Source organism: Larus michahellis, chromosome 1 (assembly GCF_964199755.1).
Source record: "Larus michahellis chromosome 1, bLarMic1.1, whole genome shotgun sequence".
Taxonomy (NCBI): Eukaryota; Metazoa; Chordata; class Aves; order Charadriiformes; family Laridae; genus Larus; species Larus michahellis.
The window spans coordinates 213,031,466-213,309,393 of record NC_133896.1 but is presented as its reverse complement, the minus strand read 5'-3'; the positions used below and the strand labels follow the sequence as shown (position 1 = coordinate 213,309,393).

The 277,928-nt window shown below is 51.3% G+C and overlaps 23 protein-coding genes and 3 pseudogenes across 32 annotated transcripts in view; 12 read left to right on the top strand and 14 right to left on the bottom strand.

Annotated features, from left to right (window-relative positions):
* Positions 1–13,621, top strand: part of RRM1 (ribonucleotide reductase catalytic subunit M1) — a 20,819-nt gene extending 7,198 nt beyond the window's left edge. The window contains exons 7-19 of the mRNA XM_074571927.1: positions 457–619; positions 1,207–1,348; positions 2,000–2,083; positions 2,719–2,880; positions 3,474–3,553; positions 4,019–4,220; positions 5,864–6,013; positions 7,615–7,836; positions 8,250–8,326; positions 9,161–9,296; positions 10,701–10,796; positions 11,652–11,840; positions 12,167–13,621. Of these exons, the coding sequence (XP_074428028.1) occupies positions 457–619; positions 1,207–1,348; positions 2,000–2,083; positions 2,719–2,880; positions 3,474–3,553; positions 4,019–4,220; positions 5,864–6,013; positions 7,615–7,836; positions 8,250–8,326; positions 9,161–9,296; positions 10,701–10,796; positions 11,652–11,840; positions 12,167–12,355 (1,892 nt within the window). The 3' untranslated portion in view covers positions 12,356–13,621. The remainder of the gene's footprint in view (positions 1–456; positions 620–1,206; positions 1,349–1,999; positions 2,084–2,718; positions 2,881–3,473; positions 3,554–4,018; positions 4,221–5,863; positions 6,014–7,614; positions 7,837–8,249; positions 8,327–9,160; positions 9,297–10,700; positions 10,797–11,651; positions 11,841–12,166) is intronic.
* A 28,544-nt stretch (positions 13,622–42,165) lies between these two features.
* On the bottom strand, positions 42,166–43,786 carry LOC141737979 (olfactory receptor 52K2-like). Its single transcript, XM_074572999.1, has one exon. It carries the CDS (start codon positions 43,784–43,786, stop codon positions 42,752–42,754), a length of 1,035 nt encoding a protein of 344 aa, XP_074429100.1. The 3' UTR covers positions 42,166–42,751.
* Positions 43,787–51,070: 7,284 nt separating this feature from the next.
* Positions 51,071–52,018, bottom strand: LOC141737978 (olfactory receptor 52I2-like). The gene has a single exon (XM_074572998.1). It carries the CDS (start codon positions 52,016–52,018, stop codon positions 51,071–51,073), a length of 948 nt encoding a protein of 315 aa, XP_074429099.1.
* Positions 52,019–59,421: 7,403 nt separating this feature from the next.
* On the bottom strand, positions 59,422–60,426 carry LOC141737977 (olfactory receptor 52K2-like). Its single transcript, XM_074572997.1, has one exon. The coding sequence runs from the start codon at positions 60,424–60,426 to the stop codon at positions 59,422–59,424; it is 1,005 nt and encodes a 334-aa protein (XP_074429098.1).
* A 4,962-nt stretch (positions 60,427–65,388) lies between these two features.
* On the bottom strand, positions 65,389–69,352 carry LOC141737976 (olfactory receptor 52K2-like). 2 transcript variants are annotated; one of them, XM_074572995.1, is made up of 2 exons: positions 69,229–69,352; positions 65,389–66,318 (listed from the first exon to the last, which is right to left on the bottom strand). In XM_074572995.1, the coding sequence occupies exon 2, from the start codon at positions 66,263–66,265 to the stop codon at positions 65,414–65,416; it is 852 nt and encodes a 283-aa protein (XP_074429096.1). In that variant the 5' UTR covers positions 66,266–66,318; positions 69,229–69,352; the 3' UTR covers positions 65,389–65,413. The 2 variants fall into 2 exon arrangements, with proteins under 2 accessions (XP_074429096.1, XP_074429095.1); XM_074572994.1 differs by lacking the exon at positions 69,229–69,352 and having other exon boundaries at positions 65,389–67,107.
* A 3,696-nt stretch (positions 69,353–73,048) lies between these two features.
* LOC141737639 (olfactory receptor 52K1-like) lies at positions 73,049–74,087 on the top strand (annotated as a pseudogene).
* A 2,983-nt stretch (positions 74,088–77,070) lies between these two features.
* On the bottom strand, positions 77,071–186,218 carry LOC141737638 (olfactory receptor 51E2-like). Its single transcript, XM_074572583.1, is given in 7 exon segments — positions 77,071–77,496; positions 101,215–101,253; positions 183,963–184,052; positions 184,055–184,205; positions 184,207–184,384; positions 184,763–184,894; positions 186,149–186,218. Coding segments are annotated over 7 exon segments (1,086 nt in total).
* On the top strand, positions 84,565–85,521 carry LOC141737168 (olfactory receptor 51H1-like). The gene has a single exon (XM_074571812.1). The coding sequence runs from the start codon at positions 84,565–84,567 to the stop codon at positions 85,519–85,521; it is 957 nt and encodes a 318-aa protein (XP_074427913.1).
* LOC141737154 (olfactory receptor 51G2-like) lies at positions 98,213–103,749 on the top strand. The gene is made up of 2 exons (XM_074571788.1): positions 98,213–98,291; positions 101,962–103,749. Exon 2 carries the CDS (start codon positions 101,990–101,992, stop codon positions 102,962–102,964), a length of 975 nt encoding a protein of 324 aa, XP_074427889.1. The 5' UTR covers positions 98,213–98,291; positions 101,962–101,989; the 3' UTR covers positions 102,965–103,749.
* Positions 108,140–109,685, top strand: LOC141737158 (olfactory receptor 51E2-like). Its single transcript, XM_074571800.1, has one exon. The coding sequence runs from the start codon at positions 108,729–108,731 to the stop codon at positions 109,683–109,685; it is 957 nt and encodes a 318-aa protein (XP_074427901.1). The 5' UTR covers positions 108,140–108,728.
* LOC141737189 (olfactory receptor 52R1-like) lies at positions 115,909–116,853 on the top strand. The gene has a single exon (XM_074571834.1). The coding sequence runs from the start codon at positions 115,909–115,911 to the stop codon at positions 116,851–116,853; it is 945 nt and encodes a 314-aa protein (XP_074427935.1).
* On the top strand, positions 121,036–124,769 carry LOC141738008 (olfactory receptor 51L1-like). Its single transcript, XM_074573035.1, is given in 3 exon segments — positions 121,036–121,324; positions 121,327–121,617; positions 124,687–124,769. Coding segments are annotated over 3 exon segments (663 nt in total).
* Positions 133,021–138,537, bottom strand: LOC141737210 (hemoglobin subunit epsilon). 8 transcript variants are annotated; one of them, XR_012585167.1, is made up of 6 exons: positions 138,483–138,537; positions 135,408–135,632; positions 134,833–134,978; positions 134,492–134,714; positions 133,459–133,817; positions 133,021–133,274 (listed from the first exon to the last, which is right to left on the bottom strand). XR_012585167.1 is itself a non-coding variant. In XM_074571874.1 (4 exons), the coding sequence occupies exons 1-4, from the start codon at positions 135,251–135,253 to the stop codon at positions 133,146–133,148; spliced, it is 528 nt and encodes a 175-aa protein (XP_074427975.1). In that variant the 5' UTR covers positions 135,254–137,999; the 3' UTR covers positions 133,021–133,145. The 8 variants fall into 8 exon arrangements, 3 of the variants coding, with proteins under 3 accessions (XP_074427975.1, XP_074427983.1, XP_074427993.1); XR_012585165.1 differs by lacking the exon at positions 138,483–138,537 and adding an exon at positions 137,570–137,999 and having other exon boundaries at positions 133,144–133,274; positions 134,833–134,948; positions 135,194–135,632; XR_012585162.1 differs by lacking the exon at positions 138,483–138,537 and adding an exon at positions 135,194–135,328 and having other exon boundaries at positions 133,144–133,274; positions 134,833–134,948; positions 135,408–136,400.
* On the bottom strand, positions 138,563–140,210 carry LOC141737200 (hemoglobin subunit beta). Its single transcript, XM_074571844.1, has 3 exons — positions 140,022–140,210; positions 139,687–139,909; positions 138,563–138,808 (listed from the first exon to the last, which is right to left on the bottom strand). The coding sequence occupies exons 1-3, from the start codon at positions 140,111–140,113 to the stop codon at positions 138,680–138,682; spliced, it is 444 nt and encodes a 147-aa protein (XP_074427945.1). The 5' UTR covers positions 140,114–140,210; the 3' UTR covers positions 138,563–138,679.
* Positions 142,090–143,611, bottom strand: LOC141737249 (hemoglobin subunit beta-like). Its single transcript, XM_074571915.1, has 3 exons — positions 143,410–143,611; positions 143,080–143,302; positions 142,090–142,320 (listed from the first exon to the last, which is right to left on the bottom strand). Exons 1-3 carry the CDS (start codon positions 143,499–143,501, stop codon positions 142,192–142,194), a joined length of 444 nt encoding a protein of 147 aa, XP_074428016.1. The 5' UTR covers positions 143,502–143,611; the 3' UTR covers positions 142,090–142,191.
* On the bottom strand, positions 148,865–163,221 carry LOC141737239 (hemoglobin subunit rho). The gene is made up of 4 exons (XM_074571904.1): positions 163,014–163,221; positions 150,398–150,513; positions 150,057–150,279; positions 148,865–149,029 (listed from the first exon to the last, which is right to left on the bottom strand). Exons 1-4 carry the CDS (start codon positions 163,071–163,073, stop codon positions 148,901–148,903), a joined length of 528 nt encoding a protein of 175 aa, XP_074428005.1. The 5' UTR covers positions 163,074–163,221; the 3' UTR covers positions 148,865–148,900.
* On the top strand, positions 164,715–166,462 carry LOC141737152 (olfactory receptor 51L1-like). The gene has a single exon (XM_074571775.1). It carries the CDS (start codon positions 165,247–165,249, stop codon positions 166,237–166,239), a length of 993 nt encoding a protein of 330 aa, XP_074427876.1. The 5' UTR covers positions 164,715–165,246; the 3' UTR covers positions 166,240–166,462.
* On the top strand, positions 172,426–173,376 carry LOC141737178 (olfactory receptor 52B2-like). Its single transcript, XM_074571822.1, has one exon. It carries the CDS (start codon positions 172,426–172,428, stop codon positions 173,374–173,376), a length of 951 nt encoding a protein of 316 aa, XP_074427923.1.
* A 7,228-nt stretch (positions 186,219–193,446) lies between the features above and the next one.
* LOC141737975 (folate receptor gamma-like) lies at positions 193,447–197,159 on the top strand. 2 transcript variants are annotated; one of them, XM_074572993.1, is made up of 5 exons: positions 193,447–193,503; positions 194,635–194,812; positions 195,471–195,659; positions 196,022–196,157; positions 196,429–197,159. In XM_074572993.1, exons 2-5 carry the CDS (start codon positions 194,669–194,671, stop codon positions 196,788–196,790), a joined length of 831 nt encoding a protein of 276 aa, XP_074429094.1. In that variant the 5' UTR covers positions 193,447–193,503; positions 194,635–194,668; the 3' UTR covers positions 196,791–197,159. The 2 variants fall into 2 exon arrangements, with proteins under 2 accessions (XP_074429094.1, XP_074429093.1); XM_074572992.1 differs by having other exon boundaries at positions 193,495–193,667.
* Positions 197,160–202,648: 5,489 nt separating this feature from the next.
* On the top strand, positions 202,649–203,697 carry LOC141737637 (olfactory receptor 51Q1-like; annotated as a pseudogene).
* A 69-nt stretch (positions 203,698–203,766) lies between these two features.
* Positions 203,767–223,395, top strand: LOC141737636 (uncharacterized). Its single transcript, XM_074572582.1, is given in 14 exon segments — positions 203,767–203,890; positions 209,495–209,498; positions 209,691–209,831; positions 210,072–210,146; positions 210,933–211,085; positions 211,455–211,515; positions 211,600–211,683; positions 213,474–213,634; positions 216,917–217,497; positions 217,500–217,577; positions 217,580–217,800; positions 220,820–220,876; positions 221,954–222,073; positions 223,387–223,395. Coding segments are annotated over 14 exon segments (1,869 nt in total).
* Positions 223,396–233,291: 9,896 nt separating this feature from the next.
* Positions 233,292–235,596, bottom strand: LOC141737635 (olfactory receptor 52B2-like). Its single transcript, XM_074572581.1, is given in 2 exon segments — positions 233,292–234,258; positions 235,492–235,596. A coding segment is annotated over 1 exon segment (960 nt). The 5' UTR covers positions 234,252–234,258; positions 235,492–235,596.
* Positions 235,597–240,776: 5,180 nt separating this feature from the next.
* On the bottom strand, positions 240,777–242,552 carry LOC141737634 (ubiquilin-1 pseudogene; annotated as a pseudogene).
* Positions 242,553–248,754: 6,202 nt separating this feature from the next.
* Positions 248,755–253,184, bottom strand: LOC141737633 (olfactory receptor 52B2-like). The gene is given in 4 exon segments (XM_074572579.1): positions 248,755–248,855; positions 248,858–249,492; positions 251,876–252,003; positions 253,167–253,184. Coding segments are annotated over 4 exon segments (882 nt in total).
* A 597-nt stretch (positions 253,185–253,781) lies between these two features.
* Positions 253,782–255,040, bottom strand: LOC141737973 (olfactory receptor 52B2-like). The gene is made up of 2 exons (XM_074572991.1): positions 254,189–255,040; positions 253,782–253,802 (listed from the first exon to the last, which is right to left on the bottom strand). The coding sequence occupies exons 1-2, from the start codon at positions 255,038–255,040 to the stop codon at positions 253,782–253,784; spliced, it is 873 nt and encodes a 290-aa protein (XP_074429092.1).
* An 8,161-nt stretch (positions 255,041–263,201) lies between these two features.
* On the bottom strand, positions 263,202–264,200 carry LOC141737972 (olfactory receptor 52B2-like). Its single transcript, XM_074572990.1, has one exon. The coding sequence runs from the start codon at positions 264,174–264,176 to the stop codon at positions 263,202–263,204; it is 975 nt and encodes a 324-aa protein (XP_074429091.1). The 5' UTR covers positions 264,177–264,200.
* Between the last annotated feature and the right edge of the window lie 13,728 nt (positions 264,201–277,928).

The following is a 277,928-nucleotide window of genomic DNA, read 5'->3' as shown; positions in this document are numbered from 1 at the left end:
AGTTGTTGCAGGACACTAGAATGGTGAGAGGTTAATTGTAATATAATAAACCTAGAGAGCAATTGTATGCTGGATTGGATATTTCTTGGATTTTAACTGTTAGTAGAGGTGTGGGGTTTTTTTTTTTCCCCCATGAGGACAGTCAAGTATTGTAGCAGGTTGTTGGGAGGGGTTATGCGGTCTCTGTCCTTGAGTTTTTCAAAACCTGACTGGATAAAGTCCTGAGCAGACTGGTCTGATTCTCGTAGCTCACTCTTCCCTGAGCAGGAGATTGGACTAGAGACCTCCTGAGGTTCCTTCCAACCTGATTTATTCTGTGATTCTGTGAAAACTACGTCTGTCGAGTGGCTCACTGCACGTTGTTTGTAGCTTATTGCTGTGACCTCTAGATCTGTCTGTACTAGTTGTAAATGTCACGCTGACATTCTTTCTCCCCCCTTTGCTTTTTCTGTTCAGTTGCTGAGCGTCCCCAACATATGTTGATGAGGGTATCAGTGGGGATCCACAAAAATGACATTGATGCTGCAATTGAAACGTACAATCTTCTGTCTGAGCGGTGGTTTACCCACGCATCCCCCACGCTATTCAACGCAGGCACCAACCGGCCTCAGCTTTCCAGGTACCTTTGGCTTTCAAGTTCGCTTTATGCATAACTGGACGAAGGTAAAAGTTTTGGAGATCAGATCTGTTCAAATGAAATGATTTCACAACTTCCAAAAATAGTAGCTGTATTTCTGTGATTGTTTTATGAAGCTTTAAGAAGCTGTTGTCAAATTTGACTTGATCTCTAGTATAGTCTTTGGGGGAAAAATACCCAGGTTTCTGTAAGCTTCAAAAGCTAATGGAAATGTTTACATGTCTATATTTTATTTAAAAGTTACTTATATCCACAATCTTCTGTAGATGACAAAATTAGTCCTGGTAATTGTTTTCTAAAATATGCTAAAATTAACAAGCATAATTGATAGGATTTTAACAATGTTTTGCTTTGCTAATGCAGATATCAATAATACAAGTATTGCTCGTGATGTTTTCTAAAACTGTCCTTTATTCCACTTTGCAACCTCTGGCTTTGCTTCATTTATTTGCTTTGCATAGCATGTTAAAGGTTCAGCATTTACGCTTGTTTATGTGCAGCCCTGGTGAAATACTTCTTGACTTTTTCTGTTTTAATCTTTGTGTGCTAAAGCTGTTTGTTTTCATTAGCTGTTTCCTGCTGTGCATGAAGGATGACAGCATCGAGGGGATCTATGACACTCTCAAGCAGTGTGCACTCATCTCAAAGTCCGCTGGTGGGATTGGCGTTGCTGTGAGCTGCATCCGAGCCACGGGCAGCTATATTGCCGGGGTAAGTGTACAGATGGTGTTCCCAACAGAGATTAACCTTCTCACTTCAGGAAATGTCTGTATTTCAGTTGCCAAATCAGTGCTGCTTCTACCGAGTCAGTTTAACACAGCTAGTCACACTAGCTCAGTAGTCCTTCCCTTTTCAGAATGCTCAAAGGCAAAAAGGTTGGTTTTCCTTGGAATTTTGGCTTCCTAATAGAAGTCCTTCCAAAAAGAGGATCTTATTCCACTGTTTGATCAGGCAACTCCAAGTTAGTTACGTGTTAGCAGCCTAGGAGTATGCTCAGAGACTCCTGCATTAGCCCTTGTCCTTTTTGTATGTCTGACTGTTTAAGATAATCTGTGGATGTGCGTTTGTTTTTTTGTCACAGTGGATGTAACCTCTGCAAGTCTTTAAATTAGATAACGTAGAGGAAAGAAATTAGGAGGTACATTTTGTTAACTCTGGGACCAGTAGCTGATATATACATTTTTGTCTATTTAAAAAAAAAAAAGGGGGGGGGAAGGGGCTACCAAATAACTGATTGGGGTGGTCAGTTCCTAGCTTTCAGCAAAACATTTTTGCAGATTGCTGAAAGACGTACACAAATTGTAGGCCCATCTCTTCGGGCAGCTCCTTTTCAGTATTGTTGGTTTTCCTGTGCCTCTGCAGACAAATGGAAATTCCAACGGTCTTGTTCCAATGCTGAGGGTCTACAACAACACTGCCCGTTACGTGGATCAAGGTGGAAACAAGGTACTGGCTTTCTGTTAAAACGGGGGTCAATAAGGGGACCTCAGGTCAGAGGGAAAGGTTCCACATCTGTGAAAGACTGCCCCAGTAACATCAGTGAGCTGATGAAGTGGCTGTAGGTGACACAATTAAAATAGGGCATTTTCTCCCCTTCTCGTTGATATTCTGGCGTTCCCCTTTCACTATGCATTTTGTCATGCAGGTATATCTTTTGGTACATCTGCTGTGTGGTACGCACGTGTTAGATCAGCTTCTTGCACCGGTTTTTGGTCACTCCTTGCGTGCCCAATAGTGAATTAAGGTGTAAGACTGTAGAAAGCTTCTTGATCTGTATCCTTTGTCTTCACATAGTCCAGTCAATGGAGGCATGACACAATAAGTAAATCTAAGGTTTGTCAAGCTCATGTTTACACAGAGGAAATATATTTTTGGTACTAAATCATTTTTATGGAGAATCTGGAACTGGTAACATGGCCTCGTTCCAATAAGCAAGAGCAACATTAACACAAAAAAGCCTTGAGGAGACTATAAAACTAAGCTCTAGTTAGTTTAGGGTATTATGTGCACTTGGGAGCAGTGCAGGAGATTTTATTTTCAAGGGCAATTTGTAATGATCTTGACTATATTTTATGTATCAGAGACCTGGGGCTTTTGCCATCTACTTGGAGCCATGGCATTTGGACATCTTTGAGTTTCTTGACTTAAAGAAGAACACTGGGAAAGAGGAGCAGCGAGCCAGAGACCTTTTCTTTGCCCTCTGGATTCCCGATCTCTTCATGAAGCGAGTCGAAACCAACCAGGTAAGAAGCTTGATTGGGGCAGAATAGGTCTGTTAACGGAGAAACGGGTAATCAGCCCTGGGATGGAGTTCGGGAAGGGCTGCAGAGCTGCCTTCTGTGCAGCAAAGGAACTTTCTGAAAGATCTGCTGCACCTTATTTGAGAACTAGGCTGTGCAGGTAGAGAAGGGAGTTGGAGAGCTCCAGTGGGACACTTTCCTTCAGTGCCTAATCTTGCAGCCTGTGACTTATGTACTGATAGTATTATGCTAAATTTTTACTCTGGAGTTTCCTTAAAGCAGCAAAATCTCAGTAAATTGATCTTCATACGACTGCTTGTATTTGTTTAAAAAGGGCTACAGCTTAAGAACCAGTCATTTCAAGACTAAAAATGTGGTTTGGTCATAAACGTTCATATAATTAACTTTTAAATAAATCTGACTAGTGTGATAAACATCTTCCCCATGTCTGCCGGCAGAGTTGGTTTGTAGTTTTTCAGGATGGGCAGTGTAGTTTGCATGTTCCGGTTTATAGCAGGATCTGCTGATGAAGTTGAGTGCCTTTAATTAACAGGATGCCTAAAAATATTCAAGAGAAAATCTTTTCCTCCTTACAGGACTGGTCCTTAATGTGTCCGAATGAGTGTCCTGGCCTAGATGAGGTTTGGGGAGAGGAATTTGAGAAACTATATGAAAGGTAAGAAAAGGGAATAGATTTTTAAGCAGTAGTCACCCATTCACAGAACTGCCCTTGCTGTGTGGTGGCTGGGAGCCATAGCACAGGTTTGTGGTGTTGGCTTATTGAGTGCTCAGTGAGTTCCGTTATCAGATTGATAAAAGGACAAAGATGGGGAATGCCTACATAGGGTTTTGCTTCAAACTGTCACCTGTTCAAGATGGAACTATGTATGAGTGGTTGATTTAGCTTGTTAGAGGGAAATTCTGAAGTGATCCCTGCTTAAAGCGGTCCACGGCTTTGTTTTGAATGAGTTGTGTAGGATGCTGCTATTTTCTTTAAACAAGGACAGTTCTGAGTTCACACGGTTCAGAAGTGAGTGGGGTCTTGCCTGCCTGAACCTGATGTTGTGTTAAAAATGATTGTCTTTCGCTGCTGTTTTTGGAGAGCCTGGGAATTATTAAGCAACGTGTGCCCTTGTTGCAGTTACGAGAAGCAAGGCCGTGTCCGCAGAGTGGTGAAGGCCCAGCAGCTCTGGTATGCTATCATTGAGTCTCAGACGGAGACCGGCACGCCGTACATGCTGTACAAAGACTCTTGCAATCGAAAGAGCAACCAGCAGAACTTGGGCACCATCAAATGTAGCAATCTGTGTACAGAAATAGTGGAGTACACCAGCAAAGATGAAGTAAGTGGAGAACAGGAACTTGTAGCATTTAGGAAAGCTGTGACTGCTCCTATTGCAGCTTTCTAGAATATGTCTGACTGTTGGTTGGGGAAGGCAACAGGTAGCTAAGGAAATTCTGGGGAAGTTTTGACTCAAGTATTTCAGCTCTTGCACTGACTCTGTGTGTGGGTTCGCCCCTGCTTCCAACTCCCATGGAGTTGGAGCAAATATAACAAACAGTATAAAACAAGATACCCATCAAAGTGAACCTCTGAACACTGTTTGGTAGCTGGTAGCTGATGTAAGCATCTCTTAGAATCATAGAATTGTTAGGGTTGGAAGGAACCTTAAAGATCATCTAGTTCCAACCCCCCCACCATGGGCAGGGACACCCCCCACTAGATCAGGTTGCTCAGAGCCCCATCCAGCCTGGCCTTAAAAACTTCCAGGGATGGGGCTTCCACCACCTCTCTGGGCAACCTGTTCCAGTGTCTCACCACCCTCATGGTGAAGAACCTCTTCCTAACGTCCAGTCTGAATCGACCCATCTCTAGTTTTAATCCATTCCCTCTAGTCCTACCATTCCCTGACATCCTAAAAAGTCCCTCCCCAGCTTTCTTGTAGGCTCCCTTAAGATACTGGTAGGCCACTAGAAGGTCTCCTCGGAGCCGCCTTTTCTGCAGACTGAACAACCCCAACTCCCTCAGTCTGTCCTCACAGGAGAGGTGCTCCAGCCCTCTGATCATCCTCGTGGCTCTTCTCTGGACACGTTCCAGCGCGTCCATATCTCTCTTGTAGTAGGGGCTCCAGAATTGGATGCAGTACTCCAGGTGGGGTCTCACGAGAGTGGAGTAGAGGGGGAGAATCACCTCCCTCGACCTGCTGGCCACAGCTAATGATTTAGTAAAACCATACCTCTCCTACGCCAAGGCTTATATTTCATTATCAATTCCCCTGAGTTCCCTGTCTACCACCCTAATCTTGGTGCACTATGGATGTGCTATGTTTGGACTGCAAGATTGCTAACAAAAGTGAAGGAAGGATATTGAGTTAGTGCTAATGCAGCACGAGCAATTTCTAGTGCAGTAAAGCTCTTGAGGATGTTGTAACTAACTGAAAGTGTCAGCTTCTCTTGCCTGAGCAGCCACCAGTTGTTCTTTAGCTCACGCTCTTTGGCGTATTCATAAAATCCTGAGTAGCCTAGAAGAGATGGAGAGCCGTCTTGCCTGCCTGCACTGCACAAGAAATTTCAGCTTACTTGTTTCTATTCTCCTGGGGTTGGAAATAATATTAGTGTTAAAAATTTTTCAAAAAAATGCCCTAATATAGTCTGGATCTCATTGAGGTCAGCTGCTGGTTCTGGCAACACACGAAAATGTTAGATTTAGTTTCTGGAAGAATGGCTTACAGGCAACAAGATTGACCAAGCCAGAGAATTGAATTTTTATGGTGATACTGATATTTACTAAACTTTTTGAATTGTTGTTACCCTTTTTGCAACTCACAAGATAGCAAAGAAATGAGGAGTGCATTTTCTAGCCTTATATGTTGCTTGGTTCTTTGTTTCCACGTAGCTTGGATAGGGACCACGCTCTGGGGACTGATGTTGGTTTTTGCACAGGGTGCTGGCTGACGTGCCCGTTCTCGCTGTGTTTTCCCCACAGGTTGCGGTTTGTAATTTGGCCTCTATAGCCCTGAACATGTACGTCACTTCAGAGCACACGTATGATTTCAAGAAGCTAGCTGACGTCACTAAAGTTATTGTCCGAAACTTGAACAAAATCATTGATATCAACTACTACCCCGTGCCAGAGGTGAGTGCTGTGCTGAGCTGGTACGGGCTGAAGGCGTTCCCAGAGTCTGGTGACAAAGGGCCTGTTGTTCTGTAGCAATCCCAGTTCAGTCCTGGGCAGAAGCAACCAGCGAGGGAATTTGTAAACCTGTTTTGGCTAATAGTTGGGAGTTCCATTAACTACCTGTTTGCAGATGTGACTTGTTGTTAGTGACTTCTTAAGCTTCAACCCAGAACACTTCCTTAGTGAAGCAGTTGTAGAAAAAGCCTCCCTTTGAGATGCCGTTGGAATTTTTTTTGTGTGTGTGGATCTCCATAAAGCACAGAACAGCACTAGGCATAGAGTGGAAAGTGGATCAGAGAGAAGGATCCTGGAAAGATCCTGAGAAGGTGTTGGTCAGCTGACGGCTGAATACGAGCCAGCAGTGTGCCCAGGTGGCCAAGAAGGCCGAGAGCATCCTGGCCTGTGTCAGGAACAGTGTGGTGAGTAGGACTAGGGAAGCAATCGTCCCCCTGTACTGGGCACTGGTGAGGCCCCACCTTGAGTGCTGTGTCCAGTTTTGGGCCCCTCACCACAGAACAGACGTTGAGGTGCTGGAGCGTGTCCAGAGAAGGGCACCGGAGCTGGTGAGGGGTCTGGAGCACAAGTCTGGTGAGGAGCGGCTGAGGGAGCTGGGGGTGTTCAGCCTGGAGAAAAGGAGGCTGAGGGGAGACCTTCTCGCTCTCTACAACTCCCTGAAAGGAGGGGGTAGCCAGGGGGCGACAGGACAAGAGGAAGTGGCCTCAAGTTGTGCCAGGGGAGGTTTAGGATGGATATTAGAAAAAAATTCTTCACTGAAAGAGTTATCAAGCATTGGACGAGGCTGCCCAGGGAAGTAGTGGAATCATCATCCCTGGAGGGATTTGAAAGCCGGGCAGACGTGGTGCTGAGGGACATGGGTTAGTGATGTTTTTTGTCAGAGTTAGGTCAATGGTCGGACTTGATGATCTTAAAGATCCCTCCCAACCTAGACAACTCTATGATTCTAAGGTGTAACTCAGTCTTGATTTTTTTGTTTTTATGCATTTTTGGGAGGGTGCATAGACAGCTTTCTGGAAGGAAAGTGGGGAGAGGGTTGGTGATTGTTGAAGAGAAATGGGAGCAGGGTCTGTTGCATTGCAAGGACATAGAAAGTCAAGCGTCAGAGCTGGGCATTGGAGGAGGAAATAAGCAAATACCCAAAGTGTGAAGCCAAACCTGATGAAGATGATTTTTCTAGCATGTACAATTTGATTGCATGAGTTTAAATGTCTTCACAGGCCTGGGTTTTTTTTCCAGAAAGTGCTTAGTGTTCACTTCTGAATCATGGCTCCCTCTGTGTGTCAGTTTGAGCAATTAAAATCAGTGATCACTTCTAACAAACTTAGTCTGGGTCTTCAAATTCCTGCCCCACCAAACAGCAAACAGTGGGGAACTGGCAGAATTGGAAGGTGGGTTGTTGCAGCAGAATGGATGGCCCATAAAAGCTAAGGCGATGGTATGGATGAAAATTCCTCTCGGAGGTCTTTTCCAACTATATTGATTCTATGATTTTCTGTAGTTCTGCTAAAGGCAGTTATTCTCTGTGCTTGAATACCACATAGGCTGAACGCTCCAACAGACGCCATCGTCCCATTGGCATTGGTGTGCAGGGCCTGGCAGATGCTTTCATCTTGATGAGGTACCCCTTTGAAAGCCCCGAGGCCCAGCGCCTGAACCAGCAGATTTTTGAGACCATTTATTATGGTGCTTTGGAAGCCAGCTGTGAACTTGCCAAGGAGCAAGGACCGTATGAAACATATGAGGGTTCTCCTGTCAGCAAAGGAGTAAGTACCAGAAACTGTCCTGTGTCAGGGCCAAAGCTATGAAAAGCAGATAATGTGACTGTGCCTGGTCTTTGGTACAGAAGATGTATGACTGAAACACCGTAGGCTGATAATACTGCAACAGTACAAATGCTACTTGAGTTTTTCTCCATCAGTTTGGCTTCTTAAGTGCAGTAAGAAATGCGGAAGTTAAACTGATGTGCAGAGCAAGAAAAGCAAAGCAAGACTCGGCCTGTGCTGGCCGTTCCCTTTAGCGCAATTAAAAGATTGAACATTTGTAAGATCACGGAGCTTCGCTGAGGCTGAATTGCAGAGAATAGTTAATAGGAACAACATGTCAATTTACAATGTGATTTATAAAGCACGGAGAAAAGAGCACCCTGTCTTATTTGGACTACACCTGTGTTCTTCAGATTCTTCAGTATGACATGTGGAATGTCACCCCATCTGATCTTTGGGACTGGAAGGCTTTGAAGGAGAAGATTGCGAAGTGAGTAGTCTGGCACAGTTTGTATTAAATGTAAAATACGTTCGATATGTTCTGACTGACTGAAACCAAAGGAAAACGTGCAGGTGTAAAAATGGTCCTATGTGATTCCCCCCCGCTGCAGTAGATCTTTCTTCAGGACTGTTTTGTGGATGGTTTTATTTCATTTTTGTTCTTACAAGCCAGAGAGCGCGCACCCCCTAGGCTGATCTGGCTGAGCTCTTGTCTTGGATGCATCAGCAGGATGGTTTGTGTTTCCTGTTCAACAAATGTAGTGAGACAGAGTCAGCTGGGCTTGGGAACTCTTTCCCGACGGACAGGGAAAAGCAGCTGAGTCTTGAACACTGTGAAGACAGCAATTGTTAAAGTGTGAAGTGCCTGTAATGAATTTATTCAATTTGTGTGGGTCTAATTTTTAAACTTAGTAAATCTGTCTACTGTCTCCTTTATGGACAAGTCTCAGGCCCTTCATGGGCTGTTTGTTTTGGTTTTGCCTGAGTGCTGTGGAGTTGTGGAGTGCCTGACAGATCTTTTTTCTATGCACCGTTTCTGATCACTAAATAATTTGGGAAACCTTCTTATTAAAGATGAAAGTAGTAAAAACTTTAGTTGTGGTTCCACGTTTACCCATGGTACAAGTTTAGTAGAGCTTCCCTTTTTTCACTGCAGGGTTTGCAGGTTACCCTGAGGTGGTGAGATTTCTGAGCGTGAGCTGGGGGTTGCTGGTACTGGCCCTCTGCCCTCTACAGCTCTTTGCAGGCAGACTCTGTTGTTTTGGGTCTTCTCTGTCTTGTCTCCCTTGGTTGAAGCTTTCTAACTCTTGACTGTTGTTCCTAGATACGGTGTCAGAAATAGCCTTCTCCTTTCTCCCATGCCAACTGCTTCTACTGCGCAGATCTTGGGCAATAACGAATCCATCGAGCCCTACACCAGTAACATCTACACACGCAGAGTCCTCTCAGGAGAGTTTCAGGTAAGCAAGACAGCTGTGGGAAAGAGCTTTTCTGTTTCCATCTCTTTGATGACTTTCAGTGCTAAGAAAGACAAGGTGGAGGCCACAGACTTGCTAACAAAATTTGGTTGATGTTTCTGTCAAAGGCCAGAAGCCCCAGGGAGAACACCTGCCATGTGCTATGGTACAGTTTTGCATATTCCACAACAGTCATCGTGGAATATGCAAAATTGTAAAGAAGTGCTGCTTTTGTCTGGAAAAAACCTTTATGAGGCCTCAAGATGGCCTGCAGGAAATACGTGCTAAATGAATGATTAGTGAAATTATTCAAGGGACAGGTGTGCTGTGGGAAGAGTAACTCGGAGCACAGTGCTGCTTTGCGCAGTCCTGAGGAAAGAGCTGTATGTAAAGCACTGAACAGATCTGAAGAAGTCATGCAAAAGCTTTACAGATGCAGAGAAATTTGTCAGGCAACAGGACATTTGGGACAGAGTATGAAACAATTAGAGTTCTGGAGTTAGCAAAGACTTCCGTGTAAGACAGGGGAATATCTAACTTAGGGAGGCCTGGTCTGTCCCCTCATCGACGTTAGGGAGAGCACTCCATTTCCTCCTGACTGCAAGATCAATTCAGACAGGTGTGGTGAGGTCAGAACAACAGGTTTATTAACCTGCTTCTCTGTGTAGGTCGGGTGCAGGCTGCTGGACAGGTACCCCCAGTCCTAGCAAGCAAAAGTTCGCTGTTTTTTCTCCCAGATAAACAGCCTGCACCTCTGTTTTTCTCTCCCCTTCTGACCCTCAGTCTTAAGGATTGTTTATATCCTTATTTAGTTATTCAGGTTGTGGTCAGTGGCCCTGGTAAACCAAGATCTCTCCCTTTCACATCTTTTGGCATTCGTCATGCAGGAGAATTCCATACAGTCCCCTTTCTGATTTGTAACGTCTGGTAACTTCTCCTGTTACTGTCCGAGTAGTTCAGCGCCAGGCTCGTGTCAGCCAGGCATTGCAGCCAGCCTGCTGTGTTCTGCAGTGGCCAGCGGCATCTCATATTTGTTACCCTGATGGTTTAACCTTGAGCCTAGTCTGGCCGTCTGCGCAGACCGCAATGCTGACTGAAGAGCGAAAGTTTGTCGGTACTGTACAAGGTCTTGTTTAACCATTTAAAAACCTGCGCATGTTCTCTAGGAAAGTGTATCTGTGATGAGAAAGGGCTTAGTGACAATTTCTGAATCATGGCTCCCCCTGTGTGTCAGTTTGAGCAATTAAAATCGACAGTCACTTCTAACAAACTCAATCTGTTTACACAAATTCCTGCCCCAGCGAACAGCGGGGAACTGGGCAGGATTGGAAGGTGGGTTGTTGCAGCAGGGTGTGTAGCTTAGCAGAATATGCAGTGCTTTCATTCTCTGGCCTTTGCCTTTTACAGGTTGTGAATCCGCACTTGTTGAAAGATCTCACAGAGAGGGGCCTGTGGAATGAGGAGATGAAAAACCAAATCATTGCCCACAATGGCTCTATCCAGGTACGCGTGAGAAACCAGGAGGAACGGTGCAGGGATTCCCATTCGTCTGGGCAGTGCTGGCTGGGGGCTGTCTTGCCACACAGTGCTTTTGAGGTCTGCCGTGTATGTGTGACTCGGCCAGGCTGGGGAGGAAAAGCTGTAAAGGGCAGCATTTCCATTAGGAAATACGAGGGGATGTGTCTGATCTCGGTGGTAATTTGTTCCTGCTGGAGCCTGCTCATGTCGTGGAGAAGCCCGATGGAAATGAACTGGTAATTATTGCTAGAACAAATACCGAGTCAGGCTGCCCTACTTTATGCAGGTTCTGCAAATGTTTGGATTCCCGTTATCATAAAGATTATAAAGGGGTAATTTCATAGTAGGGAGTAGGCTTGAGACAGGAACTGAGTATATGACATCCAGATCCAGGAGGTACGTGTAGAAGAGTCTGTGTGGGATGAATCATTTATGCTGTGGAGTTTGAAATGCTGCTGTGACTCTTGTGCTTGCAGTCATGCATGCTAACGAAGTGCATCCCACTTGTCAGGAAGTTTGGAGGGGCTCTAGCTGCTGGATTGCTTTTTGTAAGACCTCCCAGCTATTTAGGACGCAACAGTAATGGTCTGTTTGCAAACAGCTTTTTCTCTCAAATAACCTAGAAGCTGTCCTGTTTCGGCAAGTAAGGTTTCTTTATGCTTGGATGCTTTCAGATAGAGAATCCTTGGATCCAGTGATAGAGTTCAGCTGCAAAAAGCCTCAGTTAAAGTTAGGATTGCTGAAGTCTCAGCAATTGGTGAAGAATTTGATTTTATAAATATGAACATTTGGGCAGTCACTGGTTAAACTGCATTGGCGAACTCTTCCTGTCCCTTTTAGAATATACCTGAGATTCCTGATGACTTGAAGCAGCTCTATAAGACGGTGTGGGAGATCTCCCAGAAAACTGTCCTCAAGATGGCAGCAGACAGAGGCGCTTTCATTGATCAGAGCCAGTCTCTCAACATCCACATTGCGGAACCCAACTACGGCAAACTCACCAGCATGCACTTCTACGGGTGGAAGCAGGTATCTGGGAGGGGCGGGGTTCAGAACAGGCAGCGAAATGGGGGCTGATAAGTTCTGTCATGAAAAGTTGGTCTCGCTGATTCTTAGAAGGGTCAACGGCTGTTTCCTTCCAAGAATCTGGTGTTAGTAGTGCAACATTTCTCGTGAGCAATAAAGCTGCAGATGCTCGCAGCGTTGCTCCCGTTAATCCTGACTACTACTAGCCATGGCGGTGAGGCTGGTACAGTGATATGGGCTAAGGGAGGCTGGCGCTTCAGAGGCTGGCTGTATCGCTTGCCCGACCTCTAGCTGATTCTAGCTCTTTGACTCATGCTTTTGCTCTGCAGGGTCTGAAGACTGGCATGTACTATCTACGGACAAAACCAGCTGCAAACCCCATCCAGTTCACCCTGAACAAAGAGAAACTCAGAGAGCGGGAGAAGGCCTCCAAGGAAGAGGAAGAGAAGGAGAGGAATAAAGCAGCCATGGTGTGCTCCCTGGAGAACCGAGATGAATGTATGATGTGTGGCTCCTAATGGACCTGCTCTGCAGTGCCAGCCAAGCCATTCCACCTTGCTGGTGTCCTGCTATAACTATCTATGAAGTTATAACTAGTGTTACTTCAGGGTGTAGAGGCTTGCTGGAACTGTGGCAGGAGGGGTGATCGCAGTAGTGTGTTGTAGCTTCCCCACCCGATCGGGGGTTGGTGCACAGGTATGGATAGGGTGCATAAGAAGTTTGTATATTGCTTTAGTAGCTGGGCTTCCCCAAAACTCAAGTGCTCTTGCATGGTCTCACGTTGAACCCCACAGGCAGGACTTCTCCTGAACAGACAGGGAAAGCGCTAGTGCCGCTTACCTTAAAGATCTGTCCAGGGGACTTCAGGCAATTCTTTTCATTTACTAAAGACTGTTACTCATGTCTTCAGGGAAAGAAGCGGACCTGACTGCTGTCTTCTCCTTTGCTGTGATAAGACAGCAGGAAAACATCCCTAGGCTGGGTGTGTTGTGCGCTTGCTGTGCTGTCTGTCATGGCAAAGGAGCAGCTTCTGTCAAGCTTAGAAAGCTGGAGTGTGTGCACACCTGCAGGTGAGACCCTTCTCCCACCATTGTTACCTCTCCTTGTCCCTTCCTCTTCCCTTTCCAAAAAGCTTTTTAAAGGTGCAGGCTGGCGGTAGGTGTGTTGCTACCTGGAGAGTTCATCTTCTCCATCCAGCCTGGGAGGGCAGAACATTGCTCTTGGTAAATGTTCCTTTTAAGTTCTGACCAGGAAATGGCAGAACTCCTGCAGTGCATTTTATTCTGTATTAAGAACCCGCTCTAATTTATCAGTCAGTTTGCTGGTAATGGGCTTCCGTGCTGTCCTTGGCCAGAAAGCCCTTCTGAAGTGCACACAACCATCTTTTTTTGTTTGTGTTTTTTTTTTTTCCCCAAGAGTTGCATTTATCCACCCCAGCTAGTTATTTGAAAAATCATACATTTTTACTTATCCATGTGCTTAACTCCCTGCTCTAATGTGATGGGGCTTCATCATCCAGTTCTTAAATATTTATTGAATTCATGTACCATACAACTAACCCTTTAATCCAGCCAAACTCAATAAAACGTGGAACGTCAAAGGAATGAGCAAGTGGTATCCTTGGGAACACTTTTTTTGATTGAAAGTGAATTGTAGCAGCTGAGACCTGGTTTGTGAACCCTGCACCTCATGTACACGGTTCCTCCCAGAGAATTGTCTGAAGGCTCTTGTGTAAAATAAGGCACATCAGCAGAACCCTGTATTTGCTGGGGCATTTGGGCTTTACTCGGTAGGGTGCCTGTTTCTGTGTGTTGTTTTTGAAGATTTGGGCTTGAGGTAAAGAGGAGGAAGGGGCTGAAGTAAGGCCAGGTCTGTGTTTCAGTACTGTGCAAAGGAGGAATGCTGAGTTCACCGGGAGAATCTGGGACTGTGCTTGAGGCAAGGCCTGAACTCTTGCATCTTGGTTTTTAGTCCAGCACTTGCCCTGTTTCTTCTGCTTCTGGTTTCTCCTATAAGGCATCACTGCAAATGCCTTGGGAAGTGGCGTTCTCTGCTTCCAAGGGAAGATAGTTGTGTCTTGTCCCCACCCGTGGCAGCTGTGCCTCTCGGGAGATTTCACCAAAAAGATTCATTTTGACTACAAAAATCCTCTTCCGAGTGAGTTTGGGAAGGTCCAGAAGTTGCAAGGGCTGGAGCAGGGCTGATGGGGAAGCAGAATCGCTCTTGCAGAACGTGTCAGCCTCACCGGTTGGATGGGGCAGAGAAAGAGTTTAGTGAGAATTGAAAAGCCATGTGTTAGGCTGTCGACAGGCGTGTGGAAAGTATGGGCTAGAGGTAGAAATCTGCTGAGGAGCTGCTGGTTGGACCGTGATGGATGGGTTTAGTGAAGTTGTGAAGATGCTTGTGCCGGTCTGTCCTCGCTTGTTTGCTGGAGAGCTGCAGTGGGACGGATGGGGCCCATTCCCCTCTGCGGCTGCTGGGGGACCAGTGGGATCTGCTGCAGCCGAGGGCAGGGCTGCGCAGTGTGTCTTCTGCGGCCAGGCCAGCAGCGAGCTGTCACTCGATCAAACAAGGCGCTGCTTCTCGAGCATCACAAAGAGTTTTTGGGGTTGGGTGTAACTGGGTAACGCACCCTTAATGTATCCCTGTGTAAAGAGGAGTAGCTCCCGCGGGACCCCGCAGTCTAGACTCTCCCTGTTCTTGTGGCTTTGCTGCTGCCTCTCTGAGGCACTCCTGAACATGAGTGCTGTTGAAATTGGCACTCCTGCCTGATCTCATCCCCTGGGGGAAGAGTGAAGAGGGCTTGTGCTTCCTGCTAGACAGAGAGGAGAGGCGGTTAGAGGCGCTGGAGTGGGGACGAGGGTTGCGCTGAATGCTGATGCTCCTTTTTGGGGTGGGGGAGGCCTCGGGAACCACCACCTCTCTCGTCCTTAACCACTGCCCTGGCTACTGCTTGCCTGGCCTTTGTGCTGCCTCCTGCTGCCTGCGCTGTTCTGACAAACACTGGTATTCCCTTAAAGACCAGCCAGATTTTCCTGTCGCTATTCCCTTAATCCCCCAACTGCTATCGCTAGCCAGGGAAGCGGGCGATCATTGCTTGAGCGGGGTCAGTTTTGCTCAGTTCCTTTTCTGAAATAGGTTTCTGTTGCCTCTGCTGTGGCTGGGCTAAAGCAGTGATGAACGGACTGTTTCCCTCTTGAACATCTCCCCGCTTGGCAGCAAGGTGCTGCTGCTCCCTAGGAAATAGCTCTGAGCTACAGAGAGGGGGGAAAAAAGAAAAAGGGTGTGGGGGGGATTTAAATGCTGGAGACCCAGACTGGTGGCAGCTTGCCTGTGTGTGATTCCTGGAGCAGGGCGAGAATGGGAGAAGCGAAGGGGTTCATGGTGGTACCGTGCTGAGCGTGGGCTGCCTGATAGTTAGATCCTGAGCAGACAGCCTGAGGCCCTTCCCTTCAGCCTCGTGTACTCCATAGCCAGCGTCTTCTCCAGCCAGCCAGCGCTCGCTGCCCTTTTGTCCTGCTGAAGTGGAAGTAGTGAGACCACCTACGCGTTTCCCTGGGGCCATGAGCCAGGGATCAACGCCTGCCTTGGCCCAGGTGGAGCGCCTGTCCGTGTCCACACAGAGGTAGCCTGGCAGAGGAGTGTGCCTCTTGCTGATAACTGGACAGTGCAACCAAAAGGTTAAATGTGAGTCAGACCAAAAGTCAGCCTGAGGGCAGCGAGGACAGCAGCTGCCTGGAAGAGGTAGCCTGGGCTCTGCTCCTGGCTGCCTTTAATCAACAGCCCTTGAGCACACAAGCAGCTCTCCCTGCTTCCAGCCCAATCCCAGACAGCAGCACTGAAGCCGGACATGTTCTTCCTCAGGCTGGTGGGCGGCTGATCTCCATGAAGGCTGCAGCAGCGGCCCGGCCCCACCTCAGGTGGGAGTTATCCCATCCCCAGCCGTGTGGGACACGCTCGCGGGAGGCGTAGGCTTCAACTTCATCACATCTGGCTGAGCGTAGCATCGAGACCTGCCACCCCCATGACAGCGGGACTCTGGACTGGCTGAAGCTGATTCTGAGGCCGCGGCTGTGGCCTTGCCTGTGGTCGTGCATCAGAGTCACACCAGGCTGCTGCCCTCACTACCCCCATTCCTCCTCCGAGGTGTTTCTGTGTTCTCTCCAGCCGCCTCCTGCAGAAAGACTCTAGCATTCATATTTTGAACCCTGGCTTCTTCACCACAGCGGCTGGAGAGACTTTCTCAGGTGTTTCTCCCTAAAGCCTGTAGTATTGAGCATCTTCGTTCGTCTCTGCTGCTCCCAACAGTGTCTCTCACTGTGTACGGGCACAAACTTGAGCATAGGAAGTTCCACCTAAACATGAGGAGGAACTTCTTTCCTGTGAGGGTGGCAGAGCCCTGGCACAGGCTGCCCAGAGAGGTGGTGGAGTCTCCGTCTCTGGAGACATTCCAAACCCGCCTGGACGCGTTCCTGTGCCACCTGCTCTGGGTGATCCTGCTGCGGCAGGGGGGGTGGGACTGGATGATCTCCAGAGGTCCCTTCCAACCCCTGCCATGCTGTGATTTTGTGTACGATTAGGAAAAATGTCTTCCCTGAAAGGATTGTCAAGCATTGGAAGAGGCTGCCCAGGGCAGTGGTGGAGTCGCCATCCCTGGAGGGATTTAAAAGCCGGGCAGATGTGGTGCTGAGGGACATGGGGTAGTGGTGGGCTTGTCAGTGTTGGGTTGATGGTTGGATTCGATGATCCGACAGGTCCCTTCCAACCTCGACCATTCTATGATTCTGTGATTGTCCCACGGGGTTTTGATTCCCGTCTCCTGGATGGGGTTTTGCGGTGTGGGGTGTTACGCAGAAGAGCCGAGTGCAGCCGGGCGTGCAGAAGCCACTCGCGCTGCGCGGTGACAGCCGGCGCGTGCCTGTGTCCAGCGGTGTGTGCCGAGCCGTGGCAGGGCACTGCTCGCTGTCACAGCGCGGCGGGGCTGCAGGAATGTGTGCTCGGAGCCAGGACCCAGGTGATTTCTGAGAGCTGCTCATTTAACCTGCTCCTCAAAGCCTCTGGTGAGGGATGCTCCGTGACTTCCTTGCTTCTAGCAAGGTTCATTACTGTCACTCAGAGCTCCCCTGATTCCCAGCTGAATTATCGATGCTGCACACTAAGCTCCTCATCCCGCCTTTGGTAGTCACGGAGAGAAGCAAATCCCCGCGCTTTAGAACAGGCATTTACTTCCTGACAACAGCGGTGTGTTTACCCCTTCCAGCTCCCTGTATATTCAAGACAGCAAACCCAGTCTCTCTTTTTTTTTTTTTTTTTTGTGTCATTATTTTCGTATTGATCTGGTTCATATGGATTCTTTCCATTTCTGTCCGTGAGACAGCGGTGCGGCACTTGGCTGAGGGTATCAAGCAGAGCCAAATAATTACACCCGTTGATTTGTGTGTGACGCTGCTGCTATTGAACTTCACAATTAAACTTTTTTTTTTTTTTCTGGTACTGGCACTGTATTGCTGGCTCGGGGGGGTTACGGTCTGCCCCAAGTCCAGCTCCCTCCTCACCACCCCGCTGCTTACCCAGGGAATTCCGGCTCTGGAAACCACGCTCTGGTTTTCCCCGTGAAATGGGGCACTTTTCCCTGGTTTTGGGTGCGGGTCACGTGCCGGAGTTTGGGCTCTGTCCCACGGTGGAGGTCCCCTGCCACCCCGTCCCGTCGCTGGGGCGGGTGCAGCCCTCCTGGGCTGGTTCCTGGCCCCGGGTTTGACTCTGTCACTCGGGTCGGTTTGGGCTCAGCTGGGGAAGGCTGCGGGAGCTCCCACCCTGAGCCATGCGGAGCTGTAAGAGCTCCCACTTTTCTCCCTTTTCTTTTTGCCTCTGCGTGTGTTTGAGCTGATGCTTCTTAATTTATGGCAGTAAAGCGTAACTGAGATTCTTAACTCTGCAGCCGCAATGCAGCAGGAAAACAAGGTGCTTGTCTCCCCCTGCCCTCCCCCCCCACCCCGGCTCTTTCCTATCTGTTTTCCTGTTTTAAAAATTACAATTTTTAATGTATCACTTTCTTGCTGTAGAAAGTGTCCTCCGAACTTTTTGCAGACGCTGTTGAGGAATAATCAGATGGCAAACAGGGAGAGGTACTCGCAGCCTACCCCGGCTGCCCAGAACTCATTTGTGCTCCATAAAAAAATGAGGCATTTATACTGGGGGAGGATGCTGATTCCCTGGAGTTCTTGCGTTGCCTGGATTTTTTTTTTTTTTTCCCCCCCCAGCATTGAAGTCAAACTCAGTAACAAGCATAAGATATTGCTGTGCGGCTATTTCTGTTAAATATTCATTTTGCAGCTCAGTCGGCTCCTGTTCTCTGTTGCTTCCCGTACAAGCCTCGTCCCCGCAGCGTAGCAATGCCGTGCAGGTGTTCAGACATCTGCCTTCTCATTAATTTCAGCCCCGCTTTAGATGCCTAGAAAAAATAAAATGCTGGGAGGGTTTGTAATAGCTGTTATGAGACTGGGATAGCTGGGGGGAAGGGGGAGAAACAGGAGCCGTGGGCGCAGTGTCCGCCCTTTGGGTTGTTCCTGGGCTCTTTGGGAGTACCTCGACAAACCCGGGCTGCCGTGTGAATGCAATAATAGATGTTAAAGGTATGTGAATTGCTTTGACATCTGAGAGATGTTAAAGATTTCACCCCAGCCTCCAGTGCATCCCAAAGCCCGGGTCCAGCGGTGTGAGCCGGCGGGAGGAGAGCACCTGGCTGGGGGCTGGGACCTGACTGGGTCCTCACCCAAAGCTGTGCCCACTGGAAGGGGACGCCACAGGGGCTGGGTGAGACTTTCCGGTTCTGGATCCGGGACTTGCAGGAAATAGGACTGGAAGGAACCGGGAGAGACCAGCTTGTCCGTCCGCTCCCCGAGGCCGGATCATCTCATGACAAGCAGTGTCAGACGGGTGCCAGTCTGACCTGATCTGAAACCCTCTGGTGGCACTGGTTCCCCAAGCGCAGGACTCCAAGGCTCTCTCACTGCTGGAAAGCTCTTCCTAAAGCCTAAGCTGGGCCTCCCTTGGCAGCGGTGAGCACAGTCTGGGTTTCCAGGAGTCCATGGGCTCCTCGCTGTCTCCACAGGGATCTCGGGACACGCTGCCCGATCTCCTTGGTCTATGCCATGTAAAAGGTAGGGTTGAGGGTGGGTGGAAGGGATAGCTGGCCCTCGGTGTGTGTCCTGTGAGACTGCCCGGCCAGTGCAGTACATGATGGAGAAGGAAAGGAAGGAGGTATGAGAAAGATTTTCTTCTGGGCTGAGGGTGGTGAGACGCTGGCCCAGGTTTCCCAGAAAGGTGGGAGATGCCCCATCCCTGGAGACGTTCAAGGCCAGGTTGGATGGGGCTCTGAGCAACCTGGTCTAGTTGAAGATGTCAGGGGTCCTTCAGGGACTGGATGTCCTTTAAAGGTCCCTTCCCACCCAAACCATTCTGGGAGTCCATGTGTAGTGAGAACTGCCAGCTGCTGGGGGCTACAGGTGTGGGGAGCTTTGCTGGCCGGGCTGCTGGAGCCGGGGTACAGGACGGGGATGCAGGTGACCTCCAGTGTGATGAAGAAAGCCCCCAGCGCCATGCCACGGTGCTCTTCTGGGATGTGCTGCTGTGGGCCGGGCGTGCCGGGGCTGTGTGCTCACCGGCATGAAGCTGGATGGCACTGGAGTGGCAGGGGGAGTTTGGAGGCTGTGGAACCAGCCGCGGGTCAAGACTACTGAGGTTAGACAAGCCGGGGGGCTGTGTGGGCATGATGGCTGGTGGTCTGGTGGCTTGCAGGTTGCCCCATCCCCATCCGGTGCAGGATGGAGGAAACCGGGATGAGCATCGGATGAGCAAGCGAGCAGCATCTGTGCCAGGCAGCGGGATGAGAACCAAGTGCTGGGAGCAAGAACCGGGCAGTATCTGGGGCAGAGGGAAGTGGAGCTGGAACACCCATGGGGGAGCCCAGGCTTTCCCCCACCCCCGTCGCATGGATAACCGCTGGGCACGGGCGCAAAGAAAGGGGGGAAGAGCAGAGCCCGAGGTTCCTGGAGCACGGGAGGTCCAGAGGGTGCGTCTGGTGTTGGAGGGTCCCTGCCTGGCTTCGCAGCCCCCTGTGCCCTGGCCCAGCAGCCCCGCGGGGACCGGGGGACGTTTGCCTCCGCAGCCGAAGTGCTGCCCCACGACACCGTGACCGCGAAGCGAGGAGCGGCTTTGCAGAGAAGTAGCGCTGAGATGGCTGGGTCTGACAGTAGCTTTATCTTCTCGCCGTTCGCATCGAATAGCTATTGGGCTGCGGATCGAGATTGATTTTTTTTTTTTTTTTAAAAGTTTTTTAGATGAAAATACTAAAGCTTTTTTTTTTTTTTTTTTTTTTTTTTTTTAAATTTTAAAAAACAACGCACACCAGGAATTCAAAGGTTTTCACAATTCAAAGAGAAAGCTCGGTGTGTCCATGGCCAGATCCTGCCACTGACTGTGGCACCCCTTGCCCTGCAGGGCCGGGACTGCTGGAGCGAGGTGGGACCCGGCAGGGACAACAGCCGAACCGTATCCCGAAGCACTGGCCTGTCCGGGACTGTTAACTCGCTCTCCCGTGATGTGTCAGCCAAGAGACCCGTTGGGTCTTGCAGACCTCTCACATGCCGCGGTCAACTGGCAAGATCTCCGGTAGGGATAATTGGGAAAAGGCGGGTTAGTTTAGTTGCAGCGTGGACTTGTTAACTAGTGCTGAGCGCTGGGACAGAGAAAAGCTGCAAGACACGCAGCATCCGAAGGCTGCGGTTCCCAGGTGCCGTGGCACGTCTCTCAGGCTGATTGCAGGGAGCTCATTCCAGACCCTATCCTCTTGTCCCCGTGGTCTGTGAAGGGACCCTGCGGTTTGCCAGCCCTGAATCCAGCATCTTAATCTGGTTTGCTACAGGTAACGATGACCGTTGGCTGCTCGTAGGAGCCTGGAGGGGAAATTCTGAGGCTTGACAGCGCGTGGCTGGTCCAGAGAAGCTGGAAACTGCTGGTTTGGGCACATACAGTCTCTTCTTAATGCTTTCCTTTTCCTTTGACCTGCCCTGGTGATTAACTCTTGTCACCTGTCATCAGACTCTCTTCTCCCGCCTGACAGAGGCTGCTCAGAGCTCCATTTCCATGGGCATGTGCAGGAGGTTGTGTGTCTGCGCAAAGAGGTGTTACCTCCACTTGTGGCTGCTGCCTTAAAGGGGATTGACATCAAACCTCTTTTTTCAGGAGTTTTAGGAGGCGCTCCCGGGTCTTTTTGGTCCTCACACCATAAATGACAGGGTTGATGCCACATGGCATGTCACACCGATCAGGCTGTGCGTGTCTTCAGAGACAGGTTCCCCATGCGGTAGGCTATCGAGGAGCAGAGGCTGGACAAGTAAGTCACCAGGATGACCGTGAGGTGAGTAGCACGTGTGGCAAGCTTCGTGCTGCACTTTCCCGGGAGTAATTCTCAGGGCTGTTAGGATTGTCCTGCAGTAGGATGCCAGGAGGAAGCCTAAATCGAAGACGATTGTGATGGCTGTCGTGGCCAGTCCTACCATCTTGTTCCTGGAGATGCCCCCACGGGACAGGTTCTTGACAAAGTGCTTGATGATGTTAGAGCGGCATGGACCTTGGCATCCAAGGCAATGGACCTTGGATGCCAGGATCACCCTGGGGCTGGCAGAAGTGATGTTCCTCACCACTGCAGCCACGGATAACCGGGATGGGTATTTTCTGGTTGTTATATCTGCGTAGCGCAGTGGGTTGCAAATGGCCACGTACCTGTGGCTGTGAGAAGGAGGGTGTTGGAAATCCAACGTGATGAAGAACTATGGGAAGAAGATTTGGGCCCCTCAGCCCCCTGGAAAGATGTGGCTGAGATGAAAGAGGAAACCCAGCAGCATCTTGGGCACAGATGTGCTGGAGCTGCAGAGCCTGACCATCAGCAGGAGCAGAGCCATCAGTGAGCAAACGGGAGAATGGAGGAATTCCATGGTGTAGGTGTGGAGGGAGTTTGCCGTGGTGATCAGGTACAGGCGGAAAGCAGGGATGAAGAGGAGCAATCCGGGCTCGTGGACACCAGGGAATCCTACCAGGAGGAATACTGGGACGTGTTGTGAATGACTCCAGAATATATGTATACAGTGAGACGTGTATATATATACATGTATATACTGGGATGTGCTGGATGACCCTGTCTGATTCCCACCTGCTGGAAGGGCTCTGCTTCCCTCGGCCTGAAAGGAGAAAGCAGTTTCTCCTGCTGCGAATGCAGATCTCTTCTCACTACGATGAAACGCTTTTTACGCTGGGCAGGCCCGCGGAACCTCTGAACTACAAGTGGTGAGAAAGAGAGAAGGCTGGTGAGAGGCTGCGCTCTCACCGCAAGGGCAGCACTAACCTCCGCTGCCTATGTTTTCTCTTCCTTTAGTTCCTTTAGCAAGTGGAAGGCAGCAAAAGGCTTGAAAAATGAGCCAAAAGTATGATTATTTCTATTAAAGAGGCACCTGCACACTCCAGGATTCACTGAAGTGGGTCCGGCGCTGCCCTGCCAGCAAGTTTGCCCGCTGTGGAGCAAGACTGGGAGGAGAGAAACGGGATGGAGGAATGAAGTGACGTGCTTGAAGTCACGAGCCCCGCCAAAGGCTAAGCCAGGTCCCCTCCATCCCACCCCTGCCACTAAACCATCCGCCTCTCCCACCTGGGTGACGCTCAGAGCGCCTTTCTCAGGAGGAAACCAAGCGTGTGACTTCCCTGCGAGGTGAAGAGCGGGTTTCGGCGTGCGCTGAAGCACCCTCAACCCGATTTTCCGTGCTCTCTCGGCTCTCCTTGAGTAGCTGGGGGCAGCAGGGGCTGAAAAGCTGCGTTAAGTACCAGAAAAATAAAGCAGGGCCAGGTCCTGGATGGTACAGCTTGTCTGTCCACGCTGTTAAATTGCTGCTGTGGACACTGGTATGGTTTAGAGAAAGGATGACTACTCCAAACAATTCCTGAGCATGTTTTGGGGCTTTTCAGGGGCAGTTTTGGTGTGGCTATCTCGTTTCTGAGTCCGGCAGATTTTTAGCGTGGGGGCATAGCACATGTGTGCCAGTTGGCCATGGGGCCACAGAAGGGTGCCCGGTACCATTTGGCTGATCCGTATCGGTGTGGAGAGAAGTCAGCGCGATTCCGGAGAAGATCTGAATGTCGACGTCCTTTGATGCAGTGGCCGTGAGTCCCTTTGGTTTGTTTTGGGCAGCAGCGCTGGGCAGGTGAAATGATGCCGCTGAGATGTGGGCAGCACCGAAGACAAGCCAGGCACGTGGGAGCGCAGTCCTCCATGCTGGTGGTGGTCGGTGGGCTCCGAAAGGGATGGGTCCCCCCGGAGGGGACCCAGGCAGCGCTCCTCCTTCCACGTGATCCAGAGACAGCACTAGACATTCAGACTGGGTGCAAGCTACAAACCCCTCATATTTTTTCTGCCCGTGCACTGGTGGCTGGTGCTCGGTGAACCCTATTTGGTCATCATTGTAGAGAGGTTGGTGCTGGTCTCTTCTCACAGGTAATTAGCGATAGAACAAGAGGGAATGGGTTCAAGCTGCAGCAGGGTAGGTTTAGGCTGAACATTAGGAAAAAATTCTTCCCAGAAAGAGTGGTCAGACATGGAATAGGCTGCCCAGGGAGGTGGTGGAGTCACCATCCCTGGATGTGTTTAAGACTCGTTTAGATGTGGTGTTAAGGGATATGGTGTAAGGAAGAGCTTTGTAGAGTGGAGATGATGGTTGGACTCGATGATCCCAAGGGTCTTTTCCAACCTAAATGAGTCTATGATTCTATCCTTCCCACTGCCACGGTCTAGGGTTGAAGAGAAACCCCTGGTTTCTGTCCCTTAAGGTTTTCTGGGCGCTCAGCTCCCGATGCTTTGCCTTCTGATGCCGTGACTCAGGCACATCTTTTGTTCAGAGTAAGGATGCAAGCCCGCAGCTACAGCAGTGCAAAAGGAAATATTCCCAGTGTATTTTTTGGCCTTGCCAGCGCTAGGATGCTTTGGGAATCTCCATTATTTTATGGAGGGGATTATCTGCTGGGATGAGAGCTGAGACTGGGGTCCTGAGCCAGCCAGTCCTCCGTGTCCTGCAGCTCTTATAGAATCATAGGGTTGGAAGGGACCTCTGGAGATCATCCAGTCCAACCCCCTGCCAGAGCAGGGTCACCCAGAGCAGGTTGCACAGGAACGTGTCCAGGTGGGATTGGAATGTCTCCAGAGACGGAGACTCCCCCACCTCTCTGGGCAGCCTGTGCCAGGGCTCTGCCACCCTCACAGGAAAGAAGTTCCTCCTAACTTCCTCCTGCCTTCCTCGGGAGTCACCAGTATACAATACACACACGTGTGTTGCCCAGGGAACCCTTCTCCCTCCGTCTCTCCCTGGAGCGGGGAGCTCTGTCCCTGCAAACACCCCTCCACCAGGGCTGGCGGATGGGGATGCTGCTGGTGCCCGGAGGGAGCTGGCGGGGCGGGGGGGGGATGGTGTGTGCGTAGCGGGGAGCCTTTGCTGCGAGATGTGTGTTTCTCTTTGCTCTGGAAGGGTGAAAGTCTGTCCGAGTGTTGGCACAGAATTACTGAGCGCGATTACCAACACAAGCCGTTTCAGAGCGGGGAGATGGAGATTAAATTGATGTAGGGTTGACAGAAGCACCCCAGCTTCTGTGTGCTTATATCAGCAAATCTCTTCCACTCTGCTGTTTCCTTGATGAAAATATAAATCTCTCCTTTCTTACCATGAGCTGAGATCCAGAACTGGCCAAAGTCTCCTTTCTGAGAAGGGACGGGAGCAGGGGCTGGTGCCTGGGCCCCCTCCACCCCAGGGTCCCTGCAGCACGGCAGTGTGGGAGCTGAGGGAATGTCACAGACCCCTGCTGTCACCAGCATTGTGGTGTATAACCCCTGAATGCAGCACTCCAAATGCCTCCTGGAGCCCAGTTTCGTTGTTTTCTCCTTCTGCATCCCATAGCTCGGACCAGGAGCCCCAGCCTTCCTTCAGCCTAGCACTCGGCTTGGGTTCTAGCTCGCTGTCCTGGGCTTGACAGCAACCTTGGTTTTACATCACGGGCACAAACTTGAACAGAGGAAGTTCCATCTCACCATGAGGAGGAACTTCTTTCCTGTGAGGGTGGCAGAGCCCTGGCACAGGCTGCCCAGAGAGGTGGTGGAGTCTCCGTCTCTGGAGACATTCCAAACCCACCTGGACGCGTTCCTGTGTGACCTGCTCTGGGTGACCCTGCTCTGGCAGGGGGTTGGACTGGAGGGTCTCCAGAGGTCCCTTCCCACCCCGGCCAGTCTGTGATCCTGGGATCACGCCAGCCCTCTCCCGCTGTCCTTTGGCCGGAGCCACCAAGCTCTGCCAGCGCCGTCTCCCAGCAAAGGGCTCCATTTCTTGCTCTTTGCCCGTGGTTGTGCCCAATGGAGGAGGCACTTTCTCCTCGGGGGTGTCCTGTAGCGCAGGGTCACTTGGTGGCCACTTTCTTGCATGCAAAGGTACTTGCCAGGACTGAGGCACGGCAGCACCGAGGCATTCCCACACCATGACAGGGAACCAACAGTTTCACCCCTGGCAAAGCTGTTCACGGCTGTTCCTGAGACGGTGCTCAGGGGTCTCTGTGGGCACCGCGCATCCCAGGGGAGCCCGGTTTTTAAGACATGACTCAGGCGGGGAAACGTGCTTCAAGTCTCCCTGCAGCTTCCCTGCAGCTTTGACCCAGAAAGGCTCATTTTAAACATATGCTGAGAGTTGTGAACGTCAACAAACTGACTCATCGACAGCGTGCAGCCACCAAAACACCCGATGGGAGAGGAATGTCGTGGTGAGTTCCCTTGGGAGAGGAGCAGGCAGGTGTCCCAGGGCTGGGGGGTCCGGCACAGGCACGTCTGTCTGAAATGGGAGGTGATGGTGCAGACCGGGAGCTACTTGAGTATTACCTTCACGGGCCCAACCCCGCACCACCATGGGCGCTGGGACAAAAAGCCATCCCTGTCAAAAACATGCAGAAAAGGTGAAGGAGGAGAAAACATATGGAGGAGGAGATGATGAATATGTACAGCATGAAGAGGCAAGGGAAGAGGAAAAATGATGGTCAATGAGAGAGGTGGCTCCAGGATTTAGGATTTAGACCCAAACCCATCCCCCTACCAGCCTGGGACCTCCACTTGGACAAGGCCACATCCCGGAGCCCCGGGGTGCTCCCCAAAAACAGGGAGGGAGCAGTTATAATTGGGGTCTCTGCCAATGCACAGCCAGAGGCTAAAGACAGAGTTCATGCCCGTCAGCTCTGTTTCACCGGAGGCAGTTTCTGGCAAGGAAATGGACTGGTTTTTCCTGCAGGAATGTATGTTCCCCCAGCAAAGTGCGTGGGCTCCACCGCAGGTGGATTTCTCCACGGTTTCTGACAGAGTAGCAACAGCTACAAACCTGGCTCTGAGGGATGCGCGGGGAGCACCGGAGGACGCAGAGGCTCACGAGTCACTCGCTGTGCTCAAGGCAGCATTATTAATTGGGAGGCCTCAAGGCAAGGACTTCCAGCAATTGCTTCTTCCTCCGCTTCTCTTACAGCTCTTGTTGGCAATCTGGACATCGGTATGAGGTCTGGAAACTTTCCTCCTCCGGGTCTCCTGTGATAAATCCCCGTCCTCCCTGGATAAAGCCTCCCAGCCTCGGGCTGTCAGCAGGTCTCATCAGTCTCATGATCTGAAGATGGTGAGTTAGGACCCTAATGAAATTCAACAAGGGCAAGTGTAGGGTGCAGCACCTGGGGAGGAATAACCCCCTGCACCAGTCCAGGTTGGGGGCTGACCTGCTGGAGAGCAGCTCTGTGGAAAGAGACCTTGGAGTCCTGGTGGGCAACAGGATGACCATGAGCCAGCAATGTGCCCTTGTGGCCAAGAAGGCCAATGGCATCCTGGGGAGCATCAAGAAGAGTGTGGCCAGCAGTTGGAGGGAGGTCATCCTCCCCTTCTGCTCTGCCCTGAGGAGGCCACAGCTGGAGCACTGGGTCCAGTTCTGGGCTCCCCAGTTCCAGAAGGACAGGGAACTGCTGGAGAGAGTCCAGCGGAGGCTGCGGAGATGCGGAGGGGCTGGAGAATCTGTGTGCTGACCAAAGGCTGAGAGCCCTGGGGCTGTTCAGCCCGGAGAAGAGCAGACCGAGAGGGGATCTCATCAGTGCTCAGCAGTAGCTAAAGGGCGGGGGGAAGAGGATGGGGCCAGACTCTTCTCAGTGGTGCCCGGGGACAGGAGAAGGGGCAACGGGCACAAACTTGAGCATAGGAAGTTCCACCTAAACATGAGGAGGAACTTCTTTCCTGTGAGGGTGGCAGAGCCCTGGCACAGGCTGCCCAGAGAGGTGGTGGAGTCTCCGTCTCTGGAGACATTCCAAACCCGCCTGGACGTGTTCCTGTGTGACCTGCTGTGGGTGACCATGCTGTGGCAGGGGGTTGGACGGGATGATCTCCAGATGTCCCTTCCAACCCCCACCAGTCTGCGGCTCTAATCAGCCCCTGCAGTCTGTGAGAAGCTCCATACTGACAACATCAGGTGAGTCCTGAGATGCCACTCCTGAGTTCCCCGGAGCTGGGACGTCCCTTGGCAGAGCTTCCTTGATATTGTCTCTCCTGGTCCTGCTAAGTCCTTGTCTGGTCACCGTCTTCTTCTCCTGATCCGTCCTGGGGGCATCTGCTGCTTTACCAGGGTCCCGGCTGGCCTGGTCCCATGGCCAGGAGGTCTCAGCATCAGAGGGTCTGACACTCCCCTTCCCTTGATGTGTCTTATCCCATTTCCACTCGAGTCTAGTTATTCTCCTTTTCCAGCTGGCAATCCGTTACTGGATGAGTCCCAGAGGAGCAGCACTGGGGCACAAATCAAATCCTGGTTTGGCAGGGGATTTATAAGTGCGCCCCCCCCACACACTAGAGGATAGTTTGGGAGCAGTCAGCATGAATGCTAATTATGACATTAATAAAATTAGGAAAAAAACCCCACCAAAGTCTGCAGGAAAGATTCCTGACTGCAGGGTGAAGGCTGAGGGGAAAAAAACCCCACAAACCAAACCAAACACGTTGCGAAAATATTTTTAAATTAATATAAAGCAAAGCAAAGACTCTCACTAAGTGATGGATGTGGTAAAATTGCTGGTAATGCTGCAGAGAGAAGGGAGGTGTTTGGTGGAGCGCCGCGTTTGAAGAGAAGCCGCCGTCGCCCCAGCATCAGAGCAGAAGCAGCTCCTTCAGATCCTTTGGGGACAAAGTGTCTCATCAGCCAACGCAGGTGACGGTTTTGAACCCACCGTCCGACTTCTCTTCGTACTTGAATTGGGTGAGAGGGGTCTGGCCCAAAATCTGGATGCTGGGACACGCTGGTGTTTCACCAGTTCCAGGTCACTGGGTTTCCCTCCCTGGCAAGCGAGTGCCATCACGGCAAAGACCAGAAGGTCATTGCTGCCAGTCGGCGTGGCTACCTGGCGAGTGCGTTGTGTTAAACAAACTCCAAAATTTGGGAAAGGCGCCTGTTCAGACGCCGCACGGCGCGGGGACATGTCCTCACCCAGCTGCCCGCCCCGCGGGCTGGATCTGCAGTGGCAGCGCCAGCAGCGTCCAGGTGGGATCTCAGGAGAAGACCGGCATCGCGGGATCCCCACGGAGCTGTGTGAGCCGGGAGAGGGATAAAAGTCATGAGGAAAGGTGAAGGATCTGGTGACATTCAGTACAGAGAAGACTGAGGTAAGGCACAAAACTGGCCGTCACACACTTAAGCTAATGCCGAGGGAGCAGGAAAAGCTTTTGACAGCAAGGAGAGATAGAGGCCAAAGAGGTGGGATCACCTCAAAACACCTGCAAAGTCTGTAAGGAGCAGGCTAAAGCCCATCAGGTGTGATGTCAGTGCCGCTGGCTGAGTGCTGGGGACGAGGGACTGTCCCAGTGCCCCCCCCGGGGTTGCTCCAGCCCGGTTGTTGGGATGTGTGCCGGCAGTCACAGAATCACGGAATGGCCGGGGTTGGAAGGGACCTCTGGAGATCATCCAGTCCAACCCCCTGCCACAGCAGGGTCACCCAGAGCAGGTGGCACAGGAACGCGTCCAGGTGGGTTTGGAATGTCTCCAGAGACGGAGACTCCACCACCTCTCTGGGCAGCCTGTTCCACTTGCAGTCCTGCAAGCAAGACTTGGGACCCCTCCTGGCCCCGGAGGAGTGGGCACCGGGGTTCCCTGCACTGGGACACCCTCCCCAGGCAGGGACCCTGCCCGTCCTCACCCTGCTCCCCCCGAGGCTGCGGGAAGAACAAGACATCAGCCATTTCTGCTCCGGCTCCCTCTGAGGCAGCCATAACTGTTAGCTCTCCGCTGAGGGTTTCAAGAGAGTAATGAATACTGCTCCCTCGATCTCTGTGATGGCCGGGGTGAAGCGATCCTGGCCGCGGACCAGCTCTGCAGAGCTCCATCAGCATCCCGGCCGGCGGGACGGGACAGCGGGCAACCAACACGATGCTCCTCCGTCACGCATCCCATCCCTCACCTCGCCGGCCCCAGGGTGTGCAGCTCCAGACTGCCGCAGGTGGGTGGGATCAACCCCGTGGCCGTGGCTCTGGCTCTGTTCCAGGGAAAGCAACGCCTTCGTGATCCTGCTGCTGCCGACCCCCTCCCCTGCCAGCGCGGTGGAGAGGAGCAGCCTCAAATGGGTGAAATCCCAGCAGGATTCATGGGAACAGGCTGGCAGGAGAGGGGGCAGGAGGGTGCACAGGGAAAGGCCAAGCACGTTACATCAAATCCATCCAGAAAGCACTTTCACAAATCCCGATTGTGTAAATTTGTCCATTCGCTTTGTTTTCCGGGTCTGAGAGCTGCGGTGTCACAGCCCCCCGAGAGAAGGAATCAAAATGAAAGAGCCAACAGAGGCTGTTCCCTCTCGCTGCATCCTCCTGGAGGATCCAGGTCCACCAGGACCACCAGGTCCACTACCGCCCGGGGATGGTCAGGTGGAGGAGGGACGCCTCGGCCCACGGATCTGTTGTTCTCTGCTCTTCCTCCTCTGCGCCTTGGCAGCACCCTCCAAAACTACAGTTCAGCTTCTTGTTGGACTTTGACAGCATCTCCCGGTCTGGGTGCCTGGCTCAGGTGCCCTTCAACCCCGTTACCTCCCTAGTCCTCGTGACTTTCCTCCACTACCTTTGTCTTTGCTCCTTTGCTGGGGGTGGATGCCCCGCTCCCGCCAGCACCTCTGAGCGGGACCGGGCGATGCTGCGCAGGTTTCCTTGCTCCGGTCGCCTGATGTAGGCCACTCTGTCACTTTTCGGGAACGGGTCACGATTTGGCACTTGAAATCTCAGCCCTTCAAGCTGGCTCCGGGTTTCCATGGAAGCTGAGGCTGTTCCTGCGGCCTCTTGCTTTGCATCGCCTCTCACACCGTTTGCATGTAACCCTGCGCGCTGCAGCACACAGAATCAATAAGAGCCTCGGCAACAGGGCAGGTAGGAGAAGGACAACATGAAGCACCTTATTCAGGGTCTACCCGTGGTGATGGGGTCCATTGCAATGCGATCGTCACTGGATGGTGGGAGCACCTAACGCCCCGGTCACAGCCAGGGCCTCCTTGGGCTGATCCTGGCCAGACCCATCAAAACCTGGGAGCAGAATCTGCCAAAGAGCACCAGGGACGGCGCTGGGATGGCTCGTCCTGCCCTACAGGCTGTTGGAGGTTTGCGTGCGATGAGCATCCCGTCGGCAGGTCCCCGCCACGGTGCCAGGGGCTGTTGCCACGGGCGGGTTAGACACAACCCTCCTGTTCTGAAGGCCAAGAGAGTTTAACGCATGGACTTGGATTGGAGGACAGCTCAGGAAAGGTGGTGTTAGAGCGGCGTCACAGCTGTCCGTAGACAATTCCTAGTCGCAAAGCCCATCTGAAGCCCCCCGTGCTGGTGCCTGATGGATGCTCATGGTGCTGCCCACGCACTGGTGACGCGGTGGCACCTGGGGCTCTGCTCTGCCCAGCTGTGATGGTCTCGGGGAGGACCAGGTGGATGCACTGGAGTTTTATGCTTTCAGCTGAGGCTGATGCTGCTTTGCGCCAGGGGGGACGCCTCCGTGGGCAGGGGCTGGGGGCACTCTGTCCCCCCACCCTGCTGGGCTGCGGTCCGGGAAGAGGAGGACTGTCCCTGCAGTGGCCTCAGCCTGCAGTGCTTCGCAGGCTGAGGGAGAGGAAGGACGGGTAAGAAATGGGGTGGGGGAGAGACTTCGACACGGGTGGGAGTGGAGTAGAAGAGGCTGCGATGGGGCAGCCATCCCTTCTCCTGGGGAAGAGGGGCAGAGGGTGCTGGGGACGACGGTGGCACCGGACGGGGATGGCTGTGGGGCTGTCAGGGCTCTGCTCTCTGCCGTTCCCCACCAGCCTGGCGGGCACAGAGCCCCATCCCTTGCTGGGCCTCTCCCAGGCTGCCCCGTCGGGCCATGGGGTGCTGCAGGGACAAGGGCAGGCTGGTGCTGTCCTCTGCCACCGCCTGCCCCTCTGTCCCTGGCCATGGCACCCAGCCTTCACCTCCGGCTGCAGCCCTTGCGCCCGCACCCAGACCTGGGCCGGAGGGACCAAGCCAAAATGACCGTTGGAGTGTTTAAAAGCTCCTGGGCAAACAGGACCCCGGTTCGCAGCTGCGGTCCCAAACCAGAGCGGGGGCTGCGCGTGTGCAGGGAAGGTGGCACAGCCGTCCTGCCTGTCCGGCAAGCCAGGGCGGGGGGTGGCACTGGACGTGCACAGCGTGGGCAGCCCCGGCACTGGGGAGATGGCAGGGACAGGGGGTGGCAGGGGGTGGTGGCAGTGCAGGGGGTGGCAGGGAGGTGGTGGCAGTGCAGGGAGAAGGCAGTGGGGAGGGGTGGAAGAGGGTGACAGGGAGGGGGTGGCAGTGCAGGCAGGTGGCAGGAGGTGGCAGTGCAGGGGGTGGCAGGGAGGTAGTGGCAGTGCAGGAGGTGGCAGTGCAGGGGGTGGCAGTACAGGCAGGTGGCAGTGGGTGGCAGTGCAGGGAGGTGGCAGGAGGTGGCAGTGCAGGGGGTGGCAGGGAGGTGGCAGTGCAGGGAGGTGGCAGGGAGGTGGTGGCAGTGCAGGGGGTGGCAGGGAGGTGGTGGCAGTGCAGGGAGTGGCAGTGCAGGGAGGTGGCAGGAGGTGGCAGTGCAGGGAGGTGGCAGGGAGGTGGTGGCAGTGCAGGGAGGTGGCAGGGGATGGCAGGGAGGTGGTGGCAGGACAGGGGGTGGCAGTGCAGGGAGGTGGTAGGGGATGGCAGGGAGGTGGTGGCAGGGCAGGGGATGGCAGTGCAGGGAGGTGGCAGGGGGTGGCAGTGCAGGGAGGTGGCAGTGCAGGGGGTGGCAGTGCAGGGAGGTGGCAGGGGGTGGCAGTGCAGGGAGGTGGCAGGAGGTGGCAGTGCAGGGGGTGGCAGGGAAGTGGTGGCAGTGCAGGGAGGTGGCAGTGCAGGGAGGTGGCAGGGAGGTGGTGGCAGTGCAGGGGGTGGCAGGGAGGTGGTGGCAGTGCAGGGAGTGGCAGTGCAGGGAGGTGGCAGGAGGTGGCAGTGCAGGGGGTGGCAGGGAAGTGGTGGCAGGGAGGTGGTGGCAGGGCAGGGGATGGCAGTGCAGGGAGGTGGCAGGGGGTGGCAGTGCAGGGAGGTGGCAGTGCAGGGGGTGGCAGTGCAGGGAGGTGGCAGGGGGTGGCAGTGCAGGGAGGTGGCAGGGGGTGGCAGTGCAGGGAGGTGGTGGCAGGGCAGGGGGTGGCAGTGCAGGGGGTTGCAGTGGGTGGCAGGGAGGTGGTGGCAGTGCAGGGGGTGGCAGTGCAGGGAGGTGGCAGGAGGTGGCAGGGTGGTGGTGGCAGTGCAGGGGGTGGCAGTGCAGGGAGGTGGCGGGGGGTGGCAGTGCAGGGAGGTGGCAGGGGGTGGCAGGGAGGTGGTGGCAGTGCAGGGGGTGGCAGTGCAGGGAGGTGGCGGGGGGTGGCAGTGCAGGGGGTGGCAGTGCAGGGAGGTGGCGGGGGGTGGCAGTGCAGGGGGTGGCAGTGCAGGGAGGTGGCAGGAGGTGGCAGGGAGGTGGTGGCAGTGCAGGGGGTGGCAGTGCAGGGAGGTGGCAGGGGGTGGCAGTGCAGGGGGTGGCAGTGCAGGGAGGTGGCGGGGGGTGGCAGTGCAGGGGGTGGCAGTGCAGCGAGGTGGCAGGGGGTGGCAGGGAGGTGGTGGCAGTGCAGGGGGTGGCAGTGCAGGGAGGTGGCGGGGGGTGGCAGTGCAGGGGCTGGCGGTGCAGGGGGTGGCAGTGCTGCCTTCTGGCCAGGAGGTGCCTCCCGCGCTCCACGCTGGGAGCCGTGCCCGGTGCCACAGCGGTGTCCCCAGGGCCGCCCGCTTGCTGCTCGCCCAGAGCAGAGGGAAGAGGTTTGCAGACGCGTTCGTTTATTTCGGTCCCCTCCCAGGTCTCCTGGCAGTGCGAGCGGCGGCGGCGGCGGCAGCAGCGGGGAAGAGCCGCCCTCCCCGGGTTTGCGGTCCCCGGTCAGCAGAGCCATTGCCACCCTTGCAGAGGTGCCGGCAGCTTGGCAGGGCCACGTCTCACCAGGGAGGTGCCGGAGATGTGCAGAGCATCGCCCTGTGCACCTCAAACGGCAGCCGTGGCCCTCGCTGAGCCGCTGGGTCGGACCTGGCGGGTTTGGGCTCCTCTCGCTGCCTCTGCAGCCCCAGGAGAGGGCACGAGCTCCTGCTGCTGCATCCTCCCAGATCGTCCTCCAGTGGTGCAAACACCACCATCCTCCCCGCTCACCTTCCAGTGGTGCAAGCGATCAGATGCTGGGAGGGCTGGAGCCCCTCTGCTGGGAGGACAGGCTGAGAGAGCTGGGGGGGTTCAGCCAGGAGAAGAGAAGGCTCCGCGGAGACCTTGGAGCCCCTTCCAGTCCCTCAAGGGGCTCCAGGAAAGCTGGGGAGGGACTCTGGATGAGGGAGGGGAGCCATGGGACGAGGGGGAAGGGGTTTCCACTGCAAGAGGGGAGATTGGGCTGAGATCTCGGGCAGAAATTCTTGGCTGTGAGGGCGGTGAGCCCCTGGCCCAGGTTGCCCAGAGAAGCTGTGGCTGCCCCATCCCTGGAGGGGTTCAAAGGCCAGGTTGGATGGGGCTTGGAGCAAGCTGGGCTGGTGGGAGGTGTCCCTGCCCAGGGCAGGGGGTGGCACTGGGTGGCCTTTAAGGTCCCTTCCCACCCAAACCATTCTGTGATTCTATGATTCTATGAAATCGCAGGGCAGGGAGGAAATCTGCTCCAGGATCTTGGCTCTGCCCAGCCCCACTGTGGGGCTGAGGAGGGCTCAGTGCCCAGGGTGGGACCCCTGCCCCTCTGCAAGAGGGTCTGACACAGTGTGTGTGTGGGGGTGTGACATTGTCCCTCCATGTTCTCCAGCATCCAAGCCTGGAAGGGCCTTCAGGGCACTATCCCAGCAGCGCAGGTGGCTCCAACACATCCCAGGGCCGCTGTCACCCCAGCAGCCATGGGTTGGATGTGCAGGACTCTGGGGGCCGGGGGCCAGCCGTGGCCCGGAGGATGCTCACCATCCCTTATACTGCCCATTGCCAAACAGGTTCACCAGCAACCCGCCCCCCCACCCCCAGCCAGGCATCACCTCCTGGGCTTGTGTGGCTCTGGTGGGTGCAGCACAACAGGGCAGCTTGGGGAAGGTCACCTCAAACTGCCCCGTGTGTGCTGTGGTGGGGCTCAGCCCAGCAGCTCCCCGCAGCCCCGCCGCGGCTGTTTGCAGGCTCAGACCACCCTCCTGTCTCACCCCTCTTCTCCCCCCAGGATAAAATACTCTTGGGGAACCCAGGAAACCCCATTCCAGGTTATTTGGCTTTGGGGTTGTGCCTGCACAGGGGGATGCAGGAGAAGGGGATGTTTTGCAATCCAGACTCTCTCCCTGGCCACTGCCACACCAGTCCTGTCCCCTTGGCCACCTTTCAGCTGCCTGGACCTGCTGGGGCTTGTCCCAGTCCACCATCTGGGATGGGAGCAGGAGGGAGCAGTGGCCAAGGCACCTGTCACCAACATGCTCAACTCCTGCTGCCGCCTCCATGGCCCTGAAGAAGCCCACCCTGGCCTGCTCCACAGCTTGCTTTCTGCTGGGACCTCACCTTGAACCAGCTCAGCCAAGACCTGGTGACACTGGAGCCCATGCAATGGCAGCTGGCTGCTCAGCGCTGGGGACAGGGTGGCTGGGAGACCTCCCCACCCCATCCCATCCCATCCCATCCCATCCCATCCCACCCCATCCATCCCAGTTTGGAAGGTTGTCTTCTGACTCACTACAGGAAAGACAGGGAGGTGCTGGAGCGTGTCCAGAGAAGGGCACCGGAGCTGGTGAGGGGTCTGGAGCACAAGTCTGGTGAGGAGCGGCTGAGGGAGCTGGGGGTGTTCAGCCTGGAGAAAAGGAGGCTGAGGGGAGACCTTCTCGCTCTCTACAGCTCCCTGAAAGGAGGGCGTAGCCGGGGGGGGTCGGTCTCTTCTCCCAGGGAACAGGCCATGGGACAAGAGGAAACGGCCTCAAGCTGTGCCAGGGGAGGTTTAGGAAGGATATCAGGAAAAATGTCTTCTCCGAAAGGGTCGTCAAGCATTGGAAGAGGCTGCCCAGGGCAGTGACGGAGTCGCCATCCCTGGAGGGATTTAAAAGCCGGGCAGACGTGGTGCTGAGGGACATGGGGTAGTGGTGGGTTTGTCAGTGTTGGGTTGATGGTTGGACTCCATGATCTGACAGGTCCCTTCCAACCTGGACAAATCCGTCATTCTGTAACTGTGCTCCTGAAGGATCTCCAGGGCAGCAGACCCTGGTGGAGCAGGGTGCAGGGTGTGCTGTGCAGGGTGGATGGTGCAGGGTGCACAGTACATGGTGCAGGGTGGTTGACACCCCACAAGGATGCCCAGCAGCATCCATCCCTAGGGCAGTGCTGTCGTGGTGGGGAGGGGACTCTGGTTTTAGGAGGAACAGGGTGCTTCGTTTGTTGGGGAGCTTCTTTTGGGGCAGCACTGGAGACCCCCCCCGAAGCCCCGTGCAGTGGGAGAGTCACCGAGCCTGTCCCCCCTCCAGCCCTGTCACATGCCTGGCCGTGCTGCGTGGCCTGAGATGGGGGCTCCAGCGCACCCCCCCAGCACTGCCCCGAGTCGCCGGCATGGCCGTAGGTCACAAGCACCCCCAAAACAAAGGACAAATATCGGGGCACCCCTGGCATTTCGCGCTGGGTCAGAGGTGGCCTTGGGAAGCGGAGGCTGGAGCATGGCGTGGTCCCTGGCACCCGACGTGGAACCAGGCTGCTGGGTTGGGGAAGAGCCGTTGTGGGCGCAGGACCACCCCCAGCACCCCCCGCAGCGGGGCCGGGCAGGGGGTTTGTGACGGATCATGGCTGCGTTGGTGGTGATCTGAGCATACCCTGGGGACTGGGCACGATCCTGCCCGCAGGAAGGCACATGCTGTCCTGCACCGTCCCCTTGCCACGGACAGAGGTTTCGGGCTGGGTGACACGAGACAGGAGCGTCCCTCCAAGTGTCTCAGGCCCTCTGACTTATTTTCTTTCCTGGGCTTTCCAACAAGTCAAAGTTAAAAGCAATTGAACTTCGTTTTTTTTTTTTCCATCAGTCTCCCTTCCTGGGAGTAGTCCAATTAGTGCTAACGAGCTGGAAGGTAATTACCGCACGGGGTCACAGGAGGATTGCTCGCTGGTGGCCGGGCTGGCGCGGCCCCCGGTCCCCTCTGGCTTGTTGCCACGGGGCCAATTAGCGGGTTTGCAACCGGTGACACTTCGCTGGGGCTTTTGCACCGGTTTCTTTGCTGGAGCCAAGGCTGGTGGCACCGGGGTGTGTGTGTGTGTGTGACTGTCCCTGCGTCCCCTCAGTCATCACACTGCAGGGACAGACCTGTTCGCAGGACCCCCCCCCCCCATCCCTCTTTCCAGACCCTCCTCCCCCGCAATTAACTCCTTTCCAATGCTCCTCTCTCTCTGCCCGGGGGCACCGGTGGCACTGGGACCCCTCTGTCCCCATGGGGGTCTGTCCCCTCTGCAGAGGGAGGCGGGTTGGGGCAGCTGTGCCTCGCTGTCCCCTGGTGCCCGCTGCGGCCAGGCAGGGACCCTCATGGGGGGTTCCGTGGGGACCCCCCAATCCCCATCCCAATGCCGGGGGGGGTTTGCTCCAGTCCCCACGCACGGGATGGCTGCAGATATCGTGCAGGTCCCCTGGGTCCACGGGGCAGCCGCCGGCTACGAAAACCAGCAGCAAAATCCAAACTTTTTGGAGGCCTGTAAAAAACAGAGCCACCCCCCTGCCCCCAGCCCCCTAAAACCCATCCCCAGGACGCTTTTAGGGGATGAAAATGCCACGGTCAAACGAGAAAAGCTGTTCCAGGGCACCTCCAGCGCCCAGCGCCGGGAGCGGGAGTTCGGGCGGTGTTTCCGAAAGGGAGCCTTTGTGCTGCAGCTCCCAGGACGGGTTGTGCACTGCAGCCGTGTAAGGAAGCGCTGCTGAAGAGCGTCAGTTTAGCTGGTTTTAAAACATGCCCTCATTCAGAGAGCGGCCTGGGCACGGGCTGTGGTGGGAAGGGATGGCACAGGCAGGAGGTGAACGGTGGATCGGGGGTCTCTGCTCAGCCTGGGGCCCCTCGAACCGGTGCTGGACTCGCAAGGGGCTGTATGTCCCCCCCAACCAAAAGGAACTAAAAAAAAATATAATATTAAATTATAAAATAGATCACCCTAATCAAACCAGATTTTTGCAAGAGTACCAAGACCTGGTTCAATGAAAGTCCTACCTCTCTAGTGAATAATGTGCCTTTTTTTTTTTCCTTTTACCCACGTATCACCTCTTCAAACAAGCGTGTAGTATTATATTTATAATTATTATGATGAGGACGAAAAAAAAAGCCCGAAGTGAAAAAGACTACAAACGAGAGGCTCAAGCTGATGCAAAGCTCGTTGCTTTAAGGCTGCTGTGGCAGATGCTACGGGACGCACAAAAGCTCTTCCTTCTGATGGGCTGGTGATGCCGGAGGGGGAGGCATGGGGTGGGCTTTTGATTTGGTTGCATCAAGAGCATTCTTGGCCACGTCCATGCTCGTCCAGCTCTTTCATGCCGCCCTGCAGACACCTCCACAAACAAACAAAGGGCCAAAGCCCCCGGCCTCTGCAGGGGTGCGGGGGCAGCGCAGGGCTCCGTGTCCCCCTCTGCCCACCTCCAAACAGCCCTGCCGAGGGCACCTACAGCCCGGCACTCACAGGGTTAAGCTGTTGTTTGCATTGGACACTGCACCCGAAGGAGAGATTAAAAATAAGCAAGCGAGCTATGGCTAATAGCTGGAAGTGTCCTGAGGCTAATTACTCGGCTGCATCTATCAGTTGCTGCTGGCGGCTACTTTGCAGGTAAACAAGGGAAAGTGCCTCTTTCCTTGGGGCTCCTGTCATCAGCGGTGGACAAACCAGGATGGATTCAGCCCACCCCTTGTGCTGAGGGCAGACCAAAGCTTCTGCTACGTTAGCAAAGGGGCACCCTCTCCTTGGCCACCTTCTCAACACTGCTGGGGCAAATGTTTTCCCCCAAACTTGCCAACAGCCAGGACCCCCTGACTAGTTGGGACTTGCACCACCAGCGCTGTTTCATCGCTGGTTTTATGGCTACAGTGGGCAGATCCCTCACCTCACAAAGCCCAGTCCTGCTCACAGTCAAGTCGGTGGGGTTTTTCTCAGTGAAATCACAGCTACTGGGGGGCACGTCCTCACCCCTGCTGGTAGGACGTCTGTGCAGCCAGGACCAACCTTTCCGTGCTTGTACTTACAAAGTACACAGAGGAGTGGCTGGTTGACCTGATGGGTATGGTGGTATCCAGAGCGACCTGGGTGGGCTGGAGAAATGGGTCTCATGAACAGGAGCCTCATGAAGTTGAACAAGTGGTGCAGGTGAGAAACAAGCACCGGCTGGGGCCACCTGGTTGGAAAGCAGATGGGCAGAGAAGGACCTCAGGGTCCTGGTGGACACCAAGTTGATGACGAGCAAAGGTGGCCAAGGATGTCTTGGGCTGTATTAGGAGGAGCATTGCCCGCAGGTTGAGGGAGATGGTCCTTTCCCTCTGCTCAGCACTGGGGTGGCTACTCCTGGAGTGCTGGGTCCATTGCTGGGCTCTCCAGTATGAGAGACATGGGCATACTGGAGAGTGTCCAGCCAAGGGCCACGAAGAAGCTGCAGGGGCTGTAGCATCTCTGCTATGAGGAAAGGCTGAGAGAGCTGGGACTGCTCAGCCTGGAGCAGAGACAGCTCAGGAGGATCTTATTCATGTATATAAATACCCAGACGAAGGGTGCAAAGAGGCTGGACCCAGGTTCTTTCCGGTGGTGCCCCATGCCAGTGGCTCTGGATCAAGCTCATAGTATGGTTAGGATGAGAGGAAATGGCCTCAAGTTGTGCCAGGGGAGTTTTTGGTTGGATATGAGGAAAAAATTTTACACAGGAAAAGGGTTGTCAAGCATTGGCCCAGGCTGCCCAGGGCAGTGGTGAAGTCGCCATCCCTGGAGGGATTAAAAAGCCGGGCAGACGTGGTGCTGAGGGACATGGGTTAGTGGTGGGTTTGTCAGTGTTGGGTTTATGGTTGGACTCGGTGATCTTAAATGTCTTTTCCCACCTAAATGATTCTATGATTTTATCATGAGATTTTTTTCCATTTAGATATTTGGGTGGCTCAGGTGGGTGCTGGCAATGGGGCACGGCTGGGCACGGGGGTGGGGTTTGCCATCGCTCACACCGCTTGAGTGTTTCTGCGGGTGGGAGGTGGCAGGCTGAGAGCTTACCAGCGGCTTCTGTTGGAACTCGGCTATTGAGATTTTTAAATTTTTATTTGTGGAAAACCCATGCAGAGTTCTTGATGCAGAGAGCAGGAAGCAGAGACAGAAAAGATCACATGTAATTTTCAGTCCTTTGCTCTCTCAGAGTGCCCCCGTCCAGAGTCGTGCGCTCAGCTTGGGCAGTGTTCAATGAAGGCAGACGCATCTCTTACAGCACTGGTGGCAGGGAGCACCCCGTACGACATCATCACCGGCAGCGGTGCTGGTCCTGAGCGGTGAGAAACACTCCCTTTGCCTTTTGACTGAGGAAGCGATGAGAAACGGAGCCAGAGTTTGTAAGGAAATACATGGAAGCTTCTTCATACAAGCTGGGACCACCCTGCACCCTGTCCTTTTCTGGGCAGCAAAATACTCGCAGTTTCAGCCTCACACTAAACATCGACTCCCTGCGGGTTTGTCTAATCCCTGTCAATGCCCAGTGCCTGGGGAGGTCACCCAGCCCTTTCTCCTGCCCCGCAGCAGGATCAGCAAGACACTTGTCTAAGGTTCTCCGGTGGTGGATTGCCTCCTTTCCAAGCAACCTGTCCTGAACACCTTCCTGGTAGATTTTTTTTTTTAAAAATATGTCTAACCTAAACATTCATAGCCAAGATTAATATGCAAGTTTGCCAGCTGATGCATATCAGGGGGATTCTGATGGTTTATGTCAGTTTTGAGAGAGCTTTGGATGATCTATAAAGGGAGGAACGAAGGAACGAAGCAAACACAGATGGACGCATGACATTTTACAGGAAACATTTTCTTTTCCGTATTTCTTGAGTAGACAACCCTCTCTCCAAAGCAGGTGATAAATCTGTATTCCCTCTCTGCAGAATTATGAAGCGACTCTTCCTCCTAGAGTGATCTGTGAGCATTCCTGGCACCTGTAACTGTAGGTTATGTCAGGAATAGGAAACAGCCTTTGCTTTAGATTTGTGAGTGATTTCCTGAGGTCAGGGTACGCAGCAGCAATTGCTTCTATGCAGAGCACCGTCCCCATCCTGGGTTCCTCCTTTCCAGCTGATTCCTGCTGCTCTGGTGCTTGGGTCGGCTCATGGTTCCTTGCATTGGCTTTGCTGGATTTGCAAACACCTGTAGGAGGACCTATGACACTTCACCTCACCACGTCGCCTCTGCATTGATGTGCATGTGATCGCGGTCAAGGTTTACAGCGGAGATGCACAAAGAGGCATGGGAAGTGATGGCTGAGACTGCCGCAGTGAATGTCCCACTCTAGCCTTTGATTAGATAGCCTTTGTAGATTTCGATTGAGATGGAGATGGGGATGGGGATGGACATGGGCATGGGGTTGGAGATGGGGATGAGGTTGCCAGGTTGCCCAGAGGAGTTGTGGTTGCCCCATCCCTGGAAGTATTCAAGGCCAGGTTGGACAGGGCTTTGAGAAACCTGGTCTAGTGGGAGGTGTCCCTGCCCATGGCCGAGGAGTTGGAACTAGATGATCTTCAAGGTCCCTTCCAACTCTAACCATTCTATGATTTATGATTAAAGCAGACTCTTATCCCTGGAGAGCCTGGCAGTCACGAGGTTTCTCAGATGCACTGGTCTGACTCCTGATAAGAAGTGGAGAGCAGACTCCTCTCGCATGGATGAGTGGGGGAGATGCAGGGGGAGCCGTTTCCATCCCTTGTGAGCAAGGAAAGGGTGGGGGCATCCTCTCCTCCCCTCTACAGGGGACCTGAAGCACTGTATCACCTCTCTGGTGCTTGGTGGGCTGATCTGTCCTCTCCGGCTGATGCACTTCAGTCTGTGGGGCAATTCAGCCCTGTGCCACAGGGGCTGAAACGCTGCTAGTGACATCAAAGAACTAGCATGATGTAACATTTCCAAGTGATATCTTGGAAAACGGGAGTACATTGGCCAAAGGGACAGTCGCCCAGCACCCGTCAGGACTGGCCCATTGGTTTTATGTGAATAAGCTATTGGCATGTCAGAGTTAATGCATGCAAGCTATTGGCATGTCAATGCACCCTCAGTAAGACACCAAACTAGGTGGGAGTGTTGATCTGCTTGAGGGTCGGAAGGCTTTACGGAGGGATCTAGACAGGTTGGATCAATGGGCCAAGGCCAACTGTATGGGGTTTAATAAGGCCAAGTGCCGGGTCCTGCATTTTGGTCACAACAACCCCATGCAGTGCTACAGGATTGGGGCAGAATGGCTTGAAAGCAGCTCGACAGAAAAGGACTTGGGAGTGTTGGTTGACTGCCGGCTGAATATGAGCCAGCAGTGTGCCCAGGTGGCCAAGAAGGCCAACAGCATCCTAGCCTGTATCAGGAATAGCGTGGCCAGCAGGAGTAGGGAAGTGACCGTGCCTCTGTACTCGGCACTGGTGAGGCCTCACCTCGAGTACTGTGTTCAGTTTTGGGCCCCTCACTACAGGAAAGACATTGAAGTGCTGGAGCGTGTCCAGAGGAGAGCTACCAAGCTGGTGAGGGGTCTGGAGAACAAGTCCTATGAGGAGAGGCTGAGGGAGCTGGGCATGTTTAGTTTGGAGAAGAGAAGGCTGAGGGGAGACCTCATTGCCCTCTACAACTACCTGAAAGGAAACTGTAGAGAGGCAGGGGTTGGCCTCTTCTCCCAAGGGAATAACGACAGGACCAGAGGAAATGGTCTGAAGCTGCAGCAGGGGAGGTTTAGATTAGATATTAGGAAGAATTACTTCACTGAAAGAGTGGTCAGGCACTGGAACAGCCTGCCCAGGGAGGTGGTGGAGTCACCATCCCTGGAGGTATTCAAGAAACGTGTAGACATGGCTCTTCAGGGCATGCTCTAGTGCCCAAGATTATTGTTTGTGGTGGGGTGTTGTGTGTGGGGTTCTGGGTGTGGAGTTTAGTAGGTGGGTGCTCTTTTTTTTTTTTTTTTTTTTTTTTTTTTGTGGTTGGACTTGATGATCTCAGAGGTCCCTTCCAACCACTAAGATTCTGTGATTCTGAGATTCTGTGATTCTGTGAGTTAAGCACCTGGTCTAGGTTTCCTTTCTAGGCACTGGAGGGAGACGGACATTTCTAGGAGATAATTCATTGCACTTAACTTCACACCTGCTTTAGGATGGGATAAATCCTTTTCTGCTGGTGCCTCCCTCTCTCAGCATCTGACCTGTCTTTATCAGCTTGTGAGATACTGCGTCCTGCCAACTGCCGCAGCAGTTTGAAGATCCCTTCTTGGATCTGCTTCACCTTTATGCCGTAAATGATGGGGTTAAGCATGGGAGGGACCGTCAGATAGAAATCAGCCACCAGGACTTGGACATGAGGTGCCAAGCCAAAAGAGAACATCTGCAAGTACATGGAGAGTAGGCCTCCTATGTAAAACAGCAGGATGATGGAAACATGGGACCCACAGGTCCTGAGGGCCTTGAGACGAGCCTCTTGGGATGGCAGCCTCATCACAGACCTGAGGATCATACCATAGGAGAAGGTGATAAAGACAGAGTCTGCCCCCACCAATAGCGTTGCCACGATAAGGCTGTAGAGATCGCTGATAGACGGGTCGGCACAGGCCAGCTCCACCACGGCCATGTGCTCACAGTAGGAATGAGGGATGACTCTGGTTTTGCAGTAGGGTAAGCTGGTGAGGAGGTACATTAAAGGTGTCATGACACCAGCTCCCCTGGCCAGAGACAGCAGTCCTATCTGGATGGTCCTTGAGCTTGTTAGGATAGTGGTGTATCTCAGGGGGTTGCAGATGGCTGTATACCAGTCAAAAGACATTGCCAGGAGCAATCCTGACTCCACTGCAGTGAACGTGTGGATGAAGAACATCTGGATGAAGCAGGCCTCAAAACCAATCTCTCTTGAATCCAACCAGAACACACCCAGCATTTTGGGAACTACAGCAGTTGAGAAAGTGAGGTCAATGACAGCCAACATGGAAATGAAATAGTACATAGGCTCATGGAGGCTTTTGTCCAGCCTCACAGCGAGAAGGACCATGCTATTTCCCAGCAAGGTCATGATGTACGTAAAGCAGACAGGGATGGAAATCCACATGTGGAGAGCTTCCAGGCCAGGGATGCCCATCAGGAGGAAAGGCAAAGAGTTGGTGTAGGAATGGTTGGTGGTTGACATGGCGCAGGTGGGCCAAGCCACATGTTTGTTCCCGACTTTAGTTCCCTGTAACAGTGACAGAAAGGTTGGGATTTTGCTGGCATCAGTTTGATCATAAAACTGTGCACACTGGAGTTCTCAAGCATGACACAATTTTCTTGTATTTATTTGGGGAAAAACTTTCAGAATGTGTTATCTACAGTCAGGCTTTTAAACTGATACTGTGGTCAGGGCTTTCCAGAGGACACATCACTGGAGAGTCCTAGCTCATGTGGGGCCACCTTCCCTTCTGCTTCTCCTTCCAGTCCCTCTGATTTACCTCTAGCTTTTGCCATACGTGTGTCTGTCTAAAGGCTGGCACCATGGTGTCCTGTCCTGTTGTGGCTTCCAACCACTATCGCCACTATCAGTGGGCAGAAGTGGGCCATAATGACCCCCAGGCTCTTTGGCCCTTGCCCAGCCTTCATGAGCAGTGCAATGGCAGGGCTTAAGGACTTGCTGCAAGGAGCAAGTCCCTCCCTCTGTATGGGTCCAGGCCACACAAGTCCCAGCCTGTTGTCACTTTGAGTCATGCAGAAACTGCACCTAGACAACGTGTCCATGGCGAAACTGGGCTGAGAGAAACTGCAGCCAGAAAAATGATGTTCCAAGCTGTCACCCGCCACTCAGGGGACACAGCTTCATTGACAGCCTCTAGCTGCTAGCCGTGGTCAAGGAGGGTACAATTAACATGGTACCTTCCTCCACACTCATGCACCCATGAGCCTGAAGGCCAACCTAATGCAGAATGTTGTCCTGTCAGAAACAGTGGAGTCACACCTATTTTTTTCCTCTCTGGAGCCCAATAACACGGGATTTGCTAGAGCATGCTTTCCCAGGAGAAATCACACCAGCGCAGGCTTGTGGGCTTCCAGAGTTGGAGAACCTCCATCCCTTGATTTTTGCCTCGAGTGCTAATCATCCTCATGGTTACAGTCACGTGTTTTTCTTCCCATTTGACATCATCTGTCTACTCCTCCCGGCCGCAGCATCCTCCCCCACCTGCCTGTGCTTGGCCAGAGGGCCCTTTACGGCAGAGCACCTCCACCGCATGAAGGCACGTACTGCCCATGACCAAGGAGTTATTCTTGAGAAACTCAACACCTAGAGCACTGCGAGTTCATCACCTCCACTCGCCTGTCCCACTCTCTGTCTTCTTGAGAGGTTTGGGCTTTTTTTTTCACATCTCCAATACAACATTTTCCATTTCCCTCTTATGCATCCAAAATGGTACTAGCCCTTTGGGTGCTGGCGTTACCCTCTCAGTGTGCTGTCAGCTGCTTTCCAGAGCCTCTGTTCTCCAGGATACAGTGCTCCACTCTGAAAACCTGCCCAACTCTCCTTCCCTGGTATTTACCTTATTGCAGGCAGTTCCTTTGAACGCCAAGTCTGCCAGTCTCTCTAGACTGCTCTGCCTGACTTGCCTTTCCCCGGCATTATTTGAGACACAATTTGTGCTGATTTTGGGACAACTGATGAAAGTCGTACAGAATAACTTCTAGTCTAGAGCCAGCCACTGTGGCATCCCTGCAGAAACACAAGATTTTTGTGATGAAGGTTCTGACAGCTTCATTTTGAGGTCTCTTAATCATCCAGTTCTTCATCCGCTTTGCTGATGCTTCACGGGTCTCGCACTGTGTCAGCTCCTCATCTGAAATCAGCGCGGTGGAGGCACATTTCTTTTAGATAACTCTGTGTAGTGTATTCAAACACACATTGATTGACTAAACTTGCTATCTCATCAGAAAATGAAATCAGCTTTGTTTGACAAGAGCTGTTTCCTGCAAAGCCACGCTGATTGCCATAATTTAATTTGATTCCAATCCTTTAATTCTCTATTGACCAAATCTCCTGTTAACTTCTTGGGCGCTCTGCTGGGCATTGACGTCAGGCTAAGCAATCTGCAGCTAATCACATCATCGCACTTTCTCGCTAAAGCAATGGCCTGAGGAAGCATCTGCAGTCACCGCGGCATGCCAGGACTCATAAAAGTTTGGCAGAACAGGCCAAAGACCTCCTTGGCCAACTCAGACATGCTTTTTCCCTCGTGCAAATTACCCAGACCCACTGCTGTATTTGTTTTCTGTTCCTAGCAGAAGCTATTTAACATCCTCTTCAGCTACCAAATCAGTTAAATTACATTAAAAAAATAATGATTTTATCAGATTTATCTCTAATTTTAACGATCAGAGATAATAATCTCTGGTTGTCTTTCTTTCAGGTAGGCATGGACCTCTCTTCTCCATGCAGAGGGGCAGATGTTTTTGTCTGCTTTTATCTGCTGTCTCTGCTGAACAGCTGCTAACTCCCACCAGACCCTGACCAGGTCCCCATTTCTCACTTTCTCCACAGGGCTTTGGCTGCGGCTCTCGGTGCTCCCTTCGCTTCCCACAGCTCTCCTTTTCCGCAGGCAGGCAGGGGAGCAGGCTTGGCCATTAGCTGGACTTGTTCAAAACATCTCCTAACTTTCTCTGCAGTTTCCTTGTCTAAATTCCCTCTGCCTCTAAATTCCCTCAGCTTTGGGGAAATGGAACTTCAATAAAAAATCAGTGCTGCAGGCTGAAATGCATTTAGATCCTCACCACCGGTTCCTAGCACCACCAACTTTTTTTTTCCTCTATTTTAATTCCTCCTCACTCCTCACAGTTGACTAGTGCTGGATGCAGAATACCTTAATTGAAGGAATGGACCCTGTGCTCTCCTGTCACATTTTATGCCTGCTTTGCCACATCTTCCAGACTGAGCTCTCCCCACACCTTGCACCACTTTCCTTCTTGCCACAGACACCTCGGTGGCAGTGGGGCATTGCCCATTGCAGTGTAGCACACGTGTCAAACTTACTTTCCTATGGAGGTCATAGAGTTGTGGAATTATAGAATGATTTTGGTGGAAGGGACCTTAAAGGCCACCCAGTGCCACCCCCTGCCCTGGGCAGGGACACCTCCCACCAGCCCAGCTTGCTCCAAGCCCCGGCCAACCTGGCCTTGAACCCCTCCAGGGATGGGGCAGCCACAGCTTCTCTGGGCAACCTGGGCCAGGGGCTCACCGCCCTCACAGCCAAGAATTTCTGCCCGAGATCTCAGCCCAATCTCCCCTCTTGCAGTGGAAACCCCTTCCCCCTCGTCCCATGGCTCCCCGCCCTCATCCAGAGTCCCTCCCCATCTCTCCTGAAACAAGGTTATTTCAGGAGGGGACACAAAGGTGAGTGTTGCCTGCGCCGGCTGCGTGCCCATGGCTTTCTATTCAGACACCCGCTGTTGTATGCAAGGGATTAAGAACATTATCTGTGGTTGGAAATTTAGTTTGTTTTACAGAAAAATGTGTATTTAGCTAATTATTGATTAATTTATACAAACAGAAACAAGGAGACTCTTTTGCAGCAAGCAGTTTCCGGTTTTGGTTAAAAGTATTGGTATTTATTTTTTTACTTTTTAAACTCAAGTCCTATTTTTAGCGTAAAAATACTTAAAGAATTGGAATTCTGCAGCCTTGGGTCTGCAGTTTCATTTGATAAGAAACTTTAAAATTTTGAAAAAATTACTTTTAAAAGAAGATTTTACAGCAATAGCCTCTTTTTTTCTAACTGACTGACATTATGAGTGCACACAGACCAGATCATAGAATCGTAGAATCACGGAACGGTTTGGGTGGGAAGGGACCTTAAAGTCCATCTGGTCCAAATCCCTTCCATGGGCAGAGACACCTCCCACCAGACCAGGTTGCTCAAAGCCCCATTCAGCCTGGTCTTTAACACTTCCAGGGATGGGGCAGAAACAGCTTCTCTGGGCAACCTGAGATGCTGAAGTCCCACCAGCCTCCCATCCTTGGGAGCCAGGAGCCTCCTGCCATGCCCTGACACATGCTGGACCCGCCGTACAGCCACCCACCTTGCTCTCTGCTTGCAGACAGTTGCCACCCTCAGGGACGCTCGCGATGAGAAAGAAACATCTCCTGTGCGTGAGGGCAGGTGCATAAATCACCCCAGGCAAAGCCGACGGGAGTCTCCTGGATGGGGGTTCCCAAGGGCCTGAGTCCTCTCCAGGCATCTTCTGTAACAACCCCAGTGAGGGGATGGATGTTAACAGCCTTAGTCCCAGGTCAATTCTCTCTCACTTAATTTCTTTTACAAATGACACATGCTAGGAGGTGACCAAGCTGGACAGGAATAGTTGTTTCCAGCAGAATGAAAGACCTTTGTCTTTCTCCTGGGGCAATGCAAGCGCAGCTTCACTTCTGGCTCTGCTGAACCAGTACTTGGAAGCCTCTCCTGGCTCTCAGCACAAAGGGCTGTGCCATGGCACGAGCTGTCCTTGCCCCCACCAGACCCCCTCCCCAGGCCCCAGGCAGCATAAGGCTGAAATGTGCAAATTCAGCATAGCAAAAAATGCAAATTCAGGATAGCAGAAACATTGTCAACTGTTTGCGTTTTTTTTCGAGATGTCAGGGGAATGTGCAGCAGAAAGTTGGATAAACATCATAAAGACAGGAGAAAATGTTTCTGATGTGGGGAATGACACGTTCAAACAGTTTTGAAATTGAACGTATTTCACTGAGTTTAACTTTTAAATTGATGTAGAAGTGAGGACTAAACAGAACATTTTATGCAGGATTCATCTGAACAAACACAGGTGACAGTTGAAGACAAGGTGTCAGTCTATGGCTGGAGCTAGTCCTCCAGATTGCCTTCATATCCAGGGAGACAAGTGGCGATTTTAGGACAGTATTCATCCCAACCTAAAGCTGATATCTGAAGTACGTCAGAGGAATTATGCTTCACCTGCCTCTTTCATTGCCATGACTGTAAGGGAGATGATGGTGACCATGTGGACCTCTGCCCTGAACGTGTCTGAGAAGGATGAGAGTTGTCCCACTCCCCTACTGTTGGAGGAAACATGCCCTCCCTCTAGGCTTTTCTTCTGAGTCCTTGTGTTAATGGATTCAGTTCCCCAACGTCAACCCTCTGCTCCTGCTCCACCCTCAGGCCCAAGTGGGGTTGTGGCTCCTCTCTCTGGATGAAACTCCCACCCCCACAAACAGAGGACCATGAGCAGCTCTGAGACACAGCCATTGACCTCTACTGAATTCTCTCTATTGCATCACTCCCATATCTTAAATGTCCTAATGGGAGCTGTCACATAACCATGGCAAAACACAGAATCACAGAATGGCCGGGGTTGGAAGGGACCTCTGGAGATCATCCAGTCCAACCCCCTGCCACAGCAGGGTCACCCAGAGCAGGTTGCACAGGAACACCTCCAGGCAGATTTAGAATGTCTCCAGAGATGGAGACTCCACCACCTCTCTGGGCAGCCTGTGCCAGGGCTCTGCCACCCCCACAGGAAAGAAGTTTTTCCTCATGTTCAGATGGAATTTCCCGTGTTCCAGTTTGTGACCGTTACCCCTTCTCCTGTCCCCTGGCACCACTGAGAAGAGTCTGGCCCCATCCTCTTGCCCCCCGCCCTTTAGCTCTTGCTGAGCATTGATGAGATCCCCTCTCAGTCTGCTCTTCTCCGGGCTGAACAGCCCCAGGGCTCTCAGCCTTTGCTCAGCACAGAGATGCTCCAGCCCCTCCGCATCTCCGCAGCCTCCGCTGGACTCTCTCCAGCAGTTCCCTGTCCTTCTGGAACTGAGGAGTCCAGAACTGGACCCAGTGCTCCAGCTGTGGTCTCCCCAGGGCAGAGCAGAGGGGGAGGATGACCTCCCTCCACCTGCTGGCCACGCTTTTTTCAATGCCCCAGAGGAGACCATTGTCCTTCTTGGCCACAACGACACATTGCCCTTGTGCAATGGGCACACCCCAGGCAAATGCTTACCAGCCTGCTGCTTTTGTTCCAAAACATGGACTCTTTGTACTGTAGGTGTTACTGAGTCTCAGAAGGCTCCAGCCCCAGGAGGAGCATCCCTGCAGAGGGCTGTCACTGGAGCACCCTCTGTTTCTGAGGAGCAGGAACTCTTGTGGGTGGCTGAGCCTCTGAACCTGCTGAACCTCTTAGTATTGAAAAAAACCAAGCTATAGGGATATGAACTGTTGGTGTTGGTACTTTGGATAGTTGTTGTTGACACATATCATCATGTTCACGGGAATTGCACGTCTCCCAGTGAGCCTCCAGTAGCAGTTCAAAATAATGCCTGCAGAGTATCTCCGTATCCCAGGTCAGAGCTGGGCTTTCCACCTGATGATGCTAAGCTGTAGACCCTCAGAGCATCTCCTTGTGCCTGCAGCTTCCAGATAAAACCTGTCATTGCTGGGGGACCTGACTTGTCTGGGTTGTTCCCGCCTGGATCCCAGCTTCCAGAACAGGAGGGCTCTTGGACCTGGGGAAATCTCAGCATGGTTGGGTGCTGCAACCCCCAGACAGAGCCTGTGAATCCTGGTTGGACATCGTTGGCTGGCTCAGAGAGGGCTCAGAAAAGTCTGGGATGTAACTGGTCTACTGGTAGCAAGAGTTGTCCAGGCACTCAGGTCTGAGACACTCTGGCCAATGGCATGCCGTCCTTCAGGCCTTCAAGACACTCTAGATCTAGTTATTCATGGACTTGTGGTCATGACAACAAGCAAACACAGGACTGATAAGTATTCCCAAGCAGATTCAGTGTTTATTTCCACCACTACAAGGTGTGGGCCCCTAAACACCATTGTGCATCTCCCCAACTTTGGTTTCCTCACCCAGCTGGTGTGAACTGTCGGGTGGACAGAATGCTTTGAGGAGCTCAGTTTCAAAGATGTTGGGTTTCCATCATCAGCCAGAAACCTGCAAAAGCTGGTCTGTGCTCATTGAGGTCAGCCTTTTGTGCAAGGGAGGCCCAGAGAGGAGACCCTCTGTGGCTTGAGCACCTACAATGTGCGACAGTCTCCTATTGCTAGCCCTGATGGTCCAGCAGGGACTAGAGACAACATTGAAGAAATTTCCCCATTTGGATTAGAAGATTTTTCACCGTTTACGCAAATATATCCAGAGCCCTGAAATGTTGCTTTAAGGTATCACAGGGATGTTCATGACATTGGGAACATCTCAAAACTCAAAGGCGGTTGCTTACTTCTCTGTGTCACCTGGAAAGAAGGAAGGGAAATAAGACTCTGGTATTTGCTGATGACCCCAGTCCCAAGTAGCTCTTATCACCAAGTGGGGTCTCATGTGGTCATCTGAGACAACGAGTCCTCCCCTGTCCTCTCATTGCTTCTGTTCACCACATGCATTCAACAGGAATGAAATTCGTGCTGTCTTTGCACAGATGAAAACATCTGGAAAACCACTGACTACTGTGTCAGGCATGAATCTTCCTGGAAAATAGCAATTCGAGCACTGCCTGCCGGATCTGCTTGGTCCTGATGCTGTAAACGATGGGGTTCAGCATGGTGGGGAGTGTCAGGTAGAGATCAGCCAGCAGAACCTGTGCATGCACGGAGATGCCGCTGCCAAACTGCTGTGCGTATATGGAGACTATCCCTGGGACGTAATACAGCAGCAGCACGCAGAGATGACATCCGCAGGTGCTGAAGGCCTTCCAGCATGATTTTTTCCTCAGGGCAGTTTTAAGGATCATCCCGTAGGACACAGCAATGAACGCCATGTCCATCCCTACTATAAGAGAGGACCCAGCTACACTGTAAAGCCTGCTGGGTCTGGGGTCCGCACACGCCAGCTTCGCCACAGCCATGTGCTCGCAGTATGAATGGGGAACCACACGGGAACGGCAATAGGGGAGATTGGTCACCATCCCTGTCAAGGGAACGATGAAAAGGAGAGCTCTCACCACAATGGCTAGGCCTATTTGCGCAATTGTTTGGCGATTCAGGATGGCTTGGTACCTGAGGGGGTGACAAATTGCAACATAGCGGTCAACAGCCATGGCCAGGAGCACTCCCGACTCCACTGATGTTGTGGAGTGAACAAGGAACATCTGAACAAAACAGGCCATGTAACCAATCTCTGTAGACTTCAGCCAGAATATGCTCAGCATCTTGGGGACAATGGATGTCACCATCACCACATCGATGATGGCCAGCATGGCCAGGAACAAATGGATGGGGTCCCGCAGGGAGTTGTTCAGCCCAATGACAAGCAAAACGACACCATTTCCTACCAAGGTGATGATGTAGCCTGAGCAGAAAAGGATGCCCCAGCAGGTGGGGAAAGATTCCGAGCTGGGGACACCCACAAGGGTGAAAGAGGAGGAGCTGCTGTTGAGGCGGTTGAAGGGTTCAGAAGCCATGCAGGAGAATCTTCCTTTTGTGCTTAACAAAAGGAGACTAATTTTGAGCCCTGAGATGTCCAGAACTAAGGGGGATAAGGTGGGGACTCTGCATCAGTGCACGAGCCAAATCAGGAATCCACATTGTTATTACGATGTGTGAGATGGGAGCGCAACACCGTAACACGACCAGGTAAGGGGAACGGATCAGAAAAAATGAATAAATGAATAAATGGAGATGAATGAATAAATGAATAAATGAATAAATGGGGGTGCTATGGTTTGAAAGTTCCTACAAGGTGAAGAAGTTCATGTTTCAAGTTGTGCCACCAGGGACAACCAAAGAGCTTTTACAGTCCGTTGCTTGTGAAAGGCTTATTTCTTTATTGGTTGCTCACCACCGCTCAGCTGACATCTTGAAATAAGCTGCAAGAGGAGAGAAAAATGTCAGCATCCAGCTTCCCTCAGACAGCGTTTCTGCCTGAGCAGTCCTGGCTTCCCTGCAATGGGCTCAACATAGGAGGTTCCCCAAATTTGTAGGGTAAAAAGGGGTCTCAGAAAGTGTTCTGGGACGTTAAGCGTGATCATGAAAATGCCTTTTACTGCTCTGTCTTCATTCTGTCATTCACCCGTAAGAAAAGCCAGCAAAACTATGTGATAGTCAAAGGAAAAGATTAATTTCTGAGGTTTTCTGATGGGAGAAGCTTGAAGGTAATACGGAAACTCCAGAGAACAATCCTGGAGAGACAGGAGGAAGAGTCTGAGTATGGTGGGCAGAATCTGCGCATTCATTTGTGACAAAACTCTGCTGCTGCTTCTGCTGCTTCTCCCCACACAGTGGCAAAGACCAGGCAGGTGAGGACCACACCAGATCCCTGCCTGTCAAAAGAAATTGCCTGGATGATCATCCATCAGCAGCTTTTTAGCAAGCAGCAGGCTGGGGCGTGGCTCCTGGCTGGCAATGCCCGTATTCGTGACAACGTGGAGTAAAATTCACCTATGTACAGTCATGCTACAGGATCATTTAGGCTAAAATTTAACATTAGACATGGCCAGTGTGGCAGTAGTGAGAAGCAGAAGCTAGACAAGTTCAGAATAGAAATAAAGAAGATACCGGGAGTCACTAAGGAAACACAGCACGTGAAGTTTTAAAATAGAGAACTATGGCTTAGCCCCAGGTTTGGGGTTGCTGCAGGAGCTGCTGGCTAAAAACACTGGTCAGGACAGAAGTGCTTACCTTCTGGCCCAAAAGTCTGCAAATCAGGACATTTTAGAGTCTGTAACAGGATCAAAATGCCTTTTTTAATTACCACTTATAATTGCACTGCACTGACCCTCTGCACCCAGGTGACCAGAAGCTGCAGGAGTCAGGTGGGACTCCAGATTAGAGCAGCGAGGTTAAGCTGTGGCCGCTTCCACCGACCCATGCTCCCGAGTGGACCCACAAACTGCCCGTGACATGGACCAGCCTTTTGGACCAGCCCCTGCTGCAAAACAGGGCTGTGCATCCTGGGATGGCGCAAGCCCCACTTTAACACAGCAGATCTCAGGGTCTACATGAGGCTCCCCCCACAAAGACTCAGGGCACGGTTCAGCTGCCTAAACACGGGTGCCAAGAGCCATCTGAGACCTCCAGGTGTGTCCCACCTGGCCTCTACTTCCTTTACAGCCAGCAGGGTGCAGGTCCTTGCAAACCCTGGGTGATGGTCTGCCTCTGTCACATGGATGCCTTGGGTACCTGGGGGCAACTCAAGTGGCTGTAGACATCCAAGAGGCAGTGGAATGACACCCTGAGGGTCTGAGACCCTGTTGCAGACAGAGAAGAGCTCGAGCACGGAGCCCACGGAGTAACTGACTCCCTAAATTATGTGTCTGCCCTGGGTGAGCTGGGTTGCTCTCCAGGATCATAGAAGCTGGATCTCCACCGGCAGTACTCAGTGCTTAGGCACCAAGCACTCAGCACACAAGCATGTGTGGACAACTACCTCCAGGCACTTACGTGTGTCTGAATCCAGAGCAGCGTCCACAGGTGCCTACATCCAAGGCAAAAGTATATCTGCTTCCAGAAGTTCAGTTCTGCAGCTAGTGCCTGGCACGATATTATTGTCAGTATTGCAGCAGTACTGAAGAACCCCGATCACTGGGACTTCTCGGCCTGGGAGATGGAAAAACGTAGCACAGATGAGATTTGCAGCCTAAGCAAAGGTTTCTCATCCCGATCTGCCAAGAAGGATAAGCACAGGCATTTGTCTCACCTGCAGGGCTGCAGCAGAACACCTCTGTGTGTCTCCACGTGCAGCAACGCTGGGGTATTAATCCATCCTCTGGAAATCCCCGAAGGGACAACAGGTGGAGGACGCAGAGATCAGGTTGTCTCTTCTACGAGGAGATGGAAATTTTCAAGGCTGCTTCAGCTTCTTTCATTAGTTCTCCCTCGTAGTGTCATACCATTGGGGTCTCAGGGTCTGGCAGTCTCCAGAGCCTGATGGGTGCCCGTGAGACCAACGCACAAAATGTAAACTAAGTCCGTCTGAAGTGGAGAAAAATCCCTTTGGTTTTGCCAGAGAGAGCAAGATGGTTTCGAAACTCGGGGTTTCCACTCTTATCTCCACTCAGAACAATTACAGCAAACTTTTATGTCTCCCTGAAAGGAGTTTGTGCAAGAATCCATGCCGGGAGGTAGGCATTTCCGATCAAACATGAGGAAAAACTTCTTTACGGTGAGGGTGAGAGAGCACTGGAACAGGCTGCCCAGGGAGGTTGTGGAGTCTCCTTCTCTGGAGACTTTCAAGACGCGCCTGGCTGCAGTCGTGAGTAATGTGCTGTGGGCAATGCTGCTCTAGCAGGGGAGTTGGATAGATGATCTCTAGAGGTCCCTTCCAGCTCTGAAAAATTCCATGATCTCGCAGCAGGTCCCGAGCCTTGGCTGATCACGCAGCACGCAGCTGAGGAACGATGCCTACTGGTCATGCATAAGGAAACCACACACGATGGCAAGCCTCCAGCAGGTGTAAGGCCTGCCTTTAATGATCATTAACAGAATGCCAGCTCATTAGGGAATAAATCCCTAATTTTCCCTAATTTTTCAGTTTATTTTCCAAAAAAAGGTTCTGAGGCAAGTGCAGACGAGAACCTGCGTGTGAGCAGAAGCACAGTGCGAGAGGAATGCCATACTGAAGTGGAGCTTGTCCTTTATTTTCCTGTCATCCATACAAAATTATCCGACCTAATACAAGTCCAGCAGGTCATTATACTGTGGTGACTGGGCTGTGTCAGGGCCATGCAAGCACAGCACTGAGAGGAGAGGTGGGACTGCCTCGGAGAGCTTCCATCCTAGCTCTGTCCCACCAACACCCTCTTCTGCCTTGTCCTGTCTATTCTGTTTCCACCCTCAATGCTTCCTGCCACCCTAAAATCTTGGTCAACAGCACAGGATTTGTTCAGCTCAGGGTCTGAACATGCGAGGTGAGGGAGGAGATGAAGACATGGTCATTTGTGATGTGCAGGGAATGTCATTCCTAGAGATTTTGTCAGAAAGGGGGTTTTTGTTCTGCAGATGCATTCCCTGCCCTAAGAGCACTTTCTTCACAGCCCCTGTGTCCTTTCTCCAACCCAGCACTTTCCCAGAGGAATGGGAGTGTACACTTGGGGTGTGAGATGGAGATGCAGCCTCCAAGGCAACCTCTGTTCCCATGTGAGATGTCTTGTCCCATGAACTCTACTCCGACCGTCTGGCTGCCCTGGAGAGCCTGGGATCACATCTGGGACTGCCTCACCCCATAACGGCCATAACAGCCCTCCAGTACCTGAAGAGGGCCTACAGGAGAGATGGGGAGGGACTCTGGATGAGGGAGGGGAGCCATGGGACGAGGGGGAAGGGGTTTCCACTGCAAGAGGGGAGATTGAGCTGAGATCTCGGGCAGAAATTCTTGGCTGTGAGGGCGGTGAGCCCCTGGCCCAGGTTGCCCAGAGAAGCTGTGGCTGCCCCATCCCTGGAGGGGTTCAAGGCCAGGTTGGCCGGGGCTTGGAGCAAGCTGGGCTGGTGGGAGGTGTCCCTGCCCAGGGCAGGGGGTGGCACTGTGTGACCTTTAAGGTCCCTTCTCACCCAAACCATTCCATGATTCTATGATTCTGTGACCTGATGTAGGATGGGTGCATCAGCTCTGACATTTGGGATGCTTCAGTCTGTCAGAGCTTCTGCCTCAAAGCAGCCCCTAGGGGCTACAGCTCAGAGCCTGTTCAGGACAAGGCATTTCTACCATCCATCACTCAGCTCCATGTGGGCTCAATGTTATCTCTAGTGCCATGGTCTTACGCACATTATTTTCTTGGCCTCTTCTCCCTCCAGGGACCCATGTCTTCTCCACACCTGAACAAACCCAGACAGCCAGAAATGCCCCTCCATCCTGCAGGGATCTCTATGTGTTGGATGGCAATGATGCCTTGCAGTTTCTCCTTTCCAGACACACAAAATGGCACTGTGTCCTGTCAAGGAGAGGGAATGTCTTCAGTGGTCAGGTCATGTGCCCAGGCAGGGATACTGTGTTAGATTGCAGGTAGGGAGCATGCTTTCAAGAAAAACTCTTAGATTTAGGCTGTTTTTCTTCAAGTCCACTTCTCTGGTTGATATGTCTCAATGGCAGATCAGGAGGTTTCAGTACACCCAAAGCAAGCCTTTCTTCCCAAGGGAAGGTCCCCCATGCTCTTCACACACTTTGGAGCCTGTCACGTCATAACGTGTCAGTGTGTTTATTGCTTTTGTGCCCAGGAGATTCCTGGCTGCTGATCTGGACCAGAGGGTGCAAACACAGACCTTGCCCCAGGTTGTCTGCAAGCGGAGACCAGTCAGCCACACAGGACAACACAGACTGAAAACACACACACAAACACAAACAGCATCAATGGCCTGATCCTGTTCTCTTCTCTGGCTGATTAGGATAAATGCTTTTAGAGGAAATTGTATGTGCATATGTATGACATGGGTCCCTCTGGCAGCTGTGCTTAGACCCTCAGTCTACCCAGTAGCTGGCCCTGGGTCCCTGGTCTCCCCAGTTGCCTCATCCACATACACAGAGGAGAACAGCCCTCTCCAGGAGCTGGCTGAGTCCTATGGCATCACCAGTAGCCAACCCCATGGACTCTGCAGTAGTGTAGCTCAGACCTCCCTGGTGCCTCCAGCAGCAGCTCAAACCCTCTGGGCTCTCCAGCATCCAGCCCAGACCTACAGCCTCGCTGACACCTGACTCCCAAACCTCAGCTTACTCACGGCGTGGTCCTGCTTGATGTTTGATGGTTGATCTCCAGACGTCCCTTCCAACCCCTATTATTCTGTGATTCCATGTGTGATTGCACGCTGATGTACGTACCCACCCCAGCCTCTCCAGCTGCTGGCGCCCTGGATTCGTGGGCCCCTATGGTCCATGGTCTCCACTCCAGCGGCTGGTGCTCAGCCCTCGGTGCTCACACAGGTTAGGGGGCCCTCACCCAGGGTTGTTGTTAGAAATGGAGTTTAATGAGAAGACAGAAGCATGCACAGACTGTCATGTTGACCAACAGCTTATTTACATGTGACCGGACCCTTTCATCCCCTTATCCCTCTGTTTTCCCACACTTGTCTGCCCCCAATCCACCCTGATCCCTCCCATTCACAGCATTTGGTTCCTCCCGGAAATGTCCCATCATGAGAATTGCAAAGTCCCAAAGCGCCCCGACTGTGCCCCCCGCCCCACTATAGGCAGTACCCCGTGTCAGTTTGTACGGAGGGAGACCCACTGCCATTGGACCCACTACCCGCTCCCAACTTGGAGGTCTCACACCTGGCTATGGGCTGAGCATCCTTCTGGGGAGCAGCCGGGCTGGGGGCTCCGCTGCCTCTGAGGGGGATTTTGGGGTTCCCCTGCCTGCCACATTCCTCCGATCCTTTGGGTTTATGGAGGCGAATCTTTAATCACACAACCCAACAGCCTCGGCGCCAGGTCCCTGCAGGAGGATGGCATCCACGGCTGTCCTGGTTTAGCCCCTGTGGGCAGCTCAGCCCCACACAGCTGCTTGCTCACCCCCATCCCCTCCACAGCGGGGTAGGGAAGAGAATCAGAAGAATAAAACTGTGAAAACTCATGAAATGTGGTAAAGATAGTTTAATAATTAAAAAGGAAAAAAAAACCCAAACAAAAGCCAACAACAACAAAGGAAAATAAAACCCAGAAAAAGAAGCGATGCAAAAAAATCTAATTGCTCTGCACCAGCCAACCAATTTCCAGCCAGTCCCCGAGCAATGTCAGCCCTGGAAAACCTCCCTCCCATTTTTTATTGCTAAGCGTGATGCCATATGGTCTGGGACATCCTTTCAGTCAGTCGGGGTCAGTTGTCCTGGCTGTGATCCCTCCCAGCTCCTTGTGCACCCCAAAGCTACTCACTGGTGGGGAAGAATGAGGAGCAGGAAAGATCTTGATGCTGTGCAAGCCCTGCTCAGCAGTGGCTAAAACATCAGTGTGTTACCATCAACACTGCTTTCATCACAAGTCCAAAATATAGCCCCGTACAATGACAAAAATTAACTCTGTCCTGGGTAAAACCAGTTCCAAGGTGCATGGAGAGGGCTGGTGGAGAAATGCCCCTGTGCAGGGCAGAGGTGCAGCAATGCCCAGAGGCCAGCGGGCACCTCAGCTGTCTGTGCTGGCCTCCACCGCACTTCTCCTGCTCAGAGGGACCGACTGCCACTTCCACCGGGGCGACTTCACCTGTTACAGCATGAAGAAGTCGTCAAGGAGATGGCAACCGGATGCTACTGAATGGATGCTCTGGTGTAGCCCCGCTGTAGGGGTGGGGGACAGAGGGAGGGGAGAGCCAGAGAGGTGTTCAGGTGATTGAGTGTGGTGAGAGACAGATAAAGTGTGTGCTGTGTTTGTGCGCTCAGGACAGTGGTGACCGTGTGTGGGTACCTGCTCCCCAGGGCTGACAGACCTCCACTGAGAGGGAGGGGATGTTCTCAGCAATCTCATAGGTGACCCTGCTTTGAGCAGGAGGTTGCACTAGAGACCTCTTGAGGTCCCTTGCAGCCTGAGTTATCCCACAGTCTTGTGACCCCATGTCCCTTACCTCTCTTGGCACAGCTCCCCTGCACATAAAGTGATATGTTAAGGAAACAGCTATTTCCTGTGGTTCAGCTGCACTAGGGCATTTTGCCAGAACAAGGTCAGGTGGTGGCTGCAATCCTCATTTATACTGGGAGATCTGAGGGAACTGGAGCACCCAGAGGTGCTGTGCCAACGTCACTGCCGTGTGCTAGGGACAGCCAGGAGAACAACCAGCTGAAGCCCTTGGTGCTGACCCGAGTTCAGTGGGTGCCAACATTTCCTGGGGCACCTGCAGCTTTGAAAGTACGCTGAGAGCCACGCCAAGATCCAGCACGTCTTTTGGCCATTCTAGGGAATGGACTTGACTCTCAGCCCTGTGCCCTGAAGGCCAGGCCCAACCCCTCCTGCTATGGGTCTCCTCCGGGAGATGGCCCTGCGTGCTCCATCACGAATCTGCTTTGTCCTGATGCCGTAGATCAGGGGGTTGAATGCCGGTGGGATGAGGAGGTAGATATTAGCCAACAGGACCTGGACGTGGGGTGGGAGCTCCTGGTGGTAGCTTTCCATGTACATGGAGAGCAGCCCAGGGATGTAGAAGAGGGCCATGACGCAGAGGTGGGAGCTGCAGGTGCTAAAGGCTTTTTTGCGGGCTTGTGGGGAGGAGAGACTGAGCACAGCTCGGAGGATGAGCAGGTACGAGAGGGCGATGAGCAGTGAGTCAAAGCTGCCCACGTAGGTGGAGACAGAGAGGCTGTAGGTGTTGCTGAAGGCAGCGTCCCCACAGGCCAGTTTGAGCACGGCCATGTGCTCGCAGTACGAGTGGTCCACGACTGCCGGGCTGCAAAGAGGCAGGTGGCGGATCTGGAAGGTGAGGGGGCTCATGAAAACCACAGCCCTGAATAAGGTAGCCAAGCCAATGGCAGCCACAACGGGGCTGGTGAGGATGGACAAGTACCGCAGTGGATTGCAAATGGCCACGTAGCGGTCAAAGGCCATCGCCACCAGCAACCCCGACTCCATCACAGAGAAAGCGTGAACAAAGTACATCTGGGTAAGACAAGCATCCAGGCTGATGGCAGTGGAATGAAACCAGAAGATGCTCAGCATTTTGGGGGTGATGGAGGTGGACATCACCAGGTCAATGACAGCCAGCATGGACAGGAAGAGGAACATGGGCAGGTGCAGGCTGGGATCAGCCTTTATCAAGCACAGGAGGATGCTGTTCCCAGCCAGCGTGATGAGGTACATGATGCAGAAGGGGATGGAGATCCAGTGGTGCAGGTGTTGCAGCCCCGGGATGCCTGTCAGGTGCAGCTCCGACAGCGAGATGTTGGTGGGACATGAGAGGGGCATGGTGGTCACTGCAGGAGCCTGCGTGAGGAGAGCCCAGGCACACAAGGACAGCCATACCCTGGGCCACACCAAAGGTCCATCCAGCCTCCGATCCTATGTCCAGCATCAAAAGCAAACCCCTAGGGAAGAATATGAGAAAGGAAATGTACCATGACACTTCTGCTACTGCTTTCCCAGCTACCAACAATTTGAAGCTCAGGGACATCCTGGACTGGATGTGGTTTTTCCATTTTAATTAACCCCACCCCAGAAACCCATCTAGCCTCTTCCTTGCAAAATCTTAGCACCCACACAGTCCTTTAGCAAGGAGTTTCACAAACTAACAGCACCTTTTGTGAAATAACCCCTTCCCTTTCTCATGAACCTAACATTTGCTAGTGTCATCTGAGGACCCATAGTTCCTATACCAAAACAGGCAGAGAAGAGTTAGTCAAATCCTTGTTCTTCCCCCACATGCCACCATGAGACGTGGAAGTGAGTAAACCTCAGTTGATGGAAATTCTGCAGGAGAATTTTTTAACGCCTTCATCAACACTGACTATTTGATTTCCCATCTTCATCTCCCATTTGTCTTGCTCTGTATCTAGAATGATGAAGCTGAAAAGGACTTTCTGGATCACAGAGCTGAGTGCCCATTGCTTTAGGTGTGACAGCTTATCTTACCCAGGAGAACAGATAGTCAACATCCTAGTGTATTTTGCTTTCATGCATCCTCTGGAAAACAGCTCCAACTGTCCACCCTGCTGCAACAGCTGGGAAATTACCTCTGCTTTTCTCTGCCAGTGTGTTCCCCTCCAGTTTCCACCACCTCTGAAATTAAATCTGATTATGCTTTTCCCTCCCTGGCATTTGCAGCCCAGTGTATCTATAAAGCCACACAACCCAGCTCAGGCTGGGTTTGTTTGCTAAGCAAAAGAGTCTCTGCTCCTTTGTCCCCTTACACAAGACCAGAGCGCTGCTCCTACTCACCCACACAGTTTTCCTCTTTACACCTTCCTTTAAAGCATCTTTCTTGCCCCTGCCTGGTTAGAGTCACACAGTGGAGGTCTCACAAAGGCGTCTTGGGTGATGCACCCATTTGCCCAAGACCACTCTTAAAAGAGCTCCACTTCATGTGTGGCTTCAATACTCCCACACTTGGGAGGTCCAGTTGCCCACACCACCTTCACCTTGGGAAAGAGAAGCATTGGAGCTTCTCTTTCCCAGGGATGCAGCCCCTCTCTCAGCCAGATTAATTGCTATTTTCCAGCAGAACCTTGCAGAGTGTGACATGTCCAGAAAGCATCACGTTATCAAGGGTAGATCTTCCCAGGAAAAAATCTTTGCTTGCTTTCTTGTCATTTATAAAACATGTTAGCAGATCAAAGTGAAGTTTCTCAGCAAATCATACTCTCAGAGTTGCTTGTTCAGTGGAACACCCTCAGGTAGGATGACCATGAAAGGCAGGGGTGAAGGACTCGGCTGGAGGTCTGCAGACTGAAATGCACTGTGGCAGGCACTTTAGTGAAAATAATGGCAGAGGGAGTTCAGAAATAAGGATGAAGCTTAGCTGGAGAGCTGAGGGGACTCTCTCAGCTGGGGAATGATCTTGAGAAGAGCCTTGAAGCACATTAAAGGCTACAGTGAAGTGGAAGAGAATAATTGTCCTACATGTCCTGGGAAAGGCCAAGTCAGGCGTCTAAATCCCAGCAAGAGTAGGAGAAATTCAGTCTAGGCTTAAAGAAAATTTCTCCGATGGTAAAGATAGCAATGCACTTATGAAAATAGAGCTGCGGTGCCCACGGAGACTGACACTCCATTTTTGCAGAAGACCAAGCAGGACAACTATCTGTTAGGGATGGCCCTGGTACAGCCACCTTGTGTTGACAAGGCTGCCAGATGGGATCAGGTTTTGTTCATATCTGTTCTGTAAGACTTCCGAAGGTGGTCCATGGAGTGACTGCAGAAACAACTTCAAAAACCAAACACACGCATTCCCTCCCCACTCCCCCTGCCCACACGTTCCCATTCCTGAAAACAAGCAAACAGAATGGAGGCGAGTAAAAGCTATGCGCCTGGGGATAAAGCCTACCCTTAAATTTATTCAGTTGTAAAGCAAACTCCCTGAGATGGCAATGTGCAAGCTGGTCTGAGAATTTTCTGTTGCAGGAAGCCAAGGTTGCCTAAGATTTTTTTCAAAATTCATGGTGCTTTTTTTTGGTGGAGGATGTGGTCAAGCACCATGGGACCAGAGAGGGTCATGAGGCCTTTTCCAGACTCTTCACTTTTTCTTTTTCTTTTTTTCTTTTTTTTCCCCCCTCTTTTGTAATAGATATATTTTTTAAGTTTATAAAGAAAAGGCTGCAGCAGCAAATCCTCTTGTGCTGCTTCTATTTAAAATCCGTGCACCCATGGATGGCCTACCTGCCTTGCTGCCGCAGACTTGTCAAGAGAAGCCAACTGGTGACCCAACTCACCCAGCCCCTGCCAGAGTGACACTGCCCAGCCCTGCTCCCAACCAGATATGTCGCCTCCTTCTCTGACACAGCACCTTTCAGCGGTGGAAGCATTTATAAGTTTGCTGAGAGGAATCCCTGGTGTGTCTGTCTCATGGCTCAAGAAATGAGTCAATACACACGCCCGTGTGCAGATGACCTGCTCATTTACTGACTACTCTCCTAATTCGGTTTGTTTAATTGAGAAGATGTTGTTGCCAATCCCCTAGAGTGCTTATAACCCTTGCGGTAGCCTGAACTCTTCCTCATCCATTGACCCTCCACCCTTCCAAACACAGGTCCCTGAGCTTGGCATTGCCAGCTCCCTCTTTTCCAGACGCTGAATCTTTCCAGATGTGAATGAGGTCTGGGTCTCCTTCCATGACTGCATGACCATGAGATGGAGCTCCTGGCTATCTCCATGCTCTCAGAGGCCACAGTCAGGAGAGGGATGTCCCATCCCACACTTGTGCTTTGCATCCTCTAAGGCAACAGCAGAAAGAGCACAGCTAGATAGAAATCATGGGGCAGACCAATTCTGGCCACTTTGACCTAATTTTGCCTAAGTCTCCTTCATTTGCAAACCCAGGGTTTGCTGTTGAAACCCCCTTGACCAAAGGGCTGGCACTGAGTGGCTGCTGAAAGCAGTGGGTTGCTTCCCTGAAGGGGATGAGAAGAGCCGCACCAAGCTTGGCTGGGTGACCCCCGGGACGGGGAAGGTTGGGTGATACTGGGAGCACCGCGTCCTACCTGGGCAGCATCAGGCAACGGCAGTGGAGGCACACACTGTAACTGGGGAATAAATCTGCTGCCTGGCAGGCTCCAGGCAGTGCACTGAGCACTGGCAATTTCCAGCCCCAACTTGAACCATGACTACAAGATCCAGGTTGGAAGAGTCTGGTCTTCGAGTCAGGCAGGAGGATCTGTGCTGTTTTTTAATTGTTGGGCATTGTGTAGACTATACTGTTCCCAAAGGAGGTCGTCGTGGTGGGGGATACGACTGTGTAATCCAGAGGGCACCCAAAGGCAGCAGTGTCAGTAGACACCAAAAGAATTGAGTTTATACCCACCAATTTGAGTTTGGTGGTCACCACAGCTCTTTGCAGTGCTCTCCTTTCCTCTCTTGTTCAGGGCAGGATCCACGCAGGACCTTTAGAGGTCTCCTTTAGAGACCAGACTCAGGGAATTCCTGTGCCCTGATTTCCATGGGATGAAGGCACAAGGAGAGCTGGGATGGTAGGTCAGTATGTGATGTTAGGAGATGAGTTTTCATCATAGTTAAAGTCAGGTCAGGTTTGCTGAAGAGAACCAGAGGAGCTTAGTCCCCGTTCTCTGCTCCCCTACTTTAATCCACACTCCCACTCACTGCCTCCAGTGCTCAGAGGTGACCATCCTACAACAGCCCCGCAGGCTTTTTTTTTTTTTTCGTTTACACCCTGTCCTTTGCATAAGGAGATCTGCAGAAAGTGAAGGAGACTCGTGCCATTGCACTCTCCAACGGCTCCGTGCAGCCCATTGCAAACAACTCCTGCTCTCCCTAAACACAACGCTGCACCCGAGCAATAGTTCAGGGGAAGGAGCGATGTGTTACCCCCATGCAGTGCAACACGTGTAGAATTACACGGTTTCCAAAGAGAAGAGCCAGTTTGCTAAAATGCCCAAACCCCAGGAGCAGGATCTCACAGGAGTTCAGAGACAAGTGAAGATTTATGGAAAACTGGAGCTTCTCAAAATCCCCTTACAGGTGTCTATATGCTTAGGGAAGAGACACCGCAACACAGAAAGTTAGGGAGTCTCATTAAAACATTGGAAAAAATTTTTGTAGAACATTTCATGGCTGGTGTGTCTAATACGAAAGGAACAAATCCTTGTGCGACACGGGAGTGTTTCGGTGTGACCTGTAGACCCTGTTCTTAAGTGAGCAGGGTTTTTATGATTGCTGCAAATACTTTGGTAAGGTTTCAAGACAGGATTGGGAGGAAAACAAAACCTATTTAGGCCAACATCTGGATGAGTGTGCACGCGTAAATGTGCATACAGACAGCCCACACTCCCCCCTCATAGCCAAGCACCAAAATCAGGCAACTGCTAAAAACTAGTAAGTGAATAAATGGAGAGTTACGGATTGGATGGAAAAGGTGCATAGGGAGGACGAATCCACGAAAAGAATTGCATTTCGAAAGTGGTAGCAGTCTTTTATCAAGAGCTGAGATGAAGAGGAGAGTCATGAGGGGATACAGATCTGAGGGTGACCACAGATACAGATACAATTAAACACAATTTATTTTTCCACTCTGAAAAGGAATGCAGAATTCACTTTCTAAAAATAATGTTTCACCAGTCAGATTTTCCATGGTGCCTCCAGCTTTCAGGGTTCATCCAAGACGATGAAGATATCATCCCACTTTTCCAGGAGACAGCTTTTAAAGCTTTTTCTTTGCTCACCAAACATGCTGCCATTGTTTTCTGGTCCAAACGCTATTCCTTCCCCTGGCATTAGCAATAGGCTGGGGTCAGGACCTGGGCTGGATCCCTTTCTGACAGAATAGGCTCAGCACCCGCTCCTGGACCGGCTTGGTCCTTATCCTGTAGATGAGTGGGTTGAGCATGGGAGGGACCAGCAGGTAGAGGTCAGCTCTCAGGATGTGGAGATGTGCAGGGATCCTCTGTCCCCAGCACTGACTGTAGAAGGAGAAGAGCCCAGGCGTGTAGAAGGGCAGGATGACACCGACGTGGGAGCCACAAGTGCCATAGGTCTTCAGACGAGCCTCTCTGGAGGAGAGGCCTATGACCTCCCTCAGGATCAGCACATAGGAGACAGCGATGAGGATGGAGTCTAAGCCCACCATGGTGGTGGCAGCCGTGATGCTGTAGGTGCTGTTGGGCCAGGTGTCCCAACAGGCCAGCTTCACCACTGACACATGCTTGCAGTAGGAATGGTGCATGACACAGATGCCGCAGTAGGACAGGCTGGTCACCATGTACATCAGAGGGGTGATGATGGCCATGCCATTCACCACAGCAGCCAAACCCAGCTTGGCAATGGTGGGGCCAGTCAGGATGGTGGAGTAGTGCAGGGGCTTGCAGACAGCCAAGTATCGGTTGAAGGCCATGGTGAGCAGGACCCCCGACTCCACTGTGTAGAGGCCATAGATGAAGATCATCTGGGCCACACAACCCTCAAAGACGATCTCATGGGATTGGAACCAGAAGATGCTCGGGAGTTTGGGCATGGTGGAAGTGGTGAGCACAAGGTCAATGGCAGCCAGCATGGAGAGGAAGTAAAACATGGGCAAGTGCAGGCTTGGGTCCATTCTATTCACTAGGAGGAGTGTGATGTTCCCCAGCACTGCCATGAAGTACATGGTGCAGAATGGGAAGGCAATCCAGAACTGAGCATCCTCCAGCCCAGGGATGCCTGTCAGGATGAAGGACAAAGGACTGGAGTGATTCGTGTAGGACATGAGGCACTGCTGCAGGGCTGGAAGGGAAGCCACAGGAACAGGTGGCATAGACAGGGAGGAGAAAGAGCTGTAGCAAGCACTGCAATGGACTCCATCCACTTCTCAGGCACACAGACCTGTGCTCAGGTCCTTCTGCCTCTTATCCAGGTACACTCAAGTCCCATCATTGGCAAGATGCAAACACGCATGGTCTTAGTCCAAACATATGGGAGTTATTTTACTTCTCCTCCCATGCCGGGCTGGCCTCTGGCTGTTGTCCCCACCCCTCCACGCCATAGTTTGGGAGTTACAAACTAGAAGTTGAGTACATTTAGTTGCCATCAGTACAAAAATCTGAGATGGGAGAAGGGAAAAGATCCAGAATACTTTGAGGATGCAGCTCAGCAGGACTCTGGTCACCCACACACTTCTGCAGGTGTAAAACACAACCTCTCCCAGGCTGGTGTGCCCCATCTGATTCTCACCTTGGGAGACTGCAGCAAACGTATATGTGCAACATTGATGTTTGTTGCCCAGAGCATTTTTGCTGTGAGAAACGACGCCCAGGAAAGCAGAGCACTGACCCCGTGCATCCCACAGCTGCGTGCCCTGCTTCAGGCCAGCGCTGTCAGCTGTTGGGCTGTCCCTGCTGGACCCTATACCCAAACCATCTTGCTGGAGTCCCTCTCTGAACGGGCATCCCACCTACAGGATCCCTGACTCCCGCATTAGGAAGGAAATCCAGTGTCATGGCCAAAACCGTCCTGAGGCTGCAGCTCTGGTCCCTTCCTGTGCTGACCCTCCCACAGAGCCTGTACCTCCTTATACTCAAGCCCTTGCCAAAAGAAAGAAGTCCTGTGAGATGTCCCTGTTTTACCAGGGGAAAAAGAGGCACAGAAGGGTTAAATTAGCCCGCTGGCAATATGGGAATTAGATGCATGTTTCTCAGGCACTCCTACCCTCTGTTTTCCCCAACATACCAAAGGGCAAGACTTCATCTCCTTGGCTTTCCAGACATTTGACTTCCTTGACCTCTAAATAGTTTCGTCTCTCCTCAAACCGCTCCGAGTCCTCCACGTGACAGAAACCAACAGGCATTTCAGGCTGCTTCTACTCACTGACTGCTATTTGTAATGTAAGGCCAAATGCTGCAAAGCCAATATTGTGAAAAGGCTGCCAAGACAACGTTATTTATAATAGTTTATTGCAAAGAGGACCCTGTTTGCAGTGCAGTCAGCTACCTCGGCTATAAATTCAGGGAGGCAGAGCCACAGCTGGCACAAGCCCGTCCAGCAGGAAATGCGTCTCGTGCCAGAATTATTTATCTGGAAAGGGCAAACACATCTGAGATCCTGTAATCCTGTGCTTGGAAAAAAAAAGCAGATACTCCCTCCCTCCTCTCTGTCAGAGGTAATTGATCTACAAATCCCATGTACTGTTCTGGGCAGCATTACCTGTACTTCATCTTGGGTAATAAAGCTATCAAGACTGTTAATGCTATTCAACAAGCATCAGACTCAGTTTTTCCTGGGTCCTTTTCATGTCTGTTCACAGGGCCGTGCCGGTTCAGTTCCCTCAGCAGGGGCTGATTTCTTGGGTGCTCGTAAACACGTGAAATGCCAAGGAAGAAACCTCTTTAGCTCAGTCTCTCTGACCAGCCCATTTGGGTCACGCAAAGGGTCCCCACTGTACTTTGGTTTCATCCACGTTACACCTGCCGTCCTCTACATTTCATGCGTAGTTGCCTCCGGACCCTGAACACACAGAGGGGGACAGACGTCGAGTGCCAGGTCCCAGCCCTGCACAGAGCATCGCACCTGGACGAGCTGTTCTTTCATCTCACCCGCTCCAGCCCAGACCTGCGTGGACCTCTCGCTTCTACCACCAACCCCCCAAGAATGACTGCAGCGGCAGCCTACATGCAAATGCCACGCTAGGAAGATGTTGCTCTTATTTTGGCTATTTTTGCATTGTACATGCAAGAACAGGGATGGGAGCAGCACTTTCAGACTTCTCGCTGCTCACGCGGAGCAGCACTGTCAGGTCTGTTGACAAATTTCTGAGCATTTTCTTCGTGTTTCCTTGGCATGAAAAGCTGATAGAATTTTATTGTCTGCAATTAAGTAGTTTAGTAACTTGTAAAGCGGCTAGTTTTGCTCATTGCAGCAGTCAAAATCCGGAAGTTTTTCTAGAAATGGGGGACATTACCAGGCACCTTGACCTGGCTTGCTGTACCCCATTAGATTTGTTGCAAACTTATTGTAATTTACTTCTAATCAGTGAAACAGATTAAAATACCCTCAGAGGATGAGATGCTCGGTATTGAACGAAACGCAAAAGGAGTTGAAATCTTTGATTGCTAGCATACCGGCAATGCTTCCCTGACCTCGTGAGGAGCGAATAGATCCTGGTACTTGAAGCTGAGATTTTAACTCATTCCTCACTCATTTGTGTCAGCTCTGCCTCTCTGCTGCTAAGCAATAATAGTTAAATTTACCAGATTTGACGCACTTAACATTTTGTATCATTCTCGGACGTTGTAAATCTACCAGCCACGCAGTCTGAGCCTGTGAAAAACATTTAGTCAACTTCTTTTGCAACCACACGCCGATCTGACTGTGCTAATGGCCTCCCAGCACTCCTGGTCAGCCCGAAACAAAGATCCCTTGAATTTGGGGTTTTAAGAGGGCAAGAGCAGTGATCCAGTCCATACCCCTTCCCCAGTATAAGATCAAAAGTAATCTCTGATAGATACATGCACGACCTGATCTCCCGTTGCAGAAACTTTCCCCAAATCACCCTTTTCAGAGCATTTTCCTAGCACCAAGCCTGTATCTCACTGGAGCTCATGACTTCTGTCCTTTCCATAAAGAACAAATGATTACCTTCCTCGCGGTGTTTGCCATCCTCTTCAGGTTTGAGCAAGCAAAAAGGAGAAGACTGGAGCTATGACCAGGTACTTGAAGGTCTTCCCAGATGACCGGGTTAGCAGACGTTACACCTATGTCTCTACAGCTGGTTTGAAGTTGATTTAACCAAGGAGCAGCTTGCAGCCAAGTAATTAGCACTGTTGTAATTAACTTATGCAAGGAAGCATGAGGTTGCAGGTCTATGACTAGCAGTTCTCTACCACAATATTCACTTAATGTGGGATATCTGGCAGTAATGAAGTAGCTCATTAACTCAATAAGAGACAAAGTCCACTTGGCATATCTGCATAGAAGCTTTTCTGGATAGATTGGTTTATATTCACTTCATTTTGGCTAAGATTTGAACTTGGCTCAGACCTTGGCACTATGCTTAAAAATACTGGCATAAAACCAGATCGAATAAAAAAAATAATCCCAAAACATCTACCCAGCTCACCTGGAGGATTTGAATGTGACCCTGGCTGTACCTACATCACCTGCAAGTACTGCTTCTCTCTCACACAGCCAAGCAACTCCTCAACCTACCAGAAGGACCTGCATGGAACGATCTATATGCCTTGAGGAACCTGATCACCCTAATCACTCACTGCTGGGACTTCAGAGACACTAATCGTCATGGAGGAGAAGTTGCTGCCTGGGAATAACCAGGAATAACAACGTCTTTTAAACAAGTTTAAAAGTTTAAACACTCCTCTTTCCCACTGCATGAGTTATGTCTGTCTCAGCATTAAGCAGTGCCAAACAGACCTTTGATCCACAAAGCAGGAAGATTTTATCGCTGGGTGGGCAAATATCCCTCTGGACATGACTAGGTCTTCTCCTGGTACACACACAACAGTGCATGTGTCCTTCAGGCTTAATCCTGTCAGTGTAAAACTGGCTTTGGATCTGGATCCAGTGTTACAGCAATCCTTCTGGGGCACAAGGGAACAGCCGGGATTCTTGGGGCTGTACAATTTTAAAGTCACCTTTCACCAGAGGATGAACTTCATGAATGCTTTGTAAATGAGTGTTGATGCTTTGGACCTAATTTAGGTATTCCCTGTCCTTGCAGTCTCTGAGGGTGGAGGTCATGCGTGAACCACAGGCCATCAGTATGGTATTTAGGGAGAGGAGTGCTGGGGAAGGAGGGCAGGAAGCCATTCAGAGAATCCCCGCAGCTGGCATCAATGTCAGTTTTTCAGCTGTTTCAGTCTGGCGACTACAAACATGCCACAAAGAGCAATGACTTACGGGTGTGCTGGCCCCTCGGGCTACCGGTCCTTCAAAAGAAAGCAACCAAACTAGTAGAAATCTGCAGAGACTGGAAGACAAGGAGAGAAAGAGAAGCCCAGTTTAAGGAGCCTTGTAGCTTCTGCTGGGATTTTGGCTGCAGACAAATAGACGGCATGGCTGGAGATGTTCTTAGAAGGAGGTGACCCAGGCAGGGGGAGGGACAGCCCTAAGGGGTCATAGGTGATCCACAGCTGGTGCAGAGAGAGCAAGTAAGGACAAAGGACCAGCAGAAGGAAACCACCATGCACTGATCCAGACCTCCTGCTCCATTGCCACCCCACCAAAGGGGCTGGGAGGGCTGGAGTGCAATGCATGGGGACAACATGAGACTAGGACAGAGGAGAAGAGATGTTGGAGTGATGAAAAATCAGGGGCAGAGGGAGGAATGGCGTTTCCCTAAATGTTTTTTAAATTATTTTTTTCTCCACATTGCATGAATTAATTATCAAAAGTGTATGTTAGTTGGTCATAAATTAAATTAGGTGAAAATCCCCAGGTCGAAACTGTTTTGCTCCCCATAGAAACTCCTTGCTTCCTCGGTCTGTTTTTTGGTCCCCGCTTCTTGCATGTGCTGTTCCTGGCCATGCACCCGTGGAGACATGTTTTGCTTTCAGATGTGGATTTCCACCAGTTGGGCTTTCCCTGCACCCATGTTTCTCAACATATTGTTCAAAGGCGGCTTTGGGCATTCAACTTATTTTCAGCCTGCTTCTAATGTGGCACGCGGGGCTGCCTTGATGTGTGATATCACAGAATCATTTCAGCAGCTCTTGCAGCATCAGAGGGAATGGAGACATTGGTGAGACATTGGTGTGGTGGGAAGCCATCTCTGGGTCCTGCCCTACCACAAACAGGGTCCTGTCTCAGGGTCTCCACAGCCAAGTGATAGCTTCTCTCCCACTCCGAAGTCTGACCTGGCTATCAAGGGACGAGGGACATCTTACTGCAGAGATGGGGAGAGGCCAGAACAGATGGGGAGCACCTGGGGTGGGCACCCAGCATCCGTTTCAAAAGGACCTCTTCAGAAAGCCCTGCCTAGCTGCAGTCTCACACCAGGACTCCCTCAGCATGTGAGCCAGACGTGGACCTGCCCGGCAGCCTGGTGCTCCGGACACAGTCCCATTGCATAATCCAACAGATGGTTCCCATCCTTTGCAAGCAAAGATATCGCATCTGTGTGCCTGAAATGGGGTGGCTTTTCTGCTCTGAGGCCTCTCGTCATCATCACAGTGCAAAAAGGAACAAGAAGACCTGAGTGGAGGCTTGCTTTTGATAACGCAGAGGTGAACCAGTGAAGCACCTTGCCCTCTGAACACTGCTTTGTGATTACTGCATCCTTTACCCTACTTGGGGTCTCTGCACCTCGCTCGCAGTGCTGTGATTGAGAGCAGAAGGTGGGGGAAGCACACCCAGCAGGATGAGACCTCTGGTAGAGCTAGAGAAGAAATTTCAGGGAATGCCAGGTACTTGGGGTGGTTGGATGGGCCTCCCAGAGATGCTGGCAGTAATTAATTGCTTGAGTTTTGTAAAAAGAGACAGGGAAAGTCTGCTGGGACACTGGCCAGCAGCTTAGGTAGAACGGAAATCATTCCCTGCCTTCCTTCTTCTGCAGTGAGGGTTTCCTCCAGCTCTGAGAGGCAAGAGTTAATCCTGGTCTTCTGAAGCTGAAGATGAGAGAGGGAGAATGACACAAGATTGCCCACTGGTTTGTGAAACCTCCCAGGACACAACTTGGCTACAAACCCCCCAGCTGCAGGGCAGCTTCTGAAGTCTGTTCAGCAGGCTGGAGAGCCAGAGGTCCTTGGAGAAGAGGAGCTGTTGCTTACTAACAGCTTGGTCAGGAATCTGGTGAGTCATCCCAGGGAGTCTGCTGCAGGAGTTGTGCGAGGGGGGAAGAAAGCAAAGGTCTGAACCAAGCCCTGATGTAAATCCCGATCTGCTGAGGGATGGAAACCTAGCTTGATTTCTGATGATGCATGATTTTTAGTTAGTTTAACCTGAGAACTCATAAGAGCGCCTGTGCTGGGTCAAACCAGAAGTCTTCCTCACCTGGGATCCGCTCTCCAGCTGTGGTTGTGCCTCTCTGCACAGCTGGCAGAGCCCCCCAGAAGAGCCCTCAGGGGGTCCGGGAGAATCAGAGACAGCCTTGGAGGAGGCTGCCAGGACTGCGCCAGCCTCACGGCGCTGGGAGCCCTCCTGCTGCCTCCTCCACCTGCTCCAGGGAAGGAGACATGTCTTGAATCAAATAAGCACCAAAGAATTTCATATCTGAACAATGGTGATCATGCTCTTGACTTGTTATCACTTCACACTCTTTTTGACAAACCCCACAAACTGATCTTGCCACGTTTTAGTAACAAGCAAAATAAAAAATCAACTTTACTACGTTATAAGGAGTTGCAGTGAAAGTGGCACAATCTGGGTATGTTTTGCAAAGTTTAATGATGCTTTCTATTATGTTTTATCGAAAAGAGACACTTTTATGTGTAGTTTGGAAAGGATGCCTCTCAATGTCGAACTCTCTGCTTACAACAGCACGACCCCGTCCATGGTTTTCTTGACTGGCATCCTTGGGCTGGAAGATACGCAGCCCTGGATTTCCATCCCATTCAGCAGTGTTCACCATAGCCCTCTTTGGGAGCAGCACCCTCTTGTACATGATGAAGACAGAGCCATCTCTCCACAAGTCCATGTTTTATTTCCTGTCCATGCTGGCTGTCATTGACTTGGTGGTCTCCCTGACCACTGTGGCCAAAATGCTGAGCGTCTTCTGGTTCAGTGCCCAGGAGATCACCTTCAGTGCCTGCCTTGTGCAGATGTTTTTCTTCACATTTTCTCAATCATGGAGTCGGTGGAGCTGCTGGCCATGGCTTTCAACAAGTATGTTGCCATCTGCAACCCCCTGAGCTACAAGTCCATCCTGATCATCTCCCTGGTACTCAAGAATGGGCTGCTGGCTCTAAAGAGGACAGCTGGGCTCATGTTGCCTCTGCCTTTTCTCCTGTCTCCTGCTGTACTGCTGCTCCCACATCATTTCCCACTGCTACTGCAAACACACGGTGGTGGTGGTGGAACTGGCCTGTGCCAACACCATGGTCAGTAACATCATCGTGGTTCTCTTCATTCTGGAATTGAAGGTGTTGTTCATCGGGCTTTCCTACCTCAGGACCTTGAGGACCATCTTGAGCTTGGCATTGAAGGAGGACAGACTGAAGGTATTTGGGACCTGCCTCTCCCACATCTGTGTCATCCTGGTCTTCTACACCCCTGTGGTTCCCTCATCAGTCATCCACAGGTTTGGTTGCCACATTGCCTCTCACATGCGCACCTTTATGGCTAATTTCTACGTCCCTTCCTCCCCCACGGTGTATGGTGTCAAAAACAAGCAGATCCATGACCGGGTGCTCATTGCATTTTTCTCTCAAGAGAATATAAATTCTCACATATCCCATCTACAGGAGCCTGTACGGATATTCATACAACTGCACATGCAAATTGCAGCCTACGATGGGACACAGAAATTAACCCTGGACACATAACTCTGCAGCAAGTGCGTGATCCACTTAAAACAACACCCACCTCTTCTCCTGAATCTTTCCAAGTTTGACGCTTGAGCATTGTGAGAGGATTGTACATATGTGCTGAAAACGGTAGCATTTCAGCTCATCACTGCCTGCAGCAAGCAGCAAAGCCTGCTTGGCAGATTGAGGAGGGTGCTACATCCAGAGGTCAGCCTATGCAGAACTTGAAAATTTTCAGAGTGTTTGGCTTTGACGTCAAGCTGGGCTTGGGCTGATAGTGAGCCAGAGGTAAATAACCTTCTTGTTTGAGCTCCCCAGGCTGCATTTCTTCTCTTTTTGTGTGCTAAGGAAATGAGCCGATGGCCTGCAGGTCCTTTCCAAAGAGCTGTGGATGCTGCTGGACCATCTAACTGCGGTGGGTGGGGGAAAGAAGGGCCAAACCATCTTGGGTTGGCAGGCAGCTGGGAGCAGGGTGAGGGTCAAGATGCTAGCCCTCGCTGCCAGGAGAGGGGACGGGTGGTGGGTGATGTCCGCTCCTCGGGCACATGGCACTGGCACAGCAGCCCGGAGCCCCGCGCCTGATCCCAGCCTTTCGGCTAGAACGCAACGGCCGATGACACGTCTGCCCAGCGGATGGTTGCTCACGTTTTCCAGCGTGAGCTCTGAGGACAGTCTCAGTAAGGGTAAGGTTAAACCTTCCGCATGCACCCTATCCCCCCTCAACAGCAAAGGCAGAGCACTGTCCCCTTCCTCCACCCCTGTTTGCAGTGGGGGGCTCAGGGGACCAGCTCCCAGGGTCATGGGGAGGAGCACAGACACTTGTGAGCACTGTTTTTTTAGCTCTCTTTTCAGTTGTGATTGTCCTCATATGACTTAGACGTGATTTCTGTTGCCTGAGTTATTTATTGATGTGCTAGGTTGCTGTAAATCTGATTCATAGATCTGTGCTGCAAATAGAGCACAAAAAAAAGAATGAAATCCATAATATTTCTACTGAATTAATGTATCTACTTCTTTTATTTTCTCCAAGTCTTAGAATAAGAAATGTGTTTTTCTGCATAGCTGGCATATTTATAAATCTGGACTATTACAAAAGGAGATTCCTGTTCACAGTGTCTAATGAATTTATGTGTCACAAGAACGGAGTCTGGCCTATTTTACTGGTATATCTATAGCTGTTGCATCCCTGACCCGGCTTTTGCAATCGCAGCCCAGCGGGTAAGAAACCCCCATGTCCAGCAAGCTCACGTTGTACGTGATGGCTCGTCACCCCCACTGCCATGAGGGTCACAGGGTCTTGTGGGGTCTCTGTTTGCTTCCCCCAGGCTGTCCTCAGCAGTTCTTCTTCCACTGATAAAAGATCTAAGGAAGGGTGTGATTTGGGATATTACAAAGCTTTTTATGAAACCACTATACCCAGGGTAGCAGAGATGAGAGATTATGGGAGAACTTTTGTAATTCTTCATAGTGATAAACGAGACAGTAAAATTCAGTACAGTTTCATTAAAACTGCAGTGCTCTGGCAAAGCACATCCCTGTTTTTGCATAGACGATGTTGTGCTATGAGCTGCCCGTTCCCACTCAGAAATGGGCGTCTTGGAGTTATGACTGGTGAGTCCTTGAAAGCATCAGAGTGGTACCCAGTCAATTCTTCACTCCAGACTCCCCTCTTCTCCTTGTCATCACCGCGGGTTTTGCTCAGTCCCCTCAGCAAGGCGATGACTGGTGCAGGTCAGGGTCAGTACACAGCAGTTTCTCTCCATCACTCCTTCCTTCTCACTCATTTCCAATTCTCCATCATGGTCTGACCCACAGCTGCAGTCTCTTTAGGTCTGTACCTGCTCCAGTGTGGGTCCTTCATGGATGGCAACTCCTTTAGGGTCTGTCTGTCATGGGCTTCTTCATGGTTGCAGTCTCTTTGGGGCTGTACCTGCTCCAGTGTGGGTCCTTCACAGGCTGCAACCCCTTCAGGGTCTACCTGTCATGGGCTTCTTCACGGGTGCAGTCCCTTTGGGGCTGTACCTGCTCCAGTGTGGGTCCTTCATGGATGCAGTCCCTTCAGGGGTGTTCCTGCTCTGGTGTGGGTCCTCCACAGCCCACAGTCCCTTCAGTGGGAGTTCTTCTACCACCACGAAGCACCTCTACTGCTCTGACCTTGAAGTTCCCCTTGCTGTTCCTCACTCTTTTTGTTCACTCTTCCCCTCTCAGTCAGACATTTTCTGACCTTTCCTAAACATGTTTTCACAGAGGCAGCACAAACTCCCCTGGCTGGCTCAGCTTCGGTGCACGATGGGTCTGATGCTGATCCAGCTGGAACCATCTGTGTCCAGTGCAGGACAGCCCCGCACCTCCCTCCTGGGCACCCCTGGACCCCCCTCCGCCACCCAGATCTTACCACCTACACCCAGTACGCCTCCCGAAAAATATCTTGAACAGCTATTTACAAATATTGGCTTGCTTTGTGCTGTGTGGACAATGAATTAATTTGTTCCAAATTCAGAAAATGAAGCTCTTAATCAGATTTGTGCTAGAAATTTATGCTTCCACAAAGCGGTATTTATCTGTTCCTTCCAAAAATAATTTTCTAAATTACAGGCAGTGAATAAATGCAAGAAGAAGACGACCAGTGAAAAAGTTAATAGTAGATGAAAATGTTTTGTAGTGTCTCTCTGTCTGTCTCACTCACCGCCGTTCTGGGATGCGCTGCAAGGAAAGGAACAAGTCCCAGATAAATCTTAGCTCCTGAAGGGCCCTGACTGCACCCATAAAGCCATCAACCTCCTGAGCTTGTGTAACCTTTTATTACAGTACTAGTGCTTGTTGCACAAAGTATATTTGCTCATCAGTTTGCAGTCATAAATTATTGTTATTTGTGCTGTGATAGTGACTGAGAGCCTGCCACGGGCTAAGGCAGCTTGCTGCAGGGTCAAAGCGAAGGAGCACATTCCCCATCCCCAAAGCTACCAATCTAAGTCAAGAAAAGTCAAGAGCTGGGTGCAGTTCAATGGGCAGTTCTGTCATCAGAAATTTTAATTGAAATCAGGATCCTCTTCTGTATCTGCTTGGTCCTCACCCCGTAGATCATGGGGTTGAGCACAGCGGGCACCAGGATGTAGATGTTCCCCATGGTGATATGCACCAGTGGAGCCAGGTCCTTCCCAAACCTGTGCACCACGGACAGCCCAATCAGGGGCACGTAGAAGGCCAGGACCACGCAGATATGGGCAACGCAGGTGCTGAATGCCTTGAGCCTCTTCTTCCACAATGCCAGCCGCAAGACAGCCTTGAGGATCAGGATGTAGGAGAGGCAGATGAGGACGGCGTCCAACCCCATGACCAGCAGGATGGCGGTGAGGCTGTACACCACACTGGGGGTGGTGTTGGCGCAGGCCAGGTTCATCACGTCCTGGTGCAGGCAGGAGTGTGACTGCAGAAGGGAAGGGGCAGAGTAGGACTTGGTTCTGCTTCTCCTCTGGAACCAGGTGGTGCTCTGTCAGTCTTGGAACATTAAGTGTGTTTATTTTTTATACTGAAAATACATCACTAACATGAGAGCTGCACTGTAGTGCCACCAGAGCAATGCTTTTACAGTGTGAAACGACTGTACGTGCTATCCAGACTCACAGTCACTGAGGCTGGCAGGGACCTCTGGAGATCGTCCTGTCCAACCTCCCTGCTCAGGCTGGGTCACACGGAGTAGGTTGTCCAGGACCGTGTACACCTTGGTTTTATATTTTTCCAAGGATGGAGACTCTACAGCTTCTCTGGGCAACCTGTGCCAGTGTTTGATTAACCTCATCATAAAAAAAAAATAAAAAAATTGTTCTGTTTAATTGGAATCTCCTGGTTTTTTCTAGTTTTTGTCCATTGCCTCTTGTTCTTTCACTGGATACCACTGAGAAGAATTTGTCTTTGTTGTCATGACTCCATCCCACCAGGTATCATACACATTAAGAAGGCTCACCCACGCACAGAATCTCTTTGCCAAGGGAAATACTCCCTCAACAGGGACAATCCCTCCCTTAAGGAGCTTGAGACTCAAAGAGACCAATAATTGGACTCGTAACTCTTGGTACAGTGTTGATACAGCCCACAGGACCAACAGCAGGCGAGCATTCTGCGGGTGATTTATCGTCTACTTTTGAAGCAACTGGGATGAGTTGGTCAGCAGGACTACTTCATGTACTAGTCATCCCCTTTGCTGTACCCTCCTGAACTGCTGTTTGGGGCGCAGAGTTGGGTCCTCACTGCTGAAAAATAATTATTTTTTAAAATAATTGCCCTTAATGAGACATCACCTTGGTACTAATGGTGACCTGCTCCCTGTAACCCACCTGAGCAATTTCTACGTTTGGCAAAATCCTCCCTTCTGCTTTTCTGTCCTGTGCCATTGCCCTGCAACGGTGAGGGGGTGATTCATCTAGACTTCCCTCAACCGTCCTGCTTTCAACCGCAGATCAAACGTCACAAACCCTCTGAAGATGCTATTCCTCCTTCATCCCTTTTACACAGTAAGCCATCTCCCAAATCCTCACTCCTCCACGCCTCTAAGCCCCAAACACCTCTCTGCCATTACACCCTGCCCTGCCCCATGCAGAGCATCCTCCACGTCCACCTTCCCCTGGTGTCCCAACCAGGCTGGGTCTGTGGCCCAGGCTAAGGACAGACCTCCAGAGAATTGCTCTGTACTTCACCAACGCACATCACAGTGGGACACAATAAGGGGCCGATGCTAAAATAGATAATTTTAAAAAATAACAACCTACGTCCCAGTTTCTGTGGGTTTGCCTCTTTGCAGTCCTCCAAGCATCCAGCCCAGGACACACTGTCACTTTCCCGCCTGAGACAACAAGGACACGAACACCCGTCCCACCCATGGTCATCCCTCAAGTGATTAAGACTGGATTGCGCTGCAGGGGGTTGTGGTTTGACACAAAGCTACTGACGACCGTCATCAGCAACACAGATATCTCCATGAGCAAGACTGAGTGGATGAGAAAGTTTGAGGGAAACAAGCATCGCAGATGACTTCCCGGTGCTTAAACCAGAGTATGCCCAGCACTATATATCCTGAAGACAGACAGACAGAACGATGGACAACATCGCCAAGAAATAGTACATGGGCTTTGGTCCTGTCTCACTGCACAGAAGATGAGGAGGCGTTGCCATGACTCACAGGGAGACAGACAGAGTTTCGAGAAGTTTCCAACCCTGGGAAACCTGTTGGGGGAAAAACGCTAACTAAAGCTGATGTTCTTGAATGTTGACATGACCTCCATGCAGATTTGCTTGAGCTCCTAAGCCTTGAAGTGAAGAATGATATTTATCATCTATGCTATTATAGTCGGCAACAAGAATTTAGAAGCAAGAATGAAGCACAGAGAAGCATCAGTGTATCCTGCTTTGAATTCCCGGCTCAGGCTCAGCCCTACCTCTCTGAAGTCAGTGGAAATATTTGCACTGACTCTAGCAGGAAAGGAGAAGCGCCGCTGTATTTCAAATTCCCAGCACAATCCTGGACCAGCTTACACTATTACCACCTGCAATAGCATTCACAGACTCACACCCCTTTGTGCTGGGCGCTGAACAGTTGCCACAGCTGAAACCATCTGCAGGCCTGAAGGTCTCCTGATGGGGTCTGTCACGGACACGGACACATGGTGTTTGTGGAGGAAGGAGGTGGTGGCAAATGCTTTGTCCCGTTGCAAGCACACACGTTACCTTACACTGAGCAGAAGTCTCGAAGGTAATGGTAAAAAACTGCCTTGCCAAGTCCAAAGTGAGCATGTTTCTGCTTAGTCTAAATCCTGTAGTTTCTGTGTTCGTAGTATAGTTTGTCAATTTGGGCATCTCCCAACCCCACGCTCGCAGCGGGGGCACAAGGTATGCTATGGCAACAACAGGGAAATTTCAAGCTGGTAAATATATTCACAAAATGCCATCTGGGAATAGTTTCTTTCCTCCCACAGTCCTGACAAAGACCTGCCTGACAAGCAAAGCAGTCAGAGCCTTTCTCAGGGTATTTTGCATCATCTGAGCTACAGAAAGTGTCGGAGGGACCCCTCTAACCCCCAGAAAATGCTGGGAACTTCTGCTTGGCTTCAGCTTTGCTCACTGTGAGCTGAACTACATCATGTCTGGAAGGGAACGCAGCCCCGAGGAGTGACCGTGCTCGTCTGACGCCCACAGCTCGTTACGCTGCAGCAACTCAGCATCTGAGCTCAGGCTCCTGGTATTTGGCGACAGTTTGGGGTAAGGCCGGGGCAAATCCTGACAATCACAAAAAGTGCAGTGCTGCAGATGGCAGAGGGAACCTCAGATAAAACCAGATTGCAGGATAACAGAGAAGTCACGCATCAACGATGGAGGAGATCCTGGAGACCAAAACCCAAGGGCTTCCCAAGGCACCCACAGACCTGCACTTCCCACTGCAGAACAGTTCAGATTCCTTCCATTCATTGTGTATTAGGCTTAAGTCAGTTAGAATCATAAAATCATAGAACGTTCTAGGTTGGAAGGGACCTTTCAGATCATCGAGTCCAACCATCAACCCAACACTGACAAACCCACCACTAACCCATGTCCCTCAGCACCACGTCTGCCCAACTTTTAAATCCCTCCAGGGATGTGTCCCAGCCAGGCTCAGTGCTGCCGACAAGGGACAAGCCACAGGCTGCCCTGTTTTATAGGACACCCTTGCCTGTCCTGGGGGCAGAGCACCGTTGCTGGAAGAACCCAGCTGCTCCAGGTGATTTTGCCTGTGCACGCAGCTCTGCACCATGAAGTGATTCTTGGTTTTCTCCCCACCACACCAAAACATTCACCTCCTGGACAGGCTCCTTGAGGCCCAGGAGAGAAAAGCGGCTGAGCTGCCCGGCTCGAAGGGTCGTCATCAGTGGGAGGCCAGTCACTAGTGTGACTAGTGAGTCAATACTGGGACCAGTACTGTTTAATTTCTTCATTATTGACCCAGCTGATGGGGCAGAGTGCACCCTCAGCAAGTCTGCAGATGGAACAAAACCAGGGGTGGCTGACCATGCCCCTTAATTCTCCTCCAGCCTCCTGCTGTTTTCATTTCAGGAGGGGTCCAGTCTGCTTTAGGCAGCCCTCAGCAATCCCTCTTCAAGACTCTCCCAATTTCCTTTCGAACTCAAGTAAATAATTTGAATCCACAGCAACCTTCAGCAAGGAGTTCCTCTGATCCTCTGATCCACATGGACACCATCAGACCATGGCAAGTTCTTGTCCCCTCCCTCCTTGCCACCAGCCAGAGAGTGTCACAGCTTTCTACAAGGATGTTGACCAAAGGGTAAGGAAACGCACACAGCCCGAGGCTCCCCACAGTCACAGACAAAGGGATCTCTGCTCTATCCACCACCTCTGTACCCCATGATGGTCCTATGGGCAGCTGGAAGCTCCCTGCTGCCATGGACAAAGGGAGCATCACACCACCCACCATCTCTGTATCCCACCACCACCCATCTCCATGTGAAATTCATCACAGAATCAAAAAAATTCTCAAAATAAAGTTTCTGATTATGAATCCCTTGGCTGGTTCTTTTGGCTTGGGCTGGTTTTGGGAAACTTTGGGGGATTTTTCTTATTGTCCTTGTTTCCTTGTATTCTTTCTTTCTTTCTTTCTTTCTTTCTTTCTTTCTTTCTTTCTTTCTTTCTTTCTTTCTATCTATCTAAATATGATATATGCACATACAAATATACATATATAAAAGGTACCTATGTATAAAGGGGGGAGCTGCATGGAGGCACCCTGGGGTGGGGGGTAGAAGACATAGAAGGCACAAGGGTTGGGTGTCTTCACTTTACAGAATGCAAAAGTTTCACAGAGCAGGGCAAAAGTGTGGAATTTTCTGAAAACACACTTTTTGTAATTTTTTTTTTATTTACAGCCAGTGCCCCAAAGCTGCCTTCACCCCCATTTTTGCACTCTGACATCTTTTCAGAGACAGGAAAGCCTACTTGTGTACAGTCCCATGGGGCTCACACCCCGTGAAGAGCAAAGAAATCAGCTGTGACTCCCTGGGTGAGACCCGTGGGGTTTGCTCTGGCTGATTAAATACGTCGTTCCAGCTCTTTGCCCGGTGCTGCCTGCAGCACTGTGCACAGCCAGGGCTGGTCCCAGTCCCCAGCCCTGTCCTCTGCTGTCTCCGGGGGTAAGTACAGGGTGGGCTGCCTGAAGATGACAGGATTGAGATGTTCTCCCCCTGCAAGGACAATTTGTTTGAGGGCTTGCGTTAAAACAAGAATTTACAGAAGTCTCTGGCAAAAACAACAAACCAGCATATTAGAAAAGTGCTAAGATGGCAAATTGCTCTGTTAAATATTAATTTCCATCTGATATATACGACGGGCTTGATACAGAGGGGGCCTACAAGAAAGCTGGGGAGGGACTCTGGATGAGGGAGGGGAGCCATGGGACGAGGGGGAAGGGGTTTCCACTGCAAGAGGGGAGATTGAGCTGAGATCTCGGGCAGAAATTCTTGGCTGTGAGGGCGGTGAGCCCCTGGCCCAGGTTGCCCAGAGAAGCTGTGGCTGCCCCATCCCTGGAGGGGTTCAAGGCCAGGTTGGCCGGGGCTTGGAGCAAGCTGGGCTGGTGGGAGGTGTCCCTGCCCAGGGCAGGGGGTGGCACTGTGTGGCCTTTAAGGTCCCTTCCCACCCAAACCATTCTGTGATTCTATGATGCTGTGATATGAAAAGCCACCCTAAAAATTGACCTTGATCAATAATTAAAAAATTTCCTCATTCTCTCAAGTGCTACATAAATAGGACATATAAGTTTATTTCTATAATGACTTTGCTCCCCACAGGAGCAAAGGGGGTTCTTCAGTTCCTCAGCTATAGGTTCTGTACATCCTCCTTTACCTCTTTCACCATCCCAGTTCTTTTCTCCCAATGTCTTTCAGGCCTGACCCTTTAGCCATGTGAAAACTTGATTTTTTTTTCTTTTTTTTTTCTGATAGCAGATAGGAGTCTGAGGGCGCATGCGCGTGCAGACAAATTCTGGGACAAACCTCAACCAATTTGTGCTCCTCAGTTACGCAAAACGTATTCATTTCCAGCTGAACAGAGACATGCACTTTTTCCCTGACCCGCTGCGGCAAGCGGCGAGGACGCGCTGCTGTGACCGCGGCTCAGCTGGTGCTTTTAAGATGCACTAAATTCAACCGTGTTTTGCAGAGAAACCCGTTTGGAATGTTTCTCTGGAAATCTCCCCCGCGTACCCCAGCCCCCTGTTGCTGAGTGTCGCAGCTGACGGCTCGTGCTCCCGGGGTGGTGAGGCTGCCCAGCAAAGCAGGCGGCTTCCAGAGTGCTTAAATGGAGACCTGGTGTTTGCTGTTGGGTTTTCTAATGGTCTCAAGCAGACGAACCACCACTTCAGGTGCTCGGTCTTATTTGAGCCTCCAAATTTCTTCCTTTCCATTTAACCTTTTTGGCAGCTGTAAAGGACAAATCTATTTTCCTTCCGTCAGGGTTAGTTTGGTTAATTGACCTGCAGGTTTAGCTGATAAAGCTCCCTAAAACGTTACACATTTTGCCATACTTAAACAGAAAGGGAAGAAATCAATACAGAATCACATATAATGGGGCTATTTCTCACCTCAGAGTGAGACGTTATCTCTTGTGGTCTGACCACACTCAGCTCGGCACAAACATTGACCTTTCTCTGCCTTTGTCTCTCACCCTCTCCGTCCCTACTTCCCTCTCCCATCCAGGTGCTTCAGCCTTGGTGGCACCAGCACGGCCAGTGCTGCTCCTCTTGCTGTTCCCAGGGCTGGTTTCCAGGTCTCCATCCCACTTTTCCTCCTCACCCAGGCAGGAGCACCCTGTCCCCAAGCTCTTGTCCTGCCTGTGAGACTGAGAAGCTTTCAGGCACCTCCCAAAGGGCTGAGCACCAAATGTCCCAAAAATTTGGGTAATTAAATGTTGGGGTCTACAACTAGGGGGGACTAAATGGTGCACTGCTCTTTCCTCGTTCTCTGCTGCTATGTACAGCCCAGAGAGTGACCCCGGGACTGGTCCACTGTGGCTTTTCATAGAATCATAGAATCACAGAATGGTTAGAGTTGGAAGGCACCTTAAAGATCATCTCATTCCACCCCCCTGCCCTGGGCAGGGACACCTCCCACTAGACCAGGTCGCTCCAAGCCCCGGCCAACCTGACCTTGAACCCCTCCAGGGATGGGGCAGCCACAGCTTCTCTGGGCAACCTGGGCCAGGGGCTCACCGCCCTCACAGCCAAGAATTTCTGCCCGAGATCTCAGCTCAATCTCCCCTCTTGCAGTGGAAAACCCTTCCCCCCTCGTCCTATCATCATCATTCCTTGGTTGATGTGATGGATATGCATGAGGGCAGCTATGTACAGGGGTTTCTTAGCTCTCAAGAGCTACCGTTGTATCTGGGTTGTGTGGGGTCTTATAGCAGGGCTTTTATTACAAGACACTATTATTTCCAGACCCTCGGACCATCAGTGTGTGAGATGTCATCTTCCAATAGGACTGGGTCCAGTCCCCTGACCTTCATCCTCACCGGCATTCCTGGTCTGCTGATGAGCAGCTATTGGATGGCGTTGCCTCTCTGCTGCCTGTACCTCCTCATGCTCCTGGGGAACTGTACCTTGCTCTGGATGATAAAGACAGACCACAGCCTCCATACACCGATGTACTATTTCCTCTCCATGCTGTCCTTGGCAGACCTGGGCTTGTCTCTCTCCACCCTGCCCACCATGCTGGCCATTTTCTGGTTCGAGTCCACCTCCCTCTGTTTTGAGGCGTGCATCGTCCAGATGTACTTCATCCATTCCTTCTCTGCCATCGAGTCTGGGGTGCTGGTGGCCATGGCTTTTGACCGCTTTGTTGCTATTTGCTACCCTTTGCACTACAACTCTGTCCTGACGAGCTCCCTGATAATGAAGGCAGGGGGAGTGATCTTCATGCGGGGCATCTGTGTGGTGCTACCCGTTGTTGTCCTTATTAAGAAGATGCCTTTTTGCAGGTCCCATGTCCTGTCTCACTCCTTCTGCCTGCACCAGGACATGTTGAGGCTGGTTTGTGGGGATGTCAAGGTTAACAGCTTGTACGGGCTGACCGCGGTGATACTCACCAAGGGGCTGGACTCCCTGACCATCCTCCTGTCTTACACGATGATCATCAGGACTATCTTGAACATCGTATCCCAGGAAACACAAGTCAAAGCCTTTAGCACATGCATCTCCCACCTCTGTGCCATCCTGATCTTTTACATCCCGCTCATTGGCTTGTCCATCATCCACAGGTTTGGGAAGCACCTGCCCCCCCTCACTCACACACTCCTGGCTGATGCCTACCTCCTGGTGCCCCCTGTCCTGAACCCGCTGGTGTACAGCTGGAAAACCAAGCAGATCCGCAGGCGGATCCTCATCCTGCTCTGCCGGAAAGTGCCCCAGCAGCAGGTCTAGTCCCAGAGTGGCAGTGCCCCAGAGCCAGCCTCCTCCTTCCTTTCCTCTCCAGACTGGTTGCTTATGGGCAATGTCGTCTCCTGGGGAAAATCACTCATGCTCCTTCAATTTCCAGGAGAAACGTGTCACCTCTTCTGCAATACAGCGTTTTTACTCTCCATGGAGGGATAGATTATGGCAATTCACATTATTCCACCTCTCAATTTGGGTTGCGCCAGTTCTCAGAAAGTCTGCAAGAGGGCAGAGCTGGTGTGGCCGTGTGATTAAGTTGTCCTCCCTGCAGGTGGGGAGAGACAAGGCTGCTGAGAGCGGGCTTTCGTCAAGGGTTTCACTGCTAACAGCAGTTTTGGTCTCTGATGAAGTGCAAACAGTGTTGCCAGACTTGTGCTTTTAATTACAATATCCCTATATTGGTCCATTATATGGAGCTGTCAGTCCCCAGAGTTATGTGACCACATCACGCTCCTCCACTTTCATTGTACAAATATTATGATTCACATCTTTATAGGTATGGAGACAGGAACTAACGGCTTGTGGACTGTAACCTAAGGACACAAACCCAGAAAACTGAGCGCAGTCTCAGGGTCTGCAAGGGGAGTGTATGGTTTTTACTGTCTCATGATACCATCTGCTCTGCCTCTAACTGATGGGAACATCACAAAAATCTTTCCCCACCTCCCAGGTTTGGATTCAAGCGAGGGTAGGTCAGTCTGGCACGGAGGTATAGGGTGCAATGGGCATGCAACGCAATCCAAACATATCCTGCGACACTATTTCTGTGTTGCCCCGTTTCCTTAGGGACACATGCGATGTATAAGTGACATTCTGCATACTGGGGCTGGCTGAGCTGCCCCTTCCAGAGCATCAGGCTGTCATTAGAGGAGCCTCCACCCCGTCTCAAGGCAATCTACCTCCCAAGTAACCACCCTTGTCATTGCCTAAAATAATCCTCCCTGCAAGCCAAATCCCTGTCGCTGTCATGTCTGCAGGGTCATTTGCTCCTTTCTGACCCCAAATCAGTGCCCTCAGTCTTCCTCATGGGCTGGTCTCCTCCTCTGGGCTGTCTCAGCCCACCCAGCCTTCGCCTCATCCCAGCAGCTGAATGCTCAAGGAAGAGGGAGCAGGGTGAAAAGGAGGAGAAAGAGAAACCACGACCGTGCAGGTGAAGGGGCAGCAGCCCCCCGTCTCATGGGAGAGAGTGTGCTGCAGTGATGCTGCGACCAGCGTTTGTGCTGGGGAGGGATGAAGGCAGAGGAAACCCCCGATTTCAGAGCAGGCACTTGGCAGGGTGGGTGTCCAGCCATGCAAAGAAGAGCCACAAGGTGAGGACCGGGACTGGACCTCGGGATGCCCTACCCGTTTGTTAGCAGGTCCAGCAAACTGGGAGATGCTGCGGGCTGCAGGGATGTGCTGGAGAGCTTTGGTAGGGAGAAAAAAATTGGTGTTTCTCTTTAGATTTTTATTTGCTTCCCACCTTCCCCCTGCCACCCTCTTCTACAGCTCCAAAAGCTGCTTTGGAAAATGTACTAAGAGCTTCTCCCGGCTTTCCTAGGTGCTGCTGTGGAGAATCCAAATGGTCAGTGTGTGAAACGGAGTTAGGTGCATTTATTTTTTTGGCAAGCATGAGAGTTATGGGAAAATTGTGTCTGGGTTTTTTTTTTTTCAGCAAGGGTGAATGTGCAGACTCTGGGAAGCTGCCAGAAGTGTCCCCTGTATTTTTCCAAGGGTCTGTAAAGTAGAAGTCTGCAGACAGGGAATTTGTGCACATCCTGCTGAAATTGTGAATCGGCTCCGATCTGCCAACGAGAGGTCAGAACCGGGGACCTAACAACAGGGACCTGAGCGTTCAGCGGTGTCACGCTGTGCAATAACCACAGGCACGTTGTTGGGCGAGCACCTGAAGGAGCCGTTTCTCTCGTGCTTGAACATTTTGCTAAACCCAGTGCGTCAGACTGGGCAAGCCTTGGGAAGAGCCAACATTGCTGTCGTCAGCTGGGGGACAACAGAAAGCAGCTCCCTGAGGTCAACCTCCCTTGGAGGTGAACGCACCTGGTGCATGTCACCTGCCCACAAATTGGCTGTTTTGAACCAGTTGCCTCACAGGTGAAAGCCACCGCTGGGTTAAAACACAAGAATTTCACACATTTCAGCCAGGCAGTGCCAATTGGCACCGCGGCTCTGAGCCACCCAGCACCAAACAGCCCATGCATCTCCTTCCACGGACAATCAAGATGTGACCGTTGGTCCATCTGGTGCTCACGGGGCTTCCCAGCCCTCCTGGAGGCGGTCTTTCACCCAAGAACAGGGCGCAGCTAATGCATTGCAGTCCTGAAAGGCCTGTGTGATGCTGCGTAATGAGATTCGTAGTAATTTTAGTTTGCACTTATCCTAAAAACTTCTCACCCCCTTTACAGAGTAACATGGCCGGGTACCTCGCTGCCTGGTGATTTATGTTTCCGACGTGAACTGTGCTGCACTGAGGCTCGCAGGTGTTCTCTGTACCCGCAGCTCCCCCTGAACCCGGCTGCTCTCCAGCTCTCTCTGAGTCACAGCGATTTGCCGGCTTCATTTAATAATTGACAGGACCACGCGTCTTCCTAACGTTTGCTGTTTGCTTTTCTATGTTTGACTTTCCGTTGATGGCGCCAAAAGCAGTAATGTACATACCAATTTTTCTACAAGTGCTTTCCACCTGTCCATCCCTTTCCCTTATCCGCATTTGCTCAGCCCTGTACCTACATACTACATTTGCTGCCACAAAATTCCCTGTTGCCAGCAAACAGTTGTCAACTTGTCCTTCACACCAGCACCTTCACAGCCTGGTAAGTGCAGTAATTCTGATGATGCTACACAGGGATGCGAAAATAAAGGATGTCCAGACACTGCCTCACTTGCTTCTTATTCTAGTTAACATTTGTGTTTTGTACCAATCTCATATTTCCTGCTGAAATAGCCAACCATGCTCAGGCCTTGCAACGGATTTAGCTGGTTTTTTATTAACAGATTTCACAGGAGTTTTCTTCCAAGAAAGGGGGAAGGCTGGCTGCAGCAGCACAGCTTTCTTACTGGTAAAACCTCATCTGCTCTGCAGACATAAAAACCGGGCCCTAGCTATGAAGTTAAAGGAGTCTACAGAACTGGGTCAGATCTGGGATACTCTGCTGCATACCACTGAGATATTTGAGGGGTTTTTCTTTTTATTATTTTTGGTAGGAACCACACAATTCCTCTGCTTATACATCTTGGGATTTCACCATTATGAGGTCCTGTTAAGTTCCAGGGAACTTTGTAGTAAATCAACATGAATGAGCTGATCCTGAGAAGGATTACATGTTCATTGTGAAAGTTTGTTTTATCTTTGGAATTGGACATGGACTAATGTTTTGACCTAGTTTAAGACCACAAAATCCTCTGTTTATGCCTCCATATCCATATGTTTGCACATGGCCAGACAGAGCAGCTCCAAGTAAACAATTTTCATACATTAATCTCAACCTTGAGAATGAAGTAGATCATGGTTGAGGCCAAAATTAATTGGATGTTTTAAGTACACCAACTGGGCCTCCATAAAAGGGCATAACGGTTTTCAAAGTGCTGAGAAATAACTCCAAAAATCCAGCTTCTGAGTTTCCCTAGATTCAGCTCTGCATTCAGTGTCCCAAGTTTGGGACTAGATGTGGGCCAGGGGTCCAAGCTCCCATGACAGTCAGAGGTGGCAGGTCCATGCAGTCCGTGGAGCCGTGGAGCACATTTGCTCTAAGGTGAGCTGAGATGCTCTGCAGGTTCAGACAAGGAAACTTCAAACTAAATCCCACCCCCAAAACCACATCCTGGGTAATGAGCCCTCCATCTTAAATATCACCTGGTAGGTGTGACACCCTGGAGGTGTTTATAGCTCTGTAGGTCATGCATGAATAAACCCCACAAGTGTCCTTCAAGAAGCTCAAGGTGGGTTATGTTGGGTGGGTTTCAGGATTTGCAGGATAATCCTAGTCTCCAGCTGTAGGAGAAAATGAGACGTGGTGGCTGCTGAGGCTGACCTCACTGGATCACACAGGGACCGGGTCAACCCATGCCTGGGAGCTGCTGCCCACTCTCACCAGGGCTTGACTCTTCCACGTCCTCCTCCTCCTCTTCCTCTTCCTCCTTCTCCTTCTCCTCCTCTTTCTCCTCTTCCTCTTGGCACCTCGGTTAAGCGTGGTGAGTCTTGTGGCTCTTGGCACCACCGTTGTGTCTCTTCTTGCAGAGGGGGGCAGTTTATCCAGCCTCATTTAGAAACCCGTGAACCCACTTCAGTGTGAGGGATGGACCAGATGACCTCTTCAAGTCCCTTTTGACCAAACTGTTTATGATTTCTAGGATTAGCACAGAACAGACAACATAAAACTGTAGCATCGTGGCTCTGATGGTCCTCAGGGCACTTGGTTAGGTATTCATCTCTGCTTCTATTGCAGGGTACTGCATTACTGACTCCGGGAATTTCCAGACGGCATTCAGAAACTATTGCCCAGCAACAGCAGCATCTTTAATCATCAGACATCCACCCTGATGGACGTCAGCGACATTTCTGTCCAGCCTCTGTGCTCTAGTCTTAGGCTCGCTAGAAACTCTGCGTCCTCTGTACTGCAAAGGTGAAGAGAAGCACTCAGATAGATTTTGCGTTTTGTGCAAGTCCTCACAGATCCAGTCCTACCTTTTCTGATACTGCCAGTCACACTGAGCCTGATTTGGTCTAATTCCATGGAAATTCCCCACTGCACTCCCCACATCTTTTTCCTCAATGAGGTTAGGTTGGCTGTGTGTCCCTATCGCAGTGCTCTTCAGTGAATTAACCAGATTAATGACCTTGGAGAAATGTCTCATTCCTCCTAATCTTTTTAATCGACAAAGTAGGAGTGATGACTTTATACAGAGATACCTGCATTGTCCTCTCAGGCTCTGACTTTGTTAAATTCTCTTTTAAAACCCTGAGGGCAGTGAAGATGGTCTCTCTAGACATAAAGGCCAACAACCTGTGGGACCCGAGTATGGTACCTGTGGCTGGCCATTCAGTTCTTGTGGTGTCTCACCTTCTGACCCTTGTGATGGTGCTGGACATCCCAGGACAGGCATCTTAGAGCCCTGAAACCAGCACCTCTCCCATCAGTCTTCCCTGATTCCCCGCTTCCCCGTCTCCTGCAGGGACCAGGGAAGCACCTCCGTGTGCCCAGGGCGGCCAGCAGGAACACCGGCCAGCTCTGCAGGACATCTGCAAACCATTCTGTCCAAAAACCAGAATTTTGGTCACAAAATCTCTTCCCGAGGGGAAGTTGTTCTCGAAGGAAGTGGAAGATTTATGAGCACAAATTCTGATAGAAATTTTCCCTGCAATCCTTTGCATTGCATCTCTAGTTACTCTGGTATTTTTGCTTTGGCTGTCTGCTCTGCTCCCACCCCGTCTCTCCGAGAAACCATTTCAGATGTACAAACCAGCTGTGAAACAAACAAATAAAACATTGTGTGTGCCGGAGCGGCAACCAGATCCCGACTTCACTCAAAGTCAGAGCTACTCATCTGTCAATGATCAAATCCCCGTCATTCTCCCCCGGCTCCCTTTTGAAAGCAGAGTCATCTGATCACATTTTCTCAATTGCCAGATTGGATTTCAACACATTCCATGATCTCACAGTGATTTATTTTGAAGGAATCACTGCGGATTAGCAACGTAACCCTGTTACTGTCTCTCCTCACACCTCTGCTCCCATTTCCCTGCTGCTGTTCCTGAGATGCCCATTGCGATATCGTCTTAAAATCATGACGTAAATCCAACAGCTGCTCTGCTGTTTGAGATGGTGTTGACCCATCTCACCAGGCACAGCCTCCCCATCAACACAGGCGCCGACAGGCAGTAATAAAGGCTGGAGATGGGTGGTTGTGATCATTTAGCTCCCAAATGTGTATAATTTAGCAGGGACAATACTGTGGGGCAGCCCAGCGCTCTGGTCTGTAACACACAGACGTTACAGCAGACTGAAAAAGGTGAATGGAAACGTTTGGCCTTATCAGGATGAAACTGCTTCAACCTACAGAATATGAAATATGTCGGTGACATCAGAAGCCAAAGTCTTTTCAACCTTTTCAAAATGACATTCTGGAATTTCGGTCTCTTTAAACTTTGCCAAATGAGGTGAAGACAAATGTGAAATTCCTGCGGCACGATCGCACCGTGATCCGGCCACCTCGGTCCAGATGGGGCCAGGCAACCTGGAAACCCTTTGGATTAATTAATTGGCACCAGTCTTCTTTTTCCTTCTAAGAAGAAAACCCTCCCTCAGAGCAGACCATGGCAAGCACCTGGATCCATTTGACCCCATTTTAGACACTTGTGGATGCACCTAGAAGTGAAATGTGCTTTCCATCCACAATTTTTTTTGGTTGTTTTTGGCAAAACAGTGGTCTCTCTACAGCTAATGCTGTGTCCTCTCCTTCTGCTGGCCATTCCTGGCAGAGCTCTGCTGCAGATGGCCAGCAGAGGAGGAGGAAACCATGCTTGTAAGGAAGTCCCTAAAGAATGACGCTTGTCCACAAGCTGTGGCACGCACTGCTGAGTTTCGGGGACAGGCACCACTCTCTGAGATCACACACCGGCAGCGAGTTTCACAGCTTTGCCTGGACATTCCTTCCCCATCAGGGTAAATTTATTGCATCCCAGCTGTTATTTACAACCTTCAGACAATGTTATCCTGCTGCTGGAGGTTTGGGACATGCCGTACACGGTGCTGCTTTGAGTTTGTATTTTAGTAAATTATATGCAGGTCGTGTTGACCTGCGTTCACCTCTCAGTTGCTTCTGAATCGCCTCTATCTACCAGCTTTGCTTAATACAGGGAGATGAAATACAGGGCTTTGCAATGTTTGCAGATTTCTCTGGGTTTGTTTGATTTTCCACCCAGCACACTAAAAGCAGAGAGTCTGCTGCCTTTGTGATAGCACTCCCTGTCCTTTCTGCATTTTCTGAATCCCTCCGTTGTATTATTTGCCTGATGTACCAAGTCAAGCGTTAAATATGTCAATGTTTGCCCGTATAAGAGCTCGTTCACTTCTGCAGGATGGAGCGCTGGTGACCGAGGATCTCCTGCGTGTCACTCATGGCAGCACAGGAAATTGATTGACACCACTTCACCCAGGGTTTTTTTTGTGATGATTTCAATTAAAGACACTATTTTTCTGCTGAAACAGTCCAGGTGGCTTGGCCTCTGAAGGAGTTGTAGTTGTACAGGCTTAAAAGTGCTCCATACAGGTTTAACTGCTGTGCTCCCTGTAGAAGACCCTGCTGCAGAGGCATTATTTGCCTCTATAATTTTTTCCAAGCTCTGTGCTGAGGTCACTCCGTTGTTCATAAGATGATGAAGTTTCAGCGGGCCAGCTTTAGGATGGATAATAGAGCTGGAGGCTGTGGTGCTCTAGCAGAATACTAACTTGTATTAGCAACCCCTGAATGAGGGTTTTCACTTGAGCAGCAAGGTGATCATAGAATCACAGAATCACCCAGGTTGGAAGGGACCTTTCAGATCATTGAGTCCAACCATCAACCCAACACTGACCAAAACCATCACTAAACCCTCTCTTTAAGCACTATGTCTACCTGTCTTTCAAATATCTCCAGGGATGGCAACTCCGTCACTTCCCTGGGCAGCCTGTTGCAGCTGTACTACAGAACTTCTAAGAGTTTGGGGCAGGGGGCGTTTACTGACAGCTACAGCACGGTGCTTTCCTGGCAGGGCACGCAGCACAGGGCCAGAGCCAGTGGAGGGTTCTGCAGTTTTGGAAGTTGCCCAGAAACCCTGCACAGAAATACCTGAACAGAGCCACATTTGGGCTTCACCTTCTCTTGCTCCTGCCTTCACAGTTCAGACTACAAAAAGTCTTGCTGCCAGCTTAGGTATCTCAAACACAGAGTGCAGACGTTGACACCAGGCACAACAGCGAGGGCATGAGCAGAAGGGAGGGACCTCCTGTCCCCTTTCAACACCATTTAAACTTCCAGGATTGAAGTGGTGACCTTTGCAGAGGCTTGTGTAGATGAAGTGTCTGCAGCCAACCCTGTTTCCAGGTCCAGATCCTGATCCAGGGGACTCGTCTATCCTCCCCTCTCCCATGCACATGTACAGCTGCCCCTGACCTGAGTCCTGCCCCGGGTAAGTCCCTCATGCACTTACTGCAACTCCAAACTGGAGCCAACCAAAGCCTCCCTTCTCCATCCTCCCTTCTCCATCCTTCCCCAGGACTTAGGGACATGGTTTAGTGGTGAACTTGGTAGTGTTGGGTGAACAGTTGGACTCGATGATCTTAAGGGTCTTTTCCAACCTAGATGATTCTATGATTCTATGGCCAGCCCCATGGCATGCTTCTCCAGCATCTACCCACACCTTTCAGGCCAGGAATGTAGTCCCAACCCCCCCAGTTCCACCACTTCAACCCTCAACACACACACAGAGCAGGGACCAGCAATGACTGCCAGCTGCAAGGGACTGCTGGATCTTAGGTATCTAGGATCTTAGGTATCACACCTGCCCTGGGTGGTTAGCTCATCCCTGGAGTTCAGCAGGAGAGGGATTCCCCCTAACACTAAGGCCCAAGGGAAGTCCCAAAGCAGGAGAGCTACCCGGGGGTTATACAGTCCTTTGGGGAATCCGTCATTAGAGCAGTTGGTCTGTGTCCAGGTCTTGCCGAGTTCTTTTCCTCGGTGCTATTTTTGAGCCTCAGTAGATGGCTGACTTGGAAAGACATTGCGTCACGGCTGGTGACGTTGGAGCTGCTGGTGCCAACGCAGTCAGCTGCTCCTTTGGTGGCAAGCGGGAGGGACAGCCTGCCAAGGAGAAGACATCCCTTCTGGGCTGCAATCTCTCCTTCCAGGCAGCTGGGATATTTTTGTCGAGCTCAACACAGCCACTGCAGCCAAAGAAAACCACATATGATCAAACAGTCTTTTTATTTTTGAAACTTTCCGAAGCAGAGAAGGATGGGTGACATGCATCCTTCCTCCCCTGCCCTGGATCTGCAAAGTCTGGAGCAACCTTGAAGGACACTGATGGGCTGGTGGGAGGTGAAACCTCCACAGCAGCAGCCTTTGAGTCTCACCTTTCAGTTCAGACCTTTGTGTGGACATGCAGGTGGTGGAATCCCTCACTAGCAGAAAAGACAGAAGCCAGAATTGGTGAAAATGTGGTGATTTCGGGTAGCAATGGTGCTCCTGTTCTCCTGGATCTTCCCAAACCCTTTCCTATTCATTATTTGCGCATCGGCAATCAGCGTTACCTTCCTAATTATTTTGAGCACGCTCGTTTTGAACAGAGTCTTGTAAATGTTTTTACATGGGAGGACCAAGCCCCCACCTTTCCCTTCCCTCCTCGCCATCCCTTCTCACACTCCTATCAGTACTCATACGCTGAACTCTGTACAGTAAATATGATTAGGACTGGCTTAGGCTGAAATTATAAACATTTCCAGCAAACAGACTGATGTGTGCCAAGCGGTGGCTGTGTTCCCCTTCAGCTGTTGTTCTGGGAAAACAAGGGTTTTTTTGAGATGGGAAAATAGATGAACAGATCCTCATACCCCTCCTTATACACATGCAATACCCATGCTTCTGGGAAAAGGGATTAGGCAGAAAACCAGCAAGAGTGACTTGGTGGGAGCACAGTGTGCAAACATCGCTGCGGGAAGCTGGGTGCCTGGGGGTGAGCCTTGAAATGAAAATCAGAGGGAATTGTAAGATTTCGAGCATATCTGGTATGAGAAGAAATTATCTTACGGCACACAGTAGGTATGGGGGTGATTCAAGCAAGATCAGCATTGGGCATTTTATAGCGGCTGCTGGAAGCCTGAGTCCTTTTTCTCGTTCAGCCGCAGGTCTGCTGGGTAACCCTGAGCAGACATTTCCATCCCAGAGCCATCCCCTCGTCCCAGCAGACCCTGTGCAACCCCTCTCTCTGTGCCATGCACACAACCAGGCTGCTTGGCACGTGGGTCTTGAGAAAAATAAATATTTCTAGAGAAACAGATTAGTATTTCGGCACACACAAGATAGGTAAACGAGGGGGAGATTTCTCTCCGGCAGTTCCTAGGGGTGATGCTGCAGTTTGCAAACCAGATCCTTGCTTCCAGCTGCACAGACACGGGTCTGCTCAGTGCAGCTTGTCTGCAGCCTCCCAGTGCGGGAGGCTGAACGAGCAATGCTGGAAACTGCCTGATATGTAGAGTAAAATGGTGATACGCAGAGTAAAATGGTGGCGGAGCGTCCCGAGGGAAAGAAACTAAATGTGCCAGGGTGTGTGAAAGATGAGCGTGTGCTTACAGCTGGGCTGTGAGTAGGGCAGGGAAAGAGAAACCATATCATTTCCCCAGTCCAAAAAGATTCAAGGTTATACTTTTTCTGGAGAACTGTGAAAAAACAGGTCTGGAAGGGGCCTGGAGAGGGTATCTCCTTTGCCCTGAGACAGGATCAGCTGAGCTGAAGCTGTTACTGAGAGACGTTCAGGAAAACCATCGGTGGAGGTGACTCAATGCCCATGCCAACCTGCTCCCCGGTTTCACCCTCAACCCCTTGCCTAACCTCAGGTTTCCTTCCCTCCAGTGCAGCCCACGACACTTTTTCTTAGCCCCGCAGCCTGGTTATTCCCATCTCTCTGCAGCATCTCTTTGCTTTGCTGCTGGACACTTTCCTCTCCCTGCTGCCTCCCACCTTATCTCCTGCTTTGGCTCTGCTCTGCAGCACCTCAGCCCTCTGAACCCCTCACAACATCTCGGAGTTTTATTCTCGCTATGGTCAGCTGTGACCCTCCTTTCCCTTTCCAAAGTAAAGATGTTGTTCTCTGTCTAAAGCTTATTTGCTCTGAAGACCATAAGAACTACTCTGCTAGAAGAAACTAAAGGTCCCTCCGTCCTGTCATCCTGCCTTGAAGAATGGCTATTAATGGCCATTTAGGAAGATAATGTACAGTTTATCCTTCCTTTGGAACACGTCCCAGCATCTAGCAATCAATTTAGAGGCTTTCTGAACAGGAGGCAGCACCTCGGCCATCATATTTAATAGAAATCAATGAATCTCTCACTCATTTATTTGTCTAATACCTTTTTGAACCTATATATACTTTGGACTCCCATAACATCCAGCGGTGATGAGTTCCATAAATTCATTATGAGCTCTTTAAAAGAAGTAATTTTTTATTTGTTTTAAATCTTCTGCCTGGTATTTTCAGGGTGTGTTCTCCCCCTCCTAGTTCATGTAGTGTGGTAAAAGATGAATCATCACCCCATATGTATCTTCTCCTCCCCGTTCATTATCTCACAGACCTTTTCTGTATTGCTTTATTGTCTTTTCTCGAGGCTGAAGTCCTTTTCTGATAATCTCCACTTCTACAGGAGCTTCCTTGAAGTGGTCAGGCTGTTGGACTAGATGATTATTGTAGGTCCCTTCCAACAGAACTATTCTATTCTATTCTATTCTATTCTATTCTATTCTATTCTATTCTATTCCATACCGTTCCGTGCCATTCCTTGCCATTCCATTCCATGCCCCTGAGCACAGTTGCTCCAGGACATTAGCTGGCTTCAATAGTTCTTTTTCCTGTTTTTTTTTTTCCACATCTGACACCTCTAGACGTAACAAACCTGTGCCAGCACCGCTCGGGTGAGTGTCACCATGAAGGCACAGTGAGGCACATAAGCCTGGCCATGAGGTTTAACCACCAGGCAGGGGCAGACAACTGTCTTACTTAAAATTAATGCTTGTAAATTAATTGTTCTTTCGCACTGGGGCCACCTGGCACCAGGCGGTCCAGGATGATGCCAACAAATCCTTTAGCCTCTAAAATGATGTGGCCACACCACGCAGACTCCTGAGCCCCTGCCTGGGAGCTGCTGCCGCGCCGGTTGGCTCAGGTCAGCAGCATGACAGGGACCGTGACAACAATTTACTGGTGTCCATGGTGGGCAGTGCCCCAGCACAGCCAGGTTTACAGCTACAGAAGTATCTCTTAGGTCCAGTGGCTGTATTTACTACAGACACCTCACAGGAGAGTGAGCAAAGCCATCAGCTCTCCCGTGTCTTGGTTTGGCAGCCACAGAAATAGGGGTTAACAGCAATTTCCAACTCACAGCTGAAGTGGCAAAGATAAACTTCCTGCCATGAGACACCTGGATACGAGAGACTTCTGGGCCATCGGAGAGACTATCCTCTAATGTGCCTGTGTTTGGCTTTCTAATATTTAGTTAGTTTTTATTGTGCAATATACTATGATTTTAATTAAACGTTTTGTGTCTCACTGGTCACGGAGGGGACAGCTAGAACTTCACCCCTCTTATTCCCTCGGAGAGATGCTGCAAGTGCTCTTCTTGCAAGATTTATTATTATTTGCATTACAGATCCATTCTCACAATAAAAATTAGGTGCATTGCCAGCACGCTGCAGCATTGCCAGCCATAAATCACAGGGAGCCATAAACACGTCACCCAATAAACTATCAGGAGAAAATCATGCCTGCTGGGAGAGCATCATAAATGGAAAAGATCATTTACTTCACACACTATTTTCACTGGTGCGCCTCACGCTGTTTACGCACGGGGAGCTCAGGCTCTGTGCGGCTCCCGGGTGATTGGACGGGGTCAGTCCTTGGGGTGCGTTATAAGCTCTGCCCTCCTGACGCCAGGACGCGGATGCAAGTTCTTCCTCTGCATCACGACGGGGTTGAGCTGCCCATAGAGGTCGTGAAGTCCCCACTGCTGCACTCGGTAAGTAGCCTGGGCAATTAGCAGCCTCCCCATCATCGCACTCCTCATTTACTGGTGCGGTGGCTGCGGTTTGTGGGGCTGGACACCAACACGGGTGGGGAGGTGCGTCTCCAAAGCGCTGCTCGGGAGGTCCACGCTGCTCCACGGGACCTGCTGGGTTGGGTGTTCAGGGGAAAGTGGGTGGCTGTAATATCCCAGTACTGCCAGGGAAGGTCTGACCATCACGGTGCTGCTCACTCTCCTGCTGTGGGCTTTGTGCAAGAGTCAAACCGCTCTTCCACCATCTGGTGGCCCGGCTCAGCCGGTGGGAATGGCACGTTCCTGTCCTCACCTGTAAAGTCATCAGAAATTTGGCTCTGTGGGTGCTGCGTCCCCAGAGTCCCTTCACTAAAACCTCCCTTCGCTGAGCAGCTGAGCCCTCGCTTGGATGCTTGAGCTGGCAGCGATGCAGTTGTGAAAATAGCAAAGTTTCCTCTTGGGAAAAAAGCTGATCTCTTGGTCTCATCCTTCCCAAGCCCCTGCTCTTGCCCATGCTGAGAAGAAGTCCTTAAAGCACCAGTACTTTGCTTAGATTATTGGTGAAAATCAAAGCCAGAGACAGGCAAGAAATCAGGAGGCGGCTTTTGAGGGGTGGAGAAGGAGGGACAGCACCGTGTCCTCCAAGAGGCATCTGCATGAGAGCCCGGCCCCTTCCCCCGGGCGGGCTGGAGCAGCTCCTGGTGCTGAGCAAGGGCACAGTTTTCCCTCTGTGGTGGGATGCCGTTCCAGGCCAGCAGCAAACACTGCCCAGGTGCTGCCATTCACTGCTAAATTGAGATCCTCCACTAACCGGAGGTTTGTTTCCTCGTCAGGGCTTGGCTGCGGAGTGAAAGGTCCAATTGCTGTCCCATGACAGTCAGGCAGGAGGTGCAACATATATATGTGTGCTATATGTTATATACACACATATGAATGTACATAAACATAAATAAGCATGCGTGCTTATACATTTATATATTATAGGTATTTTATCTATTTTTATATATATTATTTATAGTCACACATATATATAGTTATACACACACATCAAAACAGAAGGGAAAAAAACGGCTTGGCGTGGGATCCGTATCTGTAACGCGTAGGAGCACATAAGAAACCAGAGTAGCTCAGAGAGGGGCAGAGCCCGTTTCTGCGTAACTTTGTATGGCATGATAGGAGTTGCCAGCGTCTAACAAAATCGAGTTTGCATAAAGGTTTTCTTGCAGGGGGAGCATCTTTTACAGACCCCAGTGAGTTCTCACCAGTCCTTTCTTTCCAACTGTGCTCTAATATTCTCTCCTCTTTAGCCACCTCTATATTCCTGGAAATCCCTTAAATCTCAATGTCTTTGAGAGTTCTGGATATCTGCATGATGCTGTCTGTGCATCTTGCGAGACGCAAGACAGACACACACGCATGCACATACTTGTTTTTTTTTTTTAGTTTTTTTAACCCAGCCTCCAGACGAGACCGAATTGCAGGAGTCTGCAGGTCAGTTCTCACTGCTCGGATGCTGTTGGGTTGGCAGAAAGGGATGGCTCTTACCTTTGGGGAGCTCCAAGCTGCCACTCAGGTGGTACCTCTGGACAGTTTCCTTTTGCCAACGTAGACCACTGTCGATGCCGTAGGGAAAACGCTGGCTGCCCTTTGGAAGGCAGCTTCATCCACCTCTGTGCTGCCTCATGCTCTGACGAGGCTCTCCTGAAGACGGGCTGTGACTCGTCCCTTCGGCAACTGACACAGCGGGGGCTACGTGCTGGCCAAGGCGATCCCTGACACTAACGTGTAACTTTGCAGTGAAGATAAAGTGAAGGAAATGAAATTACACTGGGTCTTCCCCAGTTCCCATCAGTTACACGTTGCTTTTGCCCTGGAGCAGGAAACTGTTAATCGTTGCTAAACCCTGGGATTTATTGCCACATTAGAGTCTCAAGCAAGCTGAGAGTCTAATGGAGGAAAATCATGTTAGGAACATAATAAATACATCATGGAAGATATGTGTGCTTATTAAAAAATGAACTGTGTTACAAGAAACCCTCTTGTTCATAATTCAGGCACTCTTTGACCTGCTTGTTTTGTATCCCAGAGAACGTACGTTAAGGTGGAAGCCAAAAATAATTTTTTTCCTTTAATTACCTCTTGTTTTGCACATTCACTGCTTTCCCCCATCCACCCAGCCAGTCATTCCGTCACAGCAGGCACAGAGAGGCCTTGGGGACCCTGTCAGCCTCTCCAGCATCTCTGCTAGGGTACATTGTCACGTGCAGTGTAGGGACCTGGATTGTGCTGAGGTGGCTGAATCCTCCAGGAGGACTGAAACCTTTGGTAAGATCACAGACTTGTAGATCCATTGGATCATTCCGGTTGGAGAGACTTCAGAATACCTCTAGTTCAACATCCTGCTCTAAGCAGGGCCAGCTACGAGGTCAGACGAGGCCACTCATGGCTTTATCCAGTTGAGTCTTGAAAACTTCCAATGATGGACATCACACAGCCTCTCTGGGCAACCTGCTGCGATGCTTGACAGTCATCATGGGGAAACATTTCTCATTATATCGAGTCTAAACCTCTCTTGTTTCAACTTATACCTGTTGTCTCTCATCCTTCCATCATGCACTGTTGTGAAGAGCCTGGCTTGGCCTTCTTGACAGCCTCGCCATAGGTAGGGGAAGGCTGCTGTTGGGTCCATGCAAAGCCTTCTCTTCTCCAGACTGAACAAGCCTCTTTCCTTGGTTTCTTATCCTGGGGCATTGCTCCAACCCCATCCATCTCAGTGGCCTTCTTGATGAACCCACTAGAGTAGACAATTGCTAGATTTCTGTAAAGGCCTCACTTTACTCATACTCTTGATCCCTGTGTAGAAACCCCACCATGTTCCCTGTGTCCCTCCCCTCTGATTCAGGACCAGAGACTTTCCATGGATGCCTCCCCAGTGCTTCTGAACCTGCAGCTTCTTGTGCTTTGGCTTGCGTTTGCCTGTTATTAATAAAAGTCACGGGCACCACACAAGTGGGGTTTTGCTCATTTATTTCCCTTCACCTGAAAGTAAGGCAGATGATGAAATGAGCAGCAACTTGGTTGTGAGAGCCACTGAAAATCCACCTTACCCTGGTGGCCATCTTCTAAGCTGAAATCAGTAGCGTCTAAGTGTCTGATGCTCTGTTATATTTTGCATTTGTTTCTAATGTTGATTTCTTAATTAAGAAGTCAGAGTTAAACTTTCACCATTTTCATGTCCTTTGATCTCCAGTTAGCATCAAAAAGAAGCCAGCTGCTTAGCAGCTTAGTCTTGGTTGGGATGACCATAGAGAAAGCATTTGCTCTCTCAATAGAGCATCTCAACCTGTGGAGTTTGGAGACAACTGCAAAAGAGTAGCACTCACCAGGAAGGTTTTCACTTTCATTTTAAGAAAAAAATGTTTTTCTTTTTTAAGAAAAAGCATCCATCCTTTTCCTTCTTTTTATAGTTTAATGGATAAACAAGAGTGTAGTCATATGTGACACTGTGGTAATTGTAACAGTGTCCTAAACAGCATGGGGGCATCCGCACAGGTTGCTGGGGAGGTGGAGGGAGGTGGCGCTTGTTATTACCCAGTTCTGTATTCAGTGGAGAGTCCAACTACGTGGAGTTTCTGTTGTTGATTTGTTTTAGGTATAGGTTATGTGAGAGCTGAGCTGGGATGGAGCATGACTCACATACCACCTGGGAATTCAATGGCTCCTTCTATCAGCCTTCAGCTTTCCTCATGATGGGCATCCCAGGCCTGGAAGCCCTTCACCACTGGATCTCCATCCCTTTCTGTGCACTGTACCTTATCGCTCTCTTGGGAAACTGCATGATCCTATTCATCATAAAGACGACCCAAAGTCTTCACGAACCAATGTACTACTTCCTCTCCATGCTGGCAGTCACTGACCTGGGCTTGGTTCTATGTACGCTGCCTACTACTCTGGGCATTTTTTGGTTTAATATGCGAAGGATTGGGTTTGATGCTTGCCTCACTCAGATGTACTTCATCCACATACTGTCCTTCATCGAATCCTCTGTGCTCCTGGCAATGGCATTTGACCGCTTCATTGCCATCTCCCACCCACTGAGACACCCATCCATACTGACTAAGACAACTGTCATGAAAATAGGTCTGGTAATTATATTGAGAGGTATGGTCTCCCTCCTTCCCATACCCTTCTTGCTCAAGAGACTAACTTACTGCAGGAAGACTGAGCTTTCTCATTCTTTTTGCTTCCATCCTGATATTATGAACCTAGCATGTGCAGACATAAAAGTCAATGTCTTCTACGGTATGATTATTCTTTTATCAACGGTGGGGATGGACTTCATCTTCATTGTGCTGTCCTACATCCTGATCATTAAAACTGTTATCGGCCTTGCAACCAAGGAGGAATGTCTCAAGGCTCTGAATACGTGTGTCTCCCACATCTGTGCTGTTCTAGTGTTCTTCGTCCCAATGATCGGACTGTCCATGATCCATCGCTTTGGAAAGAATGTTCCACCTCTGGTTAACACATTGGTGGCCTACACCTACCTTATAATTCCCCCTGCTCTCAACCCCATTATCTACAGCATAAAATCCAGCCACATCCGTGAGGCTTTGCTCAGGGCACTGCGGAGGAAGACTGAATCTGAGTGGTAGCTTCCTCCATCAGTTCTGCCAGAAAGTGCTAGTGGACTGGTTTCTTGGTCAGCGCTAGAGGACTGGTTTCTTGGTACTCCATCCACGCGGGTCACTGCCAGATGAAAGAACTGCAGATCCTCTCAGACGTTGTCCCTCAACCCAGAGCTGTGATCTTTCAAGTTCTGTCCTAGCATGATGCTTCCATCCCTTCCAGGAGCCTGCGAACACCCCGAGCAGTAATACCAGTGATACATACAGATGGAAACTCTTTTCAGGTTGTGCATTGGGGTGGATCAAGGAGCCTCTGCAACGCATGTCATGCAAACTCTCGTAGGCAGATAACCCTAAGCTTCACTCAGGCTCCCTTGCACGGGGCCATGGTTCCCTCACTGCATGTTACAGCATAGCTAACCCCGGCAGCAAGCTCAACAGGACAGGGCTTGGACCAACAGGAGCCACTCCGAATATCCCAGTCATTAGTTGTTCAACTGGAAACACCCCACGAGGCAGAGCTCAGCTCCAGAGGCTGAGCACAGAGCATTTTCTGAAGATTAGGTCCTGTTAAGTGGGCCTGCAGCACTCTCAGTCCTCCCCAAAAAATGGCTTAGCCTTCATCTTCACCTGTGTTTCTAAGGTGCCATACACATCTACAGTGATGGAAACAGTGCTGCTTTTGCATCTCTTTTTGATGTCATCGAGCCCTACCATCTTGCCAAGTCTGATGTTACATCCATTGTTTTGCACTGAATGTAATGCGTGTGTGCAATATCTTCAATAAAAGAAATCTGTTTGTTGTAAAAGGTCAAAAGACTCGATGAAGCTATTTTTTTTCTGTTTATATTAGAGATATTAGGTTGGAGTTGTTTAAAATCTTGATTTGCTGTAGATGAGAGTAGGATTGTATGAAGTAGGGATGCATCAGGATGGTGCTTGGGGCTCTGGTGTGGCTAGCTCACTTGCTGAAAAAAGGGGTTTAAAAATATAATAGGAATGACTAAACTTCTTGGACCATGTACTACAATCATCCATCTGAGATCTGCCAGGTACTGAGGGATGGGAGGAGGAGATCTCCAGGGGCAGTTCACAGATGGGAGACGACAGTGCCTCCTAGCATCTCATTGCTCTGCTGTCGGATGGGTCTCAGCCAGGCAGGCAGGAAGCTTTCATGATCCTCCTGGCTTGCTTCCTCCCACAGAATAAAATTACCCAAAATCTTTCACGCCTCCAAATTGTGGAGCTGTGTTTTCATTGGTCTTAAGCCATATTTTGGCCAGTTTGGACCGTGGTGGTGAATAAGGAGAAATGGTCAGTGTTCACCTTGGAAGGGTGAAGCAGGAGAAGGTATCAGGACAGGATTACACACCAGAACTGGCCTGTTTCTGCCTGCTGCCACTTCACAATTCAGACTAACCCACAATTAGTGTCTTTTTTCTACACATCACAGTACCTGGAACAGAGAAAAAAAGAATAATGAGGGAAGACCTTCTTAAAAAAAAAATGGAAAGGGAGAAGGGAAGATTGCCAAGGGGAGGATTCCCAGGGCACTGTTTGTTTTGTGGTGTGCTGGTTATTTTGCTGGGGATCCCAGTGGGCACAGGGTGAAATACTGTTCAGCAGAACAGCAGAACAGCAGAACCTCTGCCTGAGCATTGGCACAGCAGGTCTCGGGGTGGAGGTCCCATTTGCAGTGAGATAGCACCCAAAGGGAGCACTCTTTGCTCAAAATATCGGTCTAGCCTGGTGCTTGCAGCCAGCTATTATCAGAAGAAAGATGACCATAAGGGAACAAACACAACTTTGAGCAGAAAAGCCTAGAAAAGCACTTTGCTGAAGAGATGCTGAGCTTGCAGGATCCTCACACCCCTCTGCTCCCATTCTGAAAACTTCCAGAGTTTCCCCCTGGATGTCCGTGCTTCCCGGCTGCAGCCGTTCTGCAAAACAGCAAAAGCCCGAGGAGCCTCTGCCACAGAAAGCAAATGCTCAGGGAAGACAGCCGAGGAGGAAACGTGGCGGGGAGAGTTATTAGCGCATTTATTAGCAGAGCTGGAGGCCGTGGTGGAGTGAGGCTTGTGGTGCGTTTGGTGCATCTCCATCACCCAGTTCAGCAGAGCTTCATCTGCCGCCCCATTTGCATCCCAGCCTGTGTAGCTGTAGGGCACCGAGCAGACACTCAAGATTTGGGAACCTCTATCTAAGGTACTGTTTTTTAGGAACATATGTTCAAAAATGTTTGTGTCTGCCTCTGGGAATGGGAAACTTAATTGTGGTTCAACATCTGTGTGAGAGAAAAAAGAGATAGATGAACCACTTAACGCTGCTAATTCCTATTCTGTAATACCCTGAGCTCTTGCTTTGTACCATGGGATCACTTACAGTACTTGCCAATGGATTTATGTCTTATGGGGCACAGGAAGAGCAATGTGAGACATATCAGAGGGATCTCTGGAGAGGAGAGGAGAGGAGAGGAGAGGAGAGGAGAGGAGAGGAGAGGAGAGGAGAGGAGAGGAGAGGAGAGGAGAGGAGAGGAGAGGAGAGGAGAGGAGAGGAGAGGAGAGGAGAGGAGGAGGATAGAGGGATAGAGATAGAGGGAAGGGAAGGAAAAGGGAGTGGAACAACAGGACAAGAGGTAACAGGTACAAAGCTGAACATAGGAAGTTCCACCCAAACATGAGAAGGAACTTTTTCCCTGTGGGGGTGGCAGAGCCCTGGCACAGGCTGCCCAGAGAGGTGGTGGAGTCTCCATCTCTGGAGACCTTCCAAATCTGCCTGGATGCATTCCTGTGCAACCTGCTCTGGGTGACCCTGCTCTGGCAGGGGGTTGGACTGGAGGGTCTCCAGAGGTCCCTTCCAACCCTGACCATTCTGTGCTTCTGTGGAAAGGGAAGGGAAGGGAAGGGAAGGGAAGGGAAGGGAAGGGAAGGGAAAGAGGGAGAAGGAGGAGAAGGAGAAGGAGAAGGAGAAGGAGAAGGAGAAGGAGAAGGAGAAGGAGAAGGAGAAGGAGAAGGAGAAGGAGAAGGAGAAGGAGAAGGAAGGCCATTCCTACCCCCTCCATTTGGTTCCCACTGCCAGTCCTCCCATCCCGTGCCCTCTCCGAGCCCTGAGCTGAACATCTCCCCTGCCCTCAAACTCTCACGTTACCTCATTCACACGGAGCCAGGCTGCAGTCCCTGCTGCTCGCTGTGGCTTTGTCCACGCTGTAATTAAAAGAGGGATAAGGACAGTTCTCTGTCCTGGAGACACCTGGTGCTTCTTGGCCACATCTCCATCTTTCTTCCTTCTCTAACCGGGTTGGCTTTACTCCACAGCCCAGTGGACATTATTCCCTGGCTGGTCCTACCCCCTCATTCACACCTGGGGCAGGGATAGCGGGCAGCAGCCAGGGATGTCCTGGGGGGCGAGGAATGGGTTAACGGTGTGGGTGATGGTGGGATGAGGCTCCAGCCATGTCCTGCTCACTTTAGTACCAGCATAGCTTGTATGACTCCAAATACAGCAAGTGGTTGCCCAGCATGACCAGCTTTAGCCAGGACCTGGACATACTGATAAAATAGCAGCAGAGCTACAAGCAGGTACAGCTTTTCTGCTTACAAGTGACGGCAAACAGCCAGGAAAAAAAAAAAACAAAAAACAGCAAAACCCCCCCACATTTGATAAAACCACCAGTTAAGATGAATTTTAATTTTGGTTCAAAAAGGCTTTGTATTTGAGTGATGTCTTATGTTTTTAATTTTTATTTTCTCTTTTCCCTCTGAAACAATATTTTGGCTTGATCTATACTTTTTTTTTTTTTTTCTCTGATGAGACGGTACGGAAAATGGCCACGTATTCAAAATGTCTCAGAGGGGCTTTTGAGGGGGTATATGTATTCCCCTCTCACAGCCACATCACAGGAGGGAGCAGTGGAGAGAGGGATTCAGATGGTGAAGACTGTCCCATTGCCTGCTCCATCCTGGGAAGTTGGTCTCAGACCAATTTTGGCTCCATGGGACGAGTCTGGTCAATGTTTATGAGCATTTACTGGGATCAGCTGCTGTGGCTGCTGCTAGTGGTCCTCTGGCTTGGAAGGTTTTACTGTCTGAATGTATTTACCTCTTGTTAAATGCAGTTACTGGGGCTTGCTGGCGGGAGCATCACCCTCGGAAAATAAATTTGTATTTACTGGTGCTTTTAAAGCTACAGGTCCAGTTTTCATCTCTACAGAAAGCGAGCTCCTTGCAGTACCTGGTCTTCATCCAGGTACTGCAATCATCCAATCATCCAATCCAAAATCATTAGTCACTCCTGAAGATGTCGGTGCATTTATCAATGCCAAAGAACTAAAGATGAACTGAAACATCCAGGGATTATTTACTTTGTGTGTTTGTCTCTCACAGTCCCGTTCTCTCAAAAGGGGTGGATGGGATGGCAGATATTTTACAATGAGACTCACGCTGTAATTACACTTCAGGGGCTGGCAGGTAAGTTGGCTCAAACACTTGTCGGCAATTACGGAAGCACTTTGTTCATTCAGCTTGCATCTTAACGTGAGTGGTTTGCTGAGAATTCCATCACTAGAAGAGCTTTTAGGCAACTTGACAGTAACAGTCCACCTACGCTGTTTGTAAATTGAGTTTCAAAAGCAAGAGCATGAGTCTTTCTTGTTATAGATTCCAAATGGAAAAACCCCACATCAGGGAAATAAATCATGATTGCTATTTCAGGATAACGGCTTCACCACAGATGTGCATTAAAAACCCCACATTTTCACAACCAAGTGTTAGGTTTAAAATAGTTGTATTAATACCCTGCACAGCTTGTTGTAAAAACATCTTGCATCCTTGTTTTACATGGATAGAGCATGAAAGAAATAATCCATAATTGGAAAGCTCGGTAATGTTGTGGACAGCAGTGATGGGCTGTCCACACGCCCCTGTCCCCAGCCCTCCCACACCAGGCTGGGCTGGGCAGCGCTGGGGCTCCAACACTGCCTTGGGGCTCCATCTCAGCACTTTTTAAAATCCCAAAATTTTAAAAAAATCAGATCCCTGAGAACAGAAAGGCACCGAAAGTAAAGGCTTGTCTTCTTGGCTATTCTCCTTGGATCACAGCCCTCCGTGAAGCTTTACAGACACAGAATAAGGTGAATAACCATCAGATTTATTGTTTTTTTCTCTACAGATATTCCGATATTGCCATATACGTTTTCAGGCAGAAAGGATGAAAATCCTATTTGTGTGTGCAAACACATAAACATGGGTGTCTCACTGTGTGTGTCTGCAGTACTTGGGAGTGGTGGACCATGGGAGGCAGCGCAGACAGTTTCACACAGTACATTTCTGACAGCAGCCCAGCACATATGGAAAAGCTCAAGCAGAACGGAAGTTTCACAGGAAGCACTAAAAATCGGTTTTGTTTTGTTATTTGTTTTGGTGTTTTGTTTTTTTTCTTTTTTTTAATTTTGCCTTTAAAAGTAAAAGAAAACAAGTTCAGCTGCTGGGCTTATAGTTTAAAATGTTGATTTTATAGTGTTCTGCATTTAAGAGAATTCAAGCAATTCTTGTTCAAGTTCAAATGCCACCATTTTGTGGCCGTGTATGTTGTTGTATTTACCCATGATGGCTAAAGAAACAAGAGAGGACCCCATGGTATCGGTACGGCAACTATAAGATTCCTTTGCATTTCACAGGCACAGCCCCATGGGACTCACAGTCATGGGAAAGGATTTATAAAGCTGCTGTTTCTCTTTCCCTTGCAGCAGGGGAAGTGCCATGGCATAGCATGACTGCTCTTCACCCCACATGCCATGCCCTCCCCCAACAGCTCTGACCTCAGCCCATCCTCCTTCATCTTGGCCAGCATCCCGGGGCTGGAGGCTGCCCATTTCTGGATGGCGATCTTTCTGTGCTCCGTGTACATCGTGGCGGTCACAGGCAACTGCGCGGTGCTGTTCATCGTCAAGACGGAGCCCAGCCTGCACGCTCCCATGTATTTCTTCCTCTGCATGCTGGCTGCCATCGACCTGGCCTTGTCCACGTCCACGGTGCCACGTGTCCTCTCCTTCTACTGGTTCAACACCAGGGAGATCAGCTTTGGCGCCTGCCTTGTCCAGATGTTCCTTATCCACACCCTCTCAGCCATTGAGTCCACTGTCCTCCTGGCCATGGCCGTGGACCGGTATGTGGCCATCTGCCACCCACTGAGACACGCCGCCATCCTCACCAACTCTGCAACGGCGAAAATAGGGCTGGCAGCCATGGCCAGGGGAGTCGTCTTCTTCTTGCCTTTGCCTTTGCTCCTCCTGCCCCTTCCCTTCTGCAGCTCCCGGCTGCTGTCACACTCCTTCTGCCTGCACCAGGACGTGATGAACCTGGCCTGCGCCAACACCACCCCCAGTGTGGTGTATGGCCTCACCGCCATCCTGCTGGTCATGGGGTTGGATGCTGTCCTCATCTGCCTCTCCTACATCCTGATCCTCAAGGCTGTCTTGCGGCTGGCATTGTGGAAGGAGAGGCTCAAGGCATTCAGCACCTGCGTTGCCCATATCTGCGTGGTCCTGGCCTTCTACGTGCCCCTGATTGGGCTGTCCGTGGTGCACAGGTTTGGGAAGGACCTGGCTCCACTGGTGCATATCACCATGGGGAACATCTACATCCTGGTGCCTGCTGTGCTCAACCCCATTATCTACGGGGTGAGGACCAAGCAGATACAGAAGAGGATCCTGAATTTAATTCACATATACAACAACAGAACTCTTCAGTGAGCTGTTCTTGGCTGCTGTCTCCTGTATTCTCACACCAGCTCATCTTGTTTTACACTTAGATTCTTTGGTGTAGGACTGTCCTCTGTTTGTGTGGCACCCGGCACGTGGTAGGAGACTCTGAGGTGCTACCACAAGGCAAAAAGTAAATAGCAATTGTAAACTCTTTCCCAGAGCGTTTTATCCTCACCAGACTTGGAGTGCGTCTACTACAATGATCCAAATCCAACCCTGATCCAGCAGGTAGCGCAATGGGAAAGAAAAATGGCTCAGCAAACTAATAAAGATGCCTTGACATTGCACTTCTTTGCTCCCATCTTACCCGTAACAGTGGCAGAGCGGAGTGAATGCTACTGTGGTTTTTTGAATTATTTGGTTAATTCATGGTTTCCACTTGTGGCACATTCACTTTCCAAAAGCGTGTTAGCAAAAGTTTTGTCAGAAACTTTGGCTGTAGCAACAATCTCTAAGTAAAATTATTACAGCAGGTGACATTATAGATGCGGAACTGCACTTCAGAAGAAATCCTCCACCTCTGTGGTCTTGTTGTGACCTATTGGGTGTCCAGTCAAGACAGCTCAACCTCCTTGTAGCGGATGCTCTGGAAAAATTTCAGAGCCAGGGTTAGTGGTAAAATTGTACAAATAATTTCAATTAATAATTATATTCAATAATATTACAACCTCTCAAGAGAAAAAAATAAATACAAATGTGGTACTTCCAAGCTGAAGGAAGTGGTCTTTCTAAATCAAATGTGTTTCATACCTTTGACTTCATACATGCTTGGAATACCTAAAATGTTATGGATCAGGTTCAAGATCTTCAGCTTTCAAGCTTTTTTCATGCTTCCTAGGTACTCCCCATAAAGCAGAGTACCTGACAGCCTTTCCTGTCTTTATTCTCATTACTCTTCTACCAGTGGGACACTACTCAAAACTCTTTTAATATGATGGACGACAAAAGCCTTAGGGCCAATGAAGAAGGTCTGAAAGCAAAGTGCATTTGTTTTCACACCATCACAGAATCACGAAGTGGTTGAGGTTGGAGGCACCTCTGAAGGTCATCTTGTCCTGCCCTCCAGCTCCAGCAGGGCCACCTAGAGCTGGTTGCCCAGGATTGTGCTCAGGCAGCTTTTGAATGGCTCTAAGGATGGAGACACCACTTCATACGTTGGAAAAAAGGTTAGAGACCCTGGGAAAGAATGTTGTACAGTAGGATTTTACCAAGAAACATACAGATTTGAAGAGGGCTCACTTCTAGGTTTTTTCCTAATATTCTTTGCCTTTTTAGAAATAAATTTGTTTCTTTAAAAGTAGTAAGAAACAAGCAATCTCTCTTTTTCCCCTCAGTTTAAACTCTTACCTTGTTGTTGGTTATCATGAATTGTGGTCTTTGTCCTTGAAGTGGCTGCATTGCCACGCACAGGGATGTGTTTGTTGTTCCCACTTCAACAGCCCCTGGGATTCCACCAGTGAGAGGTGCCAGGGTTGCGTGATCTCTAATTCGAACACGTTGGCTTTCACTACACAAGGAGTAACAGAACATAAATCAGTAGTGCACAAAACCTTGCACATCAGGACCCTTCACAGAACGCTAGAGCAGCACCAGGTACTATTAAGAAGATTGATCTACACTCCATCAGGAGGCCCAGGTGCTCTTGAACACTGATGTCTCCATCACAAGGTAATTCAGGTTGGAAGTCACCTCAGGACATCTCTAATCCAACCTCCTGCTCAAAGCAGGGGCAACTCTAGGGTCAGGCAAGATTGGTCAGGGCTTTATCTGGTTCGATGTCGAAAGCTTCCAAGGATGGATGTTGCACAACCTCTTTGGGTCTCTATTACAGTGCTTGGTTGTCCATACTGTGAAAAAGCTTCTCTTTATATCCAGTTTGAACGTCTCTTGTTTTATCTTTTGCTTGCTTTCTCTCATCCTCCTGCATGCCACATTGTGAGAAGCTTGGCTTCATCATCTTGATAAGGGTAGAGGAAGGCTGCTCTTCTGCTGTTGGGTCTTCCCAAAATCTTTTATTTTGCAGACTGAACAAGCCCATTTCCCTAAGCTTCTCCTCATGGAGCATTGCTCCAACCCCAGCCACCCTGGGAGCCATCAGCTGAACTCACTCCACTTCGTTAGTTTAGCAAGTGCCGAGTAGACTGTGGGATAGTGCTTTCAGGGCACGGCAGATCAGAAAGCCCAGAGCCCAAAACAACGAATATCAGGAAGAACTGCTAGAGAAGGAGGAAAGAGAAAAACAAAAATTATAGAGCATGTAAATCTGCACTGATTCATACCATGCAAGTGGAAGGATGCTTGATGGTCTAAGATTTGCAGGGAGAAGTTTCATTTAGCGTTAGGCCAGTTTGCTCAGGGTTTTATCCAGTTGAGTCCTAAAAACCTTCAAGGATGGAGGCAGCACAACCCCTCCGAGCAACCTTCCTTTGCTTGGCATGTGCTCCTGTTTCCCCCTTACACGCTGGCGTAATATAAACACGTTTAGCTGTGAAAAAGAAATAATTTGAGAAAAACAGGGAAATATGTGGAAAGCAGGCAGTTCCATCAGGGAGATAGGTCTAAGTGCTGCACTCAGGGGTTCTTGCATCTCATCCATAACTTCTAGGTGTGGTAAAAGAGGTACCTTACCAAAGACACATGCTGTCTTGCATCAGGGCCTTCAAATGGCAGCAATATTTGGGGGGAGTTTGGTGCAGATTCTTCCAATTGCCAGTTAACACCGAGAGTAAAACGGGTGCCATTTTTGTAGTCTGTGCTCGTATAGTTTCAGTCTCCATGAAACACGTCTTGTTATAGCCTTTTCTGCTAAATTAAAGCACATTTTATTTCAAAACAAATACTTTCATTTAAGTGAATTACAAGTAGTTGCCATGTGGGACCTAAAGGCAATTTTGCCCCCTGTCATTTTGGTCATAGTCTGTTTTATTAGAGCTCAGAAGGGTTACAAAATTTTATAAAAATGAAAACCATCTGTACCTGCCTGATGTGATTTGGGAAGTGTGAATGAATTTTTCAGAGGTGCGCTATGGCTCTAAATTCTTTTCAGATGCCTGTGGCATTGAGAAACGTTCCCGCTCCTTCTCCGTATGTTCCTTATTTTTTTTTCCTTTTGTGCTGAAAGAAAAATTAATAAAGAAAAATGAATGAATCATCCTGAAACTTCTGTATTATACTTCCTAGCCGTCTATTTATCAGAAAAACAGTTAGTAGAGCCTCAGAGCAGGGAGGCAAGATTAATTTCTCCTGGGTACGAATGAAAACTGTGTGGGATTCTCGCTTTCAATCTTGTTTTCCAAACTTTAGTTACAGAGCGTTGCTTTGCTGGGGAAGGGAGGGAATATGACTTCTTCCTCAAAGTGTGTCTTTGCTGATGACTATGGCAACCCTTTCCATCTGAAATGTCCATTGCTGAGGCCCCAGCAACAGAAGAAAAGCCTCAACCAGAGCATGGGGCATCTGAACCCACTTCTCCTCCATGAGCAGGGCCAAGAGCCAGAGGCGGGGTTGGATCGACTTAGCTGGGGCCCAGCTGGCTCCAGGAAGGTGAGGAAAGAGCCTGGTTCAGTTGCAAAAGGGACTGAAAAGAGAAGGGATGGGACAAGGAGAGAGAGGGAGGGAAGGACAAGATGGAGATGTGTTTGCACAACAGTGGTTGTGGAGGACAGGGAGTCACACAGGCCTGGATGTGGCAATGAAGGCAATGAGGAGTTGCATGGAGCTGGAGCAGTTGTTGGAGATCTCCTGGAGGATCTTCAAGTATTCTCTCTTCTCTTCTCTTCTCTTCTCTTCTCTTCTCTTCTCTTCTCTTCTCTTCTCTTCTCTTCTCTTCTCTTCTCTTCTCTTCTCTTCTCTTCTCTTCTCTTCTCTTCTCTTCTCTTCTCTTCTCTTCTCTTCTCTTCTCTCTCCAAGTATTCCTGAGACTGGGCCTGGGGATCCAACATCTTTCCATGCTCTGGCATTTCTGCTGTCCCAGACTCTCTCAGTAGGCTGCCTTGGGGTTTGAGATGGTTCCCCCCTAATGGAAGGGGGGTTTATTTGCATGACTTGCTTTTTAATTGAAATTGGCATTGCCAAAGTTTCGGCAGAGAATGCAGTATTGCGTGAACTCCACAAAAACAGCACAGGGAGGTGCAGCGTGCCACACAGCACTGAGAGTTACTTAACAAACATGCAGAGGGCTCTCAAATGTGCCTCTTGTTATTTCACCATTCTCCATCTATGTAATGGGGATGATGTTACTGATTTCCTTCTCTAAGCCTGTGTTAGAGCTATGGATGAAGCGTAGCAGAGAGAGGATAGATCGCAGTTGTTTGGAAAGTACTTCATAATTTATGCTGCTGCAGTTTTAGTTACAAACCCAGTCACAGAATCACAGAATCATAGAATCATGGAATCATGGAGTGATTTGTGTTGGAAGGGACCATCTTGTCCAACTCCCTGCCACGAGCAGGGGCATCTTCAACTAGACCAGGTTGCTCAAAGCCCCGTCCAACCTGGCCTTGAACACCTCCAGGGATGGGGCACTGACCGCCTCTCTGGGCAACCTGGGCCAGAGTCTCACCACCCTCATTGTAAAAAGTTTCTAGTCTGAATTCAGTCCTGTGATTTAATTTTGAGCTACCTCATCACTCTTAAGTCTCCTCCAAATAAACACGCTGCAAGAAAACAGATACAAACATGGGCAAAAGGCAGTTGTGTTTATGAGATTGTCAGCGTTGAGGGGGTTAAAAACTGTCTGTTTCTCTCTCTAATTACAAGTTAAGTAGCAGGAGAACTACAGAGCACCCTGCTGGGATTTATCTGTCAGACAGATAAATATCTCCTGGTCTCTGCAGTGCAGAGTCCCTGCCTGGAAACCTGCAGGAGGCAGGTGAGTATTTAGGGTTCAGGCAGCAATTTGCTGCTCTACAATAAGGCCTTTTATGCCATGACTCCTCCTGGGCAGCAGCAGAAAGCGTTGAACAGCCCCCAGTCGGTGGATGTTGCAGGCACGGTCCTGTGTCTCACATTGCCTTGGCTGGGAATTGCGTTCTCTATCCTGGTGTTCTCCGTGGAAGAATGAAGTTTTAGGCAAAGCAGCACCAACGGAGGCAGCTGGGAGGAAGGAGGAAAGAAAAATATCAGGAATTTCCACCGCTAGGATGTTTACTGCCACATGCGAAAAAAACCCCAACAACGAGGAAATCTCTCCCAGAGTGCAGGTGACCCCGAGCCGTACGTATTTGTATGGTTTCAAGCGCATCCCCAACAGCCCAGCTCCAGCTGGTGACTGGTGGCCTGGGCTGGGATGCAGTGGTTGTGATGTGAAATCTGGCTCCGGATAGAGGGGAAGCGGAGCCCGCTGCTGGAGACAGCTCAGCACCGAGACCTGAGGGAGGAAAAGCCCAGCTCCCTCCTGGGAAGCTGCTATCGTCTCCTCCGTCCCTCTGCTCCCTGCAGCTCCCCAGCACAAGTGCGGTCGGCCGCAGGAAGGTTTCTGAGGGGTCTTATCAGGTCAGGAACATTGGCCTAATCTGTGCTGCAGGGGTCTTCAAGGAATCCTTTTCCCCAGGTATTAGGGAAAAAAAACACGAATTGAGCAACGTGCAGGGGCTTGAGCGAGCTGCAGCCTTTTTTGGGGGGAGAATGGACATCACTGGAGCACTGCATTTCGGGGGCGGGGGGGGGGGCGGGTGTCAAATACTGTGGCACTGATCAGTTTTTTGCCCTGAAATTAAATGTTTCTTAACTGAAGCAAGCACTTGTTGCCTCCGTTTACACTGGCAAGCAGGAAAGCTGTAGGGCTGGTGTTAATGACCTCGTATCCCCACTGCGCACATTTCAAGAAGGTTTACTTTAGGCCAGCTTTCATCTGGTCTCCTAGGCTGGACACCCTTCGGACACTGGAGAAGTATCAGGTGTGCACCTCGGGCAGTCTTCCTGTTCTGTTTGATCCCGGAGGAATTCGGTCTGCCTGCTCCAGGACCGCCCCACCAGGTGGGACAGAGCACTTGCAGTGGAAACCGGCAGGACACTCGCTTCAAAAGTGCTCTCTTGAACCAGTGCAAGCAGCTGTCACTGGGATGGATGGATGTGTGGGGAATTTGAGCTTCTAGACCATACCTCATGCCAATCTCTGGTTGCCACTGACCAGATCAGGTCGAGGGTGTTTGATGCTTCTTTTTACAGGACACAAGAGTCTTCAGTGTAGGCAATAGTCAAGAAGGGTTTCATGTCTCTGAACTCTACTGCCTTCTCCCACCCTCCTTTTCTTCTACTCATTGGCATCCCTGGGCTGGAGAAGGAGCAGTTCTGGATTGCCTTCCCCTTCTGCATCATGTATGCCATTGCTGTGCTGGGGAACATCGCCCTTCTCCTCATTATAATGGCAGAGCCGAGCCTGCACGAGCCCATGTACCTCTTCCTGGCCATGCTGGCCTTCACTGACCTGGTCCTATCGACATCCACACTACCCAAAATGCTTGGCATCTTCTGGCTGGGCTACGGGGAGATTGGGTTTCTCTGCTGCCTTGCTCAGTTGTTCCTCATCCACACCTTCTCATCGGTGGAGTCGGGCGTGCTCATGGCCATGGCCTTGGATCGCTATATCGCTATTTGCCACCCATTGCGGCACTCCAGCATTCTCTCTGTGCCGGTGGTGGTGGCCCTCGAGAGCCTGGTGCTGGTGCGTGGGGTCCTCCTGGTGAGTCCCCTCTGCTTCCTCCTCCACAGGATGCCCTTTTGCCAGCATCACGTCATCTCCCACTCCTACTGCGAGCACATGGCCGTGGTGAAGCTGGTGTGCGGGGACACCAGAGTCAATGTCATTTACGGCCTCTTCGTGGCTTTCATAGTGATAGGGTCTGACATGATCCTGATATCTGTGTCCTACACCATGATCCTGCGGGTGGTAATGAGGCTGTCATCTGCAGAGGCACGACTCAAGGCCTTCAGCACTTGTGCATCCCATGTCTGTGTCATTCTTGCCTTTTATGTCCCTGCCCTCTTCACATTCCTCACCCACCGGTTTGGGCAGAGCATCCCTCCCCCGGTCCATATAATGGTGGCCAATCTCTACCTGCTGGTGCCCCCCGTGTTAAACCCCATTGTTTATGGGGTGAGAACCAAGAAGCTCTGGGACAGGGTGGTCCTCCTCTTCCAGCAGAAGGGAAACTGACCCACATGTATGTGCCTCAAACTGTGCTCATAATTTACTGATAACGCTGGTAAATTTAACGAGAGTTAACGCTGTGGCTATTTGTTCAGGGAGGAACCCTTCCTCAATGCCTGGAGTTTAAGCAATGCATTCTTGCAGAAATCACTGTATTGTCTCTTCTGTTATCACCATCCAGGACGTTTCATCCATTGTGTGATGAAACCTGGCATAAAGACATTCAGTCTGGCTCCTACCACCAGTGGGAGATGGAGAGGTCACCCCTCCCAGAAGTTAGATTCCTCACTGTTAAAATTCTTTCACTATTAGAAAAACTATCCCCTCATTATTAAAATATTTACACTATAAGGCTGAGTACCCCCAAAAGATCTTCCTGCAGCAGCTGTCATTATATGAAGAGTGTCCCTGGACTGTGTGATGGGAAGGTGCTCGGATGGGAATGGTGACTGTCCTTGTAGAAGGAAGTAGGTAGAATTCAATTGTGAGCGTTATCCTTTTTTTTTTGTGAAGAAGGCAAAACATACAATAATCCTATGGTAGCAATTCCAAAAGTCCTATGTAAACATAAACCCTTTCAAAAACATCAGAAGTCCTCACTGATGCAATTATTTGGAGTGACCTATCACAGGGAGATCGTTGCTAACAGGATGGCACTCTACTAATATAAGCCAACTATCCCAATAAACAGGCAGACATGTTTTACAGAATCACTGCTCTATATCTGAAAAAGGTAGGAAGCAGAATGAGATGAAGCTCAGACGACCCAAATTCAAGTTACGAGACTCAAACACGCTACGGACCTTCGCTCTATGTTTAGCGCAAGCTGAAGAGCACTAACGGATGGAGAGGGGATCTCTAACCTGGCCTGGCATTTCTTGGAGCTCTCTGTCTTCCTGAGCAGCCCTGACTATCGTGGCCGCCTACGAGGAGGCTCCGGGCTCTGCTATCTCTCCGTGAGCTGGATGGATACCAGCGGGGAAGCAGGAGGCGGGGGGTGGGGGGTGGTGGGGCAGGAAAAGAACATGCACTTCTGCTGAAGCGAGGCAGATGTTAGGCTGCAGACAAAATGGGAAATGAATATTTTTTGGCACCATTTCAGTAGAATACTTAAATTTCGACTCAGTTCATCCTTTTTCTTCAGATAAGAGAGAAGCATCTTTTCACGGACCGCAGACGAGAGGCAGGGGAAGCCGAAGGAGGAGAGATACAATTCCGGTTTGTCAAAGAGCTGGCCTCAGAGCACCCACTTCCACCACCATTGCTCCTAAAGAAGGGCTCCACCATATCTCGTGGACTGATGCTCTGGTGAGGTAGAACCCCCATTTTCCTGCAGAGTCCACAAAAAATGTTGTTTTCATTTTCATTAACAACATGGGAGCTGCCCTCATGACCAAGGTCCATCCACCCCACCACACTGTCTCCTCTGGTGGCAACGGGAGACGTCTTCTGAAATGGCTTTTTTAGGGGAGAAATGACAGCAGGGGATCATTGCTGGTCAGATACGTGTAAAGGTGACTCTCTGACTCATATAGCTCCTTGTGACCTGTGAGATGTGTGCATACAAGCCATCACCACCACGTAATATCAGATACTCAGCACCAACAGCTTGGGCTCCTACTTCAGGATTCTCTTCTCTGTAAGTAAATAAGGCTGGCTGTGACATCTGGATCACTGCACAGTATGGACGGGGATGGTTGCTGTGGTGGGAGGGGGTCAGCAGGTCCCTCCAGTCACTGCTAACGCTGCATGTGACCTGCCTGGAGAAAGCAGTGGGAAAGCCGAGGAGGTCTGTACCCAGACCAGGGACACAAGCACACTTTCATGGGGCAGGTGTAAAACTCTGGGGTGGTGCTTTGAAACCCAAAGGCAACAAATGGTCCTGTTGCTGAAAAAAGCCAAAGCTGAATGTTTTGATGGGTAGCCCAGTGATTTCAGGAGTGTCATCTCCTGACAGTGGTGCTTGAGGCCACAGCTGCCAGGAAAGGGAGATCTTGCCACCATCGCTCTCTCCTCTCATTAGGTTCACATCTCTCCTTCTCGCCTCTGCAGAGGGAAAGTTTCCTCCTGTCTGACGTCTCCTCTTTGAAGCCAGAAGCCAACACCACATTCAAGACCTGCTTTGACTTCACACCTAGTTTCTAGTCCTACTTAGCTCCTGGTGCTGACCTAAGGCACTTCCACAGTAGCCCCCCGACTTGACACCGGTGTCACGACATTTTTACCATCTCCTTTGAGATAGTGGATCGATCAATAAAAAAAAAAAAAAAAGAGAAGTCCCCGGTGAGCCTGGGCGTCCTGGGGTATTTTGTGGAGTGGCGATACAAGGATGGATGCGTTCACTGGCAGCCTGGAGGCGAGATGTTCAGGCAGCTCATATTTGGGTATTGCTCCATATGTAAGGCAAAGTGATCTGCTTTTTCAGGACTGCCTTTCACATGTCAAATGTTAGACAATCTCAGATAACTTTGTCAGTAGTACTGTAGTATTAGTGTTAAAGTGATTATTAGTTTTAGAGGGAGGATGCACGTGTAATCATAGAATCACAGAATCATAGAATGTTTTGGGTTGGAAGGGACCTTAAAGATCATCTAGTTCCAACCCCCCTGCCCTGGGCAGGGACACCTCCCACTAGACCAGGTTGTTCAAAGCCCCATCCAGCCTGGCCTTGAACACTTAACGAAGAGCTTGTTACCCTCAGACCCTGTTCTTATCAATGAGGACTGTACACACCATTCGTCTGACCTGGGTAGACACCAGGGTGAGACAACCTGCTTTCTCGTGGTCCCTGTTCCCCAGCGTGACTGGTGGGGTCCAGACAACCATCTGAGATGCTGATACCTACACAGCAGTCACCTGCACCCAGGTGAGGGGACAATGACCTGCAAGGAATGACAACCCTTGCCTGTGTTACAGCTTGGGAAGGTGGGCGAGTAGGATGCAGAAGCGGTTCCTGCAAACTACAGGGTGTTGCCAGAGCTCTCCTCCCTGTGAGAGGGTGATTTGGTTATTGTTTACTTCATTTCTACTGGAAACCAGCACTTGCACTTGTACAAGTGGAGAACATCCAAGTCCAAAATCTTTCGCTCTTGCACTAGGAGATGTTCACAGTGGTGCTTTTTGGCAGCACGATGGTGAGTGCTTGTTGGCTGGATCCTGCAAAATGTTGCTGCACTATCTGGGTTCTCAGCTGTGCACAGCTCTCAAAGATGCAGAAACCACTTGGTGCAAAGGCACTTATATCAGGTCTTTGCTGCCAAGGTTATTTTTAGGAAAAAGAAAGATCACCAAGTCTGATACTCATTCACAGAAAGAAAGAAAACGGAGGGGCAAAGAATTTAAAAAAAGAAAAAGAAAAAGAAAAAGAAAAAGAAAAAGAAAAAGAAAAAGAAAAAGAAAAAGAAAAAGAAAAAGAAAAAGAAAAAGAAAAAGAAAAAGAAAAAGAAAAAGAAAAAGAAAAAGAAAAAGAAAAAGAAAAAGAAAAAAAGAAAAAGAAAAAGAGATATCTAAAATGAGGATGAAGCTCACAGCCAGCAGAGAAGAGGTCTCTGTGACATCTGCACAGCAGGGCTATGGGAATCTCATTCATAAAGCGCTAGAAACCACACTCAGATATCTGAGTGGGGGGAGGGGGGGGAGGGCGGGTGTCACCTGGCAATGTCAGAGCACATCTAGGTACCTGCCTGGTGCTCCTTCTCTTGCTTTTCTAGAGAAGGACGAGGAAAAGCCAGAGCGAGGGCTGGTGAACTCCCTTTCTAACTCCCAAGTCCCGAGACAGGCTTTCTGCGTGAGATACAAGTCTGCTTTCACCCTTCGTCCAGATGCCACCTCTTAAGACTTTTTGCTCTCTGGTGCAACACAGTCAATACAGTATCACGTCTGGCAATCTCCTAAACAGATCTCTGTGTCCCAGCATAGAGAAGGCCATAATTCAACCACCAACTAGGTGCTGTGTCTCTCGAACTCCATAAGCCTTCTGACTTGTGGGAGCTGTAGTTCTCCATGCCGAGAACCAATCACAAAGGTAAATCATCCTCTTGCTGTCTCAGCAAACTCAGAATTCTGGATCTCCATCACTGCAGGGAGAGAGACATGAAGAAAACTTTGCCTTATGGCATGATAGATTTGATGCCTGCCATCCCCAGATGTTCTCCATTCACTGCTTCTCCATCCTGTACTCTGGGGGCCATGGCCTTTGACCACTTTGTGGCCATCTACAACCCCCTGCAGTTTGCAGCTGTCCTGACCAACCCCAGGACAGGTGTCACTGGGCTGGGGCTCATGGTGAGGAGCATTAGCCTCTTGCTCCCCTTGCCAGTACTGAAGAAGCTGTCGTTCTGCAGGTCCCATGTGCTGGCGCACTCCTCCTGTGCCCACCCCAACTTACTCCAGCTGCCCTGTGCAGATGTCAAGGTGAACAGCAGGTATGGCTTATTAGTCGTCCTGGCCACCTTTGGACAAGGCTTGCTGTCTATCATCCCGTCTATGTCATGATCATTACGACTGTGCCGAGTATCACATCCAAGGAAGAGCATCTCAAGGCCCTGAACATCTGCGTCTCTCGTATCTGTGTTGTTTCAGTTTATTATATCCCAATGATTGGGTTGTCCATGGTGTACAGGTTTGGGAAACATGGTTCTCCTCTGATTCACATCCTCATGGCTATCAACCCTCTTGTACCCCCTGCGCTTAACCCCATTATTTACAGTGTGAAAACCAAACAGACCTGCAGGGGGATGCACAAACTTCTCGTTCCAAAAAGACACCGATGTAGGACACAGGAGGCCCAAGAGGTTTTGCATATGGTAGAGCAGCTAGTGAATAACAATTTAGATCTCTCTACCCCATCCTGTCATCTGTTTGGCTGCTGAGAATCCTGAACTTTTAAACTCTTTCTATGCAGCAGATGAAGCGTACCCTGTTTCTACGCCCACAGCAGTTTCTTTGCTGTATAAAGGAGTGTTGCAGAATCTACAGCCCTCTATAGATGCCTGGTCAGTAATGTAGGAGCTGTAACTGCCTGGGGTTCCTAAGCTAATGGCTCCTCTTTTTAGACAAGGAGGGCACAGCAGCGGAGGTGTGGGGTTAAGGGTTCCCACCTTCTCCACAGCACTGTGTCAGCTGGACCTACAGCTTCTGCCAGAACGAGGAGGAGATCATGACTAATCATAGTTGGGTTGGAAGGGACCTTTAAATGCCATCTAGTCCCACCCCCCTGCAGTAAGCAGGGACATCTTCAACTAGATCAGGTTGCTCAGAGCCTCATCAAGCCTGGCCTTGAATGTCTCCAGGGATGGGGCCTCCACCACCTCTCTGGGCAACCTGGGCCAGTGTCTCAAGTATGGTGACTTTCAGCTCCAGCAGCACGAATCACAGCTTTTGGACATGCCTTGTTCTTGCTGGAAATGTCACCTGGCTGGAACAAGAGGGCTTTGCCACATGCCCAGGTCCTTAGACACTTCAGAGCCTTAGCAAGTCTGGCTGCAGGTGTAAAAAGCTTGAATGAACAGCTATTGCACATATGCAGGTCTATGCTGATGCACTGGAGGCTAGATGGCTGAGCATATCAAGGAAGCATTAGATTTTCCCTGCGTGGGCTTCAGGACACCAGCAGATGTGTGCCCAGGCAGCATTGGACAGGAGGATCCACCTCACAGAATCACAGAATCACAGAATGGTAGGGTTGGAAGGGACTTCTGGAGATCATCCAGTCCCACCCCCTGCCAGAGCAGGGTCACCCAGAGCAGGTGGCACAGGAACGCGTCCAGGCGGGTTTGGAATGTCTCCAGAGATGGAGACTCCACCACCTCTCTGGGCAGCCTGTGCCAGGGCTCTGCCACCCTCACAGGAAAGAAGTTCCTCCTCATGTTTAGGTGGAACTTCCTATGCTCAAGTTTGTGCCCGTTACCCCTTGTCCTGTTGCTGGGCACCACTGAAAAGAGCCTGGCCCCATCCTCCTGACACCCACCCTTTCAGTATTTATAAGTGTTGATAAGATCCTCCCTCAGTCTTCTTTTTTCCAGAGTGAAGAGACCCAAGCCCCTCAGCCTTTCTTCATCAGAGAGGTGTTCCAGTTCCCTCATCATCTTGGTAGCTCTCTGCTGTCCCCTCTCCAGCAGTTCCCTGTCCTTCTGGAACTGGGGAGCGCAGCCCATTGTCAGTCCTCGCTTGCAGGTACCAGCCTGCCCAACCAGCTCCCTCACTTTGCTTCCTGGATTTTCAGATTTTCATCTTTTCACCCCATGCAGGATGCCCTGTCTGCCGCTCCGCAAACCATAGAATCACAGAATGGTTCAGGTTGGAAGGGACCTTAAAGATCATCTAGTTCCACCCCGCCCTGCCCTGGGCAGGGACACCTCCCACTAGACCAGGCTGCTCAAAGCCTCATCCAGCCTGGCCTCGAACACCTCCAGGGATGGGGCATCGACAGTTTCCCTGGGCAGCTTGTTCCAGTGCCTCACCACCCTCACAGTAAAGAATTTCTTCCTGAGAGCCAATCTAAATCTACCCTCTTTCAGCTTGAAACCCTTACCCTGGGTCCTATCATTACAATCCCTGATCCTTCCTGTAGGCCCCCTTTAGGGACTGGAGGGGCTATAAGGTCTCCGCGGAGCCTTCTCTTCTCCAGGCTGAACAACCCCAACTCTCTCAGCCTGTCCTCACAGCAGAGGTGCTCCAGCCCTTTGATCATCTTTGTGGCCCTCCTCTGGACCCGTTCCAACAGGTCCATGTCCTTCTTACGCTGAGAACTCCAGAGCTGGATGCAGTATTCCAGGTGGGGTCTCACCAGAGGGGCAGAATCACCTCCCTCGACCTGCTGGCCACGCTTCGTTTGATGCAGCCCAGGATGCGGGAGGTTTCTGGGCTGCAAGTACACATTGCCAGCTAGTGTTGAGCTTCTTGTCCACCAGCCCCCCCAAATCCTCTCCTCAGGGCTGCTTTCAAGCCATCCTCCGCCCAGCCTGTATTTGCGCCTGGGATTGCCATGACCCAGGTGCAGGACCTTGCACTCGGCCTGGTGGAACTTCATGATGTTCACCACCGCCACTGCCCATCGCCCGGCTGCTGAGTTTGGACCACGGCTTGTCTCTCAGTAGATATGGTCCTGCTCGTCCTCCTGTCCTCCACCTGCACCCTTTGCTATCACTAAACCTTCCCTTCAGCAGAAGGGAAAGGGTAAAAGGCTGCCGTTTTCTCCCTGTTTCATGTCTGTACAGCAGCTGGCACCGTGGGACTGTGCTCCTTGACAAGGGTCCCCGGGAGCTGCAGAAACAGAAGCAATTACTGACATTTATCTGTCACCCACTCTGACCCCCGAGGGGACACGGTCGCTCCTGCAAGTGTAAATTTGGTAAGGCATTGATAAATTTAGAACGTCATCGTTTCCCTTCACTTCAGAGATTATTTACTATTCTAATCGTTGTTGCCATTACCACAGTTCTTACTGATAGCCCATCAAGCTATCCAAAGTGACAGGTATTTCAGTCAATACATGTGTTAGTAACATACACAGCAACTATACTTCTTAGCAGAAATGTTGTTATTACAGCTAACGGTTATGGGTACAATTAAGCAATGTGTACACAAACCCAGCTCTCATTTCTCCTACAGAACTGTCAACCACAGGCTTCCAACCCACAGCCCCCGGATACCTCAGGGAAATACAGTGTTATGTGAAATACAAATCATGAAAGGAAAGCTACGCTTAAAGGGCTTAAGCTTTGAATGCAGGGATGGTACCCTTTGGGATTGTAGATTAAAAAAAAAAAAAAAAAAAAGGTTATAAAACGCTCCTCTAACTCACGCTAATTCTTTGCCTGACTTTGCTCCTCTTTTCAGGGGCTACAGTGGCTGCTGTGGAAGAAGTTAAACTTTTCCAGCCCTCAGCACTCAAGGAATTCACACTCCATCTGTCTATGTAAACAGGGAACATGGCATTGTTTAATTGGAGGGCATGTGGCTAAACTCATTAGTGTGCCATGAAAAATGGAATTAGTCTATTTCCAACTGCCCCACTTCTCAGACAAAGCTCCAGACATCTGTGCCTCAGCTCTTTACTTCGCCAGCTAAATAATTAGCTGGATAAGTCAAATTAGCAGACAGCTTTCCAGAGTGCTCCAATTATCTTCAACATGAAAATACAGATTTAAGTATTTGAATCTGGGCGTACGGACTTGAACATGTACCTCATCCCCACCATCCGTAAATGTGCTTCGGATGTCCCACAAAAAGAAAACGATTGCTTTGTTCACTCTGTGCATCATCGACTGTTCTGGCCTGGGTAAGTATTCATTAAACTGGGAAAAGTCCCATCCTCCACCCATGGGGCTGCCCCAGAGGATCGCTCTCCTGCCCCCCCCGTGTACCTCCATGAAGCTGTTCACCTCGATTGCCCCACCGTGGGGCTGAAGAAAGAATATTCCTCTCCTGCTCCTCCCATCCTCCTTTTATTTTCCTCCTTTCAAGACACGTAAGCACTGTGTCTGCACCCAGGGAGAGGATGAATTCCCACAGCCCAGCCGGGTGCTGTGCCATGGAGGGGGGGGATGGTGGGCGCTCTGCTCCAGTGGATGCTCAGCTTCTGCTCACGAGGATGAACACGGAGCCTGTAGACAGAGCGTAATCCTTGCTCCATCCTGCTTCATGGCACCATCCATCAGGATCTCGCTCAGTAAGGACCAGAGGAACTGGTTTGCCACCTCCAAGTGTGCTCAGCACCAGCCACTTCAGAGACTGGAGCAAAACATTGTCCCATCAGCAGATGCGGCATAATCTGTGTTTTGTGAAAGATCCCGTGGAAAAACGGTTGTTAAAACTTGCCTTCAGGGCTTTAAATCCTACCTGAATTGTGCTGTTGTAACACTGGATGTTGCTCTCTATAGAAATGTCCACTCCCTGCTCCAAATATCAGCGGCTGCATCCCTGCGGTGTCACTGGGTTGCAGCAAGAGGCACCCGGGCTGTGGAAAACACTGAGAAAAGACAGTGGGGTGGGGATAACTAGGGAGAGATGATGAAGATGTATGATAGATGATGAAGATGTATGCGGATAGATGGACAGATAAATAGGCAGCCAAGGGGTGGGCTGGCAATAGCTGCCTGGCTGTCAAGGGGATGGGCTTGGAGGATGCACTGATTTTGGCTGGGATAGAGTTAATTTCCTTCATGGTTTGGATTTATGACCAAAGCAGTGTTGAGAAAACACTGACAGTTTATTTATTTCTGAACGGTGCTTACACAGCATCAAGGCCTTTCCTGTTTCTCTCCCTGCCCCACCAGCGAGCAGGCTGGGGGTACACAAGCACTTGGGAAGGGACACAACCAGGGCCCCAGCTGACCAAAGGGATATTCCGTACCATATGACATCAGGCTCATCAATAAAAACTGGGGGAAGGAGGAAGGGGGGGCATTCGCTGAACATCTGTGGGGTTAAACCACAGCAGAAAGAGACAGATGGATGGATGGATGGATGGATGGATGGATGGATGGATGGATGGATGGATGGATGGAGGGAGGGGTGAAGGGATGGAGGGATGGAGGGATGGGTGGCTGGAGGGATGGATGGATGGATGGAGGGATTGGATGGGTGGATGGGTGGACAGACAGACGGACGGATGGACGGATGGATGGATGGATGGATGGATGGATGGATGGATGGATGGAGAGTGTGAAACAGCTGCAGGAATGCACAACGATAGATAAGCAAGCCAGCAGTGAACCAAAGCTACCTTTTATCACAAAATCTGAGTGGAAAACGACCCACCCAAAATAAAAACATCAACAATGAAACAAGGCTGATGTGGAAGTGCAATGACCCTTCAGATGCCCTTACCTCTGTTTGGCTGAAGTCCTTAGGCAGACGATGCGGAGGGACAGGGAACCGCACTCCTGCCTGAGTGTTCCGCGCGCAGAGGAAACTGTCTGTTTTTATAATGCCTGTGTGAACTCTCAGCAGCAACGACAGTCACCTGGGACCTGCTGCAGGGGCTGAGGCCGTGAAAGTCAAACCAGCGACACAGCCCAGGAAGGTGGTGGTGCTCCCTTCTGCACCTTGAGCTGCTATACCCTGGAGGCAGCACAAGGGTAAATGCTGCAGGAGCAAACACGAGGATCACAAACATTTAGGCAACACTGGTCAGAGCAACAATGAAAAAAAACCTTTTCACTAGATTTTTCTTCCTTTTAAAAACAGAACCCTGAATTTTTAAAATGTTAAACATTTAAACATAAAGTCAATTTTTTGCCCCAAGTGTAGATGTGGCTCCAGGGTGAAAGTGCTGCTCTGCGCTTGCCAACTAGATCTGAAGGTAAGATATAGCTGCAGCTCCCTGGAAACACTGCTTAGATTTCACCACTGAATTTTGGGTAAAATAGAGTGCATCTTTAGATCTTTGCACCCCAAGAAAAATGCACACATCCCTGCCAAGACTTTTAGTGCAAAAGCGGTGCCTCGCTCTTCTTCGTGTGCTTCGGAAGATGAAAGTTCTTCCATGGCAAAACTTTGGGGAGAGAGGGCTGGGAAAGGGATGGAGAGAGGGAGGTGCAGGTCCTACAGGCTCAGCACATACCACCACAGGCAGAGGTTGAGCTACTTTTTGGCCATGGCAAAGCACCCTTACATGGTGACACACACATCGCTTTTCAAACATCAGCAGTGGAATCCACGTAAACCCTTTTAAAGATATATGCATTTTATTTTCCCCATGTTATGGGTAGGGCAACTAAAACAAAGAGGCAAAACAGAAAAAGCTAAGGCCAGGGCTAGTGTTCATGGAGTACTTTGCTGGAATACAGTCCCAAGGTGCCAACGGGAAACGATCCAGCGGTGATTCAAGTACAGATCATTCCTGACAATACCTGCGTTTCAGCTCATTATCTGGGACAGACTCAAACATGCAGAAAGGGCCAAGACAAACTGTCTTGCCCTTCGTTCCCACCGAAAGTGGTTCTTTCTCTCTAGTGTTGCCAAACACTGAAAACTTCATGTCAAGGAGAAAAGAACAGCCAGTTCTAGCCATGCAGAATTAAGTTAGAAGTACTGAGTGCACAGATCTTAAACCAAGACGCATAAATGCCTAACCCTTTTTATTTTCCTGAAGTGAAAAGGAGGTAAATAAGCTGTCAATGGGAACATGTTTGGAAGCCAAAACCAAGTATTGTCTCAGTAAATAAAGCTGTTGCTCTCACGAATGATGCTTCATAGTAATGTCCATGTAGACACTGTTTTGCTAATGTCTAACCATGTAATTATTCTTGTCCATAGTTCACATAGCAGAAATTAATAAAGCAAACAGAAACTTCCCAAACAAAACTGTCCCAAAATGAAGCACTCCCCTCCATGGAAGGAGGTTCTTCCCTGGAAGACGTGGGACAGAGGGAGGGCAGAGCAGGAATGAAGCTGTTTGATGGTTTGAGACACAACCAGGCAGCACGTGGAGAAAGTGGCAGGAGTGCTGAGCAGGACAGGGTGAGCATATTTGCAAAAAGTCTCCATCTGTGCAGGTGCTTTGCAGTGCTCGGGGCAGCGATGGTCTCTCCAGCTCTAAGCACTGCTGCAGAAGCAAAGGGACAGCGTTGGAGCGTGTCTTGGTGATTTTCTCCACATCTGTCCCAGAGGACAACCACAGCCACCCGCTGCCGAAAGGCCGCTGTGGCCACAGGGGCAGATAGCTGAGCACCAAACCATGGCAGGCTTTGGGCAAGCTTAATCATCACTCTGCAACCCTGCGGTGAAGCTGGGTAGTCTCCAGGAGGTGACTCTCCCACTTGTGGTCCCTCAGGTCAGGAGGGACCATGCCCTGCGGTGAGATGGTGCTCCGCTTTCTGGGGACCGGCCTGTCCTCCCTGTCATTCTCACATCTCTGCTGTACGAACAAAGGTGGTGCTTCTCCAGCCGCTGGAGTCTGACGGTGTGGATTTGTCTAAATGACATTAGCTACCGTGGCGTTTGTTACTGAGCAGTGAATATGCGGGTCTCTAGTGCAGGAATTCTGAATTTCTGTGGGGTGGAGCACGGGGACCTGTCGCACAGCACCAGAGAGACTGGGGGAGAGACATGATAAAAGGCTGTCAAGAATAACAAAAAAAAAAAAAAAAAAGAATAATTTGGTTTCTGAGTTCAGCTTGTGCCAGTGAGAACTCTGGCCCTTCTGGCCAAATGAGTCTTTTGAATATGAAAGAGAAACTCATCATCATCTCACAAACATTGTCCTTGCCACTTCTGGTTTGGGATGGAAAATGAGAACGTGTCTGGTTCTCTTATTGAAGAGAATTTGGGCTGGAAGGGCACTAAACAGAGGTGGGAGGAGGTGAGGGGGTGGGAAAAAGGAAAGATGAGGCAGATCAGCTATAATCATTCACTCCAGGGTTTCAAACCTTCATTTCTCCAAAGTTACCAAGGGGGGCGGATCAAAAACCTCTTAATATCCAAACGATTTTTCTCAAGGTTTTTGAAGCAGTTGCCATGACATCGGATTTTGCCAGTGACACAGGAAAAAAAGCTGTGGTCCTGTTCCCAGCCAGCCCTTGCACAACGTGACTGATGGAAACCAGCCAGCAGAACTGTCCCCGTCCCTCCAGGCTCACCATGGGATTCCTTGGCCCTATAGATTGCAGCCCTCTCCGATGGGCTCGGCAAGCTGAAAAGGATCCCTCTGTATATTCTGTCCAAATATTCCTGTAACATGAAGTGCAGTGTGAAAAACTACCAGAAATGGTTGCTGCAGGCGCACGGGGCCATGAGGCAGCTTGGTTATTTCCATTCTGTTTCTTGGAGAAAACGTCCCCTTTATTTACTTCTCAAAAGCAATAAAGCGTCTCTTGCAAAAATCAGAACAAGTACATTACCATTCATCCTCATTTCAAGTAGTGTGGGAAAACACAACAAACATATCACATGGATGGCTGAATTTTGTTATGATTATTTTCCAGTCCCCCCAGCTGTAAGACCTGTCTTTCTGAAACGCTCCATTATGCTGACGCCTCTGACAGATAATTCCCTCTAGAGGCATAAAATCATGCCTTACACTATATATAACCCCAGCAGGGGCAGCACAGAGTCAGTTAAAGAGTATTTTTGGCTTATGCTAAAAGGTGAAGCTGGTTTGGGTTTGGGTTGTTTTGGGTTTTTTTTTGGCTCCTGTTATTGTGTTAAGTGTGGGGATCAGGGCAGATAAAAATGGTTATACCTGATATTCCTGTGGTTAGCCTGCTCCTTTGACTGACATTAAACCTCGAATAAGAATTCCTTGAAAGGCTCTAGGGTTTGAATAATTAATTTGATTTTTAAGCAGGAGCTTTTAAGGTTTCATTTCCAGGCAATATGCCACAGCAGTTAACACGAGGGTTTCACTGTAGAGAAAACACAAATGCTTCTTTCATAAGCAGAAAACACACCGCCACGTTTTTCATTGCATAGACCCCATTAACTTAGCCTAGCACAGATATTCGACTAATTCTTTTTCTTAACACCTGCACAAACTGCACACAATATCTATTATGAGATAAATGAGAAGTTCTGTTTTCCATCCCGCCATTCGTAAACCTCCATTTTCATGGTGGATCTGCAGGAGGGCAGGCCCCAGGAGGAGAGGTGATGTCTCCCGACGGCTGAGGAAGAGCAGGTATTGCAATCACAGATCACAACTGTTTTCTAATTTATATAATTTAACCTTATTTCCTAATGCCCTTTCTGACCAATTTTCACAAGAAGTAATCCTCCTCTCATGCAATCTATTCAATTATTAGTCTGTGCCCTCGTTGTCGAAATTCCTTTCTCTCCAAAGCAACACGGTGTGCTCATTCATCACGGGTTTGCAGTGCTGTCTTGGGTTTGAGAGAAGCTGCCACGAAAGAGGAGAACAATCCATCAACCTGCTAGAGAGAGTTTCCCATCATTTCAGGGCTGCGTGCTGCAATGCACAGGGATTCGGGGGTTTTCTATCATTTCTAAACCAGACCTGAACCAAATCCTGGCTTCGCAGACTGCAGTTCCTCAAAAGTGAGAGGTCATCAAGAGGACCTCATGGGGGTGAGCACTGGACCAGCCTCCTGGTCACAGACTTTCTGCTAACCACATTCCACCCGCGTGAAGCAGCTTACCTCAGTTTTCCACCTCAATTTGTTCTGTTCATGTCACTATGGGCAATGGAAATGGTGTTAGTCTGTATGCTAGAAAAGCAGACCAAAGCCTCTACCAGCCCTGCATCATGTCCTCTCCATGCTGGCCTTCCCTCACCTTGGGCTGTGTCTCTCCACCATGCCAGGGGTGCTGCGGTCCTTGCTTATGGCTATTAGCCTGTACCCCCCTATGCCTCAGCTCTTCCTTACCTGCTCCCTCACCTTCCTGGAGTCAGCAGTGCTTTCTGCCTTGCCCCTCAACAGCCTGATAGCTCTCTGCCCTCCACAAACTTGTACAACCATGCCAAAAGGCATGAGGGCAGCCCAAATAGGGCTGATGAACCCACAGAGGAGCATAGCCCCCATCACACCCTGGTCCTCCACCTCCTCTGTCTGCCTGGTGGCTGAGGAGTGTCTTGTCCCATCCCCTTTGTCTCCATCCCACCCGTCTGCCCTCCAAAGAGATGGCATTCAACAGCATCTATGCCCCAGACTTCATTTTCTTCACCACAGGTTCAGATCTCCTCTTCATTTTGTTGTCCTCCACCATGGTCCTCGTGACACCTCTCAGCGCTGCCTCCATAGACAAGGTTCTAAAGGCTGTGTGGTCTCAGGCTTCTACATCCCAGCAGGATGTAGAATCCCAGTTAGTCCACCCTGCACAGATTTGGGAAAGAGGCATCCTCATCTTCCATGCCGTGGTGGGCAACACCTACATCCTCCTCCCACCCCTCTGCAATCCTGTCTTTTACAGCATCCAAACAAAGTAGACTTATAAAAGCACCTTCAACTTGTTTCTTTATGGACCTCTTCAAAATGAACCATAGGTGAGAAAAGCAAGCATCTTGCAAACTCAGAGTGCAGAACCATGGGATAATTCTGGTGGGAAAGGTGTTACGGGGGTCTCCAGTCTGATGCCCTGCTTGAAGCAGGGTCAGCGCGTGGGCTGCACTGCTGCTGACTGAACAGCGTTTCCAGGAGCTGCGCTATTCCCTGTACAAAACCCCGCAGATTTGGTGCAGAGGAGAAGCCTGCTGAACCCAGGTGAGGTGAAAGATTGCGACCCAGAACAACCAGTTACTCCCTGGTAACTCCAGAAACTTCTCTCACAGCCAGGACTCTACGGTGCCAGATGCTGTAAACAGCACCGATTGTCAGCTCCCTCATGAAAGGAATTTCCAGTCTTGGTTTAAGACAAGATTTAAGAGTAAGATAAACACAGTCCTGACCATTTTTATGTCTTTCTCCTGTTTTGTATAATGAAATAGCTAACAAAAATTTAACTTGCCAACCTTGTCCCATGGAACGAATAACCAAGCCTGACCCACAGCTTCACTCCATGGACCACGAAGGACCCTGGGATGGGATAAGGAAGGAAAGCCCAGAAACCAGTTACCGTGGTGGGTTTTGTTCGCAGGTTGATGTTGGGAACTGAATGCCCTCAGTCTGGAGAGAGGGGGTCTTTGGGACTGCGGGTGCCTGGGGTTGAGGGTCTGATGAGTACATCAGCATGACAAATCTCCCCTGGGGAAGCAGTATCTCCCGTTAGGCCAGCTGACAGAGCTTGAAGAAATGAACATCTCCTGAACCCCCTGAGTCAAGAGTTCAAAGGTTTTCTCCTGTATCAGGCTGCCCGAAGAGGCGATGGTGCACCCCCAGCCCTAGAGCAGGGCAAGGCAGGTGCCACCTCCTCGGGGGCAGCAACAGCTTGGCTGAGAACTCTGTGCTCTGGATAGCACTGGCTTCACCTTATTTCTCATTAAAGTAGAGCCGGGAGAACAGATATGGATGCTTTGCAATCCCTCGTTGTTCCTATGACCCTCTTTGAAACACTCTGGGGTGTCAGGGCCCTTTTGGGCGGGTTTTCTCCTCACAGACCCCCGCAGATGCACTGGCAGGGAGCGCACATGAGAGAGCACTGCCGAGTTAGGGAAACCCTGTCTGCAACAACCCTTAGAAACAAGAAATACACCCACGTGCGGACGGCATCGCATTCGACAGCACGAACTCCCCTGCCCCCACCTTCCCCAGCCCAGAGACAGGCAGACTCTGCAGACACGGTGCTGGGAGGTGTTTTATTCAGTAGCTACAGCCTGTCAGTACCCAAAGGGCATCTCCTTCTGCTCAGAGGTGCTTGCGGCGAAGCAGGGACTCTTCCTCGCACGACCGGCCCTGGAATGCTCAGTGGTACTTGCGGGCCAGAGCGTGAGCCACCACCCCGACCAGCTTTTGCCAGGCAAACTGGCAAGCAGGGGTGAAATCCCTGGCGAAGTGGGAAGCCAGGACAATGATGAGGATGTCTCCCAGGAGCTGGAGGAGAAGGAGGAACACAGAGAGGGTTAGTGCTGCTCGAGCCGTGGTGCCGCAGCAGACCACGGAGCAGGGACAGGACATCAGGGACAGGACATCCCTGAGCTGGGGATTGAGCTCTCGGACCCGCAAGCTCTCAAGGAGGGCTTTCTGCTCTTCCTGAATACAACCCCACCAACCTTACCCTGCCCTGCCATCTCTTTAGCTCCAAACAGTTTCTTCCTTTCTGCAAGCTCTCTGTCTCCCTGGTTTTTCTGTGGCAGGCTCCCCTCCGGTCCCCGTCCCCCCTCAGACACCACGCCGCAACCCACAGGCTGGGTTTTCCTTCCTCCTGACTTCTGCCCGAGGCTGAATTCCCCTCCTGAATGGTGTCTCACATGCTGCGCACTCCTCCTCTTCCTCCTCAACCCCCCCTGCCCCATCAGAGCTGCAGGGCTGGTTGCAGGGACTGGCTCCCTCCCTGTTCCCTGGGATGGCTACAGGATCAGCAGTCTTTCCATAGAAAGCTCTGAGTTTTGGCAAAACGGTATCATCTGCTTCATTCTTAAAAAAAAAAAAAAGGATGGAAGAACGAACCTTGGAACCATTTCCCCCCGTTTTTGGGATGCTAAAGCAATTTGGCTTGAGACCCACCCTGCAAAATGCTGGTGATTTTGTTGCTGTTGTTGGGTTTTTTTTCCTCTTTAGATGTAAAATAAAGAAAATTATCCATTTTTATTTAAATGTGTTGAGGGACGAGGGAGGGTCCCACCCAGAGAGGCAGCCCACGCTGGACAAGGCAGAAACCTGCCCTGTGGTTTTCGAGCACACAAGCTGCTTATCTTGTGATAGGATTTCCTTAAACTCTCTGCTTCGCTTCCCTCCGACTCCCCCAGCCCATCCTACACCTTCCCCTGGGTTTGGTTCTTTTTCCCCCAACCAGATCTCCCTCAGGTAACGATCTCCCTCAGGTAACAATCTCCCAATACCTTCTCCTCCCCACTGCTGTGCTGGTACTAAAAATGGGACCTTTTTAGTGTGACAGTCACCCACCCTCTTGCAACGAGTCCTATGCAAGCTATCATCTCGCTTGGGTACGACACGGGGACTCTGCCTCCACCAGCCAAAGACAGCACCCCTAGACAGCGTTGTCCGAGGCCATACCCCCAGCTTCACAGCAAAACCTGACTTTCCCCACACGACGTGGGAAAGGGGCTGGGACTGCAAACACAGCTCACCCTGAAGTTCTCGGGGTCCACGTGCAGCTTCTCGCAGTGCAGCTCGGACAGCTTGGCGTAGGTGTTCTTGATGTTGTCCAGGTTCTTCACAGCTTCCCCAAAGGAGGTGAGCACTTTCCTGCCGTGGGCACGGACCTTGGGGTTGCCAATGATGGCGGTGGGGCTAGAGAGGTTCCCAAAGGAAGCGAAGAACCTCTGGGTCCAGGGGTAGACGATCAGCAGCCTGGGGAGAGATGGAGGGGCGCAAGCAGACACAAAGACATGTTAAGGCTCCCAAACGCAATTGCCATGGTTTCTGTATCCAGGGTGCAGCTGAGCAGATGCCCAGGAGCTGGACCTACCTGGCCAGGGCCTCGGCACCGCATTCCTCCACATTGACCTTGCTCCAGACGCTGGCAATGAGCTGCTTCTCTTCGGCTGACCAGTGCACCATGGTGGCAGGTGGCTTTGCTGCGAGCTGTAGGAGGACACAGACCCCGTAGTGGAGCTGCAGACCCCACGGGGGGTTTTATCCCCTGCCGGCAGCTCCTCCCCGTCCTGCGCTGGGGAGTCATTGGCTGGGGACGGGGTGGGGGTCCCCACCAGTGGGGGAGCAGAAGGGGGTGGCCAGGGTGTGGCAGGCTGGGAAGGGGCCCCTTGTTATCCTGAGCTCAAGGGCTTTGTCCCGTCCCCTCCATGCAGGCAGTTCTCCCTTCCACCTACCAGACATGGGCCCCTTTCCAGAGAAAAGGCTGCACAAGCCACCGGGCGATAGTCCATCATGGTCAAACACTTGTGCCTGGGGCGATTCTTGCACCTCGGCTCTCCCAGATGCCGGACTCTGCCTTGCCTTCACCTCTGCCAGCGAAATGATTAATGCCCCTGCCAAAATTCACCCCAGAGGGGTTTGCCACCAGGAAACCCTGCAGATACCCACCCTGCAGGAGGACTCCACTCTCCTTGCACCACCAGGAGCTGTGGGCGATGTTGGAGCTGTTCAGAGGGCGCTCAGGCTTGGCAGCTGAAATGTGCATTAACCCTGTTGTCCTCCTCCTGTGACGGAGCTTGACCTGCTTGGTTTACTTGTCCCTTTTGGAGCAGGAAGAAGCAGCTCACCCAAAAGTTCTCCCCTCAGATGTAAAAGGACCAGCCAGATGCAGTGCTGCTGGAGAGGGAGCAAGTATCAAACAGGATCGACCTTTTCATCCCGTTTCTGCTTTCATCCCATAAATGGCAGGAGAAACAGGTTTTGAACACAAGGTTTGCCACTGCAGGATCTGCTGTGGGCTCAAAAAGCAGCAAAAGCTCAGCTCAGGGATGTCCAGCCCGGGGTGAGCCCATGGCTTTCCCCTTCTGAACCTGCCCTGACAAGGCTGCCACATTTCACATTTTCCCCCACGTTCAGCCAGGCTGTGCCCAGCCTCCTTTGGCAGGAGGAGATGTTTGGGCTTCATGTGAATGGCTCCCCTGGGGCACCCCCGAACACACTGGGGGTGACGCACCCTCCCCAGGAGCAATGCCCCTGCACGGAGGGGGCTCTCCTGATTTATTTTACGGGTAAAAGAGCCAAAGAGCTGACCAAGTTCCTCTCCAGAGATCAGGGCTTGCCTTCCTCCATGGACAACCTCTTGCTAAGTGTCTTCTTGGCCTTTTACTGAAAATACAGGGAGGAAAATCAATTTAAGAAAATAGAGTAATAGGATCATAGAGCCATAGATTAGTGTGGGTTGGAAGGGATCTTTAAAGATCATCCAGTGCCACCCCCTGCCCTGGGCAGGGACACCTCCCACCAGCCCAGGTCACTCCAAGCCCCGGCCAACCTGGCCTTGAACCCCTCCAGGGATGGGGCAGCCACAGCTTCTCTGGGCAACCTGGGCCAGGGGCTCACCGCCCTCACAGCCAAGAATTTCTGCCCGAGATCTCAGCTCAATCTCCCCTCTTGCAGTGGAAACCCCTTCCCCCTCGTCCCATGGCTCCCCTCCCTCATCCAGAGTCCCTCCCCAGCTTTCCTGGAGCCCCTTGAGGGACTGGAAGGGGCTCCAAGGTCTCCGTGGAGCCTTCTCTTCTCTTCTCCAGGCTGAACCCCCCCAACTCTCTCAGCCCGTCCTCCCAGCAGAGGGGCTCCAGCCCTCCCAGCATCTCCGGGGCCTCCTCTGGCCCCGCTCCAACAGCTCCGTGTCTCTCCTGTGCTGAGGCCCCAGAGCTGGATGTTGGGACTGAGGGAGCTTTTCAGCCTGATAATATCTCTTTCTCCCTTTAGTTGTGGACTTTATCAATGGAATAGGGATGAATAATCTTCATTATTAGATGAGTTGCCTACATCTGCCTTTTCTCAAGAAAATCTAGTGCCCACGGGCTGGTGTGCTGGAGCATGGTGATAAATCCAGTTGGACACTGCCTGGGCACATGCAACAGGGAGAGAACACGCCAGCAAAGTGCCACCAGTGCCACCCTCCTGCGCCACCTTATCGGCCCCCCCAGGACCTGCGGTGCTGGCAGCGCCGCGCTGCACCGGGCATCGCCCGGGGGTTGTCGGCTCCCACAGCAACATTCTGCCATCACACAGGAGACAAAGCAGGAGCAGGCAGAGCCGTGGGGGGAGAGGACATCCCGCAGGGTCTGTGTGCCGGGGGGGACAGGGACCAGGGTGTCATCCCCCAGCTGGGGGGCAGCGCCAGGGGAACTGTCCCCATCCTGCTGTGCTGCTGTGTGCAGGGGACGAAAACCCTCCTCCCTGCTCCCGGGAAGGGGTACCCCAGCAGGAACCCCAACAGCGGGGAGAGCCCAGCCCTCCCCTGCTCTGCCGACCCCCAGGGTCTAACCCCGAGAGGTCTGCTCAGATCATTTCTACCCCCAGGCACCTTGCTCGCAGGAGGAGACCTGCTTATTCAAATAATCCCGTCATTTCTGCCTGAAGCCTGTGAACAGTATGTTCATACAAAAGTCTACGAATATCAGTCGTGAAACCGATGAAAAATCATGCAAGAATCTGTTTTTTCATAACCCTGGACACCCGACCAAGACACCGCACTCTGTGCCTGCCCAGACTCCCCGCAGGGAGGAAAGCACTTTGGGACTTGGTACGAAGCACCTTCTCACCTTCTGCGTGCCTGCCTTGACACCAGCAGCAAAATGCCCCTTCCCTCGAGTAATGTGCGTGAGAAGGGGCATTTATGGGTCGCAGAGGGCTTTTAATACCCTCCAGTGGGTCAAGGGCAGAAAGTGGGGTGCCCACAAATGGGGATGAAGAGGGGAGAGGACACAGTGCAAAGAGGGTGTCAGAGACACTGGGATGTATTGCTTTGCCCTCTTTTTCCCCTTTAAAAAAATAAACGTATCCTTTGAGCTAACCACTGTTTTTACTGCGTCATGCTCAGTTCAGGCGGGGCAGATGGTGCTTCCCATGCCAAGAACAAACTCTACCCGAGAGAGTCCTGCTCTGCAAGACCCTTCAACACCCAAAACGCTCTGCGTGCACACAGCATCGCTTGATACTCGCATCCAGAAAATTATTACTATTTACCACTACTAGCCGGATTGCGCTCCCCCCCCACCCCGCCCCCCACCCCCCATAATTGCAGAATGGGCGGCACAGGGTGAAAAAGAAATGCATAAACAAGGTCTGGACGCGTCTTGATAGCAAAATGTTTATCTAAAACCTACCCCCACCCAGCTGGCTGCTTGGCCAGTATGAGTCAGCGAATTTCTTGTAGGCTTTATGCCAGGAATGAGCAAGGGAATGAGTAGATTAAAGTCTTCACTTTGTTTATCCTCCCTAAAAAATATGAATCCCTCGAGTTCCCCTTGCCGGCGAGAAAACACGCACGTTTCACGCTAAAACGCGGACTTGCTCCTCAATGAAAACTTCCCAGGGGTAGCAGGGCTGCACCTACCCAGTACTCTGTGAGTATGATTTCCAGAGGCAAATCCCGCACAACCCCCCCTAAAAACATACAGAACAAAGGGAGGTGGTGTATTCTGGGAGCAAAACGCCCACCCTGCTCAAGCTTACCCCCCAAAGTCCGCCGGCGGGCACCCCACGTCCCCGTCCCACCAACCCCTCCAACATCTCAGGGACACATGGACTCGGTGGAGACTTCACAGGATGAGCTTTATTTGGATGTTAGAAGCTGTAGGCTCCAAAGCCGCATGTCAGCCGGTGCACGACATGCAGCTGGAGGATGCCGCCGGGGCTTTCCTGCTGGCCATTTAGTGGTATTTGCGGGCCAGGGCGTGGGCCACCACACGGACCAGCTTTTGCCAGGCAGCCTGGCAGTCGGGAGTGAAATCCTTGGCGAAGTGGGCGGCCAGGACGATGATCAGGATGTCACCCAGGAGCTGGGGGGGACAAGAGCACCCTTGGGTTAGCAATGCCCAGGAGCCTGCAGATCCCCACACAACCATCCACATTAGACCCAGGGAAACCTCCAGGCATTTTGTAGGCTTAAGAAATCTCCCTGGAGTCCTTTTTAAGATGAACTTTAAACTTGTTCTCTGCTCTTACTCTAAAGATTCGGGTTCTGCTACTGCTACAGGAAGAGTAATGAAAAACTATCCAGAAATTTTGTGGATTAAATTTCTCTTTCTCCCTTCTGGCTTCGTTTGGGAGTTTGTCCCCAGCAGAAGACCCAGCTGAGCTGGCGCCGTGGCGGGGGGCTCTCTGCCAGCCCCGGTGACGAATGTCAGGGTAACTTCCCCACGGGGAAACTCTCAGCTGTGGAGATGCAGGAGCCAGGGTTTTCTCTCCCCCTAGGTCCCGTTCCTCTTGTGCTTTTGGCATCTAGCCGCCATCTCCTGCTCCTCCCTCATCTCTCCTTTCTCCTCCATGCCAAGCTCCGCTCTCACTCCTTTGCTCTCCCGTTGGCTCAAACCTCTTCCTGCCCAACAACCGCTTTCACTTTGCTCTCCCCCTCCCTTTCCACACCAAAACCACCTCCTTGCCGCCTTCCCGTCTCCCATACATCCTAGCTTGCACCCTCCAGACAGTCTCTCCACAGTGATCACCCCTCAGCCCCTTCGGTGCTTTCTCACCAAGCTGCAGGTCGATCCCTTCCCTCCCTGTCCCTCTCCCCCTTGCCCCAACCACCAGCCCCTCTTCCTCCTGCACTGGAGTGTCTAGGGTAAATCCCTCATCTGGGGGGACTCGGGGTTGGGGGAGAAGCTGCCCACAGAGACGCAATGGCAAGGGCGGTTCCCCGGTGATGAGCGTGGCTCACCCTGAAGTTCTCGGGATCCACGTGCAGCTTGTCGCAGTGCAGCTCGGACAGCTGGGCGAAGGTGTTCTTGATGTTGTCCAGGTTCTTGACGGCTTCCCCAAAGGAGGTGAGCACTTTCTTGCCATGAGCACGGACCATGGGGTTGCCAATGATGGCGGTGGGGCTGGAGAGGTTCCCGAAGGAAGCGAAGAACCTCTGGGTCCAGGGGTAGACGATCAGCAGCCTGGGGAGAGACGGAGGGACACAAGCAGACACAGACACGTTAATCCTCCCATGATTGGAGTGATTTCTGTATCCAGGGTGCAGCTGAGCAGATGCCCAGGAGCTGGACCTACCTGGCCAGGGCCTCAGCACCGCAGTCGGCCACATTGACCTTGCCCCAGAGGCCGGTGATGAGCTGCTTCTCTTCGGCTGACCAGTGCACCATGGTGGCGGGTGGAGGGTAGCGTGTGGCTGCCGGCGGGTACGGAGGGTCTGGGCTCTTGCTCCCAAGGGGATCGCACGCTGGCAAGCGGCTCTCCCTGTCCCCGCTTTTATACACTCCGCCGGGCCCCTCCTCCTGCCCGTGCACCCCTCCCTTGGGCAGGCCCCCAGGGGGGGCCAGTGGCCCTGGCACCCGAGGGAGGGGACGTGGCGTCAGGGTGGGGCCCCAGGGCAAGATGCCCAGATCCACCACGGGACGGGACGGCCACCCTCCCCCCCATCTTTGATTTCCAGCTCCACGGCTCCCCGCTGAAGGGTGGCATTTATCTCCATGCCACATCCGAGCGCAGCGCCACGCAGGTCCCGCATGAGCCCCCGCAGGAAGGTGCATGCCAGGCTTGGTGCCCTTTGGATGGTGCAAACCACGAGGCAGAAGACTCGGTCATGGGTCTGTTGGGTCCTTCCTCTGGATGCACCAGCACTGTGCAAGCAGTTTGTCTTTGTCCTCTTCTTGCAGGACCTGCCAGGCTTTGGGTTCCCCTTGTTCTTTCCTATCAGCAATTTAACGATTTCATAGAATCACTGAATGGTTTGGGTTGGAAGGGACCTTGGAGATCATCTAGTTCCAACCCTTCTGTCCTGGGCAGAGACACCTCCCACTGGACCAGGTTGGCTCACTTTAGGGTAACGCCAAGAAAACCATGGGCAGCGGCTTGCAGTCAGAGAGGGCTCCTGTCTCAAAGAGCCCATTAGCAAAGGTCAAGCAAGGCTGGACGGGAAACGTTCTAACACAGGACCAACCAATTGCCTGCAGGGTGTTAACTCACAGGAGAGGTGGGGAAGACTGGGTATACTGGGGTCTGTGGAGATGCGCAGCAGGAGGCAGTGCCTGACCTGGCGATTTGGCAGCTGGAGGAGCAGAGGTCCTGCTGAGTGGTGGGAGAGGCAGCTGGGGCTCCTGGGGCTCCACGTTGGCTCCCAGCAGAGTGGGCCGGAGGTGGTGGGATGGGATGCAGGCGCTGGGGCTGGGGTTGGAGTTTGTGGGGCCGGACCCAGGTAGCGCAGAGGAGTGATCCAGCTGGTCCAGGATGACCATGGGGCAACATGTTTGCATTGGCCATGGGCTGCGGACTACCACCATTTCTGGTGGCTACTCCGTTCTCCTTTGCCTGCTCACTTCAGGAGGGGTCTTGGCCAAAGGACCCTGGGGCCAGGCCTGGGGGGGTTACACTGTTCCCCAGCCCTCCGCGCTGAGCAGTGCAGACCTGCTCTGGAGCCATTCGCTCTGCCTTCTCCCTGATAAGAGGGCGGGAGGGATTCACCACCCAGAAACCCCAAACATGTCCCTGAGCTGCTCTCGGTGGGGATGCCGCGAGTCTGCAAGGAGGACAGGAGGCTGGGGAGGGCCATGGTCCTCTGTGTGGCAGGGAAACTATTCAGGGAATTTCGGTTGGCTTGTGGAAAGTTAAAGGTAGGGGCCAGTGAAACCAGGTACTCTGTCCTTCCTGTACATGAAATTACCATTCTTGGCATATTTTTTGCCATACTGATATTTTGCCTATTACATTCTGGTTTTAATAATCTGAGAATGACAATGTTTTAGACAAAAAACAATAAAAAAAGCATTTTTCCTTCCATGAAGGAAGTCACAAATGATGGACCTCATCTCACTGCCTCTTCTCCCACTGCACGTTGCTGTACAAAGTTTTGTTCCACTTAATCTGCGAAAGACTTAAAAATTAAACTCAACAATGTCACCTGATGATGTCTCAAAAAAGCACCGGAGTATTTCTGTTTGTATTTTTTAGTGTGTTTATTTGTTTTTCTGTCTTGAATGTTCCCCTGGGTGAGTCTAACTTACATGAATTCATAGACAAGCCCATGGCTCATGTTCCCCACCATGTGTGTGAGCATCCCCTTCCCGTTCCCCAGCACCCCGGGGTGACCCCCACCCCATTCCCACAGAGAGGCAGACACCTCTTCATGGCTGAAGCAGTTGGTGTTTATTTGGCAATTAGAGACCAGCAGAACCAGAGGATGTTTCCCCAGGAGCATCTCCAGGCATGAATGCTTGCAGGAGGCTCAGTGGTACTCATGGGCCAGGGCATGGGCCACCACACGGACCATCTTCTGCCAGGCGGACTGGCAGGCGGGGGTGAAGTCCTTGCCAAAGTGGGCGGCCAGGACGATGATGAGGATGTCTCCCAGGAGCTGGCAATGTAGGGAGGAGAAGTCGTCAGCCCCGGTGCTGCCCCACAACATCCCTCCCCACCACGGCACCACGCAGGTGTTCGCACGTGGTCACCGGTTATTGGGGAATTCATCGCAAAGCAAGGAACGGATCTATCACAGCCCCATGCAGAGCAGCAGGCTCCTTGCACAGCTTGTATCTCTGGCACTCACCAGGGTGCCTGGATGTGCTGGATTCTCCTCCCCACACACCTTCCTTTGCCTGCTGTGCCGTGTCCTCCCTCTGCTTCGACTGGGTTTATCCTTTCTTTTCACATCCCTCCTCACCCTTGCTTTCCCTTGGCTCAGATCCCCTCCTTCTGCTGAAGTGGCTGTGTTTATTTTCTCTCCTGGTTTAACCACTCCATCATAGCCAAGCTCTGCTCTTCCCTCCAACCCCCCTCTCAGTTTCTTCCCTTCTGGTCTCTGGTTGCTCCAAGCCAACGTTGCTTCCCACTGGCACGTATTTGACTCCCGCATCTCATCCCCATCCACCTTGCCTGCTTCAGTCCCTCCTCTCACAGACCCCAGTCCCATAACTCCTCTCTATTCTCCCCAAATATGCCTATTCACTCACCCTTACCCTCCACCGCCCCTCCCTCAGCAGGCTCCCAGGCTCAGGCAGCCTCAGGGCTTCTCTCTAGGTCTCACTGACTGTTAGACACCCCAGAGACCCCTAAAGCCCTCTCCAGATAACAGAAACCTCTGCCCAGCTGAGGCTGGAGTCAGAGCATTGCTCACCCTGAAGTTCTCGGGATCCACATGCAGCTTGTCACAGTGGAGTTTGCTCAGCTGAGCAAAACATTTCTTGATGTTGTCCAGGTTCTTGACGGCTTCCCCAAAGGAGGTGAGCACTTTCTTGCCGTGGGCACGGACCATGGGGTTGCCAATGATGGCGGTGGGGCTGGAGAGGTTCCCGAAGGAAGAGAAGAACCTCTGGGTCCAGGGGTAGACGATCAGCAGCCTGGGGAGAGATGGAGGGACACAAGCAGACACACAGACACGTTAATGCTCCCATGATTGGAGTGGTTTCTCTGTGAAGCTGAGCAGATGCCCAGGAGCTGGACCTACCTGGCCAGGGCCTCAGCACCACATTCGGCCACATTGACCTTGCCCCAGACGCTGGTGATGAGTTGCTTCTCTTCGGCTGTCCAGTGCACCATGGTGGCGAGCAAGAGGGTTTTCCTGGGGCTTCCCTGAACAATGGCGAGGAAGTGGAGCCAAAGTCTGCCCCAGGGATTTTTATACACTAGTAACGGCTTGTCCTAATCTCAGTTCACGTAGCTATTGGTCGGGGCTGGGGAGGGAGCTGGGCTGCACAAGGAAAGATAGCAATTTTGGATGCCGTCCAAGGGGAAAAGAGGCCCTGTCCCCCCTCTGTCTTTGAGTGGACATGCACCATCTCATAGCCATGGACTTGTATTTGCAGCCCCGAGCGCAGGTGGAGCTGCCTGCACGGCTCCTCCTCGGCTGTGGGTGTCCAGTGTTGCAGGGGCAGCCAGAGGCTGGGGGCTGAACGTGCGATGCAGACCCAAGAAGACAGGCAGTGATATTCAGAGAGTTTGCAGTTCCCACCTTGACCGTGTTTTCAGAGTCTTAATGGTGCATGGGTGCCCTGCACTCCTGGGATTCATCCTGAACAGCTCTAGGCATCATCCACCCCAGCGACAAGGACCAGAGCCTTACTGGGAAACGCATCTTGAATGATCATTCCGAAATCTAGGCCCCCTCCTTTCTTGTCTGTCCTAGCAAAGAGCTTCAGAGTTGTCTGTCATCATTGTCCATCATGGTTGTCCATGCTGTTCTGAGCCTAAGCTCTCCTGTTTCGCGTCTCTGGTGCAATTCCCTGTCACCAGAGAAAGCGGATCCACCTCGAAGGCATGACTCTAGGTTACGGGTCTCAAGAGCACGGTGTTACTCCGTAGTCTTTAGCCTTAGTCCCATGAGGAGTACAAGCCAGGCATGTCACCCATGTCTGTTCCACCTGGTGCCAGCGGGTGTCTAGGACCAGGCTGTACTGTGCAAAAACCAGTCCAATGTTAATTTTATCTGCTGGCCCTCCAGGAAGAGGCCAACATAGCATTCATTTTATTTTAGACTTTGAATGTTTCATTACTGTGTGGGCTGATGACTCCCCTTAGTCTAATAACTGGGTGGCTTTGGGGCACAAGTCTGAGCTTAACCAAGTCAGAAATGGGGTGAACACCAAATAAAAGGCAGAACGAAATAGGGAACTGTGCTTATTTTTTCAGACTGCTTGCAGAAACATGCAATAAATCCTTGTCTGTATGGCACAAGTTGGATGCTTTTTGCTATACCGGGCGCTAGCGCTGCCAAACTCCTGAGTGCAAACACTGCTTATACCAGCAAAAAGAGTTCTTTTGATAAATAGCATACCTCATACCCCAAAAGAAATAAGCTGTCCTGGCAAACCAGCATTTCCACTGTTGGTAGAGCTGTCTTGATCAGATTGCTTGTTCACATGAAATAATTCAGCCCTAAAAAACAGCCTTGCAGGGATGATGTCTCACTGCACGCAGGATGCAGTCTGTCCTCTTGTCTTCTTCTTGGCAACCGTCTTTACAAATCTGAAGAGCACTATCTTGTCTCTTATCTGCCTACTCCAAATAGGACTGTCAATAAGTTCTTCCAGCCTTACCTCTGGTCAATACCATTACTCCCTGCAATTACTGTAAATGTGAAAGTTGTGATTTTTTTCCACCCTCCTGCTTGACAGGGCATCTCAATCCAAGGTGTTTCCTACTAACAGGGGAAGTTGTTGAAGAAGAAAAGTATTCTTCCTAGGATAATTTTGCAAACAGAGTCCTGATGCACTGTAGGATGCATTGATGCATCCTGGGATTCATCCTGAACAACTCTAGGCATCATCCCCCCCAGCGAAAGGAGCTTGCACTTAAAATCATGCAAGAAGTCTGTGATACAGCCAGGCACTGAGCTCTGCCTTCACCTGTAACCGGTGACCTGACCTCAAACCAAGCTCTCTAATTGCAGCGCAAGTTCTGCTATGTCTGCAAATTGGTTCAGGCACGTGTTTTCCCAGTTAATACAGACATAAGAAATGAGGAGGCTGTAACATCAGTACGTTGCTCTGCGGACACAGCTTCCAGATTCTTTATTAGCAGAATGGACCGGTGAATGGGTGGCGTCAGTCCTGCGGTACCTCGGCACCAGAGCAGCTCGGACGCACCATCCCAGGAGGGCAGTTTCAAATGCCCATCCCAGACATGAGGTGAGATGCTGAAACCAAGAGATGCAGCAAAGGACGAACAACTCCTGGGGCTTGCTGAGCTCCGCCGTATCTTTCCTTCTTTCTCCCTCCGCTCTGTCCCTCCCCAGCCCACGCGGCTCCTCCTGGCTCACCGCTGTGGGCAGCAGCATCTCCCGAGCTGGCGGTGTCCCTGCCGGAGAACATCATCCCGTCCAGGCAAGTGATTCCTTCAAAGTGCTTTCCAGCAAAGTGCTTTTCGTTTCATCTCTGGCATTAGTGCCACAGGGCACTTATCAGCTGACAGAAGGAAAGAGCATGAGATTAAACTCCATGTGAGGAGACTTCCAGGGGCTTTTTAGTTTTAAGTTTAGTCAGCCACAAAGACGTTTTAAGGAAACCTGCTCTGTCGGGCAGGCCCAGAGGCTGTTTACAACAGTCGGGCAGTGGTCCATAACGCCGTCAGAGGCAGGAGCTCACAGTCAAGCAGATGCAGCCCCGAAGGTGCCTCCAAGGATGGCAGGGTGATCTCGGCCAGGGCACCACGAGCACTGGCCGTAAGCAGCCCTGTACGCCGCGAGACGGCAGAGACACTTGGCAAAACACAAAGGCATGACAGCCCAGACAGCCCCATCCCTGCTCTCCGCCTGGGGCTTCTCCAGGGCATCCATCCGCCTCGTCCGTTTTTATAAGGAAGAGTTCATTTTAAATGCATTTTAAAATCACCTGCGTTATGGCCTGGGGGGCGGAGGCCTGGCTGGCAACATCTGGATGCTCAGAGCTCCCAGCGCAGGGGTTGTCTGTTGATGGTGGCACAGGGCAGGAGGGGAAATGTTCATCACAACGTGCCACGTAGAGGCAATTTCTGCATCTTTTTCCCAGTTCACGGAGTCAAAGGGAGATTTCCTTTCCCCTAGTGTGCCTACGGCAACACCTTGCAGCATGCTTATCCCCAGCAGGAAAACTAGGGCCCCTTTTGCTGTCTGCCTAGGATGGGTTTCACTATGCTCAGGTTTCTTCCCTCGAGCATCCTTCCAGACGGCTGTTCCATTTGTGTGGGTGGAAGATCCCCTAGGTCATCCCACACTGGGCCATGCCCATTTCCATGGACAGGAGCCTTCCCTTTTTATAGACAAACCGTCCCGATGACAGTGCAAAGCAGCTGCAGTGACGGCCTTTCTGAAACAAGCAGAATTAATTGGTCACTCTGATTGCAGGAGGCAGTGTCCCGCGCCAAGCTTTACCAGAGCCCTTATCAGCAGGAGTGGCAGCTGTGCCCAGCCTCTGCCGCCCTGGATCCCGGCCAGCCTCTTCTCTCTCCTCCAACACACGCAATTTCTTGTGTCTTAAGCCACCAGGTCTCGAGGGTGTCTTTGCTCCCACTTTATTTGCCGTGATCTTCCTTTCCCAGCTGAACAGCCCTGTGCGGGCTCATCCCACCGCTCTGTGCCAGCATCTCGTGGTCTCCCAGCTGAGGGCAGGAGCTCTCGCCGTCCCCCTTGGAGTGGAAGCAGCAGACAGCAAAACGGGAATGCGCCTCTGCCAGCCATGCCTTGGTCAGGCCATGGAGGGCTGGAACCACTTGGAAGGGACTCTGGGCTCCAAAAGGCTGTTTGCACCATGCAGAGATCGTGGGGCTCACTGAGATGGCCTAACAGAGGGTAAGGCAGAGGTTGGGTCCTGAACACGAGCCAACTGCTGTTAAGACAACTGCTAAGGATGGCTCAGTGTCCCCTGGGCACCTGGTGGCTCCCAGCCCTGCTCGAGCATCCCAGCGTCGCTCTGCACCAAAGCTGCAGAATCGCCCCCAGGGCTGTTTTATCTCATGGTAAAACACCAGCACTGCTTTTGCCCCCTGCCACTGTGCTAGTGGGGCTGGGCCCTCCTCCCCAAAGGTGCTGGTGGGGCTGGGCTCCCCTCCCCAAAGAGGACAGTCTACACAGCCTGATGGCCTGGAAATGCACACTTGGTTACTGCTTTCCCCAACTGCAGGAGTCCTTTTCTGTTCGGTGGCAACTTCTGATCTAGTTGAAGATGTCCCTGCTTACTGCAGGGGGGCTTGGACTAGATGACTTTTCAAGGTCCCTTCCAACCCAACACATTCTATGATTCTATAATTCTATGATTCCAAGGTGTAGAACTGCACTTTTGTGCTAACAAGACTTTGAGAACAGTCTTAACCTCCTGAAATGATGCTGAAATGCCCATTTGCTCGCTGAAAGGAGAATGACATGCTGCAGGAAACCTGGACTGGTTTCTGAGGGTTTTTTTTCGTTTCATTTTCTTTTCCCCCAGCCCTGGATGCTCTTGGCACTCCTTTGCGTCTGAGACAGGCTGTCTGTGTAGGACAGAGGGGTCATAAGTGCAAATCCCTGCTTTATCAGGAGGAAGGTGGAAAATTTATTCCTAAGTCATGCAAAACAAGGATTTCATCATTCTGTGACACCAACATGTCTGTCCTTGTTGCTTTTTAAGTTATTCCTGGAAAAGCATTGCTGAAACTGATGTGTTTAGGCAGAATCCTTCCACTCCAGTGAAAAAACGTGCTTCCATTAAGCCAATCTGAGTTAAAAAAAAACCCCTCTGATCAGTCCTGTTTTAAACAGCTGCCCTCACCCCTTTCTCTTGGGATCATACGCATGTTCTTTTCAATATCGTATTCTGATCAAAATGCACAAGAGTAACAGTAAGAGCAGTTTCATCGCCGATTCAGAAAGGCTTTTTATCAGCTTGTTAAAAATACGCCAGTACTACAATACGGAGGGCCAAATTTCTGCCTAATCTAAGGTGGCTTTGGTGAATCTCTACAAATTTATAACCCTGCATGCATGACCGGTGGAGAGGTTCGGGGCCAGACGGGCCCTTGCTTGCCCTGCAGCTTGCCCTTCTGCACTGAAAAGGTCAGAAATCCTCCCCCAGTGATTTCAGCAAGCTCAGAGGTGCTCAGAGGTGGGCTGGGACGTGCCCATCATTGGTTTAGAGGCCAATATTTCCAGATGTCCCACTGGAGCTCCATATGTGAGGGACACCTCAGCATCACTTTGTGGGTGGAGGTCCAGGACCAGCCCCACTGGGCAGGCAGGAAAGGGCAGCAGCGAGCAGGTTGATGTCTTTCGGAGACAGCCCGAATAGCCAGGAAAAGTCACCTCCCCTTTGGCCATCCTTTCTGGAGCGTGATGCTCCCAGCATCCCAGAGCCCACCTTCCCCCTTTCATGCCCCCCTGCTCCCTCCCTCCCACCCCACAGGCAGCCGCAGAGACACAGGAGCATGCTAAGAAGTCCAGAAAATATGGGGTTTTTTATTGACTGTTACAGACACATCTGCCTCCAGAGGGTTTAATGGTACTTGTAGGCCAGAGCGTGGGCCACCACACCGACCAGCTTCTGCCAAGTGGCCTGGCAGGCAGGGGTGAAGTCCTTGGTGAAGTGCGCGGCCAGGACGATGATGAGGATGTCTCCCAGGAGCTGGAGAGGAGAAGGAAACAAATCAGGTCAGCTCGGTGCTGAGCACCCCTTCTCCCTGCGCAGGACCCAGGGACCAGGGACTGGGGGGAGCTCAGGTCTCTGGTGGGTCCTGGAGGCTGCGACCCAGGGAATCTCTTTTAGCTGAATTCTCTGTGCAGGAAGATAGTCCTGTGCTGACCATATGTACCAGAACCCACCTGGTCTGGCTCTGCTGCTTCTTGCACCTGCGTTTTCCAACCTCTAGACTTTTTTTCCAGACATTTTCTGTCTTTTCTTTTTTTTTTTTCTGCTGTGAAACCCCATGCCTACTGGAGCAGAGGGTCAGCGTGAGGTTTATCTGCTACATCCCTAAAGTCAGGCTTACACAGAGACTGAAACAGAGGCCATCAGCCACATCCAGCCCTCTCAGTCCCTTCCACCCTAAAGTGCTCCCTCTCTTCACCCACGGTGAATTCTCACCCCCTGGCACCCTGTTCTCTTTTGCTTCATTCCCCTCCCTCGTCTGCTGCTCCTGTCCCCACGCTCAGACCTGTCCTCTCTGTCTCCAATCCCAGTCTGCATCTCTTCCCATCAGTGGCCAGCCCCTGACCATCCCACGCTTGCTTTTCTCTCTCCTCCCATGTCTGCCAGCCTTGGAAAAAGGGCAGACAAAGTCTGGGGTCCAGGAGGCGCAGGGAGAGGCTGCCCATGGCACCAACACAACGAGACTTCCCTCCATGCTCTCCACCCTCAGCTCCACTTGGCCTCCGGGCATCCTTCTCCCATTTTTCTCAAGCCATACCTACACAAGCCTCCAGGCTTTCAGTTCATCTCCCTGTATTTTTCCCCCAACCCCTCACAGCCTGGGGCCTGGCGGTTCCTAGAATCAAGTGCCCAGCCTTCCCCTCTCCCCCAGTTCCCATCCAACCCAGCCCCTTTCCATTTGATAACCAAAATACACGTTATTTGTGCATCTTTGAAACTCTCCAGGCGCTGGGCTACCCTGCAGGATGGAGGGAGAGAGGGTCAAGCCCCAAGCACAGCTCACCCTGAAGTTCTCAGGGTCCACGTGCAGCTTCTCGCAGTGCAGCTCGGACAGCTTGGCGTAGGTCGCCTTGAGGTTTTCCAGGTTCTTCACAGCTTCCCCAAAGGAGGTGAGCACTTTCTTGCCGTGGGCACGGACCTTGGGGTTGCCGATGATGGCGGTAGGGCTAGAGAGGTTCCCAAAATTATCAAAGAACCTCTGGGTCCAGGGGTAGACGATCAGCAGCCTGGGGAGAGATGGAGGGGCGCAAGCAGACACAAAGACATGTTAAGGCTCCCAAACGCAATTGCCATGGTTTCTGTATCCAGGGTGCAGCTGAGCAGATGCCCAGGAGCTGGACCTACCTGGCCAGGGCCTCGGCACCGCATTCCTCCACATTGACCTTGCTCCAGAGGCTGGTGATGAGCTGCTTCTCTTCGGCTGACCAGTGCACCATGGTGGCGGGTGGCTTTGCTGGGAGCTGTAGGAGGACACAGACCCCGTAGTGGAGCTGCAGACCCCACGGGGGGTTTTATCCCCTGCCGGCAGCTCCTCCCCGTCCTGCGCTGCAGGGTCATTGGCTGGGGACAGGGTGGGGGTCCCCACCGGCAGTGGGTCGGTCTGTCCATGGAGTGGTCAGTCTGCACTGAGGTGTGGTCTTCAAGGAAAAAGCCCTGTGACTTGCTTAACAGGCAGGCTCAGGACACAATACCTCTTATCTCCCCCTCCTTCCCCCTTGACTGCCTGCTCACCACAGCCATGCACATGCCACCCCCTGCCCCACAGCAGGCACTGACCCATGTGCAAGGCGCTTTACAACAGCTTCATCCCGGCAACACCCAACCTTTGAGTCCTCTGCAGGACCTACAGCCTCTCTAAACTTGAGGCATATTTCTCTAATGGGATAGATGACCTCATTTATGAACTTGGGCACTCCTGCACGGGAGCACACTCTTGGGGATGCCAAGTGCTGTTGCCCATGGCCACAGCTCTGTAGCTTCGGACACAGACCCGCAGAGAAGCCCCTGTCCGTTTTCCTAAGCGGGCAGCTTTCATCAGGCAAAAGTGTGGAAAACATCAGCCCGTCAGTCCAGCTCCTCCAGACCTGAACCATGTGCTGGAGATTCACGTGCTTGGTGTTAATGAATGGGAGATCACCTCCCTGCGCTCCAGGTTTCCAGGAATATCTGTGTGGGATGCTGGTGCCGTGGCAGGCTGCGACTGGGGCCAGGCTCCTCAGCTCTTTCACTGTGTGTACAGTATTAGCAAGGCATTGTTAATTCCTGTTTGGAAGTTAAATGCCTTGCACAAGGGTAGCAGGACCCCACCGTGTTACAACCAGACCAGCAACATCCATTCCCACCAGTTCAGGGTCTGACCAAAGGCTTTTATTTGGGTGTCACTTTCCCGTTGAACTACTGGGGCGTTTTCCTGTTTTTCAGCCTTGAGGTGAAGCTCTGCTCCCACGGCCAGAAAGGCAAAGCCAGGATGCTTGAGGTGTAGGGCATCCGGACAAGACCGTGGACTTTGGGTCTGTCTGCAGGCAGCCGAGGAGGTTTCATCCAGACCTCTGACCCATTCCAGTTACAGATCGATACCGCCCCATTGATCCCATCGGAGCCACACCAAGCAGTGGCACAAGCCCATCACTATGATCCAGCTGAGATGGTTCACGTCTGTAGTCACATTTCAGCTCCTTGACACAGGGTCCTAGGAGGCATTATTCATTTTCTAAAATTTCTGAATCCCAGGCAAGGCCCACAGGCCCCTTTCAGCAGTAAGCGAGGCACCGGAGAGGTCTGATAACACAGCGTGGAGCGGAGGCTGCTCGGTGCAGATAAAGGTATCATGCAGGTGGCCAGTGCTGGCTTTAGTTCCTCACCTAAAGAGCAGACACATGGCCTCGGTCCTTGAGGAGATCTGAAGACGTCAGGAGTTGTCAATTTTCAATGAGACAGGACTCAAAGGGTGAAATCAAACGTGCGCAAGCCTAAATTCACAGGCAGATATCCGCGTGATGTGAGCCAGCCAGCCCATAGAGCTGGGCACAGAGCTGGCCAAAACAGCTGTACGCTCAGCTGGGGGATGGCAATGAGTGACCGAGCATGGCCTTCTCATTTATTACTTCTCGTGTCCTGTGGTCCGCGTTTTCTGGCAGACCCACATTGAAAATAAAATCCAAGCTACCTCTGGGTCTATTATTAGCAATGCATTTGCCTCATCTGCGATAGGAGTCTCTTTGCCAGCTCTGCAGAGCTGAACTTTAAAAGAGAAGAGATAATGACGCTTTTCTTCTCCATTTGAGCCAGCAGCACGAAAAAGCTCAGGGATGGGCAGCAGAGAGCAGGAGGGGTGTGAAGCTGGGACAAGCAGGACAACATCAAACACAGAGGCTTGGAGGAGAGTATTAACTGCAGTATTAATATTTAAAAAAAACAAACAACTGTGGTTAATAAAATGCTTTTTTTCTGGACTCTGCAGAAAAGCAGGCAGAGACATGACTCGCAGTGAGAAACCTCAGGTCCTGGTCCCACGCTTTGGCCTGCTCAGGGTCTGTTTTCGCTGGTGCCGTTGCGGGAGCAGGATCACTTCTTCACGGGATGGTTAATGATGGATGGTCACAACTTGGTGAGGGAAAGGGGAAGGGGGAAGGCAGGGGAAAGAGAGTAGGAAGAGAGGCTGAAGTCGTTCCAGCTCGCTTGGTGCTACTTTTCTGTATTGATTCCTTTTAATGGTTTCTTTTATACACACAGTAATTCTTTAAACTCTTTAAATCCCGTAGGATGGGCACTCGTAGAGACGGAATAAAAGCAGGTGAATCAGCCAGCTAATCGGATTAGGGTCATATCGGAGACTCGTACGCCTCTGGATGTGGAGTCCGTAACAGGAACAACCTCTTACAGCCGCTCTGGGCTGTAAATTCATATATGAGCTTCAGCCTGCTCCTACCCCACTGGTCCTTTTGGCTGCATCCAATCTAGCACCGGTGCCTTCATTTAATTTGAGGGCCAGAGATAACTTCCCACCCCTACACTGCCAGTGCAAGCACCAGAAATGGTGCTTGGGGCAAAAGGGGACTTTGGGCTACTGTCCAGGTGAACCCCAAATTCAGGAGCAGAGCAAAGCCTTACCAAATGCTCACAGACCACAAGGAAACCAGCGGAGACGCTGCTCTAAACCCGTTCAGGATGTGGTCAACGACAGATTCGGGGAAATGCAGAGCAGCAGCAGGCTGGTGTGAATCACCGTAATTTATACAGCTTTCCCTGGCTGGGACTGTTTGGTGACTAGCTGAACAGGAAAGCCAAGGAGAATTGCTGAAAATGGATTTTTTTTTTCCTTAGGAGGGAAAGGGAGAATAGGAAAGAGCACAAAGAGAAGAGGTATGGGTGCACCACGGTGGAGATTCGGAGCAGATTGGAGTTTTACAGCGAGCGGGCAGAGAGCTTGATGTTATTACGGCGAGGAGAGTTATCTAATTTAGCTGTGGCTCATCGCCCGAGGCATTCCGCTTTCAACACGAAGACATTTCAAATTGTTTCTGTGCCGTAACGATAAACTAAGGGGAAATATAACTGCAGGTTAAATGAATGGCTCTCTGCCCCTAACGTGGATCTCTAATTTCAGGATCCAGGTTTAACCCATTGCACTCTTTAGTCCTTACTCCAAGAGATGTGGAGCACCCCTTGCTCCAGCTGCTCTGGCCTGAGTTTCATGCCACATAGCGACTTACGTATCATGCAAGCATGGGCCTCAGTGTTTTAGTTACCTTAGAGTCTTTTACTGATTTGCTTTGTTTTTGTAGGAAATCGCCTGGGTCTGGAATTTGGGTCTCAGCGACACTGCCTGAAAGTTGGGGGCAGGTTGCAACAGAAACGCATAGAGGAGCTCCAGGACACGGCAGGAGACGTGACTTGGCCCCATTCATACACCCCTGTCCCTATATCCCTGTAAAGGGATCCACCAGGACACACTCAGCCCTAAAGCCAGTCCAGTGTCACAGGCTATGGGGGGTTCAGAGCTGAGAGAGGTGAAGGGATGACGGCACATGGTCAGGCATAAGAGACGGGATCGTAGAATTACTTCGGTTGGAAGAGACCTTAAAGATCAACAAGTCCAACAGTCAACCTAACGCTGCCGAAACCACCACTAACCCATGTCCCTAATATTCAGGGGAAAAGCTAAAGATTTAATTAAACAGCTTCTGAGTTATCCCTCAACGCAAGAACTCAGGGAAAAGCAATCCAGAAATAGGCAAAAGCAGCTTTTTTATTCATGACAAGCTGTCTCCAAGACAGTCTCGTTTAAGGCAGTGTTTTTTCTGCCTATAACTGAGGTGATGGTTTGCTCTCCCCCCTCATCCTCATCGGGGTTTTCATCTGCTCAGCACAAGAATCACAGAATCATGGAATGGTCGAGGTTGGAAGGGACCTTTCAGATCATCGAGTCCAACCATCAACCCAACACTGACAAACCCACCGCTAACCCATGTCCCTCAGCACCACGTCCGCCCGGCTTGTAAATCCCTCCAGGGATGGCGACTCCGCCACTGCCCTGGGCAGCCTGGTCCAATGCTTGCCATCCCTTTCAGGGAAGACATTTTTCCTAATATCCATCTTAAACCTCCCCTGCCAGTTTCCCCTTGTTCTAAGAAGAAGGGCATAGGCTCCTGGCAGGAAGGTCCAGCCTGTGGTTTCCCACCTCTGCCCTGGCCTCCAAAACAAGCCCACATGAGCTGAGGGCTAGAGGAGACACCAAGTGGGACAGTGGGACATCCCTGGAGGGGTTCAAGGCCAGGTTGGATGGGGCTTGGAGCAAGCTGGGCTGGTGGGAGGTGTCCCTGCCCAGGGCAGGGGGGTTGGAACAAGATGATCTTTAAGGTCCCTTCTAACACAAACCATTTTCTGATTCTATGACAGCTCCAGCGGGGGACGTGGTGCAGCACTTCCCGGGGTGCAGAGGGGAAGGGCAACGGGGCAGGGGGGTGAGGGAGCCAGCTGGGGTTTTCCAGCTGTGACCAGATGTGTGATACTTTGCTGCTGGACCCTTGCGGCACCGCTTCTCCCCGAGCAGGGCTCTGCTTTGCTTTGCCGTGCTGGGGCGGGTGCAGCATCCCCGGCTGCAGCCACGTACCGCGACAGCCAGCTATCAGCCCCACAGAGGCTGGCCGGGACCCCCTCCCCATGCCCACCTCCCCCCCTATCGCCCACGGGCAGCCCATCGCCGCCCTGCGAGCCGCCCGCCAGATAGCTCCTCGCCACCCTCACTGCGACCTGAGATAAAAGCCAGCGCCCGGCCGCCCTCAAGATGTGACAGCGTGTTTTCTGACCCTGCGTTTAGCAGAAATGGGCTGAATTATTAGTGGGGCTGGGGTCTGGCTCTGCTGCCCACCGGCACACAGAGAGCCGTACAGGCATACCTTCAGGCACACATCAGCTGCCGGCGTTTGCCAGTCACACCAGTGTGCAGCCTTGGTATCTATAGGGTAAAATGAGTTTTTCTATCATTTTTTTCTCTTATGGCAGGTGAGAGGTGTTAGAGGACAGGATTTCAGGATCCCCCTCATCACTGCCTACTGCCCAAAGGCAGCATTCGCACCAGCGCGAAGTGTGTACCACCGCAGGAGGATGGGAGCTGACACTTGGTCACCAAGCCCTCCCCTCTGCTCCTCCGGCGACGTGGGCATCCCGAAATGTGTGTTCCCCAGGGCCCCTGGGCACTGCCAGAGCTGGAGATGAGCAGAGGAGAGAGAAAGGGATGGGGGCTGGACTAGATGACCTTTAAAGGTCCCTTCCGACCCAACATATTCTATGATTCTATGAAAATCAGACCCACAGAAAAGATCCATCCTGGGGTCTCCTACGCAAGCGGATGAAATAAGTGTTTATGATACCACGGGATAACACAGTGCCATGAATTACAGTGCCCCGGTTAGGAAGTCTACACAGCCAAAAGCCCTCGGGCATTGCCACGGTCCTGCGAGTGACACTGTGTCCCTCTGCGCGCTCAAGCCCCGCAGTGCAGCCCCACTCCTGTCTCCGGCTGAACTGTGGCTCATCCAAAAGTCCTGGTCCTCCTCGGTTTGCAGCATCCCTGCGGTTCTGCAGGCACAAAGAGCGCCTGGAGCTGGGGGCCGAACCGGTGCCCTCGCCCTCCGGTGTCACAGCTCTCTGGCAGGTCAGCGGGGAATTCCCCTGGACTCCGCTCTTTTTTTTGCAAACGCAGCTCTGCTGATGCACAGCCCGAACTCCTCTCAGTTGGTGACTCGGGAGAGCAGAAAGTGGCCAAAGAGACCCATTGCCCAGGGCTGGCCCCTGGGTGCGTCACAGGCCCAGGAAAGGACGAGCCGCAGAGCCAAGAGGTGCTGGCATGGGGGGTCAGGATTAGCCCGTGGAGCAGAGAGGGTCAGGGCTCACCCGCTGGGGGATGGGTTGGAGGGGAAAATCCCTGCAGGAGGGAGCCCAGCCGCGCCAGGCCAGTTGGACACCATCCTCAGGACCTTAGAGAAGAGGCGTGAAACCTCTGCCTCGGAAAGTCCCGGGGCTTTCATGGTGCTCTCAGGGCACACACGTGGCTCCAAATCTGAAGAGCGAGCACCACGGCTGCGAGTGGTGCCCGACGCTGCCTGCCTCCGCCGCTTCCCCCAGCCCCTGCCCCCGCTCCTGCCTTGGGGAGCGCTCCCACAGCTGGAAGGTGAGGTTGCTCCCCTCCCTGCCCCACGTCTGCCCTCACCTGTGGTCACTGAGGGAGCCCAGGGCTCCTGGGACAAACCGAGCCCAGCCTTGCTGCAGGGAGAGCGGAGGAGCCCCCGGCTCCGGGAGGATACTTGGTTGTACCTGTGCTGGGCAGAGGACCAGCGTGGAGAGCAGGAAACCCCTCCATGCGTTTAAACCCCGGAGACTCCAGAGTAAGGACAAACGGCCTCGCTTTCCCCCTAACAAAGCTCCAGTATCCTTTTTCCCTAAGGAACAGCTGCAGGTCTAGCTGGCTCTGCCTGTCATTGCTCTGCAGAAGGCTCCCTTAACCACAGACCCCCCCAAAAAAGCCCCCAGCACTGGGTGGGAACCACCAGAGCTGTGTCCCAGACCTTACAGTCCCGGGGCTCTTGCTAACGAAAGATGTCCCTGTGGCCTCGTTTGCCCAAACCACGACACCCCGCGAGCAGGGAAAGCTCCTGTGGAGCCAAGAAGTTTATTGCTGAGCTCAGGCAAGGACTTGCCTCCTCCTGTTTGTGGCACCAGCTGGGTCAGGAACACATTTTCTGAGTGGGTCACGTTCCCCTGATGCCTTTCAAGGGGTTAATGCTGGCAGCGGACGAAGCCAGTCCTGTTCCTGTGCCGGGACTTGGTTTTAGGAAGGCAGAAAGAGAGACCCGACTCCATCCTGGCACCCGCTATTTATTCAAGCTGCAAAAGCGGCTCTGGAAATGGGATGGCAGCCGGGACGAGCCCTTTACAGCCGCCGTTTGAGGGCTGCCTGCCGCCGTGTGCCCCTCAGCGATGCGCCAAAGCCCTGCCTGTGGGCCAGCCCCCCGGCAGAGCCTCTCCCCAGCTGTGCCCCTCTTCCCCCCCCCAGAGACCCTGGTGTTCCACAGCTCATCCCACCACCTCTGTGCTCCCAGGCCTTGTGGGGGAACCAGGGGCTGGCCTGAAGGCGGTTCCTAATGTTGCTTGAGGTCCCCACAGCACGGAGCCACCATCCCAGCAGCGTGCACCAGGCACGGGCCGTGTCTCCCAGGGAGTCCCAAATAACGGCATCTCTGCGGGGCTGAGCTGAGATCAGGGTCAGGGAATGACCCCCAGCCCCCCAGCCCAGGGGGACACTTTATTTTGGGGTACCCAGGCAGAAAGGCAGCGCTGGCACCAGCATCCCCTGCCCAGCGCTCAAGCAGGGTGTTTTAGCTCTTTCTGCCATATTGCCATGGGGGGCTCCCCCACCATACATTGAGTGTGATGAGTTTGCATCGGGCATCGGCGGAGGGGCCGGGGCGGGGGGGAGGTGAGGGTGCTGAGTCACGTCAGCCTCCCCCAGCCCGGCTGCGGCCGGGCGATAACTCGGCACAAACAGCAGCCCGGCTGCAGGGAGATAAGGCAGCCCTTGGCCAAGGAGCTGCGATCCCCTTTTGTGCTGTGTCAGACTTCTGACGCGGCAGAAAATTTTTCTGCTGAGGCAGCGTGGCAACCAGCTGAAAAATATTTAGCTTCTTTAAAATATTTATTTATTTTATTGTCCTTCGCAGAACCAGGAAGGAGAGGGCCGCCCTGGATTACCCAGGCAAGCAGGGGCTGCTCACCCTTGCAGCGGGGTGATTTTCATGATTGTCCCCCCCAGCTCTGCCCACGGCAGGCTCACATTCCCAAAGGGACGGTGGGACGTGTCCTGACAACCAGCCCCTCTTCTCCATCCCTCCCCTGTTGCTCCATTGCCTGTCTGTGTGTTGGCAAGCGGGGGTGAAAAGCGCCGGCTGCTTTTGAAACCTTTCCCATTTCCACAGGAAAGGGAAGCCCAGCACCTTGCTCCCCCTGCCAGAGAAAGGCTCTCGGGAGCCGGGGGGCAGAGGGCTCCCTCGCTCCCCCTGCGCTGGCTGGGAGTTTTCCTGGCAAGGGAAACTGAGGCACGGAGCAGGGCAGCTGCTCTCCCAAAGTGCCATGAAATGCTCATGGTGGGGCAGGATCCCCCTCAGGAAAGGGGGACGTTTGCTGCCCGTGCCCTCCTCCTACCCCAGGGATAAAACAAGGTGTAATCTCCCTTAGCCGGGCCGTCGTTAGCGTCGGTGCCAGGCTGGTTTGGTGTTTGACTCCATGCAGGTGGGCACCGAGCCCACGGGGCAAGCTCTTGTGTGCGGGGGAGAGCTGGGCGCTTTACACTGGGATTAAGGAGCTTTTTGGGTAAATGCGGTTTAGGGCGATCCGTAGCTGCCCTGGGAATCGCCTTTTTCTTCATGTTTGAGATGTGGCACTCCCTGGGGAACCCCGGTGCCGGTTCATTCGGAAGAGGAGCAACGTCCATTCGGGTTGATGCGAATGGAAGCAAACCCTGTTTTTCCAGGAAGGGAAACTAGAGGCACGGATTTAAGGAAGGGAGGGGGAAGGAAAAGAAATGCTGGCCAAGACGCCCCGCACGAGTGGCTGGAGCAGACCTGGCTTTTTCCCCCCCAGGAACCCCCACCTCCCCATGGCACCATGCTAGTTGTGCGTGTGGCTTTGCCCAGGGACGTCGGCACGGCACAGCACTGGACCCACCACCCCAGACCCCCTGTGGGTCAACAGGTGGGTGCGATGTCAGATGTGGCAAACCCACTGCCGGGGGATGGGGGGGTTCCTGCTCCCTCTGCTGTCAGTGAAACCTCACAGCATGTTGAGGCCAGAGCAGGGCACGGTGGGGCAAGAGGGGAAACTGAGGCACGGGCCTGGACACCCGTTGTGCTGCCAGCACAGGGCAGGGGGATGCCCAGGGGTACGTGGGCTTCCTCTGGACCCCAGTCCCACCAGTGACTGGGGTTCCCAGAGGAGGTGCTGGGATTCGGATGCCCCAAGCCCTTCCCCAGTTTGGGCGTTGATTAGAATCATAGAATCATAGAATTGTAGAATCGTAGAATCATAGAATCACAGACTGGTTTGGGTGGGAAGGGACCTTAAAGCCCACCCAGTGCCACCCCCTGCCCTGGGCAGGGACACCTCCCACCAGCCCAGCTTGCTCCAAGCCCCGGCCAACCTGGCCTTGAACCCCTCCAGGGATGGGGCAGCCACAGCTTCTCTGGGCAACCTGGGCCAGGGGCTCACCGCCCTCACAGCCAAGAATTTCTGCCCGAGATCTCAGCTCAGTCTCCCCTCTTGCAGTGGAAACCCCTTCCCCCTCGTCCCATGGCTCCCCTCCCTCATCCAGAGTCCCTCCCCAGCTTTCCTGGAGCCCCTTGAGGGACTGGAAGGGGCTCCAAGGTCTCCGCGGAGCCTTCTCTTCTCCAGGCTGAACCCCCCAACTCTCTCAGCCCGTCCTCCCAGCAGAGGGGCTCCAGCCCTCCCAGCATCTCCGGGGCCTCCTCTGGCCCCGCTCCGGCAGCACAGTAACCTGCTGCAGAAGCCGGGAGTGCTGCAGCGAGTCCGCGGTGGGGCTGCATGGGCTGTGCCTCTGTCGGTCAGGGCAGAGGGAAAGGGCTTTGCTGTCCCCTGGGGAGTGTGAAGAGCCCGTGCTCATGCGTGAGCTGGTGGGGAGCAAAATTCCCCCTTGACGGTCCGTGCAGGCTGTGGTTTTTGTGTGTAGCTGTGTGGGATTTACACACAGCTATCCAGGATGGGGATACGGTGGGCTTATCTGAGTTCGCTCCGAAAATAAGGCACCTCTGCCCCTCCTGGGCTGCCACCCCGGGCTGTGATCAGTCTCCTGGTCTCGCAGAGCTCAATCCTGCTGCTCAGCGGCAGCGATATGTGCTCAGCGGTTTGTGATGGCTGCGGTAACAAACCTCCACCAAAATGACTGCACAAACGCAAACGTTTTAGATCTTTAAGTTAACATTTCCCTAATGCAATTTCTCCTTGCCATAAAAATGCATTCACCGTATCCCGGTGCACCATATTTCTTCATTAGTGTTTTACCAGTGGGGTGAGACAGGCCCCAAAGAATACGGTAATAAATATAACTTTAGATACTGAAATCTGACCATCTTCATCCACTCTGAGGCGCTTGAGCTATAATGTTCAGCATTAAATATTCCATTTCGCCCCCTCCCCAACAATGGCTATTAAAGCATTTTGTTCTCATCATTTCCTCTAGTCAGATGAAATCCTCCCGGGGCATTTATTTTATTATTATGTCATTTTCAAAATGCTTCATCCATCAGTGCCCCAAATGCTGCAGTAAAATCCATCCCAGGATTTAGGAAGACCCCCCATGGACCTTCTGCCTCTCACAAGAACCTTCCTGAGGGCTGAGAGGGGTTTTAAATCATACCTAGATGTGCTCCTGACCTTCTGGATTGAAGTGTAATTGCAACACTGCAGGAGTGTCTGCCGTCACACCATAAAGGCACAGCAAGAGGTCTGTGCAGGGAAGACCTCAAAGAGCTGATGGAGATGGAGGTCGATGTCCCGGAGCGTCTCTTCTGGTCCAGCCGAACTCAGCGTGTCACCCAGGCGCGTGCTCCAGCCCTGGCCTCCTGAGGACCATCTCACAGGGCTCCCTCAAATCCCTTTTCTCTCTCACCACTCCAGTGGCTGCGCTCTGGGGCTCATGATGCTCCGCACCCCAAAGCACCCCAATGGGAGGACTAAAAGATGAGTGAGTTACGGCAGGAGCTTGGAATGACCCAGGGCAGCCGATGGGGGCTGGGATGCTCAGGGAGGCATTTTGGGGCAAGCCAGGGGGGAAGCTGCTGAACCCAGGGTCATCCGGCTTCCCCTGCCAGAGCCGTGCTGGGCTCCAGGCTGCTCCTTACAGGGCAAGCCAAACACCCATCCCCACACCTCCTTGGTCTTCACCCCATACCCAGTGAGGCTTATGGTCTGGGTGGTCCATGGACAGGGCAGCAGACAGTGGTCCTGAAACAGTGGGTGAAGAAGAAGAAAGCTGGAAGGTGGAAGAAGGCAAAGATGCAGATTTGGGACCATGCACCTGTGGGACCATTCAGATGCGGGCCCCACAGGGATCAAGGAGCTTGAGACGGTGTTCCTGGAGGGCAAACAGCACATCTTGGAGACCCAGGACTTATGACCTGATGTTGAAGACAGCGTGCACCACTGGTCAAGAAGGCATCTGTCACACCATGGACACTGCTATGGGCTGTGTCAGCACAAGCGCCTTTGAATAGCTCTAAGATGGGCGGCAGGGATCCGGTGTACACTGTCTCTTCCAATACATGAATTAGGAGCTCTCAAAGAAGCGTGTTTGAGAGAGACAAAGAAGACAAGCATGTAGTGGCTCTAGATCTTCTTGTCATTGTGTGTCGCAGTTCAAATTCAAATTCAAATGAACCTTTAGTGGAAGGAAAAAGTCCTTCCTGGGCTATTACGTATATATGAACTGGTTCTGGCTCAGGAATCCCCTGGAATACAAATCGCTGGAGGCTGGGAAGGTGCTTGAGGCATTACTAAGCACACTTGTCCTGTTCTTACATTCTTCTCTTGGCATCTGCCTAAGGCCGCTTTTGGCGATGGGATGCAAGGCCCCATAGCTCTGGTCCGCTCCAGAGACCATGGACCTCTTCCAGGGTTTCCTTCCACATCCACAGAACTGAAGTGTGGCTGGCAACAACCTTTAAGACTCATCTGTCCACCACCCTGCCACAGAGCAGGAGCTCCTCTACCCAAACCGCGCCTGGCCTGAGTCTCTGGGGAGGGGGAGGAGGGGAGGAGGACGGCATCTCTGGAAGGGGTCGTCAGGGTGCATCCCCTGCCACCATCAGCAGGGATTGAGGGCACAGCGCAGAGCTGCATCATGTGCCAGGGTGGACCTGGCGCTGTGGGGGTTAATGCATCTGCTCTGAGAGCTGAGAAACCAAGAGCCCTCCTGCTCCCAGGCCAGCCCTCTCCCACGGTGGAGGATCTTCCATAAATCCTCCGCTGCGGTGGCCCTGAGTGAGGGTCAGGAGCTCAGGAGCAGGCTGCTTCCTTGCAGCGGAGCTGGTGGGAAGCTCGGGGCGGTCGTGAGCGAGGCAGGTGAGTGGGCTCTTTGCTCTGTGCCGCTGTGGGGGGGGGCTCAGCTGGGTCCCCACTCCCCCCAGACGCGGACAGGGTCCGTGATGCTCGCACCTGCAAACACCCCTGCGAACACCCTCCTACGGACCAGCTCCTTTCAGCTCCCCGAGGATGGTGTCGCTCCAAGGAGCTGTGCTCTGCCCCCTTTCCAGAGGGCTGGCACGGAGATGGGACACCTCTCGGAGAACCCAGACTCTCCTGTTTCCCTGCCTCCAAAGGGGAATGGGTAGCCCTGCATCCATTCAGAGAAAAACTTTATGCCAGAGCAGGGTGCAGCCCCTTTTCTACTCACAGCTTCGCGAGGACACGCGGTCTCAGTGAAATCCTGGGGTGCGTCCGTGGAATTTGTCATTTTGGGGAGTACGTAAAAGAAAAGCAACCAAAAGGGTTCACCCTCCTTTTGTGCTCCTCCTGCCAGGCTGTGACATGTGAGAGCTTAGTATGGCCCTGATCCCAAATTCGGGGCGGGGGGGGTTGTGTCTTGCATTCTGCCAGCCCAGCCCCAGCTCACGCTCTGCCTGCTGGAGATCATAGAATCACAGAATGGTTTGGGTGGGAAGGGACCTTCAAGATCATCTCATTCCACCCCCCTGCCCTGGGCAGGGACACCTCCCACCAGCCCAGCTTGCTCCAAGCCCCGTCCAACCTGGCCTTGAACCCCTCCAGGGATGGGGCAGCCACAGCTTCTCTGGGCAACCTAATGCTCCCTGGCTCCAGGGCACGCCGCGGTGGCGGGGGCTGAGTCGTGGCAGAAAACGTGGCTGAGACAAGGAGGTTCCCCAGTTCTCCATGCACGCAACTGACGCAGCGCCCATCTAGCACGGTGCGTGTCAAGCACACAGCAGGAATTGAGGGCAGTGAAAAGCCACCGCTGGCAGCCCCTGTACTCTCAGGGTGGAGGAGCCTGAGCAGGGGATTGTGGCTGCTTTAACTGATCCTGCCAGATGTTTGTGCCTGGAGATAACTTTCTCCCGTAACTCCACCTCCTTCCCCTCCATGTAATGTGGGGGATGATCTTTGATGAGTTTCTCTCCAGGACTACAGAAAACTCCCAGACGTTAAAGCTGCAGCTTTGTGCCAGCCCAGGTTGGCCCCTGGAACTTGCTCTGTCTCTGCAGGTACCCAAGGGTGCTGTGTCGGGCCACAAACCTGCACGCTGGCACCGGGAACGGCAAAGACAGGAGCTGCGGCTTAGAAGCCGTAGGAATTTGAGGAAAGAATGACAATTTTTCTGCAATTTTCTGAACAGATAGCTATTAAGTATTTTTAAATGTAATGGTTTTACAGTTATTCGAGTTGTTTCAAAAACTTTTATTGACTAACAGATCTCACTTGGCTCTCAAAACCAGTCATTTCCGGAGCAGTTTCTTAAAGCCCCTCTTATGCACGCTTTCATTCCCACGGGCCTACTCCCTGTTGCTTTCCATGGGATGTCCTGATAGGAAAGGGGTGGGAAAGACTTCTCCAGAAGATGCTAGAAAGCCGATGTGGGCCACACTGAGCCAACCTGGGGCTGTGGAGACCTCAGTGACCCCCACTGAAATATGCTGAGGGTGCACTTGTTCTGCTCGCTACAGCCCCCCAACCCGAGGGAGCACGGGAACCCCTGTGGCAGATGGTCCTTCAAAGCCAGACGTGAGGACCGGAGTTAGGTCCTCCGTGCGGAGGAGCCTGGGGAGAGGACTCTAGAGATTACAGTCCTTGAGTCCCGTCCCCACCCTTCCCGGCAGCATGAGGCAGCGTGAGTTCACAGAAAGAAAACTTTCCGTCAAAGCAGTTCCATCTCTCCTCCCTGTGTTTCTAGTGGGAGGATGGCCAGAGACATCCTGCTTTCATACGATGTCCTTGTCATTTCCAGCTCACATTTATCCGTGTACAATTTACACACGTTCCTTTGTGAACAATCACTATCCTTCAGCCTAAGTAGGTCTTTTTCCCTCCGTGTGTTTGTAGATGACCTGTGTTTTGTTGGTCTAAAAGGACCAGGCTCTACTGGTCTCCATTCCTCAGAAAGCTGCTACATTTCCACAGGCAGACCAGTATCTGATTCATTGTCAGCTCCTCTTCTTTTACCGGAGATTCACAGCAAAAGTAAAAAATTCAAGATCACAGCTCACCGCGGCCCTCTCTAATTGCAATGTCACTTCTCTCTCTCTTGATTTGCACTTACACAAGCACTCATGGACATTTTTTTATTTTATTTTTTTTTTAATTGTTCATTCCCCCGCTATGCCTGGCAGCCACAACCAGGACCTGCCCACACTGGGCACACAACACACACACGTGCTTCCTGCCTGCGCAGGGTTTCTGTGTCGGGGTGTGCGGCAGGCGGAGGTGAGTGGGCTCCGACTGTTTCTGTACGGCTCCTGGCAAGCTTTGCTGCAGCAGGGCTTTGCTGGTCTCACTGGTGTCTCTCACCCAAGTCCTCAGGCTGAAGGGCTCTTGGACTGTCCCCGTTTCTTACTGCCTGTGTGTGATTTGTGACCTTGCTGGCTTTCGTTCCATGACAGTTATTCAAGGTTGAGATGGAGCATCCTTGTTTCATCCCGACCGAGACCAACAGCAGCCACACCAGGACCCTATCATTCTTTTTGGGTGGCTTTCCAGCATGGGGAACCACCCAGATGTGGTCTGCTGTTCCTCTCTGCTCCACGTACCTCCTGGCACTGCTGGGGAACCTGACTGTCCTTTCCATCATTAGGGCCGAGCAGAGCCTCCACACACCCATGTATCTACTCCTTGCTATGCTAGCTGTGGCCGACCTGGGCTTGTCCACATCCACGTTCCCGACCATGCTGGGGACGCTGTGGCTGGAGGCCAGAGAGATCAGCTTCAGCACTTGCCTTACCCAAATGTTCTTCATTCACTCCTTCACGGATATTGAATCTGCTGTCATTCTGGCAATGGCCTTCGATCGCTACGTGGCCATCTGCCACCCCCTGCGATATTCCTCCATCCTCACCAACTCAGTGACCACCAAGATATGTGTGGCAATCGTCATGAGGACCACCCTTGTCCAGTTGCCACTCCCAATCCTGCTGACTCGGCTGTGTTTCACCAGGGTCAGCGAGCTCTCCCATCCCTACTGTTTGCATCCAGACATCATCAAACATGCAGGCTCGGATACGAGGATTAACAGTAGTTATGGGCTTTTTGTGCTACTCTCCACACTGGGTTTGGACTTGCTCTTCGTCCTCTTGTCCTACCTACTCATCCTTAAGACCATCCTGAACTTTGCAACTTGGAGGGAGCGTCTCAAAGCCCTCAACACCTGCATCTCACATATCTGTGCTGTCCTCCTCTTCTTTATCCCCATGATCTGCCTGTCCATGATGCACCGGTTTGGCAAACACGTGTCCCCCCAGGCCTACGTTTTCACAGCCAGCCTCCATTTCCTTGCCCCACCCATCCTGAATCCCATCATTTACAGCGTGAAAACCAAACCGATCCGGAGACGGATACTGAGGATGCTCTGCCAAAGAGGGGTCCGCAAATCCAGGGCTGCCGTTTGCCACTAAAGCCAATACGATGGTCACTGCCAACTGTCTTACACAAGGTTCAACCCCCAAGAAGACCAGCCAGGAGAGGGGAACATGCCAAACTTCTGCCGATGTAAGGGTATGTGGCAAGTAAGGATATAAGGATATAAAAGGTATACAAAAGGTAAAGGATATGCAGGTACCTGCAATCTAAGAACCACCGTTTGTAAGAATATCTGATTGATGTCTCTTCAACATATAAACAGAGCCCAAAGACAGGAAACATAAGAAATGATGCTGAGACACACAAACCCAGGACCCCAGGAGATAACAGAGACAATATCACCGACCACATCCAAGGTCAGTGATCGAGGGGTGGACAGAGGATCCAGGAGGAAAGAGGTTCAAGCACAACTGCTGAGAAGGGAGAAAGAAAATTATCATGGGTTCCCTGGGAAAGTGCAGACTTAGTGTTGGGTATTCGGTGGGGCTTGTGTAAAATTTTATATGGGGTGATTCAAGGGGCTTGGGGAAACGTGCAAATGTATTATGGGATGTTTAGAAAAAGGACCGAAGGCAAAGGAAAGGAGGGATCCGGGTGTATCGGGAAGAAACGAGCATGGGAAAATGGAGGGGGTCTGGTAGAGGAGCTGATCAAGTCTAGACAAGTTGCTGGTCAGTGCACCCTCCAGGCCAAGCACCTGATGACCACAACCTGCCCTGTCTGCTCATTAAACTCGCTGCTGGCTCTCTTCTGAGTGACCTTATTGTCTGCGTACGGGGGTGCACGTGTGGGATTTGGTGACAAAGGTTAAGCTGGACTAACTGATGAATGGGAGAAGACCAGAACCTGGAAAGACCCAAGGCTGGAGATGCAGAGTGGACCAACAGGGCCCAGGGTCTGGGCATGGATCTGGACAGGCTTCTGGTCTGCTCCAGGGCTCAAGCGGGAGAGGGTCGTGTCCTGTCCTGACCATCCGTTGAGGAGGAATGGGGCTGGGTCGTGCTGGTCATGTCCACATGAGCACTGCTGATGTCGGTGTGGGTGCCAGGGCAGGCACTGCTCTCTATGACGGTCCCTTTGGCCACCTGGCACCATTCTTGCCTCCAGGGAGACCAGGCTGGTCACTGGCCATTTGGACTTGGTCCATTATATGTGAGGTAGAGGATGAGGGTGGCTGGGAGCAGAGAAGGCCAGGTCTGGCAAGGTCGACCCTCCACAGATACAGCTGGACTGGTGTCCCAAACAGGGGGCTGATAATGGCAGCAGCCCCCCAGGTCTGCAAGGGAAATCCTTTATATAAAGCAAGGACTTTTGGACTCTCAGATATTAACCAAAAGTATTGTCTTCTCTTTAAAACACAGGTGCTTTCCTCCCCAGGTTTTTCTTTGTTTCACCTGGAGCATTTTGCCTGGGTTAGGCTACAACACTTGAAATTGCTGTCATTCCTGAATTAGCGTGCACTAATTAGTATGCTGGAGTTTCCATAAGGCTCTGCAGCACAACGCCTCCTCAGACAGGCTCATTTAGACTTAGAAGATTGATTTCTTCCCACTTGAGCTGATGGGGTAGTGCTGTTTCAAAAGGAGCTGCTCTCTTCCAGCTGACCCAGAGGTGCAGGCACCGTATGAACTGACTACCCTTGGAAGGACATTTTGAAACAGTTTAAATATTTAAGAACTGTTCTCATGTTTTCTGCCAGTGTTTGTTATGGACTGTGCACCCAGCGCTGTAACAAGGAAGATCAGCATGTCCTTGAGAGCACTGTTACTGGGCACTATACGTATTTTAAAAAGTGGTCTGGTGGATTCCCCCGGCCTTTCCAGGCTCAGACCCCTTGGCACACATGATATAACCCATGAAGACACGTTTATGCATCCTCCAATGTATAATGAAATTACAAGCCCCAATTAAAGACCCTCTAGACCAGTAATTCTGCTTCTTCCAGTATCGAGGTTTTGGGTTGTTCTGGTGAGAGCTTCTGGTGAGAGCTTCTATCAGACACCCTTTGCCTGAGAGCTGCTTGGCAGAGCCTTGGTCACGGGCGAGACCCGTTGTCCTCAGCGGGACAGACCCTCTCCCTCGGGGAAGAGCTCTGCAGCACGTTGTGGATGGCAAAGGTTTCTACAAGCTCGAAAAGCAGCAAGAAAAATTCACAAGAGAGCAATCCTTTAATACCAAAATAGCCTCTCTGACTGAGGAGCCCTCGTGCTCTTCTGCGTGGAGGAGCACCACTGCATGTTTGCCTTGTGCTTAAACTCTTCCCCAGGGATCTGCTGGTGGCCAGGCTGCTGGGTGACACAGCGCTTGGACTAGATCCTTGCAGCCCTCCCATAGAATCACAGAATCATGGAATGGTTTGGGCTGGAAGGGACCTTCAAGATCAAAGAGTTCCACCCCCCTGCCCTGGGCAGGGACACCTCCCACCAGCCCAGCTTGCTCCAAGCCCCATCCAACCTGGCCTTGAACCCCTCCAGGGATGGGGCAGCCACAGCTTCTCTGGGCAACCTGGGCCAGGGGCTCACCGCCCTCACAGCCAAGAATTTTTTCCCTGGGATCTCAGCTCAATCTCCCCTCTTGCAGTGGAAACCCCTTCCCCCTCGTCCCATGGCTCCCCTCCCTCATCCAGAGTCCCTCCCCAGCTTTCCTGGAGCCCCTTGAGGGACTGGAAGGGGCTCCAAGGTCTCCGCGGAGCCTTCTCTTCTCCAGGCTGAACCTCCCCAACTCTCTCAGCCCGTCCTCCCAGCAGAGGGGCTCCAGCCCTCCCAGCAATTCCGTGGCCCCAATGTGGGTGCCAGGCTCCGGAGCAAGTCCTTCCATGGCAACTTGGGAGCCCGGGGGCACCACCACAGCCGGGGCCGGTCCCGTCTCTCCAGCCGAGGGCGTTGGGGGCAGCAGCGGGGAGGCGTGAAGCCATGAACCCTGCAAAGTCCCGCTCCCCTTCCCCGGGGGTTGCCGGGCTCAGGGTACCCCGGCGGGGGGGTGCGGGCGGGCGGAGCGCGGCTCGCTGCTTCCCTCTGCTGGGGGATGCGGGATGCGGGATGCGGGATGCTCCGGGCCCGGCCGCCCCCGCTGGCCTCAGCCCAGGATGGGGAGCTCCTCATGGCAACAAGGAGGGCGACACATCTCCGCTTTGGAGACCACAAGTGAGAAAGCAAATCCATGGGGTCACACGGGTTGCCTCATGCCAGACTCACCCCATAAGTTCTTTGTCCTGTGTCAGGACCTTCAGGGAAATGGTGTTTCTCCTTTTCTTCTTCCTTTTCTCATTTTCCTCTTTTTTTTTCTGAAGCAGGGAGACAGTCCAGAAGTGGTGTCTCCATGAGAGGGTCCTCACCTGAGCAGCTTACTGAAAGCATTTTGCAGAGGAAGCCCAACGAAGCCTGTCAGAGAAAGGATGCATGTGCACGGAGACCTGCGCACCACGCACACCCCAAATACAGCCGCCGCATTCAAAAGGTGGCTGTGCTTTGATTTGGAGACTTTTAGGTTGAAAACCCAATTGCTGAGGAGCTTAAACCCCATGCCTGCTTTTCAGACCTGAGCCATAGCTTGCCACCAGTGTGGGACAGGAGGGAGGAACCCCGGAAAGCTGCCGGGCGATGCCAAAACCTGCCGTCCTTGGGGCTGCTCTGGGTCCTGCTCCCTGGGAATGAGGTGCGAAGGAGAAATGAGCTGAGCTCGGTCCCCCACCCCGAGACCCTGCAAGAGCTACGGGCCACTGACTCACCCGCTGGGAAGGATACCCAAATTAGGTCTGGGACATAAATAAATAATATATGAATAAATAATTCCAGTTTTATCAATATAAAATTGATTTTCAGGCATTAGAAAGCGTTAGTCTGCCTATGCCACAGATCTCTCAAGTGGATCATTAAGGCTTGAGGACTTTATTTAATTAAACCCATGAATTATTACACGAGAGTCAATCTGAGCCAGAGGTTATGTGCTACAATATCTGCGCTGGGGCTGGGCAGCCGTAAGGTACGCACGTGCCAACAGCTGGTGACAGTGAGTTTTTGCAAATATCCCAGTGCTGGGGGCTTGAAAATCCAATATTGAAATGTTGATTCCCAAGAGGCCAGGTCACAATTTTCCTGAGAGAGCAAAGAAAAAAGAAAGGAAGGAAGAAGAAAAGAAAAGGAAAACATCTGGCTAATGTTAATCTGTCTGGTTTTATTTCAGCCAATAAATCTAGATTTAGTGCTTAATTTAAGGTACCCAAGTTTGACTTTTTTCATACATTTATTAGTTTCCATTCCTCCACAACCTCTTTCTGCTCACCCACCCATTCCCACTCGTCGTTAATATTGAATCTTCTTTTTGTGCCCCCCAAAGAGAGTCCTCCCGGAGTACAAGCCAGCGCTGAGCACTCAGAGCAGGAATGGCAATGAGAGCCTGCTGCAGAGAGCAGACACGTTGGTTGTATTAATCACCCTGGTGCTTGGAGCGGCAGCGCTTGAACACCCACGGAGGCAGCAGAGCAGGCCTGGGGGCGGTGGTGGCAGCAGATCCTGTGCCATCTCCGCAGGGCTGGCTGGAGGAGGTCAGCATCACTCCCCCGTGTGTCCTCCGCCATCCCACCTCATCCCTGCCCCGCTGGGAAGGGGATGGTTGCAGCGCTCCGAAGGCTTTGTGTGCTCCAAGCCATAATCTGCAGCGGAAGGTCATCTCTCGCCAGGCAGCTCCCATTGAAGGAGTTCCACACAAAACCCCATTAACTCTCTATTCTTTTCATCACGTTTGTCCAAAGCAGCACAGATCAGAGCTCTGCCGCTCCCAGCTGCCTGTGAGCCCCATGGGGACTCAGGGGAAGCATATAAATATCGCCACCTCCCTGCCCTCCCTGCCGGTGTCCCCTCAGGTCCAGGGGCAGATATCCTCCTTCCTGGCGGACATGGGAGCTGGTGAGTTGTTTGCGTTAGCTGTTATTTGACAGGTTTCTGTGGCCGAGGTGCCTGATTTGCACTAGAAGGTAAAATTCTGCAGCTGGGAGGACCCTCCCCCTCCCCCCCGCCACCACCAGACTACTCCAAGCTGCAGCTTTGGGCTCTGAGATGAGAAACACCGTTTTCCAGGCAGGGTTTGACATGTAAACGCTGCTGCTTTGGCTCCAGGGTCCGTCTCCGGCCCAAAGGGTGTGCTACCTGCAGCACATACCTGCAGGAGAGTTTCCCAGGCTCCACCTCAATCAACAATTCAGGAGATCCCAGCCTGGCTCTAAAAAGCTGACAGCCTGTGCCTGATGACCTCACGCTGCCTTTCGTGTATAATTCCCCATAAGAAGACCGGGATGTGCATTCAAAGAAGCAAAAGTCTATCAGCAAAGCCTTCTGCTATCGTCACCAGGTTATTGCTAGTCAAAGGCGCTGCAGACCTAGCCCTGGCCACCCGTCGGCTGAGGAGGGTTCGTGGGTCTTCTTCACATTTCGACTAGTTTGGCTGATGCTGCCTTCATGGATGGCTTTGTTATTTCTCTGGCAATACTGCAATCCCCTTCTCAGTGCTTTAGACGGTTGCTTCTGACTTTGCTTTAAATTCCAGCGGCTGTTCTGCCTCCCTGGCACACGGCCGTTCCCTGAGATCACGCTCTCTGCGGGGTGCTTTGTCCTGCAGAGGTTGGGGATCATCCTCTCACGCTGACGCACTTGGAGCCGTCAGTAACAGCCCTGATGCCCCCGGTGCTGTGCGAGCCTTCCCCGCCCTGCAGGGATCCTGGTCTGCCATCACGCAAAACGTGGTGGGAATGAGTCAGGAGAGAGGTGAGGTGGGGACGGGAAGAAACAGCAAATTGTATAAAATTAGTGTGGGTCAGTCCCAACTTGTCACCTGCCTCATCTGCTTTTGGGTGCTACAGAGCAAAAGCACAAGAAATAACTGCAGTGGGAGCTGGAGGGGCTGGATCCACGGGTCCTTTGCCAAGATTTGCGCCAACTTGCGAACTTTTGTAAATCCCTTTGCTGGATTTCAATATCTGAGTCTACAAAATACACTTTTTCATTTGATTTGTTACTTGATTTGGAGTCAGCATCTCAAGCACGCTCCCCCAGTGAGGGCGTGAGGGGAGGGGAGTGATTTTTTAAAACACTTTGGGATCCAGAGACATAAAGTGCTGTAGGGAAACTCAGGTGGATTTTCCTTTATTATGAGCTGTGCTCCCCACTTCTCCCCCTATTTCCACTTACAGGGAGAGGAGCCCAAACTAATTCCGATATCATCCCGCCATGGCAGCCCTCAATCAAACCAGCTTGCAGCCTGCCTCCTTCCTTCTGCTGGGCATGGCAGGCCTGGAAGACCTGCACGCCTGGCTCTCCATCCCTTTCTGCCTGATGTACGTCGTGGCGCTCCTGGGCAACTTCATCCTCCTGTTTGTCATTGCGACGGAGCGAAGCCTCCACGAGCCGATGTACCTCTTCCTGGCCATGTTAGCGGTGGCAGATCTCGTATTATCCTCCTCCACAGTGCCCAAAGCCCTGAGCATATTCTGGTCCCTTTCCAAGGAGATGTCTTTCCACGCCTGCCTTACCCAGATGTTCTTCACACACCTCAGCTTCATTGCAGAGTCGACCATTCTGCTGGCCATGGCGTTCGACAGGTACGTGGCCATCTGCAACCCCCTGCGATATGCCACAGTGTTCACACACGTGATGATAGCCAAGATAGGGCTGGCTGCAATAGCCAGGAGCTTTTGTGTGATGTTCCCAACAATATTCCTCCTCCAGAGGCTGCCGTACTGTGGACACAGCACCATGCCACACACCTACTGTGAGCACATGGGCATCGCCCGGCTGGCCTGTGCCGACATCTCCATTAACATCTGGTATGGCTTTGCCACCACCCTTCTGTCTCCAGGCGTGGACATTGTGCTCATCGGGGTATCGTACATCCTTATTCTCCGGGCTGTCTTCAGGCTCTCGTCCAAGGACGCCCAGCGCAAGGCAGTTGGCACCTGCAGCTCTCATGCCTGCGTTATATTGATGTTCTACACCCCAGCATTCTTCTCATTTTTCACCCATCGGTTTGGCCACAACATCCCCCATCATGTTCACATCCTGTTGGCCAATGTCTATGTGCTCCTGCCACCCGCGCTAAACCCCATCGTCTACACCATGAAGAACAAACTCATTCGAGAAAAGGTGTCCCAAGCGCTCTTTGGGACTGGGCAAGCGCGGTGACAGGGATGCTAATTTGTGAAAAGGAATATGTGGTCTGTCTGAGATGATTCATCCGGCAGAAATCCCACCTCGAGGACTTGTCAGCTCCTCTGCAGGCCCACAGACCCCATCCTTAAAACTGCCTATGTCGTGATAACCCGCATTTGCTTTTTCTGGTTAATCTTTAACTCTCCTTTGGACCCACCGAGAATAACTGTTCTTACTGATAAGCCCTTTCCAATCCTTGTGATTGCTGTGTTCACTAATTAACTGATACAAATTGCTGATATTCCCAGCATAATATTGATGGATATGTCCAGTACATTGCTGCAACATTTTAAACTTTATTGAAGTATTTATTCCTTCCTTTTTTTTTTTACCAAAGAAAGTGGACAGAACACCATTCTCCATTAGACATTATTGTAAGAGAAAAATCCATAGAGAAAATTACATTTGGTTAAAATATTTATGCAGTCAGATTACTCAGACTTATATGTATTTTTTCTAATTAATAACATCTTGTTCTGTGCAATGCAAGAAGCCACATCTGACCATAAAAGTGGCGCACCTTTCAACATGAATTTTATTGCCCAAGTCTGAGCAGTTACTCAGGTTGGCACCGGGTGATGAGTTTGCCCTTAAACTTTTAACCTAATTGTCATTGTCTTTCTAGCTGTGTGACTCCACCGCCACCTGCAAGGCTTTACCCACCCACCTGTGCAATCACGGTCGGAGCCCCCCGTTCCAATGCAGCTCACACCGTGACTGTGGAGTCACATCTGGCTTCTTGCAGCTTTCTGGTGGTCCGGGAACAGGTCTGCTTGGTTTTCACACTGTGCACAATCATGTTCGTCATGGTGGGACCAGCAAAGCAGGTGACGGCCATGAGGGTGTGAGCAATGGGAGAAGCATTTTTTCCCAAACTTGTGAATCATAGACAGACCAGTCACTGGGGTGTCGAATATTAGGACAGCACAGATATGTGAGGTGCAAGTGTTCAAAGCTGTTGACTGTTCCTCCTTGGATGCAACACTCAAGACAGTCTTAAGGGTCATGACGTATAACAGGACACGCTGATGCTATCCTGGTGTAGACAAGAAAGAGTGCGCAAGACTGTTTACCCAGTGATATTACAGCATCTTCAGGAGAAAGGCAGTCAGGAACACCAGAAGTACCGCCCAGATGGTCAACCCCATACCAGTCTTGGTGCCACGGAGTTTGTCAGGAGGGATGTATGCCTCAGGGGCTGCAGATCATGACAAAGAGGTCAAAAGCTATGGCTGTGAGCAGAACAGATACAATGGTGGAGAAGGTGTGGATGAAATACATCTAGTTGAGATGAGAGTCAAAGTGGACAGCTTGGTAGTAAAACCAACACAGCCCGGGCTCCATTATCTCCAGCCTGTCACTGTCTGCCCTACCGGGAGACCCAGACTAAACCCAGTGCCCAGACACAGTCTCACCAGTGCAGAACTAGGGGGGAAATCATTGCCCTGCACAGCCTGTGTGCCCCAGCACCCCCAAAGACCCACCACCGGCCACCTTGGCTGCAAGGTCTCCTGGTGATGTTGAGGTTAACTTGTACCCACCAGCACCCCAGGCCCTTTTCCGCAGATCTCCTTCCTGGCCAGACAGCTCTCCTCCAGAATAAAAGCACTAATTAAGACGAACTCTAAAACCAAATCTGTTGGATAAATCTATTCAGACCCAAGGCCATCTGTGGCAACAGCACACTCCGTCCTCAAGCACTGTTTTTATTTGTGCTAATTATCGTTATAATAATAACAACTGACTGTTATGACTCAGCTGTATATTTGAACTCTGTGTGATCTACTTTCTAAGCAACCTCACATTTCATAATCCTCGAACCATTCTGATTTCAGTGAGCTTATCAACCCACGACCATTTCTATTTACAATCCGACTATCGCAGCCATCCCAGATAGCTTCGATGCCCACTTACAGCCTCCTCTTCCAGAGCTGTGATCAGCGTAAGCCACAGCTAGCAACCCTCTCGTGGCAATGCCTCCCCCACTTCGGTTGGGACCCCCTCTATGACGTATAGTAAAGTGATTTTTTTTTTTTTTTTTCTTTTCTGGAATTTCCCATGGAACAAAAACCCTGTTTCCCGCCAGGCTCGATTGTCAATCAGTTTTGAAAGCCCTTCTGTCAGAAGTGTGATATCCATCCTTCCAGAGAGACAGGCACACAGATAACCGTTCATAAAACACCTACCACTTCTAGCAGCGCTCACACAATTAATACAGCCGGCTGCTGCAGTTTTCACCAAATCACGCAGTTTACACCTGAAGTGGAGTTGAAATACTCCAATACAAGAGGAGCGGCTGAGGGAGCTGGGGGTGTTCAGCCTGGAGAAAAGGAGGCTGAGGGGAGACCTTCTCGCTCTCTGCAACTCCCTGAAAGGAGGGAGTAGCCCTGAAAGGAGGGGGTCGGTCTCTTCTCCCAAGGAACAGGCCATGGGACAAGAGGAGACGGCCTCAAGTTGTGCCAGGGGAGGTTTAGGATGGATATGAGGAAAAATGTCTTCACTGAAAGGGTTGTCAAGGATTGGAAGAGGCTGCCCAGGGCAGTGGTGGAGTCGCCATCCCGGGAGGGATTTACAAGCCGGGCAGACGTGGTGCTGAGGGACATGGGTTAGTGGTGGGTTTGTCAGTGTTGGGTTGATGGTTGGACTTGATGATCTGAAAGGTCCCTTCCAACCTGGACCATTCTATGATTCTATACTCAGAGCTAAGTTTATCTTACAATCCGTGAAAAAGTGAAAATGGAAAGGCTCAGGAGGCCAAATCGGTCGGTGACCAGACCCCGTCTCTCGCAGCACAATTGCACGTGTCTCACAGGCTGATGCTCTGGATGCTCTGGATGCGCCCCAGCACGATATCCCTCCTCCCAGTATCACATCACTGGTGGCTGCTCCTCAGCTTACAAACACCAGTGTCACTTCTCCAGTCTTTTCTGCTGCCTGCCCATGTTTTTTCCCATCCTGAATGTGAATTTTATTTATTTGTGGGGTGGTTTTCAGACCATTCCTTCAATTTTTCAAAACTACCCAGGCCACTAATCTTTCTTTTTTCTGGAGAAGCTGCGGATTTAATAAGTAATTTCTATACTCTGCTAAACAGGCTAATGCAAAGTCCAGGATGCTCCTCCTGCAGATTCGCACTTCATCTTTCTTTGTAGTAGCACAAGAAATGGGATTTGAAACTTCCCCATAATGGTTCACACTCACCAATATTCCCTGGCTCATTTATGAAAATAGTATGCAATATGCATGCTAATTAATCTCAAAAATTAAGAGAGAGATTCTTTTCCCCTGTGTACAAACTCTGCTCCCTTTCCACACAAGAGAAATGATCTGATTGATATGTTTTGTATTTGACAAATTCTTAAAAGTTTCTGCTTGTCTTGTTATTTGCCAAAAAACCACTATTTGATCATTTGTTTATGTATAAATTTTCTAGGGATTGTAAGTAAATTTTCCCCTAGAGTCTAAACGCAAGAGTATGAACATCTCAGGGGCTCCCTAACCGGTGAGTTGCTGGCAGCTGGGAGGTTTGCCCATACAGACTTTGCCTCTTTTCCAATTTTAAAGACTTTTTTTTTTTTCTCCACCTTATTCCAGCCTTCTGCTCTTTCCTCCCTCCCTCCCCAGGGTGTCTGAACAGCAGCGATGTGAAATTGCTTGCTTTAATGATACTTAAGGCTGATACTTGAGCTGGGGGCTGACCTGCTGGAGAGCAACTCTGTGGAAAGAGACCTGGGAGTCCTGGTGGGCAACAGGATGACCATGAGCCAGCAATGTGCCCTTGTGGCCAAGAAGGCCAATGGCATCTTGGGGGGCATCAAGAAGAGTGTGGCCAGCAGGTGGAGGGAGGTCATCCTCACCCTCTGCTTGGCCCTGGGAGGGCCGCGTCTGGAGTACTGGGTCCAGTTCTGGGCTCCCCAGTTCAAGAGAAACAGGGAACTGCTGGAGAGGGGACAGCAAAGGGCTACCAGGGTGATGAGGGGACTGGAACAGCTCTCCCATCAAGAAAGGCTGAGGGACTTGGGTCTCTTCAGTCTGGAAAAAAGACAACTGAGGGGGGATCTTATCAACGCTTAGAAATACTGAAAGGGGGGGTGTCTGCTGTGGCCAGTGCAGCAGAATCAAAGCCTTCTGCTTGTCATGACCTTCACGTAGCACTAAAAATCGCTAAAATGCATTTTACATGGGAGGTGTGTGGACTCCTGAGGGAGGATTTACTGTGTAGCTCTGCAACCCTGTTGTGGTTTACTCAGCTGGGGGTCTCAGCTGATACTTGCCGCTTTAAACTGCAGATCACCTTTAACGTCGCCCAAGCAGTGAAACGCCCCTGTGCGTTGGTTCAGTCTAGAACTGCCTTCACCCGTTTTAACTTCAGTGCTTAATTTCTTTTTAATCTCATCGATTGCAAAAGACAGAGATGGACAAATTCACTTTACAACAGGCTGCCAGTGGTTCACAAGTTTGGTCCGGCTGAAGGGGGGCTGTGGCAAGGCAAGCCGGGCGCTGGCCCTGTTTAAATGGAAGAGCAAACATCGTTATAGACTTACGCATCTTCCTGACACAAACCTCCCATGTTACCCGTGTCAACGACACTAATAAATCCAAGGAGTGCAGACTTCAGATCTTCCAAGCCTTTTATATACACATATGGAAAAGCAGTACTCGGATCACCAGCTAAAATTCTGTTCTTTATGGTATTTACAGACAGAGCCCTTCTGCTGGACCTTGACTCACCACCACAGGGGCCAGGTTCCACTTTTAGAGCCACAGATATAAACCAACAGCTACAGCTACGGCTCATAGCCAGCAAACCGCTCCTGCCTGTGTGTCAGGAGGACGGATGCTTTGGATGGATGCCCGAGCTCCCCCCACCCTGCTCCCCCCATCCCCTGGGCTGGGTGTCTCCAGCCTCCCTACTGCTGGCTTTTGGGGAAACCAGCGATGTGTGGCCAGTAGCTAAATGCTGGAGTTTGGCTTCCCGAGTTAAGACCAAAGCAACCTTTAAATCTAAATACAAGCAGAGAGGAACAATGCTGAGATGAGTGGCTGGGTCTGCTGCTCCCTTCCTGCCTGCGGTGGGCTGGCAGCACTCCGGGGACAGTACCCGTCGCCCCAGAGAGGCCTCCAAGCTGGTCCCACAGCCTTTTCCTCCAGCCACTCTTCCCCAGTCACGTCTGCCATGCCATGGCCGTAGCTGATGCTGGGAGCATCAGCCTGGCCACAGCCATCCCCGCGTCTGCCTGCCTGTCCTTTTGCAGCCTGCACTGGGAAGAGGGAAGGTGGAGAACCCGGTGCTGCGCATGTCCGCAGGGGGGTGGAAGGGTCCTGCACCACTGGAGACTTCCCCATGCCCCACTCATCCCTGCTGTCCTTTGCTGATGCTCAGGGAAGCGAGGCAGGTGGACCTGCTCCTTTTTGTGCGTGTCGGGGTGTGGAGAGACGATGAGGCAGAACCTGCCCAGGGAGGGAGGAATGTTTCTGCCATTGCGTTTCAGCAGGTAATCATCTTCTGTTCAAAGCAGACGGAAAACCTCCAGCTCCAGTGGCTGACAAGCAGGGACGTCCACTGCAGTGTTCCTGTGCGTGTCACCACTGCAAACCCAGCGTGTTCAGAGTGGAGAAGGAGCCCGGTCACGCGTGAGTGACAGACACCAAAGGGGCTGCAGGGTCACGTCCCACTGCATGCTCTGCTCACTGGGACGCTATGCTGAGCCAGCCTCTCGGGGTGGGTGGTTGCCGATTTAGGTAGCTGCTGCACTGAAGGTTTCTCCTACAGCTCCTGCCTTGGGGATGGTTATTAAAGGCACAGCATCCCTCTTGCACTGGCAATGCGCATCCATCCCCGAGGTTGTGATCCCAGTGCTGGTCTCTATCAACAGCCCCTCACAGAATCGTAGAATCACATAAAGGTTTAGGTTGGAAGGGACCTTAAAGATCATCTAGTTCCAACCCCTTGTCTAGCATCTCGTTCCCCCCCCATGTCTAGCAGGGACACCTCCCACCAGCCCAGCTTGCTCCAAGCCCCGGCCAACCTGGCCTTGAACCCCTCCAGGGATGGGGCAGCCACAGCTTCTCTGGGCAACCTGGGCCAGGGGCTCACCGCCCTCACAGCCAAGAATTTCTGCCTCAGATCTCAGCTCAATCTCCCCTCTTGCAGTGGAAACCCCTTCCCCCTCATCCTATCACTACGTGCCCTTGTAAAAAGTCCCTCTTACCAGCAAGGATGAAAAGAAAAAACTTTAGTGGGTAGGAGCTGGGAGCACTGTGGAGGACGTGGTGTGGCACCCTGGGAGGACTCCTTGGCCGGCTCCTGGGACATGGCAGGGGACCACAGGGCAGCGCTCTGAAGCCTCTCACATGTGTGCACAAGCATGGAGAACCCCGCTGCTGCCCAGAGGTCCCCAGCAGTGGTGGCGGGTGCCGGTCTACCCCGCAGCCCCGAAGGCAGTGGTCCTGAGCAAACATGGGAAAAGATAGGAAACCTCACCTTATCTCAGAGCTGGATTTCAAGTCAGCCAGCAAAACACCATAAAAATGCAAACTCCTGATTCCACTGGATGCTAAAAAGGGGCATTAAACAGAAATGTGAGATACGTTCCATAAATCTCAGAGTCGTTCTTCTTAAGCTATATTTAGCTGGGAAGATTGCTACCTTTCAGACTGGAAGAACAGCTTGCGAGTTTGAAAGATTTTTATAGTTTTTCTGACTGTAAGTTCATCTAATAAAAGACAGCGCCTCTCACCACAAATTATATTTGTCTGACATATTTGCAGCTACAAACTCACAGTAGCTACGCATTTTAATGATATTTTTATAGCTACAACTAACACTACCTCCGCTAGTTTATGCAGCCTGACTGGCCTGGCCACCAGCCTCCTGCCCATGGATTCCTGATGACCCCAGGGTCTTCCTCAGGGACTTTTGTCCAGCAGTTTGCTTGGCACTTGCTTCGGTTGGCATCGAGGATAAAGCATGTTGACTGATGCTCAGGAAGGAGTCGTGTGTGTTTCACATTCGTTACAGTTAAAGACTGTCAGGGAAGGAAGGGATGTGCGTCTTTTCTTTACCAGATTCCTCCGAGCTTGGGATGAGTGAAACAGGGTTGGAGACTTGAGCGAAAGTGCAAACAGACAAGGAGGAGATGAGGTTTAAGATCTTGTTTTCAATTCTTCCCAGAGATGCAGGGAGTTCATTTTGCTTTAAAATGCTGTGCTGAAAAGATACTGTTAATCAGTATAAAGGCTTTCCTTGGGGAATGTGTTTTCTGAAACGGCTAAAAATGTCTAACATAATGAGGTAGAACTATTAAAAAAAATAAGTATTGATGGAAAAAGACAATATGGCTGAAGGATAAGACCTGGGGATTGCAATCAGGGCACACACGATGGTGAAAGCGTTTCCAGCTGGCAGCAATGCTTTGCCCCTCGTGATTTTACCTGAGTGAATAATTTTTCAATAAAGCGTAATGAAAAATCCATGTATTCAAAATGTCGTATTGCCATTCCAGTGTGGTTTTAATAAGTGAAGGAAGAGCAGCCATCAGGTGTTTCTCCTTCTCAAACGCAAGCCAGGGCACACAGCACCACGCAGCAGCAACGCACTGGCCTTCCCCTCCCCGTGGCCCCCCCAGGACGATGGTTTCTGTCTCTGGCCTGTGCCAAAGAACACAGGCTGGGAAAACGGGACCACCACTCTTTTCACTGGTGCCCAGCGACAGGACAAGAGGAAACAGGCACAAACTTGAGCATAGGAAGTTCCACCTAAACATGAGGAGGAACTTCTTTCCTGTGAGGGTGGCAGAGCCCTGGCACAGGCTGCCCAGAGAGGTGGTGGAGTCTCCGTCTCTGGAGACATTCCAAACCCGCCTGGACGCGTTCCTGTGCAACCTGCTCTGGGTGAACCTTTGTGGCAGGGGGTTGGATGGGATGATCTCCAGAGGTCCCTTCCAACCGCTATCATTCTGTGATTCCATGATTCTATGACCCTCCGAGTCCCAGCGGGGTCTCAAAGCCAGATGGGATGTTCCTTGTCCTGGTGAGGCTGCAGCTATTTCAAGGAAAGAAGAAATACAAATCTGTATCTGCAGGCACGAGTGAGCTCCCTGCCGAGTTGCCACCAACCGGGCAAGGGAGCGATAAAGCGTGATCAGGGACTGCACAAGAAAATCAAGGCAGCCTTAAATCTGAGATGAGCTGCAAGCTGGAGGGGTGATACAGAAAGTGCTTTACGCAGCCCTGAACCACCATCACCGTGGGCAGAATGGAGAATTAGAGCAAGCCACGCTCAGGAGCATTGTCCAGCACGCAGATTCCCTTTGTGCTTTGAGTCCTTGTGTATTAAACAGAGCAGGTCTGCTCACTTCTTGCACCAAAGAGCTGGTGCCCAACGTAAGATGATATTTTAATGTTGCCTGTTGGCAAATCTGGCAAAATGGCTTTAGGATTTACCTTTTAAGGTAGAACAAGGTGTGTTTTATAACCGCGACTATAACTCTCTGCTGGAGCAAGTGAGCACAGATGGTGGTGAACACTGTCCCTGAAGGTGTTTCATCCAGAGTCTTCCTAAAAGATCTCCGTGACACAAAATAGTTTGTGCGGAGTGCAGAGTCTTTAGGGGAAATGTTAGAGCTGAGGTAACAGATGACACCAGGCCCATCGTCTCAGTCATCTGTAAAAGCTGTGTCCCGAACATCAGAAAGAAAAACGTACCTTGGAGCCCCTTCCAGTCCCTCAAGGGGCTCCAGGAAAGCTGGGGAGGGACTCTGGATGAGGGAGGGGAGCCATGGGACGAGGGGGAAGGGGTTTCCACTGCAAGAGGGGAGATTGGGCTGAGATCTCAGGCAGAAATTCTTGGCTGTGAGGGTGGTGAGCCCCTGGCCCAGGTTGCCCAGAGAAGCTGTGGCTGCCCCATCCCTGGAGGGGTTCAAGGCCAGGTTGGCCGGGGCTTGGAGTGACCTGGGCTGGTGGGAGGTGTCCCTGCTTGCCAGTGCTCTCAGGAGTTTCCAACACTTGTTTCTCTTTCCAGCCCTCTCAGCAGGCTAAAGAACTAAGAACTGTGTTTTCCCAAGTGACAGAGCTGTCTTTGAACCACAGACATTAAATAATTATTTCATTCATTGGATAACACATGGCTGATCCATACAAATTAAGATATAGACATATCATCGAAGTAGCACACAAATCCAGTACTGATATTTATTTATCTGAAATTTTGTAATTGAAAGTGTAATTTTTTTTGTTGTTATTTAATATTCTTGCTGTTATTTAATATTTTTGTTGTTATTTATCATCGCAGTCATGTAGCCCAGGAAGAGAATTAATTGGTAGCGGTGGTATTTATTATCTGTACCTTTGCTATATATTGAAGCACAGATCAGATATTTTAATAAAATGTTAGAGGTGTAGAATGAAAAGAAAATCCCTGCTGCCAAGGGCTTCAAATCTAAGGAGAGGAGAGGAGAAAGAAATGAGGGAAGAAAAAGAACAATAAACCGCATGGGTCATCATGAGATGCCGCAGGAGCAGTATGTATCACTGTACGATACCAAGCAAGTAAGAGGATATATTGCAAATTACGGATTTCATGAACAGAATCAGCTGTAAAACAGAGAGGGTTGAGATTATTTAAATTTCCGTTTTCATTCTGGTCCTCTTATCAAAATCATCTGGAATAGATGAAACTTCATATGCAGTGAAACAGCAAGACAGATATCAAATAATTATCCATGACTATTGCACCGTCACTGAAATTGGATTGTGACTGATTGCACAGCCGTTAGACGGAACAGAGCATGACTCAGGCACTCAGAGTGAAAAACACGTGAAGGAGTCAGAGGAGAGGGATAACTACAAGAAACTGTGGGCTGTAAAATGCTGTAACGGGCAGCTAATATCTCTGGGCCTGAGCAAAGTCCTGGCTGCCCCTCATCAGAGGGAGGGGGACAGCCCTGAGTGGCGGCTGTGACCCACTCCACACGCTACGATTTCTGAAGAGTTGGTTTTAACATATGGATATCAGCAATAACTGTTAATACCTTCATCAAGTCAATGCCCCGCGTGATGCAAAGCAAAAGCACTTTCCAAATGATGAACTGACATTGGGATCATTACGTTAAGTGAGTGTTCCCCAGAGCAGTGATCTCTGCCAGGGACATCTCTCAGGTCCCACAGTGCCATGGGGAGAAGCTCCTTCTTGTCAAAAGGACCCTGAGGATGGCCCTGTTTAGTTTTTATGCTGTAGATGTTGGGGTTCAGCATGGGAAGCACTGGCAGGTAGACTTTGGCTGTGAAGATGTGAATGAGAGGGGAAGCATGCTGGCCATACCGGTGAATGATGGACAGACCAGCCATGGGGATGTACAGGATCAGGACTGCCAGGATACAGGACAGGCAGTTGCTCAAAGCCTGAGGTGCTCCCTCTGGGGTGCGGTGCTCAGAAGGGCCCGAGCACTCAGTCTATATGACACAAAGATGAGGATGACGTCGAATGTCAGAAAGAGACTGGCTACAGCAAAGCCATACCAGTTACTGAATGTGATGTCTGCACGTCTGTCTGATCGGACAGCAGGCGATGGCAACACTCCTAAGAGATGTCTGCACAGAGCAGCCAGCCCAGTCCTGCCTGTCCTGGCACTGGTGAGGATGGAGGAGTCTATCTCAGCAGGTAGCAGATGGCCACATAGTGATCAAAGGCCATGGCCAGAAGCACCGAGGACTCCATGACGGAGAAGGAAAGAATGAAGTAACCCTGAGCAAAACAGGTTCCAAAACCTTGTTGTTGACCGGACTCATCACAGTTGGTGGTGTAGAGACAAACCCAAATCAGTGGTGGCCAGCATGGAGAGGAAACGGTACATGGGCTCATGGAGGCTCGGATCGGTCCTGATGACAAAGAGGACTGTGAAGTTCCCCACAAGTGATGCAGTGGAAAAGCAAGCGAAGGGAATGGAGAGCAGGAGGTGGGCAGCCCCCAGCCCCGAGACGCCTGTCGGGGTGAACAGCATGAGAGGAACGAGAGGGATTGCTTCTGCTGCAACATGACATGATGAGCTGAAGCACAAAAAGGCAATGTAAACCTGTAATCGGTGAACCAAAGAAAAAAGCATGAACTAGAAATGACCCAATATCATAAATCTGCCAAATCTAAGTGAACAGAGTTATGTTATGCACTCTGGCTCTCTAGGAGCGCTGCAGTACAAACTTTTACTTAAATGAGAGTTTGATGGTCCAGAAATACACCATTAAAGATGTAAACATTGCACTTCACTACGGCAAGAATAAATACTGCATACCTATGAGGCCAATAACTTCATAGAATCATAGAATCCCAGAATCCCAGGTTGGAAGGGACCTCAGGGATCACCTGGTCCAACCTTTCTAGGAACAAGCACGGTCTGGACAAGACGGCCCAGCACCCTGTCCAGCTGGATCTTAAAAGTGTCCAGTGACCTGCGATAAATATCAACACGCAACGCTACTGTTATTATAGACATCGCTAAGGAAAAGGGAGGAAAGTTTGCAGCTGTTCCCCAGATAAATAACGACTAATCAAACGTACTGGGTGAAGCAAAGCCATTTATGCCAACCTCACGCACACCCGTGGCATTTCAGGATTTCTGCTTTATGGAGCTGAGACACCCTTGTGTCATTGATACATTTTTTTTCCACTCCAGAAATGAGCAGGAGCCTCTTTACGTGATGAATTTGTCAGGGCTGCCAAGTTGTCTCGACTCTGCCCTGGCTGCTTCCAGTCCCGCTGCTGGCAGAGACGCGGTTTCATGCCAGCGGCGGCTCCGCTCTCCCGCCTCCTCCCACACAACGCGCGGTCCCCTGCCTTGGTTTCAAGGATCCGCGTCTCCAGGTGCCACTGTATCACACACTCTTCACTCGCCTGAACGCAGCCAGGGAACATCCCCTGAGCTTTTACACCGATTGCCCGTGTTTCACGACAGCCTCTTGGAGAAACAGCTGGCAGGAGAGCCGTGCGTTTGTAAATACACGGTGCATCCACCCTGAGACACCACAGAAACCCTGCGTGTTCATTTTATCCACGGAGAATTTCTGAAATACTTGGCAGGCGCCCAAGATTTCTATTCTCAATATCTTTTAAACAGCAGTGAAGCGTAACGAGACGTAGCAATATAAATTTGAATAATTCATACCAGACACCAGGTTCTGATTTTATGCTGAGCAGGTAAAAACTGTCTTAAGAGACGGCGGATTCGCGGCTGTGGTTGGGAAACAGGTTGCGGGAAGCAGGTTTCTGAAAGGAGGGGATGCTTTGAGGCAGCAGGGGAGAGATGAGACGTTTTAACTGCTGAAGGCAGAAAGGTTGGATAGATCAGTTAAAACCAGGAGCATATTTTTAGTCGTCATTTTGCATTATCCAGTGCCTGTTCCCAATGTATTGGCACAAGGCTCCAGCCCTGGGTCTCTTACCCGAGTTGCAGCCTGAGCTCGCTCCCTCGGTGCCCGTGAAGCGTGGGGAGCACAACGGCAGCCCGCGAAGCAGGACCAGGGTTTTCATTTCACCCCCTGCTCAGCAGCTCCACAGTTAGCGCTCAGAAGGATTTAAAAGGAAAAAACCCAAACTGAATGCTAATAGGGGTTAGGAGAGGAATCAATGCCAGGGAACAGTCCGTATTCTGCTGCACGAACCTGGCGTTCACTCAGATCTCGAGCACTTCTGGTTCCTTCACCTCAAAAGGGACACAGGTAACGGGGATGTCCCGCGCTCTGGCGCTCTTACCGGTGATCCCGGGCACACGGTGGGGCAGGGGCCGGCACCTCCGACTCCGGCTGCTTGGTTTCTTCCCCATTCCCTCAACTATTTGCTGTCAAATAGACAGAGATCACAACAGCAGCTGAAAACAGCACACCAGCCACCGCGCCCCGTCAGCGCAGGGTGGACGCCAGGAGACATTTCACATGCTCTGGCCAACTGCGTTTCTCCTGTGCTTGGGCACTAGCTCCAGCTTCTTGCTGACCATATGCTTCCCTTTCTCAATCAAAATCACCCACTTTTCCGCTAGCTGTTCAAGGCACCAATGACTCCGTCAGACGAGACCCAAGGGACCGTCGGCAGCAGCGATGTCCCCCTCGCCCTGGGTGCTGACATCAGTGCCGGTGGAGATGAGACAAACGCACGTTCCTGCTCCTCTGGAAGGGTGTCCGTGAGGTTTTCATGTATCTCCGTGCTCACATAGCCTAATAATTGCAATATTGTGTAATCATGCACAAAGTAGCTTTGCACTGATATTGCCTTGGCAGTTTTTCGGGCAAAAGGTCACTTTTTCTGCACGTGTGGCAGTGAAAGACTGCTGCCAGTGTGGCCTTGGCAGAAGACGTATGAGACTATGAAATATCAGGCTGAATGCACCACGGTCCCTCACCAACACTAAAACTACTTGAAACTAGTGGGAAAAGAGTTTGACACAGAGGAAAACACTCCTTTTACAGAGAAGTTTCTGGAACTTGTTTTCACGATCAGTTATGAAGGAGGACGGCATCAGGGAGTTTAAAAGGTGATTATACAAATTAGCAATGGGTCCATAAACATATATTATAGTGAGCAGGCAGGGATGCGACCTCTGTCATCACTAGTAAAATGATAATGGGAGTTGGGACGCTATGAGGGGAATGGAGAAATTGGCCCCATATGGGGAATGGAGAATTGGTCCCATACCCTCCCTGCTCAGGTCCCAGCAGCCTTCCCTGGGGAGATCCGCACTCCCACGGCCACTCTGAGGGGGAAGCAGAACCGCTGCAATGTCCTCTCGGAGAGGACACAGAGACAGGAGCAATGGTCATCCGCCACCCACGTGACCACTGGGGCAGTGCCGACATGCTACAGCTCAAATATACAATGCTTTGGGGGTGAATACGGAGGAACATGAAGGTTTGGGGGCGAAAGCTGCCTCTGAGCAGAGGAAATGCAGCAGAGCTGAGAGCAGTGTCAGAAGAGAGAGAGACACAGAGACACACACAGGGACAAAACGAGGAGTCACGTACTTCATTGCTGGTGTTCAGGGATGAATATGGGGGACTAAAAATCTCACTTGGCCAATTTAACTTCACTTCAGTGCTACAACATATGCCCGTGCAGCGGGGAAGCTTGCTCCAGGGTTAGTTGGTACGATACACAAAGCAAGCACTGGGCCAAGACGCAGGAGCAAACCCCCTGCCATTCCTCAGTGCGTATCCAGGTAACATAGAATCATAGAATCATGGAATTGCTTAGGTTGGAATGGTCCTTTAAGATCATCGAGTCCAACCATCAACCCAACACTGCCCAAACCACCACTACCCCATGTCCCTCAGCACCACGTCTGCCCGGCTTTTATATCCCTCCAGGGATGGCGACTCCACCACTGCCCTGGGCAGCCTGCTCCAATGCTTGACGACCCTTTTCATGAAGACATTTTTCCTAATATCCATCCTAAACCTCCCCTGGCACAACTTGAGGCCATTTCCTCTTGTCCCATGGCCTGTTCCTTGGGAGAAGAGACCGACCCCCCCTGGCTACCCCCTCCTTTCAGGGAGCTGTAGAGAGCGAGAAGGTCTCCCCTCAGCCTCCCCTTCTCCAGGCTGAACATCCTCACGCTGACACAAAGGTACTGCAGAAGCGTCAAAATATTGAATTTAGCAGTTAGATGAGCTTAGCAGTTTTCTTCACCTTCTCTTCTGAGCTGCCTTCACCCTGCCTTTCCCCAGTGCTTCTCTGTGCATGCGGGTTTATTTTCCGAGCCTGTGTGTTCAGAGGCCAATTTCCATCCTGTTTTGAGGCTCCCAAAGAGGTTCTGCCCTTACCATGGGTCTGAGACAAAGCGACTGTAACCTCCTTGGGAAGTCCCTGAGGCTTTTGAGACATTTCATTGTCAGGTGGGAGATGATTAAGAAAGATGACTTTGTGTCTCTCTCTTCATTCACATATCTCTCACTATCGTTTCCCTTTTTTTTTCCTTTTTACTCCTTCCTTACTTTCTGTTCTCATTTATCTCTTCTTTCTTGGCTCACACGTAACTTACTTCTGTATGTATAGCGTCTTCATTCAGAGATATTAAAGTACTTTGTCAAAAGGAGGCAGTTTCTCCTCCTAACCTTCCAGCAAGCAGAGCATGTGACTGTGTTACCCGGTAAAATAAATAATTGGATTTTTTTGTTGCAGAGCAGTAGCAGAACGAATTTGGTTTTGAAGTCTCTCTGCCTGTGTCTGACGTCTCTCTGCCATCACCTCCTCACCCTGAGGCACCTGAGTGCCCAGCATCCTTTTGAACAGCAAAGATAACTCCTTTTCTCCTCCGTGTTACCCACCTATACAGACCTGTATTGCTTATTCTCCTCAAGCAATGCCAGCAACGTTCACCTGGACCAGTCACCAAGCTGGCCTGGGTGCAGAGGCCGAGAAAACTTTTCCTTCCCTGTTACAAGATGAGAGCGATCCAAGAGTTGTGTCGTATAATCTCCGATTTCAGTTTTAACAACCACCTTCAAAATCCTAAACTTTTTTAGACAACAAAAATTTTGATGGATGGAACAATCAAGTATTTGAAACGAGAAGTCTGAAGCAACAATATCTGTCCAATGTAAAATATATCACCTGTTTTTCATTTCCTTCTATACGCATAAAGAAATCCCCTGCTTACACTCACTTTTAAAGTGTGTTTTAACCAATTTTTTCAGGGAAAGGAGGAAAACATCAGATGTTCTCTCAGGGACCTTGGGCTTAACTCTGCTCTTCTTGTAGACAAACACTAGTTCACTTCTGAAGGACTCCAAGAGATGCAGCTCCAGCGTGAGATGGTTAAACAAGGGTGCCTCTGTGGAGCCATCTCCTTGTGTGGTGGTGGGTCTCTCTCAGGGGTCCCCATCTGCATGGGGTGTCCTAGAACCCAGCAGTTGGTGACGATCCAGGGCTCAGCTTGGTTGTCCCCCCTTGGTCCTGGGTCCCATTCAAGATGTCCTCAGCGCCTGCGTGTCCAGGCAGCTGTGACATAGGTCCTGCACACTGAACCGGTAGCCCAATACCATGGTATGGACACTGTTGTCCACGGGCTTTGTACCGAGTTTGCAAGGTCTCAGGACTGAGGCATGCCAGGTTTGCTCTTTCTGGACTTGTACTGACCTTAGGAGAATAGGAAATGGCCTCAAGTTGTGCCAGGGGAGGTTTAGGATGGATATGAGGAAAAATTTTTTCACGGAAAGGGTTATCAAGCCTTGGACCAGGCTGCCCAGGGCAGTGGTGGAGTCGCCATCCCTGGAGGGATTTACAAGCTGGGCAGACGTGGTGCTGAGGGACGTGGGGTAGTGGTGGGTTTGTCAGTGTTGGGTTGATGGTCGGACTCGATGATCTGAAAGGTCCCTTCCAACCTCGACCATTCTATGATTCTATGACCTGCCTGGAGCTTTGTTTTTACCAGATTTAGCAGTAATGGCAATTTTTATTCCGACTATGGCTATGGCTTTTTTGCTTACTGTTGTGTGGTGCAACCAGAGTTTCAGTTTTAAGCAGACGGTAGTAAAAAGTAGCTATTCTGCACTGGATGAAATATTTATGACTCCAGCGTAATGGCATAGTGCTGAGAAATACGGGTCTGGCAGGATGGCAGGGGCCTTGAGAAGTGGGGACAGAGGATGTGGCATAGAGGAGTGCCGGCATGAGGTGATAAGAGATAGGGCACAGGCTGGCACTGGAGACCTCGTGGCTATAAACAACTTGGGAAAGGTCATTTAAAGAAATGCAGGCTTGGAGCTGGACAAAAATGGTTTTGGGGTGACAGAGTAAAGAACAAGTATCTAACATGCATAAAATGCACAATATTTAGGAAATCTGCATGTATCATGGACTTGCAGACCAATGAAGCGAAAGCAAGGTGTAAAATCATGTTATCAAACATAAAAGAGACACAAAGTGGACCCTAGAGTGAGGAAGAAGGAGCCATGAACATCAGTATCATACTCCTCCCTGTGAAGGACTCCCAATTTTGATGACGCTGTAACATCCACCACCACCAGCGAACTGAAGTCATCAGCCTTAGGACCCAGAGGAGCAGTGAAAGAGTGAGCATGACCCCAGGGAAGAGGCAGAAACTGGGAAGTGTGTGTATAACAGTCATAATTTTTTTTTTTAATTATTATTATTATAGCAGCTTTCCATTATCTGAAGGGGGCCTACAAGAAAGCTGAGGAGAGACTTTTTACAAGGGCATGTAATGATAGGACAAGGGCTAATGGCTTCAGACTGGAAGAGGGGAGACTGAGCTGAGATCTCGGGCAGAAATTCTTGGCTGTGAGGGCGGTGAGCCCCTGGCCCAGGTTGCCCAGAGAAGCTGTGGCTGCCCCATCCCTGGAGGGGTTCAAGGCCAGGTTGGCCGGGGCTTGGAGCAAGCTGGGCTGGTGGGAGGTGTCCCTGCCCAGGGCAGGGGGTGGCACTGGATGTTCTTTAAGGTCCCTTCCCACCCAAACCATTCTATGATTCTGTTGTTGTTGTTGTCGTTGTTGTTGTTATTTTGTTGAGACATATTAATTTCTTCCTTTTTTCTTCCTTTTTTTTCTGTAATAACTCTATCTGAACTAACAATGATTCTTTTATTAGACTCTTTTCAATTACACTAACAGTTAATCGTTGGCTTTATCCATAAAGTGTGTTTGCTTTTTGCCCGTATATGAGATTCTGATCATAACAACACACACCGCAGTGGCAGTGGGAAGCCACGTGGGACACCATCCGGCATCTCCGATGAGATCTGTGATCTCCAGTGGCACTAAGCAACGAGGCGTAGGTGAGTGCATTGAGCTCCTGGCTGATGTGGGCCCTGGGGTGCCCGGAGGCACCCAGCACACCCTAAAGCTGTTACCCAGCAGCTGCTCACCAAATCTGACCCCAGGGAAGAAGCATCCAAAGCAACTCCATCCCAGAGCCTGGAGACAGGTTGCACAAGGCTGGATGGGGCAAATGTGGATGTACCCATCCACTCGTCCCATCAAGTACGAGGATACAGGCAGGACTATGTGAGAGGAGAGAGTTTCCCCATTTTCTGCACTGTCACGTGCACAGCTACCCCCTGCAAGGACAAGGTCTACACCTTCACATGGGACACATTAAAAGGCTTTCTGGAGAGATCGAGGGATCTGCACAGCCATGAACATGGTACCTGTGTGGGAAAAAGTTGCGGAAAATTTAGTAAAGGATTGTAGAGAGGTGGGGGTCTGTCTCTTCTCCCAAGTAATAAGAAATCAAATAAGAGGAAATGGCCTGAAGTTGCACCAGGAGAGGTTTAGGGTGGGTATTAGGAAAAATTTCTACACCAAAAGGGCTGTCAACCATTAGAACAGGCTGCCCAGGGCAGTGGTGGAGTCACCATCCCTGGAGGGATTTACAAGCCGGGCAGACGTGGTGCTGAGGGACATGGGGTAGTGGTGGGCTTGGCAGCGTTGGGTTGATGGTTGGACTCGATGATCCGACAGGTCCCTTCCAACCTCGACCATTCCATGATTCTGTGATTCCGTGATTGAATCAATAGGCACATGGATAAGTACACCATATGGGGAAAGGCAGTACGGCTCTTCTAACGTTCAGACAAGACTCCCTAACATATTGCAAGTCCTCCAGGGGCTGGAAAGGATTCTGTCTGGGGCAGATCCAGGTGACAGAGTCTTCCTGGATTCCCCAGGACTCTGAGCAAAGTCCTCACTGAAGGTCATCAAATAAGCAGCCATGAAATGAGAGTAAATTCCCGCACACCAGCGAATCATTGAATCATAAAATAAAGGTTCATGGCTATCCTTTACAGTGAACCTCTACAGGAATCTGTACTGGGATTTTCGCTTTTCAACAACTTTTGTCTGGAAAAGGGAAGGGAAAACAGCAAGGCAACCAAGTTTCTGATGCTATTAGATTACTCCAGGAACAGGAGGAGCAGCTGCGAAAATCTGCAGAAGACCCTGGTAAGACTGAGTCAGTGAACAATAAAACAACAGATAAAAAAACCCACAGTTGAGATAAACATACAGTGATGCACTTGGGGGAAAAACAGAACACTTTAGATAGAAAATGACAGGCTGGCGGCTAACAATTATCCCTCAGGAACAAGCTGTCACTGCGATGATAGTGTTACGACAACACAGTCCAGTGATCAGCAGTTCCAAGAACAAACGAGATATTAGAAATTCCTCGGCAAGGATCAGAAAACAAGGCCAGGACAGCGTTGCGCACCTGAAATGCTGCTGCGGCCCCGGGGCGCCTCGGGGAGCAAAACGCTTGTCACGGGGAAAAGAGGGAGCAGAGCGTGGCTTCGGTTGGAGAGAGGCAGCGGAGGGGAGGTATGACAGAGGTGGCAAAGGCCCAAAGATGAGTGGGGCAAGATCTGCTCGTTGTCACTTCCAATACGGCAGCTAGAGGCAGGAGGAACTGGAACAGCACGCCTCTGGTTCAGAACGAACATACGGGCCATTATTCATGCAGGGTGTCATCAGACTGCGGAAATCACTAAAGCGGGGTCTCCTAGAGCCTGAAGCGTTCATGCGTTAAATTTAGGAAGATGAGCTCCTTTAGGCAAGTGGGTTCATCACCAACACGTCAGTGGTGTGATTGAAGAAAAGAACAAAACAGCCCCAAACCCGTGCTGTTCCAGGAGGAAGACTCTGCCCCTTTGCTGAGGGTGAGGGCCTTCCAAGGTTTCTGGTGAGCAAACCCTAGCTTTTGGCTTCAATTATTGTCCTCAGGTTTGTGCAACAAGGTGCACTGTGTCCTCTCATCAGCTAGCACTGGGGGTTTTGTGCTGGGAGTTATTCTTCTTCCTTCTGAGACAATAGGACTCACTCCTGAGTGTCATTTTTTCGCGATGAGCTTTAGTCCGTTTGCATTTATTCTTGGTGCACGGCGGAATCCCGGACCTGTCCCCCCTTGGCTTTTTTGTCTCACGCAGCGATGCAAACCCAAACTGCCCGGCGAGCAGAGGAAAAAGGGCTTGTTATGAATGACCAAGGCTGATAAGAGACCTGCCTGTTGCAAAAAAAGCCATGAGATCGTTTCCCAGGCAAGAGGCTGTTGCGTGTGAAAGAGGCCGGGCGAGCTGGTTGTCCCCAAAACAAACTGCTTCTAAGGTAACAAACGCTGGCAGGAGCAAAACCTCGTTAACCGTATTAAGAAGGTACTTTCAAGTGCCAGCACCTGTGTCAAAAGGCTTTCCCATCAAAGCCGACCCCGGGAGGTTGCTGTGCTGAGTGGTTTGAAGGTGTTACAGAGGGTTTGGAGGCTACCTGGGCTGGTAAGGCTGGTGTCTGGTTTTTTTTTTTTTTGTTTTATGTAGTTATGATGCAAGTTAACGGCTTTCTAGTCCTCAGATTTAAGTGTCTGCTTCCTTGGTTCTGTAATCGCTGTCTTCTGTGTTGTTTTATGCTATTTTAATGCTGCAGATGGTTGGCCTTGCTCCTGTCTTTTACAAAATGCTTCTTAAAAGGTGATTTTTTTTCAGACACTCGTGCTGTATTAACGAGGAATGTGAGGTAGTACTGTAGTGTATGTGTTTGGTTTGTTGGGGGGGGGTGTTATTGGTGTATTTGCAGTTTTTTGGGAAGTTGCTTACCTAGAGGCTGATAGGGCTTTTTATAATAGAGGAGGCTAAAGCATGATTATGTGAAGTATCTCTTATTGCTCGAGTCAGGTCTACTTTGGAGACCTCAGGTGTGGATCTCCAAAGGCCCAGAGGCACATAGACCAAGGAAACGGCCTTCCTTTCTTAACTTAACTCCTGAGAACGAGCTGGGCCTCCTGCAGCTTGTGCTCCACACAAGATGTCCATGTGCTAGCGCGTTTAACTGCCTCTGAACCACTGGCTAAAGAGATCCCTCAACTAGCAATGTCCAGTTGCAGGAGGTTTGGCAGCTGAAAGCGCTGCACTGGGACAGGGGGGTGGCTTGATGCAGCGGGACCTCATGTGAACGGGTCTCACGCAGCATCCCCTTCCCCACTGGGGATGTTTGAAGTTAACTGTTCAGCAGCCCAAGCACTAAAAGGGCCATTTGTCTTTGATGTGGCATTGTCCAGACGATAACGTGCAGCTGACCTTGCAGCCTTGCTTGGGGGGGGGGGGGGGGGATGCTGCATTTGTCTCCTTGGTGCTGTGAGCTGCTGATGCTCTGCTGGTGTGTCCTCAGCAGAGCCTGGCCCCCACAGCACCTCGTTTACTGCTGCTCATGGTAAAACCCCTCCCGTGCTGTTCTCTTTTCATACAGCTCCATCACAGCTCCCCGATTGACTGGGCTGGCCATGGGGATGGGAGTGGGGCAGGTGATGCTTGTGCTGTTGGCTGCCTGCGTGGTGATGCCTGCGAAGGACCCGTTGCTGAACATCTGTATGGATGCCAAACACCACAAAACCAAGCCTGGCCCAGAGGGGAAGCTGCATGACCAGGTATGACTCTGGTGATGGGTTAAGTGGGATTGTTGGGGTCCCCTGTACCTACCACCCCAGGTGACATCAGCTGGTTTGTGCTTTGGGCTTAGCAACCACTTGGCCGAGGAAGCAAAGCCTGTGCTGCGTATGAGGCCTATTCGTTTGCTGTTTTCTTCTAGCAGATGTCTAGGGTAGATGCAGTGGTGTGAGGATTTGTCAGGTCAGTGTCACCCCTCTTTAACCAGGAGGACTCCCCTTCCCAAAGCTTGGGTACCCCAGATCAGAACAAGGCAAAGGATGGCAAGGAAAGATGCTCTTATCTGATACCTCTTTGATAAAGACTCTTCTTGCTAATTGAAGAGCTCTGCCCCTAGGCCCTTGGTGGAGATGGGGCTCAGAGCAAGCCAGGGTGCAAGAGGAGGGAGTTTGTTTCTGTTCCTCAGGCTGGCACTAATTCCTGGTGATGATGTGACCTCCTCCTGCTCTTCCTACTCCATATTGCTACAGCCCTGAACTCTTCAGTCCAAAGTGCCCAAGGGTTTGCTGGAGTAGACGTTCTTGCTGCTGAAGGTTTCTTGATGTAGGCTACATGAAGAGCTGGCACCTGCAGCATCCTCCAACTCCCTCGAGCTGCTGCCTGCCCTCGCTGACCAGCCTGTCTCTCGCTCTGTCGCAGTGTGCTCCCTGGAAGGACAATGCCTGCTGCACCGCCAACACCAGTTCAGAAGCCCACAAGGACCAATCCAACCTGTACAACTTCAACTGGAACCACTGTGGGCTGATGCCGCCCAAGTGCAAGCGCCACTTCATCCAGGACACATGCTTGTACGAGTGCTCACCCAACCTGGGGCCCTGGATTGACCAGGTAGGGTCAGATATGCTGTGACTGAGATATCATGTGGCCAACACAAGCCCTGTTATGTTGTATGCTGGTCCCCCATACAGTATACCCCTGGCACGTATGGGAGTGTGCTTTCCAGGGACACTGCAAACTTTCCTACTGGGTGGAAAAATTCAAAGGACTTTGCTAGCCTGTGTTTAGGTGGTCAGGCAGGCTGATGGAAGAATTGCTTCTTGTCAAGACATGTCTCTGCTGGGGTTGAAACTGTTCTGAGATCAGCTCTGGAGCCCAATGGAAGGGGCTGGGGGGGAAGCTGGGATGTGACAGATCCTGCCCCTTATCTTTGAAGGGCCACCACCAGTGTGCATGGTCCTATTCCCTTGCAGGCTGACAGCAGCTGGCGTCGGGAGAGGATTCTTCACGTGCCACTCTGCAAAGAGGACTGCGAGGAGTGGTGGGAGGATTGCAAGGACTATCTCGCGTGCAAAGAGAACTGGCACAAGGGCTGGAACTGGGCAACAGGTTGGTGGGCTGTGCAGAGCAAGCATCTTCTCACCCCTGCAGGCACCCCCAGCACCGTCATGGCTGGCTGCCCAGTGGCTGGAGCCAAAATCACGAATTGCTCTTGCCTGTCTGTGGGGTTGCCAACTAGAAGGTGGCCAAGCGACCATCCATCAGCTAGGATGCAGCGATGGGCTGGGGGTAGGTGGCCTGCTCCTCCCAGGTGAAAGGACATGAGTCAAGTGTGTTAACTCCTGTTGTTGTTTTCTTTCTGGGTGTTGTCTGTCCTCAGGAACGAACCGCTGTCCTTGGGGCTCCATTTGCAGACCCTTCAATCAAGTCTTCCCCCGACCAAAAGACCTGTGTGAGAAAATCTGGTCCAACTCCTACAAATACACCACAGAGCACCGGGGCAGCGGGCGCTGCATCCAGATGTGGTTTGACCCTGCCCAGGGAAACCCCAATGTGGTCGTGGCAAAGTACTATGCTTGGAAAAAGAGATCCTCCCCGGCTGGGTTGGAGAACGTGACTCCTGAGACGGACAAAGCTGTGCATGATCTGCCATGGTCTGTCCTGGTCTTGCTGCCTCTGGCTCTTGTGATGCTCCCTGAGGGAGTCAGGGGCTGTGGATCCCACGGATGGGGGTCACTGTGACTGCTCCCTGAAGGGACCTGGCTTGCGCTGTTCCAGCTGCCCAACAAGAGGAGCTGGCATAGGTGACTTAGCTCTGTCTGTTCAAACTGGTCACACACCCCAGTAAGTGCTCTGCGTGAGTTGTGTTGGACCTTGATACCTGCCTCTGCTTTCAGCCGCTGACAAAGGCGGTTATTCCCCTGCTGTCCTAGGAAGGGCGATACCGTGTGTCTCTGCTCTGATGTAGGAGATCCTTCACGTCTGTTCCCACCTCATGCTGGGTTGGCTGTGCTTGCTCAAGGTCCTCGGCTGAGCTCTGGTGTCTGGTCTTTCAGACTGCTCTGATTTCCTGAAGGGTGGAGGTGACAATAAAATATTCCCCTGAATCAAGTTTGCTGTAGTGAAGTTAAGTACTATTGTGGAGGTAGAAGTGCCTTGGGGGTGGAACAAGGCTGGACTTGGGAGGTGGTGGGATCTGTGAATGTATGAGTCTGCCTGGGGGTAGGAAACATTTAGATCTCCTGGGAACTGAGTTGCCTGCGTGCCTGTCCTGGGACTTCTGCAGCAGACCACAGCTAACCATGAGAGGGGAGCACCTGTAGTGTCCCATCCGTAGTCACAGCCACTCGTCCGTACTTCTGCTTCCCTCTGAGCCAGGCTTCTCGAGGGAGCAGGACCTGTCTGACCTTCTGCGTGTGTGGATTGCTGGAGCGAAATGCAAATTTCTGCGGCAGCCTGGGGCAAGCGGCACCTGCTTTCCCAGCCCGGCAATCGCCTCTGAGGAGCATCTTGGCAGAACTGGTCTTGACCTGCAGCTGTCCAGAAACTGTGTGTGGGGAAAACTCCCTCTCCTCAACCTTGGCTGTGCAGCTCGGGTTGACTGCTGTGGCTTTCCTCCCCCAGCCCACGACCTGGTTTTGGCTGGATATCTGTGTTGCTTCAAAACTTTCTCCTCCCCAGGGAGTAAAGGTTCGCAGCCTCCCACATGGGACTTGCAGAAGTCACCAGTAGCTGTGCAAAGGCTCACTGCTGTGCTTATTTATTTTATTTTTTTTAATTCCTTCTTCTGAAGCAGAAATGAGCTTCTAGCAAACCTTTAGCAGCTTTTGAAAGGAATAGCGAAGGGGAAAGTAATGGGGAAATGCACAGGCTTGCTTAGGTTAGGCAAAGTCTGTGGCTGTGCAGTCTGCAGAGCCTGATAGTACTTCAAATACTTTAAGGAGTCTTTAGATCAAAGCAGCTACTCCCGTAAGTTTTTCCTGATTGTTTGTGGTTTGTTTTGTTCTCTTTTTTTTTTTTTCATGTTCCTAATGATACAGCCTCTACTGTAGCTGGCTGCTTGTTCCTCGTCTCTATATGAAGCGCAGGAGCGCTTTTTTCTTTCCCTCTCTAACTTCAACGTGTTGTCTGCAAGAGCTGAAGCTGTCCTAGGACTCACCTTAGCTCGAAGTCAAAAATGTCTTTAGCCCCTGTGTGGGGTAGAAGGTTTCCCCTGCCTGACCCAGCTAGGGATGGGGGAGAGGAAACACCTGGAACTGATGCCTGTGACCGTCATCTCCACAAAGGACAAAAGTAAAGCAAGTCTAAAAACAAAGCTGCTCAAGGTGAAGGAAAAGCCCATCCAGGCAGCTCCTGCTGTCCACGGGCTTGTTGCCTGTGCAGGGTCTGGTCGGCTCTGCCACTGTGTCCAAATACTACTCGGGTACTCGTCTCTCAGAAGTATATGGGGATCCCCTTTGGGGCTGGTGGGAAGTGCTCCTGTCCCCCAGCAATGTGAAAACCCTGTCTGAGGCCTGTGTCCGGAGAGACATCTGACCTCACTGATTCCAACCACTTCCAGTTTTGTTCTTTGGAAGTTGCTTTGGGATTAGCTGCAAGCGATGCTACTGCCAACATCTCTTCTTTTATGAGAAACTTCCGGTTGCAGACACTTGCTCCCTGGACACTTCACCAGTTCTGTTGGTGCTGTTCCCATGCTTGGCAATGGTCAGATAGATAACTGCTGGGACCGTTCGTTGCATACCGTAGAAAAGTAAGCTATTCCAGAAAAAGGCATCCTTGAGGAGGAGGTTGATTAGATCAGCTGTCCATCTCCTATCACAGTCTAAGTTCATCTGCTCAGCCCTGAGTTGAGCTAAAAGGTCAAATATTTCACCTGTGCTGTTCTCTGTACTTGATTGTTTCTTGTGACAGACTTTATGACTCCACAATCATTTGTGCATTAATCCCTGCATGCTAAATATCACCATTCACTCATTACTTCAGTTAAACTGTTTTCAAAGAAAATCTCCTGAAGTCCAGAAATGGAGAGAACTGAAGAGAATTTTACAAATAGCAAAACCGCCCAGCTGGCAAAGGTTTAACTCCTTGACCTATTGGAAGAGTCCCCACCTCCATCTGTAAGTCTGGGTATGATCCTTTCCTCTACACAGCAAACCCTGGCTGCTGAGTCTGCAAGGGGGAAATGCTGACCTCACGTAGCTCATAGTGTATTGAAACTTCTGCCCATCAGGCTGGCCCGACATTGCCTCGCTGTTTTTGTCCACCCTCTTCTGCTGATTACTGTCCCACTGGGGTGACCCAGGCTGAGGAGCTCCCCAGCCATCTCTGCTAGAGCAGCTGTAAGGGTGGCGAGGCACTGGCACAGGTTGCCCAGGGAAGTTGTCAGTGGCCCATCCCTGGAGGTGTTCAAGGCCAGGCTGGATGAGGCTTTGGGCGGCCTGGTCTAGTGGGAGGTGTCCCTGCCCAGGGCAGGGAACTGGGTTGGAACTGGATGATCTTTAAGGTCCCTTCCAACTCGAATCATTCTGTCGTTCTGTATCAGGGAGGACTGCCCGTTGGGAGGTGTGTTTCAGGAGGATTGAGGTTCTGCTTCAGCAAAGAGCTCCTGCAACCCGTGCTGCAGCTCACCAGCTAATGGATTTCACCTTTGTAGCCCAGCTCCGGGGCCTAGGCACATCACCTCACTTTATGTTCTCCTTCCATGGGTCATCATTGAGCCGGGGCCATGACTTACTCCTCTCCCCCTGAACAATGCACTTGCATTTGTCCAACAGCTCTCGGAGCGCTCAGGGGCTGTCCCTGCGTTGGTCTCATCGGGGTTTGCTGTGGCTGACAGATTCTTTCAGCTGACACGGTGCATGGCAAACTAACTCCTGAAAGGGCTTCTCCCCGCTCTGGATGCTTGTACTAATTCCTGTCATTTGTGATGTTGTTCCCATTGTCAGAGAGGTGGAGATGGTACATCTGCAGGGGGTTCAGGCACCTGCCTGCTCTGTATGACTGTAGCTGAGGCTGTGGGGTGTTGGCAGCTCAAGCTTGCAATGTGCCCCCTCATTTTCTAGAAGGGGGACCTGACCTTGGAGATAGATCTCCAGTCCTGAGCAGAACACCCCCGCTTACAGCGAGGTCGCCCTGTTGTTCAATGGGGACCCTGGAAGTGCGCTTCTGAAACAGCTAAAAATTAGCTCTGCAATTCGAGGCTCAATCTGTCAAACTCTATGCCCTAGTCACAACCCATTTTCACTGTTGCTGCTGCATCTTCGGTCTGGGAATCTCGTCTTTTCCCCCACAGCTCTTCCGGACCATGATTTCTTCTTATAAGGTGAATTGTCTGCACTATCCAGTGCCTCAGTCCGGGGCATATGGAGCCCAGACTCCCCTCAATCTGAGAGCACGGCAGCATCACCCCACTTTCCCACGTGCTCTTGCCACGTCACGGGATGCTTCCAAGCTGGCTGCAGGTTTGTTTCTTCCTGGTTTTATGGAGTTTGGGGTGCATTTATGTAATTGATTGCTGTAGGCTGAGAGGTCCGCCTGTAGTTGCAGACAAGCCAAGATCACCTGGAAGGAGGGCTCTGCTTTTGATGTGGTTCCTGGCTCTCAGGAACTCACTGCAAGAGATAAAAAACAGGGGGGACAGCAGCCAGCAAGGGATGTTTGGGTCCTTTTGCTCTCCAGTCAGCAGAGAAGACAACCAGGAGAGTTGACAAGAATTTGCTGTAGCTCTAGCTATAGTGGTCTGCTACAAGTTCATAACGTCCCTTTTTGTCCTCCTAATACGGAATAGAATTTCATTTGGAAGGGGCCTACAACAATCATCCAGTCCAACTTCTATTTGTAGAAGAAAGCCATGCTTTGGGGCACACAAAGCTTTCTGCATGTCTCGTGGAGAGGCCAGATGCATGAGCTGGGAAGTAGAGGCAGAACAAGGCTTGAAGGAGCCAGTGCACAGCGAGACCCCGCAGAGCTGTAAATGAGGAGCCCCATCACAGTAGAGGCTTCCAGTCTTCAGCAGCAACCCGCGGTTAAGCACTTGCATGCTGGGTGGTTGGCAGTGTCCTCTCCACTGCGAGGGCAGCTTGGCGATCAGGAATGCCACCAGCTTTCACAGAATCATAGAATTGCCTAGGTTGGAAGGCACCTTTCAGATCATCTAGTCCAACTGTCAACCCAACACTGACAAAAGCCATCACTAATATAAACGATATCTCTAAGCACTACATCTACCCATCTTTTAAATCCCTCCAGGGATGGTACCTCAACCACTTCCCTGGGCAGCCTCTTCCAATGCTTTATAACCCTTTCAATGTAAAAAGTTTTCCTAATATCCATCCTAAGCCTTCCCTGGCACAACTTGAGGCCATCTCCTCTTGTCCCATGGCCTGTTCCCTGGGAGAAGAGACCGACCCCCCCTGGCTACCCCCTCCTTTCAGGGAGCTGTAGAGAGCGAGAAGGTCTCCCCTCAGCCTCCTTTTCTCCAGGCTGAACACCCCCAGCTCCCTCAGCCGCTCCTCACAAGGCTTGTGCTCCAGACCCCTCACCAGCTCCATTGCCCTTCTCTGGACCTGCCCCAGAGAAGGGCAACATGTGGACATTTGTCTGCAGGGCTCCTGGTCAGAGAGATTGCTGGAGGCACTGGCCTCTGACCAAAGGAGCCCTCTTCTCACAGCCTGTATGTAAAGCACAGGGGGAAATAACTCTCCCGTGAGTCCTCTGCCAGAGGACCTTATCCAGCACCCAGGCAGCCAGCACAGAGATGCCTGTGGCTCTGCAGCAAGTGCTGGACAAAGCAGGGGAACAAAGGAATCACAGAATGGCCAGGGTTGGAAGGGACCTCTGAAGATCATCCAGTCCAACCCCCTGCCAGAGCAGGGTCACCCAGAGCAGGTTGCACAGGAACGCGTCCAGGCGGGTTTGGAATGTCTCCAGAGACGGAGACTCCACCACCTCTCTGGGCAGCCTGTGCCAGGGCTCTGCCACCCTCACAGCAAAGAAGTTCCTCCTCGTGTTTAGGTGGAACTTCCTATGCTGGTAGGAAGCTCTTGCAGATGCTGCCCACAGACTCCAAGAGATGCTCCGGGCCGCTGGACCAATGATTAAAAGGGAACTTTTCTCACCCAACTGCAGACCTACTGCGAAGATTGTAGTCTTTGTCCAACTGCTTAGAGCAAGAATACTGCAGGAGCTCTTTGGTGCAGATCGATGAACTAAGGTTTTTGTAAAATGGTGATATGAGACAAGTACATTTTTCAAATCTCCCATAGTTAGTATGTGCAGAACTATTTTTTATGAGCGGCACGGTCTTTCTGAAAACTACATTATAATGCTGCAGCTGAGTTGATGCAGAGAAGAAGAACCCAAAAATGACCTGCTTTATAAACATCTTCTGTGTATGACCTTATCTGAAGAGAACTCAACACCCATCTGCTGGGCTCTCCAGGACCTGAAGTTTGTGGCGCCTTGTCCATGTCCCTATTTAACATCTGTGTTCTTTCAGCTTTGGCTTCACATCTGTCACATTTACATGTATTTGCTTACATTTCCTGCCTTGGTTTCTTTGATATGTTTTTTTCCCTGCAGGCCAGCAGCAGCACATCATGTCTCTCAAGTCCAGCTCCACACCAGTCACATTTTTCTTTTTGGGCAGCCCAGGGCTGGAAACTGTCAGCGTCTGGCTCTCTTCCTTTCACTTTCATTTGTGTTGTGTCACTTCTGGGGAGCATCGCAATCCTGTTTGTTACCAGGACTGATCCGAGCCTCCACGAGCCCATGTACAAATTCCTCTCCATGCTGACCACCACCAGTTTGGGCTTCTCTGTCTGCAATGCCAGCTCTGATGAGCGCATTCTGGTTTGATGCCACGAAGGCTAGTCTTGGTATTTCTTTTGCTCAATATTTTTTAACTCATTTATCCTAATTCTTGGAGTCCTCGGTGCTTCTGGCCATGGCCTTTGATCACTATGTGGCCATCTGCTACCCATGAAAATGCTCCTCCATCCTCACCAGTGCCAGGATAGCCAAGGTCGACCTGGCTGCTCTGTGCAGAGGTGCCTTACCAACCGTGCCCCCATTTGTGGTATTAAAAGGATTGCCCTTCTGCCAATCCCATGTGCCCTCCCATGCCTACTGTCTGCATCAGGACCTGGTCAAGCTGGTGTGTGCAGACATCACATTCAGTAACTGGTATGGCTTTGTTTTAGTCAATCTCTTTCTGACATTAGACGTCATCCTCATCTTTGTGTCGTCTATACTGATTGCTAGGGCCGTTCTGAGCACCGCACCCCAGAGGGAGCATCACAAGCTTTGAGCAACTGCCTGTCCTGTATCCTGGCAGTCCTGATCCTGTACATCCCCATGGCTGGCTTGTCTGTGGTTCATTGGTATGGCCAGCATGCTTCCCCTCTCATTCACATCTTCATGGCCAACATCTACCTGCTGGTCCTTCCCATGCTGAACCCCAACACTTGCAGCATAAAAACCAAACAGATCTGCAGGGGCACCCTCTGGGTACACTTGCCTGAGTATCCCTGTATGAAGCAGGGACAGGTCACAGCTGGGATGAGACCTGGGATGACGTGTCTGTGTGCCATAGGCCAAGTCAACGTCTCAAATGCACACCTCTTCCCACTGCACATCCTCTGTGTGAAAATGCTTCCTATGTTAATGATCCCCTGTGATTCATTAAGGGCTCTGTTGACTGAGTCCATGTGCAAGGATGGCTGACAACATCCTCTCAAGTCAACGCAAAGGCCAGATAGGGATCGGAGGGGGCAGTGGCAAGATCAGGAAAACCAGCCAGGCTCGTTCCTCTACATGTACTGCTCCTAAGACCATCAGAGGTGAATGGTTCAGATATTGTCCCAGTTTGGAAACTAGAGCAATTCATCAGAAGAAACTCTCTTCAGGACACCATGCAAATTCCTGGATTATTGCCTAAACAGGTATACGATTTTTGTGGGGTGCCTGCGGTAGAATTTGAGCATTGAGCAAGAGAATTATGGGACTGTACAGGATTTATTATAGGACATTTAATGCAAGGGCTGACAGTGAGGACTGTTGGGAATTATTAAGGAATTATGAAAGGAATGTCTACATTTGTGGGTCTGGGCAATCCACCAGTGAACTTCTAGCCAAAGCAGGGATCAAAGAGGGCGAGGGGTCTGAGGTCTGGATCAGAGGGACCTGGGGTCTGGGAGACAGGTATAGGAGAGACCGAGGGTTGGGAGCAGCTTCTGGAGAGCCACTGTACTGGGATCTCTGAATTGTTGTCTGTAGAAACAGGAGACTGAGCAATTTGTACTTGTCAGGGTGGGTCTACCTGGGTCCACCATGTTGGGGCAACCTGAACACAGACACCAAACAGGCTCTGAAAATGCCAGCCTGGAAAATCCCTGGATCAGCAGTCAGGCTCCAGTTGGGCAGTGTTTTGACTGTGAGCTCAGATGAAAAGGGGGAAAAAAAAAAAAACACAACACAAAAAAAACCCCAAAACACCCCATTAGAGGCAGTAAGACCATGTCTCAGGAGGGCAGCCGGAGGGCGTCGGGATGAGGTGGATGGAGGGATCAGCACAATGGGAGCTGCTCTTGCACACTGACTCCTTTGGAAACGTCAAGATATTCAGGAAAATGCCAGAGCAGCAGAGATGTCAAAGAAAGGTTTGCCGAGGGCAAAGGGAAGAGGATGTCTGCAGCGGTGTGGGTGGGTGTCCCGGGGGGGCGGCACTGCCAGAGCTCCCTGTCCGTGCTGCTTCTCCTGCAGCTGTGCTGTGCGGCAGGCGATGTCCCTCCCGACGCCGACTGTAGATGAGACGCTGCTTCTCCCTCCGCCCAGGAAAGATGAAGTGCCCCAGGCGGGGGCAGATCTGGAAAAAACGTGGCTCTGGAGGTGATTTTCTGGGGTGTGGAAGGAGAAGGTCAGTGAATCTGGCTGTGTTGGAGGTTGTGCTTTGTTCGGTTTGCGCAGCTTTCTGAAAGGATGGGATGACCACTGAAGACCTTGCAGGATAAGGAGGGCCACAAAAATGATCCGAGGGCTGGAACCCTTTTGTTGGGAGGACAGGCTGAGAGAGTTGGGGGGGTTCAGCCTGGAAAAGAGAAGGCTCCGCGGAGACCTTGGAGCCCCTTCCAGTCCCTCAAGGGGCTCCAGGAAAGCTGGGGAGGGACTCTGGATGAGGGAGGGGAGCCATGGGACGAGGGGGAAGGGGTTTCCACTGCAAGAGGGGAGATGGAGCTGAGATCTCGGGCAGAAATTCTTGGCTGTGAGGGCGGTGAGCCCCTGGCCCAGGTTGCCCAGAGAAGCTGTGGCTGCCCCATCCCTGGAGGGGTTCAAGGCCAGGTTGGCCGGGGCTTGGAGCAAGCTGGGCTGGTGGGAGGTGTCCCTGCCCAGGGCAGGGGGTGGCACTGGGTGGCCTTTAAGGTCCCTTCCAACCCAAACCATTCTATGGTAAGAAATTCTATGGGTTGAATATTTTCAGCAACTTCTCCCAGATCTGATTGGTTTTCATCCCAGAAATGGTGGGGTTTAGTGCAGGTGGAAGCTGCACGCACAGGTTGTCCAGGAAAATGTGAACAGGCTGCTGAGGAACGTTGTGCCCAAACCGATGGGTTGAAAATGAGAAGGTGGCTGGTCTGCAAGAGTGCTGTGACCCAAGTTGTTGGATGAGGAATGTTTGGGGGAGGTTGCAGGAGCTGAGGATGAGACTGGTAGCACAGAGGGGATGATGCTTGGTCTCAGGCGGGCTGTGCCCTGTGGTGGCAACCAGGACTGCGGCGTGCCGGAGCAGGAGGGGATGGAGAGCCGGAGGTGGGCAGCTGCAAGTAGAGAGGGAGAATTTGCTAGCAAGGGGAAGAGAAACTGTCTGGTCACAGCTCTGTCCCAAAATACCCTTCACACCCCTGTGACACTTGGCACTTGTCCAGGGCTTATGGCTTTGCCCACACAAGAGCTCTATAGGGATATACAGGAACAGTAAATTTCCCATGGTGTCCATGGTAATTATTTCAAGGAAAGAAGCGGTGCCACTGAAACAGAACCACAACTTTTCAAAGGTCCTTATTCTTATTTGCTTTTTTTGTTTGCTTGTTTGTTTTCTGTAGTTGAAAGCACTAAACTTCAGCAAAGCGGACTTGGTAAAACGGAGATAGCGACATCTCATGAGGAAAATGTCTAGGAGAATATTTTGCGGGAAGTTATGCAGTTCGTTAAAGTCGCAATAAAAAGAACGGGTTTTTTTTCAAACTCCATTAGTAGAATGGATAAGCAAGAAGGGCACTAAAAATCATCATGCATAAATCACCACCTTTGCAGTGATCCCTAGCATGAGAAAAAAACATGAGCTTTTGAGCTTGGTCAAACCAGTAACAATTTACAGAAAGAAATAGCGAGAGCATACGAAGGAAAAACAGAAAGGAGGGGGAAGGCAAAAAGCAATTTGCATTTAGTTAGACACACAGATTAATGTAAGAATCACTTTGTTATTCAAATGCTAGGGAAGCCTATTGAATGATGAATGATATGAACACGCATGACATTTATTTTTTTTTTTAAATTATAAATTATTTTTCCCCGAAATAGTCTGACATCCACAGCAAATTAAGAAATCAGGGGAAACGGCGAAAAAAAATGTCAAAAAGTTAAGAAAACAGATGGCTTTAAATCACAAGGGCAGTGTAAGGGCAGGGTGATGCTCCCCATAGAGTCGCCAGAGAGCGGGCAGGAGCAGTCCAAAGCTTGCCAGCAGATATCTTTGAGAATGATGAATGAGAAAGAAAACCAGCCTGGAAGAAGACAACCCTAGGGCCTGACTTCAGAAAGGTGGAAAAGGGTAAAGAAGCAATAGGGAAGTAGAAACCGGTTGGATTAACATTTATTTCCTGAAAAATACTGAAACAGACAAAGCAAATATGTATGGAGCACGTGGCATATCAAGGAAATAAGTAGCAGTGACTGTGAATTTCTTAGGAACAAATTGTGACAAAGCAATCTATTTTTTCCTTTAGAAGGGGTAACGTGCCTTGCTGACAGGGAAGAAACAGAAAATTAAATCTGCCTTGACAGTAATTATGCTTTGGACACACGTCACATAACGTATTCAGAAACAAGAAAGGGAAGAATGATCTAAATGAAACTACCATGAAGTGAAGGCAAAACTCATTGGGAAAAAAAGCCTTTTTCGTAGAGAAGTTATAAATTGTTCATTGTCTAAGATGAAGCGAGCAGGGATTTGAAGGAAGCTATCTTATTTCTGCAGTTATTCACTTTTTCCATTAATAAGCTTTTAAGAAAATAGAGGTTTCTTTGGCTCTGAATATAGTGGTTGTCATGTCATTTTGGGTACATAGATCTGATCCTGTTTAAATAGATCTGATCCTGGCCTTTAATCAGTGTATTCCATATGAATGTACCAGGCTGACGTCTTCTTTATTATTCTGCTATTTAAATTTTTTGGTGTAACTCCAGCATCCTCCTGGTGGTTGGATAGGGAGACTGCTTATTAATTCGTCAGCGAGAACAAGGCAGAAAGACTGAAAGTACAACGGGGAGAAGGTTGAAATTCAGAACTGTCCTGACAAGCTGGATGTGAAACTAGAAATGCAATTCACGCCGTCGGGCTGGCAGGAATGGGAGGATTTATGTCAATAAGCACTGGTATCAAACTGCTCCGTCTGGCAGCAGTATTAATCTATAGAGGGTTTAAAATTATTTTTTCAAAATAGAAATAGAGGAGGCAGCACCTTTACAAGAAAGCTTTGGGAAGTACCAGAGATGACGAGGCAAACATTAGTCAACGATGTCACGGTTTGCTAAAATAAACAAGAAAATAAAACCCCAAGTGAAGACTATGTCAGAAAGCATGAGTAGGAATGTTGTACCCAGGGCACGAGGAGTAACCTTCCTGTTCTTCTCATGACCAAACCCACAGGTGGGGCCACCTTCTGTAAAGGACCGCAAAGACCTGTTGGCAAAAAGAGAACAACAAAATAATTAAAAGTCTTAGAATATGAAGCATGAGGACTCCTCTCACGCATGAGATTTTCTGGAGAGATATGGAGGTGCCATCCAGGAATGTTAGAACAGATTTACTAAATACCTTTCCAGGTTGGTTTGGGTAAGGTGTTGTCTTTTAGGGTGGCAGATGGACTACAAGATCTCTTGAGGTTCCTTCCATTCCCACTCTGCACATTTCCATCAAAATTTTCACGAGGTGTCTATTTTCTACCACTGTCCTATGCGCCTCGTTTGTCGTGTGTGTATTTTGATATTCCTTATCTACATATAGGATAGCGTCTTCTGCCTAGCGACATGTTGATCTTCACTAAGCAGCAATGTGGGGGTTTGAACTCCTTGGTACTAATTCAGCAATAGTAAATACTTGAGTCTCGGTAGAGATCCAACATCACTCTTGGCCTTCCTGTATTTCCACCAGCAAGCTGCATAGGCAGATTGGATTGCTCAGCTCTTAAACGCAAAGGTGTATTTGTTTGTTTTTCTTGAACATCCTGATTTTAAGCCGGATTTTGCAAGCCCATAAGTCTCTCATCCAGGCTCAAGACCCGGCTGACTTTGAACAGAAGTGTTTATTACCGTAATATTGTGTGTTGTTATTATTGGATACACAGAGAGTTTCCCCTCAGAAACCCCCCTGCAGACAAGGTTTCCCCGCCTGGCCCATCTCTGTGTGAAGCCATGAGGACCCCTAAAAAAGATAAAGCAGAGACGGGTAGTAGCAAAGTGTGATCAGAGGCTGGTATTTACATCAGCACGTTCTATAGAAAGAAGGCGCTTCTGCAAGCTTCATCTTCCAACTGCATCCTTTGGGCTAATAAAAGAAATTATCTCCCTTCTGAAGCAGAAGGCAGGGTCAGCCAGCTAATGTCTGATAAAACCATATTTTTCGGAAAAATGCGTCATTACTGGTGGTTGTTTGCTGGAGGTAAAAATGGGACAGAATTAAAATGATTAGCTTTTCAAAAAAAAAAAAAAAATACACATGACCATTTTCTAGCCCTGAATCCATTGCTCCCAATAGCAAAACTGTGTCCTTCTGATGAATGAAGATGAGATAATTACTGCTGTGGAAGCCATCCTTTTCTAATGGGTGAGTCACCTTGATCTGATGACTGTCAGTGTCAGGGGAGCTGCAGAGGTCAGCAATAAATGGCATTGGGGCCCCACAAGGGGGGAATTCTATTTCCTAGAATTCGGGATAATTATGAGATAGGTTGGACAATAAAATCCCCCATCGTGCTGACCACTTGGACACGGATCATCCTTCAGCTGGATACGGCATTGCACCTGGAAGGAGAGGCGGAAATAGCAGTTAAGCGTTGAATTTGGTCAAAAAGCAGGTTTTCTATATCCAAGGAAATACTTCAGAACACTCGCCCCAATATCTTAGACAAGATCTAACTGTCTAATCTCTCTTCTGTTTTTCTCGCCAGATCGGTTTGTTTCGGCACGGCCCGTTTCTCGACAGATATAACACGGAGCAGGGAAACTTCTCCCTTGGGTCTGTCAGCTAGCACCAGCAGCCCCCAGCCTGGCTGTCAGAGCAAATTACGCCAAGCACCCACGTTATTGAATATGACCCAAACCTCAGTATCCCGTATGCAAAACAGCTGGCCTTCCTTGCCTCAGGAGGAGCAATACGCTCTGTGACTACCCAGCTCAGTTCGGGTCACAGAACAACCTTGGCGGGTACAAATTCCAGCCCAGCAAAAGTGAAGGTCTTGATTTCCAAAATGGGAATGCGCTTAAAAAGAAAAAGCTGGAAACAATGTGAATATGCCCTGGTTTGGAGATTTTTATTTTTTTTTTTCCCATGTGCCAGGTGCCATCTGTGATTTTCCTGGAGGTTTCCCTAGTCCCGGACACCGAGTCCAACCCCACTGTGCTCCGCTTCCCAGCTCCTGCTTTTTGGAATGGCTCTTCTCCTGGGTTACGCCGGGCAACGGCTTATCCAGTCGCAGCTGAATGCACCTTGGGCGGATTGTAAAAGCCACCAATTTGAATAAACAGGCTGAAAACAGGAACAAACACGTTCATGGATCCACCGACGTCTGTCAACGGTGCTCAGGACGAGAGAGACAGCTTGTGAGGCTTCTGCATCATAGTGCGGCAGGTGCTGCACTCTCATTTTCCTGTCAGTAAATTACGCTAGAAATAACAAGCAGAACACAAAAGGAACAAAAATGTTTTAGGAAAAAATCACTTGTTCAGGGCCGGATTCCATAAGCCTCTAAAAGGCGCCTGTCTAGTTGCATATAGTCACCTTCCTTATCCAGTGGACAGTCAGGCACTGCCAGGAGCTCGGTCCATGCCATGCATCTTAGGGTGGGACAAACAATCCCTCAGCAGTGCTTTCCCCCCCCGCCCCCATAACTGTGAAGGAGGCACTTAGCCCCATGCCAGAGAGGGATGCGGTTGATGCCGTGTTTTTCATGGAGACCTGTCGTCTATGCTAGAAGAATGATATAAGATGCTAATGTCCTTCCTGCCTTGGTGAGATGATAACAGTTTAAGGTGAAAAAGTTCCTAAATGTGATAGCTACCCAAAAGAGCAACTCTCGACTGAGACATCCAGGTCCCAAACTGCCCCGTCTCTGCCCAGGCGATGGCTGCAGCAGGCACAGACCTCCCTGGTGTCCCACCTACTCAGTGGGCTTCAAGTGCTCAAAGAGGTGACAGCAGAGCCCCCATTCTGACCCAGCAGCCTCAAAGCCCCCTTGTCTACCTCTGCTCCTTCAGCTTTAAGAGTGCCCACACATGCACTCGGGTCCAGCCGAGACTGTCCCTGCAGTCTGGAAAGCACCTTGGCTCAGCCAAAATCCCAGTTGTCAGGGCAGCTGAGCTGCTGTCCGGGCACTAACGCCTCTGCAGGTCTTCACTGGATCTCCTCCAGCTTCAGCTTAGGCACCCAGGGCACTTCTCGGGCACCACCGATGGGTTTCTGTACGCTTCAGGTGTCTCTACACCCGGTGACAGGGTCCCCGAGGGGGCTCAGCATCCAGTCACCCCCCAGCCTCCTGCTGGGTACCGACGCCGAGGGCAGGCTGGGGAAAGGAAGGGTCGGTCAGCGTGGCCACTGGCAGGACACAGACGCGAGCTCCCCGCTCCCCGCCGTGCCGCGGATGTCACGCAGGTGTTTGCACAGGGCATCAGCGGCGCAGGGCACGTGCCCGGCGAGGAGGGGGCTCTGCAGGTGTATTTACAGCACCGGCGCGGCTGTCACAGGCATGGCTGGACGGCAAGGTTTTGTCAGGCCCAAACTCACCGTGGTACCCAAACTGTCTGATTCCCTCCGTCTGTGCTCTGCAGAAGTCCTCTCCGGCAGAAAGACGCATGAACTGAGGATGAGAGGGCTCAGGGGAGCGGGAATCTGATTTTTTCATCTCGTTTCAGTCACAAGGTTGACGCGTTCCTCTGCACGAGGGACAAGATGTTTTTTCATGCGGTGCATCACGTGAAACCCAAACGCTTCTCTCGTTCACGTCGCTGCGACTCCCAAACGCCAGCAGCCACGTTAATTTCGCTCCGTATTTTATAGCCGGCCTGCGGAGACCAGCACAACAGCTCGCTACCGTCTCTGCAGAATTCGAAAGTGACCCCCACCGGGGAGGGGTTTCACCAGGTGAGTGTGTTTTCCACCCGTTTCCAGCATAATGGAAGAGTCCCAGGGTGGAGGTCAAAAAACATTTTCTTCAGAATCCACGTCAGCAGGTGCTCGTTCTGCATCGGTGATATTTAACCACTGGAAGACGTTAGCAGAAGCACTATGAACGTGCTGAATTCTCCAGCCTTTAATTTGTTTTAGAATTTGACTGAATAACTTTTTGGAAGATGCTTTGGAGAAAAACAAGCTGCTGGGTTCAATACAGTGTACGTTCATGGTCAGAGAGAGCATATGGGGTAATGACCAGTCTAGAAAGGTTTCTAGTATAAACCAAATGTAGTTTCTGCCTATATCCCTATATGACTGTAAGTCAAGGGCCAGTAAAAAACAAGATTGAAAGTGTCTTTGGGTGGGAGTCCAGGACTTATGTGTGGCTTTTAACAATGAAGGGAATACTCAAGGAAATATTTCAGGAATAGTATGTTAAGGAGTATGTTCAGGAGCGATTCCTCCCACATCTGATTGGTTTTCATCCCAGAAATGGTGGGGTTTAGTGCAGGTGGAAGCTGGACGCACAAGTTGTCCAGGAAAATGTGAACAGGCTGAGGAACCTTGTGCCCAAACCAGGACTGGAGACCAGCAGCACGGAGGGGACGGTGTATGTATTACCTCTCAATGTGCTCGGGCAGAAAACTGAGCTTACAGGACGCTTGCTCTGATCCATAGCTCACTTTCCACGGTCCTGTGTAGCCTTCAATAGACTTTATTTCCCACAGCAGGGAGTCACTGATGCCTGTGGGTGCCGGTCGCCTGCTGAAAGGGTCTTGGGTGCCACCAAGCTGCAACCGCTGCCATCAGACTGCTGCAGCACACCACCGCCAAAACACAGGGCAGATCCCATAGTCTGCTCTGGTGTTTGATCTCTGTGCAGCTTATTCAGCCCCTTTTGTACCCCATCCCTTTGATTTCCCCTACCCCTGTCCTCCCCAACTCCCCTTTCCCATCCTTGACCCTTCTCTCAAGGTTACTTTATCAGTTTTGCATAGTCCTACCGGACCCTCAGATATCCCGAATCCTCACCTCCATCATTTCCCCCTTCTTGGCGGCTACAAAGGCCAGGCTGACCCTCTCCAAAGCTGAGTTTGGAGTTTCTTAATGGCCTGTCAGCTAATGGCTGAAGAGTTTTGGTCTTCGCTGTTGTCTCCATTATCTATCAGGTTTGTTCCTCTGTGTGTTTTGTGTCTCTCCCTGTTACTCACTCTCCCCCTTTGAGCTGCAAAGGTCTGACAACCTCAGGGAAGCAGCTGCTCTCACCTTCCACACACCCTCATGGGGACTAGAAGGATTTTAGGAAGAGGCAATAAAAACAACCAAAAGCCTAAAGTAAGTTCTATGCAAGGAAGAGCTGGGAGAACCAGGACTCTCCAGTCTGGAAGAGGGATGGAGGAAGGGGTGGAGAAGGGCTCTGTAAAATCTTGCGTGACTTGAAGAGGACGTTTAGGTGTAATTGCCTGCTGTCTCTTTTAATACAAGAACTGAGATGCATTAAATAAAAGAGCAGGTGGCAAATTTAAAACCAATTACAGGAGATGTTTTTCACTCAACAGGATTAAGCTTTGGAACATTTTGTCAGAGTGAACTGCAAACGCCAAAAGTCTGCAGGGGCTCAGCCAAGCAGTAAGACAAATCCACAAGAAAAAAAAAAAAGATCCATTAAGGAATACCCAACACAAATCACTGCTCTTGGTCCAGGAAGTGCCGGAGCCTCAGATCAATAGACGTTAACAGAGAAATGATCCCCCTGTGCTTTCCATGCAGTTGTGCCTTTTCTGAACACTGCCCAGGTCACAGCATCAGCTGGTTGGACCTTCACCCTCTCCCCGACAAGCACAGAGATCCCTCAGGGGGTGTTCACACCCACAAGGAGCAGCAGACCATCCTGCAACCACACCACCTCCCATCCCCAACTGAGGACAGAGAGAAGCTGCCTGGAGCCTGGAGGGGGCTCCAGCCCCACGGAGCGTCACTGAGTGTGCGCAGGAGACAGGACACCAGGCAGGAAGAGTCCATGGAGTTTGGAAGGTGGGACTCTTTCGCTGTCATCTCGCCCTGGACAACCATGGCTAAACAACCTCCTTTGCCCAGAATGTCTCCTCCGGCAAAGTCGGGACCAGGCACTGGGTCACCGTACGTATGAACATGAGGCCATTGCTGTCCTTGGAGGGTCCAGCCACCACCACATAAAACCAGTGTGGGTGGCAAGAAGGTGGAGGGAGGTCATCCTCCCCCACTATTCTGCCTTGATGAGGCCACACCTGGAGCACTGGGTCCAGTTCTGGGCTTCCTGGTTCCAGAAGGACAGGAAGCTGCTGGAGAGGGTTCAGCAAAGGGCTACCAAGATGATGAGGTGACTGGAACACCTCTCTGATGAAGAAAGGCTGAGGGATTTGGGTCTCTTTGGTCTGGAAAAAAGACGACTGAGGGGGGATCTTATCAACGCTTAGAAATACTGAAAGGGTGGGTGTCAGGAGGATGGGGCCAGGCTCTTTTCAGTGGTGCCCAGCAACAGGACAAGAGGTAACGGGCACAAACTTGAGCATAGGAAGTTCCACCTAAACATGAGGAGGAATTTCTTTCCTGTGAGGGTGGCAGAGCCCTGGCACAGGCTGCCCAGAGAGGTGGTGGAGTCTCCATCTCTGGAGACATTCCAAACCCACCTGGATGCGTTCCTGTGCCACCTGCTCTGGGTGACCCTGCTCTGGCAGGGGGTTGGACTGGATGATCTCCAGAGGTCCCTTCTAACCCTGGCCATTCTGGGATTCTGTCTATGGGTGCCTTCCCAATGAGCAATGGACAGATGCTGCAGAGTGGGTAAGACACAAGGAAACAGATTAAGGGGGGGGTGCGTTACTGCTACCCACACCACAGCCCATCTCTGCTTGGCAGCAAAGAGGAGACACATAACACATTTCTGTGCAACAATACTGCTCGCGCAGCTGGCGAGCTGTGCAGGTGATCAGAGCAGTTAAATACACCAGTCTCGTCTAGCGTAACACATGAATGAACTTCAAATGCCATGGCTTTCCTCTAACTACAGGAAAGACGTTGAGGTGCTGGAGCGTGTCCAGAGAAGGGCAATGGAGCTGATGAGGGGTCTGGAGCACAAGTCTGGTGAGGAGCGGCTGAGGGAGCTGGGGGTGTTCAGCCTGGAGAAAAGGAGGCTGAGGGGAGACCTTCTCGCTCTCTGCAACTCCCTGAAAGGAGGGGGTAGTCAGGGGGGGTCGGTCTCTTCTCCCAAGGAACAGGCCATGGGACAAGAGGAAATGGCCTCAAGTTGTGCCAGGGGAGGTTTAGGATGGATATGAGGAAAAATATCTTCACCGAAAGGGTCGTCGAGCATTGGAAGAGGCTGCCCAGGGCAGTGGTGGAGTCGCCATCCCTGGAGGAATTTAAAAGATGTGTAGTTGTGGTGCTGAGGGACATGGGTTAGTGACGTTTTTTGTCAGCAGTAGATTGATGGTTGGACTCGATGATCTGAAAGGTCCCTTCCAACCTAGGTGATTCTGTGATTCTATAACAAGCCAAGAGCGGGTGGGACGAGTCATAGCTCTGCCCATCCCAAGCTCCAGCTCCCAATCCTCAGCAGGTCATGAGCCTGCTGCTTGGCATCACCCAACAGGCTGCAGCAACCCTTTCCTCCAGGCACAGGCAAAGCCAGGGCTCAAGAGGCTGATTTACACCCAACACTGCCTTGTGTTGCTTGAGTGCAACACAGAGAAGGAGCTTCCTCTGGCGTGTGTCTGTACAGCTCCTTGCACAGAGGGGACTTGATCCCCAATACTTGTGAACTGAAGGCAGATTTCACTCGGATTCCTCATTGTTTCTGTCTGTGCCCCAAAGTCCCTTTATCCAAGGTCTCTGGGGGGTTTCCAAGACCTCATAAGTGGCTCTTTGTGGACTGGGTGAGTCTGGCTCGGGCTTTCTCTCTGCAGCCAAAACTGAGCCTTGGCAGCAGCAGAATTTGGTACATTTCTGAAATGCAAAGGGCAGGAATGTTGCCCTGAAGTTTCATAGCTCAGAGGGCACTTGCAGGGCCTGACCCTGATGCTTAGAGGTTTCACTATACGGTACTCAAGGGCAAAGTGAGGAAATAGTGTTTAATCCCTTCTCTCTGTTCTAATTAATATGTTAATTCATGTGGGGTTTTTTTCCTGATTACGGGAGAGTCAGAAAATATTAGATCAAGAAAGGATCAATGTGATGATTTGTTCTGACATCCTGCATCACACTTCCAGAAGAATTTCATAACCAATTTACTCATCAAGCCCATCGTATGCGCTCCAGGCAAAGCGTACATCTCAGAAGAACTTCTGTTTTAGCTTTACGGTTCCAACAGACAAAGAATTTGTCATCTGCCCTTTTTTATTTTCAGAATTGCAAACTAGCAGTGTCTCATTTCATCCAGTTTCTGTGTAACTTCAGTTTCCAGTCACTGGGTCGCGTTGTGCTTGTGGGGTATATTGAAGAGTCATCACTGTCAACCACGCACTGACTGGTGGACAAATTTTAGATCAATTCAGCTTTTCTTTTGCCAATCACGTAGTCTAAACTAAATAAGTCATTTAGTAAGAGACTTCTTTCCCCAGAGAATAAGAAAAAAAGATATCTGTCCTTTGATATGGACTAGGTGATTGTTGTAGCTCCCTTCCGACTGAAGTAGTCTGTTCTATTCTATACAACTCTGCAAGGTTTGGTCTTATATATTCTTCGTTGTCAGCACTATTCCTGAAGTTTCTGGACCTCCGTTTCTCATTTGTAGGGGTTATAAATGTCTAACTCACTGCTGGATGGATACATGTGAATTCATCATGATTTGTTACTTTAAACCAGTAGTATTTTTAAAAGAAAAATATGCTGTTGGGAGCTACTAACATGTTGAGGTAGCTGATTAATTTCAAAACCCCTTGATGCTTTTGTCTAAATTTTTCTCTCCTTCATGAATATTTTATCTCATAGTCATCAATGAAAAGAGAAAAATATTCAGCAGCATATTCATTAACCACTGCTATGAACCTGGGTAATTTATGAAATTTGTATCATCTGCATATATAAGTGTGCATATGTCTGGTTTCTGGTTTGTGGGCAGTACGCTTATTTTTTGAGGTTGTTTTGTTTGGGTTTTTTTATTTCAGTGCAGACGTTCCCTGGTCCATCGTGTCATTGTCCAACAGCTCCAACTCCTGCTTCACACGTTCACCCTGGTAGGCATCCCAGGGCTGGAGACTGCCCACCTCCAGCTCTCCATCCCTTTCACTGGCATTTACATTGTGTCCCTCACAGGGAACTGCACAATCCTCTTTGTCATCGGGAGCAATCTGAGGTTCCACGAGCTCATGTCCGTGCTGGCCATCACTGATTTGGGTTTGTCTCTGTCTACACCACCAACTGTGACGAGTGTTTTCTGGGTCAACTACAGGGAAATCAGTTTTGACGCCCATTTTAATCAGCTTTATTTTGTTCATTCCTTCTCTTTCATGGAGTCCTCGGTGCTTCTGGCCATGGCCTTTGATCGCTATGTGGCCATCTGCTACCTATGGAAATACTCTTGCATCCTCACTGGTGCCAGGATAGCCAAGGTTGGGGTGGTTGCTCTGTGCAGACACATCTTAGGAATGCTGCCATCACTTTTGTTGCAAAGGCCGCCCTTCTGCTGGTCCCATATGCTCTCCCATGCCTACTGCCTGCATCAGGACCTGATCAAGCTGGTGTGTGCAGACATCATGTTCAACAGCATGTATGGGTTAGCTGTGTTCATCTTTGTAATGGTACTAGATCCGTTGTTCTGCCATATATTATAACCTGTAAGACAATTCTGAGCATCTCATCCCAGAGGGAGCATCTCAAGGCTTTGAAGATCCTGTCCTGTACATCCCCATGGTTGGCTTGTCCATGGTTCCCTGTTTCGGCGAACATGCTTCCCGTTTTGTTCACATCCCGCTGGCCAACATCTCCCTGCTGGTTCCCCCTGTGCTGAACCTCATCATATACAGCATAAAAAAGAAACAGATCTGCAGGGGTGTCCTCAAGGTCCTCACGCCGAGGAAGAGCTTCTCCCCATGGCAACACAGCACATACGTAAAGTACTTTTGCTAACTGCTCACTATGAACTAGTGGGATGAACTCATTATGCTGGGTATGCCATTGTTACTAATGGAATGTATGAAGATAGAAGCAATTAATATTCACATTAATTTAAATAATCATCCACGCTCTTTTATTCTGTGATTTGTCACATAATTTACTCTGTGAAGTGTGTTGTATTTCCACTGCTCACTGAAGGAGTTCATGCCCCAGAAAAACTTAAATATGCAAGATTTTTTGCTCTTGGCCACTGAGGTTGCAACGTATCTTGCTCAAGTATTTGTAATGAGTACTGTAATGAAGAATTAAACCCCATTTGGGGAAACAATTCACCCTCTGATTAAACGTGTGTGATTAGTCACATTGTTCGTATTTACCAAGTAAGAAGCCATCCGGTCACCAGTTATGAAGCCAGCAGGAACTGAATAAAGTAGTCTTAAATTCATTTGTATCCTACCTAAATGTGGGTGATTGCAACAGTTTTGGATGAATATTTGCCCAGTTGTTTTTCGTGGATGTTCAAGTCTGCCTTGGGGATTACAGTCTTACCAGGCAAGCCGTACCTTGGTAACTTCATCAGTAATACCACCTACGGTCAGGATGACTTAGGTCATCATTATCAAAAATATCAAATTTGGACAGTGATGTAGCAGAACTGGGGCCAACAGAGAATAAAGTAATAAGGGGCAATTTGTTTGCCTGGGAGAAGATTGAAGTGGAGAAAGGAAATGTCAAAGGCAGTTAAAAGGAGGGTCAGGAAATGGTGGAAGAGATGATAAGGCATGCAAGTGATGTGTTTAGGGCTGTCCAGGGTAAGAGCTGGGCCACTCTGCACTTGACCTCTGTATCTGGAGCAGAACCAAAACTCCAAAACCAAGCCATGAGAGCCAAAGCTGTTGCTGTGCTCAGGAGGAGTGGGGGAGGCAGTCTGCTTTCCCTGGCTGATGGAGAAAACCTGGGTGAATAGATCAGGCATGAGGTATCTCCACTCTCGTGAGACCCCACCTGGAGTACTGCATCCAATTCTGGAGCCCCTACTACAAGAGAGATATGGACGCGCTGGAACGTGTCCAGAGAAGGGCCACAAGGATGATCAGAGGGCTGGAGCACCTCTCCTGTGAGGACAGACTGAGAGAGTTGGGGTTGTTCAGTCTGGAGAAAAGGCGGCTCTGAGGAGACCTTCTAGTGGCCTACCAGTATCTTAAGGGGGCCTACAAGAAAGCTGCAGAGGGACTTTTTAGGATGTCGGGGAATGGTAGGACTAGAGGGAATGGATTAAAACTAGAGATGGGTCGATTCAGACTGGACGTTAGGAAGAGGTTCTTCACCATGAGGGTGGTGAGACACTGGAACAGGTTGCCCAGAGAGGTGGTGGAAGCCCCATCCCTGGAGGTTTTTAAGGCCAGGCTGGACGGGGCTCTGAGCAACCTGATCTAGTGGGAGGTGTCCCTGCCCAGGGCAGGGGGGTTGGAACTAGATGATCTTTAAGGTCCCTTCCAACCCTAAAGATTCTATGATTCTATGATTCTATCTCCTTGTCACCCAACACCTCCAAAACAGAGCGGTTGACAAATGGCCTGTTTTAATGGCACACCATAAATACTCCCAAATCATGAAGCTATGATGGCCATGTTATAAAGCCATGCAGATGTGCGCTCACTCCCACCATGTAAGGAGCACACCATCCATTGCAAGTGTCTGGTATGCACCTTAGTAGGAAAACAATATTGTGCAGCAAACTTTGGCTGTCTGATTCTCCAAAGAATGCCCTATCTAGTAAAAAAAAAGAAAAAAAAAAAAAAGGCACATGTGTTCCTGCTCTTAAATTATTTTCATGACATATCTAATACCTCTGTATACTTTAAGCAAGAAAATCAGTCACTTGAAAGATTAAGTGCCTCTGAGAAGTCCCAAGAGTGGCAGATGTATGAGGAAGATTGTGCTGAAGCAGTTACCAATCTCAGTTGTCAAGGATAGAAAGCTAAAATGGAAAACAAGTTTTTATGGTTGAAACCTACAATGTCCTTAAGACTAAACATGCTTCCAGTCTGAGGAACGAGCACTGTGTGGATCCAGCATCCTGCACCCGGAGTATGTAACAGCACAAATTTATCTTGGACTTGTAACCCAATAAATGAGTTTATTTTGGAAAGCTGTGCGTACGCATTAATACAGCTGGGAATTGAGATGGTGTTTCCATGTGTCCCCTGAAGCGCACAGAGTCCCTGATGTCTGTGGCATTATGTTGGGGCACATCTGTAAGGGTCTGGATGAAGGGTTGACTCCATACACATTCTGTTGGAGAACTGCCTGCCTTTATTTATTCTCCCCCGGTAGGTTAAACGTGCCAGCACAAAATGAATTTATACAGTTCAGTCAGCTGGCTCAGAGCCTTAATGTCTACTTAGATCAGGTTTCTCTGCCCCTTGTTCCATGGAGTTTTAAAATTTCCAAGGACTGATGTCCCACCCCTCCATGAGGAAGTATTTTTCCTTTATTGTCCAACTGAATTTTCCCATATTGCAACTTTTGCAGCCATCCTCTTGTCTATTCATCTCCAAGGAGCCTGACTCCATTTTATCTATAATCTCTTTTAGGTATTGGAAGACTTTAATTAGAAACCTCTTTTGCCTTCTTTTCTTCTGCGTAAAAAAAACCAGGTGCTTCAGCTTCTCCTTGAACGTTGTGAGCTCCAGCCACCTGACCGTCTTAGTGGTCTCACATGGACTTGCGCCAGTTTATCAACATTACTTTTTCTTGCATGGAAGGATCCACAACTGGACAAAGTACTCCAGATGCAGTCAGCCACTTGCTGATTAAAGGGAAAAAATCTCTTCCCTTGACCTGGTGGTTGCACCCTCACACATGCAGCCTAGTCCTCAGCTGGTCTTCATTGCTGCAAGGGCCCGCTAAGGACTCGTGTCCAACCTGCTGTCCAACAAGCCCTTTCTGAAGAGCTGCTCTCAGACAGTCAGTCCCAGACAGGACCAGTGCAGGGGCTGTTCTGTCCCAGGTGCAGGAATTTGTGGGGTTGTTACGAACCTCATGGGACGCAGATGAGAATTTCCAGGTGCGATTCCTCACTGTTCAGACAGGGCTCAACCCTGCGAAGCGCTTGGGGGCCCAGACCCGACCCAGGGGCTCATGAATGCCCCACCAGAGTTAGGTGAGCATCTAACCACCTTAAGCAACTCATCTCCCTGTCCCACACCTCTTTCCACACTTCACATTTCCAGGTAATGAAGTCTATCTGAATTGGATCAGTGTCCAGGCCTGCGAGGCTCATCGTGCCACAGGGTGGGGAGAAGCTGGGACCGGCCGTGACTCCAGCAGCTCCTCTGGAAGGAGACCATTATTTCAGGCATCTCTTAGGCACACAGACATGTATATGGCTTAGTCACGATGACTCACACTTGATACAGAATCAAAAATGAGCAAATCTTAATTCTGGAAGAAATGATTCATTAGCGTAAGACCTTTATTTATTGCTATCATGATGTTGCCTAGAAGGAATGCAACAGGCTCTATTCCAACATGTATTTATTTGCTCTCTACTTGCACCTGGATTGGGGAGGTTTAATAAGGTCCATTGCCTAGCAGCCAGCGGAATGAAATGGTTGACACCTAAAGTCCATTAAACACCCCTGAAAATCTCCGTCTAAAATTTGGAAGCCACAACACTGTTAATTTGGTAAGCTTCAGGCACAAAGGGGAAACCTCTCAAAGAATGCTGTAAGCTGTTCTCTAATTCTCGCATCCATTTCAACTCAGCTGGCGTTGAAATTAACAGCAGACATCCCTCTTCTTCCCTCGTACAGGCACAGCGCAGTTCTCTGGAGTGGTCACGACTGGAGCTTTCTCAGTTAGTCTAAGGCATCCTTCAGCTGAAAGTGGTAGCTCAAAGCTCCAGGGGGAAAAAAAAGAGGAGAGTGAAATGTTTGTGAGGTGCACTCAGCCTACCCACCCTTTTGCTGGGGATCTCCTTTGGGAACAAGCCCAGAGACCTGAGCTCACAGCCTGAAGAAGCGGCCGGAGATGGATCCACCCCATTTGAATCTGCTCCCCGAGAGCACTTGCCCTTTTTGCTCTGTACCTTTCCGACAACGATTCTCTGATTTTACTCATCTTCCCCCGTTTCTAATGACAGGCTGACCTGTCCATGTGTTTTCTTGTCACAGAGCAGCTTTTGCAGCCACTGTCTATCGCGACAGCCCTCAGCACCACCATCTCCCAGCCTGCCAAGCTGCACCTCAGAGGGATGGAGCATGTGAGGATGACAGCAGGGACCTGCCTCAATTTGAGCATCATCTTCGTTTATAAGTGCCTCGGCTGAAGAACAGATGAGTTACATCTTCAAAGTGCAGAAGTTCCTGGTGATTTAAGGTGGGTTAACGTCACGGTACTCAAACTGAAACATTGCTCTGTGATCCAACGACAAAGACAGACCCACGTGCTTTTCTGAAAACCCGCATGTATGAAGAATTTTCAAGCTGAGTACCAAAACGATGAGGTAGGAACATTTCTAGTCACTTTTGAACATTTAGTCCATTATGTGACCAGAGAGAACATTAAAACCCAGCAATAACAAAAGATGGGGGTTCAAAACGTGAATTCTGTGCCTTCTGTGGTTTGCCTGACACGGGGGCTGCTAAGCTGAAACATATAACTGCTGTATGCTCGCGTATCTTCAGAATACACCGAGATAACAGATACAGACAACCTCCAGTTATTGCGGTGTCTGGAGACTGCGGTGCCTGTGGGGTCCAGGCTAACAAAAGGAAAGGTACCCACGGGAAAGGACCCAGAATGGGTTAATGCTTGCTCTGGGACTAGATCCACGGTGGGGATTTTACGCATGGAAACAGCAGGCTCTCCCAAAGTTCCCATTAGACCCCAGTCCCCAAGACGTTGTCTCAAGGATGTTATGAGCACGAGAGTCACCAACCTGAGAGATGGTGTCTGAGCGGCCAGGTCAGCTGTTCACTCAGGTTTATTTCTTGTATAATGACTGCAACAGCCAAATCACCCTTGGTAGGTGAGACAAGGAGCTTGATTTACCGGCACTTCTAATTCTGGCTTCTACCGGGAGTCAGGAGCGCTCCAGCTGTAAGATGGTTTTGCTTTGTTTTTAAAGCTTAGAATCAGCATACATTAAAAAAGAAAAAAGGGTTTACCTTTCATTGGTAAACTTTTTCCCAGGTCAGACTGCAGGTGGGTCTCTTGCCTTCTTTTCTCTGGGAGGGTTTGTTTAAATCTACCCGTCCTCCCCTCTTCTTGGCTTTTTAGTGTCCGCCAGGTGAACCAGCCTGGGAAAAGGCAGTGCAGCCTCGCGAAGCCAGAGAGCCCCTCCAGTCCTTTTAGACTGAAAAGCCAGAGGCGAGTTTGCAGACGCGGCACAGTCTGCCCAGCACAACGCTTCCTCGTCCAAGGCATTAGATAGAAACCAGGTTATGCCCCAGTGTCTTTTCCACTCCCTGCTCTTGAGACCTACGCTGCTGGGCTGTTTTGGTGGTCACCAGACTCTTCCAGGATGAGGAAAGTTCAAGAAAACTCATGATCTTTCTTCCTTTTTTCTTTCAGGCTAGATGACTGCTGAACCAGAGGAAGGTGAGTGGTGGGTGGTAGGTGGATCATTCCCATGCGATGGCAGTGTGCCTGGTGGGAGCAGGGAAGGTTGGAGCCCCTGCTGCCCCAAGTGGCAGGAGCTGCTCCAGGGAACACCCCCAGGTCTGGAGACCGCAGGGTGCAGGGAAGGACCCAGGTGAAGCACAGTCGGAGCAGGGGTTTGCTCTGCACGAGGGCAGGGACACGTGGTGCAGCAGAACCCTCTCTCATCCCTACTGTCTGCACCCAGACATAATGCAGTCGGCATGTTCAGTCTGGAGAAAAGAAGGCTCCGAGGAGACCTTTCAGTGGTCTACCAGTATCTTAAGGGGCCCTACAAGAAAGCTGGGGAGGGACTTTTTAGGATGTCGGGGAATGGTAGGACTAGAGGGAATGGATTAAAACTAGAGATGGGTCGATTCAGACTGGACGTTAGGAAGAGGTTCTTCACCATGAGGGTGGTGAGACACTGGAACAGGTTGCCCAGAGAGGTGGTGGAAGCCCCATCCCTGGAGGTTTTTAAGGCCAGGCTGGACGGGGCTCTGAGCAACCTGATCTAGTGGGAGGTGTCCCTGCCCATGGCAGGGGGGTTGGAACTAGATGATCTTTAAGGTCCCTTCCAACCCTAACAATTCTATGATTCTATGATTCCATGTAGATGTTTTTCTCCATATTTTTATGGTCTGTGCACTATTATCCTAGACCGTGGAATAGACTCACTGCTCATTGTCATCTCCTGTGTTATGATTTGGACAATCACCGTCAGTGCCACATCTCAAGGGCAGCATTCCAAAGCCCTGCAGACCCACATCTCCCATGTCTCTGTGGTTCTAGTATCCTGCATCCCAAGGGCGGCTGTCTCCACCATACACCAGCTTGGGGAGGACCTTCCTCATCTTCCGATGTCCAGTATTTCCCTCTCTGTGCCTCCTGTTCTCCACTGCCTCATTTACAGTGTGAACAACAAAGACATTTGAAAAGGTGTCCTCAGAATGATCTCCAGGCAACAGACCTCAACTGCCTGTGATTTGGGAGTGCGAGTTTGGAGGGATTCAGGTAATTCAGCCCAGACCCTTTCTGTCACAGAAAATCACAGGGCACAGTCCTTCTTATTATGAGATTGAATTCCACCTGGAACAATTGGGATTTTTGGTCCTACTGCTCCCCCAGGAAGCTGCCTCACCAACAGAGGAGAGAGAATTTGTAAGACTCATTTATAACGCAGCCCAGAACCCCCCCGCAGCCTGGGCTGCATCCCCAGCAGCGTGGGCAGCAGGGCGAAGGGGGGGATTCTGCCCCTCTGCTCCGCTCGGGGGAGACCCCCCTGCAGTGCTGCCTCCAGCACTGGGGCCACCAACATCAGAAGGACACGGAACGCGTCCCTGAGAGCAGCCGCCCTTGGCATTTGGATGACTTCACTGCCTTCCAGTTTGCAATCATCCCTCTAATTGGGCTTTCAGTAACCCCATGTGTCTAACCAGCCCGCAAAATTCTCTTGGTCTTTACACTCAGCCATTAGACAATGGCATTATCTGTATTTCTTTCTATATTGCAGAGATCGTTTGGTTTTAATGTGTATTTTATCACTACTTTATGCTCTTGAATACTGGGAGATGTGAAATACTACAGCTGCCTTGTGCATCAAATCAATGTAAACGCAATGAGAACATGACAAGAGGAGACGAATGTGGGTAGTAAGTTATTAAACAATATTTCCTGTATGATTTCTAGAGCCAGAACCTATTTGTTTATTTATTTTTATTACATTACCTGAGAGGCTGCATTTAAAAAGTCAGAGTGGCGTGCTACCCTGGAAATTGATATCTGTTGCACACCATTTTCTCCTTCTCGTGGAAGAAACTTCACATTTTATTGCCCAAGATGTTGACTCTGTGGTGCCAGCTTTTATGTCTTTCCTTTACACAGTGTGTAAAGTGTGTTAAACATACAACACATAAAATGTGTTACAAAAGAGAAAAGAAGAAAAAATGACAAATATTGTTACATTGCCTGTTAGGTAGCAGATGTGAAGGAAAAACTGGCTTTTCATTTCATGGAGCAGAATTTTATAATTTGACAAAATATAAATTAAAATAGTTTAACACAAAGCTTGTTTGGACTCCTTTTTCTGAAAACAAGAGCCCTGGAAACATTTAAAGTAGCCCAAAATGTTTGATTTCACTGGCAATGATGAGAAATTGCAGCATCGTAAATAATGTAGACGGGAGAACTTCTTGAGGTGGTCTGCAGTAGATGATTTCAGCCTTCTTTAAAATTCCTTCGCCAAAAGGGTCGTCGAGCATTAGAAGAGGCTGCCCAGGGCAGTGGTGGAGTCGCCATCCCTGGAGGGATTTAAAAGCCGGGCAGACGCGGTGCTGAGGGACATGGGGTAGTGGTAACTGGCAGTGCTGGGTTAACGGTTGGACTCAGTGATCTTAAAGGTCTCTTCCAACCAAAATGTTTCTATGATTCTCTGATCGCTTAATATACTTTGAAGGGCACTTGGATCAACTTCCTGCAATCCCTAGGGACTGCAGAGAAGCAAACTGCTGCACAGCGCACACAACGCTGCCCTTCATCAGCACCTTTTGTGAATTGTTTGGGTCGTATGTCCATGACCTCTGGTATCTAGTCTTCACAGTGAGCACAGCAGTTGTTGGTTTTGCGTTTGCCATGCACAATGTCCCACCTTCCTGGCACAGAAGGAAACTCTGTCCCTGCCCACTTCACACTCACCTACATGCTGGCAGCAGCTTATACAAACATACGGTTGATAGAAAGAAGACCAGCCTTTTACGTTTGTGAAGAAATATTCCAAATCTGCAGGACATCTTTGGGAGAAGAAAGTCAAAACGCTGATGCTGCTCAGCCAGACCTACTGGAGGTCGCCTGTCCCTCCCAAAGCACAGGACCAGAGGTAGCTGTTGCAAATCATCAACGGACTTTAGAAATAAACAGTTTGTCTGCATTAATACTGCTTCTCCTTCCTCAGGATCCAGCATCTGACAGCTTGGGATGGTAAATGGCCTAAATCCCTCAGACCTTTTCTGCAACTAACGTGCCCCAGGAGCCACAAGCACAAGGAAGGCTGCTCCAAGCAGCACCAGCACAGCCTGGACCACTCACCACGGAGCCAAGCCCACTGGATGGCACGTGCACTAATAAAACCATCATTTCCCTCACCTTTGAGTCACCAAACCTTGCTTCTCCCTCCGTTCAATCCAGTTGGAAAGAGCTTTCTGCAGCAGGTATTCATATTTGCAACACTGATGGTGTCAGATTTACACAGAATCACAGAATGGTAGGGTTGGAAGGGACCTCTGGGGACCCTCCAGTCCCACCCCCTGCCAGAGCAGGGTCACCCGGAGCAGGTGGCACAGGAATGTGTCCAGGCGGGTTTGGAATGTCTCCAGAGACGGAGACTCCACCACCTCTCTGGGCAGCCTGTGCCAGGGCTCTGCCACCCTCACAGGAAAGAAGTTCCTCCTCATGTTTAGGTGGAACTTCCTATGCTCAAGTTTGTGCCCGTTACCTCTTGTCCTGTCCCTGGGCACCACTGAAAAGAGCCTGGCCCCATCCTCCTGACACCCACTCTTTCAGTATTTATAAGACCATCCCTTGGGAGGGCTGTGCCCCCCATCGCAGCCCCACCACAGCCTCGTGTCTAAATAACGAGCTGCCAGGTTTTGCAGTGCTGTGTGCCACCGTTCCATCTGCAGTCGAACGCAGATCACCCAGTACATTACACTCTCCCTGCCAACTCTCGGTAATTAAACCGTATATGACTGTCTTGTTTGCAATTAATTTCTCCAGCTTTCTTCGTGCCAAAGGCTGGGAAACCTAAGGATTAAATGTCCCCGTGCCGGCTATAAATCTTGAAAACTGCAATATTTTTTCCAATAAACCGCATGCAGGAAATTCCTCTTCCACGTGGCACATCAAAAGGCACTCTGACCGTCTCCGTGTCCTTTAGCAGGTAGTCAGCCGGCCCACCTCAAGGTTTTATTTGCTACTGTGCAGCTGAGGTCATGAGCGCAGAGGTAAAGACGCAGACCCAGAAGCATAGATGTGAAACAAATTGCTCCCTCGCTTGCATACAAAGCAGCAGACGACTCATTGAAGAGCAGAGATTTCCAACGACGGCAAATTAAGCCCTATCGAGGCAGGCTGAGACTGCTGACGGAAATTACACCGTGCATTCAGCCCTTCGAAAATCGGGAAAGCTGCTTTTGCAATGGTTTCCTTGATCCAGGTGCTGGGCCACCTCTCCCCTCTGCAGGTATGTCTGTGCCCATGGACAAAAGGGACAAGTTTTCAGGCACAGACTTTCCTCCCCAGACCTGAACGCAGGCAGTCGAGCTGGTGTGTCTCTCACAAGCGCAGCTTTTTTGTTGGTTTTTCGAATCTTGCTTCAGTCTCGCTCTTGCAGCCCTTTGCACAGCACCTGAAGTTCTGAACGTGTTGTTTCACATTTGCCCTGTGCCCCGCCATGCCCCACAGTCACTGCTAACTCTGCATTCACAGCCGGTTACCTTTTTGTCCCTCTGTTGCTAACCCCCATCACTTACACCAAGGAAACAAGGGAAATTCGTGAGAAAATTGCCAGGATAATATCCCAAAACGGCATCTGGGTTCATCCCTGTCCATCCTCGCTCAGCTGCCACCCCCGCGGCGGGGCTGCAAACCCCAGGAGCTGTAGCTGGACGCCCACTTGATGGTGAAAGCTTCTCTCTTCTGGGTGCTCTGGGCATGTCAGCAGCCGTTCATGGACCCCTAGGATCCCCACCCACTCCCTGGGGGGTTTTCTCACGTTCTGATTTCAGTGGACGTCTCTGCCCATGTTGCCCATGCCAGACACCCACCCAGAGGCTTTCTGCTTCCCTTTGCTCCAAGGGCTCAGGGACGATCCGAAGTCTCCCTTGTAACCTGGACCGGCCCACCTAACTTTGGTGTAACACAAGGTCTTGCCCTTTTGTCTCCAGGCTCCCACTGCATTTAGGATCTTGTCCGCAGTGAAGCACGGTGCTCCTTTGAGTATTGGCACTAACACGAGCTTCGCTGTTTGCAACGCTCACGTCTCCTTCCCTCGGTGTCAGCACGTGCTGCCCGCTGGCGTGCACTGCCCTGCATGGCCCTTCGACAGAAGCTCTTTCATCTTTGTGGTGTAGGTCTGGTGACCCCCAGTTCCACCATCATCAGCCAAGAGGCATTCGCACCCAGCACGGTGATGACTGAAGACTGATTTCGGCAAGATGATTTGGATGCAAGAGCGGAGCTTTCTCAGGAGAAGGATTGCTCAAGGACTAGAGCTGCTAGTGCTGCCCAGTGCTATGTGTCCTCCAAGACATGGAAAAAGTGCCACACGCTGCTTCTTCAAGGGACATCCAGTGCCTGTGGACAAGCAGCCCCTGGGTTGGCTCCACTGGCCCCCGGGCTTTCCGTCCTCTTCCCATGGCTCTCAGTTTTTCCTCAAGGGTTTTAAATTTACCCCATGGTGTCAGGGCCATTTCTGTCTCCAGTGTGCAGATGACACGCAGTGCAAAGTCTTTCCTGGACCTAATGTCCACAGTAAGTTTTGTGGTGACCTGGTGGGGAGCGAGTGGGATTTGATGGGAGCTGGGTGTGGCAAACCAAGTGGACCTTCCCAGGCTGCGTCCCAGAGAAGAGACATGTTGGCTTCCCAATGTGCTTGTAAAACCCAGGGGACAGTAGAGTGGTCTGGTGGGAGTATGGTACTGCGAGCTCTCCAGCTCAGCCAAGTACCAGCAGGGTCTTCACAGAATCATAGAACAGTTTGGGTCAGAAGGCACCTTTAAAGTCCCTCTAGTCCAACCCCCTGCCATGGGCAGGGACATCTTCACCTAGACCAAATTGCTAAAAGCCCCATCCAAAGTGGCCTGGAATGTTTCCAGGGATGGGGCATCTCCCACCTCTCTGGGCAACCTGGGACAGTGTTTTTCCACCCTTATCATAAAAAATTTCTTCCTTATATCTAGTCTGAATCTCCCTTCTTTTAGTTTGAAGCCACTACCCCTTGTCCTACTGCTATAGGCCCTGATAAAAAGTCTGTCCACAAAATGAGCCTCTGTGATTGATGTATCTTGAGTGTCTCAAGTCCAAGACAATGGAGATTGTCCAAAGCAAGTCCAAAGCAAATGGAGATAACAAAATAAAATCATATTTTTCTCCTCATAAGCACTTCTGTTTGCATCAGCACTTTCCAAGCAGCCAGTCCTGGCATTGCATGCCCTGTGCGTTCCCTGGAAGGTGAACTGAGCCAGAGGTTGGCACTTCCAGGGCTAAACTGTCCGATTTCCACAGCTGGGCCAGGTTGATGTAGACCTGGCTTTGCTTAGACATGGCCCAGAGCTGGGAGCAGAAGAATTACGCTGCGTGACACGGGTAAACTGAAACATGCCCACGGTTTCGTAACTACTATAGAAAGTAATTATGGGGGAAGTAGAAATAGGGCTTAATTTATCTTAGTGTTGGCTCAGAACCTGTTCCAATTTAGCAGGCGCCTGGGCGAGCGAGATTCCTTTCCCACGCGCAGACCTATGGGCCTCGCTGAGGGAGCCGGGAACAGCGTTCCTCGAGGTGTCGATAGCGTTGCAAATTCAGGCGCGGGGTTTGATTTCGCCCACATTTTGACCTCTATTGATTCAAGCCACTAGCAGAGTTGAGATGGAAGTGGGTTTGCATTAATATCCTGGTGACCCAGGCAGCCCGGTGGTGTTGCCAACAGTTGGACCGTAGGTCCCAGCTCAGTTTGAGCCTGCCGGTGGGACCCTGCCAGGCCATCCACGTACTTCACTCGCTTGGAAAACGCAGGGCATCATTCCTCCTGAACATTTCTGCAGGGGCTGTTTGGTCAGTGGCACGGCTGTATCTGACGGCAATTAGTCGCAGGTTCGCCCACTGAATTTAAAGGGTTTTTATTGATCCGCGAAGTGTTGTTTATTCAATTCCCCCGCCATCCAGGGAAAATGACTCTTTTATTTTTCTCTAAAGGAGCAATGTTCAGGACAGGACACACGTTCCTAAAACAAACCTACTGCAAAATATCAGCCCAGATACGACTCATACCTGCAAAGATATTTTTGTGCCTTATATAAAGATGGCAGACGTGCAGAATTTTCAGTGTAAATTAAACCCAAATTAGTAGTTTGACCTAATGCAAGCCAAACGTTGGAAACAGATTTGGTTTTTACCTCAAAACTATATAGAATCTGAGATTCCTGGCAAAAAGAAATGCATCATCTCTGTTTTACGAGGCAACTGGTGACAATGCTGTAAATGTGCCATTTGCTGAGTGTTGTAGCACCAGTTTCTTTCTCCCTGGCAGCTTTTGTGACCGTGCTGGATCATCCTCACAGCGATTTTGCAAGGTTAGGAGCCAAGTGAGACTTGATTGGTTTTGGAACCGAGACAATTTCTTTTTTAATTATTTGTTGAAATCTGAGACACACAGAATGTCAAGATCTGCACCAGCAGAAAAGACAGACATTAAGTGCTAGAACAAGAGTTTGGGGGCAACTTTCATTACAACAGATCAGGCTTAAGGCAGAACAGCTGCTGGATTTGGATGGTTTCTCAGCCGCTTGTTCAGCGCTGACTATTCCTTGTGCTGTAGAAAATCTTCAGAAAAAAAGCATTTCTGTGTAGTGAAGCAAGACCTAGTCAGCAGAACAGGTGCACTTTAAAGGCTCTTTAGAGAACTTTCTTCAAGATCCAACATCTGAAGTGCCTTCAGAGGCTTTTGAGGATCTACGTCAATCTACATTAGCTGTGGTTTTGGCCTTTCTATTTTGTATATGGCCACTGACTGCCAGGTGTTTGACCCACGCTTTGGGTGCCCAAGGCAAGTGCCTCACACCTTCAGAGGGGCTGAGGCTGGCAGGGACCTCTGGAGCTCACCCGGGCCATCTCCCTGCTCAAGCAGAGCCAGTTGCCCTCAACCACGTCCACGTAGCTTTTGAATATCTCCAAGGATGGAGACTCCACAACCTCCCTGGGCAACCTGTGCCTGTGTTTGACAATCCTCGCAGTAAAAAAAGTGTTTTCTTGTGTTTAAGGGGAATTCCCTGTATTTCAGTTTGTGCCCATTGCCTCCTATTGTATCATTGGACACCAGTGGAAAGGGTCTGGTGTCCTCGTCTTCATTCCCTCCTATCAGGTATTTACACACATTGATAAGATTCCCCCTCTGAGCCTCCTCCTCCCCAGGCTGAACAGTCCCAGATCTAGCTAAGGGCGGCTAAAAATTAAAAAGACAAATTTTTCATGTGACTTTCTGCATTAAAAAAAAAAAAAAAGAAAAATTTATATAGTGAATGACAAGAAAAGGTAAGGTGAGGTTCGGCCCCCAAAAATTTGACCCATCGCCGTCAGACACGCTCTTTTCTCGGGAGGATGGGGTTTGGTGCTGCTGGGAAGGCCAGTGCCCCTGTCTCGCTAGAGGAAGGGTGCTTGGTTGCAGGAGGCAAAGATTTTCCAGGGCAGTTTTGTGCACGTTTCGTGTCTCGTCATGATGCGGCCCACGTGCTGTTTTAGCACATCTGCTGCTGAACCTGAAAACGGGACGTTGGCGTACATCGAGTGCCAGCGGTGGCAGCACATGCCCCCGAAGGCAGGACACTTCTCTGCAGCACTGAGACCGCCACTGACCCCCCGCCCTGGCAGCTGTACCCCGAAACCAATGCCCAGCACGGACCTCCCCGAGGTGCTGGTGGGGTTTGGGCATCAGCAAAACCATCTGGTTAGCAAAAAACCTCTGGAAAGGACCTTCTACTTGGGGGGGATGTTTTCAAACTGCTCATTTTTAGCCGCAGGGAGGGTGTCTGGTACCTCGGTGGCCTCACTGGGCTATTCGCCCCCGACCGTGCACACCCCTGGGAGAGGCGGAAAGGAGGAGCCGTTCACCTCTGCATCTTCCTCTTCCAGCCCCACAGGAGCTGCTGGCGCCGGCCCCAGGTTCAGCCCCAGGGCCGAGGACATCCCCCTCCTGCGCTTCCCCAGCACAAGAAAGCAGCTTGTCTATCTCTGCAGCTGCCATCCCACCTCATCGCCTCTTTCCGTCTTGCTCTGCCCCGTCACTCAGCACTCAGCTCCCCTTTAAAAGGGGCAGCGGCTTTCCCATAAGGACAGATTTTTGGGGTCCGTGAGGACAGGACACCGGGAGTTTGCCTGAGCAGAGACTGACACTTCTGGAGCCAAAGGTACAGCTGTGACACCTCATCTGATGCCTCTGAAGCATCCCCCTCCTCCGTTATATTATCTTATTAAAAAATCCACTATCTTATTAAAATACATTTTCAGGTGTGTTCTTTTTGGAACAGTTTTTCACCTACGTGTTTATGCAAAATGTGGGCAAATAATATAGTTAAGGAATAAAGAGACCCCACGCATGCTAACGTGCAGCACTTGCTTTTATTTCTCTGTTATACCTTTTGGAGATATTTTCAATACTATCAATTTTAATAAAGAAGCGGTTCCTAAAATGAACTCCATTACACACCTGTGAGTCAGAAGAACCGGTTCGTTACACGTCTTTTCACCCGACTCCAGAGAAAACAGCGAAAGCCGCCTGCCCGCACCTCGCAGGGGATTTCCCACGAGTGACATACCTGGGGTAGGTTCTCCTGTCTTTGATCACCCACCTTCCACCACCGCCAACTAGGGGTCCTGGCTTTTGTCTTTTGTCTTACATTTTCTACAAACCGTCGGGGAGAGCGATGCGGGGATGTTGGGTGTTCTGTATTGGACTGTGATTGCGGAAGGCACGCGCACGTTGCCTTAAAAAGTGCAAACCCAGCACTTGGGGTGGGGAGCTTGGCGTCCCACCAAGGCGTTCCTCACTTTCTGATAGCGACATCTCACTCTTATTCTTGCAGCTAATGACTCTTGGGGCAGTTGAGCACTTTCATAACCTTCTCTTTTATCTGTTGTGTCCGCACACCATACACCACGGGGTTCATCAGTGGGGGGAAGAGCACGTACAGGTTGGCCAGGAGAATGTGGGTGTGGTGGGGGATTTCCTGACCAAAGCGGTGCGTTAAAACAGTGAAAAAAGCAGGAATATAGAACAGTAATATAACGCAGACATGAGAGCCACAGGTGTTGAAAGCCTTGTGGCGGGCAGTCCTGGAAGGGAGTCTGAATAATGCCAGCAGAATTAAGACATAGGAGACAGCAATGAGTACGACATCTACCACTATTGCTGCAAAAGGCACGGCGAGGCCATACAAGACATTGATGGAGATGTCGGCGCAGGCCAGCCGGGCGATGCCCATGTGCTCACAGTAGGTGTGCGGGATGACGTTGTGCCCGCAGAACGGCAGCCTTTTCAGAAGAAATATACAGGGGAAAATGATGCAGAAACTTCTCAGTAAAGCCACCAGCCCGGTTTTGACAACGGCTGACTGGGTCAGCACCGCCGCATGCTGCAAGGGGTAACAGATGGCGACAAACCGATCAAACGCCATGGCCAGCAGGATCACCGACTCTGCCGAGAAGCTGAAGTGCAGGAAGAACATCTGGGTCAGGCAGGCGTCGAAGGAAATCTCCCCCGCTCTGAACCAGAACAGAGCCAGCATCTTGGGCACAGTCGTGGTCGACAGCATCAGGTCAGCGATGGCCAGCATGGACAGGAAGAGGTACATGGGCTGGTGGAGGCTACGTTCTGTCCCTATAACGAACAACAGGACACCGTTTCCTAGGAGGGCAGCCAGATATATGGAGCAGAACGGGATCGAGATCCAGATGTGCGACTTCTCCATGCCTGGGATGCCAGCCAGGACGAAGGTTGCTGGTGTCAAGTTGGTAAGGTTGAGCGGTGGCATGTTTCACCTGAAAGCAAAGGCAGAAGACACTGCAGAATATTATTTTAGATGCTTAAGCTCTTCCATCACTACAAAATGCCTTGCATTACCTTCTCTGACCTGCTAATAGCCACAGCCAGAGGTCTGAACCCCAACTGTGAAGACTCCTGGTCTGCAATGTATTGCAGCATGCACTTCTACTCCTATTATGTGTAAACAACAGTGTCCAAATTTTCTCCTCACTTGATTTTAACACTATGTAAGTGTATTTTTCTTCCAAGTACTTCCACTTAGACCAGAGGGAGTGGAGACAGAATCAACTCTTACTGCACAAATACCTTAAATTGATGTTCTGTAAGTCCAGAGTAGAAGGAAGGAGCCGGGATCGAGAGAGGAAAGGTCAAGTGTTTGCAGGGATGCACAAGATGTTCTCAGACATCAGGAGCTGCAGAGGGGATAACTGGGAGTTTTAAGGTACCTGGACTCAAGCCAGGTTAGACAACAAAAAATCAGCTCTAGGTTTGAAGATTTGCGGACCATGTTCCTTCCTTACCTCCTAAGTTCTCTCTCCCTTTCCTCGTGGTTCTGGGACCCAGTTCAACTCGCTTTGCACTTCTTTGCCAGTGCAAATCTAGCAGAAATAAAATTTAACCAGGCACTTGGAAAGACCTTTGGGTCAGGAGAAAACCCGTGTGAGATGGAGAGGCCCCAGCAGCCAAGTAAAGGGGTGAACTGCTGCCCCGGAGAGGTCTGAGGGGCCCTGGAGGCTGGATCAGACCCAGACTCACACAAGTTAAAATGGGATGTCACTTTTTTTCAGCGGCTTCTGCAATTACAGTCAGTTCTTATACATCAAAACTCAAAACAGGAATTACCCATAACACAGCCGAGATGACAAAGTGACCCAAGTACTTGAAAACAAACCCGCGAGGTTTCTGCATACCAAAATACCGACTCCGTGTATAAGAAAAAAATTGCATTTTAAACCACCGAGTTGATTCCCTGTTCACACTCAGTAAGAGAGAGACTTTTCATGCTTAAAATATCCTGAACCCAGGAAGTCCAAGGAGCCTGTTCCGTAGAAACAAAACGCGACAGTGGACTGGCTGTAAAAATAAAATTAGTCAAAACAATAACTAATTCTGTAAATGATTTAAAACAATTCGGTATAAATAAAAATACACGTGGTATATTAACAGACAAAACATTATTAATGCTGAAAGCATATATATTCTGTGCTGTCATACCAAAAGCTACTCACCTCTTGCAAAATTCAAATGTGAAACTGCAAATAAACAAGGATCCAGGTGGGAATCTCAGTGCAACCGGGAGCTCTGTGCCAGAGGAGCCTCTCAGCGTTAGACCCCTTCCTCCAGAATCTAATCGCCACCATAAATCTGCATTAGCACAAATACAGCCCTAAGGATACATTCCTACCACTACCTCTGAGCAGTCGCTTGCATTCTTCTCTCCTAATATCTTTTAATCTTAATTTAGACTAGAAGCTATAACCGAGGGAAAAAAAATCCCATTCCTACGGAGCTGCCTGAGGATTACAAACAGGTCTGCGGAAGCCTGTTGGCATCGCTGCAGAAGGCTTTAGCTGCGAGCACCTCGGTTCGCCCTGCGCGCCCCAAGAGAAGGGCCCTGCTCGAGGACGCGTCCCCCCCGGGGCTGCGAGGGGACGGACGCCCCCCGCCAACAGTCGGCCTTCAGGAGAGAGGTTAGGGAAACAAAACGGGGTGGGAGAGAAAGGTTTCGTTGGTGATTCACTGCCTCCTAACAAGAGGATGAAAATAATAGAAGTATTTCTGTGGCGTGGCCCTGGGCAGGTCGGCGGCTCTCCCGGAGGACCGAGACGTGGGATGCTGCAGCTGAGCCGGGAGAGCGGCGGGCACCGGCCGGGCTGGTCCACACTGGCTTTGCTTTCCTGAACATCACCCCGTGCGTGGTTGAATCCCGCTCGTGCTGTCCCGCCACCCTTAACTCGGCACCACCAGCTCTCAAAAACCACCGACTCTCAGCTAGAGAGCGGCTGATCCCACGGGCGGGCGAGGGGAGGCTCTTCACACCGTTACAGTTAACAGGGAATTTGGCGTCTCTGCGCCAGATTCTCAACGTCCCCAAGATCCTCCTGGCCCTGAATCCACCACGCAAACAGCTCACTGGATCCCTGACCTTAAGAGGAGCGTGGGTCGCGGATGCGCTCCGGACAGGGTCTGCGGTGCCGGAGCTGGGGCGGTGGGGACTCTTGTACCTCCGCAGGGTCCCAGGGGACGGAGGATACGCCGTGCCCTGCTCAGCAGCTCCATAAGTGCCCCCTCAGCTCAAGAGACGTGCCCTGGGATGTCGTCCCCCCCCCACCTTTGCCCCACACGCGTTACGAGCGTGTTGCTCTCCGCAGGGACGCTGGCAGGTCCCCAGCGCCCGGCCCTGCGCCCGCCCTGCCTCCCTTCCCTCCAGGCGCACAATTATACCTGCGCCGCTTTGCGCCTCCCGTCCTCGGGGCCCTCCTCGGGCCGACGCGACTGAGCTGCAGGTTGTGGCAAGACACACAGCCGGGCTTTGGGAAAACAGGCATGATGAGTCCTAAAAAAGCGGTCTGACCTCAGCAGTGCTGAGCATCCAGACGTACAAACGCGATGCAATTACTTTTGCAAATACCTTAGCGCAAATGTATAAATAGCAATCCGTGTTTTGAATGGATTATTGAGTGCGATACACAACACTCTTGGTGATTAATGCAATAAAAGGCATTTGGAAGCGTTTCCCCACAGCAATGAGAGAGGCAATCTGTGGGCTGTCCTCCTGTAGGGGGTGGGAGGAAGAGTTTGGGGCTTGGGAACCCTCCTTGGATGAACCTGGGGACACCGCCCCCCGTTCCCAGGTCAGTCGGTGACCACCCCTGCCCTCAGCCCCCTCACCAAACGTAGGGTTAGAAACACATTAGCCTGCAGGAACTATTTTCTGCAGGCTGAATCATTCCGGTACACACCAGCCTGCGAGCGGAGGCAGCTGTGGATGTCACAGGCTCAGCAGCACGCCCACACCTGGAGAAACACGGGAAGATCTCGACCACAAAAGGGAAAGAAACAATTCCACAAGAGCAACTGCGAAGCACAGCATTCAAGACACACGGAACCCCCAAAGGCAGATGTCTAGATGTTTAGAATGGCAGGCACTGCAGGTATTTGGGGTTGCTGCACAAAATAAGACATGATGCCTGGCTGTGTCGGAGCCCAGGGCCAGTACGGGTTGCTCAGAGAGCTGCAGGGTGGCTGGATTGATGCAGCAGTGGGGGATCAGCCCCCCTGGTTTGGAGGGTAGCAAGCATCACGGACACAGGCTATTCTGTTCCTGCCAGGCTCCCAGTGCTGCACCCATGCCTTCAGGTGACCTTTAAAAAAGCCCGGCTGCCAGGGATAAGGACCAGCTTGCTAACGAGACAGACAGCTGAAGTTTATCAGCCCGGCCGCCTCCATGGGCAAGGAGAAGTGAGAAGGACCTGAAAGCAGTGGCAGGCCTCGTACCGTCCTGCAAGCACAAATGGTCCTTGTGCTCCCCACTACACGGGCTGCAAGGGACCACAGTCCCCCAGCAACTGCCAAATCACACCACAAATCCCATGCAGAAGCTGAGCAAAGTCAGGACATCATTTGGGGCGGGGGGGGTGGGGGGAATATCTACATTCAGTGATTTTTTCACGTGTCATGAGTTCCCCCCAGCTGTACCAAAATATTTATATGGAAAAAAAAAAGTTAAAATGTGTTTAAAGTGGAAAAATTATTTTATCACATTTTTTGTAATTGAAACCTTAAAACTGCTTGAATTTGAAACACCAGCATTTTAAAGAAATACTTTTTTCCACCAATATCTTTTGTGTGTAAATGCTCCATCGATTTTTAACACACTTTCTGAGATGCCCTGTTCTATTCCTCCTCATCTCCTGGGGAGAGGGACACAAGAGTCTTGCAGGTCCTGTGCCACATCTACCAGCACCATGTGGATGTCTCAGATGCCCAAGGGCATCTCCGGTGGTGCTGGGCTCCTCCGCGTGAGAACGGAGCCGTGCCAAGATCGCCACTGGCTGCAGCAGGAGGCTGGATGCACAACTTCACGGCTAGATCCTTACCTTTTGGGGTCTACCCCCCACACCTATCTCACTCCAGCAGCAGCCTTGGACAATCAGCCCAGCACAGGTCACACAGGCTCTGCGCACATCTTCAGCCTCTCATGACCGCAGGGGCAGCCGTTGTCATCTGGGTCTTCGAGCACGGCCCCAAGCAAAGGCGTTTCACAGCAGCACGATCCTGAAGCATCAGGGGCAGTTTTAACCACCGGGGAGGTTTGCAAAGTCTTGACTTGGTGCAGCTAACACATTCCTCAAGCCACGGCTGCTGCATGGAGACCCTAACGAACCTGTGATCACCACCCCCCCGGATAAACTACATCCCTGTGGCCAAGGGGAGAGGGCAGGGCTGAAGCTTTGTCCATCAGTAGACAGAGGACTTGACCAAGATCAGCTTGTCAAATGCTGCCAGAGGCTAATGCTCTCGTAGGGAAGCAGCTTTATCCCAGCAGGTGAGACGAAACACGGCTGCTGGGCACATGCACGGTCACACACGGGCTCTGCCATGAGAGAGGGGCATTTGCCGGCCACAGTCTGTTGAACACCAAGCCCATCTCCCCAGGACCAGTCCTCCAATCCCCTCCAGAAAGGTGAAAAAAGAGGGTGTGGGGAGAAAGAAGGAACAAGACGCAGAATAGCAAGGAGAGATAGGACACAAAAAGTCTGAATTTGTCCTAAGGAGAACGGCTGAAGAACCACAAATGGAGCAAGTGGAGGAGGAGGTGAAAAACAGTGAAAGAAACAGGTAGAAAACCTTGCGCTGGACATATTGTAAGGGAAGGATGCAGGAAGGAGAGCCAGAGCCCAGGTGGTGGGGCAGAGGGGATGGGTGAAGAGCAGGAAGGGAGGGATATGATGGGACTGGTGGAGAATCGGACAGAGGGACCAAAGGACAGGGGTCTGGGCTAATCCTGACCTTATTTGCACGAGGCAGGGCTGGGAGAAGGGAAGCAGGGCTGGGAAGCTGCTCCATCTCCCCTGCGGCAGGAGCAGGGCTGGCCAGGACGCGGGTTTGAGACGTTATAGGCAGGTCTGCAGCAGCAAATCTGGAGTGCCCAAAGCTCCCGAGCAGTTCTCACAGTTTGCGTTATAGAGTCGAGGCCGTGAAAAGCATTGTGGCTGCGTACGGCACAACCCGGCTCACAGCCCTGGCCTCACAGAGCAGAGCAAAGGGGATAGGACTCACAAAGGGCTGGAGCCCCTCTGCTCTGAGGACGGGCTGAGAGAGTTGGGGAGATTCAGCCTGGAGAAGAGAAGGCTCCAGGGAGACCTTGGAGCCCCTTCCAGTCCCTCAAGGGGCTCCAGGAAAGCTGGGGAGGGACTCTGGATGAGGGAGGGGAGCCATGGGACGAGGGGGAAGGGGTTTCCACTGCGAGAGGGGAGATTGGGCTGAGATCTCGGGCAGAAATTCTTGGCTGTGAGGGCGGTGAGCCCCTGGCCCAGGTTGCCCAGAGAAGCTGTGGCTGCCCCATCCCTGGAGGGGTTCAAGGCCAGGTTGGCCGGGGCTTGGAGCAAGCTGGGCTGGTGGGAGGTGTCCCTGCCCAGGGCAGGGGGTGGCACTGGGTGGCCTTTAAGGTCCCTTCCCACCCAAACCATTCCATGATTCTACGACACTCAGCTCTGGTCCCGAGGAATGGTTTGGAGAAGTTGCCTTCACCCCTGTGTGTGACATTGGGCAAAGCACAAAGGGTTTGGGATTTGCTGACAGGAGAGGCTCTGAACTGGTGCATGAAACTAAAAACTTCCATGCAGCAGCGCGTGGGTAGAAACCCATCGTGAACATATTTGGGATGAAAACCCGACTTCCAGCCACCACTGGTGGTTACCATAACCCCCATGGACTTCTCTCCCATAGGAGAAGCCGTGGCAGAAATGACAGACTGACTTTCAAAACAGCCTTTGCTCAGTTGAGGAAAGGCTGGTGCCCGCCATGACAGGGATGTGACGGCTCAGGCACCCCCAGTCTCCCTGCTGTAGGGCCAGATTTTTTATTTAAAAAAAAAAGCAGGTGTCAAAGTGCCCCTGTCTGTTCTGGAGTCCAAATGGGTGCCAAGCTCATTTATCATCTGGCCTTCAGCATCTCTGGGTCTCAATTCTTAGCCTGTAAAAAGGCATATTTTCCCTCCCTGGTGTCTTTTCTTGGCATGTTTTTTCCCCCGCACACACACCTGGGTGGCAGGCTCTGTCTATAAAGGGGTAGCACCACGTTCAGGTAGGGTTTGCCCTCACAGTTTCCACACGGAAAGGTCTATTGCTTGGGAATGCAAGAAATCCTCGCAGCCAAGAGGAAATTTATTCTCATGGTCGGAAGAACGCTACAGCACACAACTTCGTGATACGCACGCTGCTGCTTTTATTGGGTGCAAGACAACCATCGACAAACGAGGCACTGTAACCACTGCATTTGGACAAACCGGTTACGGCGTCTTGTTTGATGATGGTCCTTTTGCCAGTATCTTCACTGCTTCACTGATGTCTCCTTCTGCATCAATCAGTGCCTGCAAGTTTGCGCTTTGATCCTGGAAGCCCATGTCAAAGAGCTGCTCCATTTCTCTCTTAAATCTGGTCTGTGGCACCTCGTCACCCATCACCATCTGACTTTCTTCTTCATCCTCATCTGACACCAAAATTGCATCCTCCTCAGACTCACTGCTTTGTGCCGAGTCGTCCATGCTTTCCAGATCCACGTGGGAGTCCTCCAAACCAGGTATAAAATCTGTTACTTCTATTGAGAGGGTCTGTAATCCCAGATGGATCTGCAGCAACGCTCGCAGGGCTCTGGGGTTTCTCAGCAAGGATGAAATCTCAGTGTCCTCCATCTCCGGTGGCAGCTGCTGTGGCCACTGACCTTGAGGTGAAGCATTTCCATCGCTTGGTACCTGAGCGCCGTTCAGCAGTATTTGTGCTGGGCTGTCGGGGTTCGTTAATGCACTCTCCAGGTTTTGCATAAGTTCTGGGTTTCCTATCATCTGCCGAACCAGGGTCCGAACCTTCCCTGAGTTGGGTATCGCTGCACCTGCCGCAGGGTCCAAACTCGGCAAGGCAAAATTGTCGCCTTCACTGCTGCTGGCAAACTGGTCATCATCGTCATCTGCGTTATCGCTGACGCTGTTGGACTGCGGAGCCCAGGGGTTGGGTAATGGCCTCCGGTTTTCAGTATGGGCTGGTAGCCTGCCTCCATGCGGGGTGGGGTTACTCTCCAAGCAATCAAATGGGTTGTTGCCCAGCTGTGCCTGCACAGCATCCAAGATTGGCTCCTCAAATTCCCTGTACAGCTGTTCCAGAGCACTGTACCCACCGGGGATGCTTTCGAGGTTGTTCATGGCCACGTCGCGGTTCCTTATCATCTCTTGCATTACGGCAGGATTGTTGGAGGCCTCTAATATTTCTGTGATCGTGTCGGGGTTGGTGAGAATCTGACCGATCTCGGGATTTTCTTCAGCCAGCTGCTGCATCTGAGGGTTGGACATGATGAAATTCCTGACGAGATCGACACTGTCAAGGTTGTTCTGCACCAAAGTGCTCTGCACCATCTCGCTTATCAAGCTGTGCATGTCTTGTTCTTGAATGCTACTCATCAAGTCCATCATGTCTGTTTGGTCCAGGCCTAGGAGATATGCACCTGTCACCCCAAGGAGGAACCCCAGCAGAAATGCGTTGTTGTTGATGGTGTTCAAATCCAGGCCTGAAGTGACGATCTTTGACAAGATATCCTCCATGGTCTCGGACACTATTTCCTGGCTGATGGTGACGGAGATCAACGGCCTAGGCAGGTTATGATGGATCAAGCATGGCTGGTGCAGATCAGCTGTGCTTCCCAAGGAGAATAAGTTGGAATTACTGTGGCTGGGAGTTTGCAGCAGAGTGGTCGCTCTTCCTTGGTCTGCCGGGCTGTCCTGTGGTCTCTGTTGGGACCTGATGACTACATAAATGGTGACCCCACTGTGAACTCCATGCTGGCTCAAAGTGTCTTGATCCTTGAGAACTTTGCCAGCAAATATCAGGACCAGCAAATTAGGGAGCGTTTTGAAACGCTTGGCAACTTCTTCTTTAAACTTCTGGATGGTGCTGCTCTGAGCAATCTCTAACTGCTCCTTCTGCTTCAGTGTCTTCACAGTCACTTTGATGGTATTTGAGGGATCCGTGGTGACAACAGGTTGATTGGTCTCCTCTGCCCCTTTGCTTTCGGACATGGTGGCTCTGAGACCAGGACAGCGCTTTGGTCTGTTGAAAAGCAGAGGTGCTGTCAGAAGGTGGGAAGCAATGGGGGGCAACGGCTGCCAGATGAAACCGGGGGGTGGCTGCTGCCCCTGCTATGGTGACAGTCGCTGGGAGAGAGCAGTGACACAGGGACAAGGACCGCCTCTCCCCGCAGTGCAGACCGAAAGCACATACCAGCCAGATGTTGCACAGCTGCTCTGCTTGCTCACCACCCGAGCAGTCCCGCCACGTTCCTTGTCTTGCTGTGGCCTCCTAGAGAATTGCCGTGCAGCCATCCCAATGCTATGACATCACCGCTGATGTCAGAATGAGCAGCAATGGCCCAGAGTGGAGGGCATCTCCCTTGGAGCTGAGCTCAGGCTTCCTCGCCTCCTCGGTCCCCAGCCAACCTAGTCCCTGGGGCACGGGGAGGACCACGACACGGGAAAATCCGGGCTCAGGGGACTCCAGGACCATTTCCATTCGAGACAACCACCGCACCCGGCTGCTTGCAGGCTGGCAAAGCTCCCAGGCACCCACCCTTTCTGCTCCGGACTGTGCTCCCCTGTTTCAGGGAACAACATCCTCCTGCCAGGCTTGCTTCAGGATGCTCTGCATCCCTTCACATCCCACCCCCATCCCCTTGGGTCCTTCTGTGGGTAGGACAGGGGGTAATAGTTTTCCACTGCAAGAGGGGAGATTGAGCTGAGATCTGAGGCAGAAATTCTTGGCTGTGAGGGCGGTGACCCGCAGAGGGGACCCAGCTCTGGGCAGCACTCGCTATTCAGGGCCGTGTGACGTTCACCTCCCATCGGGAGCACAGGGTGGCAGGGCTCTCCCAGGCATGAAAACCCATCCCGCCTCGCTGGCACACATCTCCTCGTGTTTGCAGCACAGCTCGGGCGTTAAAGAGGGTTTGCCCAGCAACCTGGTCATCTAGCAGTTGGGGAATTCCTTTGGATTTGCAGACCAGATTTATTTCTGGTGCCTCTATTAATGTGCGCATGCATAGTGCCTTCCTGTTAATGAGTCAGGAGATAGATAAATCTGGGATGGAGATTAGAAGGACGGAATTTCCCAGCCACACCAGCACTTCCCCATTAAGGAGGGTCATTAACCTGACTAGCTCCAGTTCTTCCTGGGATTCAATTTCTGGAGCTTATGAGGATTGGAGACTGCCCCAGGAACCGCATGCAGCATTTACAGCAAGTTTAGAAGCTGGTGATCTTCCTCAGGCATCGTTCATGCTGTGGGGGCAGTTTGCTGGACCCAGAGCTGGTGCCTGCAACACTTGCAGATTTTCTGGTGTCGCCCAGAGTCCACAGACAGAGCATCAGCCATGGCACTGACTGGTGCTTCCACCGCAAGGACCTGCAAACCCTCCTCAGTCTGTGTCGAAGCCTGCAAGGACTTTGGGTTAGAGACCACCACCGCCACCACTTCTGAGTTCTGGGTTTGCTGGAAGAAATTTGGCACCCTCTGTGTCATTTCTTGCTGCTGCATGTCCTCGGGGGAGAGCGCAGGCCCTGCTGCCTGCCGGGGCCTCTGCAGCAGCCACAGCGTCGTCCCCTTTGTGGGGATGTGCACGACCTCACCACCCGCTGGAGGGATGCAGTGACCTGACGGAGCAGCCTGCGGACACCTCCTGCCACAGCCGTCCCAGCTCCCACCCCAGAGTCCTGGCTGAGCCCCAGCAGGCGACAGGTGCTGCTGGTGACACCACAGTCAGCCAGCAGAGCTGCTGTTGGTACAAACCCTTCTGGCACTCAGGGAAGGAGAAGGACGTGGCGGTCCCTGGTATCACTACAGGAAAGCTGGCATCTCCTGCCCATCTTCTTCAGGGAGCAATTTCTCACTGAGGAAGCAAATATGTTGTTTCCAAATGGCTCATGTGCTGCACGAGGCAATGCCTCCTGGCACCCGGTGCACACACGTCCATGGATTGTCACCTCCTGGGGTATTTTCAGGATTGCTCCCTGCTCAAAATTGGCACTGATACCTGCTGGAAGGACAATACGGTGGGGCTCAAGCAACCTAGGAGATTTCCAGATGCATTGATGACACCTGGCGCAGGTGATGAAGGAGCCAACAAGCAAAGGGGCTCTGATGGACCTGATACTTGGAAACAAGGATGAACTGGTCAAGGGTGTGGATGTTGGAGACAGTCTTGGCCGCAGTGACCATGAGATGGTGGAGGTCAGGATCCTGGGAGGAGGGAGCAGGGCCTGGTCTCAACTACATCTCCTCTCTCCTCCGGTGGCATCTCCACAAGTGATGGGAAGGGGAGCACAGATGGGTCAGGGTGGCAGGGAAGAAGTAGGACAGGCACCATGGCTGCCAACCAGTCTCACCACCAAGCACTAGAGAGATGACGTATTTGGCCTCAAAGTGCCAGCAACATCTATTCTTGCTTAGAAGAGCCCTTCCAAAGAGAAAGGGCAGGGACATCTCAGAAACACCACAAATTTACCCGTTGCAAGCATGCACACATGTGGACCTGGAGGCCAAAACAGGCATGCAGACTGCTTCTCGGTCCTACACCACTCTGGTATCCAAAGATTTCACCGAGAAAACAACTTTGTACCCCATAACTTCCATCCTCTACATGGGCGCATATATATCTATATATCTATATATCTATATGTGGGTATAGTCACTGTTGGGAAACCAACTGTTGCTCTCATGAGCTTCTCACAGCAGTTAATTATTCTCATTATTCAAAATAAGGCTTTTATTTCTAATCAGGATATGTCTGGCTTCATTTTCCGTTCATTCAAATTCATCCTTCTCAAGGGCATTACAATGTTCCTTAGGATCAGATGTTTTCTCCTGAGACTTCCACCCTGCAATGACGATGCCTCTACAGCTCTTTAAAAATTCATATGTTTTGCACCCTTTATAGATCGAGTATTTTCTCCAGCATTCGAATAATGTGTCTGCTCTGTCTCCCTCCTCTCCAGATGTTTTTGCTATCTTTTAAAACACTGACCCCAAACCAGAGGGCAGGATTGCAGCCCCGCTCTCACCACGAGCAAGCCCACCCCCCTCGCTGCACTGCACGCCTGACGTTAACCTGCTCCTCCCTCGCAATTCGTTTTAAAGCTAAAACAGACTGTGGGTTAGTACGAGCCCCACATAGGTCAGCCAGGCCAGAAGCTACCAGCTTATCCTCCACTGAGCCCAGCGTCGGGTATTTTTTAGGGATCTTTGATCTAAAATGTCTCCGGTCAGATGTGCTTTATTCCCTCGCGTTGCACAAGGCAGAGCATCCCCTGGGGTGAACCCCAGCCCGCAAGAGCCTACACCAAAGCCCTCCTAACAGCCACCAGCCGCCGGAGGGAGCAGATCTCTGGATCCGACCCTCTCTCCCCACTTACCTGCAGCTCCAGGAGCGTTTGCTGCTGCCCATTCCTGCCTTTGGCCAGGGCAGCACAGCTTGGGCACACTGTGCCATTGATCACCAGCCAGACAGCCAGCAGGTTCACCCCTGCAGGTTTTTAGATCACAGGGTCATAGAATCACAGAATTGCCCAGGTTGAAAAAGACCTTTGAGATGATCAAGTCCAACCGTTAACCCAGCACTGCCAAGCCCATCACTACCCCATGTCCCTCAGCACCACGTCTGCCCGGCTTTTAAATCCCTCCAGGGATGGCAACTCCAACACTGCCCTGGGCAGCCTGGTCCAGTGCTTGACAACCCTTTTGGTGAAGAAAGTGTTCCTAATATCCATCTTAAGCCTCCCCTGGCACAACTTGAGGCCGTTTCCTCCTGTCCCATGGCCTGTTCCTTGGGAGAAGAGACCGACCCCCCCTGGCTACCCCCTCCTTTCAGGGAGCTGTAGAGAGCGAGAAGGTCTCCCCTGAGCCTCCTTTTCTCCAGGCTGAACACCCCCAGCTCCCTCAGCCGCTCCTCACCAGACTTGTGCTCCAGACCCCTCACCAGCTCCGGTGCCCTTCTCTGGACACGCTCCAGCACCTCAACGTCTGTTCTGTGGTGAGGGGCCCAAAACTGGACACAGGGGTCCAGTTTGAGGTGCAAATGTCTCCTTTTGGATTAACCTGCGTTAAGCACAGCACACACCATAACTAACCTGTGGGCACACACAGAGGAAGCCACCACACAAACTCAGACATCAAAACTTCTTGTTTGCAGACCATCAAAACTTTGATGCTTGCAAACCACTTGGGCGTGTGGTGCTCTGGGGCAGCAGGGATTTGAGACACGGGCAAAAGCCGAATGTGTCTGCCCTTGCCTCTCCCTGCCGGCCCCGGAACCCTCCCCTGCTCCGAGGGGAAACCTTCAGGAAGGGGACGGTCTCCACCGCTCCTGCCCTCGCACTGCTGCAAACAGTGACTGCACCATAGGGCTGCATGGCTGAGAGCAGCCCAGAGGAGAAGGACTTGGGGGTGCTGGTGGACAAGAATCTCAACATGAGCAGGACAGAAACTCCCTGCATCCTGGGCTGCATCAAAAGAAGTATGGCCACTCCACTCTGGTGAGACCCCACCTGGAGTATTGTGTGCAGCTCTGGAGTCCTCAGCACAAGAAGGACATGGACCTGTTGGAACGGGCTCAGCAGAGGGCCACGAAGATGATCAGAGGGCTGGAGCCCTTCTGCTGGGAGGACAGGCTGAGAGAGCTGGGGGGGTTCAGCCTGGAGAAGAGAAGGCTCCGCGGAGACCTTGGAGCCCCTTCCAGTCCCTCAAGGGGCTCCAGGAAAGCTGGGGAGGGACTCTGGGTGAGGGAGGGGAGCCATGGGACGAGGGGGAAGGGGTTTCCACTGCAAGAGGGGAGACTGAGCTGAGATCTGAGGCAGAAATTCTTGGCTGTGAGGGCGGTGAGCCCCTGGCCCAGGTTGCCCAGAGAAGCTGTGGCTGCCCCATCCCTGGAGGGGTTCAAGGCCAGGTTGGCCGGGGCTTGGAGCAACCTGGGCTGGTGGGTGGGAGGTGTCCCTGCCCAGGGCAGGTGGGTGGGACTAGGTGACCTTTAAGGTCCCTTCTAACTCAAACCATTCTATTATTCTATGATTTTGTCCCTCTTGTTCCCATCAGCACAGACATCTGGGTGGCAAGATGCTGTGACAGCCTGCAGAAGGCAGGCTTTTCCTCACCTGCGTTATACATCATGTAAGAAAAGCCTCTCTGGCCTCAGGTGCTCATTGGCACGACTTTGGGGGGCACCCCACTGGCCCCCCGGAAGGACATGTCTGAGAGGAGCCATCCAAGTCAGCTGTGAGGGGAGCGAAGCAGCCCCACGGGGCACAGGTCAAGTCCCCACGCATGGAGCAGAATGATGCCAGGTGGAAATCCCCAACCAGGGGCTCTTGCTGTGCAGGTGGCTCCTCCGAGCTGGTTGTTGGGCATCTGCATCCCACCAGGCGTGAGCAAGGTGCCCACAGGGGATGAAGAAGGATGAAGAGCTTGACTCAGGACTTCTGGGCTGGGTGTGGGTCTCTGCGTGTAGCTCGTCTGGTTTTGTCCTTCCAGACGAAAGCTGTTCCTGCTGTCTGTGCAGGAAGGCGTTCCTACCTAGAGAGGAATTAAAAATATCCCTGCCTGCAGCCCCTCCTGCCAGCCTGCCTGCTGGGGAGATGAAGCTTTCAAGGTGCTTGGTCCCAAGTGGCAAACCCAAGGGCTGTGCTTGTAGGCTGATGCCGCTCACGGATGAAGCTCCCCGTGGTGGAAGACTTGCCGCCGAGGGGTAGATGCTGTTGCCTGCTGCTCTCCCCTGCACCTCTGCGTGACTAACCCAGGGGTCTGCACAAGCTAGGACAGAGTATTGGGGTCTCATACAAGCTCTGGAGCAGCAGAGCGAGGGAGCAGTTGACCAGCAAGCTGGTGGCAGGCTGACAGCCCCCAGTCCAGCCCCGTCCACAGACTCTGGGCTTTGGCCATGGCCGTTGGGCACCCAGCTCACAGCACCAACTGGGCAATGACTCCTGCTTGTGGTCCTTCCCACTGCGCTGTCTCACCTCAGCCCAGTCCTCCAAGCAGGCAGAAGCTGTCACTTCTAGAATAATATGTCTCGATGTATTCAAAGGGAAAAGTTAACTTTGGCATCCAAGTCCCCAGAAGTGTTCTCCTGCTTGCTGGGCTGAGCAGGACACACGCTCAGCCGCAGCTGCAGCACTGGTAAAGCACCTGGACCACACTCCTCTGAATCTGTTAGTTTGGCACTCCATAAACGGTGGGGTTTTACATGGGGTAAAAATGCACACAGAGATTGGCCACGACAATAAAAGCAGATCTTGGAATACAGTGCCCAAAACGGTATGCAAGAAGGAGGAAAAAGCTAGCATGAAGCACAGTAATATGACCAAGAGATGAAAGTCACAGGTACCCAGAGCCTTGAGCCAGGCGTCTTTGGATGGAAGCTGGAAGACGGTCTGGGGGATCAGCGGGTAAGATGCAGCAATGGGTGTGGCATCCACACCCATCACAAAAACGGCAATCGTGACACCACACCAGATGTTCGTGGTGACCTCCACACAGGCCAGCCTGGTTATGCCCATGCGCTTGCAGTAGATGTGAGGGAGGAACTTGTTTCTGCAGAAGGTCAAGGGCTTCACAAGAACAACAATGGGGAAAATGGTGGATAAGCTTCTTGCTAGAGCAGCCAACCCTATTGTCCCTGTCATCCTCCTTATCAGGAGGGTCACACGTTTGAGGGGCTTGCAGATGGCAACGTTCTGATCAAATGCCATAACCTGTAGGATTGCTGATTCAGCACAGGAGACATCAAGGATGAAGAATACCTGGCTAATGGAGGCTTCCAAAGAAATCTCCCCAGCCCTAGAGCAGAAGATGGCCAGTGTCTTGGGCACGGTGGTTGTGGATAGCAGCAGGTCAGCAATGGCCAGCACGGGCAGGAAGAGGCACCTGGGCTCATGGAGACTTTTCCATGTGTCATTGTTGAAGGACAGTGTGAAATTCCTAAGGAGAGCAACCATCTATCTGAGTGTAAAGGGGATGGAGGTCCAGAGGTGAGACTCCTCCATGCCAGAGATGCCCATCAGGACACAGGTGGTGGGAGCAAGGGCAGCGCAACTGCCATCTGACATTATAGCCTATTCCTTGCACTTTCTACAAGGCTTCCAGTGACTGAAAAGAAAGGACAAAACAAACTTTAGTGTTACAGGTCCTGAATACACGTGCTCACAAGCTCACTGACACTGCCAGAAGACCTAATCCGTAACAGCCCCTCACGGAGTCACAGAACTGTGGAGCAATCCGGGCTGGCCAGGACCTTGTGAGGTCCCTGGTCTAACCTCCTGCGCAAAGCAAGGTCAGCTGAGGGCTTTATCCAATTGAGTCTCAAAAACCTCCAAGGATGGAGGCTGCGCAAGATTTCTGGGCAACCCGTTGAACTTTACGCCGCCCACAGCAGGTGTAATTTTAACTTCAACCCTTACACCTTCCTGAAAGCCCACTCAGCACAAGCAACTCTACCAGTTTCCTGCTCCAGCCACAAACCAGGGTTTTCTGTCCGCAGCCCTCAGGCAGGGATGTGCAGGTGCCGGGGAATCTGCTCTCGTAGCGAGGGATGGGGGTATTTATAGAGTCACTCTGTGAGGCCCTGGGGCACCCACACCCAGAAGGCAGCTCACTTTGCTTCCATCCATCCCCATCCCATCTCAAAATGTAAGTCTTGATGTGAAGAAACAGAAAATTAACACTTTTTTTCTCCATTTCAGCTGATTATTTTCACCCTCTTGCATCATTCAGTGGGAGCTGTGATACTGGGTAAATGTTTTAGGCTCCTCTGTTGCGCTTGTGTAGAGGAAATTCTCCAGATGGTGCTCGTGATCCAAAGATGTCCATGACTCAAAACACAGGATTTTGTTCTTCTGGATTCAGACAAGGAGAAGCATATTTTATGACAGAAAAGCTAAAATAGGTAAAGGAAATTCACTCTCTCATACCCTACCATTAGGGGAAGACTGTGCTGCTCAGTTTCAATCTAGCACCCCACATCTTGCGTGAAGTCACCAGATGGCCTCCCATCTGCTCAGCAGGAACTTGTCTTGGCCTCCAGCAGTTGCCAGGACCAAAGGCTTATTTTTCATGGCCTTTAACACCACAAAGGACTGCAGCGATCGCCCAGCATCACCCCCTTCATAAGACCGTCAAGCATCTGTACGATGCTTTGCTTTCATTTTCATTGGAAGAGGACTGGGAACCCACTCTCAGCCATTATTGTGGCTGAGCAAAGTTGGATCAAAGTGCTGGTTTTCCTGATTTTCTCCCACTCATCTTATCCCTGTCATTATTGCATATAGCGTGTGCTGGGGGACCAGGCCCTCTCCTGGAAGCCAGCATGACTCCAGCCTCCCCTAATCCCTCCCCATCCCTCTGAGAGTAGTGCACCATGCACTGAGGTCTCCTCCCAGCTCCCAGCTCACCATAAGTTTCCAAAAATGCGGACCTCAGGACTGGTTGAGGTGTTTGAGAACAAGCATCTCCATTGGAGATGCATCATCCAAATGGACCTCCATTTGCCCACCATCGTCCCTGCACAGCTATGGGAACGCACTGGGACCCTCACACTGGCCAGTTGGCCAAGCATCTCCCAAAGTGTCCCCACCAAGATGCTCCTTCCCTTGGATGCCTGAGCTTCTCTGGAGCCACCTCCGTGGGGACTGCAGCCCCCTTCTCTGGTACAGCCTGTACCCCTCCTCCTTAGCAGTATGACTTTGCATTCACCTCTATTAAATTAGCTGTCTTTGCATCATCTAAAAACCTTATTAGCAATGATTTTATACTTGCTTCTACACAACTGATAACAATCATATATAGCATCAGACCCGGCGTCCAATCAATCCCTGCTGAATGTCTCCAGAAATATATGGAAAGCTAGCTCCCAGTGGGGAGCTGTCGCTGAAATAAGACTTTGCAGTTAGCCAAACTCCATTAACAGCTGGTTTATTTACTGTTTATTTGTTTGTTATAATGAGGTATATATCACGAGACTGTGAAAATAAAAAAAATACTCACAGTTGTATTCAGCCTTCAGGTAACTTTATCGCCCAAATGTGGAAGTCATCAGAAAATGAAATGACATGATTCTACGGAAGCTAAACACCAAAAATAAGTACTGATTGCCATTAATTACATTCTTGCCCTTTTTACACTTTATTGATCAAGTCTCATATTCACTTTTCCATTATTTTATTCAGAGCTAATGTCAAACTAAGCAGTTTCAGATTTCTGCAATAATCCTACTTCTCCTTTTTAATATTGGCACATGTCAGAAAGAGTTTCTTTTTTTCTCGTTTCTTTTTTTTTTTTTCACTAGTTTTGCTAAGCCTGGGGATACTTGAGGAAGACTTGCAGGCCTGGTGGCTCCTCCACCGGCTCTTCCGGGCCCCTCAGGCGCACGTTATCCAGACCTGCTGATCTCCACTTGCCCGAGTCCGGTTCCCAAAGGCTCTGGCTGGGATGAATCTGCAGTTAAAAATGTGAATGGAAATATTCACAGGCAAAATCTGAAATGAAATGTGCACCACAATCTAAAGAAGTCTGAGGCTCACTGGAGACTTTGGCGTTGCTGGAGGTGTCTGTAAAATTCAGTAAAATTTGGTCAGCAGGGATGCACCAGAAATACTGCCCCGGGGGACAGTGTCACGGCAGAAGAGAAGACCTGAGGACAGGGACAGTCTCCATCCCCACCCTGCAGGCACAGTCAGGCTCTGGGAGGACACTTCTGCCCTCCCCTCCATTCACAGACCTAAACCAGGTCCATTTTCCTTGAAAACAGGGCAGAGAGGAGTCACCCCCACTAAAACTGCCTGTTCATTGGGGTGTGACATCGGGAATGGGGGGGGACAGACCCATGCTCCACCCACGTGAGCCAGCAGCTCAGTCCCAAAGACTCCAAGACCAGACCACGCTATGGAGCACCCCGGTATTAAACCCCTGCTCTGGCCACCAGGTACTACCAGGCTAGCTGCTTTGTCCACACCTGAGGTACAAATCCAGCAGGGCAGTAGCAGACACATCCAGGTGGACCCACCTCCTAGCTTCCAGGGGGCATGTTAGGGACTTCTCTGAGCTAAAGCTGGCATCCAAATCTAGAGCTAGGCCATTCTAGGAGCAGAAAGGGATGGAGAAGGAGCCTGGAAATTCAAGCCAGGAGGTAGACAGAGAAAAAGGGTGGTTCTTGTATGTGTTAGCACCGCTAGACAGGCTTCAAAACTGTTATCTCAGCTTTCACTAACATAAATGCTATGTCACTGCCCATGCCTGTATTTCTGTAGTGACCCACACCGTCCTCCTTAGGCAACGGGCTGGTCACACCTCCCTTTCTCAGTGGATGTGGTCCTACTACAGAAAATACACTAACAACTGGCTTGCCGGTGTCACTAGTGAGGGTATGAATATTTGTAAAACACTTTGAGATACTTGACAGAGGAGTACTGATGACAAGTAAAGTCACATTTTCACTGCCACAGCTGATAGATTTTCTCCCAGTTTCCTTCCTAGCTGGCTGCCCCAAGACAGACCTCGGTGAAAATGGTGGGAGAGGAGGTTTGGGGAGTTGGAGAGCCCCGTCCTGCTGGACTTGGCACAGTTACACCTTGTGTGCGATCAGTGCAAATGTGTTGTACTTCAGTTGCATCCGACATTATCTAGCAGGGGTTTCCTCATGCTTGGAAGCCAGACTGGCTCTGCGCATGCCTTGGGAGCCCAGAGCCAGAGATGCTAAGAGAGGACCTGGATGTCTCCTGTTGCCACTGAGTCCCCCTTCACCCCAAAGCTCAGCCTGAAGACATCGGATCTTCCCACCCTTGCCCACAGCACAGCTGAGCGCACAGCTCTGAGGAGCAGCAGTGAAGGAAAGCCGCACTGTGGACAGCAAAGCCTGCAGCCTTCCCACAGCTCATAGCCAGGGAGGGAGATGGGGACCTGACCATCTGGGGGGCTGCCAAGCCATCTCCCTGCTGTCAGGCTGCCCAGGGGACAGCTGGCTCTGGTGCAAAGAGCCGAGCAGGGCAGAGGAGCAGCGCTCCCACCATCGCCACGTCATTGCAGCCTTCTGAGAGGGCAGCAGGAAAGAGGAGACCCAACAGGTGTTCCCAGACCTGAGTGCCTTCAAGGGACCATCACTGCCCCAGCCACGACTGTTCCCATCCCGCAGAGACGATACACAGCTCGAGCAGAGACGTTTCTATACCGAGATAACAGGCACACATATTATATGTACTACTTTAATGGTCTGTGTTTCATAAGGTCCACAAAAGCACCTTAAGAACTCAGAAACTGTATTTTGCTTACAAAGGCTTTGGCTGTACAAATACCCAGCAGTGGTGGGTTCAGGACAACGCAGGGGATCCCAGGAACAGGGGAACAGTGGTAGGCCCCGGTGTCCGGCTCCGACTGTCCCAATGAGTTCTTTCGCACCTGGGAACCTGTCCAGCCTCTCTGCAGCAGAGCTATGGGTTGGATGTTGATGTCCGTTGAACACACTCATTTTGAAAACGTTCCCATCTGTTTGCCAGGTCCCCGCTGTCTTTCATTCATTTCCCTCTTCTCAAAGTTTCATTTCATCCCTCTTGCCCATCCCAGTTGCCTGTTCCTGCCTGCCCGGCTATGCCCTGCGGCCCAAGCCCCCCAGCCTCAGCAGGTGAGCCACATGCTCCCGAATCTGCCTTGTTCTCACCCCATAGACGATGGGGTTGAGCATGGGCGGCACCACGACGTAGAAGTTGGCCAAGGAGATGAGGACATGCTGAGGAACATGCTGGCCGAAACGGTGCGCTAGGAAGGAGAAGAAGGCCGGGGTGTAAAACATGGTGATGACACAGAGGTGGGAGCCACAGGTGTGCAGAGCCTTGGAGGAGGTGCGTGGGGACGGCAGCCCCCAGAGGCACCTGAAGATCAGCACATAGGAGATGGCGATGGAGATGGCGTCCAAGCCCGCTGAAAGGAAGCCAGCAGCTACCCCATACCAGATGTTGATGGAGATGTCGGCGCAGGCCAGGCGGGCCACGCCGATGTGCTCACAGTAGGTGTGGGGCATGACGTTGTGCCCGCAGTAGGGCAGCCGCTTGAGGAGGAAGATGGCGGGGAACATGATGCAGAAACTCCTGATTAAAGCCACCACGCCAACCTTCCCCACGACAGAGCGCGTCAGGATGGCTGTGTATCTCAGCGGGTCGCAAATGGCGATGTACCGATCAAAGGCCATCGCCAGTAAAATGGCTGATTCTGCCACAAAAACGAAATAGATGGAGAACATCTGCGCCAGGCAGCCACTGAAAGAGATCTGGGTGGACAGAGACCAGAGGACGCTGAGGGTTTTGGGCACGGTGGCAGTGGACAACAGCAGGTCGCAGGCTGCCAGCATGCACAGGAAGATGTACATGGGCTCGTGGAGGCTGCGCTCCTTCACGACAGTGACCAGCAGGACCGAGTTCCCCAGAAGGGCAGCAGAGTACATCATGCAGACTGGGATGGAGATCCAGGTGTGAGACTTCTCCATGCCAGGTATCCCCACCAAGATGAAGAATGCGGGGTGGGAGCCCGACAGGTTAAGTGTCGACGTGGCTGGATGGAACATTTCACATCGTTTTCCTCTTGCAGGAGCTGTGTGATGGTAAAAAGAAAGGCTCTAACAGCAGCGGAATGATACCCGGGACACAAAGGGGAGTGGAATTAATGATTAACATTGCTCACAGCACAGACACTTACACTTCTGAACCTCATTTTATCTGGGAGTGTTAAATGTTGTGCAATTCGCTCCATCAGGGTTCCTCTGCACTATTCAGGTCCCTTCATCTCAGTGAGGTACCGTCATTTCTGCTGTTTGAGTCTTTGAAATAAGGAGAGTCTTCTGCCTGCAGCTTCTGGGAACTGGAGGAAAACATACAGGAGATTCACTCTTGAAACAGTGACTGCGTAAATGTTTCTCTAAGTGACACACTTGGGTGTGACCGCCACTTATGCAGCAACTGAGAATTCTCCAGGATTGGAAATATATTATGGAAAATTCGCTGCTCTCCCATGACTGCCACAAAGAAGGCACGTGCCCTGCTCATCCTGCCCTGGGCTCCCGTTCGCAGAACTCCCAGCTTTAAGTGACTGGGACACCCAGCGTTAGTGACTCGGAGCTGTTTGTTTTAAACTAGAGCAGGGCAGGTTTAGATCAGACATCAGGAAAAACGTTCTTTACAACAAGGGTGGTGAGACGCTGGCCCGGGTCGCCCAGAGAGGTGGTGGAGGCCCCATCCCTGGAGACGTTCAAGGCCAGGCTTGATGAGGCTCTGAGCAACCTGATCTAGTTGAAGATGTCCCTGCTTACTGCAGGGGTGTGGGACTAGATGGCATTTAAAGGTCCTTTCCAACCCAACAGATTCTATGATTCTATGATTCTACCTGCAAAATCAGGTCACAAGGAGCTTGGTTCAGTCCTGTCCTTCTTGGGACTTTGCCTGCCCGTATCAACCCCTACAAAGAGTCTGTCTCTGTAACTGTGTGTGAGCTCGCTCCACCAAGAGCAAAGCGAGGGAAAGGCAGGGCAGAGCCCCTTTCATCTCAAAAGCTCTGCAGTGGCCGGTCACCCAGGAATCTGGAGACATTCCCTTGTCAGATATGCAAAGAGACAAAATTCAAAGGCACCAGGAGCAGGGCATTATCGAAACGTCCAGGGTCTAAAAGGGGGATTTATACTCCACGAGGAGTGAGCAGCTGTGTGTCAGGAGCTGCCACCTTATGCATTATGTCCATGGAGCATAAACCAGGGCTCTGAGCTGCTGCTGGATTCCCAGGTGCTATTGAGCCAGTGCAAAATAAATAATGAAACCCTCCAAACTCCCTGGCACTACTTGTTTTAGAAAATACGGAAAATTTACAGGCAAACTTCTGTCCTAATTCCCACCCAGTGCACTACTTTAAGTATTAGAAGAAGACAGGTCCATTCTTGCTCCCTTTACATCCACACGTCTGGAAGCACTGAGCAGGAGGAGCATGCTCCTTCCATCCCCCTGGGAAGCACGTTGCCCAGTGCTCCCTGCCACGCTCATGCAGGGAATTTGGGATAATGCAGCCAGAACCACTGCCAGGAAATGTTTGCCTATCTCACACAATAAATCCTCGCGTGGACCCCCACCATCTCCCCATCTCTCTAATCCGTCTCTACCTCACCAAATCCAGTTGAAACAGCAGTGCCGCGTCCCAGCCAACAGACCTGCCCGCTGTGCCAGCAGTGGGATGCTGGGATGCTGCTCGGACGGAGCCTGAGCCTTATACCGGGAGAGTATATGGGTGCTCATACCGGGAGAGTGCCCTGGGGCACGGATGGTTGTGCTCATACCCTGACGCAGGTGGCGAAAAGCATCGGGGACATCACCAGTTTGTTTTCCCTGGGCATTTCCTACTACTGTGCTAATTGGTTGGGGACTGTACAAGCCCAGCGGACCCTTCAGGTTGTCCCCAAAGCAACCTCGTCCATACCCTAGACTGAAAACACTTTGGGACCAGTTTTAGGGACCTGTTTTAGCTTTTTGTGAACCACAATGGAGAGGAATTTGGGAGCTCTGAGAGAGAGACCAGCAGATATTCCTGCTATAGAAGCCTTTTAGCTGATTTTGTCCTCATTTCTGATTTTAGAAGAGAGCAATGGATTTACTGTACTGCCGTTCCCCCTCTGGAAACCTGCAGAGGCCCCGAGCAGACTGTGTGGTGGGGTCAGGGGAACTGCAGCCAACAGCTTCACGCTGCCGCGACCCTTCGGAGGAGCTACTGGGGACCTTTGGGGACCAGCAGGGACATTAGAGCAAACCAATCCACCAATAACTTCGTCCTGGCTGCTGAGTTACCATCTCCTTTTAGGCAGGACAGCTTACAAGGATGTGCTATTTGTTATCTGCCTGTCTGCGTAGTGGGGATTTTTATTAATTAACTAACATTTGCTAAGACGTTATGATGACGGAGGTGAGATGAAGTAAAACCATTAAGCTTTGCTGCTGTAATTTATTACCCACAGAGCTCTGCAGACAAAGAACAATTAATAAAGCACCATTGTTTGTAAACAGCAATAAAAATGAATGGAAATAGAGTCCTTTAACTCGGGACACTCGAGGCTTTGTTCATGATGAGAGCCGTGCTTGTCTCTGACTATTCAGCAAAGCATTCAAATACACTTGAAGAGCATTTTCCTTTAAAACATATGCTTAGACCTTGACTCAGCACAAACCCGAAGCCTGATCTCCACTTCAGGCGCAGGCTTGACTCCTTCTCAGTGCACGTCAGGACGAGAAGCCTGCCCACGCATTCACGGAGGACAGGGGAGCGTTTCTTACGCTGACTCCGTTGACTTCCACTTACCTCCCAACGTTTTTGAGATTTCATTTACTTTGCACATGCACCTCGTGGATGCCATGGAAAAAAAAAATGCAGTCAACATCCCTTCCTCCTCCCCTGGAAAGGGTCCTTGCAACCCAAACAAACTTATCCAAACATAGCCTACCACAGCAACTGAGCTAAAAAACAATACGTCTTTCAAGAGTGGGAAATTAAATACCAAGTGCAGAAGTTCTGGTTTCACAACTCGTGTGAGTTATTAAGCTAACATTTTAACCACATTAGAAATACAAATCTTCCTGATCTGCTGGCTAATATCCCATTATGCATGCCCCTTTGGACATTAATTGCTAAGCTAGTGATTCATTGACTCAGGGGCATTTGCCTGTGCAGTTTGCTCCCTGACCCGGCCACCACATCTATCCAAGGAGCAGAGCAGCACAAGGGCTGCGAGTTAAAAACTGCCTCCTCGCTTGTATAAAACTGATCCTGGAAACCCAGAGAAGCAGAAAGATCCATGAAGTGCACTGACACACAGCCCATCCCAAGATGGCTGCTAAAATGCAGGTGAAGATGTGGGTCCCTGCAGGAGTGCATCGCCCTGGGAGAGGATCCCCGAGCGCTGAGGACCACTCACTGGAGAAACATCACCCCGAGCAAAGTGCCAGCGGGTCAGCACAAGAACCTAGCACGTGGGCCAGAACTCTTCCGGTGGTGCCATTCCCTACCCGTTTTCCGTCATTTATACTTGGGTTGGAAGCAATTTGGAGGTAGGTCTTTTGTTTCGCATTCATGCAGCACCTGCGCAGGGAGATCCTTCCTCCCACTAGAAGATGATAATCATGGAATCGTAGAATTGTCCAGGTTGGAAGGGACCTTTCAGATCATCGAGTCCAACCATCATCCCAACACTGACAAACCCACTACTAACCCATGTCCCTCAGCACCACGTCTGCCCAGCTTTTAAATCCCTCCGGGGATGGAGGTATTTGATGGCATATGGGATACGATGGCAGAAGACTCCTGGGCAGTTATGAAAGGGTCCCTGCTCAGGACCATGCTTGGGCTTGTGCCACCTCTGAGCACACTCACTCATTTTGGCTGCGCTGCTGTTGTGCTCAGAGTTAAATGCGTTCAAAGTTCATCACCAAGGAGAGAACGAAGAGGGGAAGCAGTGAAGAAGGTGGCAGAAATGGGGCCTGGCCTGATGGGGCCAGGCTCTTTTCAGTGGTGCCCGAGGACAGGACAAGAGGTAACGGGCACAAACTTGAGCATAGGAAGTTCCATCTCACCATGAGGAGGAACTTCTTTCCTGTGAGGGTGGCAGAGCCCTGGCACAGGCTGCCCAGAGAGGTGGTGGAGTCTCCATCTCTGGAGACATTCCAAACCCGCCTGGACACGTTCCTGTGCCACCTGCTCTGGGTGACCCTGCTCCGGCAGGGGGTGGGACTGGAGGGTCCCCAGAGGTCCCTTCCAACCCCGGCCAGCCTGTGATTCTCTGAAATAACCTTGGAAGTTGAAGTGTGCAACAGAGACACCAGTGAGCTATATGGTTCTTTAATACTGATGAATTTAGATGGCAGCTCAGTTGTTACTAGAGCTGGCCAAAAGGCTTTCAGGAGAAAACTCTTCAGCAGAGGGTTGCTTTGTCAACAAGTTCTTGTTTTCAGGGAGGGCTGGAGGAGACCTTCTGAATCGGCAAACAAGCCTCTTGCAGCCACGACCTGTCTCACATCTCACCCTAACCTCCAAGTCTGCTGCAGCCCCTGTGACAGCTGCTCCAGGTCCTCCATGCCCTAAAGACCTTAAAGCATCTATTTCTGTCTAAGCCTATCCATGTGCTGCCTATAACGCCTTGCTCTCCTGACACATTTTCTTTCTCACAGCTCCGTCTTCTATCAGAAATCACGTGGACTGCTCTGTGTAAATACTCCTTCTTTTGCTAAGAAAGCCAACACAAACACAAATGTTTTGAGGACATCAAAAAAAAGAATCCAACGATATGAGCAGCTTTTGTAACCAGCTCTGTTATCTTCACTGTTAAGCAAACAGCTTTTAATGAACAGACTTTCATTTCCCCTGTGCCTGTCGCAGGGTTCCCAGCTTTGATGAAATCAGAAAAAAAAAAAAACACCAAAGAAAAAATAAATGTGGTGAAAGAATTAAGAACTTTGGGTTTTTTTTCTGATCTGAAATTGCAACTCTCTTTCTTTCCCTTTTCTTTTGAAGTTGTAGCAGCGTTACTGGGAAGACTGGGGCAGAGCAGGGTTTTGGTTGCTATATCGGTGTCATCTCCTGTGTCATTCAGCTGTGAACAAGCCTGGTCCCTCAGAGCACTCATTGCTCCTGCTCTCCATCAGGGACATTGGGCTTGATCGGCCTCAGCCGGAGCCCTCAGCAATCTGCTGCCTCCAGCCCTGATGCAGGGCATGACATTTCGTGGGGCCCAGACCTAGGGAGAGATGTTCCTTAGCATCTCCGGGGTCACCAGCCCCTCCAAAGGAGGCACCTCCGAGGTCCAGGCATGTGGCCGTGGCTGCCTTCGAGGTGGCTTCCCCACCACGGGCAGGTCTGAAATGCCTTTGCAGTACAGTCAGCTTGGCAAGTGCTCTCTGCCCTCTTCGTCAGGGAAAAAAGGACGTTCTGCAGAAATGACTGGATGATCCGCTCCGTCTTGTGACTGCCGACATGAACACACCAGACCCTTCGTCAGGTCCCACAGCTGACGCAGGGTCAGAGCAGCCTGGCTGCGAGAGCTGGACTGTGGAGGGTGAACCTTCAGAAAGGGCTCCCTAATCGCTGCCATCAGAAGACTCTGGCTGCTGCCTGGATGAGGAAGGGTTATACTGGCCAGACCCAGGGAAGCCCCTGAGCTCAGGAGGTGACCAAAAAGTGCCCAGCCCCCCTGTGCCTCAGTGGTGTGTAAGAGAAAAGTGCAGCCAACAGCAGGTATGATGCAGTGAGGAGAAGCAAGCATTTGTCTCGGCATCCCACCCAGCAGAACGTGAAGGAAAGCATGAAGGAAAGGTCTCTGGGCTCTGGTACATTCCCTCCTCTTCCTCATCCCAGAGTTCCTTCACATGGTGGAAAGGAACCTGCTGCCGCAGCTTTGCAGGACCCTGGTGGTTTAGTGCTTCACAACCCCAGGAGCCACCAGAGCCAGAGGAGCTTGTGGAGGGCCAGCAGTGGGGCCTCTTCAGCCCTGCACGTTGGCCAAGCCGGGGCTGTGCAGGGAGCAGGACCACTCTGCCTGACCTCCGTGGAGGATGTTCTGAGACCTGCTGCAGCCGTCGCTGCTCTCTGCGGCCCTGAGCAAGGACCAAGAGCATCGCCTACTCAGAGCCAACAGCAACTCACGCTGCAGGTTTCGCAATGGGTTACAGAAGCCCTGGCACTTAACAGCTGAGCCAGAATGGCCACCGGGACTCTACTGTCAGGACGAGAGGACCAACCAGTCCCATCTGAGCGTGTGCTACCCACCACGCCCACAGGATGCAGAGCACTGCACAAAAGGACCTTTGTGTTTTGGTGTTGAGATCTGGGCAGACGGGGGCACTGCTGGGACTTTTCCATGGGGCTGGGAAGCTCCAGCCCTGTGGGAACAGCCCATTCCTGCTGTAGTCCAGGCTGCAGGAACCAGAATGCTCCTGACAGGACTGCGACTGCTGGTGTCGGTGTCTCCACGCTCCTCCATACTATAACGATGCAGCAAAAAACCACCTCAAACGCTGTGCATTACACACCAACCTTCCAGCAGAAGACCTGAAATTCTGGCAGGCTTCCCCCTGAGGTCTCTCACATTGCCTCATCTCCCTCGTCCCCATGGGTCTTCATGTCCCCCTGGGACACTCCAGCAGTGCTGGAGCTCAGTGTGCTGGGATGAGTCTCCCCTCTCGCTGACCTGGCCCCTGATGAGATTCACCGCAGCGGAGGCAGCGGGGGAGTTTGCTCTGACGGCCTGCAATGCTGAGGAACAGAGAGGGAAGGACAAGGGCTCTCCTTGCTGGTCAGATTGATGTCAAAATTAAACTTTAACTGTGTACAGGTGCCTATACCAGAGCTGGGGAGGGACTCTGGATGAGGGAGGGGAGCCATGGGACGAGGGGGAAGGGGTTTCCACTGCAAGAGGGGAGATTGGGCTGAGATCTCGGGCAGAAATTCTTGGCTGTGAGGGCGGTGAGCCCCTGGCCCAGGTTGCCCAGAGAAGCTGTGGCTGCCCCATCCCTGGAGGGGTTCAAGGCCAGGTTGGCTGGAGCTTGGAGCAAGCTGGGCTGGTGGGAGGTGTCCCTGCCCAGGGCAGGCGGGTGGAATGAGATGATCTTTAAGGTCCCTTCCCACCCAAACCATTCTATGGTTCTATGCGCAGAACTGTCCTTGCTGCTCCTCCAGCAATATCTAGCTCTCACTCTTCACGTTTGCACTGCTTTTCACGACTTTCTGAGGCAGATTGCCACTCACTTCAGGTGGAACAAGGTATTATTGACGCAACTGGTACATACAGCAATGAGAGGAACCAGACAAAACCTTCAACAAGGCTATTTTGGTGATGGAGGATAAATCACATGTGCAGCAACAAAGTGGTGGGCGATCAGCCAGCTGCGTGGGCAGAAAAGGATCCTGAGGTGCAATGTGCTTCACGCTGAGCTCTGCTCAGCAGCGCAGTGTTCTCGAAAAGACAGAAAACGTCCCTGTGGACTGTGTAGGATGTAGGAGACCATCGTCCCTTTGCACTCCGTACTAGAGTCTTGAATTCAGTTTTGGACGTTGTGGTTTAAGGGATATGTTTCCCTTAAACACAGGCCAATAAAGCTTTTCCCAACCTCACAGGGCTCTTCAGCATGTAAACACCTTCAGCAGCAAGAGGTGCCAGGGTCCCTCAGCAATGCAAGCTGTACCCTTGAAGACAGGAGGACAGATCATCACCTGTGCCATGGTAAACGGCACTTTGCCAATCCAGCTATGGTTCGTGTACCAGGCTCCAGTCTGATGACCAATGAGGTGTTCACGGTCTAGGCACTGAGATAACAGGTGAAGGAACAAACAGAAACGAAGCTGTAGGACAGCAAACAAAATCAGCAGCAGTAGTGGTGATAAATCACCAGGTGTAAGAGCCTTGATGCTCCTCAACTGAACTGTGCCCAGTGTCTGCTAGATGGACCGTTCAGGGGACGCATCTCTGGGAGAAACCAGTAGCAATGAAGGGGCTGATGACACAAGCCCACGTTTCCAGAAATCCTGCCACACAGCTTCTCTTGAACCTGTTGGGCAAACCTGTTCCTCCAGGGTGAGAAGTGCTTGGTGCTGCGTTCCAGACCCTGTCCCGCATCCCCGCCTCCCCTGGCTCAGCATCTGCTCCTCCACCCAGGACACGGGCACTCCCCCGCGGGGCAGAGGAGGCGGAGGACACGCTCCCGGATCTGCCTGGTCCTCACCCCGTACACAATGGGGTTGAGCATTGGCGGGACCACGACGTAGAGGTTGGCCAGGAGGATGTGAACGTGACTTGGGATCTGGTGGCCAAACCGATGCGTGAGAAAGGAGAAAAAGGCAGGCACATAGAACATGAGGATCACGCAGAGGTGGGAGCCGCAGGTGCTCAGGGTTTTGAGACGAGCCTCGGGGGATGGAAGCCGAAAGACTGCCCTGAGGATCAGCGCGTAAGAGACAGCGATGAGCACAACGTCCAGGCCAGAGGAGAGAAGAGCCGTGGTCAGCCCGTACCAGACGTTGGCTTTGATGTCGGCGCAGGCCAGGCGGGCAATGCCCATGTGCTCGCAGTAGGTGTGGGGCATGACGTTGTGCCCGCAGTAGGGCAGCCGCTTGAGGAGGAAGATGGGTGGGAACATGATGCAGAACCCCCGGACGATGGCAGTCACAGCTATTTTCCCGATCACTGAGGGGGTTAAGGTTGAAGAGTACCGCAGCGGGTCACAGACGGCCACGTAGCGGTCAAACGCCATCGCCAGCAGAACGGATGATTCCACGATGAAGCTGAAATGGGTGAAGAACATCTGTGTAATGCAGGCATCAAAGGAAATTTCCCTGGCTCTGAACCAGAAAATCGCCAGCATTTTGGGCACTGTGGTTGTTGAAAGCATGAGGTCAGAAACTGCCAGCATAGCGAGGAAGAGGTACATGGGCTCGTGGAGGCTCCTGTCTGTGATGATGACAAAGAGGAGGACAGAGTTGGCTAACACCGCGGTGATGTACATCAGACAGAAGGGGACAGAGATCCAGATGTGGGACTCCTCCATGCCCGGGATGCCCGTCAGGACGAAGGTGATAGGATCAAAGCTGCTTTCGTTGAGCTCATACATGGTGCTTCAGTGCTCAGTGTCAGCCTGACTCTGTTCTGCGCAAGAAAGAGAAGGGATAAACAACACCTGGTGAGCCTGATGTTGGCTCATGACCACCCACAAACATGTACAAATCGGTGCATACAACGTCCTATTTGCAACTGCCTTCCAACATGAGCCGTTCCTGAAGGCCGAGGGGTTGACTCGCTGTGTTTTGCTGTACAAAGGAATCTGTTCTTTCCTTCCTATCGACCCTACAAACTGTCTGTAAGAAAAACAGCTTCTCTGTCCCTCCATTTGCACTGCAATGCCAGGTCCTTTTCCATCTCCATTTTATCCACTGTCACAAAAAGGCTTGTAAAAGTCATAATTACTTGCCTTGTCGCTGTCGGTGGGGTCTATATCCGTGTGCATCTGGGAAGCCGTGTCTCTTTGTTAGGACCGTGTGTTTCTTTAGCGAGATGACATAATTAATACCATATCTCACTCTGTTCAGATCAGTGACCAGTTCATTTCTGAGAGTTCTTTGTACAAACTATTAAGGTAGGAATTAAAACTGTGGCTGACATTCAGCTACCACCTCTGAAGGTTGGGACCACCCCTGAAACTTCTGCTGGACACGTTATTCCCTGTATTTCCACCTGTACAAACATATTCATCTGTTTGCAAACACTGCAAAGTGCTTTTTGTGCCTCTGCCCCATCCCACAGGGATTTCAGAGACCCAAACACGGGCAAACACCAAGGGGGAAAGCTTTCAGCCCAGGCCCAGGCCTTATGAATGCCCTGGAGCAACTCTCTTACTGGCCAGATTTCCTGCCTTTTCCTTCATTCCTTTTCCTGTCTTTCATAAAGAGGGGCAAAGACATGGTGGGCTGCACAGCATGATCTTTGGACAAAGAAAATACAAGGCAACCGGTGCTGTCAGGGCAGCCAAGTCACAGAATCATAGAATTGTCCAGGTTGGAAGGGACCTTTCAGATCATCGAGTCCAACCATCAACCCAACACTGCCAAGCCCACCACTACCCCATGTCCCTCAGCACCACGTCTGCCCAGCTTTTAAATCCCTCCAGGGATGGTGACTCCATCACTGCCCTGGGCAGCCTGGTCCAGTGCTTGACAACCCTTTTGGTGAAGACATTTTTCCTCATATCCATCCTAAACCTCCCCTGGCACAACTTGAGGCCGTTTGCTCTTGTCCCATGGCCTGTTCCTTGGGAGAAGAGACGAACCCCCCCTGGCTACCCCCTCCTTTCAGGGAGCTGTAGAGAGCGAGAAGGTCTCCCCTCAGCCTCCTTTTCTCCAGGCTGAACACCCCCAGCTCCCTCAGCCTCTCCTCACAAGACTTGTGCTCCAGACCCCTCACCAGCTCCGGTGCCCTTCTCTGGACACGCTCCAGCACCTCCAGGTCTTTTTTTGTGGTGAGGGCCCCAAAACTGGACACAGCACTCAAGGTGTGGCCTCACCAGTGCCCAGTACAGGGGGATGGTCACTGCCCCAGTCCTGCTGGCCACACTATTGCTGGTACCAGCCAGGGTGCTGCTGGCCTTCTTGGCCACCTGGGCACACTGCTGGCTCATATTCAGCCGGCTGTCGACCAACACCCCCAGCTCCTTTTCTGCTGGGCAGCTCTCCAGTCATGGTAACACCCTGGAGACACCCCCGAGTGTGCTCCAACAGATACTAGAGAAAGCCCAGGCCAGGGCTGGGATGCAAGAAAATTAGTTTAATCTGGACAAAAGCTAAACCTTCGTTCTTCAGACCTGTGTGCAGCCTGTTGTTTTTTTATTGCAAACTGCAGGTGTCTAAACGCAAGACGTGTTTGCGTTTCTAAGTGTTTCCCTTAAGAAGGATTCTTCTCCTCTAGGAACAGAAAGTCCACTGAAAACGTCAGTCAGTCGAGAAAAGATCTTCAGCTCATCACAAATATTTACCCAATTGCCTCTTCCACTTTTAAAACCACGTAATTCAGCAGAGTTGAATAAAGATAGGGATATAAAGATATAATTGTAAATTAAATCATCCTGGGAACATTCCCAGGCACCAATGCCAGCCGATGCCTGACTGCGTATGGCTTGCAAAGCGGTTCAGCAAGACTTTACACCTCCGCTTCTTAGTGACAGGGAAATAGGTTTCTCTCAGATGCTGCTTTACTTCCTTTCCTTCTTTTCAAACGAGAAAGCATTGCCCCAGACTCCGGCGTTTAACAGAAAATGACTCACCGAGGGCCAGCCCCAAGGAGGAAGGAGGAACCTCAGCCCCGATCAGTGCAGAGCTGCGAGGGGGTGCAGATCCCTGTCTGTGCCGCCGAGGGCTGGGGACATCGGTCCTTCCCCCTCCCGAATCCCAGAAGGAACATCGGCCGGTCGGCTTGTGGAAGTTTAAATTGCTAGTGCATTAAAGATTAACCCCAGTTAACACTCCCAGGTGAGTCAAGATATTTCCTGCTTCCCCGTCATTTGCATTGCAAGTGTTTTCACTCTGTCCCTGCCTGGCACCGGCTGCGTCTCCTGAGCGCGGCGAGGACTCGGGATGGGGACGGGCACATCACGCTGCCCGAGCATCGCGCCCAGCCTCCCGAGGGGCATCTCAGACCTCCGGGGGTGGTTTATCCCCCACGGGGTGCAAATTGCCTCCTTACGCTGGCGACACCTCCCAAAACAGCCTCTGCGTTTTGCTGCTGCTGCCCTGCGCCTCCTTGGTGGGGGGAGGGGGGTTCCTCTCCCTGCCCGACTCCAGCCCGTGGTCAATGATCTACAAATAACGGAGCCTCCGAGCGGCTGCGGGCACAGAGCTGCCTCGATGGCCTGGCAAAACAGAGGTGGCGGCAGAGGTTTCCACCCAGATCGAACGGCTAGTCTGAACTGGCGTCAACTGGAAAAAACAGAAGCACCGCAGTTGCATAATTTATTATATACTGTTATTGCAAAATCATTTCTAAAGTACGTAGTGGTGGTTAAAAAAAAAAAAAAAAAACCAAAAAAAAACTGAAACAATAGCTCTGTCTGTTCAAAGGACACAGAAAATGAATTAAAAGATGCTCTGAAAATACTCTGCCTGCAACCAACACGCTGAAGATCCATTAACGCAGCAGAAAAAAGGGTCTGAATACGGAGGACTGTATGAATTAATGCGGGGTTTTTTTTCATCCCAGCACCAAATCAAAATGATTGAAAGTAATTGTATTTTTTTTTTTTTTGATGAAACAAAGGAGTATGAATTCTATATAACTTGGCCTGCAATGAAATGTTCATCATTCAGTGATTTCTTGTTCTGTTTCAGGGCTGCGGTGCCTCAGGTTCAGAAATAATACTGAACCAATACAGGGAGACAGGAAAGAGATGCCTCTCTGTTTTATTAGCAGCCGTAGATAAATATGGACCATCTGCCTCCGCCGAACTGCCCGGCGTGTGCTGAGCCCTCACGGCCAGAGCGCCAGATTTTACCTACCTGGAAAACACCCAGCGAGTTTTTGGAACAACAGCGATCACACTGGGTGCTGCCCAAGCCCCTCTCAACACGTTGCTCCCAAAGGCGGATTTGCTTTTGGAATGTTGCATTAATTCCCAGTTTAACATCTGCCGCCAGAGAGAGCCCAGACCCCACAGTGTCCACGGGAACGGTCGGGGAGGACACAGGGATACACGGATACCCCCAGGTCTGGGGGCTGCCTGTGTCCCGGGGGCATCAATGTCAGTGCCAGGGGACAGACCCCAGTGCCTCATCAGGTCTGGGCAGTCCCTGCTGCTGTAGAGGGGTTGGACAGGAGAAGACCAGCAGTGTGAAGGGCAGGGATCCTGCAAACAAGATACCATAGAATCATAGAATCATGGAATGGTTAGAGTTGGAAGGGACCTTAAAGATCATCTAGTTCCCCCGCTGCCCTGGGCAGGGACACCTCCCACCAGCCCAGCTTGCTCCAAGCCCCGGCCAACCTGGCCTTGAACCCCTCCAGGGATGGGGCAGCCACAGCTTCTCTGGGCAACCTGGGCCAGGGGCTCACCGCCCTCACAGCCAAGAATTTCTGCCCGAGATCTCAGCTCAATCTCCCCTCTTGCAGTGGAAACCCCTTCCCCCTCGTCCCATGGCTCCCCTCCCTCATCCAGAGTCCCTCCCCAGCTTTCCTGGAGCCCCTTGAGGGACTGGAAGGGGCTCCAAGGTCTCCGCGGAGCCTTCTCTTCTCCAGGCTGAACCCCCCCAACTCTCTCAGCCCGTCCTCCCAGCAGAGGGGCTCCAGCCCTCCCAGCATCTCCGGGGCCTCTGGGAACTCAGCGTGGAGCCATGGCAGGGGGATAAGCCTCGCCCAGGCAGAGCCCCACCGGGATGCTGGGGAGGAGGATGGGACGTGCCTGTCCATCTCGGGAACAGGAGCACCGTCCCCTGCAGAGGCTGACTTTCCCGTGCTGTCATTCTGCCCTATGATGGACCAAAGCATGAGACATTTGAGGGCATGACGAGGAAACTCAGTTTCTGTGGGAATGGTCCAACACTCAATATCTCAGTGTTTGCAGGACCCAGGACTACTCTTGTGTGCCAGAAAACCCACCCATTTTCTGTCAGCCTGTCCAGTAATTATTCTCCCGTCAGACAATGCCTCATGTCTGGGCACCTGCAGGTGCCGGAGATCTTCCCAACCCGCTTGGAAAGTTCATCTTATCAGTGTACGGTTTTTAATTTCCTTTTCATCTCTCTCGCTGTGGTTTCTACAGATCAGAGCTGGCCTAAAGCCTTTCAGATGAGGAAGAGCTGTTCCTCTTCGCAGCTGTGTAGAAACAGGGAGGAGTTTGCACATCATAGATTTCACGTCAGACGGTATTTTTAAGAAAAGGTGGGGTACTCTTTAGCCAGAGGCTAATTAAAGAGGAAGTTGAAAATTCAAGTATTTTCCAAAAAATATGCCTCTCCCTTACTGCTAGTGAGGGGTAACAGGAGGACAGTGCAAAAATATTGAAGCTATAGGTTAAAAATGTTTTCTTCTTGCCCAAACCTGTACGCACAAGGGCAGACACTGGGGAATAGAGCCCAGGCTGCCAGCGCGTTGGTCCATCTTGGTGTTTAAGCAGTTGCAGTAAACACCGGAGAGCTGCGGGGGTGGCACTGGCTGTCCCACCTCAGGTCCCGGGAAACCCTCTCTTTATTCTGCAGATATTTGTTGTCTAGGAAGGAGGAGATGTGATAACAGCCCGCCAACGTGCGGCAGCTTACTGGGAACAGGCAGGGGGGCTGCCGACCCCGGGGGAGGCCAGAAACAGAGAGTATTTATTAGCGGGGTGGGACACTTGGGAAAACATTAGGAAGTTCAGTTCAGAGGTGAACAACTTCCAGAGGGACTGGAGTCTGCATCGCTGGGGGTTTAAAAATCAGGTTAGGTGAACGCTGATCGGGAATGGCATAAAATCGAAAGCGGAGACAAACACAAGTCAGAGTCTGCCCCCCAGAAACTTGTATTTTAGCTGCCAAGAAAGCCAGGCATGGGCAAGGCCAGAGAGGCGAGTTCTCCGTGCCAGCCCCCACCGTGTCTGTTCACCGATGTTATCTGATTCTGTGGTGGCATCTGATGAACTGCCTCAGCAAAACCTCGTGGGTGACCTTGGAGGCAGAGCTGGGCAGCACTGCAGGGTCTGAGGCCCAAAGAGCATCCGTCACCTCTGGGAGACAGGCACACCTCGCACAACCGGGCCTTTCCCACCTACAGCCTCAAGTTGTGCCAGGGCAGGTTTAGGATGGATATCAGGAAAAATGTCTTCACCAAATGGGTCGTCGAGCATTGGAAGAGGCTGCCCAGGGCAGTGGTGAAGTCGCCATCCCTGCAGGGATTTACAAGCCGGGCAGACATGGTGCTGAGGGACATGGGGTAGTGGTGGCTTTGTCAGTGTTGGGTTGATGGTTGGACTTGATGATCTGAAAGGTCCCTTCCAACCTTGACCATTGTATGATACAGCGATGAAACCAATGGGGTAAACACCGGGGGGAGCCAGCGTCAGCACAGCCCCACACTGGACACAGCCCAACGCGATCCCTAGGAGCTGGCTTGGCTTCCAACAGCGCGTTGTGGGGGGATTTGTGGAAGCGAGGGATGACACCCGAACTGGGGCACCCTCAGTCCCTTGGAAGCCATGGGCTACACATGGCTGGGCTCCGGTCTGACACCGCCGTTGGCCTCCCGGCTCTGGGCTGGAGGGGTTCGTCCACACTGGGCTGCAATGGGGCAGGTCCACCAGCATCCACACCTTCTCCCGCGGTGGAGCAGGGATGCACATGGCGTGTTTCGCTGGTTCTTCCACCCTAGTGACAGGACTGCGGGCAAGCAGACAGACATCGCTGACTCCGTCCAGCTGCAAATGCAGCAGATTCACACCCAGTGGCTGCAGACGGCATCGTCTGGACCACCTCACCCCTGCCACAGCTGGCCAGGAAAGAGGGCACAGCCAGGGAAGGAGCCACTGTCGGCACTGGGAGAAGATGAATAACTCCTGAAAGCCCTCACTTTCCTCCACTGGTGCCTGAAATGACTACTTCAGGAAAAGATATTTTCAGTTAAGTGAGTTTAACCTATCTCAGATATTCACACGTGTGTATGGAAGAAGGTTGTGTTCCCTTAACAAGTTTTTCCCTAGGAAAAATGACATCCCGACTTAGGTCCTCTGTCACATTTAAACAAGCCACAGTTTTAAAGACCAAAGGATAACCTTGCCAGCAGTAAATGGGAATTATATTTATTCCAGAAACTACTGGGCAGTCATTTATTTCAGCTCTTCAAAACGTTTTAGTAGCTGAAGTATTTCTAATCAAGTGCAGGGGTAACCTCTTTTTGCAGGGTAACCTGAATCCCCTTTCCCTGCCGTGTAAAATCGTTTCATGTGAAACACAGGGCGTTTTCAGTGTTACCGTTATTTCCCTGGAATTTGATACAGCAAATGATGGAACGAGGGAGTACAAAGCCTCTTCTCACTCCTGGCCGCCGACCCCCTCCAGCAGCACCTACTCTGGCATTTAAGGGTATTTCTCTGTCCCTGGCCAGGCAGATTCCCAGTTTAGGGGAATTCTTTATGGAAATTTCCCACACAGCCATTGCTGGTGCAAACCCGCAACCAGGAGAAAACGTCCTGGTTTCCCATCCTCAAGCATTTCCAGAAACCTGGAGATGAACAACTTCTCCTCGCTCTGCACCTCCCGCTGTCCCCCCGACCCACACGGGGGTGCGAGGTGGTGCCCAGGTTTCGGTCACCGCCTCGGTCAGCATCTCGCAGCAGCTCGGCACCGAGCAAGCCGACTGCCTCCGGTGTTCACCAGGGAGCATCGGAGCCCGGGCTTGGCTGGACACTGGGCTGGAGGACACCAAGACACGATGCCAACCAAAGCAACATCTCCTCCAGCATTTCTCACTCCATTGGCTGGGAAACACCCGGGCAAAACGAATGCCACCATCTCCTTCCCTGGAGCACATTCAAACCCAACTGGTGGCTCTGGATGTGCCCGGGGCCCCATTCCTATCAGAATGCACTGGGAAATGCTCCAGATGAGCCATTCCAGGCAGCTCCAGCCCCTTGCAGGAGCCTGGCAGGGGTCTGCCGTGTCTGCACAGAAGGGTCCTTGCTGATGGACGCAGCTGCCGTACAGAAACGGCCCTACCATTCCTGCTGCAGGGAATATCTTCCAGATCGATTTTATTTTAGTTCACAGCCCTTCAATTCGGGATGAGCTGTGTCCTGGCACAGGGTTCTCTGAACACCTTCTCGGCACGCTAGCAGCAGCAAAGGCAAGGATTTATTTCGTGGAGCCTCCGTCCTCCCCTGCCCTTGTGGGTGTCCTCCGGATGGAGCGGCACAGCCACGGGGTCCGCGGTGCTCCAATGGCCCCGGCAGCGAGGGGATAGCAGGGGGAGCAGGTGGGATGCGCACCAGCCATCACCGAGCCCCCCTGAGCATCCCCCCTCCAAGCCTGGCCGTCACGGGGGCCCGGCGCTGCCTCCCCATCTCCGCACACAGTCGGACACACGGAGGCAGCATTTGGGTGCCGTGATCCTGCCTCTGTCCCCACCTCCAGTCGGTGTTGCCGTGAGGTCCTGTTCCTCATTGTGGGGTGGAACAGGAGACTTTTCATAGAATCATAGAATGGCCCGGGTTGGAAGGGACCTGTCAGATCATCGAGTTCAACCATCAACCCAACACTGACAAACCCACCACTACCCCACGTCCCTCAGCACCACGTCTGCCCGGCTTGTAAATCCCTCCAGGGATGGCGACTCCACCACTGCCCTGGGCAGCCTCTTCCAATGCTTGATAGCCCTTTCAGTGAAGACATTTTTCCTAATATCCATCCCAAACCTCCCCTGGCATAACTTGAGGCCGTTTCCTCTCGCTCTATCGCCTGTTCCTTGGGAGAAGAGACCGACACCCCCCCTCACTGCACCCTCCTTTCAGGCAGTTGTAGAGAATTCTCCATCGAGAAATATATTATAAACTGAAAGGAAATTAATGCAAGCTCTTTGTCACACCTCCAGGGCCCTTTCCCCTGGGCCACGTCTCCCTCCTCCCCCAGAGCCAGGGGATGCCTCCCCATGGCTTTTGGGGTAAGAAAGGGGCTGGAGGGGGAGGCCCCGGGATTGCAGAAGGATCTGGAATCCTGAGATGGCAATAGCTCTTCCACAGGGGATCACAACACCCACAGTAGTCATGGAAATTTTCAATGGAAGCCATGCAAAGAATTAGAAACGTTTCTTTTGTCTGTCTTCTTACGCGTTGTGCATTTCAAAATGCATCATTTAGATTCCCCTCACTTCTTGCTTTAGGAAGGAATTTGAATTATGCTGAGCTTTCCAAGGCAAAAGTTGGGTTTCCTCCAGCGTAGGCAGCAATTCCTTCTGCGGTCGGTAACGATGTCCCATCCTGTCAGCACCGAGTATCCAAGCAGAGAGCGGGAGCTGTACGGCAAAGGGAGGATGTGCCGCTGCTACTCTGCAAACACGGGGCTTAATCAAGGAGCTCTGGCTTTGCTTCCCACCCAGGGACACCTCCCACCACGGGCCAGTTTCCAGCTGCCCCCACTGTGGCCACTGCCCCCCTGCATCCAGTGCCGTGGCCCCCCAGAATGAGTGGCCAGGTGTCCCCAGCAGACACCCAGAGCAACCCGCAGACCTGCCCCAGCCACGTGCCACATCCCACCCCAAGCCAGCGTGGGTACCAGGAGGCTTTGGTGGGCAGGAGCCCTCCTTCGGGGATACAGCACGCATCCTTGGGAGGTGCAGGACACATCCTTGGGGGATACAGCACATATCCTTGGGGGGTGCTCCAACACCCAGCATCCCTGGGGCTGCCGGGCTCAACAGGGACCCAGGATCAAGGATGGCACCCCAGAAATACAGGTTGTCACTGGGAGGAGCAGCAGGCAGAGGCGACCCCCGCTCTCCCAGGTAGCTGGGTCACACACAAGGGACTTCTCGGGGCTGCTCTGGGGAAGGGGAACGAGTGGCTCCACGAGCAACTGAGAAGCTCATTGCGGTGCCCCAGCCTGCGCAGAAGAGGCCTGATGTGGACGGCACCCTTCAGAGGAGACCAGAGAAGCGCCGATGTTTCGGAGAGTGAGCTCTAGAGGTCTCTGCGAGGCAAGAAATACCGTGGTCCTGCAGCCCTGACAGCCGGGTGCGCTGCGGGGCTTGTGCGGGCATCGGGCCATGGCCGGGCGGCTGCAGCCATCGCCCAGGGCGTCAGAGCCCCCAGGGTCCAGCCAGGATGCTGTGGGGAGGAGAGGACCAAGGGAGGAGAGGGCGAGGGATGCTACAGGCTTAGGGAAAAGTGGCTGGAGAGCTGCCCAGCAGAAAAGGAGCTGGGGGTGTTGATCGACAGCCGGTCGAATATGAGCCAGCAGTGTGCCCAGGTGGCCAAGAAGGCCAAGAGCATCCTGGCCTGTGTCAGGAACAGCGTGGCCAGCAGGACTGGGGCAGTGACCATCCCCCTGAACTGGGCACTGGTGAGGCCCCACCTCGAGTGCTGTGTCCAGTTTTGGGCCCCTCACCACAAAAAAAGACCTGGAGGTGCTGGAGCGTGTCCAGAGAAGGGCAACGGAGCTGGTGAGGGGTCTGGAGCACAAGTCTGGTGAGGAGCGGCTGAGGGAGCTGGGGGTGTTCAGCCTGGAGAAAAGGAGGCTCAGGGGAGACCTTCTCGCTCTCTGCAACTCCCTGAAAGGAGGGGGTAGCCAGGGGGGGGTTGGTCTCTTCTCCCAAGGAACAGGCCATGGGACAAGAGGAGATGGCCTCAAGTTGTGCCAGGGGAGGCTTAAGATGGATATTAGGAACAATTTCTTCACCAAAAGGGTTGTCACGCATTGGACCAGGCTGCCCAGGGCAGTGGTGGAGTCGCCATCCCTGGAGGGATTTAAAAGCCGGGCAGACGTGGTGCTGAGGGACACGGGGTAGTGGTGGGCTTGGCAGCACTAGGTTAACAGTTGGACTCCATGATCTGAAAGGTCTTTTCCAACCTAAACGATTCTGTGATTCCATGTTCTGCAGCCTGGCAGAGAGGGGACACGAGGAAAAGAGGTTTGAAAAGAGCTGACAAAGCAGCGCTGTGTCCCGTGGGAGCGATCCCAGTCGCTCCCCTGCTAGGCATCCAGCACAAACCAGGCTAAAGCACATCCCCACCACCTTCACTCTGCCTCATCTCGCTGCAAAGAGCAGCTCAGCTGCTCGTCACCCCAGGGACACCGGTGACAGGAGTGACAGGAGCGATCACGTCAGTTCGGCAGTGCCAGCGAGGAGGACGGGCCGTGTCGGGGCAGCCTCAGCTGCACCTTTCCCAGGCTGAGCTCCCCTGGCCCCGCCATGGCACCGGCAGTCGGGCTAACACAGCTGTCCTGCCATTGTTTCCAAGGATTTTTTAATCATTTTTATTTGTTGCACAGGTCCTTTTCCTCCCAGCACCTGCAACCTGCGAGCAAGGGACTTTCCTCCTCCCGCCTCCATGCACCTGAGCACAGAAAATCCGACACCTGGCCTGGATTAGACTTGCGCCCCCCATGCTGTGGTTCAAGCCCATCTAAGGAGAAGTCCTCTGGGCTGTTGCTTTTGGAGATCCTCTTCCCCATCCACATGGCAAGCCAAGCACATCCTCAGGCTCCGCGGAAACCTTGGAGCCCCTTCCCGTCCCTCAAGGGGCTCCAGGAAATCTGGGGAGGGACTCTGGATGCGGGAGGGGAGCCATGGGACGAGGGGGAAGGGGTTTCCACTGCAAGAGGGGAGATTGAGCTGAGATCTCGGGCAGAAATTCTTGGCTGTGAGGGCGGTGAGCCCCTGGCCCAGGTTGCCCAGAGAAGCTGTGGCTGCCCCATCCCTGGAGGGGTTCAAGGCCAGGTTGGCCGGGGCTTGGAGCAAGCTGGGCTGGTGGGAGGTGTCCCTGCCCAGGGCAGGGGGTGGCACTGGGTGGCCTTTAAGGTCCCTTCCCACCCAAACCGTTCTGTGGTTCTGTGATTCTAAACTCAGGGCTGCACACTTTGCTACCAGACACAGAACCCTTTGCACTGGCGGAGGATGCTCCCTGTGTCCTAAAGACAAAGCCCCTCACAGCAGCCCATAGAACCGTGGTGGTGGTGGTGCCTGAAACTCTTCCTGCAGAGGAAGGAGCACTCTACCTGGGACGCTGCCTCCCCAAACTGCTGCTTGCAGTGCCAAACCAGTACTCGAAACTCATCTTCCTGGTTGTTTTGCACAGCAACAGATCATGGCCAGCTCTGACACTGCATCATGGCCATGTGGAGCAGGAGGAACCACTGGTGCTGAGCTCCCGGACACCAAAGGAGCAGCACCAGCTAAGGGAGCATCGAAGACATCCCAGCTGTGGGCTGGTTCACACCAGCTTTCCACGGGAACCTGGTGTCCTTCTGACACAGAGAGTTTGGAAATCTTCAAAATGTCCAAATTTTTGCTGGGTGGGGGCTCTCACAGCCCCACCTGCACCCCCATCCCTAACCAGGACGCCGTGGAGGAACTGTAAAATCCAGGCGGAGACGGGTGTTGAGGCCGAGCAGAGCTCAGAAGCGAGTGGGGCAGGAGCTGGCGTTGGGTTCCCACAGAAATGGTGTCCCAGCAGATTTCTGCAGAAACCAGCCCCAGTGGCTCTCCCGAAAGTCCCCTTTGCGGATCAGCCCCTCGCTCCAGCGCTGGGCTGTGTTCTTCTACCTTACGTTTAATCTCCAAAACCAGAACACTAAAAACACCCGTAAAGAGATCAGAGGCACACGGAGCTGAACTCTGCATCGACCGAGTTGGCTTTATTTGGTTTTGCTCTGCTTCCCTTTCAGAAGAACCGTTCACACCAGAAAACGGGCTCAGGAGGGACCCTCCTGCCCCCTGCTCCAAGGCCAAGGCCGGGCTCTGCCGTCCCAGCGGGCAAAACTGAAATCCTCCCTCGGTTCTTGTCCAAATGCACAAGGTTTGTTTTGTGTTTGTCTTTTCAGCTACAGAACGTCGCCAAGCAATGGCCAGCATATATTTAACCTTTAAGTGTTTTCTCCCAGGGAGAAGAGCACGGTGAGAGCGGGGAGGCAGAACACGATGCTCACAGCTTATAATAGCTCAGTGGCAACCGCTGCGCATCCCCGAGGTCAAGAGAACAAAGACGTGGAGAAACAGCAGCACCGACGCTCGATGTTATTTTTGCTCCAAATCGCCTTCCCTCTGAGAGAGCTTTACCTGCAGGAGGTGGGTATCGCACGGCAAAGCCAGGGGACGTGGGGCTGGAGGGGCAGGACCGCCACCAGCAAAGGCTCAGCTTTATTCCCTGACCTGTCCGCTCACAAACTGCCACGACATTTATCACCCCTGCGTACCACGAGCTGCAGCGGGTGGGAGAGCCGCGGTGCGCTGGGAGCAGCCGTGCCGCGGGCTGAGGACGAGCGGCTGCGACTTGTGCAGCTCCTCCGAAGCATCGAAACATCGTGTGGTGACACCATCCCATGCCCACACGACGGGCGCTGGGCGAGTTCCTTCCCGGCCGTGGCCAGGCTCGCACGGCTGCTCGCACGTGGGTCGGGGCAATCCCAAGCACAAGTCCAGGCTGGGCGGAGAATGGAGGGAGAGCAGCCCTGAGGGAAGGGCTTGGGTCTGACAACATGCGCTGGCAGCCCAGAAACCCCCCCGCAGCCTGGGCTGCATCCCCAGCAGCGTGGGCAGCAGGGCGAGGGGGGGGATTCTGCCCCTCTGCTCCGCTCGGGGGAGACCCCCCTGCAGTGCTGCCTCCAGCTCTGGGGCCTCAGCACAGGAGAGACACGGAGCTGCTGGAGCGGGGCCAGAGGAGGCCCCGGAGATGCTGGGAGGGCTGGAGCCCCTCTGCTGGGAGGACGGGCTGAGAGAGCTGGGGGGGTTCAGCCTGGAGAAGAGAAGGCTCCGTGGAGACCTTGGAGCCCCTTCCAGTCCCTCAAGGGGCTCCAGGAAAGCTGGGGAGGGACTCTGGATGAGGGAGGGGAGCCATGGGACGAGGGGGAAGGGGTTTCCACTGCAAGAGGGGAGACTGAGCTGAGATCTCGGGCAGAAATTCTTGGCTGTGAGGGCGGTGAGCCCCTGGCCCAGGTTGCCCTGAGAAGCTGTGGCTGCCCCATCCCTGGAGGGGTTCAAGGCCAGGTTGGCCGGGGCTTGGAGCAAGCTGGGCTGGTGGGAGGTGTCCCTGCCCAGGGCAGGGGGGGAACTAGATGATCTTTACGGTCCCTTCCAGCTCTAACCATTCCATAATTCTGTGATTTCAGGGAGATGGTTTCCCCAGTAGGTCCCCCTACTCTGTGGA

Excerpts from the sequence above, each read along its gene's own strand:
- LOC141737976 (XM_074572994.1), bottom strand. The coding sequence starts at position 66,412 with ATGCCACCTGTTCCTGTGGCTTCCCTTCCAGCCCTGCAGCAGTGCCTC.
- LOC141737975 (XM_074572993.1), top strand. The coding sequence starts at position 194,669 with ATGGGGATGGGAGTGGGGCAGGTGATGCTTGTGCTGTTGGCTGCCTGC. Across the intron at positions 194,813-195,470 it reads AGGGGAAGCTGCATGACCAG|TGTGCTCCCTGGAAGGACAA; the intron begins GTATGACTCTGG and ends GCTCTGTCGCAG. Across the intron at positions 196,158-196,428 it reads GGGCTGGAACTGGGCAACAG|GAACGAACCGCTGTCCTTGG; the intron begins GTTGGTGGGCTG and ends GTCTGTCCTCAG.
- LOC141737178 (XM_074571822.1), top strand. The coding sequence starts at position 172,426 with ATGGCAGCCCTCAATCAAACCAGCTTGCAGCCTGCCTCCTTCCTTCTG.
- LOC141737977 (XM_074572997.1), bottom strand. The coding sequence starts at position 60,426 with ATGCCCCTCTCATGTCCCACCAACATCTCGCTGTCGGAGCTGCACCTG.
- LOC141737978 (XM_074572998.1), bottom strand. The coding sequence starts at position 52,018 with ATGGCTTCTGAACCCTTCAACCGCCTCAACAGCAGCTCCTCCTCTTTC.
- LOC141737972 (XM_074572990.1), bottom strand. The coding sequence starts at position 264,176 with ATGTATGAGCTCAACGAAAGCAGCTTTGATCCTATCACCTTCGTCCTG.
- LOC141737152 (XM_074571775.1), top strand. The coding sequence starts at position 165,247 with ATGGAGCATCCTTGTTTCATCCCGACCGAGACCAACAGCAGCCACACC.
- LOC141737979 (XM_074572999.1), bottom strand. The coding sequence starts at position 43,786 with ATGTCAACCACCAACCATTCCTACACCAACTCTTTGCCTTTCCTCCTG.
- LOC141737239 (XM_074571904.1), bottom strand. The coding sequence starts at position 163,073 with ATGACAAATTCCACGGACGCACCCCAGGATTTCACTGAGACCGCGTGT. Across the intron at positions 150,514-163,013 it reads CCGCGTGTCCTCGCGAAGCT|CTCCCAGCAAAGCCACCCGC; the intron begins GTGAGTAGAAAA and ends GTCCTCCTACAG. Across the intron at positions 150,280-150,397 it reads GGTGCCGAGGCCCTGGCCAG|GCTGCTGATCGTCTACCCCT; the intron begins GTAGGTCCAGCT and ends ATCTCTCCCCAG.
- LOC141737200 (XM_074571844.1), bottom strand. The coding sequence starts at position 140,113 with ATGGTGCACTGGTCAGCCGAAGAGAAGCAGCTCATCACCGGCCTCTGG. Across the intron at positions 139,910-140,021 it reads GGTGCTGAGGCCCTGGCCAG|GCTGCTGATCGTCTACCCCT; the intron begins GTAGGTCCAGCT and ends GTCTCTCCCCAG. Across the intron at positions 138,809-139,686 it reads TGGATCCCGAGAACTTCAGG|CTCCTGGGTGACATCCTGAT; the intron begins GTGAGCCACGCT and ends TGTCCCCCCCAG.
- LOC141737158 (XM_074571800.1), top strand. The coding sequence starts at position 108,729 with ATGCCCTCCCCCAACAGCTCTGACCTCAGCCCATCCTCCTTCATCTTG.
- LOC141737973 (XM_074572991.1), bottom strand. The coding sequence starts at position 255,040 with ATGGAGAAGTCTCACACCTGGATCTCCATCCCAGTCTGCATGATGTAC. Across the intron at positions 253,803-254,188 it reads GGCAGATTCGGGAGCATGTG|GTGCTTTTGTGGACCTTATG; the intron begins GCTCACCTGCTG and ends TGAGTTCTTAAG.
- LOC141737249 (XM_074571915.1), bottom strand. The coding sequence starts at position 143,501 with ATGGTGCACTGGACAGCCGAAGAGAAGCAACTCATCACCAGCGTCTGG. Across the intron at positions 143,303-143,409 it reads GGTGCTGAGGCCCTGGCCAG|GCTGCTGATCGTCTACCCCT; the intron begins GTAGGTCCAGCT and ends ATCTCTCCCCAG. Across the intron at positions 142,321-143,079 it reads TGGATCCCGAGAACTTCAGG|CTCCTGGGAGACATCCTCAT; the intron begins GTGAGCAATGCT and ends CTACATTGCCAG.
- LOC141737168 (XM_074571812.1), top strand. The coding sequence starts at position 84,565 with ATGTCATCTTCCAATAGGACTGGGTCCAGTCCCCTGACCTTCATCCTC.
- LOC141737210 (XM_074571874.1), bottom strand. The coding sequence starts at position 135,253 with ATGATGGACTATCGCCCGGTGGCTTGTGCAGCCTTTTCTCTGGAAAGG. Across the intron at positions 134,949-135,193 it reads TGGAAAGGGGCCCATGTCTG|CTCGCAGCAAAGCCACCTGC; the intron begins GTAGGTGGAAGG and ends GTCCTCCTACAG. Across the intron at positions 134,715-134,832 it reads GGTGCCGAGGCCCTGGCCAG|GCTGCTGATCGTCTACCCCT; the intron begins GTAGGTCCAGCT and ends ATCTCTCCCCAG.
- LOC141737154 (XM_074571788.1), top strand. The coding sequence starts at position 101,990 with ATGGAGCATGACTCACATACCACCTGGGAATTCAATGGCTCCTTCTAT.
- LOC141737189 (XM_074571834.1), top strand. The coding sequence starts at position 115,909 with ATGTCTCTGAACTCTACTGCCTTCTCCCACCCTCCTTTTCTTCTACTC.